This window comes from Thamnophis elegans, chromosome 16 (genome assembly GCF_009769535.1).
Source record: "Thamnophis elegans isolate rThaEle1 chromosome 16, rThaEle1.pri, whole genome shotgun sequence".
NCBI classification, from domain to species: Eukaryota; Metazoa; Chordata; class Lepidosauria; order Squamata; family Colubridae; genus Thamnophis; species Thamnophis elegans.
In genome coordinates, this window is record NC_045556.1 from 6,374,399 (window position 1) to 6,661,172 (window position 286,774).

The following is a 286,774-nucleotide window of genomic DNA, read 5'->3' on the forward strand; positions in this document are numbered from 1 at the left end:
GCCCAGCGGGGCGTCAAGGAAAGAGTTCTTCCTTGCAGCTGACAGCCCATTTGCAAAAGGAGGCTTGTGTATCCTGTTTAGGTGACAAGTGAAAATTAATCTGGCAACTCCAATAAAATAACCCTGGCACCGTTTTTTTCCTCTGGCTGCTCAGCCAAGGCCAGCCATGAAATTCCTGGAAGTCAGGCGCACCGATGCAGATACTCCTTGGCTCACGGCCAAAACTGGAGAGCCAGGACTTCTGTGGCTTCGCGAGGCGGTTGTTGAGTGAGTCACGCCTGATTCTGCCACCTGGTTTTGGCCGCGGTGAAATGAATCACTGCAGTTGTTAAACCGAACGGCATGGTCATTCAGCCGAAACATGTGAAGAAGAATGGTTGCCAGAATTGGGTATGCCTAATTTAATGAAGAGAAGGACCAGGGGTGACATGATTTGAGGGGCCTTCCCATATTTGAGGGGTCGCCACAAAGAAGATGGGCTTGGCTTATTTTCCAAAGCATCCAAAGGCAGGAAATTTTGAGTAGTTCGGAGAACCGGCAAATCCCATCTCTGGCTGGCCCCGCCCCCACCTATTCTCTGCCTCCCAAGTCCCAGCTGATCGGTAGGGAATGGGGATTTTGCAATATCCTTCCCCTGGAGTGGGGAGGGAATGGGGATTTTGCAGTATCCTTCCCCTGGAGTATATAGGGAATGGATATTTTGCAGTATCCTTCCTCCTGGAATGAGGAGGGCATGGGGATTTTGCAATATCCTTCCCCTGGAGTGGGGAGGGAATGGGGATTTTACAGTATCCTTCCCCTGGAGTGGGATGGGAATGGGGATTTTACAGTATCCTTCCCCAAGAGTGGGGAAGGAAGGGAGATTTTGCAGTATCCTTCCCCTGGAGTGGGGAGGGAATGGGAATTTTGCAGTATCCTTCCCCTGGAGTACGTAGGGAATGGATATTTTGCAGTATCCTTCCTCCTGGAATGGAGAGGGAATGGGGATTTTGCAATATCCTTCCCCTGGAGTGAGAGGGAATGGATTTTTTACAGTATCCTTCCCCTGCCATGTCCACCAAGCCACGCCTGCCAAGCCATGCCAAAGAACTGGTAGTAAACAATTTTGAATCCCACCACTGCCTCCGACCCTCACAAAAAGACCCCGAGGGGGGGAGATTCTCTGCAACAGCACAAACATTCATTGCACGTATCCATCCCAGGTGCTCCAGGACCCCTGATTTAGTACCATATAAAAAAATGCAAATAATCCTTCTACGGACCACCAAAAATTTTCTCGCGGGCCACCAGTTGGTGACCGCTGGACTAGAAGACCTCCAAGGTCCCTTTCTCCACTCTCTATTCTGATTGATTGATCGGTGCCGGCCTTCCTATTTGCAGGTAGACTTCGCTTGACTGCCGGTGTAAGAAAAAAAGCTTGCCTTTTTTTTAGCCATGGGTCTGATCGGAGCAATTTCCAGCCAGCCTTATTTTCGCAAGGGCCGTAAATTCCCCGTTCTGGCGGTGATGGATAGGTAAGCCTCTGCTGCCTGTCACTGATCCGTCACCTGTATCTAAGGGGACCAAACGGTTATGTGAGAAATGGGATGACTGAGTTGTGTTCTGCAGCCACCGGATAAAATGCCTGCTTTGCTTCTTCAGGGGGCTCGGTTCTCCATCTTCGCCACTTCAGTGAAATTTACCGTAGCTTATAGTAAAAAAGATTGTGAGCTTTATTAAGGGTTTCTCCAGGGCAATTTCCCTTCCCAGGTGTTATATATATCTTTGATTTTTCGGGAGGCTGCAAAGGCTGGAGAAGGCGGGAGGGGAGTTCTGGAAGAGAAACCAACAGCTAATGAAAAGCACGGAGGGGGATATTTCTTAACGTGCTTTTTCGCTTCATTTTTCTTTACGGCTTTAAAGAACAAACACAACAATTCAAGCCCCAAGTAGGTGGGGTGGGGGAATATCACAAAAGGAGAAAGGAGAAAGGCAGTACCGAAAAGCAAGGATTTGCAAATAAAAGGGAAGCTTTTTTTTTTTTTAGAACGGTTGATCTTTGCAAATGTAAAACCTCCAACTGGACCACAGACAGTTCTACTGACTGGGGAAGGGAAAAAAATCCCTTTTTATTGTAACGTGGATGTTTATAAGCCACCATTTGTTTCATGAATGCTTATCGTATACAGGTAGTTCTAAACTAGGACCGTAACGGAGTTGAGAATTTCTGTTGCTAAATGAGGTGATTGTTAAGTGAGTTGCACCCGGTTTGACGACATTTGTTAAGTGAATTCTGCAGTCATTAAGTGAGAGACCGCCTGCTGCCAATCAGCTCCAATAGACCAATCAGATCCCACAGATTAGGCCTCCTCCGAATTCCATCCGCTGCCCAGTGCCGACTAGCGACCACCCGGAGGAGAGCCTTCTCTGTGGCTGCTCCGACCCTCTGGAACGAACTCCCCGTGGAGATTCGAACCCTCACCACCCTCCAGGCCTTCCACAAAGCCCTTAAAACCTGGCTGTTCCGACAGGCTAATGAGCTTTTGTCCCCCCTCAAATGGTATGGTTGCTGTGTGCTTTTAAATTGTGTATTGTTCTGTTCGTCTTTTTTATTCCTTATTTGTACCCCTCCCCCCTTGACTTGGATTGTGAGCCGCCCTGAGTCCCCTTTGGGGAAAAGGGCGGCATAGAAATTCAATAAATTCAATTCAATTCAATTCAATTCAAATCAGGCTTTTCTCGTTGACTTTCTTGTTGGAAAGGTTGCAAGTGTAGCAACTGTGACAGGAGTCTTAGTGGACAACCAGCTAAAAATATGAGCCAGCAGTGTGCAGCGGCAGCCAAAAGAAGCCAATGCAATCCTCAGTTGCATTAACAGAGGGATACAATCAAGATCAAGTGTGGTACTAGTACCACTCTATAAAGCCCTAGTAAGGCCACACCTGGAGTACTGCATCCAGTTTTGATCACCACACTATAAAAAAGATGTTGAGACTCTAGGAAGAGTGCAGAGAAGAGCAACCAGGACGATGAGGGGACTGGAGGCTAAAACATATGATGAACGGTTGCAGGAACTGGGCCTGGCTAGTCTAGTGAAGAGAAGGACCAGGGGAAACAGGATAGCAGCCTTCCAATATTTGAGGGGCTGCTATAGAGAGGAGGAAGGGGGTCAAGCTATTTTCCAAAGCACCCGAAGGTCAGACAAGGAATAATGGATGGAAACTGGAGAGATTCACCCTGGAAATAAGGAGGAATTTTTCTGACACTGAGAACAATCAACCCATGGAACAGAAGTTGCCTTCGGAAGTTGTGGCAGCTTCATCACTTGAGACTTTGAAGAAGAGACTGGACTGCCATCAGTTAGAAATGGGGTAGGGTCTCCTGCTTGGGTGGGGGGGGGTTGGACTAGATGACCTACAAGGTCCCTTCTGACTCTGTTCAACTATAAAAGTGGCTATCACATGACTCCAGGATACTGCAACTGTTTTAAATACATGCGTTGCCAAACACCCAAATTCTGAAGGCATGGCTGTGGGAAGGCTGCTATGAGCATTTAGCGTAAGAATCGCTTGCAAATCCCCAAAGTTCTTTTTTTTAAAGGGCAATTGGGGCTTTCTGTTTTTTCTTTGAAGACATTTTGCTTCTCATCCAAGAAGCTTCTTCAGCTCTGAAGAGAAGAGCAACAAAGAGGATTCGGGGACTGGAGGCTAAAACATATGAAGAACGGTTGCAGGAATTGGATAGGTCTAGTTTAATGAAAAGAAGGACCAAGGGAGACATGATAGCAGTCTTCCAATATCTCAGGGGTTGCCCCAAAGAAGAGGGAGTCAAGCTATTCTCCAAGGCACCTGAGGGTAGAACAACAAGCAATGGGTGGAAACTAATCAAGGAGAGAAGCAACTTAGAACTAAGGAGAAACTTCCTGACAGTGAGAACAATTAATCAGTGGAACAGAAGTTGCCTCCAGAAGTTGTGAATGCCCCAACGCTGGAAGTCTTTAAGAAGATGTTGGATAGCCATTTGTCTGGACCGGTATAGGGTTTCCTGCCTAAGGAGGGGGTTGGACTAGAAGACCTCCAAGGTCCCTTCCAACTCTGTTCTTCTATTCTATTCCTAAATTTCGCTGATTCTGAACCGCTTTGCTGAATGGGAGCCAAGGTTAGCAAAGGCATGATGGATGCACGTTTTAAATCTCGCCTCTCTGGACGGAGAGAGCCATCAGACCAAATCTGTGTTACCGATGCAAGCTGGGAAGGAGGAGAAACATCATAAAAACCGCCCTACATCACGCCGTCTCGCCCTTTATATAGTCTCATGGTTTACCCCCCCCCCCGCCGCTTCCCAATGGTTTATTCCGAAAAAGGCTGGGCTTCCTTTTATCCCATCCGCTTATTGTACGATTCGTATTCTTTCCTAGTCGTTTTCAATTCCCCCCCCCACGTTTTTGCGGAAAGTTGGTATATTCCGCCCGAAGGCTTTTACGCTTCCGTTGCCGCATTCTGGAAAGGCCGCTGCGCCCTCGAGAGGCGCCCCTTCCGACGGCGCTACGCCGCTTCCGCAGGGAGCTCCGCTTATTCCCTACTGAAAGTTACGGCGGCGGGCGCGGGGCGGCGCGGCAGAGGGACGCAAACGGCGTAGCGGGCGCCCGCGGTGGAACGTGGTGGCGGCGGCAGGACGGAGCCCCCAGCCGAAGGCGGCCCAGGACGGTAACTCTCCCTGCGGCTCTCCTGCTGCCAGGCCTCCCCGGGTCTCTCGGCGGGAGGGAGGCAGAAATCCGGGGTTCCTGCTTGGCAGTGGAAGGGGGGGGGGGAGGCAGGATCCCCTGTAGGACCTCGAGTAGTACTCCAGAGCCCATCATCCCCACCCCCTTCCTCCTAGCCTTCCCCAGATGGGCTTGGGCATGGTTCCCAGCCGCCCATCATCCCCAGCCAACATGCTCCCTTCCTTTTCTCCCAGCATCTCAACCCCTTCCTTTCTTCCTATCGACTTCCGGACTTATGCAACTGCACCTCCCATCATCCCCAGCCCGCTTGCCCTTCTTTCCTGGACTACAGCCCCCATCGTCCCAAGCCCTTTCCCTTTCTGCAGCTCCCATTATCCCCAGCCATGACAGCCTCTTTCCCCTGGAGATGGGCTCTTCTGCCTCTCCCATCATCCCCAACCCGCGAGACCTCCAGACAGCGGCGCGATCCAGATGCTTAAGGACTAAAAAAACCCATCATCCACAGACCTCTCTCTCTCACACACACACACCGCCCTCAAAAGTGAATAATACTCATTCACAAAGCCAAACTGTTTCTTTGGTAAGGCAGGATCGCCAAAGCTAAGGAGTCCTCGACCTACAACTCATTTAGCGACTGTTCAAAGTTACGACGGCACTGGAGAAAAGGGGACTTCGGACCTTAATGACCTTGGAAGCATCCCCCAGGATCTTGTGATCCAAAATCAGGTACTTGGCAACTGGTTCGTGCTTACGACCTTTGCTGTGTCCCTCCCAAGGTCATCAGTCATCTATGGTGACCTTCTGACCAGCCAAGTCAATGGAGAAAACCGGATTCACTTAACAACTAGGTTGCTGCAGTGATCCACTTAACAACTGTGACAGGGGCCAAAACTCACTTAACAAACGTCTCACGTAACAACAGAAATTTGGGGCTCCGTTGGGGGGGATTGTAAGTCGCGGCCTACCTGTATAATAAAAATAATAAAACCCAGTTACTTTTAAATCCCGTACAGGCCATTGCAAAGCTGGTAGTCATCGCTGTTTGAATTTTTTCTTCTGCTTTTTGCAATTCCCACCCCTCCCTTCCACCTGCCATTCCTCTTTCTCTTGTTTTCAAGTTGCCAAAGTACCAAACGAAGCCACCACTGAGAACGGAAACATCTGGAATTCTCCCCCTAAGAAGGGGAAATGACCCACCGTAAAAATAAATCAGAGTCCAAGGCAAAGTATTGCTCAAAGTTCCAATTTATGACATGTTGGCACATCTGGGGAAACCTGAATCTGAAAGCTTCCAGGTTCCCCCCGCCCAGTTGAAAGTTCAAGATCTCGCCCCCACATCCACCAGTCCATCCCATGGTCCAATCTTCCACTGCCCTGCTGGCAGTTCCACCCATCCAGTTCCGGTCAGGTGCAGAGGTGCAGAGACAAAAGATGACCTTGGCTTTCTAGAAAGAATGTTGTTATGGCTACATAGCATCTAAACTCCGTACTATCCTCCCTCCCATTTTCCCACCATAGAAAAGGCATAGTAGAATAATAGAAAGCGTGGCTGGCCAAAGAGCCACAAGAAAACTGCAGGCCGGATACTCCGCTTATTGGCTTCCTCTTCTTTCTCTTCAGAGTGGGATCTGTTCCCAGATGGATGGTGACCCCTGAACCCGCTTCGACTGCCGCCAGCCTCTCGGTAGAGTCCAAGGCTTCGCCATGTGGCACAAGGCCCTGTGTGTGGCTGTGTTGGCCCTGGCCACCGGCTCTGTCTTCTGGCTGGATCCCGCTTGGCCGGATTTCCTGTGGGAGCATCTCTCGGGGCCCTTCCTGTACCAACTTCGGGGGGACCTGGGGTCCCCAGAAGGCAGCATGGCAGAGGCCTGGGATGCCGTCATCACCCGGCCGGCCAAGCAATGGAACAGAGTTGCTGTGGGGTAAGGAGTGATCGACCGATTCCTTGGGGTGATGTAGAGTTGAAGAACATCCCAAATTTAACGGCTCTTGAGGTTTTGTGTTATCAGCATAAGAGTTGGAATTATGGCACAAGGTCATCATGGGGAATTTTCATCATGGGGAATTTTCGGTGTGTGTGTGTGTGAGGCCTGGTCTTCGTTTTTCCAAAGTACAATTGTCATCCATTCTAAGGCAGAAGACGCCGTGCGAATGGGAGGGTTTTTCTTAATAAAAGGTTTTTTATTTTTCAACATATAAACACTCTGTCTTTCCTTAAACAGTGTGTTGTCTGGGTGCAAATACCTCTGCGCAACAGCCTTCAGCATTTATAACCATTCACATGGTTCTCTGTGGCAGCTCTGGCCCTCTGGAATGAACTCCCTGCAGGGATTCGGACCCTCACCTCTCTCCAGGCCTTCCGAAAAGCCGTCAAAACCTGGCTTTGCTGGCAGGCCTGGGGGTGATGAGTTCCCTCCCCTCTCGACATGTATGGTTGTGCGACTGTTGTCTACTTTTATTATTTGTATTTTGTCTTTTATGTTCCCCCTTTTTTTCCCCCTTGAATTGTTCGCCGCCCTGAGTCCTCCCGGAGAAGGGCAGCATACAAATAATAAAATACAAAATACAAATACAAATACACATCAATATTAATTTTTCTAATCTTAAAACTATAGTATATTAAGCAATTGAACATCATTAACCTCCTCATTTTCCTCTTAACGTATCTTCTAATAAAAATATAATAGCATTAAAGCTCCTCTTCATACTAACATCATCTTATTTATACCTCTATCTTAAAATGTTTTCTATTCTTCTTTAATCTCCTTTTTTTTCAAGTTTCCCTTTTTGTTCTCTAACCATTGATGAAATTTCATCAACGAATGGGAGGGTTTTGTCCGGAGCCTTGGCCCGAGATGACCCCTTCTCCCTTTTTCTTCAGGGTCAATGCCTGTGTGGATGTGGTGCTCTCCGGGGTGAAGCTGCTGCAGGCCCTCGGCTTCCGCGGTGAGGTTGGGAAAGACCATTCGGTCTTGCGTTCCGCTGCTGAACTGGAAGAAGCCTTCGTCCATTTTATGGGGAATGGGGCTGCTGCGGAACGGTTCTTCAACGACGCCGATGCCTTCCACCGCATCGCGCAAACGGCGTCCAGTTATCCTGGCGCACAGGTGAGCTCTTGCCTTGGCAAGGAAGTCCACCTGGTTCAGTGGGTATCTGTTGTGGCCTGCCAGTGGCCTGTGGAGCAGATGCCAGCAGATTCGGAGAGTGAGGAGGTTGGGGAGGAACCTGGGCCAGTCCTGGAGTCTGGGGAAGGCTCTGAGGAGGGCTCTGTGTCGGAGGCAGAGAGGGGGACAGAGCCATATGCCAGATATCAGCTGCCTTCGGAGTCAGACATCAGTGAGGCAGAAGAACAGCTGGAGCCTGTTCCCAGTATGAGCATGTGCAGAGCTGCCAGATGAAGGGAAGAGCTAAAGAACAGAGGTCGACTTGGGAGTAAGGCCAGAGGTGGACAATGAATGGCCCCTCCCAGAGCAAATAAGAGGAGTGAAAGGGGAGGGGAGTTTGCAGGAGACAATTAGTTCGCTTAATTAGTTTGTGACTCTCCGAGACTCCTTGCCAAGTTCTGCAGATCTCGGCCTGGCAGCTCTCCAAGCCAGATAAGGTCTGTGACTGTAAATCCTCCCTTGAAAGACTTCGCTGGATGTGAATGAACAGAATTCACAGTTAATTAATAAAAGGGGTTTTTGTCGGGACAAGGAGTTTGCTTCAGGCTCTTGGGAAGCCTCGGTCAGAACAGCCTATCCATCCATCAATCTATTCAAATGTGTGAGGATGAAATTGGTGTCAGCAAATCAACTTTTTAAATTAAACCTTTAACCATTGTTCTGCTGGTTTAAAGGATGAAAATGTGAAAGTGCCCAGCAGGGTGGATTTGATTTAAATCAACTCGCTTTAATTCATCATTTTTAAAGAGCGACTATCATCTCCGTCCCGCGGTGGCCCCTCCTCTGACCCACTGTCAAGTCACCGACAGTCCCAATATTGCAGAATATACAGCCTCCTTATGGTACATAACTAAGCTCTATTTCATGTTGAATAAACTAAATTATTGATGTATCTTAAATAGAAAACTATCTTTGGTTAGATTTTTTTACTCCAAAAGCGTTTTACTAAAATACATTTGATAAAAATTTAAAAAATTTGTTTTAAAAAAATATATATGATTTTTTGAATATATATGTATTTATAATCATCAATTTTTATCCATCCTGGTGCTACAGAGCATGCTAGTTTTCCAAGGCTACCTTAATCCAGTGTTTCTTCAATAATTTCAGGCCGATAGTGAATCTCCTAAAATTTACAGTTACTGGTATGTAAATTTCTGCAAAGTCATGCTATTTGGCGGCTGCCAAATGCACAGGCAGCTCTAAATCCACTGTGAGTTGACAGCTTATTTTATCATTGCTCAATCTCACTTTGAATTTGGGTCAGGCGTTTAAAATTCTTCATTTTATCACGCTTGCGTTTACGAGACCTTTGAGAGGTTGGAGGGCTTTTGCACGAGGTTAAAGGAACTCTTATTTGTACGTCCGTTTTCCCCGGTTCTATACAAACAAGCACACAGTTATCTCATTTGTACTTATTTGGGGGGGGGGGGGGTGTTTAATAGCAGACTGGAATTAGATGATATCTGATGCTGATCCAGAATGTGTTTCTGGAAGTAGGCAAAACTACTGGCCCTCTCTGGGCAGTGGGAGTGTTTGCTTGTCGAGATTAGTTGCCTTTTTCTTTAAAATTGAGTTTGCATTCTGTTCTTCATCGAATGAATATGCCCAGCGGATGAGACAGCTAAAATAAAACTGAAAGCAACGAAGAACTGAAAATAGCTGCAAGAGTCAGCAAATATGTCAAGAAACAGAAAGCTTGAATAAAGAGATATATCCAGGAACTGAGAATTCATAATCAGGAGAACTTAGCAAACAATCCTGCCTGTTCTCACTATCCTCCTCCCCCACTCTCATGTCCGACCCATTGCAAAGCCATGGACAATGTTCCTCCAGGCCTTCCTGTCCCCTACCATCCTCTGGAGTCCATTGGGGTGTAGGAGCCTGGAGGGGGGGCATGTTATGGGGTCCCAGGCTGGGCAGATTAGTGCTTATATGGGGTGCAAGACCTGGGAGGGGGATTTTATGGATTCCCTTGATTCCTGTGAGGGTCTCCCTCCTTTTTTCTTTTCCTTTCTCCTCTCTTTACAACACCTGCAAAGACACGCTTCATCTTTGCTTGGTCCCCCTGCCAAGCCCCTCTGTCTTTTAAAAAATTAGCCTTTCCATCTTGTATTTATTTTATTCCACTGGAACCCTCTCTTTAAGCCTACCCTCTGTTTTGGTGGCAGTACAGTACAAAGGAGAAGTATTGATGTGGGGGATTGGCCAACTGGAGAGCTAGTTTGGTGTCGTGGTGAAGGGCCTGTTCCAGAAACCAGGAAACTTGTGACTCATTACAGCCAGAAAAAGTCGTGCCTTCATAACAAAGGTGGGCTTTGGGGCAGATACCTGAAAAGAAGCGTGAACCTCTTGGCTGCACTGTTCTGATTTCTGGATTTTGGCAGCTAATATATAGTAGTCTTTATTTGGTGGAGGAGTGTTTGTTTATTATCATGCGCACATATATAAATTAGTGTCCTGTGGTATCCTAAAAACCAAGTCTTTGGTTTAGGGAAAGGCCAAGGTCTCCTCACTTTCCCTGGAAGGATCTCAACAATTGTTAGTTGCGAAGTCGTGTCCGACCCATCGCGACCCCATGGACAAAGTTTATCCAGGCCTTCCTGTCCTCTATCATCTTCCAGAGTCCATTCAAGCTCATGCCTGCTGCTTTGGTGACTCCATCCAGCCACCTCATTCTCCGCCGTCCCCTTCTTCTTTTGCCCTCCATCATTCCCAGCATGAGGCTCTTCTCCAGGGAGTTCTTCCTTCTCATTAGGTGGCCAAAGTATTTTGAGTTTCATCTTCAGGATCTGGCCTTCTAAAGAGCAGTCAGGGTTGATCTCCTCTAGGACTGACCGGTTGGATGGCCTTGCAGTCCAAGGGACTCACAGGAGTCTTCTCCAGCACCAGAGTTCAAAGGCCTCCATTCTTTGGCGCTCAGCCTTTCTTATGGTCCAACTTTCACAGCCATCCATTGCAACGGGAAAACCGTCGCCTTGACTAGATGCAATTTTGTTGGCAGGGGGATGTCTCTGCTTTTTAGTCTGCTGTCTAGATTTGCATCTTCAATTTTGTGCCCTTGTAAAATTTCCTGCGCAGATATCTGCAGAACTGGGAAATGACCGGTGAACCCTTATACTTGCATGTAATTGGTCAGTTTTTAAAATGCCACCTATCTCCCTGTCTGATGGTACTGGCCAAAGACTTAACCATGCCCCCTCACTGGAGAGGGAGGTTCAGTGACTTCTTACTCTCTTGCAGTTGTATGTTGGAGGAAATGCTGCTCTCATTGGCCAGAAAATCGCATCTCATCCAGACTTAAAGGTAAACTTTGTTCTTTTGCCTGTAACTGTACACTGTATTGTCCCACTGGTTTTTTCTACCCTGTTTCTGTTCTGACCCCCTCCTCCGTCCAGTAACGAAAGCCGAGACAAGCTTAATTAGAATGTCCTTTAATAGCAAGACCAGAATCTCAGTGGCTGAAAGCCAAGCAAACAAACAGATAAGGACCTTGGCAGCAAGTCCGACAAACCTTGGCAGCAATTCAGACAAACCTTGGCAGCAATCCAGGCCTGCCAAGTTAGTTACGTTCTCTTTAGTCAATGAGTTGACTTCTGCAAGAAGGGCGTGTCACAAGCAGTCTTTTTTATAGTCTGGAGAGGAGCCTAATGACCACCAGCTGAGCGCAATTACCTCCAGTACTTGTGTAATTGTTCTTGACGCCCGAGTAGCTCTTTGATGGCGTGCATCCAGGAACAACTCACTGCTGGTTTCTGGATCACTCTCCCTTGTCTCCTCCCCACTGGTCCAAGGCTCAGGCGCCACCTGGTGGCCAACCAGTCTCTCTGCGCCCTGCTCGGAGTCGGAACCCTGTCCCGGCTCCTCCACATCCTCCAGGGCCGACTCATAGGGCCCCTCGCTGTCGGAGTCTGGTGGCAGCTCCAACGGCTCCTGCTGGGCCACAACAGTTTCCCTGAAAATAAGTCCTCCCCAGATGATAAGCCCAATCGGACTTTTGAGCGCATGCGCTAAAATAAGCCCTGCCCGAAAATATTGCAACGCAGCAGCAGCCATGAGGTGACCACGCTCGCCGCCTCCTGCACCACAAAAATAATAAGGCCTCCACGAAGATAAGGCCAAGTGCTTATTTCTTTCGTTGGTCAAACGAAAATAAGAGCCTGTCTTATTTTCAGGGAAACACGATATAATTTACCTGTATTATTGTAGTGTCTGTACTATCGTAATACCTCTCTGTATTACGATAATACAGGCACAGTGACATCCGTCTGCTCACCAAATTTAGATCTTCAGCAACAGAACCCCGAAAAAAGAAATGTAGCTCTGCAGACATGCGTGATGGATTTTTAGGTCCTGTTTTTAATTCATCAATAGGGTAATGTTTTTGCCAGCATGCCCATCGCCTCTAAATGACCAGGATCAAAATGGGGAAATCCGAAAAGAATGCAGTTAAGTTTGCGGGAAGTTATTGCCGTTCTGTTTTTCTTGTAGGTTCTACTTTGTGGCCCAATTGGGCCCAAGCTTCACGAATTGCTTGACGAGAACGTAATGGTCCCTCCGGAATCACTGCAAGAATTAGATGAATATCATCTTATTTTGGAATACCAAGCAGGTATGTGCTTGTTGAAGATCCAAAAAAGGTCATTGGTGGAACAGCGTAAAGGAGTATCATTATTAATGTATTATAATTACTAACTACCTTGGCTACGTGAAGACTTAAGCACTCAGCTTCAAGTCCACATGTCTTCAAGTCATTTCATTTCATTTCATTTATTAAATTTATAGGCTGCCCAATCCTGGGGGACTCCGGGCGGCTTACAACGAAAGAAGAAAAAAGAAAAGCAAAATAAGTAAAAAATAGTTTAAAGTTCACAACACACATACGTTCTAAGCGGGGCTGGACCTTAACACTAAGGTCAACAGCCCCAGGCCTGCCGGAACAGCCAGGTTTTAACGGTCACCAAGGTTGAGGAACACAGCACGGATGTGTCCAATGAACAACCCTGGTTGTAACCAGGACACCATCACGAATCCACTGCTTAACCATTAGATCTTGGGTTCAGGTTTGGTCATCACATCACAGATTGATTATATCAATAGCAAAAGCGTTTAGAGTTATATACCACTTTACAGTGCTTTACAGCCCTCTCTAAGGGGTTTACAGAGTCGCGAATGCAAAGATTCTGTGTAATGTGGGCTTTTTGTCTTGGGGGGTGGGGAATGTGCTCATCAGGTGAAGAATGGGGAGAGCTGAGAGCCCCCAACGCCAACCGATTCATCTTCTCCCACGACCTGTCCAACGGGGCCATGAACATGCTAGAAGTCTTTGTATCCAGCCTGGAGGAATTTCAGCCAGATCTGGTGGTGCTTTCGGGCTTCCATATGATGGAAGGTCAGACCAGAGAGCTACGCCAGAGGAGGCTCCGAGAGGTGAGATCCGAAGTGCTTTGCCTTTCTCTTTCCAAAATTTCCCCGTAAATATTTGGTTACTTAAAAAGGACTTCAGATGTAGCTTTTATCGTCAGGGTGCTGGGAGTGATACATGCTGCAGTCCAGAGATTGGCAAATGATGGGCTTGCAGGCCAAATGTCGCCCATCCGGTTTTTATATGGTCCACGAGTTGGAATATTTGGGCCGATAGCAGATGGTACAAGGCTGAGCCTCAAGCAAGCTCCTAAGGTGAGGGGAGAGCCAGGATGGAGCATCCTGGGCCTCTCAGCTGCCTCCTCGCTGGTGCACCAATGCTGTCCAATGGCTGCCATGCTCCTTGGCCCAGGGATCTGTCAGCCATGCCCGTAAAGATGGAGGAAGGACAGGATCTGGTCCTTTATGGATAAAGCCTGCCGACTCCTGGTCCAATCCATTATCTTCCAGTTTGGCGCATCTCCTGACTGCCATGCTGAAGATGATGGGAGTGGGAATCCAGCATGATGGTCTAGGACAGAGGTCGGCAACCTTAAACACTCAAAGAGCCACAAAGGTCGTAACCGGAAGCCCCCCGTTCAGTTCTGGAGCGAACCGGAAGTCCGGTTCTCCCACCATGGGGTCTCTTCCTAGCATGGCATCCTTTTTCCTCTGCCGACCGGAAGTCTGTTTTCCCCACCATAGAGTCTCCTCCTAGCGTGGCGTCCTTTTTCCTCTGCTGACCAGAAGTCCGGTTCCCCCCACCATAGAGTCTCCTCCTAGCGCAGCGTCCTTTTTCCTCCACCTGTCCTAACCAAAAGCCCTATCAATTGTGGAGCCGACCAGCGACAGGGAGCCTCAGCAAAGGATGAAAGAGCCACATGCGGCTCCAGAGCCACAGGTTGGCAACCCCTGGTCTAGGAAGATGAATCCAACCTTTTCTTTTGCTCTGTAAGGAGATACGTTTGAATGTTTCCCAGCCACTCATTGACACAAGAGCCATTCAGTCAGAAAGAAGCTCACCCCATTTGATGGTTTCCCCCCTCTGCTGTCTTCCCACATGCCTTTGGTTTCTCCTGATCTGAATTGTTTGGTGTGTGTATGTGTGTGTTTCTGCAGGCCGTAACTTCCATTTCTGACATTCCCACCGACGTCCCGATCCATCTGGAATTAGCCGGTATGACCGATCCAGACCTCATGAGAGACATAATTCACCAGGTAATCACAATGGTGGGGTCTCTTCTCACCTTCAGACGATACGGAAGATGTGAGATGAATTTAAATAACTGGGATGCGGTAGACAGAGTTAAATTGTTTCACGGGGAGGGAAGACCTTGGTTGGAGATTACGACCTGCCTATTTTATATATGATGAGTCAGGAACCCGCATGGTCGTAGGTCGAGATGCAGGCGTACAGTACCAAAAGGCAGGTCGCCACAGACCCCATGGGCCCAAAGTCAATTATTTATTATGAGTCAATTATTATTTGAACATTGGGCGCTATCTAACAAAATGAAATTCAATGCGGAAAAAAGTAAGGTTCTACAGTTAGGCAAGAAAAATGAAATGCACAGCTACAGTATAGGTGGTAACTGTGAGAGGGGATCTTGGAGTCCTAGTGGGCAACCATTTAAATAGGAGCCAGCCATGTGCAGCAGCTGCCAAAAAAGCCAACACAGTTCTAGGCTGCATAAACAGAGGGAGAGAATCAAGATCACGTGAAGTGTTAATACTACTTTATAAGGCGTTGGTAAGGCCCCACTTGGAATACTGCATCCAGTTTTGGTCACCACGGTGTAAAAAAGATGTGGAGACTCTAGAAAGAGTGCAGAGAAGAGCAACAAAGAGGATTAGGGAACTGGAGGCTAAAACATAGGAAGAACAGTTGCAGGAACTGGGAAGGTATAGTTTAATAAAAGAAGGACCAGGGGAGACATGATAGCAGTCTTCCAATATCTCAGGGGTTGCCCCAAAGAAGAGGGTGTCAAGCTAGTCTCCAAAGCCCCTGAAGGCAGGAGAAGAAGCAATGGGTGGAAACTAATCAAGGAGAGAAGCAACTAAGGAGAAACTTCCTGACAGTCAGAACAATTAATCAGTGGAACAATTTGCCTCCAGAAGTTGCGAATGCTCCAACACTGGAAGTCTTTATGTTGGATATCCATTTGTCTGAATTGGTAGAAGGTTTCCTGCCTAGGCAGGGGGTTGGACTAGAAGACCTCCAAGTCTCCTTCCAACTCTGTTATTCTATTCTATTCTATTGGTAAGGATATCCAGCTGACTTTTGACATGCTTGATCCAAAGCTATGCTTTAATTTCCAGTATATTGTATGCCTTAATCCAGGGGTTTTCCCACCTTGGACACTTTTTAAGACTTGTGGACTTCCAGAATTCCTCGCCCAGCCATGCACGAATTCTGGAAGCTGAAGTCCAAGGTTGGACACCCCCCCCTCCCGCCTCAATCTTTAGAAGTTGGACCTCCTATCGTTGCCAACCTATCGCTTGGTCTCTCTGTTAGCAGATCTTCCCTCTCGTGAGCTCCATCGGTTTGAACGAGCAAGAGCTGCTCTTCCTCACCCAGGCAGCCTCGGGACCTCACTCCTCGTTGGCCTCCTGGAACGGCGTCCCCGACGTGGCCGTGGTCAGCGACATCCTTTTCTGGATCTTGAAAGAACACGGGAGGACTTCAGCCAAGGCTTCGGACTTAACCCGGATCCACTTCCATACTTTGGCCTACCACCTCCTGGTTACCGTGGATGGGTATTGGGCCAACCAGGTGGCGGCGGTGGCTGCCGGAGCCAGGGTGGCGGGGACCCAAGCTTGTGCCACCCAGATCATTGACGCCGACAAAGTCTTCCTGAAGGCACCACTGGAGTTTGCCACTTCCAAGACGGACGGGGCCTCCAGAGTCTCCTTAAACCCAAAGGAGCCCATATCAGTGTGGCGCCGGAATGGCATCTCCTTCCATTACACCCCGGTGCTGGTGTGTAAAAGCCCCCTGCGGACTGTGGGCCTCGGAGACGCCATCTCTGCCGAAGGACTCATGTATTCCGAAGTCTATCCTCACTAAGCACTGAATAAAGAGATCGCTCCAAAATTCGGACCAAGCAGGTTACAGACTGGACATCAGATGGGACCAGGAACCAGAGCTGGGAAGAGGGGAACAATAAATGCGATCCAGAACTTGGATTTATTGCCATAGGAATGTTTGCAACGCAACGGTCAGGGAGGAAGGTTCATCTGAAGGAGCTGCAGCGAGAAAGCAAAGCGCTCTATTTATTTTTGATTAAGTCCATTTAATTTGCTATGATTTCTAAAAAGACTCGCCATCTTCAGGCTGGTGTTTTCGGCTTAAAGCGTGGTCGGAGCTGCCATCTTTCTATAAATCTTGGTGGGTGGGTGTGGAGTGCTGGCTTTGTTTCAGTAAGTGGATTGATTGGCTGTGTGGTTGTATCATGATTGGTAGATTGGTGCTGATTGGTGCTGGCTGTGTGTCCGTTGTTGTTTTGTGTTGTAACGGCCTAGGTGGTGGGTGGGGCTCGTTTGTTGACTAGGGCTGGTTTCCAGATGTCTGGTAGGCGGGAGTTATCGTCACGTTTATTCATGTTGTGGGGGTGTTTCTCTGTTTCGATAGCTTCCATAATTATTCTCTTGTTGAAGTGTTCAGTTTTGGAGATTTAATTTGGTTCCTTCAAAATTAATTTCATGTCCTGTAGCTTCAAGGTGCTGGAAAAAGGGAGGACGTTTTTTCTCTTTTTCTTACTGCGTTCTTGTGTTCTGCATTGCGTGCATTTATTCTCCTGTTCGTTTGTCCCATGTATGTTGCAGGGCAGATTTTGCATGGTATTTCGTAGACTCCTTGGTTTTCTAGCTGGATCTTGTCTTTGGGGTTTCTTAAGATGTTGGCTATTTTTGGGTCAGTGTTGAAGGCTGTCTTAAGAAACAAAGCCAGCACTCCACACACCCCCACCAAGATTTATAGAAAGACGGCAGCTCTGACCACGCTTTAAGCTCCAAACCCAGACTGAAGATGGTGAGTGAGACCTCGCCGAAACGTTGCCAAGACAATCTCAATCTTACACGGGAAAAGACCCGAATACAACAAGACCAGCATACCTACACATCTCTTTTATTTCTTCACATTTCTGACATAGGAAGAAGACCCAACCTTCTGCTTCTTTGGAAGACCAACATATTTACTTTAATTTCTCCTAATTCCAACGGGGCACCTTCGCATTAATAGGCAAGGGAAACGTTTTCCTTTTAGGCTCATAAAAAGTGACGGAGGGATTGATCCGTGATGGCCAACCTATGGCACACATGCCAGAGGTGGTAGGCAGAGCCCTCTTTGTGGGCACATGCGCCGTCGCCAGGCTGCTCCTCCGGGTTCTGTCGTACGCATCGGCCAACTGCTCTCTTCTGGCTTCCAGTGCTCCAGTTTCAAGGTGTTCACTTCAAACGCTTCTTTGGATCCAGTTCTAAGAAATTGCCCCCATCTTTTCCTCCGGAAAGCCCCATGATATGGCTTGCATCGTGTGTGTGTGTGTGTGTGTGTGTGTGTGTGTGTGTTGTTTTGTACTTGTCATTTCCAAGGTGCCGTTTTCTTGGCCCAACTGAAGGTGCGAGAACTCCCATGGAAATGGGAGCGCTTTGGGTGGGCTTCTGCTCGAAGTCCAGTTGGAAGAGTGACCGCCGGAACAGTGGCGTTGGCAACAGTGGGATTCGCTTCCCTTCCCTTACCAGTTCACAAATGTGAGCACACCTGCGCGTGCCCAGCCCTTGTGCATTACGTTGGGGCAGGTGGGCGGAGCCTCCCACAGCCGCCGCTACTGCTCCATGCCCAGTGGTGGGATTCAGCCAGTTCACACCACTTCGGGAGAACCAGTTGTTAAGTTTCTGAGCAGTTTGGTGAACTGGTTGTTGGAAGAAATCATTAGGGCAGAGAACCGGTTGTTAAATTATTTGAATCCCACTACTGTCCGCGCCTGAATTTGTGAAAATCGGCTGAATACCAACAAGTGGTGAAATGCTACCGGTTCGGACCAGTTCGCCCAAACTGGTAGTAAAAAAAAATGCTTGGACCGGTATTTCTGACGGATCAGCTGTGACATGAGATTCAGATTAGCTAGGAAGCAGGATTTCTTGCTTTTGAACTAATCTAAATCGCGTGGCACAGCGGATTCCCCCCTCCCCGCTGTTCTTCTAACCTTTGCAGGCGCGCTCAGTAGCAGGCTCCGCCCACCCACCCAAACGTCATCACATCCGTTTTTGACGCTCTGCGCATGCGCGGAGGTGGTGCGTGCGCTCACATTTGCAAACCAGTAGTGAAGATAAGTAGATTTCACTCCTGAAACCACCTCTGGGCATTGAGGAATCAGAAGCTGCAGACTTAGAAAACTTGAATATGTGGTGGGGTGTTTTTTTTTTTTTTAAATGAGAGAAATGGCGGCAGTTAAATGTGCAGCTTCCTTGTACGGATTCTGCGCTGCTTATAACGATGCGCTGCTTTAATTCCACGGGGGCCACTATGTGGTGGCTACATGGGGGGGAAAAACACTCCGTGGTTGTCGCTTCCGCTCCTTGTCTCAGTTCCTTCTAGATTTCACGTCTGTTTCATCTTGTTCAAATCGAGGGAGCCTTTTTGTTTCAGCAATTTAATCCTAGTTAAGAGTCATCCTGGCTAGATCATGAATCCTAGTTACCCATCCATCCTGTCCATGCTCACAATATTTCCTCATCTGTGGCCTTTCTGCTTCACTGCATTCCTTCTACTTTGGAATAGCTAAGTTTACTGGAGATCTTTTGAAAGTGTATTTGTACCCCAAATTGTTAAAACTAAAAGTGCCCATTTTTGCTAGCTCCTTGATAGCTTTCCCTATCCATTCCACTGGAACTCTGTTTCTCAACGTTGGTCAAAGTGGGTAGACTTCGGTTCCTAGAATTCTGATGGAGGAACTTGGCAAGGCTGAGAAACACCACCACGGTAGAGCAAAGGCTTCCAAAAATTGTCAAATTTTAAGATGAATTCCACAGCCAGCCGTGCTGGCTGAGGAATTCTGGGAATTGAAGTCTAGGAGTCTTAAAAGTTACCAAGTTTGGTGAACGCTGCACTAAAGCAACACCAGCTGAAGATTTACACACCTCCTTTAAGTGTGGGGGGAGTTAAAACTCCCAACTGACACATGAGATAGAAATTCCGTAGTTGCCCAAATACATTTGAAGGGGAGAATTGAGCTACGATGGCTCAAGATGACTCCTAGAGAAATTATAATTACAGATTTGGGAGCTTTTCGGAATCCCCGGAGGCTGCTTCCTATGGTTCCCTTGTAGATAGTATTAGCCCGATCATTTTTCATTCAAATCAAAATTAATTCATTGCAATCATATTAGCCAAATTCTCAGGGAGTTGATGGCTGGAGGTCCAAATGAGTGATTTAAACGGTGCAGATTAAATACAGTAGTGGCCAAAGTTGTGGAAATCTTTTGGGAAAAGCATATAGTATTTTTAAGGATTGATGGCTAATAACACCACTATTTTTGGGAGTAGTACAGAGGTGCGTTGCTCCTGGTTCGACCGAACCGGTAGTAGCAGCAGTGGAAGGCTCCGCCCATCCGCCCAGATGCTTCTGCGCATAAGTGTCATGCGTTCCCGCGAGCATGCCCGAACCGGTAGTAGAAAAATTGGCAACCCACCACTGGAGTAGTACCATAAAATGATATATCAATGGAAAGATAATTTAATCAAGAATGTAATGCGGTAACGTTTATGAAGGATTTGCTATTAGAATAGCAGTTACAAAGAAGAAAAGTGAAACATGTAGAAAAACGAGGTATACAAAAATTATCACCACGTCAGTTAATACTTAGTTGGGTAACCTTTAGCATGAATTACGGCCTTACGACATCTTCCCCTGGAGTGAACCAAGTCTTTTAGTTCTGCAGCTGTTATAATATGAAACCAAGATTGAATGATTGCTTCTGATTTTATTGCTGGCTATATTTGGCTATAACTTTCCATAGAATACAGATAATTGAACAAACTTTGTTACATTACATTCTTGATTAAATTATCTTTCCATTGATGTATAATATTATGGTACTACTCCAAAAACAAAAGTGGTGTCATTAGCCATCAAACCTCAAAAATACACTTTTCCCAAAAGGTTGCCACAATTTTAGCCATTACTGTAGGTAAAGCAGAGGTGTCCAATCTTGGCAACTTTTAAGATCTGTGGACTTCAACTCCCAGAATTCCCCAGGCAGGTGGCTCAGGAATTCTGAGAGCTGAAGTCCACAGGTCTTAAAAATTGCCAAGGTTGGACCACCCCTGGAGTAAAACATTGGCATCCGTTTTCTTGGTGCCAGGCAGTTGTGAAACATAACAGTTGAAAAACTCAACTGTGATATGAAAACTGCATCTTGCTTTCTTTTTCTTTCTTTCTTTTTCTCTTTCTTTCTTTCTTTCTTTCTTTCTTTCTTTCTTTCTCTTTCTTTCTTTCTTTCTTTCTTTCTTTCTTTCCAATAAATGATAGCAGGGATTGAGTGGACCATATTAGAAGCCTTCTCTAAAGAGATGTCTTGAATTACTTTTCTTGCCAAAGTATTCTGCCTGCACAGTTCCTATGAAATAAGTATTTTTTTAATCATGTACGAGGTCTCTATAATATATATATGGGTGTGAAACAAATCTTATGATGCTGTGCAACTGTGTTTTCAATAAATGTTGTTTTGCATTTAATGTATAAAAGTGGCCTTTTTTTTTTTTATACTTCACGGATACCCCCAAAAGCTAAGGAAACGAGATGCAGCTTCTCACCAAAATAGAGAAGCACAATAGCATTTAGACTTAACATCCCGCTTCACAGTGCTTTACAGCCCGCTCTAAACGGTTTACAGAGTCAGCCCCTCAAATACTGGAATTCAGAAAGGTACGGGGGAAACCTTTTTATCTTTTAAGACAGTCTGGTCTCTGCTGTCCCCTTCAAAGAGGTAGCCCAGATTTTCCAGGAAAAGCTTTGATCAAGGTAACCTGTATGGGAACTCTCCTGGTTGCTTCAGGAGTTGTAACTAGTTTTAGGGGTGTCGTCAGCTGGATCAAATGTGTATATACTATTTCCCAAGGGTAATTTCTGTCGGCTGTTTTCCAGCCGTTTCGTATTTCTCCGAGAGAGGTGTGGATAGAGACATCCAAAGGAGCTGATGCTTCTGTTAAAATGCCATCACACTGTGTGTACAAAAAGGATGTGATACACACACGTGCCCCACAGCTACTTCTGGTTGTGCACTAGCCTAATGACCTTACTATATTCACAACTAGCTGATAACCTGGCGTTTTCTGGGTATTTATAGTGGGAAAAGTCCGGACCAAACGTAATTTCTAATGTTGGATTTTCCCCCATACCAGAGGAAGCCCCCTCGTGGAGTACTGTGAGGCCGTTACCATGGCAACTCCACTGCGCTGTACAATAAAAGCCATTTTATGACAGTACAGTAGAAGCCATTTGAAGGCACAACAGGCTGCATCTTAACAGAACACACACCCTGAGAGGTTTTAAGGGTCTTACCCCCACAGTATTTGTTACCAGAGAGTAAGTCATCTGTGTACCAAGTTTGCTTGAAATTGCTCGAAGCGTTCCACAGTTATGCTGGAACACACATACACACACACACCACACACAGAGCTGTTTGTGTGTGTATGTATGTATGTATGTATGTATGTGAGTTCAATAACATGGGAAAAATAATATATAGAAGGGATTTTAGTTAAATCACCACATTTTTTATTTATACAAAACAAAACTCATCCGATACACATACTTCTCAATTTTAGTATATGTTCTGCCGAAGTGAGCACATACGTACTTCTCTACTATGAATATCATTAGTAGTAAATTCCACCATCAAGGGATTGGTGAAGGAAGATGAAATCTGCTCCTCTCTTAGGAGAGAGCTTCCACGGGGTTCAAAAGCGGCAGGAAAAACAGAAGTCATACAAAAGCAGCTGGATTCTACTCAAAGTTATTTGTTTGCAGAATATACAAATAGATCCCTCTGGTTGCCATTCAACAGAACAGTTGAGTGACGAGTCCAGAACTCACACTAGCAATAGCACGCTTATATACCGCTTTGCAGGGCTTTGCAGCCCAGTCTAAGCGGTTTACAGAGCCAGCCTCTTGGCCCCCAACAATCTGGGTCCTCATTTTACCCACCTCGGAAGGATGGAAGGCTGAGTCAACCTTGAGCTGGTCAGCATCGAACTGTTGGCAGTGGGCAGAATTGTACTGCAATGCTGCATTCTAACTGCACATCATGGATCGATGGATGGATGGAAGGAAGGAAAGAAGGAAGGGCAATAGCAATAGCACATGGATTTATAAACCACTTCAGAGAGATTTACAGCCCTCTATAAGCAGTTAACAGAGTCAGCATATTGCCCCCCCCCAACAATCTGGGTCCTCATTTTACCGACCTCAGAAAGGATGGAAGGCTGAGTCAACCTTGAGCCGGTCAGGATCGAACTGATGGCAGTCTGCAGAATTAGCCTGCAACACCGCATTCTAACCACTGTGCCACCACGGCTCGTAATGCAACCAAAAAGTAACTCGGCCTCACTAGAAAAATATTAAACTACAAAGGGCTTACTACTCTCAAAAATCTATAGACATCTCGTAGTAGAAACTTAATAAACTCACTTCTCTTCCTGTTGGGAAGGTCCAGGGAAAGCTACTCAAACCTTGCCCCTATCTTTCATTAGCCGACGTGTGGAATGTTAAGGAAACCACCCAACTCCTGAGGATCTGCTCAGCTAATTGTGAGCGAGAGGACTGCTACACTCTTTGGTCTGGTGCAAAGTTTGTAGGACGCAAAATGCACTTTGTCCCTATGCATCCAATAGGTTGAATAGGCAGTTCCAAGTTGGCCATTTCTTCAAGATTCCTCGGCTTGTGCGATGGGTTGAGTCTGCTCCTGCGGTTTTAGAGTAGACGAGAGTTCCTCAGGAGGAGGAGGTTCGTCGGGTTTAGGGGCCAAAGGTACGGAAGGAACCTTTGCCAGGTGTGTTGTTGAGCTTCCAATAACTGGAGGAGGAGAGAGAGCACAAAGCAGTGATACCTATATCCTTTGCTTCCGATTAAAAAGCGGTGAAACGCATACTGATATTACCGCTTCTTTTATGATGCTGGAAGGTCAACATTCCTATCCTTCGTTCCTGATCTCCGCCACTTATGTTTATTTTATGGATCTGTTATGCTTTCTATTACCAAAGGACCGGAAATATGGCAAAGGACCTAAATTGCCACAGATGTTGGAGACATCTGGATGTCCCTTTAGGATTAGTTTATATTTTGCATTTCTTAACCGCCCATCACCCTCAGAGAAGGGGGTGTACGGAAGGACACAATTAGGGCTTAGTAGTCAGTGAAGAATTTTTCCACTTTCTCATTCTGCCCTGCCTCCCTTTTTCTTTTATTTGCTTCCTCCTTTAATTAAAAAGTTCCCTTCTGCGAAGCCGAGATTTCATCGGAGGTTTTTCCCTCTTATCCTTCCCCTTATTTGGGGGAAGAGTTCTACTGCTTAATGTTTTTTTGACCCCTGTTGTGCTTGTGGCCCCAGTTGTGCTTAAACTGTTGTGGTTTTTAACCCTTCTATGCTGCCGGCTAAGACGTTGAGTTTGTCGATCAGAAAGGTCGGCAGTTCGGTGGTTCGAATCCCTAGCGCTGTGTAACGGAGTGAGCTCCCGTTGCTTGTCCCAGTTTCTGCCAACCTAGCAGTTCGAAAGCACATACAAATGCAAGTAGAAAAATAGGAACCACCTTTGGTGGGAAGGTAACAGCATTTCGTGCACCTTTGGCATTGAGTCATGCCAGCCACATGACCACAGAGACGTCTTTGGACAGCGCTGGCTCTTTGGCTTTGAAATGGAGATGAGCATCGTCCCCTAGAGTCGGGAACGATTAGCACATATGTGCCAGGGGAAAACTTTACCTTTACCTTATGCTGCCTGGAGTCACTTTTGTGAGATGGGAGGTGATGTGATGTAAATAGTTATTTGTTTTAAACACTTATATAGCCACCCATCTTTCAATCCGGGCAGCTCCCAATCGAAATAGATAAATAAATAACTGATATGAAGAAGACACAGCTATGGAATCAAGATATAATGCTCTTCCTATCTCTAGTTATGGTCACCCTTCCTTTTAATCTAGGCAGGAGAAACACTAGATACAAAGGTGTGGCTAAACCAGGGTTCTCCAAACTTGGCAACTTTAAGTCCTGTAGACTTCAACTCCGAGAATTCCCCAGATGTGCCAAAGTCTTAAAGTTTAAACCAACCATTGCCAAGTTATGTCAGGAGCCAAGCTTGATTGAGTAGCTCCTACTTATTGGACTTCTTGAGAAGAACCGAGAAGGCAGGACGGATTCTGCTTGTCAACGAGGGCCCGAAGACGTACCTTGACTCATGGTCTTTGCGTAGCCAGCCGCAGAAGACATGGCCTGCCCCAGAGCTTGATTGGAACCCAATGGCTGCGCACTGGGTGCAGCCCCTCGTGGCTTCGGTTTTGAGTCTTTACCGGGTTTATTCCAGATCGCAACCTCTCCGAGCTGTAAGGAAGCGCCCAGCCTCTGGGCTATGTCCACCATCTGACCACGTAAGAGTAAAAGAAGAAGGAAAATTCAATGCCTGGTCAAATCTGGCCGCTGTTCTGACCGAGGCTTCCCAAGAGCCTGAAGCAAACTCCTTGTCCCGACAAAACCCCCTTTTATTAATTGTCTGTGAATTCTGCTCCTTTACATCCAGCAAAGTCTTTCAAGGGAGGATTTACAGTCACAGACCTTCTCTGGCTTGGAGAGCTGCCAGGCCGAGATCTACAAAACTTGGCAAGGAGTCTTGGAGAGTCACAAACCAATTAAGCAAACTAATTGTCTCCTGCAAACTCCACTCCCCTTCCGCTCCTCTTTTATTCCCTCTGGGAGGGGCCATTCATCGTCCACCTGTGGCCTTACTCCCAAGTCAACCCCTGTTCTTTAGCTGTTCCCTTCGTCTGGCAACTCTGCACATGCGCACACTGGGAACAGGCTCCAGCTGTTCATCTTCCTCACTGATGCCTGATTCTGAAGGCAGCTGATAACTGGCATACGGCTCTGGCCCCCTCTCTGCCCTCCGACACAGAGCCCTCCTCAGAGCCTTCCCCAGACTCCAGGACTGGCCCATCTTCCTCCCCAACCACTGTCCGAATGTACTGCCAGCTCCACTAGCTGCTGGCGGGCCACAACAGTGGCAGATTTCACCCGAGCCTTGCGCCAATTTTTGCCTTCGCTGAAGGAAATAAGAGAACCACGAGAGATGCTTATATATCCATTCAGAAAAAGGTCTCAATTTATCGGCGGTTGCCAGAAGCCATTTTAATATTTGAGAGGGACACAAATTGAGTCCTCTGACATTTAATAAGGTAGAGGTTTAAGACGCCCACTCTCAGTAACAGAGGTATCTTCTCTAACAGAAGACCTCTGATTTAAGTCAGCCACTCCGCTCCCCTGCTGTGGAAGTTCCCATTAGTAGTTTGCAATCAACATACCTCGGGGTCAAAATCCAGCGTGCTCCCTTTTAACGCATTAACCTTTCTTTGCATCTCGTAGTATTGGGCAACAGCTTCCTTCTTATCACCTTGATTGTATAGCAGGATTGCGTAATTCAGACTGATGAGTGGGTTGCTCCTGTAAGAAGAAACACAGTTTTAACCTTGAAATAACAAACCTCGGGTTTATTTGGCCAGTCACTAGCAAAAGTAGACAAATGCGACCAACTGCGTTGTAGTCCCCAAATTCTTTCACACAGCAAGTATTACAGAGGCTTGATTTAAGGCCGTGGATCAGAATACGGATAGGAAGAGAGAGAATAGTAAAATAACAAGAGTTGGAAGGGACCCTTGAGGTCTTCTAGTCTAACCCTGTTTGTTCTGACCCAGGCTTCCTTAAAAAGCAAGAAGCAGAGTCTTGGTCCCATTAAAACCCCTCTGATTTACACGACTGTGAATTCCTTTCATTCACCATCAGCAAGGCTTAGCAAACAGTCTTTCAGAGGAATGTTTATGAACACAAACCTTATCTCATTTGGAGAGCTGCCAGATAACTAGTTTCCAAACGCAGGCAAGGCAGCACTTGGCACAGAGTCTCTTATAGTCACAAAGAGAACTTTTCACTCTTGAAACGACCGAATGAATGAATGGTTTCCTGCGAAAGCCCCCTCCCCATTTGCTCCTCTTTTGTTTCCTATAGGAAGGGCCAATCACCTCCAAGGTGTGGCTTTACTCCCAAGTCAACCCTGCTCTCTTAGTTGTTCTTGTCTTCTGGCAGCTCTGAGCATGCACACACTGGGAACAGGCTCCAGCTGTTCCTCTGCCTCACTGCTGTCTAGCTCCCTCTCTGCCTCCGACGCAGAGCCCTCGTCTGAGCTTCCCTCAGCCCCCAGGACTGGTCCATGTTCCTCCCCAACTTCCTCACTGTCCGACTCTGCTGCCACCAGTGGGCCACAACACTGGTCAAGTAGGAGACATTATACCATTCTAGACAAGTGGCTGTCCAGTCTCTTCTTAAAAAACCTTCAGTGATGGAGCATCCACCACTCTTGAAGGCAACCAGCTCCACTGATTAATTGTTCTCACTGTCAGGAAATTTCCCCTTAATTCTAGGCTGCTTCTCCCCTTGGTATGTTTTCATCCACTGCTTCTTGCCCTGCCTTCAAGTGCTTTGGAGAATAGCTTGACTTCCTCTTCTCTGTGGCAGCCCCTCAAATAGTGGAATCCTGCTCTTCTGGGAGTTGAAGTCCACAGCTCTTAAAGTTGCCAAGGCTGGACACTCCCTGCTCTAACAGCATCACTTCCCATTGAGCTCAGAAGATGCCCTCCCTAACATTAAGTAAATAGAGAAGACGTACGTGTCCAGCGACAAAGCTTTCTGATAGGCTAGCCTCGCATTGTCAAGATCTTCAAGATTTCTCAAGGCAACTAAAATAAGGAAAGAAAGGGGGGGGGGGAAACCAGAAGGGTTTATTATTTTCCTAATACGGAAGAGTATTGAATTATATTTTACCGGTGAACCAATGACACTTTCAATTTAAAGAATGAACCTCGTCCTGACTCGTAACGGTGAAATGATCTTAGCATAATTGTTTTAAGAAGATCATTAATAAGAACTGTATGTCTAAAATATTATTATCGATGCATGATTGTAGCAAAGCAGATGTTTCTGGAGGCCAGGAATCAGAAATTTAAGTAAGGAGGCATGGAGGGCAGGTGCAGCATGGATACTGATACTGACCTAGGTTTCCACAAAAAGCAGGAGGCAGATTCCTGGTCCCGACAAAACCCCTTTCATTAAACAAAGGTGAATTCCTCTCATTCACATTCAGCCAAAGCCTGGTAAACAGTCTTTCAAAGGAATATTTATGACTACAGACTTTATCTAGCTTGGAAAGCTGCCATGTAAGTATTTTCCAAATGAGGTGCGGTGCAAGGAAAGATTGAGCACAGAGTATCTGAGATTCAGATCTGATTCAATGAATGAACAAATTGTTTCCTGCAAAAGCCCCCTCCCCTTTCGCTCCTCTTTTATGTCCTATGGGAGGGGCCAATCACCTTCCACCTGTGGCTTTACTCCCACGTCGACCCTGATTTCTGAGCTGTTCTTTTCTTCTGGCAGCTCTGCGCATGCACACACTGGGAACAGGCTCCAGCTGTTCCTCTGTCTCACTGCTGCCTACCTCCAAAGGCACCTGATCACTGCCAGACAGTCTTGGCCCCATCTCTGCCTCTGATCCAGAGCCCTCGTCCGAGCCTTCCCCAGCCTCCAGGACTGGCCCAGGCTCCTCCCCGACCTCCTCCCTGTCCGAATCTGCTGCCAGCTCCACAGGCCACTGGTGGGCCACAACAGATACCTGCTAACAACATATAAAGTTCTGCCAGTTTTGGCTGGAGATGGACAGCTGCGCTGATGAAGTAGAAGGCGGAGGCGTATTGGTGCATCGTCAGGTGGACCAGTCCGAGGTTGTACAGGGTCTTCCAATTAAAGGGTGCGAGGTAGTTGGCCCGTTTCAGGCAGCTGATGGCCTGTGGAAGAACATTGTTTGGTCAGGATTACCCATTAGTCTCCGAATCCGCTTCAAGGTGCTGGTCGCTACCTATAAAGCCCTACATGGCATCGGACCTGGGTACCTGAGAGACAGCCTCCTGCCAATCACCTCCCATAGACCGATCAGATCTCACAGGTTAGGTCTCCTCCGGATTCCATCCGCCAGCCAATGTCGGCTGGCGACCCCCCCCGGGGGAGAGCCTTCTCTGTTGCAGCTCCAGCCCTCTGGAATGATCTCCCTGTCGAGATCCGGACTCTTACGACCCTCCCGGCTTTCCGCAAAGCCACCAAGTCCTGGCTGCTCCAGCAGGCCGGGGAGGGGGGGGGGGCTGTGAAACATCCAGCCCCGCGGAAATTGTGAATGTTGCGGTTTTGTTTTTAAAGTGTTGTCTTGGTCTAGTCTTCCCCCTTCCCTTGTCTATTGTGAGCCACCCGGAATCCTTCGGGAGTGGGCGGCATACAAGACAAATAAATACAATTACAATAAATACAGGAGGGGAGAATCCCTGGATGTCCCCAAGGCCACCTACTGGGCCTTGGCTGCCTCTTCAACACAACACGGTCCTTCTCCAAAAGAAATCCTACTCTTCACTTACAAACCGTGGCTAAGGTGAAGAGAACGAGATGTAATTCAATCTACTCTGATTGATCCATCCACTGAGAGACAATTTGGTGTCTTGGTTAAGGTGCTAGCCTAGAAACCAGGAGACTGTGAGTTCTAGTCCCGCCTTAAGCATGAAAGCCAGTTTGGATGAATTTGGGGCAATCACCAGGAGACGGTGAGTTCTAGTCCCTCCTTAACCCTGAAAGGCAGCTGGGTGACCTGGGGCCAATCACCAGGAGACGGTGAGTTCTAGTCCCACCTTAAGCCTGAAAGGCAGCTGGGTGACTTGGGACCAATCACCAGGAGACGGTGAGTTCTAGTCCCACCTTAAGCCTGAAAGGCAGCTGGGTGACTTGGGGCCAATCACCAGGAGACGGTGAGTTCTAGTCCCACCTTAAGCCTGAAAGGCAGCTGGGTGACTTGGGGCCAACCACCAGGAGACGGTGAGTTCTACTCCCACCTTAAGCCTGAAAGGCAGCTGGGTGACTTGGGGCCAATCACCAGGAGACAATGAGTTCTAGTCCTGCCATATCCATGAAAACCTGCTTCCCCCTTAAGAATCCCATCAGTGCCGAGAGTAAATCCAGGGGCATACAGAGGTACATGAGTGCCATGGAAGAAACACATGCCTTTTTGTCTTGAGCTGAACTGGAGAAGGGAAAAGGACAATTTCCCTTGCTTTTCCTCTTCCCCAGTTCCAGGGTGCTCCCAACCCCAGCAACAGGGCAATCTGTGGATCGGGGTTTGGGTGGCACAGCAGAAGCTCCAAAGGTGTGACATACAGACCAGAGTTCATTCATGGTCATTTATTTTATTTTATTTTTTGCTAGAAAAGAGCCCCGTCGAGTGTTGAATGTGGCCATGTAGCTAAATAGTTCAGTTTTTTTTTTAAAGAAGGAAAGAGGTGTCACAGTTAATTGCTTAACGGGGAAATGAATCCTCTTGCAACGGGGATGCTCCTCGCCTGGAGCAGCTGCATAATCAAACAGCGCCTGTGCCCCTCCGAGGCGGATGGCCCCAAGCCCTCAAGAACGAGGTTGGGGGGGGGGGGTCGGTGACGGAGAGGCTCTGGCGCCTGATCGAGTCTTCGCAAATCCTTCAAATCAGGAGACTCTGGAGAGAAGACGCCAGAGGCAGAAGGCACGGGGAGAGGGAGAAACAGCAGGGGTCCCTTCCTTCTTGTTTCTTATTTTCTCCAAGTGTCGTCTGAGGGTGAGCAAGATATTCCCTCCTCCCCACTCTCTTCCTCTGTATGTGTGTGTGTGAAGCCCCCCCCCTTCCCCTCAGCCAGAGGCCTTGAAAGGAAAGCAATGCACCAGAAAATAAATTGGGTGAAGAAAGGGCACCTAATTTCCCCACGCCCAAGGAGTCCAGTCGCAAGAGAAAAACAGGCAGGTAGTCCTCGACTTACAACCATTCGTTGAGCCACCGTTAGAAGTCACAACGGTGTTGGGGAAAAAAGGGGCTTACGGCCGGTCCTCACACTTAACGACTGTCACAGCGTCGACATGGTCACGCGATCGACATTCACTTGGCTGCTTGGTTGTTGTTATTTAGGACGGTTGCAGCGTCCTGGGGGTCAACATTTGAGCCACCTTCCCAGAGAGCTTTTGGCAAGCAGGGTCAATGGAGGAAGCTGGATTCATTTAGCAACTGCAGGGATTCACTTAACAATCATGGCATGGTGGCGCAGTGGTTAGAATGCAGTGTTGCAGGCTAATTCTGCTCACTGGCAGCAATTCGATCCTGACTGGCTCAAGAGTGATTCAGCCTTCCATCCTTCCGAGGTGGGTAAAATGAGGACCCAGATTGTTGGGGGCAAATAGGCTGACTCTGTAAACCGCTTAGAGAGGGCTGTAAAGCACTGTGAAGCAGTATATAAGTGCATTTCCTTCCTTCCTTCCTTCCTTCCTTCCTCCCTCCTTCCCTCCCTCCCTCCTTCCTTCCTCCCTCCCTCAGTGGTTAGAATGCAGTATTGCAGGCTAACTCTGCCCACTGACATGAATTTGAATCTCCCCAGGCTCAAAATTGACTCAGCCTTCCATCCTTCCGAGGTGGGTAAAACGAGGACCCAGATTGTTGGGGGCAAGAGGCTGACTCTGTAAACCGCTTAGAGAGGGCTGTAAAGGACTGTGAAGCGGTATATAAGGCTAAGTGCTGTTGCTCTTCCTTCCTTCCCTCTCCCTCCCTTCCTTTCTTCTTTCCTTCTGGTTAGAATGCAGTATTGCAGGCTAACTCTGCCTACTGCCATGAGCTTGATTCTCACTGGCTCAAGGTTGACTCAGCCTTCCATCCTTCCGAGGTGGGTAAAACGAGGACCCAGATTGTTGGGGGCAAGAGGCTGACTCTATAAACCGCTTAGAGAGGGCTGTAAAGGACTGTGAAGCGGTATATAAGGCTAAGTGCTGTTGCTCTTCCTTCCTTCCCTCTCCCTCCCTTCCTTTCTTCTTTCCTTCTGGTTAGAATGCAGTATTGCAGGCTAACTCTGCCTACTGCCATGAGCTTGATTCTCACTGGCTCAAGGTTGACTCAGCCTTCCATCCTTCCGAGGTGGGTAAAATGAGGACCCAGATTGTTGGGGGCAAATAGGCTGACTCTGTAAACCGCTTAGAGAGGGCGGTAAAAGCACTGTAAAGCAGCATATAGGTCTAAGTGCTATTGCTATTTTCCTTCCGTCCTTCCTTCCTTCCTTCCTTCCTTCCTTCCTTCCTTCCTCCCTCCCTCCCTCCCTCCCTCCCTCCCTCCCTCCCTCCCTCCCTCCCCTTCCCATGGTTAGAATGCAGCATTGCAGGCTAACTCTGTCCACTGCCAGCAGTTTGATCCTGACCGGCTCAAGGTTGACTCAGCCTTCCATCTGTAAGGCACTGTGAGTGCGGTATATAAGTCTCAGTGCTTTGCTATTACTTCGCTATTAAAGGTGTAAAATTGAGCACGACTCCCTTAACTGCCTGGCTTAGCAATGGAAATTCTGTCCCCAATCGCGGTCGTAAGTCAAGGACTACTTATATACACCTCCCGGCCACAGAGGAGGAGAGAGAGTCAAGCGGGAAACGGGAGGGAGAGAATTTCTGTTCTTCCTCCTATCGAAACATGCAGGGAGGGGACAAGTAACAGGAAGGCAAGACGCTCACCGCCACGTATTTCTTTTTGCCAAAGAAGCACATCCCGATGTTGTTCCAGAGCAGGGGGCTCTCGGGAACGGTACAAGCCGCGATCCGGTACTTGCTGAGAGCCATATCGTAGTCCCCGTGGGTTTGCATCATACTGCCAGCTGCCAAAATGGCCTTTGAAAGACAAGAAGCCCCAATGAAGATGGCCAGCAAAAGAAACCTTGAACAGATTAAGAGAGTTGGAAGGGACCTTGTAGGTCATCTAGTCCTAGTAACAATCCAATCCCAATTTGTTAGTTATTGCCACAGTTCACTCCATTCCTCTGGTTGGGAGACCTCCAGAAGGATTCTTTTTTTCCTTTGGAGGATCTGTGGAATTTCGGCTGGGTGGGCGGTCTTCTCCGCGGTGGCCCCATTAGCTCTGCTATTGAATTGGGGTATTGGGAAGGACTGTAGGTCTGCAAATTAAGGTAAAGATAAAGGTTCCCCTTACACATATCTGCTATCGTCCCCGACTCTAGGGGGTGGTGCTCATCTCCATTTCAAAGCCAAAGTGCCAGAGTTGTCCGAAGACATGTGTGGTCATGTGGCCGGCATGATTCAACGCTGAAGGCGCACGGAACGGTATTCCCTTCCCACCCAAAGGTGGTCCCTATTTTTCTACTTGCATTTTTACCTGCTTTCGAACTGCTAGGTCGGCAGAAGCCGGGACAAGTTAACGGGAGCTCATTCCGTTATGCGGCGCTAGGGATTCGAACCGCCGATCTTTCTGATCGACGAGCTCAGCATCTTAGCCACTGAGCCACTGCGTCCCACAAAATTATGCATATACCCACATATATTATATGCGTTTACCACCCTCTCATTCTGGTTCTTTCATTTTTACTGCAAGCCTCAACTATCCCATTCTTGCTGTATCCAACCTACTTCCCCATTGCTGCTAAGATACTCAGCTCTGATTTTCCATGTAACAAAGGGGACAGAAACCCGTTTCACACCTTGCTGTTTTTCTGCTAATTTCAAAAAAATAAAAATAAAAATAAAACATTCATCACTCTGAACGTTTTTACCCTCATTTGCACACGTTAATATTTCTCTGGTTTCCAGTTTTTTTGTAAATAGCCTAGCAAGATAAATTAATGGACTTGTCATGTATGCATAACGGGCAGTTATTCATTCTCTAACCTCTAACAACCCATCGCATTTGTACATTTCATCGTAAATACATTAAACCAACAAGGGGATATATGATATCTTAATTCCGTCTTAGCATCAAGCCATTTGTTAAGCAATCCATGCATTTTCAGGCCTCCTTTCCTTCCGCCTTGGACTATTCCTCGGTGCACTCAACAATTAATTTTATGCAGGTACAAAAACACTCATAACTTGAGCTTCTGTATCTATTCTCCAACTTACCTTATAGTTGCAGGGATCGAGGGTAAGAGCGTTTCCAAGGTATTCAAAGGCCTTCTGATAAATCTCAAGCTAAGAAAAGAATAAAAATGTGTAAAGGACTTGACATATTTATCCCTGTGGATTATTCTACTGTCATTGCATCTGGAGAGAGGCATTCTGTTCTGACCCAGCCTTAACAGAACCACGAAACAGACTCGTCCCGAAAACCCCCCCCCTTTATTTATCTACCCTGAATTAATGGCATTCACACACTAAAAAGTGCAGGCAATAATCCTTCAAAGGGTTAACTGCAGTAAGAGACCGTATCAGTTCTTTGGGATACATGCTAGGCCGGGGGCATCCAGCCGCAAAGCTGTAAATTAAGTTCTGGCAAGCAGTCTCCGAGGCAGGAAACATGATAAGCAAATCTTGTGAAAGAAATCCCAACTGTTGTCTCCTACGACCACCACTCCCCTTTCCTTCTATTTATTCCCCAGCCAGGAAGGGGCCATTCAGCATCCATGTGTGCCTTGTTTCCCGAGTCGGCTCCTTATCCTCCGTTGTTCACCTCTCCTAACTGTGCATGCGCAAATCTGGAACAGGCCCCCGGCTGTTCTTCCTCCCCGCTTATCTCCAACTCTGATGGCAGCTGGGAAATGTCGGACGGCCCTGACTCTATCTCTGCTTCTGACGCAGAGCACTCATCAGAGCCTTCCCCAGACTCCAGGACTGGCCTAAGTTCCTCCCCAAACTGATCGTCCGAGTCTGTGCCAGCTCTAGTGGCAGCTGGAGGGCCACAACACATCCCTACATATTATATTTTGGGTTTAAGAGGAGAGTCTTCAGTTTACAAGTTAGATAAGAGGTGGAGGGGGCAACACAGTGGAGGTTTACTTTCAATGCAAAGAAGGGAAAAACATCTACTGCCAACTACAGGTAGTCCTCAACTTACAACAGTTCATTCAGTGACTGTTCAAAGTTGCAACAACACTGAAGAAAGGGACTTACAACTGTTTTTCACCCTTGGAGACCCTTGCAGCGTCTCCAAGGTCATGAGATCAAAATTCAGATGTTGGCAATGTACTCATATTTATGATGGCCGCGGAGTCGTTGGGTCATGCGACCCCCTTTTGCGACCTTCTGACGAAGCAAAGTTCACAGGGGAGCCAGATTCGCTTAACAACTATGTGACTAACTTAACAACTGCAGTAATTCACTAAACAACTATGGGAAAGTGGTAAAATGAGGCAAAATTCACCTTACAACTGTCTGGCTTAGCAGCAGAAATTCTGGGCTCATTTGTGGCCTTAAGCCGAAGGCTATAAGTACCTACAAGGTCCTTCCTACTCAGTTTTCTATACTATTCTACTATACTATTCCAATGAATGAATTACCAAATTTTCATACCTCGAGGTAAAGCAAGCCCAGAATTGTAAGCAGCTCTGTGTTTTCAGGAGAGAATCTGAAAAACGCAGAAATACAGATTGCAGGGTTTTAAAGTGTCTGTTGCCATCATTAAATCCAAACCCTCATTCATTCTTCTGCAGGGGAAGGAAGGAAGGTGACCCAAAATATCAGAGCACTTGAAGGATATCAATGTTTTCTATGCCGATGGTTTAAAGAACACCCTCTTTTTAATGGCAACCGATAATGAGCCAGTCAAAATAGGCCTGCCTCCAGGTGAAAGCCAATTTAATTGGTTTTGGATTAGAGGTTTACGGGCTTACCCACCCATGAGCGTGCCAGAGATTGTGCTGGGCTTTGCTCTAGGATGGCAGATGGAGGAGGCTGTTGTCCAAAATTGGGAGGGGGTAGGAGGACGTCTTTCATAATCTTCCCAAATTCAAGAAAGTCAAGCGCCTTCCCGTCTTCCAGGAAATCCCTTTTGCCTCACATTTAATTTCAAGATCCCTGGTTCTAGGCTGAGTGGATTCAGGATTTTTTAAAAAAAACCAACCCGTCTCCTCTCCTTTTCTCTCAACTGAGATATTGCGTTGGAAGGGGAAAAGAAAAAAGTTGGCTTTGATGTCATTCTTCGACACTTCCCATCTTTAGCGTGCAATATTTTGATGAAAATCCAATCCCAATTTGTTAGTTATTGCCACAGTTCACTCCATTCGTCTGGTTGGGAGACCTCCAGAGGATTCTTTTTTCTTCGGTGGGATCTGTGGGACTTGGGCTGGGTAGGCGGTCTTCTCCGCGATGGCCCCCATTAGCTCTGCTATTGAATTTGGGTATTGGGAAGGATTATAGGTCTGCAAATTAAGGTAAAGATAAAGGTTCCCCTTACACATATCTGCTACTCATTCCTGACTCCAGGGGGCAGTGATCATCTCCATTTCAAAGCTGAAGAGCCAGAGCTGTCCGAAGACGTCTCCGTGATCATGGGGCCAGCATGACTCAATGCTGAAGGCGCACGGAACGCTGTTCCCTTCCCACCAAAAGGTGGTTCCTATTTTTCTACTTGCATTTTTTACGTGCTTCGAACTGCTAGGTTGGCAGAAGCTGGGACAAGTCACGGGAGCTCACCCCATTATGCTAGGGATTCGAACTGCCAACGTTTCTGATTGACAAGCTCTTAGCCTCTTGGCCCCTGAGCCACCAGCGTCCCTTCTGCAAATTAAACGTGAGGCTCAAAGGATTTCCTGGAGGATGGGAAGGCTCCTTGCTTTCTTGAATTAATAAAAATAACAACACAGCCGAAAGGAAGCTCTTAACTGGAGCTGAACACTCATTGAAAAAGGACGTCTCTCCCTCTATCCCGTAGGAAGTAGAAACCGAGAAGATAGCTTACTCCACTGCTTTTTTATAGATTTCAATGGCTGCGTCTCGATCCCCCTCCATCAGGTGGATTCTCCCCAGTGTCATGTACGTCAGGTCATGTCGGTTGAGCTGCAAGGCGTTGTTCAGTTGATCTTTGGCCTGGATGCAAGCGAGAGGATGGGCTTGGTTTCGTCACTGTGACCCTGAGCCAGTCCGAACATGGGGTTCTTATTCTGGCTTGAGCTGAAGGTCCCTCCCTCCCCAATCATGTCAAGCAGCTGCTTGGAGGTGAGAAAGAAGGAACAAAATACATCAAATATATCTTCTGGTCCAGTGACGGTTTTTTGGCTCGCGTACCAAAAGCGTGGGGAGCGTAGATGTGTGTGTGGGGGTCATGCACGGGCATGCCACACCTATAATGCTATGTGCACGACCCCAGTGTGCATGCATGCACGACCAGCACTTCCCCCCATTTTTGACGTGCTTTCTTCTCCCTCCCCAGGCTCCAGAGGCTTTATAGGAGCCTGGGGAGGGCTAAAACAGTCTCTCTCCAACCCGGAGGCTTCAGGAACTTCCCTGAAGCCTCCGGAGCGCGAAAAACCAGCCCTATGGGCAAACCGGAAGTTTGGGAATGTACTTCCAGTTTGTCTGTAGGGCCGTTTTTCGTCCTCCGGAGCCTTCAGGGAAGCCTCCTGAAGGTCCCTGAAGGCTCCAGAGGGCTTAAACCAGCCCATGAGCAAACCGGAAGTACGTTCCTGAATTTTCGGTTCGCCCATAGGGCTGGTTTTTCACGCTCTGGAGGCTTCAAGAAAGCCTCAGGAGAGCGAAAAATGGGCTGAAAAGAAGGCTGAAATCAGCTGGCCAACGTGGGCATGTGCGCTGGCCAGCTGACAGGGCAACAGCTCGCGTGCCCTGACAAATGGCTCTAGGTGCCACCTATGGCACGCGTGCCATAGTTTCGCCATCACGGTTCTAGTCCAACCCTTTGCTCAAGGGAAGAGTCTTGGTGGCTTAAACCCCCCCCCCCCCAATCCTCCTGTAAAACTAATTAGGGGTGACATAATGGCAGGGTTCCAATATCTCAGGGGTTTCCAAAAAGAAGAGAGGGTCAACCAATTCTCCAAAGCAACTGAGGGCAGGACAAAAAGCAACGGATGGAAACTAATCAAGGAGAGAAGCAACCTAGAACAAAGGAGAAATTTCCTGAGAGTAAGAACAATTCAACAGTGGAACTACCATATTTTTCAAAGACACAGTTTTTCTCCCCCAAAAAAGAGGGTGAAAAACTGGGTGTGTCTTATACACTGAATACGGCATTTTGGCCTCCCGAAATCCCATCCCGCGCATCCCTTTTTTCGCAAAAATGGATGTGCAGAAGGTTTGGGAGGCCTGCAAAGTGCTCCTGGGGGCTGGGGAGGGCAAAAGTGAGTGAAAAGGGACCTGTTTTTCACAAACAGGGGGGTGTTTTTGCCCTCCCAAGCCCCCAAGAGCACTGCAGGCCTTCCAAACTCTCTGCACGCCCCGTTTTTGGCAAAAAAAACGGGCCCGTTTTAATAAACGGGCTGAGACTAAAGCTGCAGCAAATGTGAGGAAGAGACAAAAGATCCCAGCAGGGTTTTATAGGTCATCCTGCCCAAAAGTGCTGACGCCAGCATGAACTTCAGAATTGATGAAGGGCACAGAGACAACGCGGTTTCTTCCTGCTAAAAACCCTCCCCCATGGAAAGGCATCGATTGGAAAGCCTTCTTTGCCTCTCCCCCAGACCCAGCTGGTGGGAAGGATGGAAAAGGTTGCCGGTTTTGATATTCCTCCCCCAGGCCCATTTAAAAAACAGGGAGAGGGGGTTGGAGAGGGAGAGAGGGCGAGAGAGATGGAGACAGGGAAAGGGGGGGAGAGAGACAGAGAGAGACAGACAGACAGACAGACAGACAGACAGAGAGGTGCAGACACAGAGACAGAGAGGGGGGAGAGAGAGACAGAGACAGAGAGGGGGGGAGAAAGACAGAGAGAGCGAGAGATAGAGAGACACAGAGAGGGGGAGAGCGAGAGACAGAGAGAGCGAGAGACACAGAAAGAGAGGGAGACAGAGACAGAGAGAGGGGGAGAGACAAAGAGACAGACAGAGGGAGAGACAGAGAGGGAGACAGAGAGAGACAGAGAGGGGGGAGAGAGAGACAGACACACACAGAGAGTGGGGAGAGAAAGCGAGAGACAGAGAGCAAGAGGGAGGGAGGGAGACAGAGAGACAGACAGAGAGATACAGAGAGAGGGGACAGAGAGAGACAGAGAGGGGGGAGAGAAAGACAGAGACACACAGAGAGTGGGGAGAGAAAGCGAGAGACAGAGAGCAAGAGGGAGGGAGGGAGACAGAGAGACAGACAGAGAGATACAGAGAGAGGGAGAGGGGACAGAGAGAGACAGAGAGGGGAGAGAAAGACAGAGACACAAAGAGGGGGGGAGACAGAGAGAGAGTGAGAGACAGAGAGAGCAAGAGAGAGGGAGGGAAGGAGATAGAGAGACAGAGGGAGAGGGAGAGAAAGGCTTATTGTTTTCCTTTTCTTTTCTTAAAAAGGGATGCCTTTATGTAACACAGCATATTTGTTACTAAAAGGTATAAATAGCACATCCCTCTGTAGACTTCATTATATTTGATGGGCTTGGTGTGTTAGCATAAGAGGGACACAGGAAACTCCTCAGCCTGACAGCAAAATACACAAGAAAGCTTCCCTTTTAAAGGGTAAACATCACCCCAGAGGGAAGGGAGGGAGCGCGGTTTTTCCCCCATGGCTCGAGTGACGCAAGCCAAGAACTCTCCCTTGATAAAATCTTGGCTTGGTCTTGGCAGGTTCTGACCCGGGAACTGCAACGTTACTGGAAGAATCAAACCTCGGTACGAGGACCAGGGAGCATCATTAACACCCAAAGGCCTGAATTGGGAAGAGACGGGAGAATCGGGCTCTTAAGAGGGATAGCTGAAGCTTCAAGATGGCATAAGTCTCACTTGGAGGTTCTCTTTCGCAGGGCAGCTTAAAGGCAAGGGTGAAATCCTCCCGGTTCGGCCAAACCGATAGGGACAATTGTCCTCGGTTCTGTGAACTGGTAGTAAAAAACAAAAAAGGCTTCCGAAGATCGCGGGACTCACAGCTGATTCCCCATCCCCCCCCCCACTTTTTAAAGCATTTTTTTGTGCGAACTGGCAGGGAAAAAAATGCCTCAAAAATAGCTGAAAGTGGAAAAAAAGTTGGTCACGCCCACCCAGTCACATGACACACACACCCTCCAACCAAGCCACGCCCACAGAACCGGTGGTGGTGGTGGTGGTGAAATTAGATTCCGCCACTGCTCACTAATTCGTCCGAGGGGGTATTATTTTGTTTCCAGCATTGGGCAAATGCTATTCTAGCTGTAGTTAGCAGATGTCTTAATATGTACTTAATTTTCTTTGTATATTTCCCTTTGATTAGTCCCAGAAGAAAGATTTCGGGTTTGTATTTTATCTGTTCTCCTGTAATTTCTTGCACCCATTTCCAAATTTTTGTCCAATATTTTTTGTGTTTCCGGGCAGATCCACCGTATGTGATAATAGGTCCCTTATACTTTTTTACACTTCCAGCAGGTCGGCTTCATGTTTGGGTACATTTTAGCCAATCTTGTTGGTGATAAATGCCAATGATAAAACATTTTGTATATATTTTCTTTAAGTGCTGCTGATCGTGTTAGTTTATAATTTGTGTTCCAAATTCTTTCCCAATCCACTAGATCTATGTTGTAACCAAAGATTTTGGCCCACGCTATCATTCAACCTTTAACTTTTTCTTCTTCTAATGTTACTTCTAATAAATATTTGTAAATGTTCGTTATGAATCTATTTTCCGGATGAATTAGTGATAAAAAAAAACTTTGGATTGTGCAGAGATGGACAAATTAACACTGAAATTAAAAGATAAAGAAGAGTCGGAATATTATGAAATTTGGAACAATTAGTACAAAGTTTAGCATTAGTGCTGCAAAACAAGAATAAAATTAATTAAGCCAAAAAAACAATATATATATAAATATATATAGAACTGTGTATAAAGGTGTGTAAATATAGAAGCAAAATATTATATACATGTACAGGTATGATGACATAACAATGTTGATGTAATGACTGTAAGATGTTGTAGAAGGGAAAAAATAATAATAAAAAATCTGCTAATAGATTCCGCCACTGCTTAAAGGCATGAAGTGATGAAAGGCAGAGTCCGGCTTTTTAAGCCACTTGGGATTTTGGAGGATTTCTGCAAAGCTGGGACTTTGAGCCATCATGAATTGCTTGGCGTATGCTCTATTTCTCTGAAAATAAGACCTCCCTGGATAATAAGCCCGATCGGGCTCTTGAAAGGGGTCTTCAAACTTGGGAACTTTAAGACTTGTGGACTTCAAGAATTGAAGTCCACAAGTCTTAAAGTTCCCAAGTTTGTGGACCTCCCTTCAATTCTGGAAGCTGAAGTCCACAAGTCTTAAAGTTCCCAAGTTTGGAGACACCCCCCCCCCTTCAATTCTGGAAGTTGAAGTCGACAAGTCTTAAAGTTCCCAAGTTTGGGGACCCCTGTGCTAAAATAAGACCTCCCCTCAAAATGAGACCTCCCTGAAAACATTGCAACACAGCAGCAGCCATGAGGTGACCATGCTCACTGTCTCAACCTCAAAAATAATAAGACCTCCCCAAAAATAAGGCCCAAGGGCTTATTTCGAGGATCAAAAGAAAATAAGACCCTGTCTTATTTTCAGGGAAACACAGGTAATATAGCTGAACGGGTGATTTTTACCTTGTGGAAATATTTCAGCTGCATGTAGCACACTCCCAGGTTATGGTAGATCTCCTGGTTATAAAAAGAAGGGAGGTTTACAAAGTGAGCGGAAACCATTTCTCGTTGTGTATCGCAAACTGCTGATTGTGAAGCTGGCAATCGACCACAAAATTCAAGCAAGCACACGCCTTGCAAATCACTGAAAACCCAGGAACGATTCAGTTTCAGCCAAACATGACCAAGACATTAAGATAAGCTTTTCCCAACCTGCTGCTCCCTTGAAAGACATCCTAGGTGAGAATTCTGGGCGTTGACATCCAACCTATCTGAAGGGCAGGAAGTTGGCAAAGATTGCCAGGACACAAATATAATGGAAAGGGCAACATAGTGAAGATTTAATCAAATAGGGTCCATTAAACCTTCTTCTGAGGCCAGCAGCCTCTATGGTACAGTGGCAGGGGTGAAATTCAGCAGGTTCTGACCAGTTCTGGAGTACCGGTAGAAGGAATTTTGAGTAGTTTGGAGAACCGGTAAATACCACCTCTGACTGGCCCTGCCCCCATCTATTCTCTGCCTCCCGAGTCCAAGCTGATCGGGAGGGATTGGAGATTTTGCAATATCCTTCCCCCAGGAGTGGAGAGGGAATGGGGATTTTGCAATATCCTTCCCCTAGGAGTGGGGAGGGAATGGGGATTTTGCAATATCCTTCTCCCAGGAGTGGGGAGGGAATGGGGATTTTGCAGTATCTTTCCCCTGGAGTGGGGAGGGAATGGAGATTTTCCAGTATCCTTCCCTGGAGTGGGGAGGCAATAGAGAATTTACAGTATCCTTCCCCTGGAGTGGGGAGGGAATGGAGAATTTACAGTATCCTTCCCCTGGAGTGAGGAGGGAATGGAGCCTGTTTTTTCAGGCCCATCGTAACTTTGAACGGTCATTGGAAACTGAAACGTTGTAAGTCGAGGACTACCTGTACAGCAGAAACTTCTGGGGGGGTACTGAAACTGCATTTTCTCCTGCAAGCCACCCACCAGTTTCATCTGAGACATTTCTCCACCCGAGTCATGTTTTAAGAAGTGGCTGCCACTCATTTAAAGGAGGAGGAAAAAAATGTGTATAAAAAGCAATTTGTCCCTATCCAACCCCGACAATCCTCTTTTGCAATAATAAGGAGAGCTTCTTCACACATACCCAGTCCTTCTCGTTGTGTTGAGCTGCGTCGTTGTAGACTTCAATGGCTGCTTTGTGCTTGCCCAGAAGGAACCTGCAACACATTCATTCGTTCGTATTTTTTTCTTCTGCTTGTTTACTGGAGATTAAGGGTTTCTCAGAATGAGATCAAGGGAGCTTTGAAGAAGCCACACTTGTATTCTCAGACATAACAGAGCAGCCAAGAGCTGCCTGAAGACTTATATTCTTTTACCACCAGAAACGAGGGACATGGTGGCTCAGTGGCTAAGACACTGAACTGGTCAATCAGAAAGGTCGGCGGTTCGAATCCCTAGCGCCGCGTTAAGGGAGTGAGCTCCCGTGACTTGTCCCAGCTTCTGCCAACCCAGCAGTTCGAAAGCACGTAAAAAATGCAAGTAGAAAAATAGGAACCACCTTTGGTGGGAAGGGAACAGCGTTCCGTGCGCCTTTGGCATTGAGTCATGCTGGCCACATGACCACAGAGGCGTCTTCGGACAGCGCTGGCTCTTCGGCTTTGAAACAGAGGTGAGCACCGCCCCCTAGAGTCGGCACGTATGTGCGAGGGGGAAACCTTTACCTTTAAGAGTAAGGGATGGGCTAGGTAGGGTACAAGATGTGTGCATGCTTTTATTATCGCTATGTTTTATATTATGACAACGTTGGTTTTTCATCAAACCAGAGACATCTGGAACACTGAGTTTGTGAAATCAGAACAAAGAAAGAAGCAGACAGATCCAGCTGTGCCTGAGGGGGTGGGATGAATGGTAACAAGTGGGATGAATAGGGACCACCTTTGGTGGGAAGAGAACAGCATTCTGTCTGCCTTCGGTGTTTAGTCATGCCGGCCACATGACCACGGAGACGTCTTTGGACAGCGTTGGCTTTGCCACACCACGTCCACAGAACCGGTTGTAAAAAATTTTAAAATCTCACCACTGCTTTGGGCCTACATTCTAAGAAGATGATGGTGCCCGTAGGGATGCCAATGCCACCGACACCTTCATGAGGAGTCCCATCCCACTCCGTATGACCTCTTAGATAAGGAAGAACAAAATTACACTTACAGGGAGCGAGCCACCTGCTTGAGGTTGTCGGCAGATCGAGGCCTGAGAATAGCACACGTCTGGAAAAACTCCAGAGATTCGTGGATTTTTCCTTCCAAGCGAAAGATCAAAGCTGGAAGCAGCATTGCCACAGCACGTTAATCAGAAGGCTCCCGTATCATATTTTAATATTAATACTTTAATTTATGCTAAGGCTTTACGGAACCATCCTGTCCTAAAGGGCATCCTAAAAATGTTTCAGAGCAGTGGTGAAATGCTACCGGTTAGGACGAATAGGCAGGAAAAATATGCTTTAAAAAGCCGGGAGGGAAAGCATCCAATGATCGCACGGATCAGCTGTAAGCCGCACAATCGTCGGAAGCTTCCACCCCACTTTTTAAAGTATTTTTTTCCTGTTTATTCGCTCGAACCGGCAGGAAAAAAATTCTTTAAGAAGTGGGGGGGAAAAGTTCAGCTGTGCCGTGCAATTGTGGGAATCTTTTCTTTCCACTTTTTAAAGATTTTTTTTTACTGCCTATTCGCCCGAACTGGTGGTAAAAAAAAAATGTTTTAAAAATTAAACAAAGTTGGCCATGCCCACCCAGTCACATGACACCCCCCCCCCCACGCCAAGCCATGCCCACCAACCCATGCCCAGAGAATCGGTTGTAAAAATCTTTACATTTCACCACTGAAGAATGCATGAATGAACCAGAAGCTCAGGTATCCTTCTCTTGGTTATACCTCTATTCCAAAATTACCCCTTCCCCAGAACTATTTTTAATTTTGAAAACACACTGAAGTTGCAGCAAATAAGCTAATGAGTAACGTATCGATTGCCCCAAAGCTGCCTGGAGGTGTGATCCAAGATTCTCTTAAGTCACTGGAGGTAAATTCATTTTTGAATTTTGAATTTCGAGTCTAGCCTTCACCAAACAACCAGCGAGACTTGTGCAAATATTCCGCTCTCTGGTTTTGCTATCAAACAGGAGGGGCTGGATTATTAAAGCACTGTCAGCTCTGATGGTCCCCATGGAGGTGGCCGTGTCTTCTTACAAAGCACCTCAAGTCAGCTTGAAGCTTGTTTTAATCACGGAGTGGTTTTCCGCTTACCTTGAACGTAGACGGCGTATTCGCACATTCCTTGGGTTTCCTGCAGTTGCTCTTTTATGGCAATCTGAACCCCAAAAGGAAGAGAGATTCAAATCGTGAGCATTTTTTATTTTATTTTGCAGAAGAGGCAGAATGTCATCAACTGTCCGACTGACCTTTTACAATAGCCACTCAACCTTCAGTTACGGTAGGTGAGTCTTTTGGGGGAAGTTGGCACTGGAACTTAAAATGGGTCTCCTAAGAGTAAGAGAAGGGACGTGGTGGAACAGTGGCTAAGACGCTGAGCTTGTCGATCAGAAAGGCCGGCAGTTCGGCGGTTCGAATCCCTAGCGCCGTGTAACGGACTGAGCTCCTGTGACTTGTCCCAGCTTCTGCCACCCTAGCAGTTCGAAAGCAGGTAAAAAATGCAAGTAGAAAAATAGGAACCACCTTTGGTGGGAAGATAACAGTGTTCCGTGCGCCTTTGGCAATGAGTCATGCCAGCCACACATGACCCCGGAGACGTCTTCAGACAGCGCTGGCTCTTTGGCTTTGAAACAGAGGTGAGCACCGCCCCCTAGAGTCAAGGGAACCTTTACCTTTAAGAGTAAGGGATGGGCTAGGTAGGGTACAGGATGTGTGCATGCTTTTATTATCGCTATGTTTTATATTATGACAATGTTGCCTTACATTTTTCATCAAACCAAAGACCATCTGGAACACTGAGTTTGTGAAATCAGAACAAAGAAGGAAGCAGACAGATCCAGCTGTGCCTGAGGGGGTGGGATGAATGGTAACAAGTGATTTGATAGGATAGGGTGGGGTGGGGTGGGTGGGACGAGACAGGCAGAGCAGAGCAGAGCAGAACAAAACAGAACAGAACTGAATTCTTTACTGGGCTTTGTCTCCGGTATATAAGTGTACACATAAATAGCAAGTCATGGGTCATAGGTCATAAAATAATTACAATCATTAATCGTAAATTAGGAACAACTTGATAAATCACAAGTAACCAATAGGAGAGCAGGGAAGATGAGAAATAAGACAAGTGCTGTGGGAATTAAGTGTTCAGCAGAGTGATGGCCCGGGAGGGAAAAACTGATCTTTATGTCTAATGGTTTTGGCATGCAAGTGTTGTTAAGTAAAAACAGCCCTTTGTCAGGAAAAAGGCCATTCGAGTGAAACACAACTTACGCGTCACATATTTCTTCCCCTCTGCCGTGACAGGTTTCATACTGCCACACAACACTTTGCAACTTGATGCCAGATATCTCTGACAAAGTGCTGGCTAGGGAAGACTTATTCCCCCCTCTTCTCTCCCACACACTGTGTGGCATTGCCCGCAATTTTAAGAGTTATCCCAAAGAGTGCCCCAATTGACTTCAGAACATACTGGCTGGCAATCCTGGTTAGTGTTAGCCACACTAGTTAAGATTTTTTTGGGGGGGGGGGGGGATGGATTGTGCCAGAGGTGGGTTCCTCCCAGTTCGCACCTATTTGGTAGAACCGGTTCTTCAAATCTACCGAACCGGTTAGAAGAGGTTCCACCAGTGGACCCGGAAAGCAGGCCACACCTACAGAAGAGGTTCCAAATTTTTTTGAAACCCACCACTGATCCTTGGATGTGATTATTCTACACTTTCATGCTCCTATTTATAAAACTCAGTGCCTCTGTGAAAGGGAAGGATGACTACTGCGTTTGTGGTGCAATCAGAACATTGCGTGTGTTGAAGTTGTTTTAACGCAAACCAAAGGTGCCTTTTAAAAAACAAGTTTACATCATATTCTTATGCATGCCAGTGCTGTGGGTGAGGTCATTTAAGGTGGTTCTCGCCCCACCCGAATACTGAATGAATGTTGTGTTTTATCGGTTTATTTTTTTTTATTCACATTTTTTTTCTTTCTTGTGTTTTGTCTTACACTCCCTCCCCATTGATTGTAAGCCGCCCTGAGTCCCCTCAGGGAAAAGGGCGGCCTATAAATGTCAATAAAACTACAAAAACTACAAGTGTCGTTGGCATCTTCATATCCGGTCACATGGGTTGCAAGCCACTCCCATCCGGTCACATGGGCAGCAAGCCACTCCCACAAAGGAGGCCACACCCACTGAGTAGGTTCGAACAATTTTTGAACCCCACCACTGGATTGTGCATAAAGAAAGGAGGGGAAGCCAAATCCTGGTTTGGAGAGTCATGGAAAACGGAACCGAACGCCATCCTGGGAACAAAGACCTTTTTTCCTCTTCTCTGGTTGAGAACGGTTGTTTAAAGGTATGACATGTTCCTCTGTGGTTGGCGCTTCGCTCAGTTTTAACCGATGACTGCCTAGACCGGTGGTCACCATCTGGTGATCCACGGATCACTGGGGGTCCGTGAGAAAATTTTGGTGGTTTGCAGAAAAATTATTTGCAATTTTTATTTTGCACTAAATACTATTTATCTTTTTTTTTTACAATCGTATTAGTGTTCCGCGGGATTTAAAATTATGAATTTAGTGGTCTCTGAGGTCCCAAATGTTGGTGACCCCTGGCCTAGACAACTCCCTGCGATCATCCTGGCAACCCTTTTGCCAGTAATATTGCGGCCCTTTCCTTCTTTCTCGGGCTGAGAAAGAGTGACTGGCTCAAAGCCTCCCACCCATGCCTAAGGCAATGGGTAAGCCCTGGGGATTTAATCACGTCGCCAAACTCGTTCCTTACCTTACATGCGTCGTAATCTTTGCGCACGTAGTACAGGTGGATCAGCCAGTTTCTCTTCTCCAGAATGGGAAGGTCGGGCACTGCGGAAAAACACGGGAAGAACAAATCTTTAGTGCAGGGTTTCTCAAACCTTAACAACTTTTAAGATGTTGGGATTTCAACTCCCAGAATTTCCCAGCCAGCGATCTTAAAACCTGCCAAGGTTGAAATTTAAATAAGTCACTGACTCAGGCTTCCAACCAGGGTGACATGAAGCAAAATTTGCTTTTCTTGCTCCAACGTGGCAGAAGGCGCCAGCAGGAGTCAGAGGCCGGGCTATGTAAGGGGAGAAGATTTTTGAAAGATTGGAGAGCCAGTGATGCTGAAGATGTCCTGATAGTCATGATAACCACTGCACTATTCCTATCAGATACAGATCAGATACATCTGTACATCCCATCTTGTCAACCCCCGTGCCCTTCTAAAACCAGGCGAGGCATGCTGATTTTCCCAGGAGAGATGGGAAAACGACCTTCCATGCCCGGGTTGTCATTGCGTGATTTTTGCCGTTTACAAAATCGTCGTCAAATGATTTTCTCTTATTTTTAACGACATGCAGGTTAATGCCAAATTTAGTTCTTATTCCGGTCCTGTCGCTTCACACTTTTTTTTTTTTTTAAAGATGATAGCCGCTGGCTTGGAAATAGTGACTGGTTCCTGTTTAAAAAAAAAACCAACCAACCATATAAAGTCTTTTAGAGAGAATCACCGATACTTTAAAGCGGGGAACTGAACTGGAGTCAATTTCACTCCTCTTTTGAATTCTGTGGAGCATCAATCTGGTTATCGCTAGAAGGGAAGTGAGACTGAGATAGCATGACAAATCTTCTGCTCTTACCAGAGGTTGTTTTTTTGGGGGGGGGGGAGAAGGAGAGAGAGAGAGAGACAGAGAGAGATGGAGAGAAAGAGAGAGAGAAAGAGAGAGAGAAAGAAAGAGAGAGATGGAAGGAGAGGAAAGAGAGAGGGAAAAAGAGAAAGAGGGAGAGAGATGGAGAGAGAGAGAGAAAGAGAGAGAGAGGAGAGAAAGAGAGAGGAGAGAGAGATGTGGAGAGAGAGAGTGAGAAGGAGAGAGAGAGGAGAGAGAGAGAAAGAGAGAGAAGGAGAAAGAGAGATGGAGAGGTAGAGAGAAAGAGAGAGAGAAGGAGAGAGAGGAGAGAAAGAGAGGAGAGAGATGGAGAGAGAAAGAGAAGGAGAAAGAGAGATGGAGAGAGGTAGAGAGAAAGAGAGAGAGGAGAGAAAGAGAGATGGAGAGAGGTGGAGAGAAAGAGAGAGAGACACAGAGAGAGGAAAGAGAGAGAAAAAATGAGAGAGAGAGAGAGGAGAGAGAGGGAGGGAAAGGAGAGAGGGAGAGAAAGGAGAGAGAGAGAGAGAGAGAGAGAGAGAGAGAGAGAGAAAGAAAGAAAGAAAGAAAGAAAGAAAGAAAGAAAGAAAGAGAAGGAGAGGGGGTGGAACTCTGGCTCCCAATACTATCAATAGGCGAGAGAGCCCCCAGCAACTAACCCTGATCCGATATGGCTTTTTTTTTCAACCACCTCTATGTTGGCTTGGAAGTTTTTAAGAAGGCGCCGCCATTCACATCCAACCAACATGACTCGGGAGTGCGCCAAACTCATCCCTGCATCCGAGAGGTTGATGAGCCAAGGTAACCATAGCAACTCACAGGGAGGCCCCAAAAAAATGTGTGCAAGTGGATATGATGATAAAGGAGCTCAGCAGAAAACAAGGGGCGGGGGGGGGGGGAGAAGGGCTGCTGAGGCAGCAAATGCAGAGGTGGTGGGGAAGAACGTCGAGGCCAGGTGTTGGAAGCGGGCGGCTCGCGATGCAAAAACCTTTGCAGAGAAGAGGAGGAAGGTCGAGCTATTCCCCCAAACCCCCGAGGACAGGTCAAGAAGCAACGGGGGGGGGAAGCTTATCCAAGAGAGATCCAACCTAGGATTAAGGAGAAAGTCCCGTCAATGAGAACAAGGGGCTGCCCCAAAGAAGAGGGAGTCAAGCTATCCTCCAAAGCACCCAAAGGCAGGACAAGAAGCAATGGGTGGAAACTAATCAAGGAGCAAAGTCTGGAATTAAGGAGAAATTTCCCGACAGATAGGACAATTAATCAGTGGAACAGCTTCCCCCCCCCCAGGAATCGCGGATGCTCCAACATTGGAGGTTTTCAATAAAAGATTGGACAAACACTTCCAGTGAAACAAATATGTCAACATATCCTTCGCTGCGTCCTTCTTCCTCAAGCCCGTTTCTGTCCTGCAGGCGGGCCAAGAAACGCATCGATAAATCCCTCTAAAGCGCAAAAAAAATCTTGGCAGCCTCCAGCTTTAGCAGCTCCAAATATGGAACGTTTGCTTTCCTGGTTTCAGAGAACGACAACTGTTGCGGCTTCTCCTGCTTTTAGCTTTGCTTCGTTACGCTAAAAATACGAGGAAAATTAAAAAAATAAAATGAAAACACGAACGTTTCCATTTTGTGCCCGCTTTTGAATCTTCTAGGTCAGTGGGACTCGTGCTTCAACTTCCGAAGAAGCCAAGAGGACTGCAGGAACAAGGAGAGAGATGACAGCAGCAGAGGTGCCAAGGAAAGGGCCCTGGCACACGTCCAACCCAACCTGAGGCTTCTGTGAATTGGTCTTACGCTGACAGCCAGGTGCCTTTTCATTCCCCTCAGCAAGGAACAAGGGAGAAGGAGAACATGCAGAGGTGGGTTCCTGCCAGTTCGCACCAGTTCGGTAGAACCGGTTCGTCAAATCTACTGAACCGGTTAGAAGAGGTTCCACAAGAAAGCAGGCCACACCTACAGAAAAGGTTCCAAAATTTTTTGAAACCCACCACTGACACACACACACACAGACAGGCAGACTTACACAGAGAGAGAAAGAGAAAGAAAGAAAGAAAGAAAGAGTGAGAGATGAAAGAAAAAAAGGAAAAAGGGACAGAGAGACAAAAGGAAGGAGAGAGAGAGTGGGGGGGGGGAGAGAGAGAGAAAGAAAACATGGCTGGCAAGCCACCCCCACCAGGTCACATGGCCAGCAAGCCACTCCCACAAAGGAGGCCACACCCACAGAGTAGCTTCGAAATTTTTTTGAAACCCACCACTGAGAACATGTCAATAATTACGTGTATTGTGTTTGTATCCCCTTTCCCCCTTTTGAGTTGTTCGCCGCCCTGAGTCCCTCCCGGAGAAGGGCGGCATACAAATAAACTAAATCTTAATCTTAATCTCAATATGTCGGCTGCCATTTTCTTTGCAGACCATCATTTTAAAATCGCTGGAATTGTGCATCCACTTTTGGTTCCCACGACGTGTACACAAGTGAGCAGAACAGAGCAACAAAGCTGATTAAGGGACCGGAGGCTAAACCATACGAAGACTGATGGCAGGAATTGGATAGGTTCTCTTTTCAGGAAAAGAAGGACTATGACATGAGAGCAGTCTTCCAATATCTCTGGGCCTGCCCCAAAGAAGAGGGAGTCAAGCTATTCTCCAAAGCACCTGAGGGCAGCAGAAGAGACAAATGGATGGGAACTAATCAAGGAGAGGAGCAACCTAGAACGAAGGAGAAATATCCTGACAGTGAGAACAATGATTCACTGGAACGGCTTGCCTCCAGAAGTTGTGGATGCTCCAAAACTGGAGGTTTTTAAGAAGAGATTAGATAACCATTTGTCTGAAGTGGTGTAGGGTTTCCTACCTAAGCAGGAGGGTAGGACTAGAAGACCTCCGAGGTCCCTTCTAACTCTGTTATTCTGTTAAACCAATGCTTCTCTTAAAAGAAGGGAAAATGGAAAAAATCAACAAAGGTACCCAATATTATATCTGGCTGCTTTAAAAGTGGCAAAGATCGGTGACTGGCGTTGCCGTACAACATTTCTGCAAAGTTCCAGTTGGTAAGGGGTGATTTATATGCGGTTCCCTTTACCTAGGGTGGAGGTTAATCAGTGATGCCCAATCAATTCTCTAACCGGAGGGGTCTTAACTGCATCACGCTGTACATAATCCAGATACGGTATCCGAAGGTTAGAGGCCTATTTCTTCCCCTAAGCAACGCGGAGCAGGTAGTTTTGAGATCTCTGTATTCCCAAACCACTGTTATTGTCTCCGTGCTTAATGTTCTCTTTGCACACTTTTTTCCCCTCTTCCCAACAGCCACCAGAATCAACTCTAAATCAAACAATAAACCTGTGTGGCTTACAGTTATTTACAGTCAACTGGGTTTAATAAAACCCGTCATAAACAATTCTGAGGCTTGCACACAAAGCTGTAATTTATCGCGCTATCCTGTATTAACAGTCCCCGTACACCAGAAAGGCAAAAAGTGTGATTGAAATGGGAGCAGGAGGGAGGGGAGAGAGAGAGAAAGAGAGCATTTAAGCAAACAAAGAAAAAGAAGGTATTTTCTGACTCTGTATCTCCCCTTAGTGGAAAACAAGCAGTATGGCAAAATCTCTTTTTTCTTTCCAGATTTTATACAGCATGGAGACTTTCCGCTGTTATTAGAAATCATTTATCTCTTAATATATTGGTAGTTCACGACTTACACCCATTCGTTTAGCAACTGTTGGAATTTACAGCGGCACTGAAAAAGGTTATTTATGGCCGGTCCTCGCACTTACAGTGCGCAAGGCACCCCCCATAATCATTTGATCAAAATTTGGAGCGCCTGGCAACTGTCGTGAATTTACGATGGTTGGAGTGTCCCGGGGTCATGCGAGCATCCTGTGCGACCTTTCCAGCCAGTTTGGGGGAAGCTGGGTTCGCTTAACGACCGCATGATTCAATGAACGAGTAGGGTGAACCAGTCGTTAATTGAATCCACGGTGGCGCAGTGGTTAGAGTGCAGTACTGCAGGCTACTTCTGCTGACTGCCGGCTGCCTGCAATTTGGCAGATTGAATCTCACCAGGCTCAAGGTTGACTCAGTCTTGCATCCTTCTGAGGTGGGTAAAATGAGGACCCTGATTGTTGGAGGCAAGAGGCTCTGTAACCCACTTAGAGAGGGATGTAAAAGCACTGTGAAGCAGTATATAAGTCTAAGTGCTATTGCTATCTTCCTTCCTTCCTTCCTTCCTTCCTTCCTTCCTTCCCTCCCTCCCGCCCTCCCTCCTTCCTGTTAGAATGCAGCATTGCAGGCAAACTCTGCCCACAGTCTGGAGTTCGATCCTGACTGGCTCAAGGTTGATTCAGCCTTCCATCCTTCTGAGGTGGGTAAAATGAGAACCTGGATTATTGGTGGGCAACATGCTGACTCTGTAAACCGCTTAGAAAGGGCTGTAAAGCCCTGCGAAGCGGTATATAAGTCTTAAGTGCTATTGCTATTAACGACTAGGGTAACTTGCTTACAAGCTGTGGCAAAAAAAAAAGTTAGGTGCAATTCACTTAACAGCTGCCTTGCTTAGCAACTCCAATCCTGGTCCCAGTTGTGTCGTAAGCCAAGGACTGGACTGCCTGCAGTTATACCAACAGCAGCATTTGCAAGTATCGAAATTATTTAGAAACATCCACCGTGGCTGAAAGCGAACTGAGCAGGTGGTCTTACGGTTAGAGCTACCCTCTCCGCCAGACGAATTACTTCCGTCTGACAGGGGCTCCCGTTCACACATCCCATTAAGCCCATAAAAGCGATGGTGGCTTAGGGCGATATCTAAAGCCGTTTTACTCTGGCAGAAGATGGAGCATACAAATCATTTAAAGAGTTTCAAAACAGATCAGGGGGGAAAAAAGGAAAAAAAGAACAGGATTTTCATGTAGGATTATACATTTATTTCCTTCTTCTTTAGGTCTGAGTGTTCCGGTAATATTAAGACCAATTTATAACTTCACATCTTTGAATGGTGTTTTAAAAAAAAAGAAGGGTTAAAAATATATATATCATATAAACGGCGGTGCTTATCTACGCAACGGTTATTCTTACAAAGTCTCCACAAAGTTAATCAGCTTTCATAAGGCTTGTGTGGAAACATAAACCTCCAAAGTATACAATCCGGCCCATTAAGCATACAGTATTTGTTTTCCACGGAAATCTGCCACCGTCTTAATCTTTCCACTGGAACAGAGTTATAAAACAGGCAGGCTCTACCCTTCAATGCTTCAAAAGGCCCAGAGGGTCTTTATAACAGAAAACTTTTTTGTTGTGCTACAATCTCGCAAGACGAAAGTGGCAGCAGTTAAAATCCCCTACCACCGTTGGCCCTTTTTTTGAAGTCGTCGCTTGGCATGCTCCAAATCTCTCGGGGTGGGTGGGATTGCTAACGCGTTGGATGTGGGAAATGCTACGAAATGCAGCTCTGGAAACGTTATGACAAAAAAAACGAATAAAAATAAAACGCAGCAAAAGAAAAAGGCATCCTCATGAATAATTTTATCCACGGTGTCTGCGTTCACCCAGCGGGAAATTCGATGTACCTCAACCGTATTCCATCGGAAAAAGATTTACTCCGCTCGGCTGTTCCGCATTTCTTTCAGTGAGGAAAATTCAAACCAGCAATTTCCACTGAGTCTTCTGCTTCGGTGTACAGTTAAAAAGCCTGGGATGAATCTGCCTGAAAACCCCGGATCCTTCCGGCTGATCCTTTCGTTGGCCTCTGAAACCGTTCACAGACTTTTATGCATAATGTCACCATCTAATTGCCTTATCCTGGGTTCTCCGACCGATCTCTTACATTCATCTTTTCTTTCCGCTGCAAATATCCAGCAAAGAAAATATGGGATGTTTTTCTCCCCTGGATTTCTTTTGTTAATTTGTCCATTTCGGCACAGTCCATAACCTTATTTCAACTTCGCTTGGTATTAATTTATTTTTGGGCCAGTCCTGGGGTCTGGGGAAGGCTCTGATGGGGCCTCTGTGTCGGAGGGCAGAGAGAGGGCCAGAGCCGTATGCCAGTTATCAGCTGCCTTCGGACTCAGACATCAGTGAGGCAGAAGAACAGCTGGAGCCTGTTCCCAGTGTGCCCATGCGCAGAGCTGCCAGATGAAGGGAAGAGCTAAAGAACAGGGGTCGACTTGGGAGTAAGGCCACAGGTGGACAAAGAGTTGCAACTGATTCTATGATCTTTTTTGTCCCCACAGTTGTTAAGCGAATCACTGAGGTTAAGCGAATCCAGTGGCCGTTAAGTGAATCCAGCTTGCTCCATTGCCTGTTGGAAACTGGCTGACTACGGTGGTCGAAGTACTGGATGGCTTACAGCAAGGCTTTAATAATGCATCCAGGTTTTGGTCACTACAATGTAAAAAAGATGTTGAGAATCTAAAAAGAGTGCAGAGAAGAGCAACAAAGAGGATGAGGCGACTGGAGGCTGAATTATATGAAGAATGGTTGCAGGAACTGGGTAGGTCTACTTTGATGAAAAGAAGGACTAGGGGAGACATGATAGCAGTCTTCCAATCTCTCAAGGGCTGCCCCAAAGAAGAGGGAGCCAAGCTATTCTCCAAGGCACCTGAGGTCAGGACAAGAAGGAATGGATGGAAACTAATCAAGGAGAGAAGCAACTTAGAACTAAGGAGAAATTTCCTGACAGTTAGAACAATTAATCAGTAGAACAACTTGCCTCCAGAATTTGTGAATGCTCCAACGCTGGAAGTTTTTAAAATGTTGGATATCCATTTGTCTGAAGTGGTGTAGGGTTTCCTGCCTGAGCAGGGGGTTAGACTAGAAGACCTCTAGGGTCCCTTCCAACTCTAAGGCAAAATAGACTCCGAGTGATCTGAAGTTTTTACAGAACTTGGTACCAGTTAAATTCTAGGCCGCAAATGCCCAGAAGACAAGAGTGGATTAGTACATTTCCCAAGCTTACTTCCAACAACTTCAGTTTCCAATAAACTATTTCAGCCACAGTTATTTGCTCTTGCTGCTGCTAAGCTACAAAAAACGTTGTAACAGCAGAATCGCCCCCTCTTTTCCCCCCCTGCAACATTTGGTTTGAATTATTTCAAAGGGAGGAAGTTTATTCTGAATACTCAACTGCCTTTGCATTACTCATAAATTCCAGAAAGAAAGATTTTCTCTGTTCTTCTTTGCCTGTTTGGAAACAGTGCACAAAGCAGGCTATTGAGCTTCGAAATAAAACTGAGATGGCCACCTCTTCCGATTGTGGTACCGTACATTATGAAGGGATAAAACAGGCACTATTGCATCCTATTGCCCAATAAACCCATCTATCTCACTGTGTTACTTATTAAAACCTTCATATATATATATATATATATATATATATATATATATATATATATATATATTTATTAAAATCATCTTTAATATACTGGATGGGCAGTTAGGTAACATCACCGTTGTGAGTAATACAAGACCTTTAAAGGAGTTATGGACTTCAGTGGATAAATGGCTATAAAACTATACTGGCAATAATACCACTTATTAAGATTAATCGAAGCACCCACAAAACTAAGGGTTAAATAGCTCAGGATCATATGGCTGGGTGGGTATTCTGAGATTAAATGACCAACCCCCTACCTCCTTGGTCTTGAAATCTAGGTCAGGGGTCAGACCTCAGAGACCACTACATTCCAATTTTAAAACCCAGGGACCACTAATGTGATCTGACTAATGATCGGCTGGGTGGGCGTGGCTAGGTGGTCATGTGACTGGGTGGGCATGGCCAACTCAATGTCACTCACATCAAGGGGCATCTCACCAGCCTCTACTCACCACCACCCCCCTTCCCACTCTCTCCTCGCCTGCACACCCGGGCTCCTTAAGGCCCCAATAGGAAGCAGTTGCTGGAGCTAAGCAGCCACCATGAGAAAGAGTTGGCAAAACAGCTCAGTTCAAATTGGATCTGACCGAGGCAGTGGCTCAGAAGAAGCACCTCACTGAGGACTACGAGCATAGGCTTCCCAAGCAGAGGGAAGACCTGTGGGAGTGCAAGGCCAGGTACCGACGCCTGGAGGCTCAGCAGGCTGAGATGGTCAGCCAGTTCCAGGCCATGATGCAGTCCCACTGGAACGAGGCCCTCCGGCTCTTTGCCACCAGCAGCGCTTCCATCCAGCCTTCACCCAAAGCCCCACACCAGGAGGTCGAAGCGGACCCTCTCCAAGCCACACAAAAACACTCCGAATGGGGAGACTCTCTGCAGCAACACAAACATTCATTGCACGTGTCCATCCCATGTAGTTTGAGGACCTCTGATTTAGTGCAATATTAAAAAAATGCAAATACTTTTTTGCGAACCACCAACATTTTCTTACGGCCCACCAGGTGATGCCTGCTCTAGGTCACCTGAAGACCCCCAAACTAGGAAAACAATCAAAGAGGGTGCCACCATTGTCTTCAACTGCCTAGGCTTTCCCTAGGAAACGATATGAGCATTCTTGTTTAAGGAAAACACAGTTGGCCATTTAATGGGAGCTGAGGCAACTGTAGTTTAATATCAGTGAATAACTAGAATCAGTTTGTGCCCTAAATTACCAATTTGGGATTATTAATTGAAGTTTACTAAGCTGAAGTGTTTTCTGCAAAGAACGCCTTGGAGACAGTAGTTAAAAATGGCTAAAATAACTATAGAGATATAATTCCTAAGAGGTCCGTAAAGGGGGCGTGCATAAGCGCACCAGTGTGCCTATCACCCATGTCGTACTGTCCCTATTTATTTGCACTCATTTCCTTTGTTCATGTCAATGTTTATACTTATACCTGCTACCTTGTACAGGTTTGACAAACTAACTAACTAAATAAATGAATAAAATAAATCAGAACAAACCTCTTCCTGACCTGCCTCTGGGAAGTTCTGTTGCTGCTGGTAGGGATGCAGTCTGAAATAATATTAAAAAAAAAAAAGTAGCAAATGTCAGAATTATAAACTTTAAAAGAAATCACCCTATTCACCCTCCATGAGTTCCAAGCTTTAGATCAGAAAATAGAAACCACTATAGGAAATAACAAAGAGGAGAAAAGCCAACAGCCCATTCTCATGTCTATTTTTTTGTTAGGATTTTTTTTTTGTGAGAATTTAAATGCATTGTAGTACTTGCCTCTGGACACAAAGGTCCGATTTAGCTAATATATTTAAATTCTGATGCCTTTTAAAAGTTATTTAACTCTTTTGCTCCTGCGATTCCCAAACACAAATGGCATTCTATATGAGACTGTATTTTATCTTGCCTCTTCTAAATATCTCACATATTTGAATTTTGTTCCTGGGAAGCAGAAACTCTTTGAATTACAGTAACTGAATTAGGCTACAAATTGTATCCAACTTTGCCATCTTATCACTTTTTGATTCCTTTTCCAAAATAGCATCCCCTTCCAAACAGGACTATTTTCTTAGGGGGGAGATAAACAAACCCACAAGCTCAGTAATTGTGGGGGCTCTTTCCTACAGCTTGCCAGTTCTATAGAATGGATGTTTAGAAGCGCTGCAAGAGAACATACCGAAATGCTCTCTGTTAACAACAAAATTGCTGCTCATTGGCTGGGTATTAGCTGATTAGCTATCATTAGCAATATAATAATTTAATTCCCTTCTGCTTGCTATCTTCCCTCTGTTATTATTAAATCTGAAGATTACGAGGTGCAGAATTTTCAAATGTGGAATAGTGTTTTTTCTTGCCTGGGGGCTACCAACAGAAAGGACATGAAAAAAATCCAGAAAAGTTTTGGGTTTTGTTTTTTTTCATTGTGGAGAGCAGAAGTCATGTTTTCGTGTGTGTGTGTGTGTGTGTGTGTGTGTGTATGCATGTGTTTGTGTGTATGCACGTAGGATAGGATAGGGATAGGAATAGAATAGAATTCTTTACTGGCCAAATGTGATTGGACACACAAGAAATTTGTCTCCGACACATAAACTCACAGTGTACATATAAATAGCAAGTAAAAGATATCTATATCTTATATCTATATACATCCATCCATCCATCCATCCATCATCTCTCTCTCTCTCTCTCTCTCCATACATTCACAAATACACAACCAAGTTCCTAATAAAATTCATAAATGTATAGCAACTGCCAACTATGTAATTAAATATACGAAGTGTCATTCTAGGCACCTATAAGCACTCATCGAGGGGGATAACAATGAGATCAGATAAATGAAATGCCGAGAACACAGGGAGTGATAATTACCTAACTATTAATAAGGTAATTGTCACAGCCAATATTTCCTGCATTTCATTGCCTCTGACTTCATTACTTCGAATAACATCTTGTATATATATCATGGCACAATATAATTCTTAGACATTAAGGTGCCTTCGGACACGACCTTGTTTGTTACTGCGACAACCTAATTCTGCTACCCATTTGGAAATTGGGAACGCACGCACACACACACATCTTAAGAACAGCCCAAGGTGCTGAGCTGCATTTCTTTTTAGCAAGCGCATGCTGCTTTTTTTAAACCACCTCTGTTCTCCTCCGAAGGCTGAAGACACACCAGGGATATAAGAAGGGCCAGAACTGCTGATTAGGTTCAAAGCAAAGCGTTAAAAAAGGAGTCGCTAATCTCTTTGTGAGCGAGTCTTCCTTTGTAGGCTCAGCATTCAGTTGAGGCCTGCCTGGCCATTTCGAGAAGAAATGGTGATATTAATCACAGGCAGTGACATCACTAACTCAAAGCAAGCAGGAAACTCGTTTTCCTTTTCAGTTCAATTGATTTAGCCTTAGCCCCAAAGTTCCCATAAACAAGCTCTACCCCCTTCTCTAACAATACCCTGTTTCCCACAAAATAAGACCTCCCCGGATAATAAGCCCAATTGGGCTTTTGAGTGCATGTGCTAAAATAAGCCCTCCCCCCAAAAATAAGCCCTCCTCTAAAATATTTAAATGCAGCTGGTCCCTGCCATTTCCTGGGGGGGGGAACATGCCCCATGCACCCCATATGCCCCTGGGATCCATGCGGAACAGCCTCACGGAGGCTGCTCCCACATACCCTAGCTACCACGCTGCTTCTCTTAGTGGCGGCCGCAAAATGAGCAGCAGGCCCAGCCATACTAGGCTGGCAAGAATGTGCCAGAAACAGAGACAGAACTTCCGGACCTCTTTGGATCAGCTGATATGTGGGCTGCGGGCCATGATAAGATAAGAATAAGAAACACGATACAGGCACCATCAGCTAGGTTTATAGCAGAGGTGGTATTCAGCAGGTTCTGTCCAGTTCTGGAGAACCGGTAACGGAAATTTTGAGTAGTTCAGAGAACTGGTAAATACCACCTCTGGCTGGCCCCGCCCCCATCTATTCTCTGCCACTGGAGTCCCAGCTGATCACGAGGGAATGGAGATTTTACGGTATCCTTCCCCTGCCATACCCACTAAGGTATGCCACACCCAAGCCATGCCCACAGAACCAGTAGTAAAAAAAAAATTGAATCCCACCACTGGTTTATGGGTGATATAAGTGTTTACCTAATAAAAACCCATAGGGAATACACCTTGTCAACCACAAAACAACTTCAGCTACTCCAAAGGCATTTGCGGTTTGTAGCTTGGTTTGCAAAGACTGTTTTAGAGCAAAATCCTTTTTCGTGGCAGCCTTAAAAATAGGCAGCTGAGGGAATGGAAGAATTCTTTTCAAAGAAAAGTTGAACCTTGCAGTATGGCGTGTGAAAAGGAAATGGCCTTATTTACAACCTCTCGCACAAACTTTCTGGGTGCCTGAGAGTCTCTTTAGATGCTTTCATTTGGATTCCTTGCCGATGACCCCGTAAAAGGGCAATTTCAGTTAGGTTTCACTGCTTATGATGACATGATTTTCTTTTCCTGGGCTGATTTTAGCTGGCAGCAACTCCATCTTTCTTCTAAGACTTTTTAAAAGGGCTAGTTTGGTGTGGTGGGTAAGATGCCAGCATAAAACCAGGAGACTGTGAGTTCTAGTCCTGCCTTAGGCATAAAAGCCACCTGAAGTCCTGATGGGCCAGACACAATCTACCTCACAGGAGTGTTTTTGTTGCTGGAAAAAGAGGCCCGAATATTATGTATTAAAAGAATGGGATAAAAATTTATAACCAATAGTAAACATTTAAAGGATGTTTCCCAGATTATTCTAAAATGTGAGATTTTGTAAGACTTTATATGCTGCTATGGTTTGTTGCTGTTTTAAAAGATATATTCATTTGTGATTAAGATAGATAGATAGATAGATAGATAGATAGATAGATAGATAGATAGATAGATAGATAGATAGATAGAATTAATTTCAAAATAGCTTGGAATTCAGGCAAAAGGGTTTGTACCTAGGATAAAACACTGGAAACAAGAATAAGCTTTGTTTAAGTAAACTGTTGCTTTGATTTCTTTCTTTTTCCCCCAATTATTTATATTTATTTATATATATATATATATATATATATATATATATATATATATATATATATATATATATATATATATATATATATATATATGTTATATTTATGCTGATAAATAAATAAAGGGAGACTAGTATAGATCTATTTCAAGCTATTTAGCTCTCATCAGCTAGCCATACCCAAGATTGGGAATCGAACCTGTGCTCCATTCCCTCCCAGGCAGGGAGTTAACCATTTGAGCTCCCTGCCTGGGAGGGAATGGAGCACAGGTTCGATTCCCAAACTTGGGTATGGCTAGCTGATGAGAGCTAAATAGCTTGAAATAGATCTATACTAGTCTCCCTTTATTTATTTATCAGCATAAATATAACAAATGTAACAAAAAAGGCAACAGTAAAAAATATTGGGTTTCTGTCTGGATGGTCTCTTGTGACGAGCCTAATGACAGAGAGTGGAAGTGTGACCTTCCTCCCATACTTGGGCATACCAGGGGTTGTGACTTTAAGTGTGTGTGTGTGTATGTATGTGTGTATATATATATATATATATATATATATATATATATATATATATATATTCCAGTACGCTTCGATTTCTCATAGCCCATGTGTTTTAGTAGTCAGAGAGGAATTTTTACATTTAAATTTCAACAGAATCATAGCTGTTAAGCACTTCCGACTTAAACAGTACTCTAAGGTAATACAGAACAAATGAACAGAGAGATTTTTTTAAAAGCAATTTGAAGCTTTTTCCATAATACCTTGAGATGCCGAATTAACTATGCTGGATGAGAATGGTGTTCCAGTGAAAAATTCAGTCTAAAAATCTTACTCCAATTAAAATATCAAACTTTCCTATTGAGGCACAAAATATAGTCAAGCAGAAGAGATAATCAGTTGGCTCCTACATTGCAATTCTTTTGCCAAAGACAGCAAGCTGTGCTGGAGCTTTTATTAAAAGAACTATTAAAAATCCTGGAATGTGTTCATGAAGAACCAAGATTCTAAGTACACTCTCCAACTGTGACCATCAGAAGAAAAAAAGGCACATCCATGAGTCATGTCTTTTGAAAAGAAATACTGAAAGAAATATTTTAACAAATTCCGTATTAAACCAGGTTGCCATAAACAGAGAGCAGAGTTTAAAAATTGCAAAGGTACAGATGGATTTGTGTGTGTGTGTGATCTTGTCTTTACTAAGGCCTGGTTTTTTATTCACAGCAGAGTAAAATGTAAAAGTTCTGAAATTGTAGAATGGACTACAGTATTATCATTTTTGAAACACCACTGGGAAAGGGAGGGAAGATTTTTTAAAATTTTTACAGTACAGTACTGAGCCCAGAGAACAATAAAAAGATTATCATCACCCTTCTGGGTATTACAATGGGAAAGCAGTTGATTTTTTAAAACCATTTTTGGTGATTATCCAGCAATCATTACATCAGATAGTGGGGGGGAAATGAAATTTATGTAATACTGTGTTTCCCCAAAAATAAGACAGGGTTTTATTTTTTTTTGACCCCCGAAATAAGCACTTAGCTTATTTTTGGGGAGGTCTTATTATTTTTGAGGTGCGTGGTCACCTCATGGCTGCTGCTGTGTTGCAATATTTGGGGGGGAGGGTTTCTTCTAGCGCATGTGCTCAAAAGCCCAATCGGGTTTATTATCCGGGGAGGTCTTATTTTTGGGGAAACAGGGTAGCTAGAAATGGTATGCAAAGTCTCTACTTTAGCAATAGCAATAGCAGTTAGACTTATATACCGCTTCGTAGGACTTTCAGCCCTCTCTAAGCGGTTTACAGAGTCAGCATATTGCCCCCACAGTCTGGGTCCTCATTTTACCCACCTCGGAAGGATGGAAGGCTGAGTCAACCTTGAGCCGGTGAGATTAGAACCGCTGAACTGCAGATAACAGTCAGCTGAAGTGGCCTGCAATACTGCACCCTAACCACTGCGCCACCTCCGCTCTACTTTTCCTTCTCATGCCCTACTCTTGTGTCTTTTTCATTTTATATCATTTTCTTAATCTCTAGACTTCACTGCAAAAATGGTTTCTTTTTATTTATCATTAAGCATTGTTGAGATATTTTTAAGTATTGTTGAGATATACCCTGCCAACAAAAGTGCATCTAGTCAAGGTGATGGTTTTCCCAGTTGCAATGGATGGCTGTGAAAGTTGGACCATAAGGAAGGCTGAGCGCCAAAGAATTGAAGCCTTTGAACTCTGGTGCTGGAGAAGACTCCTGCGAGTCCCTTGGACTGCAAGGTAATTAAACTGGGTCAGTCCTAGAGGAGATCAACCCTGACTGCTCTTTAGAAGGCCAGATCCTGAAGATGAAACTCAAAATACTTTGGCCACCTAATGAGAAGGAAGAACTCCCTGGAGAAGAGCCTCATGCTGGGAATGATGGAGGGCAAAAGAAGAAGGGGACGGCGGAGAATGAGGTGGCTGGATGGAGTCACCAAAGCAGCAGGCATGAGCTTGAATGGACTCTGGAAGATGATAGAGGACAGGAAGGCCTGGATAAACTTTGTCCATGGGGTCGCGATGGGTCGGACACGACTTCGCAACTAACAATTGTTGAGATCCTTCCAGGGAAAGTGAGGAGACCTTGGCCTTTCCCTAAACCAAAGACTTGGTTTTTAGGATACCACAGGACACTAATTTATATATGTGCGCATGATAATAAACAAACACTCCTCCACCAAATAAAGACTACTATATATTAGCTGCCAAAATCCAGAAATCAGAACAGTGCAGCCAAGAGGTTCACGCTTCTTTTCAGGTATCTGCCCCAAAGCCCACCTTTGTTATGAAGGCACGACTTTTTCTGGCTGTAATGAGTCACAAGTTTCCTGGTTTCTGGAACAGGCCCTTCACCACGACACCAAACTAGCTCTCCAGTTGGCCAATCCCCCACATCAATACTTCTCCTTTGTACTGTACTGCCACCAAAACAGAGGGTAGGCTTAAAGAGAGGGTTCCAGTGGAATAAAATAAATACAAGATGGAAAGGCTAATTTTTTAAAAGACAGAGGGGCTTGGCAGGGGGACCAAGCAAAGATGAAGCGTGTCTTTGCAGGTGTTGTAAAGAGAGGAGAAAGGAAAAGAAAAAAGGAGGGAGACCCTCACAGGAATCAAGGGAATCCATAAAATCCCCCTCCCAGGTCTTGCACCCCATATAAGCACTAATCTGCCCAGCCTGGGACCCCATAACATGCCCCCCCTCCAGGCTCCTACACCCCACATAATCTGCCAACTGGGACCCCCGTAAACTGCCCCCCAGGTCTTGCACCCCATATAAGCCCTAATCTGCCCAGACTGAGACCCCATAAAATGCCCCCCGACTCCTACACCCCACATAATCTGCCAACTGGGACCCCCATAAACTTCCCCCCAGGTCTTGCACCCCATATAAGCACTAATCTGCCTAGCCTGGGACCCCATAATATGCCCCCCCCTTCCAGGCTCCTACACCCCACATAATCTGCCTAGCCACGGTCTGCTGGAAAAGCCACAATGGGCCGAATGGCATACAACCATGGCCTATAACTAAGAAACCATAGTTAGCCGGGATCCCGCCCACTCAGAACCACCCCGAACCCAGCAGGGCAGGACAGGGCAGGGCCTGGTGGGTGAGGCAGCCCAGGAAGGCGGTGGTAGAAAGGGTGAGAGGCACAGTTAGGCCACGGAATCCCCGGGCAAAAGGGTCCCGTCCCTCCAGGGCCCTCCCTCGGCCCTCAGCGAAGGGGAAAGAGGCGCAACAGTGGAGAACGGAGAATCCCGCTCACCGGCCGAGCTGTCACCTCCGCCATCGCGCCTCGGCTCCTACAAGCCTCCACCAAGAGGCCCCGTTGCCTAGGTGACCAGCCGGACCGGAAGTAATCGCTCCACTCCGAGGACGGAAGGCCCGGATGTCCTGTTGCCAAGGGTAACCAGAACTTCCGGTCTCTCTGAGCTGTAACCTCTCCTGGTAGGTAGGGTCCGAACGCTGAAGGGGGCCGCGGCGTCGAGAACAGAAGTGACGTCACGCGTCTCGGTCTGGGTTAGGGCGGGCTCGAGGAAGGGGAGGTTCCATGCGTTGGCTGGCTTCCTCAGGTTTCTCCTCCCCGCCCCCCGTTTTTGTGAATTGGACTCACCCACCGTGATTGGTGGCAATATGAGGGAGTGAACTATTTTGAACAGCCAGAGGGGGAGACGAAAAAAAAAAGATCCAAAATCCCCTTGCAAGATAGAAACGCTTTGCCTTTCCTTTTGAGCGTCCTGTTAACGTTTGAGGAATCGGATTTTTTTTATAGGCATTACTTTGCATTTTTATGGCTCCGTCTAAAATCCTTGCAAATGCCAAAAGGATTGCTTTAAAAAAAAAATTGCATTGGGATTTCCAGACTTTTGCAAGAGTTTCTATAGCCACAAACACTGAGATGCCTTTCAAAGCACTTTTCCAAACTTGGCAACTTTTGAGATGGGTGGGCTTCAACTCCCAGAATTCCCTGGGAGTTGAACCTGGTAACCTGGGAGTTGAAGTCCATGTACCTAAAATTTCTGAGGTTGAAGCCAGTTTCCATATTTTTTTTTCAGTCTGAAAAGTCTTAGAATTGCCCTTTTGGGGGGGATCGCTCCATCTGGAGAGCTTTATATATATATAAGGTTGGATTGTAAATATTCCAACCTTATGTATATATGAAGAGACCTTTGAGGTCTTCTAGTCCAGCCTTCTGTTCAAGCAGGAGACCCTCTCCCATATGTATGCGTGTGCGTGATCTCCTGCTTTAGTAAGGGGCTGGACTAGAAGACCTCCAAGGTCCCTTCCAGTTCTATTCTCATTCTGTATTGAAGTCAACCTGGTGTTTAGTCTGGATTTGGCATTTTTAACCATCTATTGCAGGGGCAGTCAACCTTTTATTTATTTATTTTATTTATTAGGCTTATATACCGCTTCATAGGGCTTTCAGCCCTCTCTAAGCGGTTTACAATATATATTTTTTTTAGCAAATTGAGTCAGCAACTTGCCCCCACAGTCCGGGTCCTCATTTCACCCACCTCGGAAGGATGGAAGGCTGAGTCGACCTTGAGCCGGTGAGATTTGAACAGCCGAACTGCAGATCACAGTCAGCTAAAGTGGCCTGCAGTACTGCACCCTAACCACTGCGCCACCTCGGCTCTTTTTATACCTACCGCCCACTTTTGTATCTCTGTTAGTAGTAACATTTTCTAACCGCCCACCGGTTCCACAGCAATGGTGATTTATAAAGTAGGGAAGTAACTTTACTTTATAAAATAGCAAGAGTCACAGCGAACCCCTACCGCCCACCATGAAAGCTGGAACGCCCACTAGTGGGTGGTAGGGACCAGGTTGACTACCACTGATCTATTGAATCCTTCCCAAAGACCTGGGATAGGCAGAGGTGGACGTTTGATGGTGCGAAAGATATCGCTGCAGGGTGGAAGTTGTTTCCAAGCAAGGCTGCCTTTGGCAATTGACCAATGGTGATCTCTTCAATGCTGTGATGGTGTTCCAGTGGTGCTCCAGATGTTTTAACATCACACCCAAGGTGCCTATGACTATTTTCATTTTCTTTTGCCACAGTCTTTCTGCTGTGCCCAGGTACTGTTGTGGCCAAGTTTGAAAGTCAGTCTTACATGCTCTTTGATTTGCATAGATTGTTATAAAGATTAAAACAGCAAATTTAGTGAAGCGGAAGCAGCTATTCAGGTTTTGTTTATTCCTTATGATGACCACAATTAAGAACTCTCGGATGTCTGAGGCAGGAGGACAAAAATTTATAGCCCTCACCTGTTGCGAGGAAAAAATATATGCGTTGACTTCATTCAAGCTTTAAATAGGGCACACAGTTCAAAGGAGAGCTTGCATAACTAGGAGGTAGAAGTGCTTGTCTTCTTCCTTCATACTTAACCTGTTCTTCTAGGTTGGATTGTAAACATCCATCATTAAGCAGCATTTAATGGAACTTGGTTACCCGGGATGCAGTAAAAAAACACTGTCCTACAATGCCTATTGGTAAGCCTGGTTGTGGTGCTCAGGAAGGTCTGTTATTCAGTGCACCCATTGCAAAATTTGCATTTGTTCATTATTTAATGAAGTGATTAAAAATGTTCCAGCGTGCAAGGACGACGGAAACAATATTCCGATCAGCCCAAGAAAATGTTGCTGTTTCTATGGGAACAGGCCTGGACAATATGAATCACGTTGGCAGGGTTAAATTTGCTAGCTATTGAAAATTAAAAATATCCAAGGGCAGCTCTCAAAACTCAACAGCGTTGCAAGCAGGGCAAGAGAGAAGTGAAGGGTCACTGGTTCACAGGTATCTTCAGATTCTTTCAATGCTGGTGTAAAAGGTTTTGAGAGCCTTGAGAATTCCTCTTAACTGGAGGCACTGAGAAAATACAGGCTTTTTGAATTGGATGGGGGAAAAGCAGTTCCAAAATCATGTTAAGATAGATGTAGATAAAATGGAAGAGGAAATCATGAAAGAACAAATGATAAAACGGGCACAGGACTTTGGCTATAATATTGAATTGGATAAATGGGAAAAAAATTTGGGGAACAAACTTAAAAATGACACTATCAGTTGCATACAAGGAAAACCAGTACAAAATGTTTTACAGATGGCACCTGGCACCAACAAGGTTAGCTAAAATCTCAACAAATACCTCCCCCAAATTCTGGAAATGTGAATCAATACATGGAACATGCTACCACTTACGGTGGACCTGTGAGGCTGCTAAAAATTTTTGGAAAAGGATCGAAGTGGCTAGAGGCAATAACAGGTGTTAAAATAGAATGGAAACCTGAAGTTTTTTTTTATTAGGAATAATGACTGTGAAATATAAAAAAGAAATTCATTATTTAATATTACATATAATTATGGCGGCAATCATTGCCTTTGCCCAGAAATGGAAAACAAATTAATCCCAAGCGAAGATGAAATAATAAGAAAGGTTATGGACTGTGCTGAAATGGACAAACTAACTAAAGAAATCCAGGGAAAAGAAGAATCAGAATACTACCAGATATGGGATAAATGGTATAGGTGGATGGAGGAAAGAAACAAGAATCAATGAAGGAAGACAACAAAGCCCAAAAATAGTAGTTAAGGAGAATTAACACATATATATGTATCCAAGTGGTTTAAACTTACTAGAGGTAAATAGCCAATATAGCAGACAGAGGAGTAAGATAAGAGGGTTAAGAATGGTGAAATACAAATGAAATATAATAAAAGAGGAAACAATATAAGGTGAGGATATATCGATTGGCAATTGCTATGAGAAAGAACAGGAAGCTCCTGTTCGTATTGTATTGTGTAAATGTGGCGTACACCTAAGTTGTGTGTGTGTGTATTTTACATGTTTGTAAATAAAATTTAAAACTATTTAAAAAAAATAGATAGGAAGGTGATGTGGCTATGGGTCTACAGCAAGGCAAAAGGCAGATTAGGCCGCATGTGAAAAGCAATACATCCCAATGAGGTCTAGCATCTGTTTGTTTTCCAGATGTTGACCTGCCCAAGATGTTTTTCCTTAAGGCGTAAGGAAGATGCAAAATCACTGCAAGCGAACACTCTTTAAAAAAAAAATACAAATGAAATAACAAAATAAAAGTTTATTAGAATTAGAACGCAGTTTCTCCCTCTGATTAGCCTTAACATGGAACAGTCCGCCAGTTACAATGACGTCTAAGAACAGTTAATTCCACAGCATGAGATGGGAGGTCTTTTAAGATGGAGGGAGGGTGGGGGGGGGGGGAAGAAATAAAAAAAACTTACAAGCCTTCAGTCATAGCCCAGTCCATTCATCTTATCAACTTTTCTTACAGGCTGGATTACAGGAGCTTTCTATACAATGGAAAAGTTTGCCAAAGACCACCACTCTGGTCTCACACAATAACTGATTTCTAATACAGCAATTGCACTACAACACTTGTTGAGTTTAAATGGTTCTGAAAACGTAAAAAAAAAAAGACGGTTTTGATACATTAGTGATAAAAACCCAAATGCAGTCACTTCAATGGGGTAGAAGAGAATGAGCTAATGAGATAAAAGGCCAGGATTTCCCCTGTCTGGGGTGGCTTAGAGGAGGGGGTCTCCAAGCTTGGCAACTTTAAGACTTTGTGGACTTCTGGGAGTTGAAGTCCAAAAGTCTTAAAAGTTGCCAAGGTTGGAGACCCCTGGCTTAAGAGGACTCTCCCTCCATCTGCCCTTAGGGAGGCAGCACACGACCGTATCTTCAACCGATTGCACCAACCGAGGTTAAAAGTAGCCGAGAATGTCCTTTAACAAAGAAAATTTTGCTTTGTTTTCTAAAGGATCGGGAAGCAAGGAAGGAGAAGAGTATTAGGTTTTAGGAATAACCCTACAGAACAGTGTTTCTCAGCAACTTGGGAGAGATGCGTGTGCTTCAACTCCCAGAATTCCCCAGCCAGCATGGGGGAATTCTGGGAGTTGAAGTCCACACATCTCCCCCAAGTTGCTAGGGTCCAAGAATCACTGGGTTGAAAACGATTTGCAAATCCCAATTTTAGGAAACTCCTCCCGTCCTGACCCCAGATGGACACACGGGGTTATATGAGCTCCTGAAGTATAAGATACAGTGCAACAAATGCTTTTATAAACATTTCGTTAAAAACAACCATACTGTTATAATAATATGGGGTGGGTGGGGGGCAATGGCAAGACGCCACGTGGGGAAGACCCAATGGGTTTATTCCATGATGGAGGCCACAAAGGAATGGACCACTTGTCCCGTCAAGCTAGTTCCAAGTAGGGATGATGATAAAAAGATCGATACACATACACACACACACACACACATTCTCATCTTAACTAGATTGAAAGCCCTTTGCCATGTCTTATCGGGAGCATGCAAAGCACTGTAGGGAAAAAATCATTCAAGCAACAAGGGCATTGTGCTTGAATGAAGACATTTTTTTGGAAGAAACCGTTGCACCTTTCCAAAACCGTGGACATTCCGAACTTTCATTCCAGGTAGGAAGTCACAAAGCAAAAAACAACCTTCTTTCTCTCTCTCTCCCTCCCTTACACCGAAAACGATTATTTGGGGTTGTTTTTGGGAATCCACAAGTTTAGCCAAAACCAGAACTTAAGTCTCATCCAATGCAAAGCTGAGCTGCCCGAAAACAGGGGAATCGAATCTCTCCTACACATTTGCAGGAAACCCCCTTAAAAATCCGATAGCGGGATTGTGCAAAACCCTACAATTCCTGCACTATTTGGGCGAGCCAGCCGTCCCTAATGCACAAACCACAAATGTCACTAGAACACATGGATGGAATTAGCTGAATTGGAAACTTAACAATAGTTTCTTTTAAAAAGAGGGTGGGAAAAAGTATCAGAAAAAGCAGCCCTTTGGGAAAGCAGCTAGAATTTTGGGGGGTACGTCCAGCTTGTTCTCCCTCTGAATTTGAAAGTTTAAGAAATACTGCCATATAAGCTGGCTGGGAAAACTCACAAGAAGCTCCCATACAGTAATAAACAGCTTGCAAACCGTGCTTGAAGGTAACTTTTATTACAAAAAGAAAAAAAAATAGAGACTATAAATGTCTTGTATAGTTTGAGATTCATGATTTCCTCCTCATTTGGGGAAAAATAAGATTCAATGGCTCCAGAAACTATAGATCAGTTTTTCAACCTCAGCAATGTTGAGGTGCGGACTTCCAACTCCTAGAATTCCCCAGCCAGCAAAGCTGGCTGGGGAATTCTGAGAATTGAAGTCCACCTCTCTTAACGTTACAAAGGTTGAAAAACACAGCTATAGGTTCCTGCAACTAGGTGGAGTGTTTGCTGCACCGAGCACTTTTTCCTCAACCAACAACTCTCACGGTTTTTCCCAGCGGTTGCCAAGATCCGACACATCCACAAGGAATGTTCCGCGCAGACATTTTTAAACCCACATGCCCAAACCATCCCATGAATGAATGAAGAGCCAGCCGTGGAAGAAGAGAATTGGATTTTCGCACGGGGAAAACGGCCGAGGTTAGAGAGGAAACGGGGCCCGTTCGAAGCCGAAAAGAAAAGGCAGCTTGGAATTACAACACTTTTGATTCCCAAAACGGGGGAAGCGCACACCAAGAAATCTGGAAGTGCCGAAGGGACGGTGTTCGTTGCCAGCAAGGAACACACCCGAAGCCGGGATCGGTTGCAAGGAGTGGAAGGAAGGAAGAGGAAACCCCCTCCCCACAAAATAAACCCCCTTCCCCTTATCTATTTTCTCTATTTTTATTTTGTTTGAGCTAGAGTTGTTTACAGAAGCACACACAGCCCCCTCCCTACCCACCCCTTCCCCGAATCAAAAGCAAATTGGACAAAAAGAAAAAGAAAAAAGAAAGAAGAAATGCACGGCAAATAGACATCTTGAAGGTTTTTAAAGAATAAATATTTTTTTTTGGTAATTAAACATTATGCAAACACGTGCCACGCTTGCTCCTTTTTTTTTTTTATCCATGCATATACGCTATTTACAATTTTGAAAAATACTGTGTTGTCCTCTTTTGTTTTTCATTTTCGTATTTTTTTTTTAAAAGTCATATACAAAGTGTCTTTTTTTTGTTTTGTTTTTCCTTGTTTGGTGCCCCTTCCTCCCCCCTCCCCTCCCCTCCCTCCCCTCCCACCCCCCCACCCCCCAAAAAATCATCTTTACAATAAGCCAAACAACATTCACCACCCATGAACTGGTGTGTATTTGTTACGGAAGGGTGGGGAGAGGGAAGGGGGAGAGGGAAGGGGGCGGGAAATCTCATATCAAAGTACATCAAAACGGCTGGTTGGACATGAACAGCAGCGTCAAAAAAAACCGTTTTAAATTTCATCGGTCGTATGCAGAGGAGGAGAGAGAGAGAGAGAGAGAGAAGAAAAAAAAAGTGAGCTCAGGGAAGGAAGCTACAGAGTTAAAAGTCGGAGGGGGGGCCTTGCTTTTGTTTTTAGTGCGTCTGTCACACGTTACTGGCCACCTAGAATACTGTTGCACAATGGTTTATCTACCTTTTTTTTTATTACAATATAATTTACTTAATTTTTTTTTTCCATTAACAAAAAAAAAAGAGAAAAAGAAGAAAAAAAAACGAAACAGAATTCCGGTTAACTACAGACCAGCGGGTGTGTAATAGGCGTGGCGCCCCTTTTCTTATGTTGTGTCTCTCTGTGTGTGTGTATGCGGGTTTCGTTTTAATGGTATGAGCATTCTAGATGGGGGGAAAAAAGGTTTTGTCAAGAGTTCGTTTTATGCAGGCCACTTTTCAGTCCTCGATATATTCCCACAGGTCCTTTTCATAGCCTTCGTGCACGTGTTGCAATAACACCCTTCGCCGACTCTCGCAGTATCTGCAAGGGAAAAAGAGAGAGAGAGAGAGAGAGAGAGTGAGTCGAGAGCCTTTAGATGCCAAGGCCAAAACATTTCCTGGAAACAATATATTTAAAAGCAACGAGGTGGGGTTGAGGAACTGGGCACATGCATTGCCAGTCATGTGCAAGTAATTCCTCTCCCCGTGCAGTGAAAACAGTATATCTCAACCTTTAATACTTATGGACTTCAACTCCCACAATCCTCCAGTCAGCCCTGTTTGGCTCCAGCTGTGGGGTCTCTAAATTTGGCAACTTTTAATACTTATGGACTTCAACTCCCACAACCCTCCAGTCAGCCCTGTTTGGCTCCAGCTGTGGGGTCTCTAAATTTGGCATCTTTTAATACTTATGGACTTCAACTTCCACAATCCTCCAGTCAGCCCTGTTTGGCTCCAGGGCTGGAGTCTCTAAATTTGGCAACTTTTAAGATTTATGAACTTCAACTCCCAGAATCCCCCAGTCAGCATGGCTGGCTGGGGAATTCTGGAAATTGCAGTTCCTAGATCTTAGAAGTAGCCAAGGTTGAGAAGTACGGATTTAAGAGGCGCTGACCCTGCTTTACAAATCTATTTTACTATTAATCTTCTCATTGTTCCTATGACCCAACTCCTTCCCTCTTATGATTGTATGACTGTAACTTTGTTGCTTGTATCCTTACAATTTATACTGATTATTTCTTAGTATCATTTGATTGTTTATTTGTGCCCCATGACTATCATTAAGGGTTGTACCATGATTTATGATGAATGTATCTTTTCTTTTATGTCCACTGAGAGCATCTGCACCAAAGACAAATTCCTTGTGTGTCCAATCACACTTAGCCAATAAAGAATTCTATTCTATTCATTCTGAATTCTATTCTATTCTATTCATTTTGAATTCTATTCTATTCCATTCTGTTCTATTAAGACATGCAGATGCCCCCACGATGTATTATATTCAGCCCAACAGAGAAGCCATTTTCATGATCAGCTTCCAGACTTACAGAATATAATCCTTCAGGAGCCAAACTGCCCCTTCAATCTCTCAATAGAGGAACAAAGCACTTCTTTCACCCAATTTTTAACTGTTAATTTAATTCCTATATTGCACGGTTTTTTTTTCTCATTTCAACGGTCTTGAAGATTTGCTTGAATCAGAAGTTGGACACAGAGGGAATATGTTTCCTGCCAATTCAAATGTTCTACAGGTGAATTCAAGATCAATGGTAAATATTTTGAGCCGTGCTGTCCGAAACAAAGGGGTACCTGTATTTATCTTGCACTTTCTGCTTTATATCCTGCAGTGAGTCTTGAGATATATCTCGTTCCAGATACCCAGAAAGGACTTCGGTAGCATTTTCCAAGTCTGCTTGATTATTCTAAAAATGCAAAAAACACTCTGATTAAAATTGAAGTAACTCTTTGGGTTTAAAATAACACACACGCACATCAGAATAGCAATTCAAAAAACCCCTCAGTTTAGTATTTCCTTTAGGTAAAGGTAAAGGTTCCCATTGCACACATATATGCTAGCCGTTCCCGGCTCAGGGGGCAGTGCTCATCTCCGTTTCAAAGCTGAACCGAAGAGCCAGCGCTGTCCAAAGACGTCTGCGTGGTCATGTGGCCGGCAACACTAAATGCTGAAGGCGCATGGAACGCTATTTCCATCCCACCAAAGGTGGTTCCTATTTTTCTACTTGCATTTTTTACGTGCTTTTGAACTGTTAGGTTGGCAGAAGCTGGGAGAAGTCACGGGAGCTCACTCCATTATGTGGTGCTAGGGATTTGAACCGCCGAACTTCTGATCGACAAGCTATATAAGTGCTATTGCTGTTTTTTTCCCCTTCCTTCCTTCCTTCCTTCCTTCTGTGGTGGCGCAGTGTTTAGAATGCAGTACTGCAGGCTTACTCTGCCCACTGCCAGGAGTTTGATTCTTACTGGCTCACAGTTGACTCAGCCTTCCATCCTTCCTACGTCAATGAGGACTCAGATTGTGTTTGGGGGGGGGGGGGCAAGAGAGACTGACTTATGGCTGTAAAGCACTGCGAAGCGGTATATAAGTCGAAGTGCTGTTGCCAATTTTTATTCTCCCAACCAAATCTCCCGGGTCTACTGCCTGGGAGATTTATTCTCCCAACCAAATCTCCCGGGTCTATTGCCTGGGAGATTTATTCTCCCAACCAAATCTCCCTGGTTTACTGCCTGGGAAATTTATTCTCCCAACCAAATACTGGGTCTACTGCCCGGGAGATTCATTCTCCCAACCAAATCTCCCGGGTCTACTGCCCGGGAGATTTGTTCTCCCAACCAAATCCCGGGTCTACTGCCTGGGAGATTTCAAGGGCGCCGAAGGGTCCTCTTACCTCAAAGATAATGGATTGGTTATTCTTTTTGAGGTAGAAGGCAAAGACGTAGGTGTACATGAGCGTGGCACGGCATTGGCAGAGGACGTCGACCGCTTTCTTCAGGAACTGGACTTCGATCCAGGACATGTTGTGCTGCTGCATCTCCTCCATCTTCTGCTTGACTTGGGCGTAGAGTTTGTGCTCAAAGCGCAGGCTCTGCATGTGGTTCATGTAACGGTTGCAGTAGAAGAGGTACCTCTGAAGGGCGGCTCTGGAGCGCTGCATTTGATTCCCCATTAGCGAAATGGAAAAGCGAGAATTAAAGCAGAGCAATCCCAAGGGGATCCTCCCGGGGGGGACGGGCAGGGATTCCCTTGAATGCCTGAACGAGGCAAGCCTTGACCTCGTTCAGCGAGTTCTCCAGGTGAAGCTCTGAACCTGATGCATTGCCTTTAGGAGGCTTATAGAGTGCTCCTGGGAGCAAAAAATGAGCAAAAAACAGCCCATTTTTCACTAATGTTTGCCCTCCCCGGCCCCCAGGACCACTCTGGAAGCCTCCTAAAGCCCGTGCACGGCCGTTTTTGCAAAGGGAGAGGGGTTTAGGGAGGCCAAAAATGCTGTATTCAGTGTATAAGACGCACCCAGATTTTCAGCCTCTTTTTTTGAGGGAAAAAGGTGCGTCTTATACTCCAAAAAATACAGTAAATCGGACCACTTTCGGGCTGGACTCCACATTCTTCATCTGGTCAACCAGAGAGATCGAGCCAGCGGTCAACAGCTTCTGGATGCAGAGGGTTGCCAAGAGTGATGAACTCACCTCTTGGGCATCTCTTGCTGCCTTGGCATCATCTTCGTTGTAGCGGTTGCAGTTGTACCTGAAAGAGGTTTGTGAATATGTAGATTTCTAAAAGGATCCTTCTCGTTTGTTATCGGTCAGGCCAAGTTCTGGGTTCGTTCAGTGGCATATTATTGTAAACAAGACAAATATCTCTTGGGTTGTCTTTGCTAGGCTTCAGGGCCTAACAGCTGACTAGACAAGTGTTTCTCAACCTAGACCAGGGGGGTCAGCAAAACAGAACAATTAGTTCAACTGCATATGCTAGTTCTGTGGCCGCTCAGGAAATAGTCAGGCACGGGAAAGATTTTGGGGCTCCCCGTGTTTTCTTTTCTGTGGGAAACGGGTCCAAATGGCTCTAGTGTTTAAGGTTGCCGACCCCTAATCTAGACACGTGGACTTCAATTCCCAGAATCCCCCAGCCAGCAAGAAGGACCACTTCAGGTCCAAAGCATCCTTCTCAGGATGCCAAAACAAGGCAGGAAACAGAGGTGAATTTCAAATCACACCATGCTGAGTTGATTGTTCAGCATTTCTTCAGCTTCTATGGAAGGCTTTCTCCGCGGAGGACTTTTGAATTATTCACTCCACAATTTCTTGCACATGCTGGCTGGGGAATTCTGGGAGCTGAAGCCCATGCAGCTTAAAATTGCTAAAAGGCTGAGACAAACCAGAGTGGGACTTTTCTGAAGATCCTATCGTCTCATCACAGAGTTTTAAAAAAATATTGCTTTCCATCAATTAGGCAGCAATTATCTGTTGAGGCTCACCCCTCAGACAGAAAAACGTTGCTAACCATCCAACACAATGGTGGGTTGAAAGCGGTACGCACTGGTATGGGCGTATCAAAGCCTGCCCGGAGCACTGGATAACCACCCACCCACCCGAGTTCCTTACCTGTCCTTTAAAGCAGTGGTTCCCAACCTTGGCAACCTTAAGCCTGAAGGACTTCAACTCCCAGAATTCCCCAGCCAGCGGAGGCTTGGGGAGGCGTTGCTGGCAAGTATAACGCATGCATGCACCCCGCGCTGCACGTGTCCCATGTGGGCAACGCCGGGCCCGTTCCAACCGTACCACCATTGACCCAACAGCTCTCAAACCCCCGTAAGCGTTTATTTAAATGTACCAGGCAGATCCATGCGGCTCCCACGGGCCGAGACACACCCAGCAAAACTCTGCTTTACAATTCTGGTTCCGACAGACCATGTGGTTGCAGCCGCCATCTTTTTCGATGGTCACGTGGCATTTGGGACACTCCTGCAGACAACAGGAAGAGCGGCGGAATCAAAAACCAGCAGGGCGTTATTTTTCTTATTTAAAAAACCCATTATTATTACTATTAATCACCCCTATTATTAGTGGTGGGGAGAGCGGGGGAATAAGACTTAAGGGAGATAAGTCAGTGGAGGGCGGATGAAATTAAGAGAGTCTTTGGATTGCACATTTAAGCTGTCAAATGGCTTCCCGCCGCTGCCTTAAACAGCCCAAAAAGTTGCTCTCGCGTAATGAGAACCCAACCAGTAAGAATTCCACTGCTTCCAGCTCAACTTTTATAGAAAAATCTTCATGTGGTAATCGCCGTGTCGCTTAGTAAAGGTTCCCCTCGCACAGATGTGCTAGTCGTTCCCGACTCTAGGGGGCGGTGCTCATCTCCATTTCAAAGCCCAAGAGCCAGCGCTGTCTGAAGACGTCTCCGTGGTCATGTGACCAAAGGCACACGGAACGCTGTTCCCTTCCCCCCAAAGGTGGTCCCTATTTTTTCTACTTGCATCTTTCAAACTGTTAGGTTGGCAGAAGCTGGGACAAGTCACGGGAGCTCTCTCCGTTATGCGGCACTAGGGATCCGAACCGCCGAACCTCTGATTGGCAAACTCAGCGTCTTAGCCAACGTGTTCCTACTTCTGTGTACCAGTAGATTAATCTACTACTAATTTTCTTTCATTTATAGCTAGGCCTTGCAAAAATGTTTCTTAGTCTGGGCCATTTTAAGATGTGGGCACTCCCATGCTGGCTGGGGCATTCTGGGAGCTGAAGCCAAACACAACTTAAAACGATGCAGATTGAGAAACACTGGCTTGTAATATTAAATAAATTCTGGACGCATTGACAAGCCCTGGGAGAAGGATGGTGAAGACACTTAGCACTTGCCCATCAAGGCAAGGACCACTGTTGTCCAACATTTTTGTTTCTGGCTAACAAAATTCTGCCAGGATGCTCCTCAGAAGGAAACAAACTCATCCCTCACCCTTGTTTCTCCTACTACTGTATGTGGATCATAAGCCTGAAGGATTCTCCAACCCTTCCTGAATTTATCCAAATCCCTCTCAAAACTAACCACATTAGTGGCCATCGCCCTGTCTTGAGGTCATAAAGTCCAGAGGTTACTGATGGGGTTAAGTAAACAATGGTTTGACTCAGGTATACCAGTTGGCACCGATCTCTAACCTGTCTACTTTCTTCATGTCATGTATTATTTTTTTCCCCCCACACACCTTAACCAGTTCCTCTTCTCCGCCACCGACAGCGAAAGACTGGACAGAGTTTGCTGAAGAGACTGTTACCTAGAAGGCATGAAACGGGCCACCCGTTTTGAGATGGGACCCATTTCCAGAAATCTGAGGTTAGAAAAGGCTGCGTATCTCTAGAGAGACCACAAGTGACGTTCTGCAACTGGCACAGGATTCCTCCGTAAGCCAGGGTTGCCTGAACCCTGGGAAAGGCACCGTAGATCAATACGGCAATGGATCAATAGCCAGACTAGAGCAGAAGACGCCTTCCTGCGTTTCTACAAGTGGCAAAAACAGGACACATTCCTGATCTGAGTTGCCTTTAATCATTGCAGGTTGGTTCATTCTCTTCCGTTAGACCCGGGATTGGCTGACTTCGGCCTTCTTTGGAGGCCATTTTTCGCCCTCCCCAGGCTCCGGAGGTTTTATAGGAGCTTGGGGAGGGCGAAAACAGCCTCCCCCGCCCTCTCTGGAGACCCTACGGAAGCTTCAGGAGCTTCCCAGGTGAGTTTGTTTCTGGTTTGTCCGTAGGACCGTTTTTAGTCCTCCGGAGTCATCAGAGAAGCCTATGGAAGGGTGAGGGAGGCTGTTTTCGCCCTCCCTAGGCTCTTATAAAGTCTCTGGAGCCTGGGGAGGGCAAAAAAAGAAGGCCAAAAATGGGAGGGGAGTGCTGGTCATGCATGCATGACCGTTCCTGAACTTCTGGTTTGCCCATAGGACCGGTTTTTCACGCTCTGGAGGCTTCAGGGAAGCTCTTGAAGCCTCTGGAGGAACTCCGGGGGGGGGGGGGAGAGCTGATTTCGCCCTCCCCAGGCTGCTATAAAGCCTCTGGTGCCTGGGGAGGGCGAAAAAAGCATGCCAAAATTGGAGGGGGAGCGCTGGTCATGCGCGCTGGGGTCCCCCCGCGCCCCCCCGCTTTTGGCATGCGAGCCAAAAAAGGTTTGCCATCACTGAGTTGAGACAATAATGCCTGATTTTTTTAAGCAATTAAAAACAAAAACAACAACAACCCCCAAACCAGGCGTAACAGACATTGTTCCTTTTTTTTCTTTCTTTCTTTCTTTTTGGCTCTTCAGTTCTTTGAGTTGGAAAGAGAGGAAAACCAAAGAGCTATTGTTTACAGGGAAAAAAATTATCACTCCCTATACGCAAAAGGAAGGGTCAGACTTCACAGAACGTTCTTGTAAGGGAGACAAGAGACTCTGTTTTTGTGAGGGTGTCAAGCCAGAGAAACAAACCACCAAACCTTTGTGTTTGCTGCAATCCAATTCGAAGTTTCACTGTCATCATCACACTTCTTAATCCATTTCTTTAACCACTATCCGGGAAAAAGAGAGAGAGAGAGAGAGAGAGAGAGAGAGAGAGAGAGAGAGAGAGAGAGAGAGAGAGAGAAAAATCACAATACTTCTAAGGGCACCATTCCTAAATTAAGAGTTTATCAGATGGAAGGGAACTGCCTACAGAAATATGGGACACATGCCCTTCAAGTTCTGTACATGACCATTTAAAAGCAAAAGGAAGCAGGCAAGAGAGGGCATGGCAGAGTTTAAAATAAAACATCAATGAATGTAAAGATTACAGCTGTCCCAAAATTCAAAATTCCCGGCCTCGTGGATGAAACCGCTAGCTGAATGTATACAAATAAGACTCGTATCATCTTGAGAAATAATTGAAAAAAAAATTAGTTACCCTGTTTCACCCAAAACAAGACCTTCCCAGATAAGTCCAATTGGGCTTTTGAGCGCATGTGCTAAAATAATCCCTCCCCTGAAAATATTGCAACATGGCAACAGCCATGAGGTGACCACGCTCGCCTCCCCCTGCACCTCAAAAATAGCAAGACCTCCCTGAAAATAAGGCCAAGCGCTTATGGGGCGGGGGGTTGTCAAAAGAAAATAAGACTCTGTCTTATTTTTGGGGAAACACGGTACTTATTCAAACCAATTCAGGTCCAAAACTTCGCCAAAAAATGAATGAAAGTATGAAATAGTTAGGAGTGAGTTTCAAATCAGAGTTGATCACACATTTTCTTCAGTTTATACAAAGGGTTCTCTAAGCAGAGAACTGTGTGTTTGTTTGCTCACCCTGTTTTTGAATGGTCCATTCCAACTTCCTTGGAAAAGAGCTAAGGGTGGGCCATACACACTATGACATGGGTGGGGCGATCTGAAGTGAAACCCTCTGGCTCTTGGCCTATCTTTCGAAAGCCATATTTCCCAGTTATCCTATATTATCCCCTTTCATGTACAGCTGCTGCTATGCTGACCCCCTGAAGCAGGGGTGAAATCCAGCAGGTTCTGGAGAACCAGTAGCGGAAATTTTGAGTAGTTTGGAGAACCGGTAGCAGAAATTTTGAGTAGTTTGGAGAACCGGTAGCGGAAATTTTGAGTAGTTTGGAGAACCGGTAGTGGAAATTTTGAGTAGTTCGAAGAACCGGCAAATGCCACCTCTGGCTGGTCCCTCGGAGTGGGGTGGGAATGGAGATTTTGCAGTACCCTTCCCCTGCCACGCCCACCAAGCCACACCACACCATACCCACAGAACCACTGCCCTGAAGCTATATTATTTTTCTATACTGCCACAGGCGAGATGAACCCCAAAAAGCTGAAAAAGCTCACCTTGCATTTAACAGGATCATGCCAGTTTTCGCCACAGTTAAAACTGCAACAAATGTTTAAAATGGGTTTTTTAGACAGTTTTCCAGTTAAGCAATACTTAAAAACAGCAGAACGTTTAAGATACAGAGCTTTGCCCTAACCCTCAAACTTGATTTATGACCGGCAGTCAGCAAACAGTCTGCCTATCCCCCCCCCGAAAATATTCAGCAGCCCGTGTTCACTTGGGTTGGCTATCAGAGGAAGCCAAGGCTGATTTCCCCCACCAACACACGCCAAGGTACCCAAATCTAACCTTGGTGCTCTTGTCATCATCCAACCTTGCTTACCAAAACTGCCGGCCACATTTACAGCGAACAGGCTTAGCATCAGGATATTGTACTTTGACAACATGGTGGCAATCTGGAGCAGGACACCATTTTAACAGTCGATTGCACTGCAAGAAACACACCCGTTAGCACGGCCTCACTGCTTTCAAATGGGGGGGGAGGGTATTGCAGAAAAGGCAGGGACAGATTGCACTGAAAGATGTCTTGTTAAGAGTACATTCTTCTTTTGCTAGAAATTCCTTTATGCAAAGCTCCATCGCAGTGGAAACTACCTTGCTGTTATTTTCTCTTCGTATTCAATGACAATTGCACAGATTTAGTTAGAAGCAAGCCATAACTTGTCCCAAAAGGTGCTTTTCCAAATGGCAACTGGACTTTCTTGGGGTTTTTCCCCCCCCCCCCCTTTGAAAACGTTTCAGTTTTCATCCAAGTAGCTTCTTCAGTTCTACTTGGATGAAGCTTCGTGGATAAAAAGCAAAGGAGGGAGAGGGGGAAAAAGAGAAAGAAAGTCCAGTTGCCTTCAAGTTAAAAAAAAGAAAAGAAAGTAAGTTCAGTTGCCTTTTGGAAAAGCATCGTTGGACCAACCATGTCCTTGGATGATTGTGATTTTCCATAGACAAGTCTTAAAATTCTGGAATGGTTACATTTGGATGGCACCCAGTTTAGAAAGGTTGAACCAATCATTTCATTTCTCCAGAAGCTTCCCAACTTCCACCTGATTAACTCACAAGTAAACAATTTATCAGTTTACTCTTTGTTGGAACAAACTGGAAGCCAGAACGAATGCATGCACAGTGGGGGGAAAAAATGACTTCCAGCCTTCTTCATGCTTCCTTCCTTACTTAGGATTTAAATAAACGAATTCAGAACTGCAAGCAAGGTGGGTTGGAGAAGAATTGCTATAATCAATCAATCAATCAATCAATCAATCAATCAAAATAGAGCTGGAAGGGACCTCGGAGGTCTTCTAGTCCTGCATGGTCTCTTGCACACCTCCGAAAGGAGGGGGTCAGCAACCTGCAGCTCTGGAGCCACAAGTGCAGCTCCCTGTCGCCAGTCAGCTCCACAATTGATAGGGCTTTCGGTTAGGACAGGTAGAGGAAAAAGGATGCTGCACTAGGAGGAGACTCTATAGCTGGGGGAGGGGGGGAGAACGGTACCGGACTTCCAGTCAGCAGAGGAGAAAGGATGCCACACTAGGAGACTCTATGGTTGGAGGGGGGGAGAGAACGGGACCGGACTTTCAGTTGGCAGAGGAAAAAGGATGCCATGCTAGGAGGAGACTCTATGGTTGGGGGGTGGGAGAACGGGACCGGACTTCCAGTTGGCAGAGGCAAAAGGATGCCATGGTAGGAGGAGACTCTATGGTTGGGGGTGGGGAGAACGGGACCAGACTTCCAGTTGGCATAGGAAAAAAGATGCCACGCTAGGAAGAGACTCTATGGTTGAGGGGGGGGGGAGAATGGGACCGGACTTCCAGTTGGCAGAGGAAAAAGGATGCCACACTATGGTTGGGGGGGGGGGGACTGGACTTCCAGTTGGCAGAGGAAAAAGGATGCCACCTTAGGAGGAGACTCTATGGTGGGGGAACCGACCTTCCGGTCGACAGAGGAAAAAGGACGCCACACTAGGAGAAGACTCTATAGTCGAGGAACCAGACCTCCAGTCAGCTCCAGAATTGAACAGGGGCTTCCGGTTAGGACTTTTGTGGGTCTTTGAGTGTTTAAGGTTGCCGATCCCTGTCCTAGAGTTTTGAAGCAGCCTACTTTTAGCAGATCTTATTAGCCTCCATCTAAATCTAATGATGAATTTAACAGTCCTTTTGCCTCATTAAAAGGATATGAGAAGCTAGTAAGTGGTTTTTTTCCTCCAACAGTCAACCAAACCAAGTGGCTAAAATACTTCTGTAAAACTGTGGCCTTCACATGGACAGGGATTTTAGATTGGGAGCCAAAGCAGTATTGTAGCTTTCAAAATGCTCTCTCATTAGAGCCAATTAACTAAAGACACTCGCATCCATGATGACTACTTGGCCATGAAACGCTAAGCGGGGAACCAAAAAGCGAACACCATTGATCAATCAACAACACATATTTAAACATATCTAGGCTTTTAACATACCAAGGATTCCTAAAACACATGGGGAAAAAAAATCCCCTATACTAAGTCACCATAGCATAGAGTTTTAAAACCGAACACTCACCTCTACAAAACTATTAGTTATTAAATGCTGGTACTTTAATTTAACTTTTGAATCTGTGATCAGGCGCCTACAAAGAGAAGAGAAAGATAATATTCCATTCAGAAAACCTTGTTCCCTTTAAAGCCCAACCTTTTAAAGCTTTCAAGGAAAACAAACAGTTTCACTTAGCAATCAAACCGCAATATTTTAAGGAGTGGCTCTCCCCAAACTATCTTGCCCGTGCATTGCCCCCCCTCCCTGAGAAGTGCCAGCAATGAACTCGGTCAAATGCCAGGCCAAAAAGGAATGGGTTCGACTGAGGCAGTTTAAACTCACAGGGTTTTAATCGGACTATTTCAAATTTACGAATCAGGAAACGAATGGCTCGACTGTTTATATAGGAGTTAGACATGGGAACACCAAACTCCCCTGCAGTAATGTAATCTCCTCTGCCCCCCCCCCCGCCCCCCGTTTAACATGCAAATGCTAGAATCATTGTTCATATCACCCATCTCCTCCCTCTTAGGACTGCAGACTGTAACTTTGTTGCTTATGTCCTTACAATTTATATTGTTTCCTAGTATGATTTGATTGCTTATTTGTATCCTATGACTATCATTAAGTGTTGTACCTTATGATTCATGATGAATTTATTTTTTCTTTTATGAGAGCATATACATCAAAGTCCTTGTGTGTCCAATCACATTTGACCAATAAAGAATTCCATTCTATTCCTTCCATATTATATTTTATTTTATTATTTCCATATTATATTATATTCTTTCTATTCTATTCTAATTCCATTCTATTCTTTCCATATTCTATTCTATCCTATTCTTTCCATATTCTATTCTCTCCATATTCTATTCTATTCTAATTCCATTCTATTCTTTCCATATTATTTTCTATTCTCTCCATATTCTATTCCATTCTCTCCATATTCTATTCTATTCTTTCCATATTCTATTCCATTCTAATTCCATTCTATTCTTTCCATAATCTCTTCTATCCTACTCTTTCCATATGCTATTCTATTCTTTCCATATTTTATTCTATTCTATTCTAATTCCATTCTATTCTTTCCATATTCTATTCTATCCTACTCTTTCCATATTCTATTCTATTCTTTCCATATTTTATTCTATTCTAATTCCATTCTATTCTTTCCATATTTTATTCTATTCTTTCCATACTCTATTCTAATTCCATTCTATTCTTTCCATATTCTATTCTATCCTACTCTTTCCATATTCTATTCTTTCCATATTCTATTCTATCCTACTCTTTCCATATTCTATTCTTTCCATATTCTATTCTATTCTTTCCATATTCTATTCTATCATATTCTTTCCATATTCTATTCTATTCTTTCCATATTCTATTCTTTCCATTCTATTATATCCATATTCTATTTTATTTCATTCTATTTTATTTTATTCTAATTCCATTCTATTATTTCCATACTCTTTTCCTATTCTATTCTATTCTATTCTCTAAGAGACTATTGAGAAAGGACCTCTGAAGTCACTTTGAAAGGGTTACGACAGCCACCTCAAAAGGGCCAAATGGATACATTCAAACCCGACATATTTTATTCCTGGAAAGGATTACACAAGAGCCCAACTGTGTCAAGCAAGGCTGTGAGGCCATGAATTGGATTTATGAGATGACCTAATTTGGGCTTCAGAGTCCCTCTGCTTTGCTTCAAAGCCCTGAGAAGTTCGGTCCCAATTTTGGGTGGCTTAAGAAGAGAAACAATGCTTAACAACCTCAATCAATACAGTTCAAAGCCCGAGTTTTACACCACCGTTCTTCATCCCTCTGTCCCTTTATCTGCTTCCACCCCGCTCCCTTCTCATTATGACCCTCTAACAAAAGTACAAGTAATCCTAGAACCGTTTAGTGACCATTCCAAGTTACAACGGCACTGAAAAATGTGACATGACCATTTTTTCACTGGATCATTGAAGCATCTCCTTGGTCAGGCGGTCAAAATTCAGATGCTTGGCAACAGACTCGTATTTATGACGGTTGCAGGATCCCAGGGGTCATGTGATTTCCCCTTGGGTGACCTTCTGACAAGCCAAGTCAATGGGGAAGCCGGATTCACTTAACAACCGACTAACAACTAACTCAACCACTGCGGCGATTCCCTTAACAACGAGGCCCAGGAAGGTCGCAAAATGGGACTCACTTAACATAAACTCACTTAGCAACTGTCTTGTCTCATAAACTCACTTAACAACTGTCTTGCTTAGCCATGGAAATTTTGGACTGAACTGTGGTCGTATGTCGAGGACTATTTGTACAGGAAAAGAGGGGCCTGATGCTGCACCTTCATTCTTGATCAAACAATGGAGTAAGTAGCACTTGGTACCTATCAGGAGCACTTAAGATTTATATACCGCTTCGCAGTGCTTTACAGCCCTCTCTAAGCGGTTTACAGAGTCAGCCTCTTGCCCCACAACAATCTGGGTCCTCATTTTACCCACCTGGGAAGGACGGGAGGCTGAGTCAATCTTGATCCTGTCAGGATCGAACTCCTGACAGTGGGCAGAGTCATCCTGAAATACTACATTCTAACCACTGCGACATCACAGCCCTCCCTCCCTCCATTCCTTCCTTTACTTCCTTCCTTCCTTCCCACTTAACACTAGCAGTTAGACTTATATACCACTTCACAATACTTTCCAGGCCTCTCTAAGTGGTTTACAGAGTCAACCTCTTGCTCCCCAACAATCTGGGTCCTCATTTTACCCACCTCGGAAGGACGGAAGGCTGAGTCAACCTTGAGCCTGTCAGGATTGAACTGCGGGCAGTGGGCAGAGTCAGCCTGCGATACTGCTTTCTAACCACTGCGTCACCACGGCCCATGGCAAGAGAGGAAGGAGTGAGCCGCAAAAGCCCACTTTGGTGGGAAAAGTTCCCTGTTCCTGAGAACCTCCCCCCACCCCCCGGGGGACAAGAGTCCTGTGATGTTAACAACGCCGTTGACCCATCCCCCTCCACAGACGGTGGAGCCAAGCAACCGGTGCAAAAGCTCAGGAAATGCAAGTGTTACTGAAATGGCGCCAAGCGCAATACTTACATAACTGTATTGTCATCAACCAAGATATCACAGCCGTGAGCCGGGCATGAGATTGTCTAGCAAGGACATCCGAGAAGGGAAGGGAAGAAAGAGAAGACAGGGAAGAACACATCTGATTAGTTTAGGTATTTATTGATGTCTCTAAAAACAAAACCTCTAGAGAAGCTTTCCCTCCCCCCGCCCCAATTCCAGATCAGTGCAGTCTTATTCGGGCGGGCAAGGATAGTTGATGCGCAAAATATACATTGCAACGCTTATTGCAAAGCCTCTCAACTATCAAACGACAACCCGGCCTTCACGTGGTGCCCCCCGTTCCCACCAATCGGGCTCTGTTGACCCTTGGGACTGGCGTCCCCTTGGGTATATCCAGCCGAAACAGCTTCCATGGATCGCCGTAGTGGCGTCAAATTTCCATGGAAGTCGCCTATACCCACGATGGGTGAAGAGGCGTCAAGTACAAGTACAAGTGTCTTATTCATTTTACTTATATCCCTCCAGTGTTTCCCCACAACAACCCTGGGAAGGGAGTTAGGTTGAGAGAGGCTGGTCCAAAATCATGCAACTGACTTCTCTACTTAAGCCAGGACTAGAACTCACAACCTCCTGGTGATTGGCCCAAAGTCACCCAGCTGGCTTTCACGCCTAGGGAAGAACTAGAGCTCACAATCTCCTGGTGATTGGCCCAAAGTCACCCAACTGGCTTTCATGCCTAGGGAAGAACTAGAACTCACAATCTCCTGGTGATTGGCCCAAAGTCACCAAGTTGGCTTTCACGCCTAGGGAAGAACTAGAACTCACAATCTCCTGGTGATTGGCCCAAAGTCACCAAGTTGACTTTCACACCTAAGACAGGACTAGAACTCACTTTCCCCTGGTTTCTAGCCTGGTGCCTTGACCACTAGCCTCACAGTGCTTCCTTTCAAAGTGTCTCTATAGAGATTTAACCACTAGTCTAAACTGTCTTTCCTTCACCCGGCTTCCAGAGGCTATCTGAGGTGGGCTTCGGTTCCATGCTTCCCTTCTCCCCATAGATCTTAAAAGGAAAGGCCCAAGACAGCAAGACCCCACCCGGTTTTTCTCAGCAACTTCTCGGTTTCTACTGCTGGTGGTTCTGAAAAGTGCCAACAATACAAATTCTCAGCTGCTTCCCAATATTTTTTTATTTGGGGGTGTGTGTTTCATCAAAGGAACAGTTGGGAGCATGATGCCGCCCTTCCTTTAAAAATCTTCATTTCCGTATAAAGACAAGATGGGAGACTTTTACCTGTCCCATGCCCTCCTCCATTATTTTGGTAGTTAAATATTCACTCCAGCACTGCATGCAAAACTTATGTCCACACTCCAAGCCAGTGAAATACTGCAAAGACAAATCGTGGTTAGCGTTATTCGTTTTCACAGCTCTGAAACTGTAACGGTAGCATCTTTCTCAGGTCCAGAATAACACAGCGCAACCATTGAACCTCGTGGGCTTCGGGGGAGGTCTAGAGCCAAGGTGGCGCAGTGGTTAAATGCAGCACTGCAGGCTACTGCTAGATCAGCAGGTCAGCGGTTCAAATCTCACCGGCTCAGGGTTGACTCAGCCTTCCATCCTTCCGAGGTGGGTAAAATGAGGACCCAGATTGTTGGGGGCAATATGCTGACTCTCTGTAAACCGCTTAGAGAGGCCTGGAAGGCCTATGAAGCGGTATATAAGTCTACTGCTATTGCTATTGCTATTGCTATTGCCAAGGGTCTGCCCCAAACATTCATCTCAGCAGCCACTGACCAGGAAATGCACGCAGAATCCCTGGCACCCCCCCCCCCCCCAGTATCCCAATCAAGGCTGCCACCCTTCCTGAGCTTTTCGCACTCAAACAATGTAATTTAAGATGGCTAATGAACAAGCTGGCGTATTTGCCAAAATCTCCCATTAAGGCAACATATTTAGAACATGTCCAGATGTTGGAATTTTTAAGCCCGGCTTTGTATACTTAGAATAGAATAACAAGAGTTGGAAGGGACCTTGGAGGTCTTCTAGTCCAACTCCCTACTTAGGCAAGAAACCCTACACCGCTTCAGACCAATGGTTGTCTAATCTCTTCTTTAAAACTTCCAGTGTTCGAGCATTCACAACTTCTGGAGGCTGATTAATTGTTCTGTCAGGAAATGTCTCCATAGTTCTAAGTTGCTTCTCTCCTTGATTAGTTTCCACCCATTGCTTCTTGTTCTACACTCAGTTGCCTTGGGGAATAGTTTGACTCCCTCTTCTTTGTGGCAACCACTAAAATATTGGAACGCTGCTATTATGTCTCCCCTAGTCCTTCTTTCTATTAAACTAGACATACCCAGTTCCTGCAACCGTTCTTCATATGTTTTAGTCTCCAGTCCCCTAATTATCTTTGTTGCTCTTCTCTGCACTCTTTCTAGAGTCTCAACATCTTTTTTACATTGTGGCGACCAAATCTGAATGCCGTATTCCAAGTGTAGCCTTACCAAGGCCTTATAAAGTGGTATTAACACTTCATGTGATCTTGATTCAATCCCTGTTTATGCAGCCTAGAACTGTGTTGGCTTTTTTGGCAGCTGCTCTGCACAGCTGGCTCCTATTTAAATGGTTGCCCACTAGGATTCCAGGATACTTTATCCCTATCTATAGCATCTGCCAAACCTATTGGGCAATCAAGCACCTCTAATATTCTGGGGGTACAAGGATAGGTTGTCCTTGACTTACGACTGCAATTGAGCCCAGCATTACAGCTGCAAGTTGTTGCAGTCGTAAGTTGAGGCACACATGTGACCAGAAGTAATTTTCTGCGTTTTTTCACAGTCATTAAGAAACAAGTAATCTCCCAGGATATAAAGCACTGATTCCGTGGCCATTGTAACTTTGAATACTTGTAAAACGACTAATCATTAGGTGAGGACTACCTGTACAGAGGAACCTAGATCTGATTCACAAAGATCCCTTTAAATATTTTTGTGATCAAAATATGTAACTCTGGGAGACACCGATTCCGAATGTTTACAATTCTCCCACTTTGATGGTAAAACCAGCATGATACTTTCCGACTCTGCTGCTCCAGAAGCTGTGCAATCATTTTGAGGATCGCAAATTTCAACCATCTTATACGTGCAGATCTACATGTGTCTCTAAAGCCCCGTAGGTGAAGCATATCCAAAGGTCTTTAAGAAGCAGAAATCGGATCACAAGACAGGCATGATAAGCAGAGACAGGAAAGGGAAATGATATTAGGGAGGTATTTAACGAGGGGTGGGGGGAGAAACCAGAATCATTGGTATGTAATCAGGTCTCTTCTACTGCAGAAGAAAAAGGCGTTTGAATATTTCTTCTTTCTCCCTCAAGATTTTAGAGATTATTTATCTGGCATTTATTGCTCTATTTGTGCAATCTTAGGTCTTACCTTTTATCTGTAAGCAGGCCTGCAAATTACACACAGATACCGTATTTTTCGGAGTATAAAACGCACTTTTTTCCCTCAAAAAAGAGGCTGAAAATCTGGGTGCTGCTTATACACTGAATGCAGCATTTTTGGCCTCCCAAAACCCCGCCCCCTTCACCAAAATGGCCGTGCATAGCCTTTAGGAGGCTTTCAGAATGCTCCTGGGGGCTGGGGAGGGCAAAAATGAGCGAAAAACAGGCCGTTTTTTGCTCAATCCCCCCCCCAGCCCCCAGGAGCACTCTGAAAGCCTCCTAAAGGCTATGCAGCCCCCCCTTTCTTTTTACAAAATAATGGGCCGTTTTGGGGAAGTCTGCAGAGTGCAAAAACTTTTTTAAAAAAATTTGCCTCTTCGAAATCTTGGTGCGTCTTATACTCTGAAAAATATGGTAGCTAAGGAGATATGTATGTATGTATGTATGTATGTATGTATGTATGTATGTATGTATGTATGTATGTATGTATGTATGTATTCAAGTTATAGGTTGCACAATTTGGAAGGCACTCACCGAATTCGGATAGTTGAGATAGCAGATCTGACACGGCATGTCCTGGGCAGATGATCTGGTGTTCATCTGACGTGTTCGAGACTTTTTACTAGGATTAATGACGTGACATTCCGCAAAGAGCTTCTCCAGGTTGCCGTCAAAGTACCTACCCAAAGAAGAATGAAGCTTAATGAATAATGATAATAAAAAAATCCCTCTGAAAAATCCACCTTAAAAAATAATAATGCTGAAAACAATTCCAGCCGGCAATGCTGGAGCTCTGGGGCCTGTATACAAACTCAAAGTTTTCTGTGTTTTAACTCATCTGTTAGCTAGAAGAGGCAGATGGGCTTGCTTATCTAAATCCACAAAACTATTGCTCGTGTTTCTGTTTTTAAAACGACAAAATGCACTGTGAAAATAGTGGTAGGCCACCCTGCTACAAAGGGTCACTTCAGGGCACAAATCCCTGTTGCTGTGTAAGCATCTAATGGGTTTATGGATATATTTTCTCTCTCTGTCTTTCTCTCTCTGTCTCTGTCTTTCTCTCTCTCTCTCTCTGTTTCTCTCTGTCTTTCTCTCTCTGTGTCTGTCTTTCTCTATATATATTTCTCTATGTCTTTCTCTGTCTTTCTCTCTCTCTCTTTCTCTGTCTTTCTCTCTGTGTCTTTCTCTCTCTCTGTCTCTCTCTCTCTGTCTTTCTCTCTCTGTCTTTCTCACTCTCTCTATGTCTCTCTGTCTTTCTGTGTGTGTCTGTGTTTGTGTCTCTCTTTTTGTCTCTCTCCGTCTGTGTGTCTGTCTCTCTTGCTTTGTCTATCTCTCCCTGACTCTCTCTCTCTCACCCACACACATATACAATCACATTAAATTTACAAATAAATACAAGCTGTAACTAAAGAGTTGCCTTCCATCTTGCCAAACACAACTCTTGATACAATCAATGCCAGTGGGGAAAACTGAAGGGTCAGGGTAGGAATAGACCGTCCTGGAGAAAGAGGATCGCAGAGAGTCAACTTCAATGTCATCTTTATCATCACAAAGACTCAACATCAATTTGATGACCCAACACCAATCAATAAACACATTAAAAAATATTCAGCCACAGGAATGCAGCCCCGTGTACAAAAGCTTTCAAAATAACATTGTCTTCAGCAATTAAACATTACATTAGAACTGTTAATAGACAACACAACATTTTCCTTCCTTCTGTTGTTTCAGGAGCTCAAGTTATGCTTCTAGAAAAAAAGTCTCAAACTGGATACATTCTCCCTGGTGATGAAGAAACATTTTCTAGCCTACCAGGTTGTCTTAAAAGTGATTTGGAATTAGATATCAAAAACTAAAAGTGAAAAATCATTCCTTCCACAGATTAATGCTTGTAGATAAAACTCTCCAACACGAAAAATATTCCAAATGCCTGCAAAGCCCTCATATTTCAAGAGATGCTGAACAGACCATCCTATCAACTCCAAAATTTCTAGGGAAGGTTGTGGAGAATGGTGGTATGATTAATTGCAACTAGATAAGGTAAAGGTTCCCCTCACACATATGTGCTACTCGTTCCTGACTCTAGGGGGCGGTGCTCATCTCCGTTTCAAAGCTGAAGAGCCAGCGCTGTCCGAAGACGTCTCCCCTGGTCATGTGGCCAGCATGACTCAACGCCAAAGGCGCATGGAACGCTGTGACCTTCCCACCAAAGGTGGTTCCTATTTTTCTACTTGCATTTTTTACATGCTTTCGAACTGCTAGGTTGGCAGAAGCTGGGACAAGTAACGGGAGTTCACTCCGTTACCCGGCGCCAGGGATTCAAACCTCCAAACTGCTGACCTTTCTCATCGACAAGCTCAGCTTCTTACCCACTGAGCCACTATGTCCCTTTTGCAACTAGATAAAGCCAGTCAGTTAATTATACTGATAAGGCTCCTGACTATAGTTGTGAGTTAAGCATTTTAACTCGTAAGGCCATTTTGGGCACCTTTCCAAGTTTGGATTTCTTTATCACACTCAGAAGTCTGTTAACTAAACAACCATATTTTGGCCCAACAGATAAGGCCAAAGCCACATTATATCTCGTGACATAAATTTTACTAAGCTAGTTCCGATACCAGGGCAGCTAGCACTGACGCAGCTTATGTCTCTATGCCAATTGTTTCTATTAATTTTTTTTTTAAAAATCCCTTTTATCTCATGTTACAAATACCTTAACTTTATTCCACAACAAATTCCAAACTGTTAGCATCTTTGGTTAAGGATGGGCGGCATAATGGCGCCACACATTTTTTAAAGTATGTGGTGAGAGATATGGAATTATACCACCCAGGCTGAATTTATGAATTGGGTAAGGAATTTTTCAAAAGAACCAAACCATTAATTTTCCAATAACTGGCCCAAGACACATTTTTCCTCCTCTCCTCCCAAGGGACCTCAATGGGCGTCTTTGATTTCTAAGTAGCCTCAAATGTCAAGGGCCTGGCTCACAAACATAACCCATTTTCTACTCCTTATTTGTTTAAAGAATGTAAGAATCACAAGAGTTGAGTTCTTGCTATTCTGTCTACCCAGGAGAAAAACCAAGTAATTATCAGAGAGTTGTTTTTTTTTCTGATTGAGTTTCTTTAACTATATCATTAGTCAGTTGAGCCATTGCCTCACTGTTGCAGGATGGAGAACCAATTTTAGGAATACGTTTCTAATCAATAATGCAAACGTTTCAATATTTATTGTGAAGCTTTCTTGATGGCTGCCTCCGAAGGAGGAAAATAAATAAACCCCTTACATATAATCACTTGAGAACAACGAACTTCTCCTAGCCAACCTCTTGCCATTTCCACCCATCCAGTCATCGACTACAGGACTGCAAAACTTGGCAACTTTAAGACCTATGGACTTCAATTCCCAGAATTCCTCTGCCAGCTATGCTGGTTGAGTAACGTATTTTTTGGAGATGCACCTCCCCCCCTAAAAAAATTAAAAAAAGAGGGTGCGTCTTATACACTGAATATAGCATTTTTGGCCCCCTGAAACCCTGCCTGCTCTGCAAAAATGGATGTGCAGAAGGTTTGGGAGGCTTGCAAAGTGCTCCTGGGGGCTGGGGAGGGCAAAATCGAGCAATAAAACGGGCCTCTTCTGCCCCCCAGCATGCAGGAGCACTCTACAAGCCTCCCAAAGCTCTGCATCACACACCCCCTTTTTATGCAAAAAACAAGGTGTGCAGAGGGTTTGGGAGGCCTGAAGAGTGCAAAAACCTTTTTAAAAAATGTATCTCTTCAAAATCATGGTGCGTCTTATATTCCGGTGCGTCTTATAGTCTGAAAAATACAATAATCCCGGGAGTTGAAGTCCACAGGTCTTCAAAGAGTTTGGAGATCCCTTGACCAAGACCAACTTCCGGTCCGTGTACACACAGAGAACCCCCCCCCCCCCCACACACACACACACTTACCTCTCCATCAGTTTTTCTTTATCCCAGTTGAAATGGCTGAGGAGTATCCTGGTGATGGTGGCCGGATTCTAGAAGAGGAAGAAGGAAAGTCATTTTAAGAAATGGGAGCAGCAGCTCTGCCCTTTCTCCCAAAACTTTATCCCCACCTCTCCCAATTATATCTGATATAACCGGCATAATTATTTCAAAGGCAAAAATCCAAGTTGAAACCAGTTGCCTGGTCAATAATGAGCGAAATCTAAAATTGTGGAACCTAAATTTTTCCTTATGGCACTTTTGGCTGTGGAATACGTCTCACAGAAGTCCCCAGTCCGCTAAAACACACCAGAGACTAAGGATACTGGTGGGCTTTCTGAACTTGGTTGTTTTCCTCCAGATGTTTCATGACCCAACTAGGTAACATCATCAGTGTCAAAAGGAAGTGGGATTTGCAGGGTGGAGGAAGAGGACTGCTGTGGGGTCCTTGGTGCTCTCTGAGCTTGTTTTCCTTGCAGATTACCAACTAGGTAATATCATCAGTGTTAGAAGGGGGATGGGGGGGAGGAGGATTGTGGGGTCCGTGGTGTTCCTGGGTGTTGCCTTGCAGATGTTTCATTTCCCAAACTAGGGCTAGAAGGGAGGGGGGGGGGGTCTGTGGAGAAGGAGGGTTGTGGGGTAGCTTGGTTTTTATTCTTGCAGATGTTTCATCATTCAGACCAGGTAACATTATCAGTGCTAATGAAACAGTCTGCAGGAAAACCACCCAGCTCAGAGAGCACCAAGGACCCCTCGTTTCAACCCTGAGCTACAAATAATTCTCCTTTATTGGTACGTTAGATGAGAACATGGAGCCTGTACAATAATGTACACTAGATCTAGAATGCTTGGCTTTAATTCATTTTCTTTCTTAATACATTCAGGCAATGTTAAGACCAGACTCCCAACAGGCTAACTCAAGAGTCCGACTACCGTGTTTCCCCGAAAATAAGACAGGGTTGTTAGGAATATAATCTAACAGTTGGGTTGGCAATATATAAATCACGAAACAATGCTACAGCTGTTTCTTTAAATCATACTGTAAAATGTAAATGGTTGCTGTTTTCCTCAATCGGCCATAAGAAGGAGCCAGAATGACTGTTAGCTCTCTGTTTGTTAGATGCTGGGCTGATCTGATCTGAGTGTTTTTGGAAGCTGCCTGTTAGAAAGTGCCGTGAGCTATTGTAGGTTTTGCAACTGGTAGCAAACTTTGTGTACCAGGCTGATTATATGATTACTGGACTATGTTATTTGGATTATCCCTTAACTGAAAGACGTTGATGACTGACTGTCTTATCCGTGTATGACTTGGACTGTTTGATGGACTCGGATACCTCTATTTCCACGAAAGTAAAAGCCTATTTAAAATGCAGTGTCTCTGTATGCTGGTTTGTGTGTTCTCCAACACAACTTTCACAACGCTTCTCTAAACATACTCGCTCTCCCAACAGGAGATTACATAATAAGGGTCTTATTTTCTTTTGACACCCCCCCCCCGGAAATAAGCACTTGGCCTTATTTTCGGGGAGTCTTATTATTTTTGAGGTGCAGGAGGTGGCGAGCGTGGTCACCTCATAGCTGCTGCTGCTTTGCAATATTTTTGGGGAGGGCTTATTTTAGAGCAAGTGCTCAAAAGCCCGATTGGGCTTCTTATCCGAGGAGGTCTGGGGAAACAGCCTTAAAAAAAAATCCAGATTTTAAGTTATTCTGAATGTTCCATGCTATTTACATACTCCACAGATCCCAATGAAACGAAAAAGGATTACTAGTACAGATTTCCACAAATAGAAAGGCAGGTAAGACATATAAGTATAATCCTCTTAGCTATTAAATGTCAGTTTAATGTTTCATTGTGCAACTTGACTTGCTGTTGCATAAGTGAAGGACCATTCTCCAGGCACAACAAATAGCTCAGCCCAGCTGACACATACCAGGAACATTCACATCTCATCATAAACAAAATATCTGGGAAATCAAGGCTTAATGCAAGCAAAGCAAGCTCCTGCATGCAGTAAGGTAGCTCCCACTTCGCTCCTCCTGGAGGAGGGAGCTGCAGAACTAACCAGAAATGCCTTCTCTAGTTTACCTATCCACCATGGTAATCTCTGGCAGAAGAAACCAAACGGATCAAAGGAGGACGCACCAGAAAACCAGAATTTTTGGGAGATTCCACCCTATCATGACTTGCAAAGAAGGCTCAATATTTAGAAGATTGAGGTTTGTGCAGAGAAGAGCAACAAAGATGATTAGGGGACTGGAGGCTAAAACATATGAGGAACAGTTGCAGGAACTGGGGATGTGTAGTTTAATGAAAAGAAGGACGAGGGGAGACATGATAGCAGCCTTCCAGTATCTCAGGGGTTGCCACAAAGAAGAGGGAGTCTAGCTATTATCCAAGGCACCTGAGGGCAGAACAAGAAGCAAGGGGTGGAAACTAATCAAGGAGAGAAGCAACTTAGAACTAAGGAGAAACTTCCTGACAGTGAGAGCAATTAATCAGTGGAACAGCTTGCCTCCAGAAGTTGTGAATGCCCCAACACTGGAAGTCTTTAAGAAGATGTTGGATAGCCATTTGTCTGAAATGGTATAGGGTTTCCTGCCTAGGCAGGGGGTTGGATTAGAAGACCTCCAAGGTCCCTCCCAACTCTGCTATTGCATTGAGATATAAACAGTGTGGCTTTGGTTTTTCTGATATTTGGCTTTATTTCACATTAAGTAGCATTTACAATATGAGTACAGGTAGTCCTGACTGCTCTTTAGAAGGTCAAATCCTGAAGAGGAAACTCAAAGGCTTTGGCCACCTAAGGAAAAGGAAGGACTCACCGGAGAAGAGCCAGATTCTGGGAAAGATTGAGGGCAAAAGAAGAAGGGGACGTCAGAGAAGGAGGTGGCTGGATGGAGTCACCGAAGCAGTTGGCATGAGCTTCAATGGACTCCAGAGGATGGTAGAGGACAGTAAGGCCTGGAGGAACATTGTCTATGGGGTCCCAATGACACAACTTCGCAACTAACAACAACAAAAGTTCTTGACTTACAACACTTCATTTAGTGACCATTCCAAGTTACGACACAGAAAAAAACTGACTTATGAATCTTTTTCACAGTTACGAACATTGCAGCAGCCCCCAAGGTGACATGATTAAAAATCAGGCGCTTGGCAACCGACTCATATTTATGACGGTTGCAGTGTCCCCGGGGGGGTCGTGTGATCAGCGGGGAAGGCAGATCCACTTAAAAGCCACATGACTAGGTTAACAACTGGAGTGATTCACTTAACAACAATGGCAAGAAAATGGGGCAAAAGTAAGTTAACCAATGTCTCGCTTAGCAACTGAAAATTTGGCCTCGTAAGTCGAGGACTGCCTGTATTTGACAAAGGAGATAAAATTTATTAATTTTTAAGGCACGACTGTGCAGCCTTTGCTGTCAGATGTAAAAGAAACTTTGAATGGAATATACTACTAAACTATTAAAGAACTACTAAAAGTTTTATTCCCCATCCAGGCTATACTGTCCCTGCTAAATGTAGAACACCATAACCTATTTATTCACTGGTGAGACTGCTGATAAATCAAATTTTATTTGGCTGTCAATCCCACGCACACATTATCTGGCAGTATTTCCATGAACGCCTCATATATTCTTTCCAATTCTGTCTCATATGCTGTATGCAAAGAAGGGTCAGGTTCCTGTCTGTATTATTTTAGTGCTAATGTTTACCTCTTTGTACCGTTCATTAAAGCCAGTATCATTATTACAGCTAGGAAGAAGGGGGGGGGGGGGAATGAGCAGAAATGGCTTAGAAAAAAACTCATGATGGATCAAATGATCTCCACCGAGGAAGTCTATTAGTGTTCTGACCTAAGCTCCCTTAACAAGCATGAAGCAAAGTCTTGGTCCTGGCAAAACCCCTTTTATTTACACGACTGTAAATTCACAGTCAGCCAGGCTTGGCAAACAGTCTTTCAGAGGAATGTTTGTCCACACAAACCTTATCTCGTTTGGAGAGCTGCCAGATAATTAGTTTCCAAACACAGGGCAAGGCAGCACTTGACACAGAGTCTCTTATAGTCACAAACAGAACTTTCCATTCTTGAAACGACTGAAGGAATGAATTGTTTCCTGCAAAAGCCCCCTCCCCATTCGCTCCTCTTTTGTTTCCTATGGGAGGGACCAATCACCTCCAAGGTGTGGCTTTACTCCCAAGTCGGCTCTGCTTTCTTAGTTGTTCTTGTCTCCTGGCAGCTCTGCGCATGTGCACACTGGGAACAGGCTCCAGCTGTTCCTCTGCCTCACTGCTGTCTAGCTCCCGCTCGGCTTCTGACGCAGAGCCCTCATCTGAGCTTTCTTCAACCCCCAAGACTGGCCCACATTCCTCCCCAACCTCTTCGCTGTCTGACTCTGCTGCCAGTTCCATTGGCTGCTGGCGGGCCACAATAATTAGCAGTTCTGAAGCAAAAGTGAATTTTCTCCTTCAAGAGTTCAGACTTTTTTTTTTTAAACTACATTCACAGATGTTCCTTGAAAATGGAATTGTGGCTCTGCTATGCGTGCTTCCCATGGAGAAAATCCCAGGTTCAACCCACATTTGCAAACAGAGCTGGCGAAGACTCCTGCCTAAAACCCTAGAAATGGAATCCAAGCAAATAAGGCTACAGATCCCACCAGGGGGAGGAAGGGTTTCGTTTGCATGTATTTGATGAATGGTTTAAGGTTTTAAGGTTTAAGGTTTATTGTATTTATATGCCGCCCTATTCCCCGAGGGACTCAGGGCGGCTAACAAACCCAAGGGGGGGGGGGGTAAACAAGAAGGGAGTACAACAAACAGGTACCAAGAGAATTTAAAAGACAGTCAACAGTCACACAATTCGAGGGGGGAAGGGAACTCGTCAACCCCAGGCCTGCCGGCACAGCCAGGTTTTAACAGCTTTGCGGAAAGCCTGGAGAGAGGTGAGGGTCCGAATCTCTGCGGGGAGTTCGTTCCAAAGGGCCGGAGCAGGGTTATTGCCCTTTATTCAGAAAAAAAAAAAGTATTTTTCAAGGATTTATTGTTCATACAATAACAAAAAGCCTTCCCAACTTGGAAGGGTTTAACCTCTGCAATTTTTGACTTTATTCAGAGATGTAAGTATGTAAAAGTAATTAAATGTAACATCCATGTGATGGGTAAGGATGCCACTGTATTTGATCATCAGAGAATGCAAAAGGAACAGGAATAGAATGCAGTCTGATTTAAATATAATTCGAGTCTATTTTTAGGATATGTAAGACAAATATGTCTGTAAAATCAGCTCTGGGGAACAAGTGGACATATCCACATTCAGTTTTCTTGGCAAATATACAGAAATGTTTTGCCAATGCCTTCTTTGGGAATTTTGTTTATTACTTCTCAAAACAATGAATTGACCAGACAATCTTCCATCAAGTTTACATGAAAAGATAAAATTGGATGTTGAAACAATTTCATTTGATGCTACCAACCGAAGCATTTTTTAATAAATATTCCCCCCCCTCCCTTTAAAAAATTATCTCCAGAATTCAGGACAAATGTCACAGGCCTTCACTAAATACAGCTAAAAGATCTGTTAACTCTAATCGTTAACCCAAAGTCCTACCTATTTAGAAAATATTTGCAGCCTAAAAAAAAAAAAACATCCAAGTTCAGTCATTTTATTCTAAGGCAACATGTTACATAACACTTCTTTTCTAGTTAGATCTGTGCTAGCATGATAATCTATGTACTCTGTTGCTCTAAGACTGTGAGTGATTAAAAGAGAGAGAGAGAGAGAGATCAGCTGTCCAGCCCCTGCAGACAGCCCTTCTGAAGTTAAAAATATATCCAGGATCTTTAAGGCCATTTCAACATTACAAGCGATAGCTTCAGTAATGGTATTAATTTCTGGGACGGCTGTCACAATTAGTTCCGGTTCTATTTTACAGCCACAGACACTAAGGAAAGCTCTGTGTGAGCTGAAGAAGCTTCTTGGATGAGAAGCAAAATATTTTCAAAGAAAAACCCAGAAACTCTAGTTGCCCCTTGAAAAATAGCACCTTTGGGGCAACTGAGAATCTCCATAGAGATAGTGGCTTTCCAACTTCGCTACAGAGTTCTCTCCACTGTTCTAACATTGCTTCCTCTCCCAAGGAACATCAGCTGTTCACTTTAATCTCAAAATATGTGAAAGGCTAGATGACTCAAAGCCCCCCCCCCTTTTTCACATCATAGCTTAACGAGAAGCCTTGCAGTTCAAGGCCAACAACCAAACCACCATTCCCCAGCATCAAACGTATTGCTTTTCCGATTCGCTACAAAATATAAATTTAATCATTCTCACAGCCAATGCTATCAGAGGAGAGAAGCGTTAGTCCACTTCCACTGTAAGGGGGGGAAAAAAATCCAGCTATATAAAAGGTAAATAAGTTGAATGCAGGCTGAAAGAGAGATGGCCACAGTGTTGCAATTTGTGCAAACTTCAGTGTTGCAATTTGCAGGACCAGGAAATCCTTCCAAATATTCAACCTAAATAATCAGGATTATCGATTTCTGAGGATATTGTAGCAATAATGGAAATCATAACCGTTTTTTTAAAATCATCAATATTTTCCCATTTGGGATAATATTTGGGCAGAGTAACAAACTTGGTTAAAATCAAAGTTCCTAAAACATGGGAGAGGTTTCCTCCAGATCTTTGAGCAGAAATAGATACAATCTACTAGATCAGTGTTTCTCAACCTTGGTGACTTTAAGTCCTGTGGACTTCAACTCCCAGAATCCCCCAGCCAGCTGTGCTGGCTGGAGGATTCTGGGACTTGAAGTCCACAGGACTTAAAGTCACCAAGGTTGAGAAACACTGTACTAGATACAGTAGATTGGCCCACACGCACATTGTGAATTAGTTCACAGCTGGATGGAATAGTCTTCCACGGAGGGTTTTGGACCACAACCAACCTCCCTGGTCCAGACAGATGTTTTTCAACTTCGCAATCTAGGGCTGAGAGTCAGCCGGCTTCCTTGCCTACGGCAGAATTCGAATCTGGGTCTCTCTCGAATTCCCAGCAACTCCAAGGAAAATGGCAGAGAAACGCTTATTGCTCGATAGGGGAAAAATTGCAAAATAAAATCTCCAGTAGATTAAAAACACCCAAGTGACAACAAATGGCTTCATATCAGCCTCCCAGTAATAGTTTTAAGTGTTACTGGGTACTATTTTTTAAAAAAATTGGAAGAATTCCAAATGTCAAAACCTACCTCAAGTCACTTACGGAGTCTATGCACAACAAATCGGGTCGCCCTCAACTTACGACGGTTCATCTAGTGACAGTTCAAAGTTACAACGGCATTGAGAAAAGTGACTTGTGAGCGTTTTTCACACTTAACAACTGTCATGAGATGAAAATTCAGATACTTCGCAACTGATTCACATTTATGATGGTTGCAATGCCCTGGGGCCATGTATGACAAGAGCCAGATTCACTTAACAACAGTGTTGCTAATTTAACTGTTGCAGTGATTCACTTAACAACCATGGCAAGAGAGTTCGTAAAACAGGGCAAAAATTCGCTGAAATGTTTTCACTTAGCAACAAAAATCTGGGGCTGAAATTGTAGTTGTAAGCCGAGGAGTACCTGTAATGCCATTGTGAATTAACCCTCTGTAGCCAGCATGTGGTTTGCTTTCATACATACAAAGCAAAGAAAAATACACAAGGTGGGTGCTTTTTACTGTCCAAAAAAGTACAATCCTTTGGTAAGCAACGGAATTTCTTACGTACAGTGGAGCAAGCTTGAAGTTTACCATACAAGCCAAGAACGTGGCAATGGTTTGAATCGGACACCAGCAGAGGTAGTATTCTGGAGAACCAGTAGCCCACCAAGCCACGCCCACAGAACCGGTAGTAAAATAATTTTTGAATCCCACTGCTGGACACCAGGTCGTAATGGTATGTACATCCCAAACCAACACACTTCATATTCAATTTTCTTCTCCTTCTCCGCAGCCTTTAAAAAATAATATTAAGGCAAATGAAATGTTCAGAGGCTTCGTGTTTCCAAAATATTAAAACGTTTTGGACTGCAAAGAGCAATCTGGCCCACATTTCATTTCAGAAGGGCCAAAAACAGAGGCTTAGCATCTTTGTATTAGGTACTCTGGAAGCCATTAAATGCCAGCTATTTAAAAGGAACGCACCTGTATTCACATATGAGGAGATAAAGCCACCTGACAATATTCTTTTTGCAGGGTTTCCTGGCAATATTTGAATCCTTCTCAAGCAATATATATAACATTTACAATTTAAGGACAAGTTTACCTAAATGCCACCCTGAAGTCCTTCTGACATGCCACCTCACTTGACTAGAGTGGCAACTTGCTCCTCTCTCAATCCCAAAATTAACAAAAGAAACAAAGAGACAAACCATGAAAGGGCCTTAATTCTAATCTTTATTTCGTGAAAAAAAAAATTGATTACCTAGCAATCTGAACCTAGGGTCAAGAGTTGAGAGACGGGTTAATTCTAATGTTTATTTCGTGAATAAAATTTGACTACCTAGCAATCCGCAGCAAGGGTCAAAAGTTGAGAGACCCGTTCATATAAAGAAACAGTGTGATTCCAAGATAAGTCTTAACAAATAACGCCTTCTTAAATCTGACCTTGAACCTGCCAGACACAAAAACATCCTTCACTGGCAATCTTTACATTGCGCCTCTGTATCGAAGATTAAGAGCAAGGTAAGCTCTGGATTTGGGCCTGGTTCAATTAGAATTGGGAAGCGGAAGGAATACGGCCCATCCACACCCACGATTACTCACCCAGCTTTAACTACCACTCGAAGTTCTTGGCATGAGGGTCAAGCTGTTCTTCCCTTTCCTTTAGCAAATCTTTAGAGGATTAACGTCGCCTTGTTTGTGAGTTCCCAATTGCAAAAGTAAATCACCGCTGTGTGTTTAGTTCAGTTGTTTTCCACCTTCCTAAAGTCAGAGCAAATCTCCAGCTCAAGGCTGTGAGTGCCATTAACCACAGAGGAAGACACAAGGAAGAACTCATGTCATAGGAGAGTTCTTTACAATACAGGCTAAAGTTCACCACCTCAGGCATTCTCGCCTAACACATCACGAATGACCCTTGGAAGTTTTAAAAAAAATACTATATTTGTAGAGTTTCAGGGACATGAGCGTCAATGTCTGGGGCCATCAAGCCAATCCTGAAGAAACTTGGGATAGAAAAAGGGGGGGTTTATTGCAAGCCACGTCAACAGCACTTCAACAAGGTCTTAGGTATGCAATGTTACAGGTACACCATGCAATGTTTACATAGACAAGGATAGGAGCCCCTTGTGGGCTGTTTGAATGCTCACTCAAGAGAAGACCAGGAACTCTAGCTGCTCAGGTATTCTTGAGAATAGTTACCTGAATAGCTCTTGGAAGCAGAAATATAGCTTCCTCATCCGCTGAGCATAGATCACTTACCTGAACTGGACATATTTGTGGAATGGAAGGATTACAGATTACCATCCTTCTTCTTCACAGGAAATGGTTATTTATTCCTGGAAGATTTGGACACCTATTTCCCCCCCCCCTTCCCCATCCTATTCTAACCTCAGTTTCTTGAACAGCTTCTGCTGCTAAAACAAGGAAAATGTGTCAGTGTTTCTATATGGACCTCTGTCTCAAAATAGCCATTATGCTAAACCAGGGGTTTTCAAACAAAACCAGGAAATCAATTCAACCAAGCCTATCCGTCATTAGCACTCAGCAATTGTCATTAGCCATGAAAATTAGAGGCAAAACTTTTGTGCAGCTTAAAACTTAGTAATTACAGTCCAGTTCCCCACCGCGTTCATCTAATTTGAATTGTCTTGAAGGCTAAGAGCACCTTTGATCCTTACAAGTCAACCTGACCATTCCAACCCATTGCAGGAGCAAGACTGATCTTTAGAGCAGACTCTTCTTCAGCCGAATTAACACCTTTGCTTACTTAGCAACAGGAAATGCAATTACACACCTGTGCTAATAACCATTTTATTGTTTATAACTTGTGCAACTCTGGATGCCAATTTCAGCTGGGAGGTATAAAATGCCCAGATTACGAATAACTCAAGCCTTAATCTGGGATTTTCCTAGATTTGTTTTCAGAGCCAGCAATGTGACGTTTGGATGTGTGAACTGTAACCGTGTAATTGTAACTATAACCCTAATGTGAAATAGTATTTACAAAGGTTAAAAAAAAGCTTTGGTCCCCGTTTATATCAATGACATCAGCAGGAAGCGATGCAAAATCAATAGGCAGCCAATCCTATGCAAAATACACTTGCCCACAATAAGGGTTTGTTAAAAGTTCCAGGAAATAAGAAACACTGTCTCTCTTATCACATTTCTAGAATATTTTTGGTACCAATGGAAACGCCACTCCGTATTGGACTTCACTTGTGCCCAACCTGAGTCAATCCCTTTTAACAACTGTGTACACACAGTCCTGCCTCTCAAAAATGCCAAGACATAGGTAGACATTCCTGGGCCCTACCCCTGTTGTCATGTTGCTATCCTGAGCAGCTGCCCGGGGGCCACCCAAAAAGGGCTCATGCCAGTATCACTCAGCTGCAGGACTGGGACTGCTGAGCCTTCCTACCACACAAACCCTCCCAAGAATATGAAGTCAGATCCTACGAAGCCTGGGGTTCCCCTCTGGGTGATGCCAATAGGAGGGCGATGACTCTTGCCTTTACCATGTTCCCATCCGGGTTGGCGGGGCAACCAGTCACTGCTCACCTGGCATGTACCATGTAGTGCCACCGACCCCCCCCCCAAGCTCTTCTCCTTCCTGCATTTCTTGTGCAATTCAGCTGTAGGATTATCCTTTCTTCTCTAAGGACCCCAATTCACCCCTCTGAAGGGGGGAATCACAGTGTCCACAAAGCAACTGGGGGGGGCATGGTTATCCTTTCCTCCCTAAGGACCCCGATTGACTCCTCTGAAGGTGGGCGGCACTTTAGTGCCCATAAAGCAACTGGGGGAGGGGCATGATTATCCTTTCTTCTCTGCTAAGGACCCTAATTAACCCCTCTGAAGGTGGGCGGCACAGTGCCCACAAAGCATGGTTCAGAGGGGTGAATTGAGGTCCTTCTTAGCTGAGAGAAAGGATAGCCATGCTCCTCCCCCCAATTGCTTTGTGGTCACTCAGATTTCCCCCCTCCCCTCTGAAGTATCCACAGAGCAAGGGGGGGGGGAGGTTATCCTTTCTCCTCTACTAATGAACCCAATTCACCCCTCTGAAGTGGGGGGGGGGGCTTCAGTGACCACAAAGGGGGAAAACAGGGCACCTTAACTCTTTCCTGGCCATCTCTATAGAGCGCCCCCCTCTCTTTCCAGGCAGGGACTGCAAGGCCGGAGATCTCTCCAGCCAGTGGAGGGGAGAGGGGCTGATCTCAGCCTGGCTCTGTTGCCTCCCCTCGCCCTTTCCTGCGGGGGGGGGGGGCGGGGGAGAAGAGAAGTGGGCTCCGGCTCCATCCAGCAGCATCGCCCCTTGAAGGCGTGGCTGGCCGGCTCAGCTCCCGCTGCTTCTCGCAGCGTCCCCTCCTCCTCCTCTCCTCTCCTTTCCCTCCCGCCGGGCCTGCTTCTTCTGCTCCAGCCCGCCCGGCCTTCTTTCTCTCTATCTCCTTTGCCTCCATCGGCGGCGGCGGCGGCGGCGCGCGGCGGGCACGCGCACCTGGATGACCTCGTTGACCTCTCGGATGCACTCCACCATGTGCTGCAGGATCTGCTCGGCCGTCAGCACCTCGTAGCGGTAATCCTCCTCCTGCTCGTGGCCCAGGCCGCCTCCACCTCCTCCGCCTCCACCAGGGCCCGGCCCGCCTAGCCCGCTGCCGCCGAGGCCTCCTCCTCCACCACCACCACCGCCGGGCCCGAGGCCGCCCGTCTCGCCGCCCAGCAGCCCGTCGCGCTCGCCGCCCACGCCCAGCCCGGGCTCCACCAGCTCCACTTCGCCCAGGTCGAGGTTGTCGTCGTCGGGCTCGTCGTCGTCGTCGGGCTCGTCGTCGTCCTCCTCCTCGGCGCCGCTGTCCTCGCTGCACTCCTCGTCCTCGTCGAACTCATAGTTGTAGCCTTCGTCCGAGTCCATGGCGGCGGGAGGGGCGGGCGGGCGCGCGCGCGGGGTGTGAGGGGGGGGCGGCGGCAGCCGGAGCACGCGAGGCGGGCGGAGAAGGGCCCGCGAGCGGGGCGGCGCCCTCCTCCTGCCCCCCCCACCGGGATCCGAAGGCTTCGGGCCTTGCACGCCTCCTTTCGTGTCGGCGGAGCGATCGCCACACCAAGCCCGCCCGCCCGTCCGCCGCCGCCGCCGCTCCTCACAGGCGCCGCTGAGCCAACAAAGGGACGCGTCCGGCCCGCTCCGTCACCTCGACGCACGCCACCACGCACGCACGCACGCACCGACGCACGCACGCACACGGCGGGACGCGCCGCGACGAGCGCCGCGGCGGCGGAGGGCGGGGCAACGCCGCGCCCCCGCCTTCTTTTTTTTCCATCCTTCCTCCTCCTCCTCCCTCTTTCTCTCTCGCTAGGCTTTGGGCGAGTGGGCGGGCTCCCGCGTCCATCTTGAGCGTGGCTTGGGGAGGGGGTTTCGTCACGCGGGAGCCATCTCGGGAGGGGGCGCGCGCGCACGTTCCCACGCCCGCCTGCCTTTGCTCGCCACAAGGAAGCGGGGGGGGGGGGGGAGGGAGGGATGACGGTCGCCATCTTGGGTGTGTCTAACGCTGCTTGTGTGAGGAGGCGGGGGTGTATGTTTGTGTGGAGGGCGGTTTGGTTTCCTCACGAGGCCCGCAGCTTAAAATGCTGAGCCAGCTTGGCATGGCAGATTCTTTTTTAAAAAAAATAATGTTTCCCCCAGTGTAAACATTCCTATTTTATGGACATGGACAGTACATTGACTGGGTCAGGTCTTTTTTTAGCTACTTAAACAATAGTGATATGTTTGTGTTTGTCCATTTGTATGTGTGTGTGTATGTATGTATGTATGTTTGTATGTATGTTTGAATGTATGTGTATATATACACACACACACACAAACATGCATACATAAACATACACACATACATATTACTATTGTTTAAGTGGCTAAAAAAAGATTTGACCCAGTCAATGTACTGTCCATGTCCATAAAATAGGAATGCTTACACTGGGGGAAAAATTATGTATGTATGTATGTATGCATCTATCTATCTATCTTATCTATTTATCTATCTTATCTATCTATCTATATCTATCTATGCATCTATCTATTTATCTATGCCTCCATCCATCCATCTATCTATCTATCTATCTATCTATCTATCTATCTATCTATCTATCTATCTATGCATCTATCTATATCTATCTATCTATTTATCTATCTATCCATCCATCCATCCTATCTATTTATCTATCTATGTATCTATCTATCTATCTATCTATCTATCTATCTATCTATGCATCTATCTATCTATTTATCTATCTATGCCTCCATCCATCCATCCATCTATCTATCTATGTATCTATCTCTATCTATTTATCTATCTATGCCTCCATCCATCCATCCATCCAACCATCCATCCATCCATCCATCCATCCATCTATCTATGTATGTATGTATCTATCTCTATCTATCTATCTATGCATCTATCTATCTATTTATCTATCTATGCCTCCATCCATCCATCCATCCATCCATCCATCCATCCATCCATCCATCCATCCATCCATCTATCTATCTATCTATCTATCTATCTATCTATCTATCTATCTATGCATCTATCTATATCCCAAATATGGGAGGGAACATACTGCTTCCCTTTTGCCTTATATGTTATGTTCTTATATGTTATGTTATATATAACATTTCTGTTATTGCAGATATTGCAGATTCAGCTCTGCCTTTCTGACCTTAATTCTGCCTTAAGGTCAAGAGATCCTCAGTCCCTCAAGCTCATGGTTGTCCCAAAGGTGCTTTTTTTCAGGAGGCAACTGGACTTTCTGGTTTTCTTTCTTTCGGAAGACGTTTCGCTTCTTGGGTGAGAAGATCTGGCAGAACTGAAAAAGCTTCTTGGATGAGAAGCGAAATTTCTTCAAAGAAAGAAAAAAACAAGCTCTGACAGGATAGCGGGGATCCTATCCTATGCGAAGCGAAAGGTTTTCAAAAGGAAAAGCAAGAAACTCCAGTTGCCTCCTGAAAAAGCACCTTTGGGACTTAATTCTGCCTTGCAAGCTGATCAAACTGGGTTACGGAGTAGTCTTGGGCAACAGATGAGCCGAGGTGGCGCAGTGGTTAAATGCAGCACTGCAGGCTACTTCAGCCGACTGCAGTTCGGCTGTTCAAATCTCACCGGCTCAGGGTTGACTCAGCCTTCCATCCTTCCGAGGTGGATAAAATGAGGACCCGGATTGTTATTGGGGGCAAGAGGCTGACTCTGTAAACCGCTTAGAGATGGTTGAAAGCCCTATGAAGCGGTATATAAGTCTAACTGCTATTGCTAACTGTATGGCTTTTACTTGTGAACCCAGAACATGGGGCTAAATAAACCATGGTTAAGCATCCTGGACAAATCTTAGTCTGGTTTGCTTCACACACACACACACTGCTGCTGCTGCATTTATGCCTGGAGTCGCTTTACAGTTTTCATACAGTATAGTCTTTATTGTCATTATACATCATGTATACATTGGTTTTAGCCTCACTGGTGCAATCCATGTCAACAAATACAAACAACATAAATAGTATAAGGAATAATCCCTACGCAAGTAATTAGAGGGAAAAGAACTAGAATGCATTTCTACGTCTCTGTGGAGTGATTGTGTTTAAGACTATGACAGCCCAAGGATAGAAACTATTAATCTTTTAAGGGGCACTCTGGATGTTTTTACAGATCTTTTTCCATGTGGATCCCCATTTTTATTTCCTAATGGTGAGGTGACTTGTACATTGCCAAGAACTAAGCTGAGAATGTCAGGGATGAAGCTTTAATTACAAACCATGATGGCCGGTTTCTGACCAAGCCTAGGTCAGTGGAAACTTTCACTCGGAATGTCCCTCATCCCACTTAAAAAGGACTCGCCCGCAGCTTTTGGTTCCATAGGTTTTCTATTTATCAATATATACTGTACAAAAAATTGAAATGGGCACTTTCATAGAACGTTTATTTACTGAATCTGGTATAAATAGAAATGTTAAACCTGTAAGATATCAACATCAATGCCTGTGTCTTAAGACTCATGTATGAATCAGGATTTCTTGTATTTGTAAATTCTGCATCTTAGCTATGAATGTCGGAGCATTTTTCTGAATTTTCTTTTACATTGGTGTTTTAATACATATTCCTTCATTTTCACTGCATCTTAATCTTATTCGTATAAGAGAAGATGTGGAATAGAAGAGACTAGTTAATGCCACCAAGCCCACTCCCAATTCAATGAAAGAATCCAAAAATGGCAAGCGAGTGATGGCCAAAGTCGGAATACACAGAGTATAGCAAAAAGAAGCTCACAGTATCACTTCCTCTAGACCAGTGTTTCTCAACCTTGGTGACTTTAAGTCCTGTGGACTTCAACTCCCAGAATCCCCCAGCCAGCATAGCTGGGGGATTCTGGGAGTTGAAGTCCACAGGACTTAAAGTCACCAAGGTTGAGAAACACTGCTCTAGACAGTGGCCCTACCCTCAAAAGAAAAGCTTGTAGATAATGGTAATAAACTAGAGTGGGGTAATAAAAAAGCAACTTGGAAAAAGGTCTAACCGTCCACTTCCATCGGCTGCTACTAATAAAACACAATGGGTGTATCTGGCAAGCCTAACCTGTTGCTCAAAGATCCTTCCTTTGATTTGCCCTGCCATGCTGGTTTTTTTGCTGTCAGGATGGAGCTAGATTTCTATCTGCAGGGCCAGTGTCCTTTTAAAGCTTTGCTTTATAGGGTGAGGTGGGGTGGCACATAAATTAAAGAAGTGAGAGAGGAAGAAAGAGAGGAGAGGGGAAAGGGAAAAGAAAGGAGAGGAAGACAAAAAAGGAAGAGAGAGGGAGGAGAGGGAAGGAAGGCAGGGAGTGAAGAAAAGAAAGGAACAAGAAAAACAAAGAAGGAAAGAGAAAGAAAGAGAAAGAAAGAAAAAGAAAGATAAAAATGAGAAAGAGAAAGAGAAAAAGAGTGCCAGAAAGAAAGAGAAAAAGAATGAGAAAGAAAAAGAGAAAAAGTGAGAAAGAAGAAAGAAAGAGAAAAAGGAAGAGAGGAAAAAGTGAGAAAAAAGAAAAAAGAGAGAAAAAGAAAGAAAACAAAAAAGAAAAGGAAAGAGAAAAGAAAGAAAAAAGAGAAAGAAGGAAGGAAAAAGGGAGAAAGAAAAGAGAAAGAGTGAGAAAGAAAGAGAAAAAGAAAGAACGAAAGAGATAGAGAAAAGTTAAGAGTGAGAAAGAAAAGAGAAAGAAAGAGAGAAAAAGAGTGAGAAAGAAAGAAGAGAAAAAGAAAGAAAAAAGAAAGAACGAAAGAGAGAGAGAAAAGGAGCGAGTGAGAAAGAAAGAAAAAGAAGGAAAAAGAGTGAGAAAGAAAGAAAGAGAAAGATAAAAAGAATGAGAAAGAAGAAAGAGAAAGAGAAAAAGAGTGCCAGAAAGAAAAAGGAAGAGAAAAAGAATGAGAAAGAAAAAGAGAAAAAGTGAGAAAGAAGAAAGAGAAAAAGGAAGAGAGGAAAAAGTGAGAAAAAAGAAAAAAGAGAGAAAAAGAAAGAAAACAAAAAAGAAAAGGAAAGAGAAAAGAAAGAAAGAAAAAAGAGAAAGAAGGAAGGAAAAAGGGAGAAAGAAAAGAGAAAGAGAGTGAGAAAGAAAGAAAAAGAAAGAAAAGAGTGTGAGAAAGATAGAAAAGAGAGAAAAAGAAAGAAAAGAGCGCAGGGAACCAGACCCTCTTTCCCAGCTCCGGCCACCCGCGAAACTTCTCCCGTGGGGGGGGGGAGGCGCCCCCCCCCCCGAGCGCGCGCAGGGTGGGGGCTGCCCGCCGCCTCTCACGTGACCCGGCTGCGTCACGTGACCCGCGAAGGCTCCTTCCTCCTGCCGTTCGTCGTCCACGCCGGGCAGCCTCCGTCCTGCTGCAGGGATGGCGAGCACGGCGGGCGCGCTGCTCCTGCTCCTGGCCGCCGGCTCGAGCGCTGCCGTGTGGCCTCAGCCGCAGTGGCTCCGCCAGGACCCCTCCAGCCTCTGCCGGCTCAGCTCCCGGCAGTTCCGATTCGCCTATGCCAACGACTCGGCGGTGAAGCCGGGCTGCGATGTGCTGGACGGGGCGTTCCGACGTTACTGGCAGCTGCTTTTCCCGCTCGGGCTCCAGGAGGGAGCAAGTACGGGAGGGGAGGGGGCAGGGAGGGAGGGAGAGAGGAGGGGGTCCTGCTTTTGCGCCCCTCTTTTTTGCACGCGATGTAATGCGGGGCAGCAAAGGTGCCGCGTTCGCACGATCTGCTTCCCTCTGCGGAGCTTCGCTAGGAATTTCGCTTGAAGGGGGGCGTGGGGGGGGGGCTTCGCTCGGGGCTTCTCCTGCAGCTGAACGAGTTGGGCGATCCTTTGCTTGGGTTGAAAACGTGTTTTTGGGCAGGCAAACAGGATAAGTGGACTTCGAACCATGGCTCCAGCAGAACTTTTCCCTTCTTTTCCCCCTGGACACATAACTGTCCAAGCCTCCTTTCCCAAAACCCATTTGATCTAAGTTAGTGGGCTTTAAAATAAGCCAGATACTGGATAAGAACAGGGCAGCGTCTCTGGAACAAACCAGAAGTCCTGTGACTGCTGACTTGGAAGCAATTCCCATTGCAATTATGGTGAAATTAGTTACCCAAGAAATGCAAGATTCTGTATCTCTCGCAATTACGTGAGCATTTTGCTCCAGGAAGAAGCTGTCAGTCCCGACAGATAAATCAAGAAAACAAATCCACAAGGAAGGCGAAAACCATTGTTTCCCCAGCTTTTCATAATAGAAACTTGCAACCCTGGTTGGTCTGCACCTCCCCCCCCCCCTTATACTTCTGTGAATTAAGGAAGTGATTGTCTTTGCTGCTTTCATATGTTATCACATTCGCCCTGGACATTAAATATTTCAGCCCCTTTTGGCTAGGTGAACAGGTTTGCATACTGTATTTTCCCAAAAGTAAGACAGGATTTTCTTTTGACCCCCCAAATAACCACTTGGCCTTATTTTCGGGGAGGTCTTATTATTTTTGAGGTGCAGGAGGCAGCGAGCGTGGTCACCTCATGGCTGCTGCTCTGTTGCAATATTTTCGGGGGAGGGCCAGGGGTGGGTTTCGGGCGGTTCGCGGCGGTCCCCGCGAACCGGTTGGTCGGCGAACCCGGAAGTAAGTAACTTCCGGGAACGCCGAAGGATCCACCCGCCCGCCCACGTTTCTTACCCAGTTTTGACTAGTTCTGCGCTTCCACACATGCGCAGAACGCATACAGCGCCTGCGCGAACCTCCAGGAGCAGCTGGAGCATCGCACAGGCGCTAGTACGCATGCGTGCACTGCGCGCGTGCACGAGGACATCGCCGGCCCCGTTCCAACCGAACCGGTTGGAACGGGGCGAAAAACCCACCCCTGGGGAGGGCTTATTTGTGCTCAAAAGCCCGTACTGTACTATTTGCTGTTTGCTGCAAGGAGGCAAATTTCTGGGAGGCAGGGAGATTTCCCCCCCCCCCTTGTTTTCCTCCCCAAAAGCTAGATGCGTCTTATACTTCGGAAAGTCTTATACTCTGAAAAATATGGAAGTCTGACCAGAAGATGGCAGCTTTTAGGATCTCTTTGCTACCCATAATAGTTACCCTGAATTTTTGCACTCACCCAAAACATTTCTATCTTTAGCTGGTTCCATAAGCAAAGAGTTTCCTAATAGTAAAAGGGAGGAAGTAATAAAAAAGAGCTGTCACAAGGGGATTACCGCTGATCATAGTTCCTCATTCCTTCGTTTCCTAATTTTCTACCACCTATGGCATTTTCTCCTAGAATGTGCAATCTCAAAAGTTGATCTGAGTTTTCTGTCAGACCTCACACCTAAACTTGACCTGCAGGCACTTGCTGTACTTTTTGAAACATAAGACACACTTTTCCCCTCCATAAAAGAGGGTGGAAATGTTGGTGCATCTTATACACCGAATATGGCCAATTTTGGCCTCCTGAAACCCCCCCCTACAGGTCCGTTTTTGGCAAAAACGGGGTGCGCAGAGGGTTTGGGAGGTCTACAGGGTGCTCCTGGGCAGTGGTGGGTTTCAAAAATTTTCCGAACCTACTCTGTGGGTGCGGCCTCCTTTGTGGGAGTGGCTTGCCGGCCATGTGTTCTCTCTCTCTCTCTCTCTCTCTCTCTCTCTCTCTCTCTCTCTCTCCTTCCTTCTTTTTGTCTCTCTGTCCCTTTTTCATTTTTCTTTTTTTATTTATTTCTTTCTCCCTTTCTTTCTCTTTCTCTCTCTGTGTGAGTCTGTGTGTGTGTGTGTGTGTGTGTGTCAGTGGTGGGTTTCAAAAATTTTATGGAACCTCTTCTGTAGGTGTGGCCTGCTTTCCGGGTCCACTGGTGGAACCTCTTCTAACCGGTTTGGTAGATTTGACGAACCAGTTCTATTGAACCAGTTCTATTGAACCAGTTCTATTGAACTGGTGCGAACTGGTAGGAACCCACCTCTGTCCTGGGGGCTCGGTAGAGCAAAAATGACACGTCTGGAGGGCTTGGGAGACCAAAACTGGGCCCATTTTTCACTCATTTTTTCCAAAATACAGGCCACACGGGGTTTGGGAGGCCTGCAGAGTGCTTTTGGGGGCCGGAGAAAGCAAAAACCGTATGCGCAGAGGCCAAAACTATTATTTTTTCTTGTTATTCTCTTTGAAATCTTGGTGTGTTTTATACTCCAGCACATCTTATAGTCTGAAAAATACAGTATAGCTTTTTCAATTTCTCTGCTTGACTTTCCAGTAAAGACTGTCCTTGATTTATGCTGGCAATGGAGCCTATTATTACAGTTGTAAGTCATTGCTCTCACAAATCAAGGTGTCATGTCACCCAATATAATTTTTGAACATTTTTTGCAATGGTCATTAAATGAAACCATTTTCCCCAATGGGCGTTTTTTGCCAGAAATCAGAAGCAAAAAAAAAAAGATCGCACATTGTAGTCACACAACTGTGGCCATAAAGGTCATTGCACAAAATGCAATCATTTTACCCACAAGGGGGATTGTCGTAAAATCAGAAACGGGTTGTAAGTAACTTTTGTGTGTCTGTTGTAACTTTGAATGGTTGTTAAGGGACCAGTTGTAAGTTGAGGGCCACAGATCCTACTGGGCTGAACTAGAGACTGATTTCATATGAGAATGGAACCCTTTCTCACAACCGCAATTGCCCACTGCAGTGCAAAAGCAGAGACACAGTTCTCTAGGTTTATATTCGTGGTTTTTCCTTTCACCCTCCTATTGTGGCCCGCCGGGGGCCTGCAGAGCTGACAACAGATTCGGACAGTGAGGAAGTTGGGGAGGAAGATGGGTCAGTCCTGGAGTCTGGGAAAGGCTCGGACGAGGGCTCTGTGTCGGAGGCAGAGAGGGGGCCAGAGCCGTATGCCGGTTATCAGCTACCTTCAGAATCAGACATCAGTGAGGCAGACGAACAGCTGGAGCCTGTTCCCAGGGTGTGCGCAAGGGTCGACTTGGGATTAAGGCCACAGGTGGACAATGAATGGCCCCTCCCAGAGCAAATAAGAGGAGCGAAAGGGGAGTGGAATTTGCAGGAGGCAATTAGTTCGCTTAATTGGTTCGTGACTCTCCGAGACTCCTTGCCAAGTTTTGTAGAGATCGGCCTAGCAGCTCTCCAAGCCAGATAAGATCTGTGACTGTAAATCCTCCCTTGAAAGACTTTGCTGGATTAAAAGGAGCAGAACTCACAGCAAATTAATGAAAGGGGTTTTTGTCGGGACCAGGAGTTTGCTTCGTGCTCTCGGGAAGCCTCGGTTGGAACACCTCCTTAACTCCCAGTTACCTGGCAGATACTTTAGTGCAGGGGTCTCCAGTCCCCCATCCATGGACCAGCACTGAGCCAACATATGCCAGAAATTGGGCCGTGCAAACAAGCGAAGCCCCATCCAAACATTGCGGTCTGTGGAAAAAATCTTTCTCCGTGGAACTGGTTCCTGGTACCGAAAAGATGTGTGTGTGTGTGTGTCTGTGTGTGAAGCTATTTTAGATGCCTTTAGGCCAGTGTTTCTCAACCTTGGCAACTTGAAGTCCCGTGGACTTCAACTGCCAGAATCTTCCAGCCAGCAAAGCTTTACAAAACAGCTTTCCCCTCTTGCCTTAACCAGCCTCCCCCTGCTTAAACCAGATGTCAGGCGTTCAAGATAGATAGGAATCACAGAAACTTGGATGTTTGTTTTCATGTTTCGTTTTTTAAAATTCTAAGCTTCAAGAGTGCTTTGTTAAAAGAAAAAAAAAACACCCCCAAATCAATCATTATTATTATTATTTTAAATAAAGGAAGCTTCGTGTAACTGCTACTTGGAGAGAGATTCCCTTGCTTTATTTCCAATTGTCTATTGCAGGGAGCAACGGCAAGGATCTGTGTCCTAACCTTCTCATCTCCGTGACCGAAGCAGGATGCAGCGGCTATCCTACCCTTGGATCTCCGGAGAACTGTAAGAAAATGGTGTCTCCTACAATAATAGGAAAGAAAGAGAGAAAGGAGGAGAACGTGAAAGGAAGATGGGGGAAAGAAGAAAGAGGCAAGGAGAGGAGGATGGGAGGGGAAGAGAAGGAGAGAGGGTAGGAAGGGGAAGAGGAAGAGGAGTGGGAGAAAGGGAAGGGAAGAAGGAAGGGGAAGGAGAGGAGGAAGGAAGGGAGAAGAAGAGAAGGAGAGAGGGTAGAAAGGCGAAGGGGAAGAGTAGGAGTAGAAGAAAGGGAAGGGAAGAAGGAAGGGAGAAGGAGAGAGGGTAGAAAGATGAAGGGGAAGAGTAGGAGTAGAAGAAAGGGAAGGGAAGAAGGAAGGGGAAGGAGAGAAGGGAGAAGAAGAGACGGTAGGAAGGGGAAGAGGAAGAGTAGGAGTAGAGGAAAGGGAAGGGAAGAAGGAAGGGGAAGGAGAGGAGGAAGGGAGGGTAGGAAGGGGAAGGGGAAGAATAGAAGAAAGGGAAGGGAAGAAGGAAAGGGAAGGAGAGGAGGAAGGAAGGGAGAGGAAGAGAAGGAGAGAGGGTAGGAAGGGGAAGAGGAGGAGTAGAAGGAAGGGAAGTGAAGAAGGAAGGGGAAGGAGAGGAAGAAGGAAGGAAGTAGAGAAGGGAGGGAGGGAGAAAAGAAAGGGAAAATGAGGTGGTGTTACAACAGGAAAATAGGGAATGCAAATAAAGCAACCCAAATTGTATATTATAACCCATTAAATGAAATAACAAATGTATAAGAATGAGAAATGTATAGAAGAATAACAACTGTGAATATATACTTAAAATGATATATAAGATAATAAAAAATAAAAAAAATTCTCCAAAAGAAAAGAAACTGGTGTCTAATTCAACGCTGATGGCAGGATTGCCGTCACTGAGCTGATGGTCAGCCGGGTGCCCTTAAGACTGTGATGGCGATCACCCTGGTGATCACAAGCTCAGTGATGGCAACTTTCTGGAGTCTTCACGTCCTTTTTGTAACGTGGTGACCAAAACTGGACCTCTCCTAAACAACCACAGATGGCCATCCAGATTTTAGGGGAGCTTCCCAATTTTGGTCTGTGATGGCTCTGCGTGCCCATCATTCCCAAAACAATCCCTGACATTATAGATTCTCACTCCTAATAAAAAGACGATGTCGGTCGTTTGCGTTGAGGAATGCCAACTTCTAAGCATGGTGGCTCAGTGGCCAAGACGCTAAGAGCTTGTCGATCAGAAAGTTCGGCAGTTCGAATCCCTAACGGAGTGAGCCCCCGTGACTTGTCCCAGCTTCTGCCAACCTAGCAGTTCGAAAGCACGTAAAAAATGCAAGTAGAAAAATAGGAACCACCTTTGGTGGGAAGGGAACAGCGTTCCGTGCACCTTCTGGGGTGTTGAGTCATGCCGGCCACATGACCACGGAGATGTCTTCGGACAGCGCTGGCTCTTTGGCTTTGAAACGGAGATGAGCACCGCCCCCTAGAGTCGGAAACGACTAGCATGTGCGAGGGAAACCTTTACCTTTAACTTCTAAGCTTTAAAGTTTTTAATTCAACTGCTTGCTTTGTTCCCCAAATGAACTTCCAGATAAACTCAGTGTCTCGGTGGATCTGATGCTACTTACAGCCACCAATATCTGGGGTGCCCTCAGAGGTAAGACGAGGGGCAGGGACAGTTTTCCCTCGCTGTCTTTTTGGCTGGGTCCTCTGACTTTTTCTCGTCCAACTGATGTGATTCTGCCTTGTTCCATAGGACTGGAGACCTTCAGCCAGCTTCCCTGGAGGGACGAAGATGGAACAGTGAGTACGGGATATTCGGGAGGGGTGTACAAGGTCTGTGGTTAATTGCTTTGTTTGGGTGTGACTGTACGTGTGGAGCAACAGCAGGAATCGTGGTTTGTCAACAGAACAGTGGTTACAAACCCCAGCAGTGAGGCCGACTCAACAAACAATGTTTAAACAAAGCAGTGGTGGGTTGCAGGCGGTACACCCCAGTAGGGGCGTACTGGAGCCTGCCCGGAGCACCGGGTTCCATTCCAGTACGGCGTGACCCGTCAAAACCGCGCTCGACTAAGCCGCGCCCAATTAAACCGCGTCGCTGACGTCATCAACAGGGCGACAACAGCCAGCGTGGAGAAAGAAGGGCGCTTTAAATAGCGCTTTGAAAGCAAGCCGATTCAACTTAAGGTAAGGGTTAGGTTTAGGGTTAGGTTAAGGGTTAGGATTAGGTTAAGGGTTAGGGTTAGGGTTAGGTTTAGGGTTAGGATTAGGTTTAGGGTTAGGTTTAGGGTTAGGTTAAGGGTTAGGGTTAGGTTTAGGGTTAGGTTAAGGGTTAGGATTAGGGTTAGGGTTAGGTTTAGGGTTAGGTTAAGGGTTAGGTTTAGCGTTAGGTTAAGGGTTAGGTTTAGGGTTAGGTTAAGGGTTAGGGTTAGGTTAAGGGTTAGGGTTAGGTTAAGGGTTAGGATTAGGTTTAGGGTTAGGTTAAGGGTTAGGTTTAGGTTAAGGGTTAGGTTTAGGGTTAGGATTAGGATTAGGTTTAGGGGGGTTAGGTTTAGGTTTAGGGGTTAATTTTAGGTTTAGCGTTTACAGTGTGCTTCTGTCTCCGCGCTGTTGTCGCCCTGTTGATGACGTCAGCTACGCGGTTTAGTCGAGCGCGGTTTAGTCAAACGCGGTTTTGTGGTGAAACCCCAGTACGGTGCTCCGGAGGGCCCACTCACCCAAGCTCCTTATCTGTCCTTTAAAGCCTTACGCGCATGGTGCGTACAGCGCCTGCATAATGCTCTGCCGAGCAGCTGGAGCATTGCGGAGGCTTGCAAAGGCGTCGCTGGTAGGTACAATGCATACGCGTGCTGCGTGCGTCCATGTGGGAGACGCCCGGCCGGATCCAAGCGTACCGATTGGAATGGGATCAGGAACCCACCACTGAACCAAAGTCATGGATTAGTGCTATTGTGTCAAGATGAAATAGGTAAAGGTAAAAGTTCCCCTCGCACATGTGGGCTAGTCATTCCTGACTCTAGGGGGCGGTTCTCATCTCCATTTCAAAGCTGAAGAGCCAGCGCTGTCCAAAGACGTCTCTGTGGTCATGTGGCCGGCATGATTAAACGCCGAAGGCGCACGGAAGGCTGTTCTCTTCCCACCAAAGGTGGTTCCTATTTTTCTACTTGCATTTTTCACGTGCTTTCAAACTGCTAGGTTGGGAGAAGCTGGGACAAGTCACGGGAGCTCACTCCGTTACGGGGTGCTATAGATTCAAACCGCCAAACTGCCAACCTTTCTGATCGACAAGCTCGGCGTCTTAGCCACTGTTCCACCAATTAAATAAGACCCAACTAATTAGATTCACCCAATTTGCTGAAGCAAACTCCAAACATCCTTGAATGCGATCTATGAGAATAGACAGATACTGTCGTGCAGTGGTTAACGCAGCAGGCCAGCCACTGGGAGACTGGAAGTTCTAACTCCCACCTTAGGGACAAAGCTAGCTGGGTGACTTGGGGCTGATTATACCAGGAGATGGTGAGTTCGAGTCTTGCCCTTAGGCATGAAAGCCAGCTGGGTGATCTTGTGCCAGACCCTTCCTGGGGAGAAAGGCAACAGCAAAGCATTTCTGAAAACGTTGTCAAGGAAACTGCACGGACTAGTCAAGGCTGTTGCCAACAATGAAGAATGACTCACAAGCACACCCAGATGAGTCCATGTATCTATTCCACTTGGAAATGGGGGGGGGGGGGGGGGGGGAAACAGTCGTAACCAGCCTGCTTTCCATGGAGGACCTGTGTACTGGCCAAACCAGAAAGAGGGCTGAGAAAATATCTACAGATCCCCCCCCCCCCCAACATAAAGTGTTTCAAGGTCTCCCTTCAGGACGCCTCTATAGGGTATTGTGTCCCAAAACAACTAGACACAAAGATGGTTCCACCACAAAACCGCGTTCGACTAAAGCGCGCTCGACGAAACCACGTAGCTGACGTCATCACAGGGCGACAACAGCGCGGAGACAGAAGCACGCTGTAAACGCTAAACCTAAAATTAACCCCTAAACCTAAACCTAACCCCCCTAAACCTAAACCTAACCCTAAACCTAACCCTAAACCTAACCCTTAGCCTAACCCTAAACCTAATCCTAACCCTTAACCTAACCCTAAACCTAACCCTAACCCTTAACCTAATCCTAACCCTAAACCTAACCCTAAACCTAACCCTTACCTTAACGTGAATCGGCTTGCTTTCAAAGCGCTATTTAAAGCGCCCTTCTTTCTCCACACTCGCTGTTGTCGCCCTGTTGATGACGTCAGCGACGCGGTTTAATCGGGCGCGCTTTAGTCGAGCGCGGTTTTGTCGTGCCACACACAAAGATATCCCCCCCCCCATACCATCCCTCTTCTGAACACCTAATGCCCACCACAGGGTCTTGGGTTTCTAAAGATATTTACCCATGTAGTAGGGCTGCATTGTTGTAATCCTTCTCATCTTCTCATCTTTCTTCCTGTTCTTCTGCTCTTGGTATCTTACGACTGATCGCTTGTTATTTGTAACTTAATGATGAAGGATGCTATGATTTACGATCTGTGGCTGATTACTTGCTTATGTGTACACTGTGAGCTTCTGCACTGGAGAGAAATTGCTTGTGTGTCCCCTTGGCCTATAAAGAATCCTCTCCTCCTTCCTCTCCTCTCTTATCCCTTCTCTCCTCTCCCCCCCCTCTCCTCCCTCCTCTTCTCTCCTCTCTTATCCTTTATCTCTTCTCCCTTTTCTCCTCTCCTTTCTCTCTTCTCTCCCTTCTTCTCCCTTCTCTCCTCTCCCTTCTCTCCTCCCTCTCTCCTCTCTTCTCCTTTCTCTCCTCCCTCCCCTCTCCTCTCCCTTTTCTCCTCTCCTTTCTCTCTTCTCCCTTTTCTCCTCTTCTTTATCTCTTCTCTCCCTTCTTCTCACCTCTCCTCTCCCTTCTCTCCTCTCCTCTCCTTTCTCTCCTCCCTTCTCTCCTCTCTTCTCCTTTCTCTCCTCCCTCCTCTCCTCTCCTCTCCTTTCTCTCCTCCCTTCTCTCCTCTCTTCTCCTTTCTCTCCTCCCTCCCCTCTCCTCTCCCTTTTCTCCTATCCTCTCTCTCCTCTCCTCTCCCTTCTCTCTTCTCCCTTTTAGTAGTAGTAGTAGTAGCAGTTAGACTTATATACCGCTTCATATGGCTTTCAGCCCTCTCTAAGCGGTTTACAGAGTCAGCATATCGCCCCCAACAACAATCCGGGTCCTCATTTTACCCATCTCGGAAGAATGGAAGGCTGAGTCAATCCTGAGCCGGTGAGATTTGAACAGCCGAACTGCAGAACTGCAGTCAGCTGAAGTAGCCTGCAGTGCTGCATTTAACCACTGCGCCACCTCGGCTCCCTTCTTTCCTCTCCCTTTTCTCCTCTCCCTTCTCTCCTCCCTTCCCGTTCTATCCCAGTCTGAAGCTTGAGCTAATTCAAGCTGCCATTTGCAATTCACTTTGCTAGCTGTTACTTGTTCTTCGGAGGGCTTTCCGGCTTAACACGGGGCCAGGGAAGATCCCGTGGCATCTCATAAACCCTAGGCCTGAATTCTTGAAGAGCTTGTTTAGTCCTCCAAGCACACGGCCTGGTTTTTTCTCTCTCATTGGAGAAGGCGAGATCCCTGGGAGAAATTTACGCTGGGCATTGGGTCTTCTCTTCTCCTTCATATAGTTCTACCTCAACAAGACAGATGTGGTTGATTTCCCTCGCTTCCCGCACCGAGGTCTGCTCCTTGACACCTCTCGCCATTTCCTGCCTTTGAGAATCATCCTGGAGACCCTGGTAGGTGAATCTGGAAGCCATCTCCTAGAAGACCCTGGGAGATCTTAGATAAGCACGCTATTCTATTGACGGACTTAATTCATGTCCTTCACCACAACCCTCACCTTGCCTTCACGAGCCTTGGGGCCTTCTGACGTTCCCCTCTTATGCTTAGGTGGCTCTGTGTTGTGGTTGCAGGTTTTTTTTCTAACCACCCCTCATTCCCTCAGGACGTCATGGCGTACAACAAATTTAACGTCTTCCACTGGCACATCGTGGACGACCAATCGTTTCCGTTCCAAAGCATGGTGTTCCCGGATCTCAGTTCGAAGGTGAGCAGTCGCGTCTCCCACTGAACCGCTGACGTTTAGTCAGGAGTGGGTTGCTATAGGTTTGCCCGGGTTTGGGAGAGCCCGTAGCTAACGTTACGGCCGGTGCGGAGAACCTCCAAATCCCACCTCTGGCTGGCCCCGCCCATCCCTCTTCTCCCAGGAGTCCCCACACAGCCCGGTTTGGATGCGAGGTACCGTATTTATTTTAACTCTGGGAGACACCGATTCCGAATGTTTACAATTCTCCCGCTTTAATGGTAAAACCAGCATAGGACTTTCCGACTCTGCTGCTCCAGAAGCTGCGCAATCACTTTGTGGATCGCGAATTTCAAACATCTTATGCGAGTAGATCTAGCATATCCAAAGGTCTTTAAGAAGCAGAAATCGGATCACAAGACAGGCATGATAAGCAGAGAGAGACAGGAAAGGGAAATGAAATTAGGGAGGTGTTTAACGAGGGGGGGGAGGGGAAACCAGAATCATTGGTATGTAATCATGTCTCTTCTACTGCAGAAGAAAAAGGCGTTTGAATATTTCTTCTTTCTCCCTCAAGATTTTAGAGATTATTTATCTGGCATTTATTGCTCTATTTGTGCAATCTTAGGCCTTGCCTTTTATCTGTAAGCAGGCCTGCAAATTACACACAGATACCGTATTTTTCAAAGTATAAGACGCACCTTTTCCCCTCAAAAAAGAGGCTGAAAGTCTGGGTGCGTCTTATAGTCTGAATATAGCATTTTTGGCCTCCCGAAACTCCGACCCCTTCACCAAAATGGCCGTGCGTAGCTTTCAGAGAGCTCCTGGGGGCTGGGGAAGGCAGAAATGAGCAAAAAAAGGCCCATTTTTGCCCCAGCCCCCAGCAGCACTCTATAAGCTCCCTAAAGGCTATCCATGCCCTTTTTTTGACAAAAAAGGGTCGTTTTTGTTAAAAACGGGGCATTTTTGTGAGGTTTGCAGAGTGCAAAAACTTTTTTTTTAATTTTCCTCTTCAAAACCTTGCTGCGTCATATACTCCAGTGCGTCTTATACTCCGAGAAACACGGTAAGTGCAGAAGACTCGGAGGGGGGGGGGGACAAGCCTCCCGGAAGTCCCAGAAGGCTAGAAACTCTTTGATCAGAGCGAGATCTCGGCCAGCAAGCCATAGTCCTCCCCTCGGTATAAGATTTGAAAGATGGAGCTCCTTCACTCCACCTTGACTCGCCATTCAATAGGAGCCATATATATATACGTATGTATATGGTGGCTCAGTGGCTAAGACGCTGAGCTTGTCCATCAGAAAGGTCGGCAGTTCGGCGGTTCGAATCCCTAGCGCCGCATAATGGAGTGAGCCCCCGTGACTTATCCCAGCTTCTGCTAACCTACTAGTTTGAAAGTACATAAAAAATGCAAGTAGAAAAATAGGCACCACCTTTGGTGGGAAGGGAACGACGTTCCGTGCGCCTTTGGCATTGAGTCATGCCGGCCACATGACCACGGAGACTTCTTCAGACAGCGCTGGCTCTTCGGCTTTGAAACGGAGATGGGCACCGCCCCCTAGAGTCAGGAACGACTTGCGCATATGTGCGAGGGGAAACTTTACCTATATTTATATTTTTAGGGCTCCTATAACTCGGCCACTCACGTATACGCTGCTGCTGATGTGAATATGGTGATTGAATACGCCCGGTTGCGTGGAATTCGAGTGATTCCAGAATTTGACACCCCTGGACACACTCGCTCTTGGGGGCCAGGTAAGAACTCTTTTGGGATGAGAAAACAATCTTGGGATTGAACCCGCATCGGTGCCGAGTTAGAATCCGAACAGACACGTGTTATCCCTTGAAAAGAGATGCTGAAATCCCCCCAGAACAACCTGCACACCAGGAGGGAATGTTCAACGGCAAAAAGCAAGATTATGGTTTGCTTTGCTGGTTGAAAAAAAGAGGGAGAAGACAGAAGTAATGATTTCAGTGTTTCCAGTCTGGATCAGCCGTCCCCAACCTTCAAAATGTGCTGGATTGAAAAGGCCCCGAGAATTTGTTGGGCTAAAGCGGTGTTCCCCAACCGTGGCCATTTTAAGATGCGTGGACTATAATTCCCAGAATTCCCCACTCAGCATGCCAGTAATGAGGGATCCTGGGAGTCGAAGTCCACACACCTGAAAGTTCACAAGATTGAGAATCACTGCAATAGACTAACTCATCTCTTTTCCTGCAATATTCATTTGCACTTAGTAGTTTTGTGGATGTTTTGTTTGTTTATTCCCTTATCCATCCATCTTTCCTTCCTTCCTTTCTCCTTCCTTCTTTCTCCTTCCTTCCTTCTTCCTCCTTCCTTCCTTCTTCCTCCTTCCTTCCACCTTCCTCCTTCCTTCCACCTTCCTTCTTTCCTTCCTTCTCCTTCCTTCCACCTTCCTTCTTTCCTTCCTTCTCCTTCCTTCCTCCTTCCTCCTTCCTTCCTCCTTTCTCTTTCCTTCCTCCTTTCTCCTTCCTTCCTCCCTTCCTTCTTCCTTCTTTCTTCTTCCTTCCTGCTTCCTTCCTCCTTTCCTTCCTTTCTTCCTCCTTTTTGCTTCCTTTCTTCTTTCTTTCTCTTTCATTCCTTCCTCCTTCCTTCCTTCCTTCTTTCTCCTTCCTTCCTTCTTCCCTCCCTCCTTCCTTCTCCCTTCTTCTTCCTTCTTTTTCTTTCCTTTTTTCTTTCTTTCTTTCTCTTTCCTCCCTTACTTCCCCCTTTCTCCTCCTTCCTTCCTTCTTCCTCTTTCCTTCCTCCTTTCTCCTTCCTTCCTTCCTTCCTCCTTTCTGCTTCTTTCTTTTTCCTTCCTTCCTTCCACCTTTCCCTTCCTTCCTTCCTTCCTCCTCCCAGGTGTCCCAGGCTTATTGACTCCATGTTACGTGTCCACAAAACCCAGCGGGACCTACGGGCCAGTCAACCCCATCCTCAACTCCACTTACCAATTCATGGCTTCGTTTTTTGCTGAAGTTAGCGCCATCTTCCCAGATTTCTACCTTCACCTGGGAGGAGATGAGGTGGACTTCACTTGCTGGTGGGTTTTGTTTTCCTTGGGGAATCTGGGAGGGGGAGGATGGAGAGAAGACGAATATATGGTGGGAGCAGAAGGGAAAAGATTGCCATGGTGATAATGACATCTTGGGATGGAACTAGCAAAGAGATCGATGGCCATAAACCATACATTGGGAAACCTATTGTTGCACTAAGATGGATCCTTAGGTAAAAAGAACCTGCCCCACAAGGATATACTGCATTTTTTCAGACTATAAGACACACACCGGTGTATAAGACGCACCTGTGAGACTTGCGGCCAGTCCCTTTGAGGATCTTTGGCCTGCCACACTAATATTCTATTTGACTCTGCTGCTTCATCAGTGGACTTGTGGGTGTGGGGATGCAAGATCATGAGCTTTCAACTGGGTGGGAAAACCTGGGAAGCTTTCAGATTCAGGTTAATGCCAGCATTCCAAATAACATCCAAAATTAAATCAAGAGAGTCCAAGGCAAAGTATTGCTCAAAGTTCCAATTTATGAAGAGAGACATGTTGGCACATCTGGGAAAACCCGAATCTGAAAGCTTCCCGGGTTTCCCCCACCCAGTTGAAAGTTCACGATCTTGCATCCCCACACCCACAAAATCCATCCCATGGCCCAATCTCCCACTGCCACGCTGGCAGCTTCCACCCATCCAGTTCCGGCCAGGTGCAGAGAACAAAAGATGACTTTTGGCTTCTAGAAAGGAATTTTATTTTGACAACAACACATGCTACTCCTTACTGTTCCCCCTCCCAATTCCCCACTAATGAAACTGCATAGTAAAATAGAATATTAGTGTGGCAGGCGAAAGATTCTAAAAGGAACCAGCTGCAGGCCTGGCAAGATTTCGAAGAGGTAAGTAAGAAAAGTTTTTTCCCTTCCCTCAGCCCCTAGCAGCCTTCTGCAGGCTTCAGCAGGGCTGAGGGGAGGCAAAAAGGCACCTGTTTCTGCCTCGCCCCCCAGCCCTGCTGAAGCCTGCAGAAGGCTGCTGGGGGCTGAGGGAAGGCAAAAAAAACCCTCCCTTTTTGCAAAAAATGGGCCGACTCAGGGGTCCCCAACCTTGGCTACTTTAAGACTTGTGGACTTCAATTCCCAGAATTCCCCTAGCCAGCCCTCCAAACCAGATGTCTTAAAAGCGGCCAAGACTGGCCTCTCTGGTGCAGCTGATGTATTTATAAAGCATGAGAAATGCTTCCATTTTTATTCTTTTTTGTTTATAAAGTTTTTTTTCCCCCAAAACAAACACAACACATAAAATCTTCCATTTTTACATACTGTAGAAAGTGTATCAGTTGGTTACAAAAGGCTTTCGTGCATCTCTTCCACAGTCATCAAGCATAATTCATATTAACTCAAGTATTTTAACTCAGATGTTTGTACATGTCACCGTCATCAGACCTCCATTTTCATTTGACTATAGTTGTTTAAATGCTCTTCATCATAAAATATACCAAGATTTAATACATAACCACATACTGGCATTTCATTTACTATTTCTAAAATCCTCCAATGACACTACTCGTTACTTCTTGTTACTTTTAAAGCCCTTCATGGTATTGGACCTGGGTGCTTGAGAGACCGCCTCCTGCCAATTACCTCCCATAGACCTATTAGATCCCACAGATTAGGCCTCCTCCGAATTCCATCTACCGGCCAATGCTGGCTGTCGACCACCCGGAGGAGGGCCTTCTCTGTGGCTGCTCCGGCCCTCTGGAAAGATCTCCCCATTGAGATCCGGACCCTCACCTCCCTTCCGGCTTTCCACAAAGCAGTTAAGACCTGGCTGTTCCGGCAGGCCTGGGGCTGCTAAATCTTTCAGCCCCATTCGAAGGGTATGACTCTTGCTGCTTTTAAAATGTGTTTGTCTTCTTATTTTTTAATTTTCATTTTGTACCCCCCTTTCCTTTTTGATTATTAGCCGCCCTGAGTCTCTCGGGAATAGGGTGGCATACAAACCGAATAAATCATCAAATCAAATCAACACTAAATCCTTATATCCTATTCTAGCTAAACATCCATAATGTTTAATAACAAAGTTTTATATCCTTCTTTCCAAATCACTGTTTACAATTTACATCTCATTTCCTTATATTGTACCCATATATATACTATATATATATATATGTTGTATTTGTGCTGATAAATAAATAAAGGGAGACTAGTATAGATCTATTTCAAGCTATTTAGCTCTCATCAGCTAGCCATACCCTTACTGGGATTTGAACCTGGGCTATATTACATACTAGGCAGAGATCTTAGCCATTAGGCCACAGGCTCTTATCCGTTATCAGCGAAGCCAGGGTGAAAGGTATCTATTAGATTTTTTTACAACCCCCGGTATGCCCAAATATGGGAGGAAGATCACTACTTCCATTCTCTGTCCTTCGGCTCGTCACAAGAGACCATCCATGCAGAAACCCAATATTTTTACTGTTGCCTTTTTGTTACATTTTGTTGTATTTGTGCTGATAAATAAGCATATATATACATTATTATCATTATCCCTCCTTTATTTGACTATATCCTGCATCATATCATTTCCCCTCCTAGTAATCAAGACTTAACTGAATCTAACTTAATTCTTTTCTTTTAATTATTATTATTAACTTTTATATATAATCCAAAAGGATTTCTAATCTTCCTTTCATGGGTACCATTCAATGTTCAATATTCATATCCAGTTATTACTTATCATAACACTACGCTACATAACACTATTATCACTATCAATTATTTATTTAACTATATCTATTGCCACTAAATTTCGTCAAGTTTAGCTAGTTTTAAATTATACTCTTCCATCTATCAACCTGTATCTTTCCAGTAACAAAACAGTCTCATATCTTCCATTTTTATTCTTGATGGCCTACCAATGATCCCTTTGAGGAACTAGACTTTGGAAGTCTTGAGCATCCAACTTTGACCCAACTCTTCTGTTCCCATGTAGGAAGTCTAACCCAGACATCCGAGCATTCATGGAGAAGATGCAGTTTGGCGAAGATTACTCCAAGTTAGAATCCTTCTACATTCAAAGGTAAAGTGATCCTCCCCCCTCCATTGCTAAGTGTTTGTTTAGGGTGAGAAAACAGGGGCCACCCTCCCTCAAACTGGTCCTCCCTCCCTAAAGATCGTGCCCCACTTCCCATTGCGCTCTAAGCCAAGCCAAGGTGCAGATCATGTCAGTTCATCAGGCGCGGCTTCTTGGTCGACAAAGGTAAGCATTGTGCCAGGAGGCTGTTTTGCTAAGCTTCCTGTTTTTCTGGTTTCTCTTTCTTTGGCCCTCAAATGGACTTCCCCTCCCATGTCAGGAGGCTTACTTGAGAGCTGCCAGATGAAGGCAGGGAGAAAAAGGAAGGTTTGATGCAGGGAAATTAAAACAGGGGCTTATGTGATGCTTTCTCCTTCCCTTGGCTCTTCTCTTTGCTCCAGGCTGTTGGATATCGTCGCATCTTACAAGAAAGGTTACATGGTGTGGCAGGAAGTATTCGATAATGGTGTGAAGGTAAGGATTGTGCTGGGAGAACTCAGGATGCTCTAGGGTGTGTATCAAACTCAACACCCCATGTGCCGGATCTGGTCCACAGGGTGCTTAGATCCAGGGTTCTAAATAGCATTCAAAAGTAAATCGAGAGTCCGAGGCAAAGTATTGCTTAAAATTCCAATTTATTAAGAGAGACATGTTGGCACATCTGGGAAAACCCGAATCTGAAAGCTTCCCCGGTTTTCCCCACCCAGTTGAAAGTTCAAGATCTTGCCCCCCACGCCCACAAGTCCATCACATGGTCCAATCTCCCACTGCCATGCTGGCAGTTCCACCCATCCAGTTCTGGTTAGGTGCAGAGGTGCAGAGACAAAGGATGACCTTGGCTTTCTAGAAAGAATGTTGTTATGGCTACCTAGCATCTAACTCTGTACAACACCCTCCCCCCTTCCCATTTTCCCGCAATAGAAAATGCATAGTAGAATAATAGAAAGTGTGGCAGGCCAAAGATCCAAAAGGAAAGATGGCGGCAGGCCTGACGTAAGGATTGTGCTGGGAGAACTCAGGATGCTCTAGGCCAGGGGCGTCAAACTCAAGGCCATTGGGGGGGGGGGCGTATCTGTCCCATGAGGTGCTAAGATCTAGTCCGTGGGGCCACCCTGGAAAGAGTGGCCTGCGGTGCCTCTGACAGCGAAAACGGAGCTCGAGAGACCTGACCTCTGATTTCCCTGGCAGAGGGCTGCAAGAAGCTGTCGCAGCTGAAAACGGAGCAGCTGAAAACGGAGTTTGCAAGGGCCACAAGAGGCACACCCAAACTCCGTTTTCACTGAGAATGTTGCAGGAGGCTGTCACAGACGAAAATAGAGTTTGGGCCCCCCGTTTTTTCTGGCAGGACACTTGGGCCTCCATAGGCGCCCCCGGCACAAGTGACGTCGAGCTGTTCCGTGCCCACTCTAGCCACCCCCCTCAAGGTCAAACACAACCCTGATGCGGCCCTCAATGAAATCGAGTTTGACACCCCCTGCTCTAAGGCCTTAGGCTGCTTCTCTCCCTTCCTGAATTGCTTCCCGCCGACTAAACTGGAAGGGTATGGTCCTCGAATTACGACCACAATCACCACTGGGCTTTGGGCCGTAAACTGTTGTGTTGCACAAGAATCTAGTCAACTAACTGTCAGCCCTTGAGAGCCGAGGGCCGAGGTGGCGCAGTGGTTAAATGCAGCACTGCAGGCTACTTCAGTTGACTGCAGTTCAGCTGTTCAAATCTCACCTGCTCAGGGTTGACTCAGCCTTCCATCCTTCCGAGGTGGGTAAAATGAGGACCCGGATTGTTGTTGGGGGCAATATGCTGACTCTGTAAACCGCTTAGAGAGGGCTGAAAGCCTTATGAAGCGGTATATAAGCCTAACTGCTATTGCTATTCCTATAAGGGTCAACAGAATTCACAGGCAGCAAAGCTGAGATCGTTTGTCGCGATGTAAGGATTTTAAGCTGATGACACTTTTAACTCCGCCTTCCAGCTTAGCTTCTTCTTCTACAGTACCGCTCTCAGTATTGTCAATATTGGAGCCCACTCACAACCACACATCCTTTGTTAAGGCACGTAGGCCTCCTGTAGATGTCTTCTTCTGGACTTCAGTCCCTGTTCCATTCTCTGTTTTGGCCAGGTGAATCCTAATACAGTAATACATGTGTGGAAAGGGTCACCCATCACCTTTCAAGAGGAGATGTCCCGTGTCACAGAGGCTGGTTTCCGGACCCTGCTGTCCTCCCCTTGGTACTTGAACATCATCTCCTATGGGCAGGATTGGTTGACAGCATATAAGGTGGAACCCCTGGACTTCAAAGGTGAGTTTTTCCCCTGTGTAGCCCCATCAACGGTACAATACGTTAATAATACTAATAATCTACATAGAGAACCACTTTGCTTTGGTGGTTAAGGCACTAGTTTAGAAAGTGGGAGACTTGAGTTCTAGTGCCATTTTAGGCATGTAATCCAGCTGGGTGACCATCACCAGGAGGCGGTGAGTTCTAGTCCCACTTTAGGCATGAAAGCCAGTTGGGTGACTTTAGGCCAATCACTAAGAGACAGTCTCTGTCTCTCTCTTCCTTCTGTGTGTCTGTCTGTCTGTCTCTTTCTGTCTGTCTGTGTCTGTCTCTCTCTCTATCTTTCTCTGTCTCTCTTCCTTCTCTCTCTCTCTGTCTGTCTCTGTCTGTCTCTATCTGTCTGTCTGTCTCTCTTTCTGTCTGTCTATCTCGCTGTCTCTGTCTCTCTCTTTGTCTCCCTTCTCTCTCTCTCTCTGTCTGTGTCTGTCTCTCTCTCTCTCTGTATCTCTCTGTCTCTCTTCCTTCTCTCTCTCTCTCTGTCTGTCTCTGTCTGTCTGTCTGTCTCTCTCTCTGTATCTCTCTGTGTCCCTTCTCTCTCTCTGTCTGTCTCTGTCTGTTTCTGTCTGTCTGTCTGTCTCTCTCTCTCTCTCTCTCTCTTTGTCTCTCTTTCTTCTATCTGTCTCTCTTTCTGTCTGTCTCTCTCTTTGTCTCTCTTTGTCTCTCTTCCTTCTCTCTGTCTGTCTGTCTGTCTCTCTTTCTTTCTGTCTGTCTGTCTCTCTCTCTCTCTGTATCTCTCTGTCTCTCTTCCTTCTCTCTCTCTGTCTGTCTCTGTCTGTCTCTTTTTGACTGTCTGTTTCTCTCTGTCTGTCTCTCTCTCTGTCTCTCTTCCTTCTCTCTGTCTCTCTTTCTGACTGTCTGTCTCTCTTTCTGTCTGTCTGTCTGTCTCTGTCTCTCTCTTTGTCTCTCTTCCTTCTCTCTCGCTGTCTGTCTGTCTCTCTTTCTGTCTGTCTGTGTCTGTCTCTCTTCCTTCTCTCTCTGTCTGTCTGTGTCTCTCTGTCTCTCTCTGTCTCTCTCTGTCTCTCTCTCTTTCTCAGCCCAATCCACTTCACAGGGTGGTTGTTTTGCGGGGAAAGAGGTGGAAGATGTGTCAGATACATTTACATCCTTGAGCTACTTGTAAAAACAATAAAGGCAGGATATAAACAAAACACCTTTGTGTCTCTTCCAACAGGCACCGCAGAACAGAAAAAACTGGTTATTGGGGGGGAAGCCTGCATGTGGGGTGAATACGTGGATGCAACCAATTTAACCCCCAGGCTGTGGTAAGAGTTATTCTCACGTTTCAACGACAGAATCTCGCAAAGCCCCATACGCTTCCCCTCTCTTTCCCTTTTTCTTCAAAGGAATCATGGAGGTTTCCTTGAGACGCTTTATCAAAATACATTTCTGCCCCGGGACTCAAATTTCTCTTATCTGACTGCTGCAATGTGTTGGCTTGCTTCCTTCTGTTCCTCAAGGCTTTTCTCGCAGTCCATCCACAGATAGCAAAAACCAGCCCGGTTGTGCGAAAAAAAAAGAAAAGTTTCTGTAGAAGTGTTAACCTGGCAACAGGGAGCCGGAAAAGCGGGATGAAAGAGCCACATGCAGCTCCGGAGCCGCTGATTGCTGACCCCTGGTATAAACTCTACAAACTGAGCCACGCTTTTTAATCTCCTCCAGGCCCAGAGCTGGGGCTGTTGCTGAGCGTTTGTGGAGCAACAAGACAGTTCGAAACCGGGAAGATGCTTACGCCCGCTTGTCAGATTTCCGCTGCAAGTTGCTCAGGTAACGCCCGTTCTTCTTCTTCTTCCTCTTATTTCTCCTCACTCTGTTAGGCCACGTAAATCATTCCAACATCTGTGTTTATTCCGGCATCTCATTGCCCGTAATTGGTAGTCCTTGACTTACAACCACGATTGAAACCCACCCGCCCCAAATTCCCATTGCTAAGCGAGGCGTTTGCCAACTGGATTTCGCTCCATTTCTCCGCCTTTCTTGCCACGCCTGTTAAGCTAATCGCTGCGGTTGTTAAGTGAGGGACACGGTTGCAAAGTGAATCTGGCTTCCCCGTCGACTTTGCTTGTGGGAAGGGTTTGTGAAAGGGGATCGCGTGACCTCGGGACATTGCAACCGTTGTAAGTATGAGTCGGTGGCCGAGCGTCCGAATTTGGATCCTGGGGGAGGCTGCAACAGTCGTATATGTGAAAAACGGTCAGAAGTCACTTGCTTCAGTGTCGTCGTAACTTTGAACGGTCAGTAAATGAATGGATGTAAGTCAGGACTACCAGTACGTCTGAAAAATCCATCGTCCCTGGTTGATTCATCAGTTGTCCTCTCTTCCGTTCTGCTGCCCTGCCAAGAAACTTGGTAAACTAGGTAAGAGGTGGAAATAATTTAGACAAGGTTAATTTTTGTTTGTTTGTTGTTTGTTTGTTTATTGGATTTTATATTTTTGATAAAACTTTCATTTCCTGTCTTTTCCTGTGAATATTTTTTCTTAGCTTGGTTGGCTTTGTGAAAAAGCAACAGGTGATGTCTTTGAAAAAAACTTCATAACATCTCTACTTTTTATTTATATTCTTTTCTCTTAAAAAAAAAAAAGCTGCTAGACTCTTCCCTAAATATCATCTTCTAACCATGTTTTTTCTTTTTTCTTTCCTTTTTTTTCAGGCGAGGTATTCAGGCCGAACCCCTTTATACAGGATTTTGTGAATTTGACACAGTTTGATTTTACAATCACCTCCTCCTCCCTCCCTCCCTCACCGCAAATATCTGTACTGTTTTAATATGTGCAGGGAGAATCTTGTTTTTTTTTTAAAAAAAAAACCCAAATATTTCAATAAATCAGTTCCCTATTATTTGAAGCCTTTTTTAAAAAGAAGAAGAAGAAGAAGAAGAAGAAGAAGAAGAAGAAGAAGAAGAAGAAGAAGAAGAAGAAGAAGGAAGAAGGAAGAAAGAAGAAAGAAGAAGAAGAGCAGCGTTTAAAATTGTCATTGTTTCTTTTTTTAAGGCACAAATTGGTTTTAAGGCAAATTTGATTTTAAGGCCCAAATCGCCCACAGGCATTTCTAGCAAAACAAACCCATCACCAAGGAGACTCTCTATCCCCATGATGGCAAATCTATGGCACACCTGCCAGAGGTGGCATGCACAGCCCTCTCTGTGGGCACACGAGCTGTTGCCAGCTGCTCTTCTGGTTTCCGGTGCGCCAGCCAGAGTCCGAAAAGCAGCTTGAAAAACAGCTAAAAAACAGAGTGGGTTTTGGGCCTTTTTGGACGTTTTTCTTTGCAGGTGCTGGAGCGCCAAAAATCGGACTGAAAGCAGCCTGAAAAATGGCTAAAAAACAGGTATGGGTACGCCATTCAGCCAATGCTCTGGCGCGCACCTGTGCACACATCACATCCATTCTAGTTAGGGCACTCCGGACCGAAAAGATTCACCATCACCGCTCTATTCCTCTCGCTTGCTCCGCTGTTACTTCTAGCAGTTCTGCCGTTCTGGCTGGCATTGGGCATACGATGCCAGCAGGTGGCAGTGCTAGTCTAGGGAATTAAGACCTCCCCCCCCACCTTCTCCTTCCCCTTCCTTTTCTCTCCCCCTTTGGAGGGAAAATTTCCGAGTCCCTAGGATGGCAGGAGGAGTGGAGTAATTACTATGCACCGCTATTCTTTTTAACAATCTCTGTCGCTTTGCTTGGCAGTGCAAATTGTTACCTTTTGCGTGAGCCTTTGTTCCGTGAAAAGAGCGGGGTGGGGGACTTTGACAAACACACACACACACACACACACACACACAGGGAGAGAGAAAAAGAGACTTGGCATTACACATTTTGCAGGTTGAGAGACGCAGAAAGGGAATTACAGCGCGGGGCTAAAACCCTCTTTGCAAGAGTCACTCTAAACATTTTAACCCCCCGGATGAAATTATTTAGCTGCCCCCCCCCCCCCCCCGAGCTTTGAAATTTGACCAGGAGAGAGACAGAAAGAACCAAAAGGGTTGACAGTTAGGCAAGGTTTTTTTATTTCTATTCCTTGCCAATCTGAGATTCGGGGGATTGGGGGGTGAGGGGTGGCAGGGGGAGTCGTCGTTATCGCCCCCCCCCCCTATTTTTGTGCCACAAACCTAACAGGCAGAATCATCCCCACTCTTGACAGTGGGTGTCAGCTTTACAAAAAAACACGACACAAAGAGAAGCCTGTTGCTTTTGTCCTTTTTTGGAACTCTGCTTTTTCAAAAAAGAAGAAGAGGAGGAGGAGGGGGAGGAGGAGAAGGAAGAGATGATGAAGAAGAGGAGGAGAAGGAGGAAGAGGAGAAGAAGAAGAAGCGAAAACATTTGCCGATCCAAGTCATCTCCTTCCCCGCTGAGAAAATAAACACTTTGGTTCCACTCCCCAGATTTTTGTTTTCGGTATCTCTCCTGGGTTGGGGAGTGGGTGGGTGGGTGGGGGTGGCAGCAGGGGGTCTTCAAACCTTGCGGGGGGCATGGGTGCCAGGTTCTCTCTCTGGTTGGCCATTATCTCATCCACGCAAGGTAGGGCTTGCTGATTCCCCCAAGTGCAGGCAACGGGAGCAGGAAAAACTGAAGTTGGTCTCCTAGCAACTGTTTGCCCATTGGAGTAGCAGGAGGGTCTCTTCTGGTTGCTATGACGGTTGCTGGGATACAGTTATTGCTCAGCTGGGGTGAGTTGCCAGGAAAGAGAAGACGGAGGAAGAGGAGGAGGGGGGGGCTGGACAGGTTAGGCCAAGAGTGCACCAGACCCGAGGCCATCGGGAAGGGTTCTGTCCCGATACGCCAAGTAACCCCTAAGTAACGTGGTTTTGGAAACACTGACACCATTCACACATGCAAGCCAACTAGGGAATTTGCTAGACCCACAATGGATTGAATTAACTGCCCGATCCGAGCCAACATGGAAGGTCAAAGCAGTGCAATGAGCCACCAATCATTTTGCAACCAAGGTTGTTAGCCAAGATGTGCCATCATGGTTTTTCCCTTAACTGTGATGGACCAACTTCAGTATTGCGACGTGTATGAACCGCATACGATGGTTTGGAGTACTGCAAGCACGGGATCATTATGGCAACTACTAATTATTAACTAATATTTCTACGACGTCTATTGTTCAGCCTAGCTCATGATTCATACGTAACTGTAATGTCCATCAAGGAGAACTCTTTAATTTTCTCTTGAGTCCTCCCCGCTCCAACATCACCTCTCTAAATCTTTCTGCTTTGACCATTTCAAGACGGTTCTGTTGACAAGAACCTGTCTACCACCGTGGACAAGAGACATCAAATGTATTGATGGGTCAGTCAATCCATCATGCTCTTTTCTAGCTGCATCAGCAGCTGTTCAAATGGGATGATACTTCATGTCTCTCTTAAAGAACCGCGAGCGATATTAGATTAGATTACTTTATTTGTATGCCGCCCTTTTCCCTGAGGGGACTCAGGGCGGCTCACAATTCAAGGGAGGGGGGAAAAACAAACAAAATACAGAACATAAAAATCATACACAGCTAAAAAACACAACAATCATACCATTCGGAGTGGGGCTGCAAGTCTTTAGCCCCAGGCTTGTCGGGACAGCCAGGTTTTAAGGGCTATGCGGAAGGCCTGGAGGGTGGTGAGGGTACGAATCTCCACGGGGAGTTCGTTCCAGAGGGTCGGAGCAGCCACAGAGAAGGCTCTCCTCCGGGTAGTCGCCAGTCGACACTGGGCAGCTGATGGAATTCGGAGGAGGCCTAGTCTGTGGGATCTAATCGGTCTATTGGAGGTAATTGGCAGCGGGTGGTCTCTCAAGTACCTAGGTACACCCACGTTACACCTATCCTCCGCGAGCTGCACTGGCTACCTATTGGTCTCCGGACGCAATTCAAGGTGTTGGTTATCACCTTTAAAGCCCTACGTGGCTTAGGGCCAGCATACCTGCGAGACCACCTACTGCCACATTCCTCCCAACGGCCGGTGAGATCCCACAGGGTGGGCCTCCTTCAGATGCCGTCAGCCAGACAATGTCGGCTGACGGCTCCCCGGAGGAGAGCCTTCTCTGTGGCTGCTCCCTCCCTTTGGAATGAACTACCCCCAGAAATCCGGACCTTACCCACTCTCATGGCCTTCAGGAAAGCTGTTAAAACCTGGCTATTCCGGCAGGCCCGGAGCTGTTGACCTCATTGTGAGGTCCAGCCCCGATCATAAGAGAGACCGCCTGCTGCCAATTACCTCCCACAGACCCATTAGATCTCACAGGGTTGGCCTCCTCCGGGTGCCATCTACCAGCCAATGCCATCTGGCTATTACCCGGGGGAGGGCCTTCTCTGTGGCAGCTCCGGCCCTCTGGAATGAACTCCCCGCAGGGATTCGGACCCTCACCTCTCTCCAGGCCTTCCGAAAAGCCGTCAAAACCTGGCTTTGCCGGCAGGCCTGGGGGTGATGAGTTCCCTCCCCTCTCGACATGTATGGTTGTGCGACTGTTGCCTATTTTTATTATTTGTATTTTGTCTTTTTATGTTCCCCTTTTTTCCCCCCTTGAATTGTTCGCCGCCCTGAGTCCTCCCGGAGAAGGGCGGCATACAAATAATAAAATACAATACAATACAATACAATAACGAATGTATGTGTGTTGATTTTAATCTGTTATTTTATTTTTTATTTTCATTTTTTATTATTTTCCTTCTTCCTCGTTGTAAGCTGCCCGGAGTCCTCCAGGATTGGGCGGCCTATAAATCATACCAATAAATAAACAAATAAACACAGCAGGCGAATCCTTGGGATTGGTCTTCGCGATTCCAAACTTAGAACATAGAACCCACCTCGGAGGGAAGCAAGCTATTCCATCGATGAATGGTTCTCGCTGCTTGGAAAATTCCTCCCGTAAATGAGAATATTGGTAGCTCGGGGTTGGAATGAGAGCCCTTGGTGTTCTCTGAGCTTGCTTGTTTTCTTGTAGACATTTCAGTATCCTGGATAGTAAGAGCATCGGCAGTGATGATGTCACCCAGTTTGGGTAATAAAACATCTGCAAGAAAACAACCCGAGCTGGGAGAAAATTTCTCCTTAGTTGTAGGTTGGCGCCAGTGGTGGGTTTCAAAAATGGTTCGAACCTACTCTGTGGGTGTGGCCTCCTTTGTGGGAGTGGCTTGCCACCCATGTGACCCGATGGGAGTGGCTTGCCGCCCATGTGACCGGATATGAAGATGCCGACGACACTTGTCAGAACCACCTTAAATTACCTCACACACAGCACTGGCACGCATAAGAATAGGATGTAAACTTCTTTTTTACAAGGCATCTTTGGTTTGCGTTAAAACAACTTCAACACACGCAATGTTCTGATTGCACCACAAACGCAGTCGTCATCCTTACCTTTCACAGAGGCACTGGGTTTTATAAATAGGAGCATGATAGTGTAGAATAATCATATCCGAGGACCAGGGGTGGGTTTCAAAAAATGTTGGAACCTCTTCTGTAGGTGTGGCCTGCTTTCCGGGTCCACTGGTGGAACCTCTTCTAACCGGTTCGGTAGATTTGACAAACCGGTTCTACCGAATAGGTGCGAACTGGTAGGAACCCACCTCTGGTTGGCGCTCTCTTGAACAAGCTTCCATCCATCACTTCTAATCTTGCTCTCAGGTTGCTTTATAGCAAGGGGTCTCCAACTTTAAGCCTGGAGGACTTCAACTCTCAGAAAGCAAAGCTGGCTGGGGAATTCTGGGAGTTGAAGGCCCTTTGGGTTGCAAGGCGATCCAACCGGTCAGTCCTAGAGGAGATCAACCCTGACTGCTCTTTAGAAGGCCAGTTCCTTAAGATGAAACTCAAAGACTTTGGCCACCTAATGAGAAGGAAGAAGGACTCCCTGGAGAAGAGCCTCATGCTGGAAACGATGGAGGGCAAAGGAAGAAGGTCATGACAGAGAATGAAGTGGCTGGATGGAGTCACTGAAGCAGTAGGCATGAGCTTAAATGGACTCCAGAGGATGGTAGAGGACAGGAAGGCCTGGAGGAACGTTGTCCATGGGATTGTGATGGGTCAGACATGACTTTGCAACTAACAACAACAACAATCAAAGAATGTGAAGAGAGAAAGAGAGAGAGAAGGAATAGTGGAGAAGAGGAGAAAAGAGAAAGGGAGGAGGAGGAGGAAGAAGAAGAAGAAAGAAGAGGAAGTGGAAGAGGAAGAAGAACAAGAAGACGGAGAAGGAGGTGGCTGGATGGAGTCACTGAAGCAGTCGGCATGAGCTTAAATGGACTCCAGAGGATGGTAGAAGACAGGAAGGCCTGGAGGAACGTTGTCCATGGGATTGTGATGGGTCAGACACGACTTCGCAACTAACAACAAGGCTTAAAGTTGCCAAGGTTGGAGACCCCTGCTTTAAAGAATGTCAATCCCCTCTTCTCTGTGACTGTCCCTCAAGTACTAGAAGACAATTATCATGTCCACACCCCAAATCCTTCTCTTCAATCAGATAGACATGGCTTGCTCCCTCAACCATTCATGCTACAATTTAGCCTCCAGACCCTTCATCATCTTTGCTGCTCTCCTCTGCACGCTTTCCAGGATCTCAAACATTTTTTTTTCTATCATGGTGACCAGAACCAGATGTGGCATTTCATGTAGGGCCTTGCCAGCATAGTATAAAGGGGTACGATCACTTGGGGGGTGATCTTGATGCTGTCTGTCTGTTGATGCAGCCCCAGAACATTAGCTAGTCTGCTTTTGCTGAAAAATTAAGGACTGGGATTGAGTTTGTCTACTATACCGAGTCACGATTTGGTGAATGCAGTCTTTATAGTAATCTTTAAACGTTTTGCAAGCTTCAAAAGACCTAACGGGTCAGATTGAAGACAGATCTTGGAAACAATCCATGTAGTCATTGAGAATTGACATCCATTTGATGGAATGTAATCAATTCAGCCTTGAAAAAATTCCCTTCCATGTACTTGCTTGCGGAGTGTTTCACTCCTTTCTCCCGTTAAAAGTTAAAGTAAAGGTTCCTTTCGCACATATGTGCTAATCATTTCCAACTCTAGGGGGCGTTTCAAAGCTGAAGAGCCAGCGCTGTCCGAAGACGTCTCTGTGGTCATGTGGCCGGTATGACTCAATGCCGAAAGCGCACGGAACGCTGTTCCCTTCCCACCAAAGGTGGTTCAAATTTTCCCACTTGCATTTTTTACGTGTTTTTGAACTTGCTACGTTGGCAGAAGCTGGGACAAGGAACGGGAGCTCACTCCGTTACGCAGCGCTAGGGATTCGAACCGCTGAACTGCCGGCCATTCTGATCGACAAGCTCAGCGTCTTAGCCACTGAGCCCTTCTTCCTTTGCAGGTTATTTATTTATTGAATTTACTTGTCACCCAAGGCACCACGAGGTGACCAATGGACTGAAAGCATGCAGGCACACTTAGATTTATTAATATTGTTATTACAAGACTCACATTTTTAATGCCTTTATCCTATTGTCCTTTGCATTGCATTTGACTTCAAAGACTGCCTACGGCCCCTGGTTATAAATCTAATAAATAAATAAGCCATCAGGGAAATTTTTTTTGAAAAAACCTAAAGTGCAGGAGAAAAGGCTCCTTAAAAAGAAAAGAAATCACCAGTACATTGCATTTCATTTTATTGAATTTATCCAACCGATACAGCCACCTGTTCTGACCCCCCCCCTTCTCCATTCAGAGAGCATCAAGGACCCCAGAGTCCTTCTCCCTTTCTTCCTCTTCCTTCTCCCATCTCCTCCACTCTGCAAACCCCACTCCCTTCTAATACTGATGACATTGCCTAGTTGGGTCAAACTGCCCTTCAATGGTTTGGGAGGACTTGCCAGCATACATTCCTGCAAGGAGAGACTTTAGGATGCCCAAGTTGGTTTAGGATTTAAATTCCCCGCTGCTGCCGGTTCTCTTCTTTATTAGGGGGGCGGAGGGGGGGGGAATCTCCCCGGCCTTCTACCTCAGGGGCAGCTCCCCATAAAGGTATTTCTCTGGCAAGACAGCCGGTGCAGGAATCCAATAGATAAATAATAAAGCCCCATCCCCTTTCCCCGCTGCAGAGATCAAAAGAACAGTGGGCTTTTAATGAAGCCAGCCTGGAGAAAGAGAGGCAATAAGAGGTGCAGAGCGGAAATCCAAGATCAATAACTGCAATCCAATTCATTAGCTGGCTTTTAAAAGACACAGTCAACCTGTCGATAGCCCTGTATTCATCCAAAGCCCATTAGCTCCTCACGGATAACCGTTTTCCTGGGGTTGACAGGCAGAGATTGGATTGGGAAGGGGGCCTTCTTTCTTTCTTCTATTTTTTTTAAAAAACTTTTTGGAAAGGGCATCGGGATACCACGATGGACGTTCGAGGCCGGTGGGAGAAATTGTCCTCCTCACAAAATCTTTGGGGCAAACTGGAGGAATCCCCCTCTTTGAAATGCCTGGTTGATCAAAATTTGAACTGTTCCTCTAAGAAGAGGAACTATTTGTAGCTCAGGATCAAACCGCGGGGTCCTTGTTTTCTCTTTGTTTTCTTGCAGATGTTCCATGACCCAGCTAGGCAATGTCATCAGTGCTAGAAGAGAGTGGGGTTTGCAGAAAGGAGGAGGAGGAGGAGGAGGAGGAGGAGGAGGAGGAGGAGGAGGAGGAGGAGGAGGAGGAGGAGGAGGAAGAGGAGGAGAAACGCGAGGTTCTTGGTGCTCTCTGGTCTTGCTTGTATTCTTGAAGATGTTTCATGACCCAACTAGGTAACTTCATCAGTGTTAGAAGTGAGGAGGAGGAGGAAGAAGAAGAGGAGGAGATACTGGTCCTTGGTGCTCTCTGAGCTTGGTGGTTTTCTTGCAGACATTTCATGACCCAACTTGGTAACATCATCAGTATCAGAAGGGAGTGGGCTTTGCAGAGTGGAGGAGGAGGAGTGCTGTGGGGTCCTTGGTGCTCTCTGAGCCAATCAGTCATCAGTGTTACAAGGGAGTGGGGTTTGCGAAGTGGAGGAGATGGGAGAAGGAAGAGGAAGAAAGGGAGAAGGACTCTGGGGTCCTTGATGCTCTCTGAGTTGGGAAGAGGAGGAGGAGGAGGAGGAGGAGGAGGACTCTGGGACCCTTCATGACCCAACTAAGCAATGTCATCAGTGATAGAAGGGAGTGGGGTTTGCGGACTGAAGGAGAAGGAGATGAGAGAAGAAAGAGGGGAAGAAAAGGAGGACTCTGGGGTCCTTGATGCTCTCTGGGTTAGGAGGAAGAGGAGGAGGAGAATTCCAGGATCCTTGATGCTTTCTAGTTGCTTTCTTGCATATGTTTCGTGACCCCAAATAGGTAACATGAGCAGTGCTAAAAGGGGGAGAGGTTTGTGGAGAGGAAGAGGAGGAGGAGGAGGAGGAGGAGGAGGAGGAGGAGGAGGAGGAGGAGGAGGAGGAGAATGTGGGATCCTTAATGCTCTCTGAGCTTGGTGGTTTTCTTGCAGACGTTTCATGACCCAACTAGGGAACAAAGTCAGCACTTGGATGTTCCCTAGTTGGCTAATGCAACATATGCAGGAAAACCACCAAGCTCAGAGAGCACCAAGAATCCCACAGTTCAACCCGAAGCTACCATCGGGCCAAAACACAGGCGCTCGTCTGCATTTCAGGGAGGGCCTGGTGAATGTAGCATAAGAAGAACAGCCTTCCCAGCTCGCGGCCCTCCAGATGTGTTGGCACAAAGATTGCCCAACAGCCCAGGGATCTGCAAAATGTATCCATGTGTCTTTCCCCTCTGCAGATGACGGGCAATTCTGAGGCCCCCTTAGTCCTGCCCAGCCCATCCCCTCTCTGCCAGCCTAGAAGAGCCAAGAGGATGATAAAAATGATCATCCTTCCCGTCCCTTCATCCAAATCCAAGCATCTTGTTCTGCTGATTGACACCCGATTGGCAGCCAACTGGCTCCCATCGGTGCACTTCGCAGCCCGTGCCGATTCCCTGGCTCGCAAGGCTGGCTATTAACAGCGCTATCGATTTGGCTGCGGTTCAGGCGTCATTGAAAACTCATCAGGAAAGGGGGCCAAATGTTGCCCCTTTGGCTATCTGAAAACCAGGGGTGGGCTTCAAAACTTTAGGAAGGCAGTTGTTAAACTCTGCCCAGATGCTGGCTGGGCGTGGCCATGGTGGGCGTGGCCTAGTTGGCCTCCTGCACCACGGTGGTGGTGGTGGTGGTGGTGTATTTTCGCCTTCCCCTGGCTCCAGAGGTGTTTTTACGGCCTCCGGGAGGGCAAAAACGCCCTCCCCAGGCTCCAGAGGCCCTAAGGAGGCCGGAAACTGGCCTGTTTCCAGCCTTTGCAAACTTCCAGTAGGCCCATTTTTGGACCTCCCGGAGCCTCCAAGCGCGCCCTGCACTTACCTGCATCCAAAACGGGCCGAGTGGGGACTCCTGGGAGCAGTGGGGAGGGGTGGGCGTGGCCAGCCATCAGTGGGATTTGGGAGTTCTACAAACAGCACAGAATCTTAGCTAGAGGTTCTCCTGAACTCCTGCGAACCCCCAGCAACTCCACCCCTGCAGTCAAAACCAAGTTTAAAACAAGGAAATGGGGGGAGCTTTTAATACCCAGGGATCGTATTGAACAGCTTAGAGCAGGGGTGTCAAACTCAATTTCATTGAGGGCTGCATCAGGGTTGTCTTTGGCCTCAGTCGGCTGGGGGTGGTGTGGGTGGGGTAGGTGTATCCAAATCAATGTCACTTGTCGAGGCTCTGTTTCCTGCCACGACGGCCTCCTACAGCCCTCTGCCAGTGAGAACGGACATTGAAGGAGCCACACTCAGGGCAGGGGGCTCCATTTTCTCTGGCAGAGGGCTGTAGGAGGCCATTGCAGCTGAAAACAGAGCCTTGTGGGCTGCTAATTTTCTTCTTGCATTTTTTAGGTGCTTTCAAACTGCTAGGTTGGCAGAAGCTGGGCCAAGTAATGGGAACTCACTCCTTTACAAGGCGCTAGGGATTCGAACCATCAAGCTGCCAGCATGACTAAAATGCCAAAGGCGCATGGAACGCTGTTCCCTCCCCACCAAAGGTGGTCCCTATTTTTCTACTTGCATTTTTTACGTCCTTTTGAACTACTAGGTTGGCAGAAGCTGGGACAAATAACGAGAACTCACTCCTTTACAAGGCGCTAGGGATTCGAACCGTTGAGCTGCCGGCATGACTAAAACACCAAAGGCGCACGGAACGCTGTTACCTTCCCACCAAAGGGGGTCCCTATTTTTCTACTTGCATTTTTCACGTGCTTTTGAACTGCTAGGTTGGCAGAAGCTGGGACAAGTCACGGGAGCTCACTTCGCTAGGCGGCGCTAGGGATTCGAACCACCGAACTGCCGACCTTTGTGATCGACAAACTCAGCGTCTTAGCCACTGAGCCACCTCGTCCGTCCGAGCTCTAAGTTAGATCTAGGTTTTGAATCACCTTCCACTCAATGACCTCTTGTCCTGCCCTCAGAATGACCTGAAGTCCACACCACAAGCTCGCACGTTTGAGAAGCTGAGCATTGGAGTCTTCGAACCGCTTCTCTGCCCTACAACAGGCTCTGGACTTCAATCCTTGCACGAAGGGGCCAACGGTTTGCCCTCTCGCGACACGGGAAGAACCACGGTCCTCCCAAACCTTTGATCCATGAACATTTGGCAACGGTTCCTGGGTTTCCGTCGCAGCCTAGGAACAAATCTGTAAGCCAGGAAAGGACCAGCCAACGTCGAAATGCAAATTGCTTCTCTCCCCCGGTTTGTATCTTGTTTTATTTTTTTTAAAAAAAAACCAACAACAACAACCATCACCACAAGCAAGCAGCCTTTTTTTAAAAAATAAAAAATCCCTCCAAAAATCTATGTTCTGCCAAGATCCGTCTCAAGAACAAGAAGCTGCGTTTAGAATTGGCAGATGTCTTACGAGAGATAAGTCCCCCCCCCCTAGTCGTGCACGACTCACAGAAGGAAAGAAAATTAATCCTAGTTTTTTAAAAAAAGAGAATATGTAGTGTTTCCCACCCACCCCCTTTCACATCTAAGGGTGTTTACGCAGTCCTCTTGAGTTGAATAATAACACGATGAAAAACAATGCTTTTAAAATAATAATAATAATAACGAAGCCCGAATGACTTAAATTTGAAAGAGGGCAACCTTTCCTGGCATCCGATCACAGGGCTGTCTCTCAAAAAGCGATTTCCTTTGTGTTTATCCTCCGTGGTTGAGCTAAGTAACCATGGCCAAGATGGTTTGTTTGTTTACTTATTTCCTTCTTCGCCGAGACAGCGTGCGAGACCCCCCTTGTTACTAAGGTCCACATCCGAAAGGGCTCTATTTTTTTATTTTATTTTATTTTATTTTTTTGTGCTTTGGCAACTGTTCTGTAGAGGGGCATCTTCCCCATTGCAAGAAAGAGGAAGGCTGGCCTGATTGGGCAAGTTATCGATGGGAACAACGATTGGCCGGGCACAAACCCTGATTGGCTAGGTTACCGACAGGAGCCGTGATTGGCCGGGTTGCCGATGGGGAACTTCAGTTGGCCAGGTTACAGATGGAAAGAGTGGATTGGCCCTTTCCCCACGAACACATCCGAACAAATCACACACCACGGTAACTCAGGTAGGTTGGCAGAATGAGCAATAGCACAGGGAGGGGAGGGGGTGTAGAAGTTTATCTCCCCCCCTCCACCCCCTTCCCCATGTTGCCATCAGTCTCCTATTCAGAAGTGGCTATTTGAAGAGGTCTCTAAAAGCAAACACGTCTGCCAATGTTTTTTCTCCATTCCACCGCATCGTCACTTTGACGATGAGCAAAAGGCATCGCCGTAACTTCACCCCATCCTACGAAAGTTGCGGGGCACCTACTTTTCCCAAATAAAGATATAAACCAGACCATCCATTCCCACCGACAGGCATCTAAGCAGGTTCTAAGAGAGCTGAACCCCACCACCCACCCACCCAGCCACCCCAAGGATTGACAGCTCTAGCAAAGCATATCTGACGCAGAATCCTCACCAGGTGAATGTCCTCTGCGTTGGAAAAGAAAAGAATGGAGAACCACCACGAAGCCCAGGAGAAGACGCCGAAGGTGTGACGTCTCCGTGCTCAAGGTCGTGGGGGGGGGGGCTTGGGGTGACCTCCCCCCTCCTATTTTCCCCAGGATGATTCTTTATTGGAAGGTCTCCGTGTTTCAGGTTAAAAATACAAGCACCGTGAGGTTTTGGGTTTGGGAACTGCGTCTACTCGTGGCCACCCAGAGAGCAGGCGTTATCGGTCTGCGTGACCCGACAAATGCGCGAACGACAAAAGCGCGGCGCTAAAACCGCGATGTCAAAAGCGCGCCGACAACAGCGCGCCGACAACAGCGCGCCGACAACAGTGCACCGACAGAAGCGCGATTTAAGTTAAGGTAAGGTTTAGGGTTAGGGTTAGGGTTAGGGTTAGGGTTAGGGTTAGGTTACAGCGCGCTTCTGTCGGCGCGCTGTTGTCGGCGCGCTTCAGCGCTCATTCGTTGGCGCGGTTTTGTTGGCGCGGTTTAGTCACTGCGGTTTAGTCAGGTGCACTTTTGTCGTTCGCGCATTTGTGGTGGAACCATCGGTCTGAGTTGAAGGTCACGCCGGCCACATTCTTCCCCGCTTGTGTGAGATGATTGAATTGTCTTTCCCAACATGACTCCTACATGGGGGGGTCTTAATCATGGGTACGGTTTCTTCGTTGAGCTAAAAGGGACTTTTTCCTTCAAAAGGGCAACTGGGCTGGTTTTTTTTCTCCCCTCGATGAAGAGGAAGGAGACGAAAACGTTTTGGTTCTCATCCAACGAACTTCATGATGGAGAGGACCATTGGTTTGAAAGAACGGTGTAATAATCCATGTATGTTAGAACTGTACACGCCACCCTCAACGGAGGGGGGGGATAAGAACCCATCTATCTCCAGTCTACAACACAGCCATTGCAGCTTCCAAGAAGGTTCCATAATCCACATCCAGTCTACAATGCAGCCCTTGCAGCTTCCAACCAAGTTCCATAATCCACATCCAGTCTACAACACAGTCCTTGCAGCTTCCAAGAAGGTTCCATAATCCACATCCACTCTACAACGCAGTCCTTGCAGCTTCCAAGAAGGTTCCATAATCCACATCCAGTCTACAACGCAGTCCTTGCAGCTTCCACGAAGGTTCCATAATCCACATCCAGTCTACAACGCAGCCCTTGCAGCTTCCACGAAGGTTCCATAATCCACATCCAGTCTACAACGCAGCCCTTGCAGCTTCCAAGAAGGTTCCATAACCCACATCCACTCTACAACACAGCCCTTGCAACTTCCAAGAAGGTTCCATAATCCACAACCAATTGCATACCAATTCAGGTAACCACGAGGGCCCCTGATAAATGCCCAAGCGGCCTCAAGAGCTCTCAGGAAGAATACTAATAACCAGATGACTGCAAAGAAATACGGTTCCACCACAAAACCGCAGAGGACAAAATTGCGCTTGACGAAAGCGCACATTTGACGTCATCACAGCGCGACAAAAACATCGCGCTGTGATCGAAAAATGTAAAAATAAAGCGAAAACCTTACCCTAACCCCCCCAAACCTAACCCTAAACCTAACCCTAAACCTAACCCTTAACCTAACCCTAAATCTAACCCTAAACCTAACCGTTAACGTAACGCTAAACCTAATGCTAACCCTTAACCTAACGCTAAACGTAACCCTAACGCTCTAAACCTAACCCTAACCCTTAACCTAACCCTAACCCTTAACCTAACCCTAACCCTAAACCTAAACCTAAACCTAACCCTTACCTTTATGTGAATCGGCTTGCTTTAATTTTAATTTTATTTCAATTTTTAATTTTTTTGGTCGCGCTGTGATGACATCACATGCGCGCTTTCGTCGAGCGCGATTTTGTCCTCCGCGGTTTTGACGGGTCACGAAGAAATACAATCCTTCCATCCACCCATGGATCCTGTCAGAACTTATCCTTCCATCCACCCCACTATGCAGCCTCAACTGTCAGTACCTATCTCCCTCCCCCCCCCCCCCCCACTCTGTAAGAACCGATGAAGCTTCTTGGATCAGAAGCGAAACGTTTTCATCTTCTTCCAGTGGCTTTTTTTGAGGGAAAAAGCACCTTTGAGACAATTACAACCGGGAGAACTGAGAATCTCCACAGAGACCTGAAGGCAACTGACCATCTCTTGGTCAGTTCCTCAGGAGATGCAACTGAAAGGGATGAGGGGAAACCACGGATCTAGTGAAAGCTACTATGGGTACAGCGGGAGTTAAAAACAACAACAACAACAACTCCTTTTTTGTAAACTTCATCGTTATGGAAATAACTATGCTTTTATCGGTAAACAACAAAAGGTTGACTTTAACTTTTTAAAAATTGGCAGCGGGGTGAAGCCATGGATCGGGCGACCTCGGGTTTCGGTTAATAAAAGAAAATTACATTTTCTCTGCCTCTATCTCTGTCTCTGTCTGTCTATCTCTCTCTCCCTGTCTCCCTATCTCTCTCTTTCTCTCTGTCTCTCTCTGTCTCTCTTTCTCTCTCTGTCTGTCTCTGTGTCTGTTTCTCTCTGTCTCTCTGTGTCTGTGTCTTTCTGTCTCTCTCTTTGTCTTTCTCTATCTCTCTCTTTCTCTTTCTTTCTCTCTGTCTTTCTCTCTCTCATCTGTCTCTGTCTCTGTCTGTTTCTCTCTGTCTCTCTGTGTCTGCGTCTTTCTGTCTCTCTCTTTGTCTTTCTCTATCTCTCTCTTTCTCTTTCTCTCTGTCTGTTTCTCTCTGTCTCTCTGTGTCTGTGTCTTTCTGTCTCTCTCTTTGTCTTTCTCTATCTTTCTCTTTCTCTCTCTCTGTCTTTCTCTCATCTGTCTCTGTCTGTCTGTTTCTCTCTGTCTCTCTGTGTCTGTGTCTTTCTGTCTCTCTCTTTGTCTTTCTCTATCTCTCTCTTTCTCTTTCTTTCTCTCTGTCTTTCTCTCTCTCATCTGTCTCTGTCTCTGTCTGTTTCTCTCTGTCTCTCTGTGTCTGCGTCTTTCTCTCTCTCTCTTTGTCTTTCTCTATCTCTCTCTTTCTCTTTCTCTCTGTCTGTTTCTCTCTGTCTCTCTGTGTCTGTGTCTTTCTGTCTCTCTCTTTGTCTTTCTCTATCTTTCTCTTTCTCTTTCTCTCTCTCTGTCTTTCTCTCATCTGTCTCTGTCTCTGTCTGTTTCTCTCTGTCTCTCTGTGTCTGTGTCTTTGTGTCTCTCTCTTTGTCTTTCTCTATCTCTCTCTTTCTCTCTCTCTGTTTCTCTGTCTCTCTGTGTCTGTGTCTTTCTGTCTCTCTCTTTGTCTTTCTCTATCTCTCTCTTTCTCTTTCTCTCTCTCATCTGTCTGTCTCTCTGTCTGTTTCTCTCTGTGTCTGTGTCCTGTCTCTCTCTTTGTCTTTCTCTATCTCTCTCTTTCTCTCTGTCTTTCTCTCTCTCGTTTGTGTCTGTCTCTCTGTCTCTCTGTGTGTCTGTGTCTTTCTGTCTCTCTCTTTGTCTTTCTCTCTCTCTCTTTCTCTCTCTCTCTCTCTCTCTCTCTCTCTGTCTCTCTCTCTGTCTCTCTCATCTCCTCTTCCTGCTGGAAATGAAATGGCCAGCCTCCTTCCTCTCAGCTGGACCACCTGCCTTCTCCCAGGATCCAAGGCAACATGATTGTCTCCCAAGTCAAGTGTGTTTAAAATCCAGGGGTTGCGACAAAAGAGCTCTTTAAGTGCCTGGGATGCAGAAATGCAGAAAAACCGACTTCTCGCTATTCTTCTCTTTGACCGGGGCCTCTGGCCTGCTTCTTTGAAGAACTCCACACGGCCATCAACCTAACAAGGGCACATTCTCCTGCTGCTGACCTTTTAAGGCTGCAGTAATTTATCTAAGTTTACCCATAGTGACATGTGATCCCTGCTGGGGATTTAATTATTAACCCAGATTGTGCCAATAAAGCTGCAGGATGGCAATTACTGGGTGGTATTTATGACCAGGTAGAAGTGAGTGCCTCTCATCTCTCTTTCTCTTTCTTTCTCTTTCTCTCTCTCTCTCCTCTCGCTCTTTCTCTCTCTGTCTCTCTGTCTCTCTCTCTCCCTCTCTCTTTCTCTCTCCCCCCTCTTTCTTTTTCTCTCTCTCTCTGTTTCTCTCTGTCTCTGTCTCTCTGTCTCTGTCTCTCTTTCTCTCTCCCCCCTCTCTCTTTCTCTCTCTTTCTCTCTCCCCTCTCTCTCTTTCTCTCTCTCTCTCCCCCCCTCTCTCTCTCTCTGTTTCTCTCTGTCTCTGTCTCTCTGTCTTTGTCTGTCTCTCTCCCTCCCTCTTTCTCTCTCTCTCTCCCCTCTCTCTTTCTCTCTCTCTTTCTCTCTCTCTGTTTCTCTCTGCCTGTCTCTCTGTCTCTGTCTCTCTTTCTCTCTCCCCCCCTCTCTCTCTTTCTCTCTCTCTCTCCCCTCTCTCTTTCTCTCTCTCTCTCTGTTTCTCTCTGTCTCTCTCTCCCTTCCCCCCTCTCTCTTTCTCTTTCTCTCTCTCTTTCTCTCTCTTTCTCTTTCTCTCTCTCTCTCCTTTTCCTTCCCCTTCTTTTATCCTTCCTGCTTTGTCCAGGTCCTGCTTCCTTCATCTTTATTTATTTATTTTGAACCCCCGTTTATTATTTTTACAAACAAGTTAAAGGGGTAAACATACCAGATCCTTCCTCCTCCTCCTATTCCCCCCCCCCCATGGCAACAAACGTGGGCAGTGGGAGTAGGTTGTTGGGCTGAAAGAGAGGGACCGGTCCAAAGTTACCTAGCTGGCTTTGCACTTATGGTGGAACTAGAATTCACCGTCTCCTGGTGGTTGGCTCAAAGGCACACCCAGCTGCTTTTGTGCCTAAGGTGGGACTAGAACTCGTGGTCTCCTGATGACAGGCCCCAAATCATCCAGCTGGTTTTCATGACTGAGGTGGAACTAGAATTCAATATCTCCTAGTGATTGGCCCAAAGTAACCTAACTGGCTTTCATGGCTAAGGTGAGTCTAGAACTCACTGTCTCCTAGTGACTGGCCCAAAGTCACCTAATTGGCTTTCATGACTGAGGTGGAACTAGAACTCATCATCACCTAGTGACTAGCGCAAAGTCACCTAACTAGCTAACCCCCAGAAAAGCCTGAACTCCTCCTGGATAAAAAGTTCATCGAAGTTTGGGGAACAAACTGAAAAATGACACTATCTGTTGCATACAAGGAAAACCAATACAAAATGTTTTACAGATGGCACCTGGCACCAACAAGGTTACCTAAAATCTTAACAAATACCTCCCCAAAATGTTGGAAATGCGAATCAATGCACGGAACATATTACCATTTATGGTGGACCTGTGAGGAGGCTAATTTTTTTTGGGAAAAGGATCAAAAATTGGCTGGAGGCAATAACAGGGGTTAAAATAGAATGGAAACCTGAAGTTTTTTTTATTAGGAATAATGACTGCGAAATACAAAAAAGAAACCCAGTATTTAATACTACATATAATTACGGCAGCAAGGATTGCCTTTGCCCAGAAATGGAAAAACAAATTAACTCCAAGCGAAGATGAAATAATAAGAAAGGTTATGGACTGTGCCGAAATGGACAAACTAACTAAAGAAATCCAGGGAAAAGAAGAATCAGAATTCTACCAGATATGGGATAAATGGTATAGGTGGATGGAGGAAAGAAACAAGAATCAATGAAGGAATATAACAAAACTCAAAAAATAATAGTTATGAGTAAAATAAGAGGGTTAAGAAGGGTGAAATCCAAACGAAATACAATAGAAGGGGAAATAGTATAAGGTGAGCGGTATTGATTGATAATTGCTATTAGAAAGAACAGGAAGCTCCTGTTCGTATTGCATTGTGTAAATGTGGTGTACGTCTAAGTTTTGTCTGTGTGTATTTTACATGTTTGTTAATTTTAAAAAAAGTTCATCAAAGCTGTAGCTATTTCTATTCATGCTGATAACAGAAGAACATGGACATGAAATGGACTTTGTTAATATAGTTTGCATTTCTGGTTGATTATTGGCTTGGTAACTTTGCTGTAGCATCTCATTTGTTCAGGAAGATAAAGTAGAGTTGGAAGCTTGATAGATACTAGAGGCTACATATCTGAGCTCCAAAGAGCAGTCAGATTGTAACCATGGATGCATTCAGACGGAGCCCTAAACCAAAATTAAATATATTTTGGGGCTTAGTGGGAGATGGGAACCCAGCCACTGTGACTTTTTAACCAACTAGGGTTAACAAACCATGGCTCCTTCTATAATATGCAGAGCCAAAGCCAAAAGCTTGTAATGTATTTCCCCCCCCTCCACATGTTTAATAGAACCGCACAATTTATTCCTTTATCGGGTTATTTATATCTTGCCCTTCCTGAAATTTGGCAGTCCTACCCTCTGATCCTCGCGGCTTCGGGAACTGGGATTTAATGAAGGCGGTTCTTCCCTCTTCTCCCCTCCCCCCCCTCCCCAAAAATAGAAGGGAGGGAGGGATGGTTAATAAAGCTGCTCCATCACAATGTATTAGTGCACAAAGAACGGATGGAAACATCTGTGCGGAAAAAAAACCCCAATATGTTGGCTTTAATGTATTCCGCCCTAAAGTATGGCTGATGTGTTTAGATTTTGGAGACATTTTGTTCAAGGGCAATTTCAAATAATTCAGCCCCATGTTTGCCATCCTTTCTTTCCCTCCAAAGCATTGTTAAATCCGCTGTGAATCATAACTAGGAAGTGCCTGCTTATTTGAGTTGCACTTAGTGCTGGAACCTCTGATTAACAAGGACATTTAAGTTACCACTTTCTTGTATCAGGAGCTTTCTCAGCTCCGTAGGGTGCAGAGAAGTTCCTTTTTATAGAAAAATAAAGTGGGGGGGGGGAGGGAGAGAAACAATTTCCCTTTCTTTAGTTCAGAATTGGCCTCTGTGAGAAGAACCTCCAAAGCTTTTCCACTTCAAAGCTTTTATACAGGGACAGAATCAAGACGACGTGAAGTGTTAATACCGCTTTATCATGCCTTGGTAAGGCCACACTTGGAATATGGCATCCAGCTTTGGTTGACGTGATGTAAACATGATGTTGAGACCAGTGGTGAAATTTAATTTTTTTTTTTTACTACCGGCGGCTTGGTGGGGGTGGCAGGAAGCGGGTATTGCAAAATCTTCATTCCCAACCCACTCTGGGGCCAGCCAGAGGTGGCATTTGCCGGTTCTCCAAACTACTCAAAATTTCCACTACCGGTTCTTTGAACTACTCAAAACTTCCGCTACCGGTTCTTTGAACTACTCAAAATTTCCGCTACCGGTTCTTTGAACTACTCAAAATTTCCGCTACTGGTTCTTTGAACTACTCAAAATTTCCACTACCGGTTCTTTGAACTACTCAAAATTTCTACTACCGGTTCTTTGAACTACTCAAAATTTCCACTACCGGTTCTTTGAACTACTCAAAATTTCCGCTACCGGTTCTTTGAACTACTCAAAATTTCCGCTACCGGTTCTTTGAACTACTCAAAATTTCCGCTACCGGTTCTTTGAACTACTCAAAATTTCCGCTACCGGTTCTTTGAACTACTCAAAATTTCCACTACCGGTTCTTTGAACTACTCAAAATTTCCGCTACCGGTTCTTTGAACTACTCAAAATTTCCGCTACCGGTTCTTTGAACTACTCAAAATTTCCGCTACCGGTTCTTTGAACTACTCAAAGTTTCCGCTACCGGTTCTTTGAACTACTCAAAATTTCCGCTACCGGTTCTCCAGAACCTGTAAGAACCTGCTGGATTTCACCCCTGGTTGAGACTCTAGAAAGGGTTCAGAGAAGAGCAACAAAGATGATTAGGGGGCCGGAGACTAAAACATATAAAGAATGGTTGCTGGAACTGGGTAGATATAGTCTAGTGAAAAGAAGGTTTCCTGCTTGAGAAGGGGTTGGACTAGAAGATCTCCAAGGTTCCTTCCAATTGGTTGTCACAATACAAAAAAGAAGTTGAGACTCTGGAAAGAAGAAGAGCAATGAAGATGATTAAAGGCCTGGAGACTAAAACATATAGAAGTATGCAGTGGAGTACCCCAAGGCTCTGTTTCAGGCCCACTACTCTTCAACATCTTCATCAATGATTTGGATAAGGGGATAAACGGGGAACTCATCAAATTTGCAGATGACACCAAGCTGGCAGGAATAGCCAACACTCCAGAAGACAGGCTTAAGATACAGAAGAATCCTGACAAATTTGAACATTGGGCACTATCTAATAAAATGAAATTCAATGGTGAAAAGAATAAGGTTCTACATTTCGGCAACAAAAACGAAATGCACAGGTACAGTATAGGTGGTACCTTGCTCAATAGTAGTAACTGAGAGGGATCTTGGAGTCCTAGTGGACAACCATTTAAATAGGAGCCAGCCGTGTGTAGCAGCTGCCAAAAAAACCAACACAGTTCTAGGCTGCATCAACAGAGGGATAGAATCAAGATCCCGTGAAGTGTTAATACCACTTGGTAAGGCCACATTTGGAATACAGCATTCAGTTTTGGTCATCACGATGTAGAAAAGATGTGGAGACTCTAGAAAGAATGCAGAGAAGAGCAACAAAGATGATTAGGGGACTGGAGACTAAAACGGTTGCAGGAACTGGGTATGTCTAGTTTAATGAAAAGAAGGACCAGGGGAGACATGATATCAGTCTTCCAATATCTCAGGGGTTGCCACAAAGAAGAGGGAGTCAAGCTATTCTCCAAAGCACCTGAGGGTAGAACAAGAAGCAATGGGTGGAAACTAATCAAGGAGAGAAGCAACTTAGAACTGAGGAGAAATTTCCCGACAGTGAGAACCATTAATCAGTGGAACAACTTGCCTCCAGAAGTTGTGAATGCCCCAACACTGGAAGTCTTTAAGAAGATGTTGGATAGCCATTTGTCTGAAACGGTATAGGGTTTCCTGCCTAGGCAGGGGTTGGACTACAAGACCTCCAAGGTCCCTTCCAAATCTGCTATTGTATATGAAGAACAGTTGCTGGAACTGGGGATGTCTGGTTTAATGAAAAGAAGGACTAGGGGTGACAGGATGGCAGTCTTCCATTATTTGAGGGGCTCCCAGAAAGAAGAGGGAGGGTCAACCTATTCTCCAAAGCACCAGGGGGCAGGACAAGAAGCAATGGATGGAAACTAATCAAGGAGAGAAGCGACCTGGAATTAAGAAGAATGGTCTTAACAGTGAAGACAATTAACCAGTGGAACGACTTGCCTCCAGAAGTTGTGGGTGCTTCATCACTGGTGGTTTTGGATAATGATTTGTCAATGGATTGGACAATGATTTGTCTGAAATCATATAGGGGTTCCTGCTTGAGCAGGGGGGGTCAGACTAGAAGACCTCCAAGGTACCTTCCAACTTTTCTATGATTCTGCTCTAACTCTGCCAGAGGGAACATCTGCACACACAATTCCAATGCCGTTTTCATAGCTTCCCACCAGTGATGGGTTTCAAATTTTTTAGAACCTCTTCTGTAGGCGTGGCTTGTGTTTGTGGGAGTGGCTTGCCGGCCATGTGACCAGGTGGGCATGGCCAACTTGTAAAATGTGGTGAAACTCACTTAACGACGCTCTTGCTTAGCAACCAAAATGTTGGCTGAGAAACTCCGGCATTGAAGCCTGCAAGTCTTAAAGCTGTCAAGTTACAAGACCCTTGCACCCCTAACCCTTTAGAAAAAAAAAACCCCAGGGGTGTTCAAACTTGACAGCTTTAAGACTAGTGGACTTCAACTCCCAGAATTCCTCCTCCAGTCATGTTGGCTCAGGAACTCTGGCATTGAAGCCTGCAAGTCTTAAAGCTGTCAAGTTACAAGACCCTTGCGCCCCTAATCCTTTAGAAAAAAAAAAACCCAGGGGTGTTCAAACTTGACAGCTTTAAGACTTGTGGACTTCAACTCCCAGAATTCCTCCTCCAGTCATGTTGGCTCAGGAACTCTGGCATTGAAGCCTGCAAGTCTTAAAGCTGTCAAGTTACAAGACCCTTGCACCCCTAACCCTTTAGAAAAAAAACCCCAGCGGTGTTCAAACTTGACAGCTTTAAGACTTGTGGACTTCAACCCCCAGAATCCCTCCTCTCGCTCTTCATCTTGATGATGTGCGGACAATCGGGGGGGGGGGTGTGTGGAGAGAGAACTGGGACCGGTTCTAAATGGCACTGAAGACTTGTGGAACCTCTTCTCTAGAAGAGGTTAGACCTGGCAGGAACTCACCCCTGCTTCCCAGCCAACCTGGCCTTCTCCCCCTTCTCAAGTGACCAACCAGAGAAAGGAAGACCTCCTTTCACCCCCACCTCCTCCTCCATCTTCTGTCTCCTCCCAAAAGTCCCTGTGGGTTTATTTTCCAACGGCAGAACTAAGAGCGGCTGGCTATGTTGCAAATGGCAAGGAAACCTGCGCTTTTTTTGGTGCCCAACCGAAGTCTTCCAAGAAATACGAGGGAACAGTGATTAGAGGAAGCCCCCACAGCCATGGGACCATGCGGAAGGCTTCTGAAATCAGTGTCAATGTTTACCTCTATTGAAAAACAGAGAAGGACGTCGGAGGTGGGGAGGGACGACAAAACCCACTCCTTCCCTGATTTGAAAAGCCTTTCCTTTCACTGGCTGTTGCATAGCAGCGTCCTCGTCAAACCCCCCCTCCCCTCCTCTTGCATCTCCCCGCTTCTTCCAAGTTGGCGTTCTTCTGCCAATGGCATGGAGCCCCACCATTGACTGGAGGGGTTGGGGAAGCAGGAAGAACTGCCAACCTCTCCGATTGCCCCATTGGGGGCTGTATTGGAAGTGAACTGAAGCAACACTTAATAAGACTCCGCCGTGATGCTTGTTTATAGCTCTTAAGAGGCCCCTGGGAAGGCGAGGAATCCATATCTTTGTAATCATGACATAAAATCCATAATGGTACGTCAGTTTTAAAGTGCCCCTTTTCTGCTCCGCTCATGCATTTATTAATTCTCGGCTGGGGTTCTCTCCCCCACACCAGCCCCGGCCGCAAATCAGGGAACTACGTGGGGGTCAAAGGGCCAAAGCTCTCTCTCCCCCCCTCCCCTCGTTTACTTCCCGCTTAAAAAGAGATGGCTTGCTTTGACCGAGAGGGCAAAGGACGAGGGGCGACTCCAGAGAGATGCTGTTGCAGTTGTACCTTTCTTTCATCTCTCTCTCTCTCTCTCTGGTGGATCGGCGGAAGTGTCTGGAGGATGGTGCTGTAGCCGAAGTCACCAGATGGCGCGCACAAGCCATTGCTCTTGGCTCTTGCTTGAGAACAGACCTGGGCTCTTGGAAGAAGCAGCGTCTCTGGGCTGCCGTGGTGGCTTTGTTCAAGCTCTGTTGGGGAACTCAAAGAAGGCAGGAGAACTTGGTTCCAAAGTTGCTTGGAAGGCCACAACCGAAGGGATTTTTTTTTTACCAACGGGCATAAAAAAATAATATTGGACATCGGTTGCTGAAGGAAGATCATGGAAATGGACCCCCCTGGAAAATAGAAAGGGCCTGGCTGGCATGGTTGGTTAATCCTAATGCAGTCGGTGGGCACCTTCTTGGGTAGGTTTCCAGTTTCAGAATGCTGTAGATGCAATGTGGAGGCATTGCATTTTTCTTTTTCCGTTGAACCGTGTTTTGATTGCCTTTGATAGAGGAAGCATGCAGATTGGGTATAAGGAGGAGACTCTTTCAGAAAAGTTGAGCGTGCATGTGGGTAATTCCCCTTCCCTCCCCCCCTCTCATGTGCTTTCAATGTACATGGTGATAGGTAGCATGTTCATCACCTAACCATGTATTTGAGATTCCATCTTTCAGTTCACCAAGGGTTTGCAATTTATTGATCAATAGACTATGAATGGTCTGAGTTCACCTTATGCTAAGTGGTAGATTAACAAGGAATAATAGCTAACCTAAATAGCTAACCTTTCCTGCTTCAGCAGTGGGTTGGACTAGAAGACCTTCAAGGTCCCTTCCAACTCTTATCCTATTCCTATTCCTATTCCTATTCCTATTCCTATTCCTATTCCTATTCCTATTCCTATTCCTATTCCTATTCCTATCCCTATCCCTATCCCTATCCCTATCCCTATCCCTATCCCTATCCTATCCTTCCCTATCCCTATCCCTATCCCTATCCCTATCCCTATCCCTATCCCTATCCCTATCCCTATCCCTATCCCTATCCCTATCCCTATCCCTATCCCTATCCCTATCCCTACTCTACTCTACTCTACTCTCTATACTCTATACTCTATACTCTATACTCTATACTCTATACTCTGTACTCTGTACTCTGTACTCTGTACTCTGTACTCTATACTCTATACTCTATACTCTATACTCTATACTCTATACTCTATACTCTATACTCTATACTCTATACTCTATACTCTATTCTATTCTATTCTATTCTATTCTATTCTATTCTATTCTACTCTTTCCATATTCTGTTCTGTTCTGTTCTGTTCTGTTCTGTTCTACTCTACTCTACTCTACTCTACTCTACTCTACTCTACTCTACTCTACTCTACTCTACTCTCTATACTCCATACTCTATACTCTATATTCTATTCTATTCTATTCTATTCTAAATCACACAATGGCTTGGCATAGGGAGTGAACTATATAAACTTGTAAATATCAATGTGATGATGATGATGATGATAGAATGATAGAATAACACAGTTGGAAGGGACCTTATAAGTCTTCTAGTCCAACCCTCTGCTTAGGCAGGAAATACCACTCCAGACCAATGGTTGTCCAATCTCTTCTTTAAAACTTCCATTGTTGGAGCATTCACAACTTCTGGAGGCAAGTCGTTCCACTGATTAATTGTTCTAACTGTCAGGAAATTATGATGATGATGATGATGAGTTATAGGACATTGACTTCTCTTGCCTGCCTCTTGCTGACACCCCTCTCCCCCCCAGCCATCTGAACCTCATTCTTGTGCACTGTGTCTTTTGTTGCTTCCTGGAGAAGAATGACTCTTGTGAAACTTATTTCTAAAATGACAATGTGGAAGCCGAGATTACACAAGTGACTTGTTGTAAATCAGAAAAGGGCTCAAGAAAACGTTAAACTTGGTTTTATTCCCTGCAAGTGAGTGTGTTTGTGTGTGTGTGCTTGTTTGATTTATGATTGTTCCCCTGCCTGGAAATGTTCAAAATACACAACAAGATTTCCCGAAGGAGAGTGATCTAGAATTTAAGACAACTCTTCCATAAAAGCAGATTAGCTGCAAAACAAACTCCGATCTACCTCCATTGCTCTAATCTTGGCAAGCCATGACTGTTCTCCCCTTTTAAAGTTGAATTATTAGCTGGCTAATATTGAAGCAATAGGCTTTCATGCCCAAGGCGGGACTAGAACTCACCATCTCCTGGTGATTGGCTCAAAGTCATCTAGCTGGCTTTCATGCCCAAGGCGGGACTAGAACTCCCAGTCTCCTGGTGATTGGCTCAAAGTCATCCATCTGGCATTCATGCCCAAGGCCGGACTAGAACTCACCATCTCCTGGTGATTGGCCCAAAGTCACCCAGCCGACTTTCCTGCCCAAGACTGGACTAGAACTCCCAGTCTCCTGGTTTCTAGGCCAGTGCATTAATCACTACACCAAACTGCTTCTCTCTTTTTTAAACAATGCAGATTAAAGTTGAGCAGGATGGATTAAAAACAATTACAAACAAGTCTACTCAAGTCAAGGGTGGCAGTGAAAGAGTTGGTGGGGGGGATGGTTGGCAGGGGGAAAAGCTCTCTGCTGGGTACCCTAAGCGCTATAATTCCCTTCATACGACATCTGCTTTGTGCACCGTGCAACCTTTTCAAAAAGGGCTCCTTGCTCTTCAAAGTTCGAAGAAGGACTAAGAGGGTGAGATTGAGAAGCTCCAGGAAGACTACCAGCTTTCTCCCTGTTGAGCCAGGAGCTCTCCCTGCAGTTCAGGGTGAGACTTTAAGTCAACATATCTCTCATAGGTAAAGGTTGCCCTCGCACACATGTGCTAGTCATTCCTGACTCTAGGGGGTGGTGCTCATCTCCGTTCCAAAGCCGAAGAGCCAGTGCTGTCCGAAGAAGTCTCCGTGATCATGTGGCCGGCATGACTAAACGCCGAAGGCGCAGGGAACGCTGTGACCTTCCCACCAAAGGTGGTCCCTATTTCCCTACTTGCATTTTTGACGTGCTTTCGAACGGCTGGGTTAGCAGAAGCTGGGACAAGTCACGGGAGCTCCCTCCGTTACGCGGCGGTAGGGATTCTAACCGCCGGACTGCCGACCTTTCGGATCGACGAGCTCAGCATCTTAGCCCTTGAGCCACTGCGCCCCTGTATCTCTTCCACCCAGAGGGAAAAACAGCTTCCCAGCCAGTTCTGGAAGTTCTGGAATGGAAACAGTGCGGGGGACTTCCTTGGAAGTAAATTCAAACCCGTCCAGAGTCTGGGGAAAGGGAGAAGCAGAGAGAAAGCCGAGAAGTCAAGAAAAGCTTTCAGCTCCCCCAGTTACAGGTGGTGGCCTGATCACTATCGGATGCTGCGGCGAGGCGGCGCCTGATTGGTAGTTGCCGTGGTGACAGGCGCTGTTCCTGTTGCTGTGAACAGGATCTCAGGTTTGAATCTGCTGTTTCCAGGGTGGTTTGAAGACAGGGAGGGTGACAATTGCTCCCTTTGAGAGGCCAGGAAAAACACACACACACACACACAAATCGCTGTGCAGGAACAGAAGGAGCAGGGAGGGTTGGCGGGGAGGGGGGGGAGGTAGGTGCGAGAGAAAAGGCAACTTTTCTCTCGCACAACCATTTGCAGGAACAACGCCTGTCTGCTGACTCACACCCAGTCCTAGCAAGTACACACAACTACCTAAAAAGTATCTGAGGCTGTAGCTCTTCTCTGGAGTATCGGACCACCCTTTGCTCTCCCCTCTTGGCCTGCTTGGGGAGGGGAGGGGGCTGCTAAGGTTGAAAGTTTATAAGTTTATAAGTTTAATAACATTTATATGCCGCCCAATCCCGGCTTACAGTACAGTACCATCTGCCAGTCAGTGTCGACTGGCAACCACACGGAGGAGAGCCTTTTCAGTAGTAGCTCTGACCCTTTGGAACGATCTCCCCGTGGAGATTCGTACCCTCACCACCCTCCAGACCTTCCGCACAGCCCTTAAGACCTGGCTAGCCCGTCAGGCCTGGGGATAAAGATAATCTGTCCCCACCCGAATGATGAATGAATGTTGTGTACTATTTTACTTTTATGTATTGTTCTGCGTTTATTGTCTTGTACCCTCCCTTCCTTATTTTATGTAAGCCGCCCTGAGTCCCCTCAGGGAAAAGGGCGGCCTATAAATATTAATAAAATCACTAAAATCACTAATCTAAAAATCAAAATAAATCAAGAAAAAAAAATAGAAGGAAAGAAAAGATAGATTTAAAAAAACACACCATGAACTCCGTTCTAAATGGGACTGGACCGTATTTTGGAGTCAACAGCCCCAGGCCTGCCGGAACAGCCAGCTTTTAATGGCCGAGAGAGTGGGAAGGGTCCGGATCTCTGCGGGTAGATCATTCCACAGGGCCGGGGCAGCTACAGAGAAAGACCTCCCCCGGGTAGTCGCCAACCGGCATTGCCCGGTCGACGGTACCCGAAGGAGGCCCAGCCTGTGAGATCTTATGGGTCGTTGGGAGGTATAAAAGCCCATTCATGCTTTTTTAGCATGGTTCCTGCCTTCCCTCCCTCCCCTCCACCCCCCCCCCCGCCATGGCAGCCAGACGATGGCTGTAGGGCAGTTTGCAATTCAAAAATGATAGCAAGCTCAAAATCCAAATGGCGAGGCTTCAAATCAAAGGAAGCACAAGGAAGTTGAGAAAGCAGAAGCAACAGGCAGAGATCCCACAGACTAGGCCTCCTCCGAATTCCATCAGCCGGCCAGTGTCGACTGGCGACTACCCGGAGGAGGGCCTTCTCTGTGGCTGCTCCGACCCTCTGGAACGATCTCCCCGTGGAGATTCGAACCCTCACCACCCTCCAGGCCTTCCGCATAGCCCTTAAAACCTGGCTGTTCCGACAGGCCTGGGGCTAAAGAACCGTTGCCCCCGTCTCGAATGGTATGATTGTTGTGCTTTTTAATTGTGTATGGTTTTTATGCTTTGTAACTTGTCTGTTTTTCCCCTCCCTTGAGTTGTGAGCCGCCCTGAGTCCCTTCAGGGAAAAGGGCGGCATACAAATAAAGCAAAATGAAATGAAATGGGAAAAAAAAAAGAGATACTGGGGAGGGCGGGGAGATAATAATAATAATAATGATTGAGTGAGGAGGCAGCAGACGGAGTTGAGCAAAGGGGAATGAAAAGGCGGCCTCATTACTGGGACTCTTATTCTGTCCTCCAAATTTTTTACTTTTTTTGTGCAATGGGGCAATATATTAAAAAAAAAAAATCTAAATTTCTATATCGAGGGAGAGATCCGGTGGAGTTTGCAAGGGTTGGGTTTTTGTTTTTTTTTGCATGTGGGATCATTTAGATTAACAGAGTTGGGAGAGACCTTGTAGGTCATCTAGTCCAACCCCATCCATCCCCCCTCGCCCTACCCAAGCAGGAGAACCTATGGCATTTCTGACAGATGGCAGTCCAGTCTCCTGGCAATTGGCCCCAAAGTTTGCAAGCCAGCTTTCATGCCTATGGCAAGGCTAGAACTTGCAGACTCCTAGTTTCTAAGCCAGCACCTTAACCACTGGGCTAAACCCACTGGGCTGTCTTCTTTAGAACTTCTGAACAATCCTGTTTAGTTCCAGGGCATTTTTTTGGCTATCAGGTGCTCTCCGTCCTTATTGGAGCAGAAGTCTCTCTCTGTGTCTGTCTCTCTCTGTGTGTCTCTCTGTCTCTCTCCCTTCTCTGTCTCTCTGTCTGTCTGTGTCTCGGTCTCCCTCTCCCTCTCTGTGTGTCTCTCTCTGTGTCTCTGTCTCTCTCTTTCTCTCTGTATGTGTCTCTCTCCCTCTCTGTGTGTGCCTCGGTCTCTCTCTCTTTCTCTCTGTGTGTGTCTCTCTCCCCTCTCTGTGTGTCTCTCTCCCCTCTCTGTCTCTCTCTTTCTCTCTGTGTGTGTCTCTCTCCCCCTCTCTGTGTGTCTCTCTCTGTGTCTCTGTCTCTCTCTGTGTCCTTGTCTCTCTCTGTGTCTCTGTTTCTCTCTCTTTCTCTCTATGTGTGTCTCCTCTCTGTGTTTCTCTCTGTGTGTCTCTGTCTCTCTCTCTGTGTATGTGTCTCTCTTTCTTTCTCTCTGTGTGTGTCTTTCTCCCACTCTCTCTGTGTCTCTCTCTGTGTCTCTCTCTCTCTCTGTGTCTCTCTCTTTCTCTCTATGTGTGTCTCTCTCTCCCCCTCTCTGTGTCTCTGTCTCTGTCTCTCTCTGTGTATGTGCCTCTCTCTCTTTCTCTCTCTGTGTGTCTCTCTCCCTCTCTGTGTCTCTCTCTCTGTGTGTCTCTGTCTCTCTCTGTCTCTCTTCCTGCTCTCTCTCTCTTTCTGTCTCTGTCTGTCTGTCTCTGTCTGTCTGTCTGTCTGTCTGTCTCCCTCTGTGTGTGTGTGTGTGTGTGTCTGTCTGTCTGTCTTTATCTCTCTATCTGTCTCTCTCTCTCTCTTTCTATATGTGTGTATGTGTTTTAGGGGTTTAGAACATTGTGCAAAACCAACCCATTCGGTTAACTGGCACATCCATATCTCATGCAGGTAGAATTTGCAGCCAAGGTTTCGGTGTGAAACCGCACCATCGGCCTGGGCTGCCAGTCTCTTTTTGCCAGTTCTATCCTCTTCCAAAGAGAAGGAAAGAATGCAGGGAGAGAGAAAAGAGCCAGAGGAGAAGATGAAGATCTCATTTGATGATTCTTTTTTTTTTTTTTAAATGGATTCATGTGAAGTTGCCTTGTGGGATGTTGATTGTGTAAGGCCGAGCAGGTACATCAGAGGGCCGTGTCCCCCACGCTTTGCATTCAGCCAGACAGTCAAGCTCAGGCATCTCGGTTTCAGCTTGCAAAGAAGATTGCCCGAGAATCTTATCTCGGCTTCTGTTCAGAAGTTACAATTGATTTTCCTCTTCTCCACAAGGCTCAAGTTGCGACGAGGCTGGGGTGGGGAAACGTGACATGATTTCATAGGGCTGGGGTGGCTATCTGGGTGACTGACAGATGTAACAAGTTGGGGATTACACATTTTTCCCCCTGCTTGTTACAATCCCTGTAGATCTAGTCTTTGGGAAGGAGCTGTTGACCTGCTGCCTGGGATGGGATGGGGTGGGATGGGACAGGACAGGAGTAGAATAGAGTAGAGTAGAGTAGAGTAGAGTAGAATAGAATAGAATAGAATAGAATAGAATAGAATGGAATGGAATGGAATGGAATGGAATGAATGGAATAGAATGGAATAGAATGGAATAGAATAGAACAGAACAGAACAGAACAAGAGAATAGAATAGGAATAGAGTAGAGTAAAGTAGAAGAGAAGTAGAGAGAAGTAAATAGAATAGAATAAAAGATAATAGAATAGAATGAGAAGAGAAGTAGAGAGAAGAAAAGAGGAGAGGAGAAAAGTAGAGAGAATAGAATGAAAAGAGAAGAGAAGAGGAGTAGAGAGAATAGAATAGAATGAGAAAAAGTAGAGAGAATAGAATAGAATAAGAAGAGAAGTAGAGAGAATTGAATAGAATGAGAAGAGGAGAAATAGAGGGAATAGAATGAGAAGAGAAGATAAGAGGAATAGAGAGAATAGAATAGAATAGAATGAGAAGAAGTAGAGAGAATAGAATAGAATAAGAAGAGAAGAGTAGAGAGAATTGAATAGAATGGGAAGAGGAGATATAGAGAGAATAGAATGAGAAGAGAAGATAAGAGGAATAGAGAGAATAAAATAGAATGAGAAGAAGTAGAGAGAATAGAATAGAATAAGAAGAGAAGAGAAGTAGAGAGAATTGAATAGAATGAGAAGAGGAGATATAGAGAGAATAGAATAAGAAGAGAAGAGAAGAGAAGAGGAGTAGAGAGAATTGAATAGAATGAGAAGAGAAGTAGAGAGAAGAGAAGAGAATGAGAAGAGAAGAGAAGAGTTGGGACTTTGGATAACATGTAATCCAGGATCCAGCACCCAGAATCTCTGGAGGCAAATTGTTCCACTGATTAATAGCAAATGCAATTGATGAATGAATTGCAAATCAATTAAAGTTATGGGGAGAGTGCCCCCAACTTCCTTGTCATTTCCTAACCCAAACCTTTCACCTGTCCTTGGCTTCCACCACCTGCGTGTGGGTCTGAAGTTGTGAAAAAAAAAAAACCAATGGCCTCTGGGATTCCAACACGCAGAATTGGCTCAGCTTCGTCCCTCTGGCGAGCTGCAGTTTCCAGTTAGGGGAAGCTAATTTGACGTGGGAAAACTGAAATTAATTTATACCGCATGAAGCTCCGTTTAATTCACACCAAAATCCAAAGGCAGCCTGGGATTATCTTTTATCATCTTAACCTGAGCAGGGAATTATTGATTCTTGCTGCTTCTTGTGCTAAGAAATACATTTGTCCTTCGTTCCACACTTCGGTAATTACTTTTTTAATCTTATTTTTGACATAGGAGGTTTTGTACAAACATTGTAATCAATTCCCTCTCCTCCACCCCACTTCTTTTGATGCCCATTTCCTGCCAGAGTTTGCACCTGGGCACACGGAAATGTGAAGGTGTCACTTGGCTAGATGGGGAACAACCAAACTCTTCGTTTTGCTAGAACAATTCATCAATACGTAGAAGGGTTTAAAACACACTTGGTCACAGTGCCAAATTCACTGCACTCAAAAGCCTAAAGAAGGTGACTTCCTTCAAAAATTGGTGTTTTGGCCCATCAGCGGTCAGCGGAGTTGGCAGCAGATTCAGACAGTGAGGAGGTTGAGGAAGAACATGGGCCAGTCCTGGAGTCTGGGGAAGGCTCTGATGAGGTCTCAGCATCGGAGGCAGAGAGGGGGCCAGGGCCGTCTGACAGTTATCAGCTGCCTTCGGGGTTAGATATTAATGAGGCAGACGAACAGCTGGAGTCTGTTCCCAGTGTGCACATGCGCAGAGTTGCAAGATGAAGGGAACAGCTAAAGAACAGGGGTCGACTTGGGAGGAAGGCCACAGGTGGACGGTGAATGGCCCCTCCCAGAGGGAATAAAAGAGGAGCGAAAGGGGAGTGGAGTTTGCAGGAGACAATTAGTTCGCTTCATTGGTTTGTGACTCTCCGAGACTCCTTGCCAAGTTTTGCAGAGATTGGCCTGGCAGCTCTCCAAGCCAGATAAGGTCTGTGACTGTAAATCCTCCCTCGAAAGACTTTGCTGGATGTGAATGAGCAGAATTCACAGTCAATTAAGAAAAGGGTTTTTTTCTCGGGACAAGGAGTTTGCCTCATGCTCTTTGGAAACCTTGGCTGGAACAATCTCCATAAAGAGCTTCAGTGGTTTTCTGTTGTTGGTTGGTTTTTAGGGCAGGGGTCCCCAATCCTTGGTCAGTGAACTGGCACCAGGTGGTGGCATGCTAGAAAACCGGGCCGCACAAACAAGCGAAGCCCCATCCGGGGGATGCAGGCAGCACGGTGAAACTACGTCCACTCCGATCCATGGAAAAATCTCTCTCCACACAACCGGTCCCTGATGCCCCAAAGGCTGCGTAAGAGCACTCTCTATGGCCAAGTGCAGGGTGAAACCTGGGAGAATTTGGAGAGGTCTTCCGGGCTAAGGAGGAGGCTTACAGGTTCTGAAAATATTGCAAAGGCTTATGCCCGTTTGTGTTCCAGCAATGTCCTACTGGAGATCTCTGGCGGTGCTGTTCGTCCGTCTCTCCTCCTGACGTTTTTGTCTTCTTACTCTCCCCTCCCCCTCCATTTATTTATTTATTTATTTATTTATTTTGTCATGTTTATGTAGTGTCTATTGGAGGTGGTGACTCTTTGAGAGCTGCATGCAATGCTTTCATTTTAATGTATGTTGATGAGTGTACATTCAATGGGACAATAAAGCTATTCTGTTCTGTTCTATTATTTCTTTATTCTATTCTATTCTACTCTTACTCCTACTTCCATTCCAATATAATATAATATAATATAATATAATATAATATAATATAATATAATATAATATAATATAATATAATATAATATAATATAATATAATTAATATAATATAATTAATATAATAATATAATATAGTAATGTAATGTAATGTAATGTAATGTAATGTAATGTAATGTAATGTAATAATATAACATAACATAACAACATAACATAACAAAACAATATAACATAACAATATAATATAATACAATACAATACAATATAATATAATATTAATGTAATGTAATGTAATGTAATGTAATAATATAACATAACATAACAACATAACATAACAAAACAATATAACATAACAATATAATATAATACAATACAATACAATATAATATAATATTATTCTATTCTATTCTATTCTATTCTATTCTGCCCTATTCCTATTCCTTTTTCTAATTCTATTCCTAATTCTATTCTATTCAATTCTATTCCATTCCATTCCATTTCTATTCTTTGCAAGATACATTGACTTGCTTCACGCAACCGTCTTGTCACAGCTGGTGAATGGACCAGTTGCGACTGGCTAGGTTTGTCTACCACATCAAACCAAATTGGGTGGTAGGCAAAACCTAGCCATTCTATTCTTTCCTTCTTTCCTTCCTTCTTTCCTTCTTTCTTTCTTTCTTTCTTTCTTTCTTTCTTTCTTTCTTTCTTTCTTTCTTTCCTTCTTTCCTTCTTTCCTTCTTTCCTTCTTTCCTTCTTTCTTTCTTTCCTTCTTTCTTTCTTTCTTTCCTCCTTCTCCTCCTCCTCCTCCTTTTCTTCTTTTGCATCTGGGGTAGCCAGACATCCTGCCTGCTGGATGCTCCTTTGGGGGCAGAGCAGCCCCACCGTGTCGGAAATATTGTCCAAGACAACATATTTATCCCACTTAATTACAGTCTATGGGATTGCCTCTGGACAGCTGTGCCAAGCGCAATCTGTGCCAAATATTCAAGTCAGGGGGGGGACTGTTTGTTTGACTGAACTCTTCAAAGGCAATGGGCTGACGGACCAGATGGAGTCCTCCTCTCCCAGGCCAACATCGCAGTCCTCCAGGAGCAGATCCCCTCCCCTTCAAAAGCCAAGTGCCTCTCTGTTTCTCCGGGGTGGCTCCCTTATATATCATACTTGCATTCCTTCCTGAGCACATGCAGAGTTTGGCAAAGACTGTGGAGCCATTGGGGTGGAGGTTGATCCCTGCCAAAGGGCTCTGGCTTGTCATCTGTTTCTGCCTCCAATTTCTTAGGAATACAGATAGTCCTCGATTTACATCCACAAATTAATTTCTCTTTCTCTCTCTCTCTCTCTCTCTCTCTCTCTCTCTCTCTCTCTCTCTCTCTCTCTCTCTCTCTGTCCCCTAGCTTAACTCTATCATCTGTCTGTCTGTCTGTCTGTCTGTCTATCTATCTATCTATCTATCTATCTATCTATCTATCTATCTATCTATCTATCTATCTATCTATCTATCTACTCTCTATCTATATCATATCAATCTATCTATCTACCGTGTTTCCCTGAAAATAAGACCTACCTGGATAATAAGCCCAATTTTGGCTTTTGAGCGCATGTGCTAAAATAAGCCATCCCCAAAAATATTGCAACACAGCAGCAGCCATGAGGTGACCACGCTCGCCACCTCCTGCACCTCAAAAATAATAAGACCTCCTTGAAAATAAGGCCAAGTGGTTATTTCGGGAGGGTCAAAAGAAAATAATAAGACACTGCCTTATTTTCAGGGAAACAAGGTATCTCTCTCTCTCTCCCTCTCTCCCTCTGTCTCTCTGTCTCTCTGTCTCTCTCTCTCTTTGTGTCCCCTAGCTTGAGACAAAGAAGCTATTTACTGTCATTACACATGGTACAACAAAATTAAATGCCATCTTCAGTGTACATTATAACTATATAAATAAAAACACAAACACACATTGTTCACATTCTATATCATTGGAATTGAAAACCCAATATTGCACTATACAGTAGAATTCAATATAGTTACTGCTCTGGGATAGTTTTTCAGCCTCTTTGGCCTTGTTTTTATTGCCCTGTACCGTCTGCTAGATGGTAATAGTTCAAAACAATAAGAGGTGCCCAGGATGAGATGGATCTTTAAGGATGTTTTGAACTTGCAATTGGCAAACCAGACACAGGTGCAGTAAGTTAAAATAATCTCCATGGTGCAGCGGTAGAAGGTCACTAGAAGTTTTTCATTCAGTTGTTTCCGGAGAAGTCTCAGCTCGTATAACATCAGCTGGGTCCTTTTGACCAGGGCTGCAATGTGAGTTGCCCCAGGTCAGGTCCTCTTTTATGACGACACCCAGAAACTTAAAACTGGCCACTATTATAACTTATTTCAGTAGCAATTTAGACTCCGTGGCTTGTTTTATTAGAATTTAATTTAAATAAACTATGGCTTAATGTAAGGTTTAAACCTGGGTGTTAAAATTTACTTTGAAGTCATTTACATGGGCTTTGTGGAATTGCTTTCCTTGAAGCTCTCATCCTTAATCTGCCAGAGAAAGAGGGGGAGGGGGGAGAGAGGGAGGGAGAGAGAAAGAAAGAGAGAGGAGAGAGAAAGAGAAAGAGGGAGAGAGAAAGAGAGAGGCAGAGAGATACAGAGAGAGAGACAGACAGAAAGAGAGAGAGACAGAAAGAGAGAGAGAGGGAGAGAAGAAGAGAGAGAGGCAGACAGACAGAAAGAGAGGCAGACAGACAGAAGAGAGAGAGGCAGACAGACAGAAAGAGAGAGAGAGAAGGAAGAGAGAGAGAGGGAGAAGGAGAGAGAGAGAGGGAGAAGGAGAGAGAGGGGGAGAAGGAGAGAGAGAGAGAGACTGTGTGACTGCTGTCCAAGGTCCTGAATTCATCCCTACTGTTTTCCTTCTCTGAAGCACCACTGATCATGTTAGCCAAAATCTTTCTTTAGCAGGACACTGGCTTGAAAGTGTGAGCTCTACTGAACGATCTTCTATAGATATTATCCATAGTTAGTTTTTAAAAGCCACCTGACACCAGGCAACATACATTCCTGCAACAGCCCTGCCTGTTCCTTGCAACGAGTTGAATCAGAAATTGACTTGAAGTATGCAGTGAGGTGTTCCATAAATTTGTCTTTAGGATGCATATGCATCAGAAGTCAGGAAGATGTTGCTGAATAACAACTCCCAGCATCCCCAACAGGCACCACTGATTGCAATTCCTAACACCTTGCACCACTGGCTATTCTTCTTTTTTGGGGGGGGGGATTCTGGTAGTTGTAACATCTGGAAGGACAGAAGTTTCCCACCCTTTATTTACAAGATCTAGAATCGAGAGATGACCTAAATTTGTGGCTGACACTTAATTATTAGGGCTGCACAGCCAGTCTCTGATCTAATTCAAAATGTCAACTCAATTCAAGCTGACAGTTCAGTCCTCTTTGATTATTTGAATCAATTAAGAAGATCAAGTTGATGCAATGCTTCAGTCTGAAGTGTCAAATCAGGCTGATTCGATCCAGTTTTTAATCAACCTCAAAAGGGGGAGGGGAGCTTTGCGTGCCCCTGATTGAATTTGACGATTCAGTCACAATCATCAACTCGGTCCAGAAAGTCAGTTTAAGCCAGTTATTCATCTGAACTGCCTTTGAACTGAATCCCCAACCCAAAGCTTTGCACAGCCCTACTTATTATTAATAGAGTAATAAATAATAGAAGTCAGTGAGAAAAGGCTTCCCTAGTTATTGCCAAGAAACCCTGCATGGCTGTGGCCCTGCAGTCAACATGAACCAAACTCAAGGGAAACTTTACCTTTTCTTACTAAGAGTGAAGATGGCGAACTAGATTGTGACAAGCCCAAGATCTCTCTTGATTGAGGAAATAGGCAGGAGGAACATACGAAACAGGCTCCGGTTGATATCAACACATCAAATTGTATTCTGTGATGATGGTGACATGATTATGATGAAGTGGAGAAAGAGGAGGAGGAGGAGGAGGAGGAGGAGGAGGAGATGTTTTTGCTGCTGCTGCTGGTGTCTAGACCATTATGAAAAGTTGTCTCAAAATGTTGATGGTGGTTTGTTCCCCAAGCTTGTTGCTTACTTTCATCATCAGGCTAGGGAACATCACCAGTGGAACTTCGGTTTGAAGTTCCACTGATCTTAACTGTCTTAGTTCAGTTCTCTTCTGATTTTATAGGTCTTCGATGCTCAGTCCATGACATGACCAACTGGCCACATTGTTGCTGTTAGTTGCAAAGTTGCGTCTGACCCATCACGACCCCATCAACAACATTCCTCCAGGCCTCCCTGTCCTCTACCATCCTCTGAAGTCCATTTAAGCTCATGCCTACTGCTTTGGTGACTCCATCCAGCCACCTCGTTCTCTGCCGTCCCCTTCTTCTTTTGCCCTCCATCATTCCTAGCATCAGGCACTTCTCTAGTGAGTCCTTCTTCCTTCTCATTAGGTGGCCAAAGTATTTCAGTTTCCTCTTCAGGATCTGGCCTTCTAAAGAGCAGTTGTGGCTGATCTCCTCTGGGTTGGACTGGTTTGATTGCCTTGCAGTTCAAGAGACTCGCAGGAGTCTTCTCCAGCACCAGAGTTCAAAGGCCTCCATTCTTTGGTGCTCAGCCTTCCTTATGGTCCAACTTTCACAGCCATCCATTGCCACTGGAAAAACCACATAAGACCTATAAAAGCAGAAGATAACTGAAACACTTCAACTGAAGTTCTGTTGATGATGTTACCTAGCCTGGTGACAAAACAGTCAGAAACTGAACAAGAAGCTCAGAGAACAAACCACCACCAGCCTCTACCACCCAAGCCACGAATATACTCCACCATTTTGGGTTGTCTCAAGAGCTGTGGGAGAAAACAAACTAAAAAGGCTAGGAATTACGGTATTACAGGAGGAATGTGTACAGAAGCACTTGTCATCACTGTGATGTGCAAATCTATGCTGGGTTTCTTTGAGGACATCGCACCATTTGGACATTGTCCAGGGCAACTGGCACTATAATTAGCATTTCCTGCTTGGGAAGAAGCAGATTCTGGCCTCAAACGCTCATGTCACAATCAAGTCCATCTCTTCTCCAACTGCCATTCCTCATCAAGCCACCCAGATCCCCACTGAAGGCAAAAACAGTCACAGTAAACCCACCATCTCACTTCTAAATATACCCTTTAAAGACAATTATCAGCCTAATCGACTCTTGGAAGATGAATTGGACTCCCTGGAGCTTGTCCTCCCTTAATTCCTCTGGGTACAACAGGACTGCTAAGAGCCTAATTTCTCACCCAGTGCTGTTGCACAGCTAAAGAGTGGCAGATGAGTCAGCTGGAACAATTCTAGAATGAGATAATTCTAGGTTGCTAAGTGAAGGTTGAAGAAGAGGACAGGTTGCCTTGGTCTAGCTAACAAGTAGAATAGAATAGAACAGAACAGAATAGAACAGAACAGAGTAGAGTAGAGTAGAGTAGAGTAGAGCAGTGTTTCTCAACCTTGGCGACTTTCAGTCCTTTGGACTTCAACTCCCAGAATCCCCCAGCCAGCACAGCTGGCTGGGGGAATTCTGGGAGTTGAAGTCCACAGGACTGAAAGTCGCCAAGGTTGAGAAACACTGGAGTAGAGTAGAGTAGAGTAGAGTAGAGTAGAGTAGAGTAGAGTAGAGTAGAATAACAGAGTTGGAAGGGATCTTGGAGGTCTTCTAGTCCAACTCCCTGCTTAGACAGGAAGCTCTACATAATTTCAGACAAATGGTTATCCAATCTTTTCTTGAAAACCTCCAGTGATGGCACACCCATAATTTCTGGAAGCAAGTCATTCCACTGATTAATTGTTCTGTCTGGAAATTCCTCCTTTTTATGAATTGTTTCTCTCCTTGATTAGTTTCCACCCATTGCTTCTTGTGTTGCCTTTGGGTGCCTTGGAGAATAGCTTGACTCCCTCTTCTTTGTGGCAGCCCCTGAGATATTGAAAGACTGCTATATATCTCCCCTAGTCCTTCTTTTCATCAAACTAGATAGTGCACCCTAAAGAAATATTGAAGGTACACCTGATGAATATGGGCTGCAATAAATCATTAAACAATCTCCATTTAGAACTAAGGTTTCCCCTGTCCAGTCATGTCCAACACAATGCACATCTGTTTCTTGGCCAAGAGAGCCAGCGTTGTCCGAAGGCAATTTCCATGGTCATGTGCCAGCATGGCTATATGACAAAGGCTCACCGAATGCTGTGACCTTCTCATCAAAGTGGTATCTATTTATCTACTTGCATTTGCATGCTTTCGAACTGCTGAGGTGGGCAGGAGCTGGAGCGAGTAATGGGAACTCACCCCATCATGCAGCATTGAAGTCTCGAACCTGGGCTGTCAGCTTTCCAGCTGACAAGATCAGTGTCTATAACCATTGAGCCATGGTGGCCCTAGAACTACATTAAGGTAAAGGTTCCCCTCGCACATCTGTGCTAGTCGTTCCTGACTCTAGGGGGCGGTGCTCATCTCCGTTTCAAAGCCGAAGAGCCAGCGCTGTCCGAAGACGTCTCCGAGGTCATGTGGCCGGCATGACTCAATGCCAAAGGTGCACGGAATGCTGTTCCCTTCCCACCAAAGGTGGCTCCTATTTTTCTACTTACATTTTTTACATGCTTTCGAACTGCTGGGTTGGCAGAAGCTGGGACAAGTCACGGGAGCTCACTCTGTTACGTGGTGCTAGGGATTCGAACCACCAAACTGCCGGCCTTTCTGATGGACAAGTTCAGCATCTTAGCCACTGAGCCAACACATCTCTAGAACTACGGTAGAAGACACTAAATGTTGAAGCTTCCTCCCCCCACACCCTCCTATCCTTCCGCAAGAACCTGAAGAAAGGCCCAGGTCTGCTGGTTGGGCCTGGGGACCATATGGGAGAGTCCCACTCTGGAGGTGGTTGCTAGATTGGTGGGATACTCCACCTTCGGCCCATCTTGCTCTCGGCTCCCCACCCCGCCCATCTTTTTGGTTATCTGATTGATGTTATTCCTTCCCATTTGTCATTGTCTATTTTATCGTTTTATGATTTTGCTTCTGTTCTGTTGCACTCCTTTCCTTTCCTTCTTCTCCCTTTCCTTTCTTTCCTTTCCTTCCTTCCTTTTCCTTTCCACTCCTTTCCTTCTTCTCCCTTTCCTTTCCTTCCTTCCCTTCCTTCCTTTCCTTCCTTTCCTTCTCTTCCTTCCTTCCCTTTCTTTCCTTTCCTTCCTTTCCTTCCTTTCCTTCTCTTCCTTCCTTCCCTTTCCTTCCTTTCCTTCCTTTCCTTCCTTTCCTTTCCTTCCTTTCCTTCCTTTTCTTTTCCATTCCTTTCTTTCTTCTTCCTTTCCTTTCTGTCCTTTCCTTTCCTTCCTTTCCTTCCTTTCCTTCCTTCCCTTCCCTTCCTTCCTTCCTTTCCTTTCCTTCCTTTCCTTCCTTTCCTTCCCCTCCTTTCCTTTCCTTCCTTTCCTTCCCCTCCTTTCCTTCCTTTCCTTTCCTTCCTTTCCTTTCCGTTATTTCCTTCCTTCCTTCCTTCCTTCCTTCCTTTCCTTTCCTTCCTTTCCTTTCCTTCCTTTCCTTTCCTTTCCTTCCTTCCTTCCTCCTTTCCTTCCCTCCCTTCCCTTTCTTTCCCTTCCTTCCTTCCCTTTCCTTCCTTCCTTCCTTCCTTCCTTCCTTCCTTCCTTCCTTCCTTCCTTCCTTTCCTTTCCTTTCCTTTCCTTTCCTTCCCTTCCCTTCCCTTCCCTTCCCTTCCTTTCTTACATAAGCCAGCTAGAGTATCCCCACAGTGAGACAGGCAGCAAATAAGTTTAACAAACAAATAAATAAACAATCCTGCTTATTCACTGGGACCGTGCCGATAAAACTCTCGTCGTCCGACGGCAAGGAAGCAAATTACCTTCTCACCATAGCGATAGTTGACGCTCCGTGGTACTGATTTGCTGAGCGTCTCCACCAGCTGGGACCGCCTCTCTCCTCCCATTTGCCTTTTGGTTCTGGGTACAAACCCCTTGCAGCTGGGGCTCCTCAAGCATACCGTTCTCTGGTTCTTCTGGAGCTGTTGATAATCTTCTCTGGCCCATTGCCATCGGCTGAAGACCATTTGCTGGCATGTTCAATGAGCTTTGTCTGCCTCCGTTCCCTCCAGGGACGAGAGCAGCTCCTCGAAAACCCTGCCACTGATCTGATGTTCCCCAGTAGCTCTGGGTAGAGGGGAAATTAAAACCTTTGCTTTCTCCGAAGTCCGAGCTTCTCAATCATTTCTGCATTCGTGCAAATGTTAAGGCTCCTCGCTTCCTTCTTCCCACCATAACGCAACCCAGCTTGCTTTTAATTGAAGGTTTCAGCTATGTACAGCTCAGCAGCAGGGAACTGAGTTCACTAATAAGCTTATTGTCACAGTAAACACCCTATCACGTTAAAAGCCAGGCTGCTCTTCTCACGAGGAGGTTCGGGCCCTGTTTTCCTCAAGCGAACTCGGATGAGTCGTTGAGCTGCTCTGCAACGCCTCTTTCTCTTAAATGGGCATCCAAGCCAAAACACACCCCAAAGGAAGGTTTAGGATAAAGGGGAAGGAAAAGGTTCCCCTCCTACATACGTGCTAGTCATTCCTGACTCTAGGGGGCGGTGCTCATCTCCGTTTCAAAGCAGAAGAGCCAGCGCTATCCGAAGACGTCTCCGTGGTCATTTGGCCGGCATGACTCAACACTGGCGGTGCATGGAAGGCTGTTACCTTCCCACCAAAGTGCTCCCTATTTTTCTACTTGCATTTTTTATCTGCTTTCAAACTACTAGGTTGGCAGAAGCTGGGACAAGTAACGGGAGCTCACTCCATTACGGGGCGCTAGGGATTCGAACCTCCGAACTGCCGACCTTTCTGATCGACAAGCTCAGCGTCTTATTGTCAGGCCTGCAATTATATTCCTTTTAGAATTTTGGCCTGCCACACTTTCTCTTATTTCATTATGCTGTTTCATTAGTATAGTTGATGGGAGGGGGGAATGGAAAGGAGTAGGATTGCGGAATGTGTTGTTGCCATTCTTTTCTAGAAGACCAAGGTCATCTTTTGTCTCCGCACTTTTGCACCTGACCGGAAGCAGCTGGGTGGAGATGACAGTGTGGAAGAAGAAGATTGGAGCATGTGATGGATTTGTGGGTGTGGGGACAAGATCATGAACTTTTAACTGGGTGGAATCCCAGGAAGCTCTTTAGAATTGGGATTACACAGATGTGCTAAGATGTCTGATTTATTAAATTATTGGAACTTTAAGGATCGTTTTGCCTTGGACTCTGATTTAATTCTACATTATACTTGGAACTCTGACATTTAGCTGCTGAGCCACCGCATAGCATCTCCCAAATGTCCATGTCTTTCCCCCACCCCACCTCTTGTTTGCTTGCTACATTCTGGGGTCTTTAATACCCCCACGAGAGGTGAAAAGCCATTGGTGATTTTACCAAGTCAGCTTTCTCTTGTCCCAGGAGGGTGGAAAAAATACTGCTCGACTTTCTGCAGTTCTAGAGTTGTAAAAGTCCTCTGCATGCCTAAGGCATCAAAGATAGACAAGGTTTTTTATTTTAATTAACCCGTCTTCTTATTATTTTTCTTCCTTCCCCACTTTTCTTTAAAACAAGGAAGAGTGCTGAGAGAAGGAACTGTATGTATGAATGGCTAGGTAAAGGTAAAGGTTCCCCTTGCACATATGTGCTAGTCGTTCCTGACTCTAGGGGGCAGTGCTCATCTCTGTTTCAAAGCCAAAGAGCCAGCGATGTCCGAAGACGTCTCCGTGGTTATGTGGCCAGCATGACTAAACACTGAAGGCATACAGAAAGCTCTTACCTTCCCACCAAAGGTGGTCCCTGTTTTTCTACTTGCATTTTTTACCTGCTTTCGAAAGTGCTAGGTTGGCAGAAGCTGGGACAAGTGATTTGATTTGATTTGATTTAATAAATTTATAGGCCGCCCAATCCCGAAGGACTCCGAGTGGCTTACAGAAAATAAATTTTAAAAAGTGAAGAGTTAAAAGAACGGAGGAAAACAGATTAAAAAACCACATCATGCACCCAGTCTAATCGGGGCTGGACCTCGGTCATGAGGTCAACAGCCCCAGGCCTGCCGGAATAGCTAGGTTTTGATAGCCTTTCGGAAGGCCATGAGAGTGGGTAGGGTCCGGATCTCTGGGGGTAGTTCATTCCATAGGGTCAGAGCGGCTACAGAGAAGGCTCTCCCCCGGGGAGCCGCCAGCCGACATTGTCTGGCTGACGGCACCTGGAGAAGGCCCACCCTGTGCGATCCTATCGCCGCGGGATAAGTCACGGGAGCTCACTCCGTTATGCGGCGCTAGGGATTCGAACCGTCGAACAGCTGACCTTTCTGATGGACAAGCTCAGCGTCTTAGCCCTTGAGCCACGGTGTCCCTTGCATGAATGGCTAGGATGAAATAAGATGCTAATTAAAAGAAAGGCCAGGCTTCAGAAGTGAGGTGGGGTCTCCTGTTTCGGTTGAACTTTGGAGGCCTAGCGACTGACCTTGGTCGGCGAGGCTACTTTGTGATGATTGTGGAACCCTGGAAAATGGGTTAATCCAGTAATCACATTAAAAGTGTTGTGAATGCAGCTTGGCTGTGCGTCAGAAGAAGACGATAATCGGGGATGAAGTCAATGTTGTCCTGAAAACGGCTTTGTAATTTCTCAAGAGATTCCTTCCCGGCGAAAGTGCCTTCTCTCTTTCCACCCTGATTCTCCAAGTATCTGAGAATGTAATTCAAATTTCCTTTGCTAGTGTTCTGGAGGTGACTTTATTATGCCCGATGATAAGCGGGGTGGGGGGGGCGTCCTGTTGTTTCCCATTAGGTCTCTTTCTCTGATTCAGAAACTGGCCTGCCTGCGTGCATTTTTTCTCACTGGGAAGAAAACGCCCTTTCTCTTGGTCTTTCCCTCAAATTTTGATGACACCCAAGGAAGCCAAATCAATTCATGGTCAGAGAAGAGAAGTTTGGACTCCAGAAAGAGAACATTATATACTACTTTATAATGCCTTGGTGAAGCCACACTTGGAATAATGCATCCAGTTTTGGTCGCCATGATGTAAAAAAGATGTGGAGACTCTAGAAAGAGTGCAGAGAAGAGCAATGAAGAGGATTAGGGGACTAGAGGAGGCTGAAACCTTCTATGAACGGTTGCAGGAACTGGGCCAGGCTAGTCTAGTGAAGAGAAGGACCAAGGGGGACATAATAGCAGTCTTCCAATATTTGAGGGGCTGCCACAGAGAGAAGGGGGGGTCAAGCTATTTTCCAAAGGACCTGAAGGCCGGACAAGGAATAATTGATGGAAACTGACCAGGGAGAGATTCAGCCTAGAAATAAGGAGGAACTTTCTGACAGTTGAGAACAGTCAACCAATACAATAGAAATTGCCTTTAGAAGTTGTGGGGGCTTCATCCCTTGAGACTTTCAAGAGCGGTTGCTGGAATTGGGTGTGTCTCAGTGGTGGGATTCAGCCGGTTCGTACCTATTCGGGAGAACCGGTTGTTAACTTTCTAGGCAGTTCGGAGAACCGGTTGTTGGAAGAAATCTCCCTTTGGTTTTTTTTTATTTTTACAGGGCTAATCCTGTAAGGAAGGCAGGAAGGAAACATTCTGGTGTTGTTTCTAGCCTCATCTTTATTGCCCTGCTTACAGAAACTGCCTCTCCGGTTAACCCTTATTACCATTGTAACAACTAAGGCGAAGTGCCCATCGACCTGAGTGACATTGACTTGGCCACGCCCACATGATCACATGACCACCGAGCCCCGCCTACCCAGCTGGTCATTAGGGCAGAGAACCGGTTGGTAAATTATTTGAATCCCACCACTGGTGTGTCTAGTGTCTAGATGAAAAGAAGGACTAGGGGAGACATGATAGCAGTGTTCTGATATCTCAGGGGCTGCCCCAAAGAAGAGGGAGTCAAGCTATTCTCCAAAGCACCTGAGGGCAGAACAAGAAACAACAGATGGAAATTAATCAAGGAGAGAAGCACCCTACAACAACTTTCTACTTAGAAGTTAGAACAATTGTTCAGTGGAACAATTTGCCTCCTGAAGTTGTAAATGCTCCAACACTGGAAGTTTTTAAAGAAGAGATTGGACAACCATTTGTCTGAAGTGGTGTAGGGTTTCCTGCCTAGGCAAGGGGTTGGACTAGAAGACCTCCAAGGTTCTTTCCAACTATGTCATTCTGTATCTTCACACACTTCTCGATCATCATCACTAAAGAAGTAAACTTCTTCCCTTGGCCTTTCCCCAAATTTTGATGACACCCAAGGAAGCCTAATCAAGTCGGGGTCAGAGAAGAGACGCTTGGTCCGTGAAAGAGAGCCTCTTCACACACTCCTCGCTCATTGTCACCAAAGAAGTGTGAGGCTGTCCGAGGCCATTTGTGCAAAGATCACCCTAAAACTGCCCCTTTGAAAAGGGGCTTCCGAAATAAACTTTGATTTCCTCTCTCGGAAAGCTAGGAAAGAAAAATAAAATGCAAGAGGTCGTTTTTGCCTGGCCCTAATTGGAAAAGAAACACAACCAAGGCAAATATTTTGAGAAGGGGTGGGTGGGAGGAAAAGGGCCACGTTGGAAGCCGTCATATTAAAAGCAGGGAAACTTGCCCGCAGAACTGCAACGAGGCTGAAAAGTTGAAGACGACAATAAAGGCCGAGTTCTTTTGTTGTTGTTAATTGCAGAAAACTTGAGAGGACACAATCATTAGTGAGCCCGACCAATATTGACATGATCCAGATACGCCCGCCGTATCCCCCAAGGATGCCTTTATGGAGCGAGCGATCCAAGCCATATTTGGTCTCTCAAGCCGGCCTCTGAAGCAGGCCAGCAGGAGGGCAGACCAAGCATTGCTTCTTCCTTAAGAACCTATATTCATTATTTTTTAATCCTCTTCCAATTAAGCTTTATTAAACTTTAACTAGTTAAATATTTCATTCTCTATTGCAGTAATAAACTGTTGCTGACTCTTGTTATATTTGCCAGTGTTTAATATCCTGCTTAACAGTCTTGGATTGTTAGCCAAAAAAATATTTAATAACCGAAAAGAATCTCCGGTTCCTTTCTTTGGCGCAAACCAGTCGATTCAGCACATATTTTGGGCAGGGGGTGTGGGATGGTGTTTTTAGGATTAGGTGGGATGGAAAGACCTAACCCTTTCCTGGCTAACCGTCTCCAAAGCCCATACGCCTAACGCAACCTCCGAATGTTTGGCCAAATCTGGTTGAATTGATCAAGAAGGGAAGTGAACTACCGAAAAGGACAGGATTAGTTTTGATCAGGTTATCATTTTGATCAAACTGTCTCCCTTCCAACCAAGAATCCAGAGCGCGGTGCAGTGATCCATTTCGCAACCATTTCCAAAATCACCTGAAGGCAGGACAAGAAAACCAATCGTTGGAAACTAATCAAGGAGAGAAACAACTTGGCATTACGGAGAAGATTCCCAACAGTGAGGACAATCAATCCATGGAACAGAAGTTGCCTTCGGAAGCCATAAGTGCTTCATCACTGGAGGCTTTCAAGAAGAGACTGGACAGCCATCTATCCAAAATGTTATAGGGTCTCCTGCTACAGCAGGGGGCTGGACTAGAAGACCTCGAAGGACCCTTCCAGCTCGACTCTGATTGATTTCCACTTCCTCCAAATCTTAGTGAATTACTTCCTATTAAGAGGAACATAATGGGACGCGGTGGCTCAGTGGCTAAGACGCAGAGCTTGTCGATCAGAAAGGTCGGCAGTTCGGCGGTTCGAATCCCTAGAGCCCCGTAACGGAGAGAGCTCCCATTACTTGTCCCAGCTTCTAGCAGTTCGAAAGCACTTAAAAAATGCAAGTAGACAAATAGGAAACCACCTTTGGTGGGAAAGTAACAGCGTACCGTACACCTTCGGCGTTTAGCCATGCCGGCCACATTACCACAGAGACATCTTCGAACAGCGCTGGCTCTTTGGCTTTGAAACGGAGATGAGCACCACCCCCTAGAGTCGAGAATGACTAGCACATAAGTACAGGGGGAACCTTTACCTTCTAAGAGGAACATTGGTGTAAACACCGAATTGCTTGGACAAGAGAGATGCCGTTGAATCCTGCCTCCACGTATTCCTCAACTTACAACCACAATTGGGATGGGAGCTTCCATTTCTAAGTGACGAGGCCGTTGATTGAATCACCCCTGACCTATTTTTAAAACGGTCATGAAGCAAATTGTTAAGTTTGTTAAGAGAAACACATGGCTGTTATGCACATCCAGCTTCCCTCCCCTCCCCGCGCAATTGGCTTCGCTTGTTAGGAAGGGGACACAGGATGCTCATGATGTGACCCCCCCGGGACAATACAACCCACCCACCCCCAAGCACCTGTGTTTTGGTCACCTGACCATGGGGATGCCAGAAGGGTCGTAAGCACGAGGACCAGCTGTAAGTCACTATTAAGTCACCTCGGCTCACTACAAGAGCCAAGGTGGCACAGTGGTTAAATGCAGCATTGCAGGCTACTTCAGCTGACTGCAGTTCTGCAGTTCGGCTGTTCAAATCTCACCGGCTTAGGGTTGACTCAGCCTTCCATCCTTCCGAGGTGGGTAAAATGAGGACCCGGATTGTTGTTGGGGGCAATAGGCTGACTCTGTAAACCGCTTAGAGAGGGCTGAAAGCCCTATGAAGCAGTATATAAGTCTAACTGCTACTATTCTCAGTGCCATCAAACAGGGGTTGAACGAAGGATCCTAAGTTAAGGGCAACCTACAGTCAGATTCTGCATTGAGGTTTTGCGTGCATGGATTGCACAATCGGCCCCTCTCGGCTTTTATCATTCTTGGAATGAATAAATAGATAATCCAAAATGTGATGATTCTCCCTGGTCAACTGTGCAGGCTGATTAGGAGCACTTTGGTGGACAGATTTCCCCCCCAAGTGCTCCTTTGACATCTATCCAAGGGTTTTCAGTTCCATCGTTGGCTGAAAAAGGACATCAGACTGCGCGTACAGAATCCCTTGGAAATTGTAGTGTGTGTGTGTGTGTGTGTGTGTGTTTCTTGATGAATATTCCGGCACGGACGTGGCCTCATCTGAATAAGAGTCATTAGAGGTTGGAATGCATGAGGCTGATCCTTTAGAGCAGTGGTCTCCAACCTTGGCAACTTTAAGACCTGTGGACTTCAACTCCCAGAGTTCCTCAGCCAGCTGAGGAACTCTGGGAGTTGAAGTCCACAAGTCTTAAAGTTGCCAAGGTTGGAGACCATTGCTTTAGAGCACCCCATATCATACAAACGAGGCCGGACCACAGGATCTGTGGTCAGAACTGGGCACTCCCAAACTTGGAGCTTTCTATCCAAGTCTCCTGGCGATTGGCCCAAAGTCTCCCACCTGGTCTCATTGTGCTGGAAGGGAATTCTGGGATTGTAATCCCCAGGCATCTGGAGATCACTAAATTGGAGAAGGCTGGCCTGGTAGAATGTTGTTGTCTCAGATTAACAGATTTACAGAGTTGGGAGGTACCTTATAGGTCATCTAGTCCAACCCCCCACCCTGCTCACGCAGGAGACCCTACACCATTTCTGGCAGATGGCAGTCCAATCTCTTCTTGAAAGCCTCCAGTGATGAAGCTCCCACAACTTCTGTTGCATTGGCTCCCTCTCTGCCTCTGACTCAGAGCCTTCCCCAGACTCCAGGACTGGCCCATGTTCCTCCCCAACCTCCTCGCTGTCTAACTCTACTGCCTGGGCCACAACAACAATCAGAAGACAAAACCTTTCTCTGTAGGGCCCTTTGGATGACTTTGAATGCTCTTATTGAATTATTGACTGCCTGGATTCACCTAATGAACTAACCAGCTTTGCTGAGGGTGAGAGAGAAGACTGTGGTCTTGTCATCGGGGAGGGAGAGTCCTGTGCTTATGTGTCTGCTTTGGTTTCCAGGCTGACGTATCGGGAATCTAAATTGGAAGGATCTCCTCTCGAGGCGTTGGCTCCAGAGCTTCCAAAACATCGGCCACAATGGCCACTGGAGACTCAGCGAATCGTCAATAGACCTTGTCTGAAAGAACCAGGAGCAATCCATCCATCCATCCATCCATCCATCAATCAATCAATCAATCAGAATAGAACTGGAAGGGACCTTGGAGGTCTTCTAGTCCTCAAGCAGGAGACCCTATCCCAGGGGTGGTGTACCTTTTCGGCACTGAGCACCCAAACCAGAATGTCCCTGGTTTTTGGGGCCATTTTGGCAGTTTTTTCGAGCTGCTTTTAGTCCGTTTGGGGGGCATTTTCAAGCCGTTTTATGGGCTTTTTTCAGGCTGTTTTTGGGCTGTTTTCAGGGCACGTTGAGGCCATTTTTCAGGCCATTCTCAGGCCGTTTTCGGGCCATTTCAGGCCATTTGGGGGGCTGCTGTGGGAAGTTATCATCCAGCCCTCTCCCAGTAAAATGAAATATCCTAGGAAACATTGAAAAGGCAGAATATTTCTCTGGATGTGAAAAGAAAGAAACATGTTTTAAAAGATAGAATAGCTGCCTGTAGCTTCCTGCCCATCCCCACTGTTAATGGGCCATTAAGACGGCCGAGCTAGTCCACTTTACATAATAAAGACCTCTCCACCAGCTACAGGAAAGCATGATAATATTGGCCCTTTACTCAACTGACCACATGGCATCTGAGAACTCATCCATACCTGGATTCAAAACGCCGCCTAGAGAGTTGCTCCTGCATGGCCCCATGGGAGTCTGACAACCAATCAGAATACATTTCTTACACAGGAACAGGAAACAGAGAGGTGGGATAGAACAGGTTGTAAAAAGGCTAGCAAGCCCCTCCCTCATCCCTTCTCTTCTTCTCCACCAACAATGAAGCATGTGAGCCCCTTTTCAGTTCAGGGCTCAAGCCACGTGGTCCTGTCCACCAATAAACCATCTTTCCAAGCAGCCTCCATGTCTCCAGTGTCTTTTTCCCCACTTGGAGCCGAACCCAGAAGGACATTTCTTTCATCACTGCTTTCAGGCCACTTTTGGGCTGCTTTCAGGCTATTTTCAGGCCATTTGGGGGCTGGTTTTGTCCCGAAAAACAGCCCCAAAACAGCTGAAAAAACGCCCAGAAAACAGCCCCCTAACAGCCTGGGTTTTGGCGACTTTTTAGGCTGTTTTCTGGCATTCCAGTGCCCACAAAGACCAGCTGGTGCATCAGAAACCAGAAGGGCAACTGGCTTTTTTTTTTTTTTTGGTTGTTTGTTGGATTTATATGCCGCTCTTCTCCCAAAGGACTCAGGGCGGCGTACAACATTAAAAAAAAACACATATTACAAAAGTTAAAAAGGAAATTAGATAGAGTATCCAAAAACAAACCCAATTAATATTAACAAAACATTTTAAAAATTCGATTAAAATTAACAATTTAATCAATCCTTTATTTTATTTTGATTCAGGCCAGGCCGGCTTGCTAGAAAAGCTAACTTTTTAGGGCGCGTCAGACGGACCGGAGGTCGGGGATTATACGAAGCTCCAGGGGCGGCTCATTCCAGAGGGAAGGGTGTCCCACAGAGAAGGCTCTCCTCCTGGGGGTCGCTAGCCGACACTGTCTGGCCGACAGCACCCTGAGGAGGCCAACTGTGTGGGATCGCACTGGACGAAGGTGGGAGGCTACCGGTGGCAGTAGGTGGTCTCGCAGGTACCCTGGGCCTATCCCATTTCATTTCAGCTGGTGATGATGCAGGTGCCAACAGAGAGGCCTATGTATGCCATGGCCCTATACCATTTCAGACAGGTGGCTATCCAGTCTTTTCTTAAAACCCCCAAGTGATGGAGCTGCTACAACTTCGTCTTTTTCTTATACACTTTTCTCCATTTTACACCATTCATTTCATCTTTACAACAACGTTATACCTGCTTATCTCCACCGTTTTTGTTTTGTTATATCTACCATTATAGGTACATTATATAGTTATCATTCTAGATATACTGTATGCTTACATTTTTTTTATTGAACATTTTTGGAAAAAAAAACTTTTACAAAAGTTTACCTCCCTCCCCCTCCCCTCCCCCCAACCCCCCCCAACCTCCCCCCCCCCCGACTTCCCAGAACCAATACAGGGTATAAATCTTTAACAAAGATATTCTAAAATAAACTTTTAAAAAGTTATTATCATCTTTCATTTGAGCTTTAACTCCTCTTTGCTAGGCTAACTCTAAACAGATTATACATCATTCCTTGTTTCTTCAGTCATAAACTATCTGGAATTTCTTAGTCCCATATTTATTTTGAGTATAGTCAATCCATCTTCTCTACTCCAGTTTATATCTCTCATTTGAGTGATCCTTGAGATATGCTTACATACAGACATGTATGTTTACATTTTTGTAACATCTTCTCGTTATATCCTATTACGTACAAATAAATATTCTTCACAGTTCATTATATTTAGACTTATTTCTGATTTCTAATTCATCAATCGCCTTTCATTATTAGTTTCCTAAATCTTTGCATCGGCTGCCAAGCCAATTATAACATACATCCCAAATGAAAGAGTAGTCTTTTTCTCCTTTGTCTTTGATTCCCATTGTCAACCTATCCATCTCGGCGCAGTCTAATATTTTCTTTATTACCATTTCCTCAGAGGGTATATTCCCAGTTCTCCTATTTTGAGCATATGCTATTCTGAGCCCTCACAACTTCTTCTTCTTTTTCCCAATATATTTTTTATTATTTTTACATTTAAAACAATGCAGTAGTCATCGGAGATGACTATACATTCACATTATATACAGCCATAATCTCAATCATTAACAATTCGCCTATTTAATACATTGTCTATCCTTCTGTCCAATCACTATATATACAGTTTGTTCCAGTCTTGTCACCTTGTCTTATACCAGTCATAAAATCTGTTCCAGACTTCAAAATATTCTGATTCCCCTTTATTTTTAAGTTCAAGAGTGAGCCTATCTGCTTCTGCACAGGCCAACACTTTTCTGATTATATCTAGCTCTGATGGTGTGTTTTCTTTTTTCCAATATTGTGCATAAGTTATGTGCGCTGCAGTTAATATGTGAATAATTAAATAAAGTGTATCTTTCTTATACCCCTCTGGTATTATACCTAGGAGAAAAATTTCCGGTTTAAACAAGATTTGGTCTCCCACCATTTGTTCTAACCATGATTGAATCATTTTCCAATAATGTTTTGCCTCATTGCACATCCACCACATATGATAAAAAGTGCCTGGTGTTTTTTTTTTTTACACTTCCAACAATTTGGATCCAGATTTTTAAACATTTTGGAGAGCCGTGCTGGAGGGAGATGCCATCTATAGAACATCTTATAAAGGTTTTCTTTATATGCCGTAGCCATTGTTAGTTTCTGATTAAGTATCCAAAGTTTTTCCCACTTAGCCAATTCCTGAGCCCCCACAACTTCTGATGGCAAGCTGGTTAATTGTCCTCACTGATAGGAAGTTTTCCCTTAGTTCTAGATTGTTTCTCCCATTGATTAGTTTCCAACGATTGTTTCTTGCCTTGCCTTCTGGTGCTTTGGAGAATAGATTGACCCCCTCTTCTTTGTGGCACCCCTCAAATACTGGATTACTGATATCATGTCACCGCGAGTCCTTCTTTTCTCCAGAATAGCCAACCCAGATCTGAAAGATTGGTCCGACTGTGAATTCAACCAAACTTTTCCAGCAAAAAGCCAGATCCTTTCGCTTGAATCTTAAAATTCAACCCCAATTTAGGTTCTTATTTGCAATTAAAGTGTTGTGGTTGTGTTTCTTTTCCCTCTGGATTACTGGATACTCCTTGTGTTGAGAAAGCTGATGCCCAGGCGTTAGTAATCAGAGAATCCCAGCATGGGGCTAACGAAGCAATGGGGGTTATTTGTTTTAGCCCCCTTAGGTAGCTTCTGTTGTTGTTGTTGTTGTTGTTGTTGTTGTTTAAAAAAATCTTCATTCCCCTGAGGATGGGATTGTAATGCCAGCAAGATTTATGCATTTGTATGTCTCATTTAGAAAGTCGTCTTTATTAATTTTTTTGTAAATAACTCAAGATGAGGAACATACTTAATATTCCTCCCTCCTATTTTTCTACAACAACCCTGGGAGGTGGGGTGGGCTAAGGGAGAGGGACTGGCCCATAGTCAACTTTCATGCCTGAAATGGGACTAGAACTCACTGTCTCCTGGTGATTGGCCCGAAGTCACCCAGCTAGCTTTCATGCCAAAGATGGGACTAGAACTCACTCTCTCCTGGTGATTGGCTCAAAGTCACCCAATTGGCTTTCATGCCTAAGATGGGACTAGAACTCACACTCTCCTGGTGATTGGCTCAAAGCCACCCAATTGGCTTTCATGCCCAAGATGGGACTAGAACTCACCCTCTCCTGGTGATTGGCTCAAAGTCACCCAATTGGCTTTCATGCCTAAGATGGGACTAGAACTCACCCTCTCCTGGTGATTGGCCCAAAGTCACCCAATTGGCTTTCATGCCTAAGATGGGACTAGAACTCACCCTCTCCTGCTGATTGGCTCAAAGTCACCCAATTGGCTTTCATGCCTAAGATGGGACTAGAAGTCACCCTCTCCTGGTGATTGGCTCAAAGTCACCCAATTGGCTTTCATGCCTAAGATGGGACTAGAACTCACCCTCTCCTGCTGATTGGCTCAAAGTCACCCAATTGGCTTCCATGCCTAAGATGGGACTAGAACTCACCCTCTCCTGGTGATTGGCTCAAAGTCACCCAATTGGCTTCCATGCCTAAGATGGGACTAGAACTCACCCTCTCCTGGTGATTGGCTCAAAGTCACCCAATTGGCTTTCATGCCTAAGATGGGACTAGAACTCACCCTCTCCTGGTGATTGGCTCAAAGTCACCCAATTGGCTTTCATGCCTAAGATGGGACTAGAACTCACCCTCTCCTGGTGATTGGCTCAAAGTCACCCAATTGGCTTCCATGCCTAAGATGGGACTAGAACTCACCCTCTCCGGGTGATTGGCTCAAAGTCACCCAATTGGCTTTCATGCCTAAGATGGGACTAGAACTCACTCTCTCCTGGTGATTGGCTCAAAGTCACCCAATTGGCTTTCATGCCTAAGATGGGACTAGAACTCACCCTCTCCTGGTGATTGGCCCGAAGTCACCCAATTGGCTTTCATGCCTAAGATGGGACTAGAACTCACCCTCTCCTGCTGATTGGCTCAAAGTCACCCAATTGGCTTTCATGCCTAAGATGGGACTAGAACTCACCCTCTCCTGGTGATTGGCCCGAAGTCACCCAATTGGCTTTCATGCCTAAGATGGGACTAGAACTCACCCTCTCCTGCTGATTGGCTCAAAGTCACCCAATTGGCTTTCATGCCTAAGATGGGACTAGAAGTCACTCTCTCCTGGTGATTGGCTCAAAGTCACCCAATTGGCTTTCATGCCTAAGATGGGACTAGAACTCACTCTCTCCTGGTGATTGGCTCAAAGTCACCCAATTGGCTTTCATGCCTAAGATGGGACTAGAACTCACCCTCTCCTGGTGATTGGCTCAAAGTCACCCAATTGGCTTTCATGCCTAAGATGGGACTAGAACTCACCCTCTCCTGGTGATTGGCTCAAAGTCACCCAATTGGCTTTCATGCCTAAGATGGGACTAGAACTCACTCTCTCCTGGTGATTGGCTCAAAGTCACCCAATTGGCTTTCATGCCTAAGATGGGACTAGAACTCACCCTCTCCTGGTGATTGGCCCGAAGTCACCCAATTGGCTTTCATGCCTAAGATGGGACTAGAACTCACCCTCTCCTGGTGATTGGCTCAAAGTCACCCAATTGGCTTTCATGCCTAAGATGGGACTAGAACTCACCCTCTCCTGGTGATTGGCCCGAAGTCACCCAATTGGCTTTCATGCCTAAGATGGGACTAGAACTCACCCTCTCCTGCTGATTGGCTCAAAGTCACCCAATTGGCTTTCATGCCTAAGATGGGACTAGAAGTCACTCTCTCCTGGTGATTGGCTCAAAGTCACCCAATTGGCTTTCATGCCTAAGATGGGACTAGAACTCACTCTCTCCTGGTGATTGGCTCAAAGTCACCCAATTGGCTTTCATGCCTAAGATGGGACTAGAACTCACCCTCTCCTGGTGATTGGCTCAAAGTCACCCAATTGGCTTTCATGCCTAAGATGGGACTAGAACTCACCCTCTCCTGGTGATTGGCTCAAAGTCACCCAATTGGCTTTCATGCCTAAGATGGGACTAGAACTCACTCTCTCCTGGTGATTGGCTCAAAGTCACCCAATTGGCTTTCATGCCTAAGATGGGACTAGAACTCACCCTCTCCTGGTGATTGGCCCGAAGTCACCCAATTGGCTTTCATGCCTAAGATGGGACTAGAACTCACCCTCTCCTGGTGATTGGCTCAAAGTCACCCAATTGGCTTTCATGCCTAAGATGGGACTAGAACTCACCCTCTCCTGGTGATTGGCCCGAAGTCACCCAATTGGCTTTCATGCCTAAGATGGGACTAGAACTCACCCTCTCCTGCTGATTGGCTCAAAGTCACCCAATTGGCTTTCATGCCTAAGATGGGACTAGAAGTCACTCTCTCCTGGTGATTGGCTCAAAGTCACCCAATTGGCTTTCATGCCTAAGATGGGACTAGAACTCACCCTCTCCTGGTGATTGGCTCAAAGTCACCCAATTGGCTTTCATGCCTAAGATGGGACTAGAACTCACCCTCTCCTGGTGATTGGCTCAAAGTCACCCAATTGGCTTTCATGCCTAAGATGGGACTAGAACTCACTCTCTCCTGGTGATTGGCTCAAAGTCACCCAATTGGCTTTCATGCCTAAGATGGGACTAGAACTCACCCTCTCCTGGTGATTGGCCCGAAGTCACCCAATTGGCTTTCATGCCTAAGATGGGACTAGAACTCACCCTCTCCTGGTGATTGGCTCAAAGTCACCCAATTGGCTTTCATGCCTAAGATGGGACTAGAACTCACCCTCTCCTGGTGATTGGCCCGAAGTCACCCAATTGGCTTTCATGCCTAAGATGGGACTAGAACTCACCCTCTCCTGCTGATTGGCTCAAAGTCACCCAATTGGCTTTCATGCCTAAGATGGGACTAGAAGTCACTCTCTCCTGGTGATTGGCTCAAAGTCACCCAATTGGCTTTCATGCCTAAGATGGGACTAGAACTCACCCTCTCCTGCTGATTGGCTCAAAGTCACCCAATTGGCTTCCATGCCTAAGATGGGACTAGAACTCACCCTCTCCTGGTGATTGGCTCAAAGTCACCCAATTGGCTTTCATGCCTAAGATGGGACTAGAACTCACCCTCTCCTGGTGATTGGCCCGAAGTCACCCAATTGGCTTTCATGCCTAAGATGGGACTAGAACTCACCCTCTCCTGCTGATTGGCTCAAAGTCACCCAATTGGCTTTCATGCCTAAGATGGGACTAGAAGTCACTCTCTCCTGGTGATTGGCTCAAAGTCACCCAATTGGCTTTCATGCCTAAGATGGGACTAGAACTCACTCTCTCCTGGTGATTGGCTCAAAGTCACCCAATTGGCTTTCATGCCTAAGATGGGACTAGAACTCACTCTCTCCTGGTGATTGGCTCAAAGTCACCCAATTGGCTTTCATGCCTAAGATGGGACTAGAACTCACTCTCTCCTGGTGATTGGCTCAAAGTCACCCAATTGGCTTTCATGCCTAAGATGGGACTAGAACTCACTCTCTCCTGGTGATTGGCCTGAGGTCACCCAGCCGGCATTCCTAAGGCAGAACTACAACTCACCATCTTCTGGATTCCAGCCTGATATCTTCACTATTGGACCAAACTGGTTCTCACACCATTTAGGGTCTCGCTTTATTTTTCTCCTCCATCCAACTTTCCCCAGTGGACTGATATTCCTTAATGGCTCATGGTGATCTTAAGCCAAAATCCTGCTTAGGATAAATACACCCCCTCTTCTTCTCAATCCAATTATCCCTGTAGCCTTTTCCTCACTCTTTCTTGGATCCTTCAGGATGTCCCAATTGTCGGTCCTTGTTACCCTGGCTGCATTTGTAGCAACAACTCACTAAAAATACTTTTTTTCATTAATCATTGGCAAAAGGGGAGAAAAGCTATCATCAACCTGACTGTGGCACTTAAGATTTTGTTGTATTGGACTTGCTAAAGAAGACAAAACTAACACAGCCCTGGAAACCACAGAGTTCTGACGTAGGCTTCCCCAAAAAGCATGAAGCAGATTCCTGGTCCCGACAAAAACCCCTTTTATTAAACGGATATGAATTCCTCTCATTCACACTCAGCAAAACACCCTGGCAAACAGTCTTTCAAAGGAATATTTATGACTACAGACCTTATCTATCTTGGAAAGCTGCCATGTAAATATTTTCCAAGTGAGGTACTGTGCAAGGAAAGGCTGGGCACAGAGTCTCTGAGATTCACGGACAGATCTTCACACTCCTGAAACAAACAAATGAATGAATGGACCAATTGTTTCCTGCAAAAGCCCACTCCCCTTTCGCTCCTCTTTTATGTTCTATGGGAGGGGCCAATCACCTTCCACCTGTGGCTTTACTCCCAAGTCAACCCTGATTTCTGAGTTTGTCTCTTCTTCTGTGCACACTGGGAACAGGCTCCAGCTGTTCCTCTGCCTCATTGCTGTCTACCTCTGAAGGCACCTGGTCACTGCCAGATGGCCTCGGCCCGCTCTCTGCCTCCGATGCAGAGCCTGTATCCGAGCCTTCCCCAGCCACTAGGGCTGGCCCAGGCTCCTCCCTGGTCCACTCCCTGTCCGACTCTGCTGCCAGCTCTGCTGGCCGCTGGCGGACCACAACACACAACACAGAAAACCCCCAGTGTATTTCTCCAGTTTTTACGAGTTGTCATCATTGCATTTCGCACATTCCATGTAAGGCAACTTCAGATCCAGCCAGAAATTGATAACACGGGAAGTCGTGGTTGATCTTTGCCAAGAGTTCGGAAGACAAAGCCGGATCGACATCAGAAGGAAGGTGGAGAACGAAGTTCCTCTCCAGGTCTGGTGGGACTTTCCGCTCCTGTTATTCTCAACCAACATGGCGGCAAGACTCTCAGTGCAACAGGGACATTGTCGTGCTGATCGCAGCGATGTCGTGGCATTTCAGAGCCCTGCTTTAAGAGAAAGGACAGTTACAAGGGAGGAATGCTTTGGGAGAACAAAGATGTTTTCCCTCCATTTATCCTTCAGATGGAGCCGCGAATGTGCAATTATTAGAAATCGCCAAATGTAACATGTTCTCCAAATGTTCCAGCCCAGCAAACCCGTTGCAGCATATTCTACAAATAGACCCTCGGTGTTATTTGGCTCCCCCACCTCCAAAAATCTAACACGTTACAGAGAATCAAATAGGGGTGAGTTGAGGTCACACCGGGGGGGGGGGGCTTGGTGTAAAGGTAGGGTGGGCAGCGGGGGTAAAGCAAGGGGAAAGTGAACATGGCTAAAAGCTGGAAGTGGGGAAAAACAGGGTATCCTCCCTCTGTTTTTAACTTTCATTTTTACTCTTGTACTTTGTAAGCTGCCCGGAGTCCTGCGGGATTGGGCGGCATATAAATTTATTTAATTACTAATTAATTACTGTTTTCAACTTCTTTGACTTTTCCCCTTCATCTTCCCCTATCACCATGATGGCGAACCCATGGCATGCGTGCCAGAGGTGGCATGAAGAGCCCGCTCTGTGGGCATTCTTGTCATAATCAGCTGCTCTTCTGGTTTTCAGTGCGCCAGCCGGTCTTTGCAGGTGCTGGAGCAGCAGAAAATGGCCCAAAACAGGCTGTTTTCTGGCTGGTTTGGGGGGGGGGGCAAAAACAGCCTCAAAATGGCCTGAAAACGGCCTGAAGACAGCCCCCAAAATGGCCTGAAACAGTCTAGAAACAGCCTGAAAATGGCCTTAAAACAGCCTGAAAACAGCCCAAAAATGACTTCAAAACAACTTGAAAAGAGCCCAAAAATGGCCTGAAAACAGCCTGAAAAATGGCGTGAAAACAACTTGAAAAGAGCCCAAAAATGGCCTGAAAATGGGCCAAAAACAGCCTAAAATGGCCTGAAAATGGCCTGAAGACAGCCTGTAAACAGCCCCAAAATGGCCTGAAAACAGCCAGAAAACGACCTGAAAACAGTCCGAAAAATGGCCTGAAAACAACTTGAAAACAGCCCCCCAAATGACCTGAAAATGGCCCCAAAACTGCCAAAAAACTGACATGCACACATTTTCCAGTTTGGGCACTCAGATGTGTCAACCTCGAACCCGCCAGGATCAAACTGCTGGCAGTGAGCAGAGTCAGCCTGCACTAGTGCATTCTAACCACTGTGCCACCATGCCCCTCCCTCCCTCTCCTTGTATACCCCTTCCTTCCTTCCTTCCTTCCTTCCTTCCTTCCCACTTAGCAATAGCACATAGACTTATATACCACTTCACAGGGCTTCACAGCCCTACACTAAGCGGTTTACAGAGTCCGCATCTTGCCCCCCCCCCCCAACCATCTGGGTCCTCAGCACTACACCGTCGTAAGAGTTGGCAAGGCGGCTGGCCAAAGCATAGATGGAAGGAGACATCAGCAATGATGAGACCGAAAAGGACTTTCCCTGAATCCCTGAACAGGATTTCTTCCGTCGGAATCCCCTGGCCGATGCAGTTGAGAGATGAGGATGCTTTGTGGCTACTGGTCTCACCTGGGAGTTGGTGCAAATTCATTTTCCTCTTATACCCAACCCCCCCACCATCACCACCACACACCCACACCCAGTTGACACCCAGTGCATTTGGGGCTTTGAGGATTCCCATGCAATCAGGTCACGATAGCATCCCTCATTGGCCGGTAAAGGTTTGACATTTCCTATTCGCAGAGGAAGGGGGTATTTATAGAGACGTGGGCAGGCACCCTGAACAGGTGTGAAGGATGTTGAGATGAAGGGACACGTCGTCGGCTGGAAGCGACAAGCCCAGCGAGGCAGAGCTGTTAGGAGACAGAGAAGCAAGAAAGAGACTCGGGCGCCAGTTGCACGTTCTTTGGGGGGGGGGGGAGGGCAAGGTGGGTGGTGGAACGGCCCCAAGAAATCCCTTCTAAACCAACCGATACACAAGATGGACTTCAAAAGAGATCAGCTGGCTCTCAAGTTTTGGCAGCAAACCAAGTTGTTGCATATCGACAAGAATCCTGTGCTGAGAAATTAGGGCAAGAAGGCTAAATTCCCTGGGAAGATCTCCAAGGCTTGGTGGAGGCTTCCAATCACCCATGGGGCCATCACCTTGGCTGTGTGTCTGGCTACTAGAGATACACCGAGGCAACCTGGATGGATCTCGTGAGAGCTGGCCACTGGCTCCTTGGAAGGTTTGAACAGGTGGCCTATTCCAGCTTGGATATTTTAAAACAAGACCGTGTTAGCCCTCAGGGGAAAATACTGAGGACCTTCTTGTAGACCTTCTTCCAGCTAACACATGTTCTTAAAATGCCTAAGCTACAGCTGACTAAAATTTCCGCCTTCTAAGAACATGTGTTGGTTGGAAAAGGTGCTACCAGATACCTAAACGTTTGAGCTTGGACACGGTCTGAAGAACAATCTCTCTTCCAGATGTTCTCCATCTCTGACTTATGGGTTGACCCTTGTCCTGGCCCCTGACAGGTCAATGATGAAATCGGTATGGATTCTTGTTCCTCGGAGGAATTCATGCAATGGTTGGACATCAATCATTTGGGTTAGTTTAATCTGGATACATGCACTGAGCAGAAGATGGCCAAAAATGTCCCCTTCTAGATGAAGGAGTCTACTATTCTGTGGTATCGTTCGTGTTTCTGCAGTTTTTTTCTAAGTAGCTTTCTACAGAGCAGCCCAGGCCATGTGCTAATTATGGTTGGTTGCACAGTAAACCAGATGTTTAGATTGGATTTGGCATTTTATCCACCTATCAAATCCTTCCTAAGTATCTGGGATAGGGAGATGTTGTTGTTTAATAGTAACAATAATGCCTTGTCCAATCACACATGGCTAATAAAGAATTCCATTCCACTCCACTCCACTCTATTTCTTATTCTATGTTGTTCTGTCTGTTCTATTCCTTATTCTGTTCTGTTCTATTCTACTCTACTCTACCCCTTATTCTATTCTATTCTATTCTAATTACTTTACTTTATTCTACTCTACTCTATTCTACCCTACTCTATTGTACCCTATATTCCCTATTCTATTCTATTCTATTCTATTCAACTCTACTCAACTCTACTTGACTCTACTCTACTCTGCTCCCTATTCTATTCTATTCTATTCTATCCTATTCTACCCTACCCTATCCTACTCTATTCCCTATTCTATTCAACTCTACTCAACTCTATTCTACTCTGCTCCCTATTCTATTCTATTCTACCCTACCCTCCTCTATTCCCTATTCTATTCTATTCTATTCTACTTGACTCGACTCTGCTCCCTATTCTATTTTATTCTATTCTACCCTACCCTATCCTACTCTATTCCCTATTCTATTCTATTCTATTCAACTTTACTCAACTCTATTCTACTCCGCTCCCTATTCTATTCTATTCTATTCTACCCTCCTCTATTCCCTATTCTATTCTATTCTATTCGACTTGACTCTGCTCCCTATTCTATTCTATTCTATTCTATTCTACCTTACCCTACCCTACCCTACTCTATCCCATTTTCTGTTCTGTTCTACTCTACTCTGTTTTACTCTACTCTACTCAACATATATTGTCATAGATTGTAAACTGTCCCAAGTCAAGTTGCCTTTTGCAATTGACTGATGGTGTTTTTTTCAATGCCAGTGGTGTTCAAGTGATCTCCAGAGGTGGCAGTTGTTGTTATTTCTGTATCACTGCATAACTCTCAGTAGTTCAGAACTTTCAACTTTCCCCGCATGGAAGAGTTTTTGTTCCTTCCCAACATCAAGATACCCCATCCAGGCAAGTTTTGGGATGTCGCTCTCTCTGCCCAACAAACATATTTGCTCAACCAGCAAACAATGTGGCTGTAATGGGTCCTCCTTGGCACTTCTGTGTACCAATCGAACTACCAACACAGCCCTGAATACGCACACTAGAACCTCAACCCGGGTCACATGTGCATGTAGAGAAGGATACAAATAGGAAAGGAGATCTTTTGTTATTCTTGGCCAGACACATCTAATCAATTCTAATAAATTCTATCCTGAGCCTAAAAGCATTACTCCATCTCTGGAAAGAGCAAGCGATGGCAAGGAACTCTGCACATGCTCATCGACCAGAAGGAGTTATTTATACATGCTGGTTGCCAAGCACCTGAATTTTGATCACATGACCCCCAGGGATACCGCCACAGTCACAAGTGTTGTAACTCTATTTTTAACACAGTTGTCATTTCAAACACTCACTAAATAGTTGTAAGTTGAGGACTACCTCAACTTATCCGACCGGTTGCTGGCACATTGCTCTGTTCTTGATCCTGCCTAGATACCTGATGCAACCGAAGTGGAGATAGAGTAGATTTTAGAAGCCCACCACTCTCAATTCCAAACGTCTTCTGCAATCAATGGTGTGAAGAGTTTGGGGGCCGGATGGACAAGGAAGGATGCCAGACCCCCTAAGCACTTCCCTAACTCTCCATCACTTGAGCCCCCGAGTAGTTCTCTCTTCTCTGGCACTCCCCACTCACTTAACCAGGGGAGGGGGTGAGTTTCCCCAGGACCTCCCTGCGTCCCTCTCCCCTTAACTCACTGCCTTCCCCGTTGGCTCTCCAGTTCCTCTTCGAAGACCCCCCCCCCGCGCCTCCTGCCTCTTGCCCGACGCTCGCTCGGCTTCCCTCCCTCCCTCTCCCACCCCTCTCCCCTTCCTCCCTGCCTGATTGGCCGAAGCCTGTCCTTATGCTAATCATATGCGAATAGTCCAGGGCTAGTCAGCTGACGTCACCGGGCCCAGTGGCCGCCGCCGCCGCCGCCGCCGCCGCCGAGGGAGGGGGAAGAGGGAAAGAGGGAAGGAGGGAAGAGGAGGAGGAGGAGGAGGAGGCGGAGGCGAAGCGGAGCGGAGTGGAGCGCCTTCCGTCGCCCAGGCAAAGCGGCGAAGATCCGGCTGAGCGCGGCGCGGGGAAGTCCGGGCTGGGCAGCCCCCTCCCCCCCCCCCCCCCGCTTCCCTCTCGCCCTGCTCCCGCGCGGCGCAAGCAGGCAGGCAGGGCTCGCCGGGGCGGGGCGGCCGGGGCGGGGCAGCGCCTGCTGGGAACATCATGGCTACTCTGGCCAACGGGCTAGCGCAGCAGCAGCAGCAGCAGCAGCAACAGCAGCAGCAGCCGCCTCCCGCCGGGCCCCCCCAGCCGCCGCCGCCGCCGCCCCCGCCGCCGCCGCCGCCGCCGCCGCAGGCGGAGAGCGCCGCTTTCAGCACCACGAACAGCGCCGCGAGGATGAACGGGCTGACGGCGCCGGCGCCCGGCCCGGGGGGCTCCATCGCCCTGAAGGATCACGATGCCATCAAGCTCTTCATCGGCCAGATCCCGCGGAACCTGGAGGAGACCGACCTCAAGCCCCTCTTCGAGGAATTCGGCAAGATCTACGAACTCACCGTGCTCAAGGATCGCTTCACCGGCATGCACAAAGGTAGGCTTAGGCAAGGCGAGGCAAGGCAAGGATGGCCCCGAGCCTGGGGATCGCTGGCTGGCTGGCTGGCTGGCTGGCTCGCCCGCGCGGACCCCTCCTCCGGCTCCGACGCCTCCCGAGACCCGCCACGCCTGCCCCGCCTGGCCGGGCGGAGGGGCCAACAAAGGAACCGCCGCCGCGCTCTCGCTCCCTCGCTTTCTCTCTCTGTCTCTGTCTCTCTCTGTGTGTTTGTGTGTCCGTGTGTGTGTGTGTGCGCGCCCGCCCGTGGGTGCGCAAGCGAGGGAGACGTGCAGCTCTACTCGGAAGCAAGCAAGCCAGCCAGCCAGCCACGCAAGCTCCACGGCTTTCGGACGGGCGGGCGGGCGGGAGAAAGCGCGCGTGGCCCGGCGGCCCACGGGAAAGAAAGCTGACCTCGGGCCCCAGGTGGGCATCTGCCTTGGGAAGATGGCACGGAAGGGTTCGTCACCCAGCGGGGTTTTTGTGTTCCTGGAAGGGTTGGTTCGGGCACAAAGGAAAGGACCGGCTGTGCGAGAGAGAGAGGGGGGGGAGGGAGGGGGAAAGCCGGCCCTCCCCCTCTGGAGCCCCCTCCCCGCCCCACTCTTCCCCTTCCCTGAAGCCTGTGTACAAACTTGGGTGACAGAGAGAATGGAGCCAACAAGAGAGGATGGAGTTGTGACACGTGGAAGGGGAGATCTCTCCCCCCCCACCCTTCAAAAAAAAAACTCCCTACATTTTGGCAGGAAGAAGTTAACACCACCAGCAAAGCCCCCTTCCCCCCCCTTTCCCCTTCCCCCGGTTGTGTTGTTCTTCGCAATTCGTCAGCTAGGCATGCGGGCGCCTTCAGTTGGGATCCCCTCTCGGAGTAAACACACACACACACATCTTTAGAGAGGGGTGCACAGCTCGTCACAACGCAGCCATGCTCGGGGTTACGGACCAACCTCCATTCATCATTTTCGCAGCTTGGCCTGGTCCTCCCGATTGTGGCAATTTATGGTCCGGGTGCATTGCACAACCCCCTTCCCCTCCCCAGAAGAAGTAGCTTCCCAAGGTTGGGCCCATGCAAAGTTCAGCTGGGTGCAACATTGGACGCCCACCTACACCTCCCCATCAAAAGGCTGAGCTGGATTTGGGAGATTTGGAAGTCAATGAATCAAAAGTATGTGAGCCTGCCTGCATGTGTGTGAAACATGTGTTGTGTAGTGTGTGTGCATGTGTGTGTAACAGTGTGTGTGTGTGTGTGTGTAACAGTGTGTGTGTGTTTGTGTGTGTGTGTGTGTGTAACACACAGAGAGAAAAAAACCGAGAGAGGGAGATTTGTAAACACAACAGGAAGCCCAGATATGCTGAGTGAGGACAGGGGATGCGGTACAGAGAGTGGCCCCTGGGCTTCACTGCAAAGTTTGTTGTGATGCATTTGTGCGTCATGGGGGAGGGGGAGTGAGGCTGGGGAGGGGTCCTGCATATGCTGATGAAGGAGCATGTGTATTTGCAGGGGAGGCTGGTGGTGGTCAGGAATCATGCATAAACACTCTGGATTTGCATAATCTGTTTCTTTACCAAATTAGCTGGGGTTGTTTTGCTAAAACCCCCCCCCCCCCCCGTTTTTCCGAGTTCTTTGCAGTTGGGTTAATCCCTAAAGGCAACAAACCAATAAACCGAAGGCACCAAATATTTATTTGTTGGCTTATTACCCCGGCAAAGCTTCGTAATCGAATATAGAGATGACATCTTTGGCAGTTCTGGTGAAGTGTGTGGTGTGAAGCTAGCATTCTCCCCCCCTTCAAACCCCCTCCCCACACACACAACGGTTTCCACAACAACTGGCTAAGGAGGTGCAAAGATCTACTATTGGAGGATTTCCTGCTTCTTGTTCCTCAGCTGGCTTAGATCTGGTGTGAGGACTGGTGAGCATGGGGTAGGACGTGCCTTTCTGTGTGCACACCGCGTATCTTCACACCAGGAGCCCATGTCTGGGTCGTGGCGTGACATTATTTGCGTGCGTTCAAGTCAGTGTGGACTTCTTGCCATTGGCTGGACGGTTCCTTGCAGGTTTCTTGGCAACCTCTTTCGTGAACTGGTTCATCGTCTTCTTCTTAGGACTGAGGAAAAGGGGCTGGGCCAAAGTCGCCTTAGGTCAGGAATTCGTGGTCTTCCTCTTTGTAAACAAGGGCCTTCAGCAACTACACCAAACAGGTTCTCTCTCTCAACAATGGACTGTCTACTTCTGAATGGAACCTCTTAGGAGACCCCATTGGGTTCCTACTCTGTGGAATTTCTTGGAGGCATCTAGTTGAGTAGGGGTAACAAGATACTTTACCCATCTGGCACCGTGCTTAAGGCTAGACTAGAACTCCCAGCTCCCGGTTTCTAGTAGCTTTAACCCCTATTTGAAGCAGGCTCAATATCATCATGCCCGCTTAATCTGATTAGTATTTTAGTCTTTTAACAGGCAGCAAAGGAGTGTGTGTGTGTGTGTAAGAGAGAGAGAAAGAGTGAGTGAGTGAGAGAGTGGGTGTATTTTGCAATCCACTTTCACTTTTCCCAAAGAGTGCCATTCTTCTGTGTCACCTCAAAGTTAGAAAGAGGTCGACCCGCTGATAAAATTCCTGGATGTTAATTTTACGGAAGGTCAGAAATCAATTATCGCGGAATGAGTGCGTTTCAGACGGGCAAAATGGGTCTGGTTAGGTCCCTGGGAAGCGATTTCTAGGAGCTAAAATGGAGGATAGAAGAAGGAAAGATTAAAAAAAAAAAACCCCGAACAGATACCGTAAGAGAAAAAAAGTAGGCTCACTCTTGTTTAAGAATGCTTGCATTTCACTTTTTCTTCCCCCAAATAGCAGGTTCTCCTACTCCACGTTATATTTTTAGCTCCACTTCTTGGAAGTTATCAGCAGAAGGCTCTCTCTCTGCTGTCCATTAAACGCAGAGATGCGTTTTAACTTCTTGCTACATGTATGACCAACTTTTGGGGTGTTTTTTTAGCTGCGAGAGAATGAAAGCATTTGGCTAAGGCTGAGATCTTACAGCATGCTTCCCTGGTCTTTGAATTTTTATTTTTTTATTTTATTTTTATAATTTTTTTATTTTATCAATTTCATATATACATTCACAATTATAAGATCTCATAACTGTTATTAATAATATGTATTTATAACAATTTTTCCCTACTGTTGACAATATACTTGAAGATTGCTTTTTTATCATCCCATAGATCCATCTTATCTTACAACGGTCCTACTTCTTCTTCCCTCCCTCCCTCTTTCCTTCCCTCGTTTCTTCTCTCCTACTCCCCTTCCTCCCCTCCCTCCTTCTCTCCTTCCCTCCTTCCTTCCCTCCTTTCTTTTCTCCTTCTCTCCTTCCTTTCCCCCTTCCTTTCCTCCTTCCTTCCCCCCTTCCTTCTCTCCTACATTCCCTCCTTCCTTCCCTCCTTCCTTCCCTCCTTTCTTCTCTCCTTCCTTCCCTCCTTTCTTCTCTCCTTCTCTCCTTCCTTCCCTCCTTTGGGGTCTTTGAATTTTCAGCAAGACTTTTTTTTCCCTAAGTAAACACGTATTGCTCTAATTCCTAAGGAAATGCAAACAACATTTTAATCAGAAGTTATAAGTCTGTGTTTAGTTATCTGGCGGGGGAAAAAAAACCTCACCTGAATTCAGGGAGACTTCTGGTGAGTGGCTGCATTTTTGAATTTTCAGCATCTTAATGTTTCCCGTTGGTTCTTTTCTTGGGGGTAAAATGCATGATCGATACTTTTCCAAGGATGGAGATAAAAGGGGCATTTTAAAACACATCTTATGCCAATGGTCCCCATTCTCTGGAAATTTTTTTTTTTAATCCTGCACCAACCTCTGTTTTTATAACTTTCTCAGGATGAGCGACCGTATTTTGAAAAGTGTACTTTCCGAATGAATGCAAAAATGAGATTTTTTAAAAATTATTATGCCCGCCATTGGGTTGGCGATGCAGAATACGTAAGAGTCAGGAAGAAGATTCACCTTCGTTTTCTATCATGGCCAAGGTAGATGGACGGGGACGTTCTTTAAAATAATATTTTTTTAAAGGTAGCTTTAAAAAAAAAAAAAAATTAGGCCTGTGGGTGTGATGGAAGGAGATCGGGAAATAGATAAAGCAGTGAAAATCAGGGGGGGGGGGATGAACCCAGATTTCACTGGGTGAGAAACAAACAAGCCGACAGGTGAATTTCTGCTTCTTGCTCAATAGGGATAAAAAAAGGCAGAAAGCCTGTCATTAAAATGAATATATATGAATATCATATTTCTTGCTGGCAGACGGAGGGATAAAGGAAGTTGGCTGGCCCTGCCCTTTCTTTAGAAAATAATATGCAATTTGGCAGAGGGAATCAGGCTGTTCTTTACACATTTGTAAACTGTAGCATTTTCAGAGCTTCGTGGTCAGCTCCTTCCCTCGGTTTATATCCCGAACTCCGATTTAATTTGCGCTTCTCTTATCAATAAATGGCCATCCTCCTCGCCATCCGCACCAGAAGAAGCAGAAGCAGTCCTCTTTCTAGTTGTTTATCAGTAGGGGAAGCTTTGCCAACCAAAAAGAAAACCCAACTTTGCTTCTCTCTTTAAAAGCCAAGCTTGAGCCATTCAATGAAATGCCACCCTTCATTTAAGGAAGAGTCTTGTTGATTCTGTTTATCTGTCAAATACGTGTCTTCTGTGGCTTCTATCTGCGTCAGGGTGAACCAGTAGGGTAAACTAACTTCCTTCCTTCCTTCTCCTTCCCTCCGTCCTTCCTACTTTCTCCTTCCTTCCTTCCTCTCCTTCCTTCTTTCTCCTTTCTTCTTTCTCCTTCCTTCCCTCCTTCTTTCTCCTACCTTCCTTCCCCTCCCTCTCCTTCCTTCCTTTCCTTCCTTCTTTCTTCTTCATTTCTTCCTTCTTTCTCCTTCCCTCCTTCCTTCCTTTCCTTCCTTTCCTTCCTTCCCCTCCCTCTCCTTCCTTCTTTCTCCTTTCTCATTCCTTCTTTCTTTCTCCTACCTACCTTTCTTCCTTCCCCTCCCTCTCCTTCCTTCCTTCCCCACCCTCTCATCCCTCCCTCATTCCTTCCCCTCCCTCTCCTCCCTCTCCTTCCTTCCTTCCTTCCTTCCTTCCTTCCTTCCTTCCTCCTTCCATAAGCACTTGTTTGTCCATCACCTGGTTTGTCCACAGGATTCTTCTTCTGGCTTGAAGTGTCTGTCACTCTTGATTTCTTTCCATTGGAAGACAAGAGGGTTGCACTTATTAAGAGTTATTAATACTTAATCATCTGGCAGATTTAATTGTGCCAATATTAAAAATGCATCAATGTCAAATTTCGCTCATTAAATATTTACATTTTCGAAGGGAAACTGTTTTGCTGCTGTTTTAATATCCTTTCAGGAAGCTTTATATAGGATTTAATTTTTTTTTAAAAAAAAGGGAGATGGGGGGAAAGCTCTGATGTGCCCGGTATCCTCTGAGCTGCGTCTTCCTCCTCTTTTTATCGAAGGGTTAAGCAAAATAATAATAATAATTCCCCTTCTTCTACCCCACGGAAGCAAACAGCATCCCTCTCTGGTCACTTCTCCCCGTCCAGCGGCCGTGCGAAGCTGATGTGAAAATCCCAAGGTGCTAATCTCATTTGTGACTATTTAGCCATAACAAAATATCAGCTGAGCCTTCCTGGAAGGAAGAAGTTAAGAGGTGACTCAGTGCTGGGCGGCCTCTATCTTAATTCACTACCCGCAGTGTGTGTAGGAGAAAAGGGAGGCACTTGCCCACTTCAGCAGGCCCAAGAAAGTACAATTAAACAACTCGCTCGATACAACACACTGATCTTTTTTTTATTATTTTTCACGCCTTTCTCCCGAGCAAATTGAGCTACAAGTGTACCCCAACCGTTGCCCGGTCCACAGCTATGATCTCTGCATCCTTCCATTTAACGTTGACGTTTTTCAGATTCTTCCTGGTGCCCGGTTTTCTTTGGCCTTCCTCTTTTTTCTCCGGCCGTCTGGTTGTATCCAATTGATCGCGCTCCTTGCTGGACATTGTTCACTCATGTGGAAAACCTGTCCGTCAAAGCCCGTCCTTCCCTCGGTCACTATCTCAGAGAGTCTTCGGGAATTGCACTTCTTGGTAGAATGTCCTCGTTTGGAACAGGGTCCTTAACTGTGTGACACGCTGATCGAGGACACATTAAATGTGTCCTTAGCCACCACACTTGGATCATAGGCTTCAGCTTGGTTAGTACGTATCTTGGTTTCGGTGGGCAAGGAGATTGATGTTGAATTTGGGAGCTGCATGAAAGTTTGTGTGTTTGTTTGCTTGGGAGATCAATGTAGTGGGCAAACTTAGAAAATCATTTAATCAGCGAGCAGGTTATGATTGGTGTGTGAATCCAGGCTGCAAGGCAATGTACTGACAGCCATTAAACCATCATGCGGCTTGGTGCGTAGAGTGGTTTGTTTGCTTGATGTCTATAGCCACCCATCTCACATACGTACATGACTCTAGATAGCTCACATCTAATAAACTCAGGGGACACTGTGGCTCAGTGGCTAAGACACCCAGCTTGTTGATCAAAAGGTCGGCAGTTCAGCTGTTTGAATCCCTAGCACCACATAATGGAGTGAGCTCCCGTGACTTGTCCCAGCTTCTACCAACCTAGTAAGTAAGTAAATCTTTAATACGGTCAAAGACCAGCAATACACATTAGTTTTTACAGTATGTTAAAAAGTACTGACATTAAGATATAATTAAAAAGTATTGACGTTAAAAGTGGAAAATAACATACATGATTCTCAGATTGTTCGGGTCACTCCCTGGTTTACCTGGGTGCAACCCCTAAGTATAGGAGTAAATACTTTGCTAGCTATACCAACTATCATCGAGAATGTTGAACTCAAATATTTGGGACCCAAGTGAATAAATAGACAACATCGACCAGACTGAGAGATAAAGGACGGCTAATATATATATAATGAATATGGTGGGACATGGTGGCTCAGTGGCTAAGACTCTGAGTTTGTTGATGAGAAAAGTCAGCAGTTCAGCTGTTTGAATCCCTAGCGCCACATAATGGAGTGAGCCTCTGTGACTTGCCCCAGCTTCTGCCAACCTAGCAGTTTGAAAGCACGTAACGAATGCAAGTAGAAAAATAGGGACCACCTTTGGTGGGAAGGGAACAGCGTTCCATGCGCCTTCGGCATTTAGTCATGCCGGCCACATGACCAACGAGACGTCTTCAGCTGGGTCTTCAGCTTTGAAACGGAGATGAGCACCGCCCCCTAGAGTCGGGAACGACTAGCACATATGTGTGAGTGGAACCTTTATCTTTTAATGAGTATGACCAATTATGGGTTATTTGAAGATTCAAAGCAATGGGAAAAAAAATCTTACTTTTCCTTAACCTCGTGATCCGATCTAAAATGTATTTGAGATGGTGCTCCAAAAATTCTGTTTCTTCCACCCAAGCAGAAGGTTTCAGATTTGCATTCAGGAAAGGTCTACTCTCTCTCTCTCTCTCTTTTTTTTTTAACTTCGTTCCAAACTTCTTTAAGAGAACACCTTAAAGTGCCATCGTTTCCTGAGACAAGATAGATGAGTGACAGGGAAAGAACCTTGTGCTGTCCTTTGATATCTCTTGGTCATTTTGTCTGACTTCTGTTTGGCTTCCCTATCTCAGCTCAACCAATATTGTCCCTTCAAAGTGTCAGCAAATCTTTCCCCGGGATCCTTTTCTATTCATTCATTCATTTATTTATTTATTTTCATTTCTTTATTTTGGTTCGTCAAGCCTGTATGAGAAAACAAGTGTAAGTATGAACATCATATAGAAACATGTAAGTATAAACATGGACATGAATACACGAATAAATGGGGACAGTGGGACAGGGACGGGAGGCACGCAGGTGCGCTTATGCCCGCCCCCTTTATGGACCTCTTAGGAATGGGGTGAGGTCCAGGGTGGACAGTTTAAGGTTGAAGCTGTGGGGGTTTGTGGCTGTAACAACGGAGTCGAGTAGAGCATTCCAGGCGTTGACTAATCTGTTGCTGAAGTCGTAATTTCTGCAATCGAGTTTGGAGCGGTTTACCTTGAGTTTGTATCGATTGTTTGCCCGTGTATTATTATTATTTTTTAAAGGGTTTTTTTTTTTTCATTTTAAATTTTCAAAACAAACACAACACAAAGAATCCTCCTTCTTTACACACTGTGGAAAGCGCATCAGTTGGTTACAAAAAGCGTTCGTGCTTCTCTTCCACTGTCGTCACAAAATTCCTACTAACTCAAGTATTTTAAATCAGGTATTTTTATACACGTGACCATCATCCTACCTCCATTTTCATTTGACTATAATTGTTTAAATGTCCTTCATCATAAAATCTAGGTTTGCCCGTGTATTATTGAGGTTGAAGTAGTTGTTGACGAGGTAGGATGTTGTAGCAGACAATTTTGTGTACTACGCTCAGATCAGGCCATAGAATCTTTTGCATCTAAAGTCCAGAAGCTCACAATACACTCTTTAGCCCCCAGTGACAATAGCCTGATGTGGACTTTACGAACGTCTGGTGTGCTAATCGGGATGATTTTTATTATTATTTTTTGCACTCATCCCAAGTGTGTTGGCGTCTTCCTGCTGATGCCAATTAGCCAAGCCCTGCTAATCCATACCAACTGTGTGAAATCAAATTCTCACTGGGTTACACGTTGACCTGCTACCAAATTGTGCTCAACTCCCCAGCAGGAGATATTTTCCCCCAAAGTATCTACGGGTAGCTGTTTCCCCCCCCCCCCCCCGACACTGCCCAAGACTGAATCTGGGCCTTTGTCATGCAAAGTCTTTAGACATTTCCCTAAAGAGAAAAGTAATAGTTCCCTCCCTTTAGATTACTGAATAATAGCTTCTGTCATTCTGAATAAAGTAATGATTTAGAATAGAATAGAATGGAATGGAATGGAATGGAGTAGAGTAGAGTAGAGTAGAGTAGAGTAGAGTAGAGTAGAGTAGAGTAGAGTAGAGTAGAGTAGAGTAGAGTAGAATTCTTCATTGGCCAAGTGTGATTGGTCACACAAGGAATATGTCTTTGGTGCAGATGCTCTCAGGGTACATAAAAAGACAAGATATATTCATCGAGGATCATTAGGTACAACACAATTATAGTCATAGGGTACAAATTAGCAATCAGGAAACAATCAATATCAATAGAATGTAGAATAGAATAGAAATCTAGAATAAAGTAGAGTAGAGTGGAGTAGAGTGGAGTGGAATGAAATGGAATGGAATGTAGTAGAGTAGAATAGAATAGAATAGAATAGAATAGAATAGAATAGAATAGAATTCTTTATTGGCCAAGTGTGATTGGTCACACAAGGAATTTGTCTTTGGTGCAGATGCTCTCAGGGTACATAAATAGACAAGATATATTCATCGAGGGTCATTAGGTACAACACAATTATAGTCATAGGGTACAAATTAGCAATCAGGAAACAATCAATATCAATAGAATGTAGAATAGAATAGAAATCTAGAATAAAGTAGAGTAGAATAGAGTAGAGTGGAGTGGAGTGGAGTGGAATGAAATGGAATGGAATGTAGTAGAGTAGAGTAGAGTAGAGTAGAGTAGAGTAGAGTAGAGTAGAGTAGAGTAGAGTAGAGTAGAATAGAATAGAATAGAATAGAATAGAATAGAATTCTTTATTGGCCAAGTGTGATTGGTCACACAAGGAATTTGTCTTTGGTGCAGATGCTCTCAGGGTACATAAATAGACAAGATATATTCATCGAGGGTCATTAGGTACAACACAATTATAGTCATAGGGTACAAATTAGCAATCAGGAAACAATCAATATCAATAGAATGTAGAATAGAATAGAAATCTAGAATAAAGTAGAGTAGAATAGAGTAGAGTGGAGTGGAGTGGAGTGGAATGGAATGGAGTAGAATAGAGTAGAGTAGAATAGAGTAGAATAGAATAGAATAGAATAGAATAGAATTCTTTATTGGCCAAGTGTGATTGGACACACAAGGAATTTGTCTTTGGTGCATATGATCTCGGTGTACATAAAAAGACAAGATACATTCGTCAAGAATCATCAGGTACAGCACTTAATGATCATCGTAGGGTACAAATAAGCTATCAGGAAACAATCGATATCAATATAAATTATAAGGATACAAGCAGCAAAGTTACAGTCCTGCAGTCATAAGTGAGAGGAGATGGGTGATAGGAACGATGAGAAGATTAATAGTAATGCAGCCTTAGTGAATAGTTTGACAGTGGTGAGGGAATTATTTGTTTAGCAGACTGATGGCATTCGGGGACCAAAACGTCTCCTTGTGTCTAGTTGTCTTGGAATAGAAATCTCCGTGGACCAAATTGGACCTTCCATTCACGAAGAGCAGCGTGGTTTGGAGATGCAACACTTGCTCAGGATTTAAGGCAGAGGTTTTCCATCCCTGTCTGGTGGTGCTGGGGATTAAATTTAGGAGGTCTCCATGCAAAGCTATTGTGGAGTTCTAACTGGGTTTGGTTGTCTTAGTTTTTCCACTTTAATTTGTGGTTGTCCAGACTGAGATGGGCTCCCAAAGCTGTTCCCTACGTCTATATTCCACACTTGGAATCCTGCATTCAGTTTTGGCCACCACGATGTAGAAAAGATGTGGAGATCCTAGGAAAGAGTGCAGAGAAGAGCAAGAAGGAGGATTAGAGGACTGAAGGCTAAAACATATGAAGAACGGTTGCAGGAACTGGGTAGGTCTAGTTTAATGAAAAGAAGGACTAGGGGAGACATGATAGGAGTCTTCCAATATCTCAGGGGTTGCCACAAAGAAGAGGGAGTCAAGCTATTCTCCAAAGCACCTGAAGGCAGGACAAGAAACAAATGGATGGGAACTAATCAAGGAGAGGAGCAACCTAGAACGAAGGAGAAATATCCTGACAGTGAGAACAATTAATCTATGGAACAACTTGCCTCCAGAAGTTGTGGATTCTCCAACAATGGACGTTTTAAAGAAGAGGTTGGATAACCATTTGTCTGAAGTGGTGTAGGGTTTTCCTGCCTAAGCAAGGAGTTGGACTAGAAGACCTCCAAGGTTCCTTCCAACTCTGTTATTCTATTCTATTCTATTCTATATGCCCCTTTTCATTCCTCTTTCCTTCTTTCCAGGTTGTGCCTTTCTTACATACTGTGCCCGGGACTCAGCGCTAAAAGCTCAGAGTGCCCTCCATGAACAGAAGACACTGCCTGGGGTAAGTGACAGTTCCTTCTCTGATTGGGGTCCATCTTCTGGGGAAGAGCTCTCTGTAGACATTTGCAAAGACATTTGGGTTCCAAACAGAAAGATCTGATCTAGATAGCCGTTCTAGACCCGTCTTATTCTGGTTGGCGTCCTCCAAGTTCCTTGGAATTCTCAACTGGTTGTCTTGCATCCTTGAAAATACTGTATTTTTCAGAGTATAAGATGCTCCAAAGTATAAGATGCACCTAGCTTTTGGGGAGGAAAACAAGAGAACAAAAATCTGCCTCTGCCTCCCAACAGTTTGCCTCCTTGCAGCAAACAGCAAACAGCCAGTTTCAGCTTCACAACAGCCTGATTAGCACAAGCAGCTGATTGTCAGTTGGATCATCCTCCCCACAATCAGCTGTTTCAGGCTGCAGGGACTGCCTATTGCCACTTCCGCAAACCCTATTTTTGGACTCTGCATCCCGTTTTCAGCCTCCGTGTACCCCATTTTCAGCCGGGCTGTGGGGATCAGAATGGGCAGAAAACAGAGTGCGCAGAGGCCATAAATGGGGCACGCGGAGGCCAAAAATAAGATACAAAGGCTGAAAATGGGGTGCACGAATGCGGCAATAGGTGATGGCAATCCCTGCAGCCTGAAACAGCTGATCTTTGGGAGGGTGATCCAAGCGCCAATCAGCTGCTCGTGCTAATCAGGTTGTGCTGAAGCTGACCAGGCTGTTTGCTGTTTGCTGCAAGGCGGCAAATTGCTGGGAGGCAGAGGCCAAAGTGTGGGGGCCGACGGGTGGGTGCGGCTTCGGCAACATTCATTGTATAAGACGCACATACTTTCCACCTACTTTCGGAGGTGGAAAATTGCATTTTATACTTAAATACGGCATTTACTTTACCCCCCCAATGTTTTCATCTTTGCTCGGTTATTGGAAATTCGTCTTCCGTGTACACAAACTCTTTCTGTAAACTTTGGACAAATCTTGCAACGAAGATTTTAAAAAAAAGGAGGGGGGTAAGAAAGACAACAAATATCTTGCAGCGATTTTGAGAAATAAATGTTGTGTCTTTCCGTTGAGCTGTGTTTGCACAAAGTTGGTTACTGAATGAATCCAATTAAAGGGTCTGAACAATTCCTGGGCACCAAAACTGGACAGGTGGACTGGTTTAATCCTTCCTAAAAAAACCCGAAACCCCTAACCAAGCTTAGCATGTGGTGGGAATAAAGCCACTGGATTTTTTACTAGACCTGGTTCATCGTGTCGTGCAAATCCTTGTTTGCCATTTATATCCTTATCCCCCCCCTGGGGTTTTTGGCACCTTGTGGCTAGCAGGTGGCATTGGCAAGAAAATTGGATGGTGTGTTATAATTCTGGAGCAGGGATAAGATGGTGGCTCTTTCGCCTTGTGGATTTGGAGACCCAGTTTTCTTTTGCAATATTCTACGTTTCAAAGGTTACATTCGCGCTTGTTGTTTGGCATGGAACGGAAACCCCTCCGGGAGCATATCCAAACTTTCCATAGGTCGCTCTGTCTTTTAATTGTTCCTGCTTTGTTTGCCTAAAGCCAAATAGCTCCCAGCAAGGAGCGGGGAAGTGCGGTGGTGTTGGTGGTGGAGGAGAATGAAAAGAAATTAGCTGGAGTTGACACCACAGCTCTCCTTCACAGCTCTCCTCCACTTACGACCGTTCTTATAACTAGGGGACGCAGTGGCTCAATGGCTAAGACGCTTGTCGATCAGAAAGGTCGGCAGTTCGGCGGTTCGAATCCCTGGTGCCGCGTAACGGTGAGCTCCCGTTACTTGTCCCAGCTTCCCTTCCAACTCTGTTATTCTGCTTCCCAAAAATGAGCATGTCTTTCCACTTGTGTAAAAGAAGAGTAGGGCTAAGAGTAGTGGCTAAGACGTTGAGATTGTTGATCAGAAAGGTCAGCAGTTCGGCGGTTCGAATCCCTAGCACCGCATAACGGAGTGAGCTCCCGTGACTTGTCCCAGCTTCTGCCAACCTCGCAGTTTGAAAGCACGTTAAAAATGCAAGTAGAAAAATAGGAGCCACCTTTGGAGGGGAGGGAACAGCGTTCCGTGCGCCTTTGGCGTTGAGTCATGCCAGCCACATGACCATGGAGACGTCTTTGGACAGTGCTGGCTCTTCGGCTTTGAAACGGAGATGAGCACCGCCCCCTAGAGCTGGGAACGCCTAGCACATGTGTGCAAGGGGAACTTTTTACCTTCACATAACTACTGTTCAAAGTTAGGACAGTGCTGGGAAAAACAATCTTATGACTGGTCCTTTCAGTTAGTGTCCTGACAGTCCCGTGATCAAAATTGGATGTTTGACCAACAAGCAAATATTTATCACAATTGCAGCATCCCCAAAAGTCATGTGATGGTTTCCCCCATGGACTCGCAAGCTGAGTCCATGGGGAAAACCGGATTTGCTTAACGGCTGTATGATTCGCTTAACGACTGCATCAAAGAGGTGGTAAAAACGGTGCCGTGATGTCTCATTCAATGACTGCTTTGCTGAGCTGCAGGGGATCTAGTTCCAAACGTAGTCGTAAATCGAGGACCACCTATGCTAGTAGTGGCTGGGGAAAAAAAAAACCAAGGTCCTATCTTGATTCTCAGACATGGTTCCATCGGCTTGTTAAGGAGACGCAGATTTGATAACATGGGAATGTGTGGATCCATTTTCCGAACGGATCGGGGGCTGGTTCGATTCCGCTTGACTCAGCTTCCTGAAATGCACCCAACCTGCTTCTTCTGAACTGCATCAGATTGATTTGAACACGTGTTCCGTAGTGCCGAGCGTTGAATCTTCGCATAAGCCCGGAAGGTAGCGTCTAATAGATTAAGAAAACTGGAGGCTGTACGGATGATCGGCCAGATTTTGGGGTCTGTTGGAAGCATTGAAAGAAGAGTTTGTGTCTAAGGGCAGTGTTTCTGGCATGCGTCGAAAATATTACGTTCTTTTGTTGTTTAAACCATTCAAGCATCTGTTGACCAGTTCAAGACAACTAAAATGACTCTGGGGGTGGTAACATTTTGGTTGCCATCTATCTATCTATCTATCTATCTATCTATCTATCTATCTATCTATCTATCTATCTATCTATCTATCTATCTATCTATCTATCTATCTATCTATCTACCTACCTACCTACCTACCTACCTACCTACCTACCTACCTACCTATCCATCCATCCACACACCCATGTCTGTCTGTCTGTCTGTCTGTCTGTCTGTCTGTCTGTCTGTCTGTCTATCTATCTATCTATCTATCTATCTATCTATCTATCTATCTATCTATCTATCTACTTATCTATCTATCCATTATTCTATCTATCTATCTATCTATCTATCTATCTATCTATCTATCTATCTATCTATCTATCTATCTCTATCATCTCTCTATCTCTCTATCTCTCTATCTCTCTATCTCTATCATATCTATCTATCTATCTATCTATCTATCTATCTATCTATCTATTATCTATCATCTATCTATCTATCTAGGCAGGCATTTGGAGGGGGAAATGGGGGAACCTTCAGGACACATGTTTTCTTAATCTTGGGGGGGGGGGATCTGTCCTTCAGAGCCTCACCTATCCCAAATCTGTGTCGGTATAAATGAACTCCCAGGGACCATCATACGTTTATGACGGGTCGATATATGCGTTGGTTTAATGAAATGACGACATGAATAAATACACACACATATGTTATTTATCCAATCTCTACACCAGCCATCTCCCTGAAATGGCTCTGAATGGTTTACAAACCAGATAATTTAATGAAGAATAATATCAAAACATGATTAAAAGCACGGTTAAAAACAATATTTTAAACAAGGTTAAAATGTACGAGTTAAAACTAAAACTAAAAATTAAAAATGTACATGTGCACAGAGGCATTATATACACACCTACAGGTGAAACTCAAAAAATTAGACTATCGTGCAAAAGTTCGTTTATTTCAGTAATGCAACTTAAAAGGTGACACTAATATATGAGATAAGACTCATTACATGCAAAGCAAGATAGTTCAAGCCGTGATTTGTCATAATTGTGATGATTATGGCGTACAGCTCATGAAAACCCCAAATCCACCATCTCAGAAAATTAGAATATTACATGCAATCAATAAAACAAGGATTGTACATAGAACAATATCGGACCTCTGAAAAGTATAAGCATGCATATGTACACAGTACCTGTATATATTATATGGAGCAGGTGTGGGTGTGTGTATGATACCTGTGTATGCGCACATTTTTAATTTTGATTTTTTACTGTTACTTTTATATATATATATACATATGTATATATATATGTGTGTGTGTGTGTCTTTGTGAATATATATATTCACATAGAGACATATACACATCGTAAGCTCTGCTCCCACAAACTCACACACATGTGCATCGTGCACGCACAAAATAAAATTATGATTTACAAGCTAAAAGTAAAAAAACAACTGCAGTTAAAAATACACGCATATACATCTGCATGATCGATACACACACCTATAGATTTGTTTCAAATTTTTTATCAGTTTATCAAAATATAAAATACAAAGGTCAATAAAAATAATGGGAAATTAGGGGAAGGAAAAAGGGAAAGGAAAAGGAAATATCAAAAGGTAAAAGAGGAAAAGTAGAAGACGGCAACGTTAGATTAGAGCCTCAACGTTTTATTTTTACACATGAATATATATTAGCAACAGGGACACGGAGCTTGTCGATCAGAAAGGTCGGCAGTTCGGCGGTTCGAATCCCTAGCGCCGTGTAATGGAGTGAATTCGGTGTTTAGTCATGCCAGCCACATGACCATAGAGATGTCTTCGGACAATGCTGGCTCTTTGGCTTTGAAACGGAGATGAGCACTGCCCTCTAGAGTCGGGAACAACTAGCACATATGTGCGAGGGGAACCTTTACCTTGTAACAACGGATCTATCTAATGATCCAAACCAAAGTTTGGGGGATGTTGTTTTTTTTCATCACAAGCACACCGTAGACAATTGTTTCGTGCCATTTGCTTCACAAGCACTCCCCTCCCCACCCCCCCCCTGCAGCCCAACTGCCTCTCTTAATTCAGTGGGACATGGTTTCCCTGGGGGAGGAATTTCCCCCTATTTCGAAAGCTTCGTCCCGGGGGTTTCTTAGCCAGCCGGTTGCCGCTGAAGCCCTCCGAGCTGACTCACACTGGCGGTTACAACACAAACCTCACAAAAGAGACTCGAATTCAATCACCCCGGGGGGGGGGGGAAAGATCGCGGGAGGGTTTGAAGGTCTAGATTATGTAACCAAATCGCTCCCAAAACCCAACGGATGAGTTTCCCTAGGCCCGGAATACGGAAGTCGTTCTACCTAGATTTATTTTTAATTGGACTCCCTTACTATAATTGGGATCGGAGTTGGTAAACAACCGCGTTCGCCCGGATTTTAACCAGCCTGCTGTCGTTTGGACGGTTACTTGGGAGGCTGCCAATTATGTGCCATCTGAAACGTGCCTCCCCCATGCGATCCCACTGTACCCTCGTCTTGATAAAGCATCCGGGGAGTTTTTGGGGTTCAAATGCATCGTTTTAGAAAGCATTGGTTGCCCCCAATAGATTGGTGGTAGTTTGTCAGTGACCCGACAAATGCGCGAACGACAAAAGCGTGCCGACAAAACCACGGCGCTAAAACCGCGATGTCAAAAGCGCGCCGACAACAGCGTGCCGACAAAAGCGCGCCGACAAAAGCGCGATTTAAGTTAAGGTAAGGTTTAGGGTTAGGTTTAGGGTTACGTTTAGGATTAGGGTTAGGGTTAGGGTTACACTGCACTTCTGTCGGCACGCTGTTGTCGGCGCGCTTCAGCGCTCATTCGTCGGCGCGGTTTTGTCACCGCGGTTTTGTCACCGCGTTTTAGTCAGGCGCGCTTTTGTCGTTCGCGCATTTGTGGTGGAACCACGGCAAACCTTTTGGGCACAAAGAGCGACCAACTGGAACTTGCGTGCATGTGCACACCAGTGGCGGGTACGGCCCAGTACGGACATACCGGTGGCCGCTGGGAGCAGCGGCCGTCGTACCGGAACGGTGGCTCGTGGGGCCCATCTGCCCACCCGCGTTCCTTACTGCTTTTTGAGGGAAACAGGCCAATGGCGCCCGCACACAAAGCGTACGACCCCTTTGCAATCTCCACCTAGCAGCTGGGGTGTCGCAGGGCGGTGGCATGCACATGCCAAGGGGGATGCCCGACCTCGTCACAGCGTACTGGTTGCGATGGGATCCGGAACCCATCACTGGTGAATGTGCACCCTGGCGAGCAGTTTTTTGCGTGCGCTGAAGTACCAGAAATCCAAGGACCAAGTGTCCGGTGCCCACATGCCTATTTTTGGCCAGTTTTTTCACCGTTTTCCAGGGTGTTTTTCAGGGCCGTTTTCAGGCTGTTTATCGGGCTGTTTTTGGCCCAGAAAAAGACCTCAAAAATGGGCTGTTTTTGGCTCTTTTGGGGGTCGTTTTTCAGCTGTTTTCCGATGCTCTGCCACCTGCCCAGACCAGCCAAGCAACAAGAAGAGGTGGAGCCGAGGTGGTGCAGTGGTTAGAGTGCAGCACTGCAGGCTACTTCAGCTGACTGCAGTTCTGCAGTTCGGCTGTTCAAATCTCACCGGCTCAGGGGTTGACTCAGCCTTCCATCCTTCCGAGGTGGGTAAAATGAGGACCCGGATTGTTGTTGGGGGCAATATGCTGACTCTGTAAACCGCTTAGAGAGGGCTGAAAGCTCTATGAAGCAGTATATAAGTCTAACTGCTATTGCTATTGCTAAGAAGAGGTGGTGACGGCGTGCATGCCCACGTATAACCATGGCAGCATCTCCGTGGTCTCACGGGATCAAAATCCAGACAATTGGCAACTGTCTCACATTTATGACTGTTACGGTGTCCCTGGGCCCTTTGGCGATCTTCTCACAAGCAAAGTCAATGGGGAGGCCAGGTTCACTTAACAACCGTCTCACTAACGTAAGAACTGCAGTGATTCACCTAACAGCTGCTGCAAGAAAGGGCATAAAATGGGGCAAGGCTCCCTTAACCAAGGTTTCACTTAGCAGCATAAATGTTGGGCGCCATTGTGGTCGTAACTCGAGGACTACTGGTGGGAGAAATAGGCCTGAATATCGTTCCTGGATCCCTGCAGGTAGAAAAGTAGGAAATCAAGAATGAGGAGGATAGTATCTGGAAAACCAATGTTAATATCCTTCTTATTTTTTTTGTTTCCTTTCATTTTTAAAAGGTAATTCCTTCATACCCATATCGCACCTGCTGCAGTATTTAATCTCTATTGGGTGAGAGTACATATTTGTCTACCTTAATTATTGCAATGGCCTTCGGCTTTTTAAAAACCAATGTGCAAAATTAGTGGGCGACTTCCCTAATCAAAGCAATTTTCATATAAATTTCTGTGTTTTGATTATTCGGAAGATCTGAGTGAATCAGTCAGGGACATCAAAACAATAAAATAAAATAAAATGCCTATAATTTACTTTTTTTGCTATTTCTAATTGACGTACCAGGGTATTCATCTCACACACACACACACACACACACATACACACACACATACACACACCTTTCTCTGTTACACGCACACCAGAGATACAAAGTGAGGATGAAAATTTCACAGGAAAAGCCTTTTTCAGCAGGAAAATTACTTTGCAAGGATGAGTGACCTAAAATTTCCAACATGCAGGGGGATGGGGGTGGGAAACATAGTTTAAAAACAGATTTCGGAGCCCATCCTGAAATTGCCAACATCTTTGAAATGTCTTATATGAGGGGGAGGGGAAGGGATTATGATGTACCTGGGAAATAAACATTTCAAACGTATTCCAAGCCGTTATTGATATTCATCAATGACTGGAAGTCCAGGATGGCCTTTCTGCTTTAGGAATAAAATAGAAATAAAAATGATTTTATAACTTGTGGTTTTGATGAGTAGAAAGAACAGTTTAAAGAAAGAAGGGAAATACAATAGAATCTTAGAGAGAAAGTTTTGATAGGATTGTTTTCATAACGGGCAAGAAGAAGATTGGAAGATAGAGAGATTGAAAGGAGAGAGAGAGAGAGAGAGAGAGAGAGAGAGAGAGAGAGAGAGAGAGAATGTTTCCCTGAAAATAAGGCAGGGTCTTATTTTCTTCCCCCCCCCCCCCGAAATAAGCACTTGGCCTTATTTTCAAGGAGGTCTTATTATTTTTGAGGTGCAGGAGGTGGCGAGCGTAGTCACCTCATGGCTGCTGCTATGTTGCAATATTTTTGGGGAGGGTTTATTTTAGCACATGTGGGCTTATTATCCAGGTAGGTGTTATTTTCAGGGAAACACGGTAAATAGATAGATTGATATGCTATAGACAGAGGATAGATAGATAGATAGATAGATAGATAGATAGATAGATAGATAGATAGATAGATAGACAGACAGACAGACAGACAGATAGATGATAGGTAGGTAGGTAGGTAGGTAGATAAATAGATAGATAGATAAATAGATAGATAGACAGACAGACAAACAAACAGACAGACAGATGATAGGTAGGTAGGTAGGTAGGTAGGTAGGTAGGTAGGTAGGTAGGTAGATAGATAGATAGATAGATAGATAGAGACAGACAGACAGACAGACAGACAGACAGACAGGCAGACAGATGATAGGTAGGTAGGTAGGTAGGTAGGTAGATAGATAGATAGATAGATAGATAGATAGATAGATAGATAGATAGAGACAGACAGACAGACAGACAGACAGACAGACAGACAGGCAGACAGATGATAGGTAGGTAGGTAGGTAGATAGATAAATAGATAGATAGATAAATAGATAGATAGATAGATAGATAGATAGATAGATAGATACATAGATAGATAGATAGATAGATAGATAGATAGATAGATAGATAGATAGATAGATAGATAGATAGATAGATAGGCAGGCAGGCAGGCAGGCAGGCAGGCAGGCAGGCAGGCAGACAGATGATAGGTAGGTAGGTAGGTAGACAGACAGACAGACAGATGATAGGTAGGTAGGTAGGTAGGTAGATAGGTGGGTGGGTGGGTGGATGGATGGATGGATGGATGGATAGATAGATAGATAGAGAGATAGAGAGATACTGTAGATAGATAGATAGAATTTTCTGTTGTTTCCTGTTCTTTTCTCCCTATTGCCTTTTCTATTTCTCTCTTTCTTTTTTCCTTTTTCACGGACTTTGATACTAGAGGGATCATTTAGGCCTCAGCAATTACTCGACGTAGCAGACGACCTTCTCCTCCTCCTCCTCCTTCCAAATTCCTCCCCAACGGGACAACAAAAGACATTCCATTCCCTTTCCTTTTTAGCCCCTTGCACCAACAACATTGAGAGCCGGTGGTGGTGTTTTGGCGGTTAGAGAAACCCGAAGCAGGAGGTGCCGAGTTCGAATCCTCGCTTAGGATTCCAAAGCACAGCTGGGTGGCTTGAAAGCAAGCCACTCTCTTCCTTCGGGCCTTAGGAAGGAGGCAACGCCAAAGCGCTTCTGGAAAAGGTTGTGAGGGGGGAAAAACACCGCACGAGCGCCAGTATTTCTTCCTCTGCTACTCCAATTACATCATCTGTTGAGTTTAGATTTATTATCTTTTTAACCTGGCGGTATGGTAACGGCGATTAGCAGTCAAGGGTGTTTCCAGGCAGATACGCATTCCCATAAAATAGCCCACCGTGTATTAGAAAGGTTTAATGAGAGGCAGACCACTTCCTCACAATTAAAGATGCATCCGTTTTATCCAATCAAGCGAAAGGTTGGGGGAATGGCCTTTGCTGGACTTTTTCCACTTCAGCCTCGCTGGCAGCATCCATCGAGGATTGAAGCCACCTAGAACTAAGGAGGAATTTCCCGGCGGTGAGGACATTTCACCGGTGGAACAGCTTGCCACTAGAAATGGTGGGTGCCTTCAACGGTGGAGATTTCAAAGAAGAGATTGGACAACCATTTGTGTGAAATGGTAGAGGGCTTCCTGCTCGAGCAGGGGGTTGGACTAGAAGACCTCCAAGGTCCCTTCCCAATCTGTCATTCCGTTGTTATCTGAATCCTCAGAGTGCTAAAAAAAAAAAATGAGGTAAATTTTATAAAATGAAACAGCTTCTCTGGAGATATCAGAACTTGGAGGCTAGGAACGGGAACTTTTAACTCCATGTATTTATTATTTATTATTTAGGGATGCAGTGGCTCAGTGGTTAAAGACGCTGAGCTGGTCAATCAGAAAGGTCAGCAGGTCGGCGGTTCGAATCCCTAACGCCACATAATGGAGTGAGCTCCCGTTACTTGTCCCAGCTTATATGAGCAGTTCATATATAGTGCATAAATTCCATATCTTGTATATTGCATAGTGTGTGTGTGTGTGTGTGTGTGTGTGTGTGTGTATGTGTATGGTTCAAAAATCGCATAAATTGTATATTGCATATATATTGCATATAAACTGCATATGTATTGTATATGTATTGCATATATATTGTGCATAAATTGCACATATATTCCATATACATATTGCATATATATATTGCATATATATATTGCATATATATTGTATATATATTGCATACATATTGCATACATGTTGCATACATGTTGCATACATGTTGCATATATATTGCATTTATATTTCATATATATATTTCATATATATTGTATATATATTGTATATATTGCATACATGTTGCATATATATTGCATTTATATTTCATATATATATTTCATATATATATTGTATATATATTGCATATATATTGTATATATATTGCATACATATTGCATACATGTTGCATACATGTTGCATATATATTGCATATATATATTGCATATATATTGTATATATATTGTATATATATTGCATATATATTGCATTTATATTTCATAGATATATTGCATATATATATTGCATATATATATTGATATATATTGTATATATATTGCATACATATTGCATACATGTTGCATACATGTTGCATACATATTGCATATATATTGCATATATATATTGCATATATATTGCATTTATATTTCATAGATATATTGCATATATATATTGCATATATATATTGATATATATTGTATATATATTGCATACATATTGCATACATGTTGCATACATGTTGCATACATATTGCATATATATTGCATATATATATTGCATATATATTGTATATATATTGTATATATATTGTATATATATTGCATATATATTGTATATATATTGTATATATATTGTATATATATTGTATATATATTGTATATATATTGCATATATATTGCATTTATATTTCATAGATATATTGCATATATATATTGCATATATACATTGCATATATATTGCATAAATTGCATAAATTGCACATATTGTATTGCATATATATTGTGCATAGAATGTATATATATTGCATACATTGTGCATACAGCATATATATTGTGTAGGCATAACAATTTCCTGAAATCTCTTTAGTGGCTGACTTTAAAAGCGTAGATTTCTTGCATTGCAAAGCATCCTTTTCTCTCTCTCTGAACTTCCTGAAGACAAAGGACCAGGTCACCCACCCAAACCATCAATCTGCTCTTCGGAGATCCGAGTTTTTCAAGGCCCGAAGTTCAATATTGAGAACAGACTCTCTAATAATTGGCAGGCGTCTTAGACCAGCCGTGCTCAAAGCCTTTTGGCCACCCGTGTTTTAATTACTGCATTTCTGCAGCTTTGGACTGCAGGGATTAAAACAGTGACACGATAATATTAGTGGCGGATGAGAATTGTTGACTCTTCTTTAACTACACCGAGGGCCTTTTTAAAACAGGGGGGGGGAAAAACCCCGCTCCTTAAGCCTACCAGAAGCTTAAGAGAACGATCTAACTTGTCCTTTTGCCCCTAAATTTTGAGAAATGATATTGCCACGCTTTGGTCCTTCGCGGCTGAATTTTAAGGAGCATGAACCCGAGAGTGGTAGGCAGCTAAAATAGAAAAGATCAGAGATAAGTGAAATGCCAGTTTTTCAAAGCTCAAAAATGAGGAGGAGAGGGAAAATGGGAAGCTGAATATTGTTTTTCTTCCCAGCAATTTTTCTGGGCTCTCTATCTTTTTCTTAACACTTCACCGCAACCAAAATAATTAATTCTTTCTTTCTTTCTTTCTTTCTTTCTTTCTTTCTTCCTTCCTTCCTTCCTTCCTTCCTTCCTTCCTTCCCTCTTTCCTTTCCTTTCCCTTCCTTCCTTCCCTCTCTCAGTCCCCTTCCTTCCTTTTCTTCCACCCTTCCTCCCTCTCCTCCCTCCCTCCCTCCCTTCCTTTTCCTTTCTCCCTCCCTTCCTTTTCCCTTCCTTCCTTTTTACCTTTCTTTTCCTTTCCTTCCTCCCTCCCTTCCTTCCTTCCTTCCTTCCTTCCTTAAAAAAGATGCAAATAATCAGGTCTTACTCTCCCTCTACTCTCCCTCTTCTTGTCTTTTCCCTTTCTCCCTTTCTCCCTTCTTTTATTCCTTCTTTTCTCCCTGCCTACTTGTCCCTTCCTTCCCCCTTCCTTCCTTCCTTCCTTCCTTCCTTCCTTCCTTCCTTCCTTCCTTTTAAAAAAGATGCGAATAACCAGGTCTTACTCTCCCTCTATAAGGGGGTGGATGGAGGGTGGGAGTCAGAAGGCTAGATGGAGATGAACAAATTATTCTCAAGGGCCACAATTCAACACTGCTAGCTTCATACGACCGTTCGTTTAACAACTGTTTGAAATTACGACACTAGGAAAAAGTGACTCACGACCACCTCTTTCCCTTACAACTGTTACAGTATTCCCTCAATGGTATGATCCTGAGGTCACGTGATCACCATTTGTGATCTTCCCTGCCAGCTTCCAATAAGCGAAGTCATTGGGGGAAGCCAGATTGACTTAACAGAATAACAGATTCGGAAGGGACCTCGGAGGTCTTCTAGTCCAACCCCCTGGCTCAGGCCCTACACCACTTCAGACAAATGGCTATCCAACATCTTCTTAAAGACTTCCAGTGTTGGGGCACTCACAACTTCTGAAGGCAAGCTGTTCCACTGATTGTTCTTACTCTCAGGAAATTCCTCCTTAGCTCTAAGTTGCTTCTCTCCTTGATTAGTTTCCACCCATTGCTTCTTGTCCTGCCCTCAGGTGCTTTGGAGAATAGCTTGACACTCTCTTCTTTGTGGCAACGCCTGAGATATTGGAAGGCTGCTATCCTGTCTCCCCTGGTCCTTCTTTTCATTAAACTAGACATACCCAGTTCCTGCAACCGTTCTTCATATGTTTTAAACACTTAATTACTGAGTGACTCATTTAGCAACTGTGGCAAGAAAGGTCATAAAATCAGGCCTGATTCTCTTAACAAATGCTTTGCTTAAGGATGGAAATTCTGTTCCCCACTGTGGTCATAAGTCAAGGACCCCTTATAAATGCTTTTCAGGCAGATGTTCTTCATTTCAATCCACAAGCATCTCTAGTTTCTTGGTACTCTCAAAGGCCGCTGTTAAGTCAGAGTCGATAAAACTGGGCAGAGGGAAAAACAGATTGATCTAATATAAGACAGATTTCTTTGATTCGTATGGCTTCAGGTTTTAAGTCCCACTTATACCGTAATTAGGGAACACAGTGGCTCAATGGCTAAGACGCTGAGCTTGTCGATCAGAAAGGTCGGCAGTTCAGCGGTTCGAATCCCTAGCGTCATGTAATGGAGTGAGCTCCTGTTACTCATCCCAGCTTCTGCCAACCTAGCAGTTCGAAAGCACGTAAAAAATGCAAGTAGAAAAATAGGGACCATCTTTGGTGGGAAGGGAACAGCGTTCCATGTGCCTTGGAGTTGAGTCATGTCGGTCACATGACCACGGAGACGTCTTCGGACAACGCTGGCTCTTCGGCTATGAAATGGAGATGAGCACCGCCCCCTAGAGTCAGGAACGATTAGCACATATGTGCAAGGGGAACCTTTACCTTTATACCATAATTCCCAGGATAGGACATAAAGACGGGTCCCTGCTTAAAGCAATTTTCGTTGGTTAATAGTGTCAGTTTTGGTCAATTAGTCAATTAAATATGTACATAAATAAAAATTATACATATGAAATGACAAGGAAATTTCCCCATACTTTTTTTTTTCTTAAAGCATGATTGTATTTGTGAAATCAACCAAATCTTGTTGGGTTTGCTTCTCTTGCTACCGTCTTCGGCTTAGCTTGTCTAATTGATGTTTCTGTTTGATGTTTTATTGTTTTAATGCTTTTAATACCGGGAGTCCCCAGATAGGAAAAAAAAAATAGGGTAAAAATAATAAATTCAGCCAAGTTGTGTTGTGTACCGTTTTTCAGACTTATTGACAGATGGTTTATTAGTGTTCTTAAAAGCAGCAAAGCAATGATTGGAAAATACACTTGCATTTGCCCAGAGTGCTCTGATGGTTCACTGGGGTGTAATAGAAAGCTGGATGAGCAATTATCAGAAATGTTTGATCTACAAGATAAGAAGATTGGGGAGAAGAAGAAGAAGGATCGAGGCTGGGAGGCTGTACAATTTAGAAGGCAGACCGTCAGTAGGCCAGGAGTGGCTGAACTACAACTCCCAGCATTCCTCACCATCATCTTAAGAGGCTTCATTTCCTTCCTTCCTTCCTTCCTTCCTTCCTTCCGTCCTTCCTTCCTTCCTTCCTTCCTTCCTTCCTTCCTTCCTTCCTTCCTTCCTGTCTTTCTCTTTTTCATTCTCTCTTTCCGTATTTCATTCAGTATCTTTCTCTTTCCTTCCCATTTCTGTTCTTTTCCTTTTCCTTCCTGTCTTCCTTTCTTGTCTTTCTTGTCTGTCTCTCTTTCCTTCCTTCCTTCCTTCCTTCCTTCCTTCCTTCCTTCCTTCCTTCTTTCTTTTCTTTCTGTCTTTCATAATGCTTCCCATCGCTGATCAAATTGCCATCCTTACAATGGTCCTGTCAAATCGATTCTGTCCTTTAAGTCGATTCAGTCAGTATTATTATTATTCATTCTTCCTTCCTTCCTTCCTTCCTTCCTTCCTTCCTTCCTTTCTTTCTTTCTTTCTTTCTTTCTTTCTTTCTTTCTTTCTTTCTTTCTTTCTTTCTTTCTTTCTTTCTTTCTTTCTCTGCCTAATGATAGCCATGGTAGAAAGCCTTCAAGAATTCATAATGTTTCCCATCTCTTATCAAACTGCTTTTCTTACAATGGTTCTAATTGATTTAGTCAGTGTTATTATAGCGTCTTTCTTTCTTTCTTTCTTTCTTTCTTTCTTTCTTTTTCTTTCTCTCTGCCTCCCTTTCTTTTTTTCTTTCTTTTTTCTTTCTTTCTTTCTTCTTTCTTTCTTTCTTTCTGTCTGTCTGTCTGTCTCCCTCCCTCCCTCCCTCCCTCCCTTTCTTTCTTTCTTTCTTTCTTTCTTTCTTTCTTTCTTTCTTTCTTTCTCTGCCTAATGATAGCCATGGTAGAAAGCCTTCAAGAATTCATAATGTTTCCCATCTCTTATCAAATTGCTTTTCTTACAATGGTTCTAATTGATTTAGTCAGTATTATTATAGCGTCTTTCTTTCTTTCTTTCTTTCTTTCTTTTTCTTTCTTTCTCTCTGCCTCCCTTTCTTTCTTTCTTTCTTTCTTTCTTTCTGTCTCCCTTCCTTCCTTCCTTCTTTCCTTCCTTCCTTCCTTTTTCTATTTATAATATAAAATAAACTACAAAAATACGGAAACAAACAGAAAGAGGAACAGGAAGGAGAGGGGAAGGAAGAGAGCAGAGAAGAAGGGGAAAAGGAAGAAAGGGCACTGACTTCTGACTCCCTTCAGTGCAGCAGAAGAAGACAGTAACACCCAACCTCAACTTTCTACTTTTAAATTGTGGCATGAACTCTCCCTTTCTAGTTCTGATCTGAAGAAGCTTCTTGGATGAGAAGCAAAACGTCTTCCAAGACAAACCAGGCAGTCCAGTGGCCTCTTGAAAAAAACACCTTTGGGTTCTCCTGGCACCGTTGTAACTTTGGACAGTCACTGAGTGAACTGTTGAAGGTCAAGGTCTCTCTGTTGACTCTCTCATACGCCAACGCATGGACAATATTCATCCAATACCCTGTGGCCTTGGGGGACAAATTTGGCATCTCCGCTCCAACCAGTGATGAGTTCAGCCTTGGGATGGTGTATCCACTTTCCCTTCCTCTGCTAGGTTGCCTAGGGTGCCTCTGCCCTTGGACTGGCGTTCCTGCAGGAGGGCTCCCATCTTGCCTTCAAAGAGGTGACATGGAAAGCTATTGACCTGCTGTTCTAATTGCCTGACATTCTGTTTAGTAAACCCTAATTACTGGAGCCAGGAGTTAAATGCAAGGCTGTTAAACGAGGATTGACAGCTGTGGCCGTAGATCTAATTACAAGCATCTCTAATGCTTTGCTGCTTCGGTTACTGTGGAAACACGGAGGCTCGTGGCATGCAACATGCGGGGGCAGCCCTCGGCATCAGGCATGCCTACTCCACACCCCGGAGATGAGGGGGAGACTGGCTTCTCAAGAAAGCACACCCAAGCCAGAAACTTGGAGGTCTACTACCAAGGTCTAGAAGTGACCTGGTGCTCCAAGTGGAAGATGGAGGCGTTTTGCTTGGGCATGAAATGTATAAAAGAACATTGCCTACCTCATGGGTGGATGGAGACCAAGTGTGGGGTAGTGGTTAAGGGGTTGAGTTAAGGAGTTGGGTTAAGGGGCTGGGTTAAGGGGCTGGGTTAAGGGCTTGGGTTAAGGGCTTGGGTTAAGGGCTTGGATTAAGGGGTTGAGTTAAGGGGTTGAGTTAAGGGGTTGGGTTAAGAGGTTGGGTTAAGGGGTTGGGTTAAGGGGTTGGGTTAAGGGGTTGGGTTAAGGGGTTGGGTTAAGGGGTTGAGTTAAGGGGTTGAGTTCAGGGGTTGAGTTCAGGGGTTGAGTTAAGGGGTTGGGTTAAGAGGTTGGGTTAAGAGATTGAGTTAAGGGGTTGCGTTAAGGGTTGGGTTAAGGAGTTGGGTTAAGGGGTTGAGTTAAGGGGTTGCGTTAAGGGTTGGGTTAAGGAGTTGGGCTAAGAGGTTGGGTTAAGGGGTTGGGTTAAGAGCTGAGCGCAATTACCTCCTGTAATTGTGTAATTGTTCCTGACGCCTAGTAGCTCTTCGATGGCATGCATCCAGGAACAACTCACTGCTGGCTTCTGGATCACTCTCCGTTGTCTCCTCCCCACTGGTCCAAGGTTCAGGCACCACCTGGTGGCCAACCAGTCTCTGCGCCCTGCTGAGAGTCGGAACGCTGTCCAGGGTCCTCCACATCCTCCAGAGCCGACTCAGAGGGCCCCTCGCTGTCGGAGTCAGGTGGCAGCTCCAACGGCTCCTGCTGGGCCACAACAGACAACCATGGTTAAACTTGGTTATCTTCACCTGGCTGAGATATTTCTCATCTCTGATTTTCTCTAGTTTTTTACCCCCTGGGTAAAAAACCTTGGATTGCTGGGTGCAACTGCTGCTATGAGAGAGAGGCCGGCGTGGGGTGGTGGAGGGTAAGAACAGGCAGCTTTTACAAATACTTCTTTGCAATAGGCTGACAGATGGCTTCTTTATGGAATGAGGGAACGATCCATAAATTACAGATGAAACATTTCTCTGTCCCCATAAGCCCAGCTCCAAGCAGAGAGCATCAGCAGCTGCACTCGGACCCATGCTGGGAATTGTTCTCTCTGCTGCCTTTCGGATTCTTCTTCACTTAGATTCTCAAAGGAATAAGATAGATTGGGTTTGAAAGGGGAATGGATGGAATGGATGTTGGGTTGGACAATGGTGTAGTAGACATAATGCTCGACCTATCATCAGAGGCTGCTGCACTCGGTGTCCATCCACAATGATCTTGGACAAGGTCTGAGTATTCAGAAGGTGGTCTTGGTTTAAGAGCCTGTTCTATTATTGTTCTTGTTGTTGTTATTATTATTATTATTATACAATTGTATCACAGTGGCCAGTTGTTTCGCTGGATTTGGCATTGGTTACTAGTCGGGCCCCACCCAGGGGCCTAGGACGTCGTAACGTATTTTTGTAATATCTGTGCGGATCCAAGCAGTGCGGCTTTTTGCATTTGACTGATGGTGATTTTGTCCATTTTTAACTGTTTCAAATGTAATTCCAGTGCTTTTGGAATAGCACCCAGTGTGCCAATTACCACTGGAATTATCACTGCTGGTTTGTGCCATAGTCATTGAATTTCGATTTTTAAGTCCTGGTATTTTGCGATTTTTTTCATGTTCCTTCTCGGCGACCCTGCTATCACCTGGTATTTCGATGTCTATGATTGTGACCTTATTTTTCTCAACCAGTGTGATGTCTGGTGTATTATGCACCAGTATTTTGTCCGTTTGTATACGGAAATCCCACAAGATCTTGACCATCTGATTTTTGGTGACTTTTTCAGGCTTATGTTCATCATCATCATTATTATTATTATTATTATTATTATTATTATTATTATTATTATTTGGTTAATCTTTGGTGAGATTCACAGCCTTTGGGGCTGGTTGGTAGCTCAAAAGCTCGAGTCCTAACCAAGGACCTAGGAACAGCTTCAGTTCCAAAGCAAACAGGCTGGAGTAAGAAACATTGGTTGGTTTAAATCAGTATTTTTGCAAACTTGACGACATGTGCACTTCAACTCCTAGAAATCCCCAGCAATTATGCTGGCTGGGGAATTGTGGGAGTTGAAGTCCATGGACCTTCAGGCTGCCAAGGTTTGGAAACCTGGGTTAAACCATACCAGGTAAAAGCAGCGTCATAGCTGGGTAGGTGAATCCAAGTGAATCAGGACCTTGGACAGTTCTCTGATGGAAGCTTTAGAGCAGTGTTTCTCAGCCTTGACAATTTTAAGATGTGAGTGGCCTTCAACTCTCAGAGTTCCTCAGCCAACTGTGCTGGCTGTGGAAATCTGGGAGTTGAAGTCCTGACATCTTAATGTTTTTAAGGTTGACAAACAACGCCTTGGAGAGTTGCTATTTGTCCCGAGGGCTTCCGAATGTTGAGTTTTTGGCCTTACAACATAATGCAGGGGTCTCCAAACTTGGCAACTTTAAGACAGGTGGACTTCAACTTCCAGAACTGTCTGGGGAATTCTGGGAGTTGAAGTCCACCCGTCTTAAAATTGCCAAGTTTGGAGACCCCTGACATAGTGGGCTGCTTTCATGGAGGCTCTCTGAACCCATAAAGAAGACCCCCTAATCCTTGTAAGGTAGCCACTGGCTTCTTCAGTGGAGAGAAGAGTTGGGCCAACTTGATGGTGTGGGGGCTTTTCCCCCATCTCATTTATCATTGGAGGGGCTGAACTTGAAAGTACAAAATACCAGCTAGAGGGGAGATCAGTTCCTATGTTACCAATGTGGATTTTATTATATATGAAGCAAAACACAGAAATCCTTGAGTTGCAACTGGATGCATTGCAGCTACGCTGAATAATGCTCCTGGTTAGCCTACTTCTGTTTTTAAATAAATCTGTAGCTAACACTTCCCAGATGGCCTTAAATGATGCATTATGCTCCAGCTGAGTTCCAGATGAAGAACCGGTTGGCCTCTGTTTTCAATCTAATTTCTAGCCTCCGATCTTTGAGATCACAGTGAGAGTCAGAAGTAACCTCACTTTGTTAAACTGATTTTTTTTAGGGCGGGGGGAGGGCAGCAGTTGGCCGATAAGTTGAATAAGACTGTTTTTCTCTCCGCCTAAAAACAGCCATGGTAGAGTTCATAAGGCTTCCCATCTCTTATCAAATTGCCATTCTTACAATAGCCCTGTAAATTGATTCAGTCAGTATTATTATAGGGTCTTTCTTTCTTTCTTTCTTTCTTTCTTTCTTTCTTTCTTTCTTTCTTTCTTTCTTTCTTTCCTTTTCTTTCTTCTATCTGTCTGTGTCTGAATATGTTTCTATCTCTTTCTTTTTTTCCCTGGTCTTCCTGTCTTTCTGTTTTTTTATTCTTTTTCTGTATTTCATTCAGTCTTTATGTCTTTCTCTTTCCTTTCTCTTTTCTTTTCTTTCTTTTTCATTCCTATTCCTTACTTTTTCTTTCTTTCTTTCTTTCTTTCTTTCTTTCTTTCTTTCTTTCTTGTCTCCTTCCTTTCTTGTCTTTCAATCTTGCCTTTTATAATGCATTTGATCTCTTATCAAATTGCCATCCTTACAAATTGCCATCCTTACAATGGTCCTGTAAATCAATTCAGCCAGGATTATTATAGGCTTCCTTCCTTCTTTTCTTCCTTCTTTCTTCCTTCCTTCCTTCCTTCCTTCCTTCCTTCCTTCCTTCCTCTTTCTTCTTTCTTTCTTCCTTCCTTCCTTCCTTCCTTCCTTCCTTCCTTTCTTTCTTTCTTTCTTTCTTTCTTTCTTATAAAGGACAGAAGGGCAATCAAAATGACTTTTGAGACAAGATCCTACTCAGAGTTTTCCCTCACTCGTAGCTCTTTCTCATAACCACGGTGCGTTCCCAGTTCATAGAGCTGCCAAGATTTATTTCTCCTGATAGTAGAAAACATACCTTATAATAGGTTTTCAAAACTAGCTTCAGGAATTCTAGGCAGCTGCCAATATCACTTACGTCCATAGTGAAGCTGGATCGTTATCTCCTCTGTCTAACAGGAGAACAGACTTAAATGTGAGAGAGGTAGGAAACCAGCTTTTATTGTCCATCCAGCACATTATTCTCCACCCTGATTGACAGAGGTGATCCAGGACGTTCAAAATAAACTTTCCCTCTTCCCAAAGCTCTATCGGGAGATTTGCAAGGACTGGGTTGACAAAATTGGGGTCTTAAGCCAAAAACCCTGTGTGTGTGTGTATGTGTGTGTGTTTCTATGCCTTTTCCTCGAATCTCATTGCAATTTAAAGCTGCATTTTTTTTTATATTAATTTTTTATTTTTTATTAACAAACATGTAAAATACAGATGCACAAAACTTAGACGTACACCACATTTACACAATACAATACGAACAGGAGCTTCGTGTTCTTTCTAATAGCAATTATCAGTCGATACCGCTCACCTTATATTATTTCCCCTTCTATTGTATTTCGTTTGGATTTCACCCTTCTTAACCCTCTTATTTTACTCATAACTATTATTTTTTGAGTTTTGTTATATTCCTTCATTGATTCTTGTTTCTTTCCTCCATCCACCTATACCTCCATTTATCCCATAGCTGGTAGAATTCTGATTCTTCTTTTCCCTGGATTTCTTTGGTTAGTTTGTCCATTTCAGCACAATCCAGAACCTTTCTTATTATTTCATCTTCGCTGCCTTTGATTCAGACGATGCTTCTGTCTTGTCTTCCTCGCTGTGGTCTGTCCTGAATGACAGACATTGGCGAACGTTTTCAGACAGAAATATTTCCCCCGCTGATGCGAGGTACAATGGGGTTAAAGCTGGGCTCGCCAACACTGGAACGGGGGTACAAAAAGTTTGCACAGATGAAGACCAGGAAAGACACAGAAAAGGGAGCCACACAACTGCGTGCACCAGAGGTGGGTGGCTCCCAGTTTGACCCTGAGACGCTTCAACCGTCATAAGTAGGAGTCCGTTGTCCAGGGTCTGAATTTTGATCACGTGACCCTGGGGATGCTGCAACAGGCATAAGTGTGGGGGGGAAATGCTTATAAGTCACTTTTTTCCAGTGATGTAACTTTGAACGGTCACTGAATGAACTGCTGTAAGTGGAGGACTAGCTGTATAGTAACTGTAATTGGTGGAGGTCAGGGATGGTGAACCTATGGCACGAGTGCCAGAAGTGGCACACAGAGCCCTCTCTGTGGACACCCGTGCCATCATCAACTGCTCTTCTGGTTTCTGGGGAGCGCCCACTAGCTGGTCTTCATGGGTCCCAGAGCACCAGGAAACTGCCTGAAAACAGCCCCCCAAATGGCCCAAAACCTGGCTGCTTTGGGGCCATTTTCAGGCTATTTTTCAGACTGTTTTGGAGCTGTTTTGGGGGGCTTTTTCAGGCAACCTTTGGCCTGAAAAAGGCTCCCAAACAGCCTGAAAAATGCCCAAAAGATGCCCCCCAAATGCCCCCAAAACAGACACATGTGTGCCAGCTAGCTGGTGTTTGGGTTTCCAGCACTCCAGCTCAGGCACACACATGCACGCTCGTTCCGAGCCCTCGGTACCAAAAAGGTTCGCCATCTCTGGTATAGTTTATGCTTGAGCAGGGGGTTGGACTAGAAGCCCTCCATGGTCCCTTCCAGCTTTGTTATTCTGTTATTGTGCCTCCTCGGTTCAACTTTGCCCAAGCTTGTGCCTTTAATTCCTGGTGTCCACAAAATGTGTTGGGACGAACGAGACACAATTCCGAGATGACCGCACGCAGGAGGTCCTGGGAAGGCCCAATCTTTCCCAGCCCTGGTGTCACCCATCCCCTCTTCCTTCCGTGTTGCTTGGCATTCTGTGGTCTTCCACTTCCCAAGCTTAACAAAGTGAAAATAAATATTTAATTATTCTCCTAAATAAAAAATCGATAGTACTGCTGGTTGGCTAAGTAAATCATGGGACCCATAAATTTTCCCTTCATGCAGCATGCAGTTTCCTCCATTAATAGCTATTTTAAAGGATGCTGCATAGAAGCAATAATTAAAAATAGGAAAAGGAGAGGCCCACGAGGCATCGGAGAAACTGAGCCGCCTTTGCCCATGAAGGCCGAACGCCTCATTGCTGGAGTCCCTAACTAAAACAACTGGCCTCCAGAAGTTGTGAATGCTCCAACACTGGAGGTTTTTAAGAATAGATTGGATATCCATTTGTCTGAAGTGGTGTAGATTTTCCTGCCTAAGCAGGGGTTAGACTAGAAGACCTCCAAGGTCCCTTCCAGCTCTGTTACTCTACTCTGCTCTACTATACTATACTATACTATACTATACTATACTATACTATACTATACTATACTATACCATACCATACCATACCATACCATACCATACCATACTATACTATACTATACTATACTATACTATAACCATTTGTCTGAAGTGATGTAGGGCTTCCTGCCTAAGCAGGGGGTTGGACTAGAAGACCTCCAAGGTCTCTTCCAGCTCTGTTACTCATTCTATTCTATTCTATTCTATTCTATTCTACTCTACTCTACTCTACTCTACTCTACTCTACTCTACTCTACTACACTACACTACACTACACTACACTACACTACACTATACTATATTATACTATAACCATTTGTCTGAAGTGGTGTAGGGGGTTGGATTAGAAGATCTCCAAAGTCTCTTCCAACTTTGTTATTCTATTCTATTCTATTCTATTCTGTTCTGTTCTGTTCTATTCTATTCTATTCTATTCTATTCTATTCTATTCTATTCTAAAAGGTTGAAGGAAGAGACAATCATTTTCTTTCCCTGCGAACTTCACGATCGGCTGCCCAACCGAGGAGATACAATCATATTAGATCAGGAGGTCAACATCTCAAAGGTTGAGCCTGGCCTCTTATCCTCTTCATCTTCTGGAGACCATCCCATCACCAGGAGGACATGGTCGTATTCCAGAGATGGTGAACCTTTTTGGCACTGAGTGCCCAAACGGAACGACCGTGTATGTGTGTGCCTGAGCTGGAGTGCTGGAAACCCCAAACACCAGCTAGCTGGCACACATGCCTGTTTTTTCAACATTTGGGGGGCATTTTTGGCATCTTTGGGGCATTTTCAAGCTGTTTTGGGGCCATTTTCAGGCCAATTTTCAGCCTTTTTCAGGCCAAAAACTGCCTGAAAAAGGCCCCCCAAACAGCCCCAAAATAGCCTGAAAATGGCCCCAAAACAGCATGTTTTTGGGGCATTTGGAGGGCTGTTTTCAGGCAGTTTCCTGGTGCTCTGGGACCCATGAAGACCAGCTGGTGGGCGCTCCCCAGAAACCAGAAGAGCAGTTGATGATGGCACGGGTGCCCACAGAGAAGGCTCTGCATGCCACTTCTGGCACTCGTGCCATAGGTTCACCATCCCTGACCTCCACCATTTATAGTTACTATACAGCTAGTCCTCCACTTACAACAGTTCATTCAGTGACCATTCAAAGTTATATCACTGGAAAAAAGTGACTTATAAGCATTTTCCCCCATACTTATGACTGTTGCAGCATCCCCAGGGATACGTGATCAAAATTCAGACCCTGGACAACGGACTCCTGCTTACGATGGTTGAAGCGTCTCAGGGTCAAACTGGGAGCCACCCACCTCTGGTGCACGCAGTTGTGCGACCCATTTTTCTGTGTCTTTCCTGGTCTTCATCTGTACAAACTTTTTCTACCCCCGTTCCAGTGTTGACGAACCCAGCTTTAACCCCATCATGCCTCGCACCAGCCGGGGAAATATTTCTGTCTGAAAACGTTCGCCAACGTCTGTCATTCAGGGCAGACCATAGCAAGGAAGACAAGACAGAAGCATCGTCTGAATCAAAGGCAGCAAAGATGAAATAATAAGAAAGGTTCTGGATTGTGCTGAAATGGACAAGCTAACTAAAGAAATCCAGGGAAAAGAAGAATCAGAATTCTACCAGATATGGGATAAATGGAAGTATAGGTGAATGGAGGAAAGAAACAAGACTCAATGAAGGAATATAACAAAACTCAAAAAATAATAGTTACGAGTAAAATAAGAGGGTTAAGAAGGGTGAAATGCAAACGAAATACCATAGAAGGGGAAATAATATAAGGTGAGCGGTATCGATTGATAATTGCTATTAGAAAGAACACGAAGCTCCTGTTCGTATTGTATTTTGTAAATGTGGTATACGTCTAAGTTTTGTGTGTGTGTGTGTGTGTGTATTTTGCATGTTTGTTAATTAAAAAGAAAAATAATAATATTAAAAAACAAAAACAAAGGCAGCTTTAAATTGCAATGAGATTCGAGGAAAAGGCATGGAAACACACGCACACACACAAAGAGAAAGAGAAAGAGAGGAGAGAGAACAAGTGAGAGAAACAGAGAGAAACAGATAGAGAAACAGAGAGAGACAGACAGACAAACAGACAGAAAGAGAGAGACAGAGAGAGAGAATAGAATAATCGGCATCCAATTTAATTGTGCATCTCCTTTTCTTTTGCTTTTCTCATTCCTTCGGCTTCTTATATCTTCCCCCCTTTCTGCAGAATGCTCCTTATCCCAGCAGGAATCCTCTGATGTGGCCTGGGCTCCGAAGCACTCGTCCTAGAGAGGGGTGGGGGTGTTTTTGGCTTAAGACCCCAATTTTGTCAAACCAGTCCTTGCAAATCTCCCGATAGAGCTTTGGGAAGAGGGAAAGTTTATTTTGAACGTCCTGGATCACCTCTGTCAATCAGGGTGGAGAATATTGTGTTGGATGGACAATAAAAGCTGGTTTCCTACCTCTCTCACATGTAAGTCTGTTCTCCTGTTAGGCAGAGGAGATAATCCAGCTTCACTATGGACATATTCATGATGGTTGAAGTGTCTCAAACAGGGAGCCACCCACCTCTGATGTGCGCAGTTGTGTGGCCCCTTTTTCCGCCTTGTATTTGATTTGATCTGATTTTTTTAAACTGGAGTTGGGAATCATGGTCAACCCTCTTCACTGAAGACAAGCAGACCTAAAAGGCTGCCCATTAGCTCCAAAGATCTTCTCATTTGTCCTAGAAATCTTCTGCCCATTAAGGGATGTTTGACCTTAAGGGATGTGGCACATTTTCCAGAGTGAAATCACTTCTTTTTTCATGAATGAAAGGCATCTCCCCTGTTCAGAAGGTATCATCTTCCCACCTTAGAACATCAAGTAGGGGATTTCACCTGAAAATAGGTTTGTGAAGGCTTTTCTCCTGTGGAATCGAGGCGTCCGTTGGTGACTATGTGTGTAGGTCAGAAACTCACAACAGAAGTGCAGCCATGCAAGCAATATTGGGTGTACTGAGATACACCCATGTTACACCTGTCCTCCGCGAGCTGCACTGGCTACCAATTGGTCTCCAGACGCAATTCAAGGTGTTGGTTATTACCTTTAAAGCCCTACATGGCTTAGGGCCAGCGTACCTGCGAGACCGCCTACTGCCACATACCTCCCAGCGGGCAGTAAGATCCCACAGATTGGGCCTCCTTCAGATGCCGTCAGCCAGACAGTGTCGGCTGGCGGCTCCCCGGAGGAGAGCCTTCTCTGTGGCTGCTCCGACTCTTTGGAATCAGCTACCCCCAGAGATCCGGACCTTACCCACTCTCATGGCCTTCAGAAAAGCTGTTAAAACCTGGCTGTTCCGGCAGGCCTGGGGCTGTTGACCTCACTGTTGAGGTCCAGCCCCGATCAAAACGAATACATGTGTTGTGATTTTCAATCTGTGTTTTTTAAATTATTTCTTCTTCCTCTTTTTGTAAGCCGCCCAGAGTCCTTCGGGACTGGGCGGCCTATAAATTTTATTAATAAATTAATTAATAATAAATAAATAAGTGAAAAGCTAGTCAGGATGTATCCTGGTTTTCCCTTGTAGCAGTCATATCTCACATGGTTTATTTTCTGCTCAAGTTAAACTAGAAGAAATAATATCCCGCTCCAGCATAAATAATATGAAACATTATATACAGGTAGCCCTTGAACTAGGGATGTGGTGGCTCAGTGGCTAAGAAGCTTAGCTTGTCGATCGGAAAGCTCGGCAGTTCGAATCCCTAGCGCCACGTAACGGAGTGAGCTCCTGTGACCGCATATTGGAGTGATCTCCTGTTACTTGTCCCAGCTTCTGCTAACTTAGCAGTTCGAAAGCATGTAAAAAATGCAAGTAGAAAAATAGGAGCCACCATTAGTGGGAAGGGAACAAGGTTCCGTGCGCCTTCAACCTTTAGTCATGCTGGCCACATGACCACAGAGACGTCTTCAGACAATGCTGGCTTTGAAATGGAGATGAGCACCGCCCCCTAGAGTTGGGAACAACTAGCACATATGTGCGAGGGGAACTTTTACCTTTACCGAGCCCTTGAACTGAAAACCACACAATTGACCCAAAATTTCTGTCGCTAAGCGAGCAATTTGCTCAGTGAACTCCACCCCATTCTACGACATTTCTTGATGCCGTTGTGGAGTGAATCATTGCAGTTGTTAAGCTAACAACACGGTCGTTAAGTGAACTGTTTCCCCCATGGATTTTGCTCGTCAAAAGGTCACAAAAGGTGACCACGTAACCTCGGGAGACAACAACTGTGATAAAGAGGAGTCAGTTGCTAAGGGTCTGAATTTGTGACCACGAGGCCAAGGGGTTGCAGCCACGGTCGTAACTCACTTTTTGCAATGCCGTTGTAACTCTGAAACAGTCACTGAATGAACTGTTGTAAGTCAAGAAATACCTGTACCTTGTTTTGGTGCAGATGGCTGGTCGGTGGTAGTTTCTAAGTCAAACTCTGCTACAGCACGGACCGAAGCATCAATTCGTTGCTTTTGTGTCGCTGATTTCTCTACCTCAATTTCAGCCCGTTCTTCATTAAGCGCTTTTGTAAACACCTTTACGGTGGTGAAGCCTCAATACTCTAGATCTCAACATCTGAGCTGGAATACCGCCAGAGAAAGCAGCTAGCATGGAAAACAATGAATGCAAACATACAACGAAATAAGGACCATCCAGTATTTCATCACTGGGAATCATCCATGCAGGTTCCTGGGGGGGGGGGTAAGAAAGAGAAAAAAAGAAAGAAGGAAAGAAAGAAAAAAAGAAAGAAATAGAGAGAGGATAGGCTAGGAAAGGAAGGAAAGAAAGAAGGAAGGAAGGAACAAATGAAGGAATGAAGGGAAGAAGATAGAAAAGGAGGCAGACAAGAAGGGAGGAAAGAAGGAAGGAAGGCAAGAAAGAAGATAGGAAAAAAGAGAGGGAGAGGAAGGAAGAAAGAAAGAAAGAAAGAAAGAAAGAAAGAAAGAAAGAAGAAAGAGACAGAGACAGAGAGAGGATAGGCTAGGAAAGGAAGGAAGGAAGGAAGGAAGGAAGGAAGGAACAAATGAAGGAATGAAGGGAAGAAGATAGAAAAGGAGGCAGACAAGAAGGGGGGAAAGAAGGAAGGAAGGCAAGAAAGAAGATAGGAAAAAAGAGAGGAAGGAAGAAAGAGAAAGAAAGAAAGAAAGAAAGAAGAGACAGAGACAGAAAGAGGATAGGTTAGGAAAGGAAGGAAGGAAAGAAAGAAGGAAGGAACAAATGAAGGAATGAAGGAACAAAGGGAAGAAGATAGAAAAGGAGACAGACAAGAAGGGAGGAAAGAAAGAAGGAAGGCAAGAAAGAAGAAAGGAAAAAAGAGAGGGAGAGGAAGGAAGGAAGAGAAGAAAGAAGAAAGACAGAGAAAGGATAGGCTAGGAAAGGAAGGAAGGAAAGGAAGAAGGAAGGAACAAATGAAGGAATGAAGGAACGAAGGGAAGAAGATAGAAAAGGAGACAGACAAGAAGGGAGGAAAGAAAGTAGGCAAGAAAGAAAATAGGAAAGAAGAGTGCAAGAGGAAGGAGGAAAGAGAGAAAGAAAGAAAGAAAGAGGAAGGAAGGAAGGAAACTAGAAAAAAATTAAGTGTCTGCTGATTGTCTCCATACTGAGGGGGTCTCTGTGCCTCTCCTGATTTCTGAAATTGCCACTCCTTATTCACTCATGGAGATATTGGGTGATGTCATTTCCAACCAATCATACGCGAGTCTTTCCCATGTTGTCATCCTCTTTTGTTGGATTTGATTTTGGGGAAAGAAAGGAAGAGAGAGAGAAAGAGGGGGAAAGGGAAGGGAACTTTCGAATGCAGTTGGAAGACGTTGAGGCTCCTCGCGATCAGATCACCGTTCTTCCCTTACCGAAGGGGGTTTCTGCTCTTGTAATTAATTGCTTCCTGTTCACTCCTGCAACTATGGCAACTTGAATTGCCTCATCGTTAGCCTGTTCCTTTCCGTTTGCAGCCGGACAATTTATCTGGAGGATGTCACGTCCCTGGAAATATTCAAAACAATAAAAGATAAAAATTCGCCAGGTCCTTACAAGCTACAAGCAGAGAACAGATCGAAAGAGCTAACTCCGGAAGGTTGTAGTTACGTAACTCAAGATAACCTGTTTCTCCAAAAATAAGACCTCCCCGGATAATAAGCCCAATCAGGCTTTTGAGTGCATGCGTTAAAATAAGCCCTCCCCTGAAAATAAGCCCTCCCTGAAAATATTGCAGCAGCCATGAGGTGACCACGCTCACCACCTCCTGCAGCTCAAAAATAATAAGACCTCCCCGAAAATAAGGCCAAGTGCTTATTTTGGGGGTCAAACAAAAACAAGACCCTGTCTTATTTTCGGGGAAACGCGGTAGTAACTAAACCGTAGTGGCAGGGCACTGTTTTGCAGTTCAGCTGTTCAAATCTCACCGGCTCAGGGTTGACTCAGCCTTCCATCCTTCCGAGGTGGGTAAAATGAGAACCCGGATTGTTGTTGGGGGCGATATGCTGACTCTGTAAACCGCTTAGAGAGGGCTGAAAAGCCGTATGAAGTGGTATATAAGTCTAACTGCTATTGCTAACCGCTATTGCTATTGTTTTCACAGCAATGGGCAAGGAATTTGCTCTATGGAGTCAACCGCACAAGGCAAGGAAAGAGAAGGTGAATCTTGACAAAATAGATTCCTTTCCGTACAGATACATCTCTAGTCCGAGGAATTAGAGCCAAACTGATTCCGAATAAGACTCCTTTGGACAATGTACGTCTGCCTCTTGGGAGTTTCTCTCTATCTAATTTTCCAGGTCTCTTACCTGTAGCTTTTCTCGGAGAGGAAAGGGGGGGGGAGTTCATCACTTGTATCTTTTTAGGAGAAAGACTGCCCCAATCTATATTCCGATACTGTCTAAGGTTAGATTACTCGAATGTGCGTGGCATAGAAGTTGCCCTTGAAGGTTGTCTGGGAAATTCATCTAAAGATGAATCAATGCCTCTCATTCTGTGTGCTTCAATAGACGAAGTTCCAGACCATTGCAGAATTAATTACTTTCATTCACTTCCGCCAACCTAGTTTTGGGTGCCGATAGTTAATTTTTACACACTGTGGGGCTCCCGGATTCGATGTCGGGTAGTCACACTTTAACATTCTTTCAAATTTTGGCGGTCATTGATCAAATAAATGTGATTGATTGGTTGATACACTCATCTGCCTCCTTTTCCTTTATCCCTTCCCTTTTTTCCTTTCATTTTCTCACATTCTCTCCCCCCCCCATGCTCATTTGACCATCAAAACTTCAAGGAAGTTTTACCTCTGATGTGTTGAATTTATATCTACCAACAAATAAATAAAGGGAGACTAGTATAGATCTATTTCAAGCTATTTAGCTCTCATTAGCTAGCCATACCCTTTCTGGGATTGAACCCAAGTTACTTGAATCCCAGGAAGGGTATGGCTAGCTGACAAGAGCTATATAGCTTGAAATAAATCTATACAAGTCTCCCTTTATTTATTTGTTGGTAGATATAAATTCAACACACAAAAAATAGTTTGTCACTAAAACAACTACCTGCAAAGGCTCCTGGGTTGGGGCTGAAAGCGGAAGCTGTATGCTCCGTCCCATATTTGGGTAGACCAAGTTGCCCTGATAGACTGGTCCCACCAGAAAAAAACACTTAATCTCTCCCCTGGTATGGCTGACAAAGTGAGGATAGCCTTTGGCTTAGAGGTTAATACATCTACCTAATATGTAAGTAGCCCAGGTTCGAATCCCAGAAAGTTATGGCTAGCTGATGAGAGCAAAATAGCTTGAAATAGATCTATACCAGTCTCCCTTTGTTTCTTTGTTGGTAAATATAAATTCAACACAAAAAAATAGTTTGTCACGAAAGAGACTACCTGCGAAGGTCCCTGGATTGGGGCGGAAAGACAAATAAGGAAGCCACTTAATCTCTCCCCTGGTATAGCCAACGAAGAGAGGAGAGCCTGTGGCTTAGAGGTTAATACATCTACCTAATATATGCAAGTAGCCCATGTTTGAATCCCAGAAAGGGTATGGCTAGCTGATGAGAGCTAAATAGCTTGAAATAGATCTATACTAGGCTCCCTTTATTTATTTGTTGGTAGATATAAATTCAACACAAAAAAAAAATAGTTTGTCGTGAAAGCGACTGCTCCTGGGTTGGGGCTGAAAGCGGAAAATATATGCTCCGTCCCATATTTGGGTAGACCAAGTTGCCCTGATAGACTGGTCCCACCAAAAAAAAAAAAAAACAACCCTCTTAATCTGTCCCTGGTATAGCTGACAAAGTGAGGATAGCCTTTGGCTTAGAGGTTAATACATCTACCTAATATGTAAGTAGCCCAGGTTCGAATCCCAGAAAGTTATGGCTAGCTGATGAGAGCAAAATAGCTTGAAATAGATCTATACCAGTCTCCCTTTGTTTCTTTGTTGGTAAATATAAATTCAACACACACAAAAATAGTTTGTCGCGAAAGCAGCTGCCTGTGAAGGCTCCTGGATTGGGGCGGAAAGACAAACAAGGAAGTTGTATGCTCTCACTTAATCTCTCCCCTGGTATAGCCAACAAAGCGAGGAGAGTCTGTGGCTTAGAGGTTAATACATCGCGAAAGCGACTGCCTGAGAAGGCTCCTGGATTGGGGCTGAAAGTGGAAGCTGTGTGCTCCCTCCCATATTTGGGACCAAGTTAGACCAGGTTTTCCTCATAGACCGATTTCACCGGGGGAAAAAAGCATTTTTCCTCTGATGGAAAACCCGATCCTTCTTCTTACCATCAGACTGACAGAGCAAAGGTACATTTGCTTAAGGCGCCGCAGGCTTTGCCAATCTTTCAAATCACAGTTGATCACAGGCTGTTGATGGAGCAACGGCCCTCCTGTTGAAAATTATCTCAACCTGAACAGTTTGCGGGGAGCTCTCCAAGGTCCTTCTATTCTCGTTCATCATTCTTTTTCGGCGAGTTTCCGATCTCTGGTGCCTTCCTTTCCATGGCAGGCTAGTACAGACTATATTGATGATTGTCATCTGTCTATTTATTGAATTTACCCTGCTTTTCTTCCTTCGTGGAATAGAAATAGGGATAGGGATAGGGATAGGGATAGGGATAGGAATAGGGATAGGGATAGGGATAGGGATAGGGATAGGGATAGGGATAGGGATAGGGATAGGGATAGGAATAGGAATAGGAATAGGAATAGGAAGAGCCGAGGTGGCACAGAGGTTAGAGTGCAGCACTGCAGGCTACTTCAGCTGACTGCAGTTCTGCAGTTCGGCTGTTCAAATCTCACCGGCTCAAGGTTGACTCAGCCTTCCATCCTTCCGAGGTGGGTAAAATGAGGACCCGGATAGTTGTTGGGGGCAATATGCTGACTCTGTAAACCGCTTAGAGAGGGCTGAAAGCCCTATGAAGCAGTATATAAGTCTAACCGCTATTGCTATTGCTATTGCTAATAGGAATAGGAATAGGAATAGAATAGAATAGAATAGAATAGAATAGAATAGAATAGAATAGAATAACAGAGTTGGAAGGGACCTTGGAGGTCTTCTAGTCCAACCCCCTGCCTAGGCAGGAAATCCTACACCACTTCAGACAAATGAATATCCAACATCTTCTTAAAAACATCCAGTGTTGAAGCATCCACAACTTCTGGAGGCAAGTTGTTCCACTGATTAATTGTTCTAATTGCCAGGAAACTGCTCCTCAGTTCTAAGTTGCTTCTCTCCTTGATTAGTTTCCACCCATTGCTTCTTGTCCTGTCCTCAGGTGCTTTGGAGAATAGCTTGACTCCCTCTTCTTTGGGGCAGCCCCTGAGATATCGGAAGACTGCTATCATGTTAACCCCTAGTCCTTGTTTTCATCAGGCTAGACATACCCAGGTCCTGCAACCGTTCTTCGTGTGCTTTAATAGCACGTTCAGTTGTGTCTCAGAAGCTGCATGGGCAACTCAATGGATAGCTTCCTGTTTTCCTGCTAATGAGAAGGGGATGGATGGCAGAGCCAGGCATGGAGTAATGCTTTAGTCCAACATCATTTTGTGTGCTTCATTGAGGAGAAATAAACTCAAATGGAGAAGGAGGGGAAAAGGGGCCTATAAGCAGATGTTGAGACAACCTGTCCAAGTTAAAGGAGTTGCCATGATCAGGAATTCATCTTTGCTTCCTCAGTTGTCCAAAGACGTCTCCGTGGTCATGTGGCCGGCATGACTAAACACCAAAGGCACATGGAATGCTGTTCCCTTCCCACCAAAGGTGGTTCCTATTTTTCTACTTGCATTTTTACATGCTTTCGAACTGCTAGGTTGGCAGAAGCTGGGACAAGTCACGGGAGCTCACTCCGTTACGCGGCGCTGGGGATTCGAACCGCTTGACCTTTCTGATCAACAAGCTCAGCATCTTAGCCACTGAGCCACTGTGGCCCTTTATTGATATGATACAAAGGGCCTTGAAGTACACAGATTAGTATGGGGCCCTCTATGCTCGTGGGGCCCACAGGGAAGTTCCCATCAAGCCCATGCGTTAAGACAGCCCTGGTACCACCACCACCCTTGCAAATGAGTCGGTCTATGGAAAGGGCGGGGAATGGCCCGCAGGGAAGGCGCCACGAAATCTAGCTATCCTGAATGCGACAGGGTGCATCCCTACTCAGAATGGTTGGCCTCCACAGACAGTGCATATGTGCCAGGGATGGCTTCCTGCCACTATTACTAACGGTTCAGCACCTGAAAAATTTTGCCCATGCGCGCACAAAACATGTGCTTCATGCGTGTGTGCATTTGCACTAAAAATGGTCTGCTCATGCACACATTGAAAAAGGGAGGGAAATAACCTTTTTTCAATGAAGATTGTTCTGAGCATGTGCAGAACAGAAAATCAAGATGGCGCCGCCGAGGATGGAACCGGTACGGTTATGTGTCCGGCCGAGTTACTACCTATTCAGCTGAACCGTACCGTACCGGTAGGAACCCACCTCTGATATGTACTCATAGCTTAACTGTTGTGATGGCTCTATTTTTTTTTACCAGCCCAATATCTATCTATCTATCTATCTATCTATCTATCTATCTATCTATCTATCTATCTATCTATCTATCTATCTACCCATCTACCCATCTACCCATCTCTATCTCTCTTATTTATATCTATTTTTCTATCTATCTATCTATCTATCTATCTATCTATCTATCTATCTATCTATCTATCTATCTACCTACCTACCTACCTACCTACCTACCTACCTACCTACCTACCTACCTACCTACCTACGTACCTATCTATCTATCTATCTATCTATCTATCTATCTATCTATCTATCTATCTATCTATCTATCTATCTATCTATTTTTCTATCTATCTATCTATCTATCTATCTATCTATCTATCTATCTATCTATCTATCTATCTATCTATCTATCTATCCTCTATCTCTCTTTATATATCTCTCTCTCTCTCCCCCTTGTGAGTCCCCACATTCTTTCTTTCTTTCTTTCTTTCTTTCTTTCTTTCTTTCTTTCTTTCTTTTCTTTTTTAATCATTCCAGCCTACATCCCGAGCTGCCATGTAAACCCTGGGGTTCCAATAATCTGGTGCATTTTAACATTTCCCCGTGAAGTCAGTTTATGTAAATGTGACATTTGTATCAAGGAGCCCTCCGTAAGCTTCTCAGTTCCACCGAGCCAAAGAGAAGTGGATTCACATCTCAAGCTCCCCCCCGCCCACCCACCCCTGAGTACCTAGGGGGTCCAGAGTTATTCTGCAACCTATTTCCCCCCCCTCCCAAAACTGCCTTTCTTCTCTTCTTGGCTCCCCTCTAGCTTCGTGGCGCTGGGGTTTACAGAAGCAAAGCAATCTAGATTTTAAGGTCATAACCCAGGAGGGACTTGCCATTTTAATTAATAGTGACAGAATCGTAGTTACTGTTTCTTTGAAGGGACAGAACAGGAGCTAGAAAGGCTCACAAACGTTCAAGTCCGGCTGATCAAAAGCTAAATTTTATCAGTCGTATATTCAGTCTAAGGAAATGATACCATGTTTTCCCCAAAATAAGACAGGGTCTTATTCTTGACCTACTCCCGAAATAAGCGCTTGGCCTTTTTTTGGGGGAGAGCTTATTATTTTGAGGTTCAGGAGGTGGCGAGCGTGGTCACCTCATGGCTGCTGCCGTGTTGCAACATTTTTGGGGAGGGCTGATTTTAGCGCATGCGCTCAAAAGCCCAATTGGGCTTATTATCCTGGGAAACACAGTAGATAGATAGATTGATATGATATAGATAGATGATAGATAGATAGATAGATAGATAGATAGATAGATAGATAGATAGATATAGATGATAGATAGATAGATAGATAGATAGATGATAGATAGATAGATAGATAGATAGATAGATAGATAGATAGATAGATAGATAGACAGACAGACAGACAGACAGACAGACAGACAGAGACAGACAGACAGATGATAGGTAGGTAGGTAGGTAGGTAGGTAGGTAGGTAGGTAGGTAGGTAGGTAGGTAGGTAGGTAGGTAGGTAGGCAGGCAGGCAGGCAGGCTGGCTGGCTGGCTGGCTGGCTGGCTGGGGTTTGGGGACAGAAGGAAGAGGAGGAGGAGGAGGAGAAGAAGAAGGAGAATTGTGGAATTGTTTATGCTCTCTGAATTGATTGTTTTCTTGAAGATGTTTCATGACCCTACTAGATAATATCATCAGTGTTAGAAGGAAATGGGGTTTGGGGACAGAAGGAAGAGAAGAAGGAGGAGCAGGAGGAGCAGGAGGAGGAGCAGAAGGAGGAGGAGGAGGAGAATTGTGGAATTGTTTATGCTCTCAATTCAGAGATGTTTCCTGACCCTACTAGGTAACATCATCAGTGTTAGAAGGAAATGGGGTTTGGGGACAGAAGGAAGAGGGGGAGGAGGAGGAGGAGGAGGAGGAGGAGGAGGAGGAGAAGAAGAAGAAGAAGAAGAAGAAGAAGAAGAAGAAGAAGAAGAAGAAGAAGAAGAAGAAGAAGAAGAATTGTTTATGCTGTCTGAATTGATGTTTCATGACCCTACTAGGTAACATCAACAGTGTTAGAAGGAAATGGTGTTTGGGGACAGAAGGAAGAGGAGGAGGAGGAGGAGGCAGCAGCTATATTCCTGTGCTCTGCGTCAGGTACAGAGTTTGCCTGTCCTGGAATATGGACTTTGCTTTTCATTATTTGTACAATGTCCTGACACAGGATATTGCAGGAGAAAGGAGAAGGTGCTGGCTCCCTCCCTCCTTCCTCCACCCCGAGAGCTGGAGCAGATGAAGATGCTCCATCATGTAGCTTCGGTGGGTATTCGCAGATCTAATAACTAAGCCTCCACCGGAGTGTCTCCCTGTCACTCATGTCAACATCCTGGGCAAATGTTATTAAAGGGAAGGTCAGAGCAATCTGGCACTGTGTACTTTGTCAGGAGGAAGGAAGAGGTGATGAAAGCCGCGCCAGTCGTATTAATTTCTTAAGGCTACAGCAAGACGTGACAGAGCTGCACCGAGAGGGTGGAGAGAGAAGGAGAGGGAGAGACAAAGTGAAAGAAAGAGAAAGAGAGAGAGAGAGAGAAAAGAGAAAGAAGAGAAAAGAGAAAAAGGAGAAAAAAGAAAAAGAGAAAGAGAAGGAAAAGAGGAAGAAAAGGGAAAGAGGGAAAAGAGGAGAAAAAGAGAAGAAAAAGAGGGAAAAGAAAAGAGAAAAAGGAAAAAGAGAAAAAAAAAAAGAGGAAGAGGAGAAAGAGAGAAAGAAAGAGGAAGAAAAAGAGGAGAAGAAGGAAAGAAAAGAAAGAAAAGAAGAGAGAAAAGAGAGCAGAAAGAAAGAAGAGAGAAAAAAAGGGAAAGAAAGAGGGAAAGAAAGAAAGCGGGAGGAAGAAAGGAAAGAAAAAAGAGAGAGAGAGAAAGAGAAAGAGAAAAGGAGAAAAAGAAAAGAGAGAAAGAAGAAAAAAAGAAAGAGAAGAGGAGGAAAGAAAAAAGAAGAGGGAAAGAAGCAGAAAGAAAAGAAAAAGAGAAAGAAAGAAAGAAAAAGAGAGAAAAAAAAGGAAAGAAGAGAAAAGAAAAAGAGAAAGAAAAAGAAAGAAAAAAAAGAAAAGAGAAAAGAAGACGAAGAAAGAGAAAAAAGAGAAAAAAAAAAGAGAAAAAAAGAGAAGAAAGAGAAAGAAGGAAAGAGAAATAAGAGGAGAAAGAGAGAAAGAGAAAAGAGAGAGAAAGAGAAAGAGAAAAAGAAAGAGAGAGAAGTGGAAAAGAGAGAGAGAGAGAGAGAGAGAGAAGCAGAAAAAGAGAAAGAAAGAGAGAGATTTGCTAATGGTAAGAAAAAAACATTTTTTTAATGAAAAATGTCCCAGGTACAGATAGTCCTTGACTTATGACCACAGCTGAGCCCCAAATTTCTGTTGCTAAGCAAGACATTCATTAAGTGAGTTTTGCCCTATTTTACGACCTTTTCTTGTCACCGTTGTTAAGCGAATCGCTGCAGTTGTAAAGTTAGCCACGAGGTTGTTAAGTGAGCCTGGCTTCTCCATTGACTTGGCTTGAATCCATGACCCTGGGACACTGCAACTGTCATAAATGTGAGTCACTCACCAAGCCTCCGAATGCAAACCACGAAGCCATGGGGAGGCTGCTCCACTTACGGTCGTAAGTGTGAAAAATGGTCCCGAGTCCCCTGTTTCAGTGCCGTTGTAACGGCCACTAAACAAAGGGTTATACGTCAAGGACTGGCTGTACAAGGCTTGGGATGTCTGCTTAAGGGATGAGGTGCGATGATGGTGTGGAAGAGTTTAGCTGGACACCAGGAATCAGAAGCAAAGGTTTGAAACAAGGCTTTTACATCTCACTTCAGTTTGAATCGTGCTAAGCCCGGTGTAGGGACGTGGTGGCTCAGTGACTAAGGCACTGAGCTTGTCGGTCAGAAAGGTCGGCAGTTCGAATCCTTAGCGCCACATAACGGAGTGAGCTCCCGTTCCTTGTCCCAGCTTCTATCAGCCTAGCAGTTCAAAAGCACATTGAAAATGCAAGTAGAAAAATAGGCACCACCTTTGGGGGAGAAGGGAACAGCATTCCGTGTGCCTTCAATGTTTAGTCATGCCGGCCACATGACTATGGAGACGTCTTTGGACAGCGCTGACTCTTCGGCTTTGAAACGGAGATGAGCACTGCCCCCTAGAGTCAGGAACGACTAGCACATATGTACGAGGGGAAACTTTACCTTTAATCACAGCCTGGTTCGTTGGGAAAGGAATGCAGCCACATTGACTCATAAACCGTGCTTTGTTTTAGCATGTTGCAGCTACCCAACGACAGCAAAACATCGTTAGGTCTTAATGCGATGATGTGCAAAGTCAGCCAACAATGACTTATTCGCAAACGGTGGGCTGTTAAAATAGGCTCAGCGTGGTGTGAATTCAGCCACAGAGTTTTCACATGCACAGTTTAGCATTACGCCCAAGAAACTGTAGTTAAAAAGAAACCAGGGCTTTGCGCAATGTTAATCAAGGAGCAAGGGATGCGGTGGCTCAGTGGCTAAGATGCTGAGCTTGTCGATCAGAAATGTCGACAGGTTTGGCAGTTTGAGTCCCTAGCGCTGCATAACGGAGTGAGCTCCCGTGACTTGTCCCAGCTTCTGCCAACCTAGCAGTTCGAAAGCACGTAAAAAAATGCAAGTAGAAAAATAGGGACCACCTTTGGTGGGAAGGGAACAGCATTCCATGCGCCTTCGGTGTTGAGTCATGCTGGCCACATGACCACGGAGACGACTTCGGACAGCGCTGGCTCTTCGGCTTTGAAACAGAGATGAGCACCGCCCCCTAGAGTCGGGAACAACTAGATCTGGATATTTAGGGTTTATAGCTATGAAGACTGGGAGATGCTTCCTACCACTTTAAGTTGGCAAAAGGTGTACAGTGCTAGGTTTATCCATAACTCAAAACCTGGGCCTCCAAGGTCTCTTGGGATCTCAAAAAAGGCTTCCTCGCAATTCTCCATGAGCTTCAAAAGTCATGTCCAAGTGTCAATTTTAAAGCACGTGATTGAAGTGTCTCCCTATTAGCTGTATTTGATTTTTTATTAACTTTCAAGGTCAATTAAAGCAGAGTTAATTTAATTCTGGTGCCACCCACCATATTTTGAAATATAGAACAGAACTGTTCTTGATCTGAGTGTGTCCCCTGACTTAGCAGATGTTGTGCGCTCTTCTTCTACTTCCAGTCTTCCTTGGTTTGGCATCTTACAATACAATACAATAGCAGAGTTGGAAGGGACCTTGGAGGTCTTCTAGCCCAACCCCCTGCCTAGGCAGGAAACCCTATACCGTTTCAGACAAATGGCTATCCGATAGCTTCTTAAAGACTTCCAGTGTTGGAGCATTCACAACTTCTGGAGGGAAGTTGTTCCACTGATTAATTGTTCTGACTGTCAGGAAATTCCTCCTCAGTTCTATGTTGCTTCTCTTCTTGATTAGTTTCCACCCATTGCTTCTTGTTCTGCCCTCAGGTGCCTTGGAGAATAGTTTGACTCCCTCTTCTTTGGGGCAACTCCTGAGATATTGGAAGACTGCTATCATGTCTCCCCTGGTCCTTCTTTCTATTAAACTAGACATTCCCAGTTCCTGCAACCGTTCTTTCTATGTTTTAGCCTCCAGTCCCTAATCATCTTTATTGCTCTTCTCTGCACTCTTTCTAGAGTCTCCACATCTTTTCTACATCATGGTGATCAAAACTGGATGCCGTATTCCAAATGTGGCCTTACCAAGGCCTTATAAAGTGGTATTAAACCTTCACGTGATCTTGATTCAATCCCTCTGTTTATGCAGCCTAGAACTGTATTAGCTTTTTTGGCAGCTGCTGCCCACGGCTGGCTCCTATTTAAATGGTTGTCCACTAGGACTCCAAGATCCCTCTCACAGTTACTACTATTGAGCGAAGTACCACCTATACTGTACCTGTGCATTTGGTTTTTCTTGCCTAAATTTAGAACCTTACTTCTTGCTGGATTTCTTCATGTTGGAATTTGAAGAACTTCCAATTAGCACTATCACTTTTGAATTAATCTATGCTGTTAGGAGATAACACCCATCTCTTCTAACATCTGAATTCAAATGCCGGGGGGCAATTGGACCCATCGCCTTTTCTGTCCCCTGCTCTAACGTGAAGTGGTGGGGTTTTTTTTTAGTTTGCTTTGATGTATCTTGAGATCTTCATGGTGGCACAGTGGTCAGAATGCAGCATTGCAGGTGAACTCTGCTGACTGCCAGCAGTTCGAGTCTCACCGGCTCAAGCTTGACTCAGCCTTCCATCCTTCCAAGGTGGGTAAAATGAGGACCCAGATTGTTGGGAGCAAGAGGCTGACTCTGTAAACTGCTTGGAGAGGGCTGTAAATCCCTTTGAAGCGGTATATAAGTCTAAGGGCTATTGCTATCTTCCGTCCTTCCTTCCTTCCCTCCTTCCCTCCCTCCCTCCCTCTCTTCCTTTTCAGTGGTTAGAATGCAGTATTTCAAGTGAATTCTGCTGACTGTCAGCAGTTCAAGTCTTACCGGCTCAAGCTTGACTCAACTTTCCATCCTTCCGAGGTTGGTAAAATGAGGACCCAGATTGTTGGGGGCAAGAGGCCGACTCTTTAAACCACTTAGAGAGGCCTGTAAAGCACTGGGAAGTGGCATATAAACCTATGGGCTATTGCTAGTCAGTCCTTCAATCTCCTTCCTTCCTTCCTTCCTTCCTTCCTTCCTTCCTTCCTTCCTTCCTTCCTTCCTTCCTTCCTTCCTTCCTTCCTTCCTTCCTAGTGGTTAGAATGCAGTATTGCAGGCGAATTCTGCTGACTGCCAGCAGAAGTTCGAGCCTCACCAGGCTCAAGGTTGACTCAGCCTTCCATCCTTCCGAGGTGGGTCAAATGAGGACCCAGATTGTTGGGGGCAAGAGGCTGACTCTCTAAACCGCTTAGAGAGGGCTGTAAAAGCCCCGTGAAGCACTATATAAGTGCTATTGCTATTCTCTTCCATGGAACCTTGGCTTCCTGCCCGATAGCAACATTGCCTCTCCCTTCCCCTACCGACTCCTATTTCGGTTCTTGATCTACACCGAATAAAAGTCCTTGAAAAGCTATTCCCCACTCTGAAATATTTCCTTAGTCTTTTTTTTTTTTTTAACAAAATATTTTTTTTCCCAGGCCTGATTTATGCTTGACACAACCACCTCCAACATTTGCTCACCTCTAAGAGCCAAGCAGCAGCATCCACAAAAGCTTCCCCGAAACTTGGGGATGCGTGGGAAATTTATTTGCAAACTCCGCCACCTTCTTTATTCTCACTGTCATTCCTACACAGCTGCTCCCACTGTGCGGGGAGTGGAAGATGCTGATGACCTTAAGGCCACCCTGTTGGCAATGCCTTCTCCTGCTTGTTAGCCAGGAGTTTGGCTAACGAAGGGAGCTGGAATGGGGTAAAAACAGCTTCCTGACACATGCCTGACATCCAAGTGTGAAGGAAGATCAACTGTTCTAGGAAGCTTCACCCCCATCTCCCCGCCCCCAACCGAGTGTGTGATTACAGATGTTTAGTGAACAGCTGGGTTGCTGCATCGTTTGGAAAACCCGTGGGCCACTTGTCAGGTTTCACAAGCCAAATATCCAGGCAAATCCCCTTTCCTTTGGGTGAAAAGAAAATGATTGGTTGGCCTTGAGACAACAGAAGTTATCATTCTAAATATGACATGTTCTGTATATATTCTATATGTACGAGGGGAGACCCCAAAACTCAGCATTAGGGTCCTTGTCTGAGAAGAGGGTGCCGTAGAACCGTGGTGGGCCAGTATTGAAGGCTAATTCTACTGACTGTCAATAGTTCAATCCTGATCAAAGTTGGCTGGCATGACACAATGCTGAAGGCGCACGGAACGCTGTTCCCTTCCCACCAAAGGTGGTTCCTATTTTTCTACTTGTATTTTTACATGCTTTCGAACTGCTAGGTTGGCAGAAGCTGGGACAGGTAACGGGAGCTCACTCCATTTCACGGTGCTAGGGATTTGAACCACCGAACTGCCGGCCTTTCTGATCATCAAGCTCAGCGTCTTATCCACTGACCCTACTTTCCATTTATTTATTTATTTTAAAGCAAAGATTGTATCTTAAACCTAGCATTCAGACCCATTTTAAGACTTCTGTTTATCTAAATATGGGCATATGTGCAAAGCTCGACTTAACTCTGAAGTTAACAGAAGCTGTACACCAATCTCCATATCAAAAAAACATATCAAAAAAACTGGTTTACATTAATGTTGAAACATATCCAAAAAAACCTGGTTTTCATTCATGTTGTGCGAAAAGCAGGGGTGAAATCCAGCAGGTTCTGACAGGTTCTGGAGAACCGGTAGTGGAAATTTTGAGTAGTTTGGAGAACTGGCAAATATCACTTCTGGCTGTCTGGAGTTGGGACGGAGTTTTTGCAGTATCCTTCCCATGCCATGCCCACCAAGCCATGCCAACAGAACCGGTGGTAAAAAAAAATGAATTTCACCACTGGCGGAAAGTGGGACCAATAAAACACACACACACATTCTCTCTCTCTCTCTCTCTCTGTCTCTCTCTCTCTCTCTGTCTCTCTCTCTCTCTCTCTCTCTCTCTCACACACACACACACACACACACAGAGAGAGACATGGATAGAGAACCTATTTCTTCCATCCTTTCAGAATAGAATTTGGCATGACTCAATGAAACAGAGACTGCAGAGACACACAAAAGTGGAGCTTCTCACTCCATGCATTTATGGCATTTAATGGAAGGATGCTGCTATTCTTTTCAATTATCTGGAAACCATATTCAGCGTAATTGTGTTTTCAAGCATCACAAAACCAGGGAGGTTTAAAAGAATTGCGTTGAACCAGCCCATAATGGACCAGCTCTCACAGTCTGCGCATTCAAAACGGGTCCACACATTATATTAAGCCAAAAAAAAAAAAATAGCCCAGCACATCACGCATAGTATATGTAGGTTCCTCACACAGTGTGTTACTGTGAATTGTATTTCCTTCCTTTTCTTGTGTCATTGGGACAACTGATGTGAGGACGATCAAGAAGATGGAGTTTTGATTTGATTCAGTAATACCAGCCTGACATTTTTACGTGGTTCAGATTTTTGCTTTGAAACATATGGTCTTTCAAACGGTAGCCAGGGTTAAAAGACAAAGAGATAATTGGGGAAAAAAAATGCCGGGCAGTACAGCGTAATCCATCTTCATCCACGGATTTGGTTCGCTATATATTTGTGTTAGTAGCATCATCCTAATGCTAAAAGGCTGGCCATGAGCTCAGGCTGAATCCAGTTTTCAGCACCGCGGACAGCAGCCTCGTTTCCAAGCCCTTTTTCGGAAACCAACTTTGGCCAATTTCAAGGGACACCATGGACAAATCGGTTGGCTTGATGGCTGTAGCTAGATTCTGGTGCACAACAGTGGCTGTGGTATTCTAGTGGATGCGTAGCTCTTGGCAACTGCTTTTAGGACAGAGTCATGCATTGGCCACCCGTTTCCCCGTGGAAGCGAAGACTTAATTGAATGCGAGACTTCCGAAGGAGAATCGGTGCCTTGTTTTCATCAGAAGCAACAAAGACTCTTCTTTTGTAGTTTGTCTCTAAGATGCCACGGGATTGTTCCTGGATTAAGGAAAATGTCAGGCCGCTGAATGTTGTGTGGATCTGGTCACCCTTGCACTAATTACAGCGGCGAACAATTCCTACCCTGGCCATGCTAATGAATTGGAAATGGGACTTGCTGTACCATGAAGTGACTCAAGCAATCATTTCTGGAAACAAAATTCAGCCCAGGGATACCTCATTTTGAGCGATGCGTAAGCATTGAGGGTTAGGATTTTTTTTATTTTTAAAAAAAATACACATACAGTAATAGATAGATAGATAGATAGATAGATAGATAGATAGATAGATGATAGATAGATAGATAGATAGATTGATTATATATATGGTATATATATGAATATAGGTATATATACCTTTCACCCTGGCCTGGCTGATAAGGAGTCGAGCCCTGTAGCTCAATGGTTAACACATCTGCCTAAGAGGCAATAGAGCACAGGTTTGATTCCCAACAAGGGTATGGCTAGCTGATGAGAGCTAAATAGCTTGAAATAGATCTATACTAGTCTCCCTTTATTTATCAGCACAAATATAACAAATGTAACAAAAAGGCAACAGTAAAAAATATTGGGTTTCTGTCTGGATGGTCTCTTGTGACGAGCCGAAGGACTGAGAATGGAAGTGTGATCTTCCTCCCATATTTGGGCATACCAGGGGTTGTGACTTTAAATTATATATATATATATATATATATATATATATATATATATATATATAGATATAGATATAGATATAGATATAGATATAGATATAGATATAGATATAGATATAGATATAGATATAGATATAGATATAGATATAGATATAGATATAGATATAGATATAGATATAGATATAGATATAGATATAGATATAGATATAGATATAGATATAGATAGATAGATAGATAGATAGATAGATAGATAGAGATAGAGATAGAGATAGATAGATAGATAGATAGATAGATAGATAGATAGATAGATATATAGATAGATGAGAGAGAGAGAGAGAGATGATATAAATATAGATATAGATATAGAGATAGAGATAGAGATAGAGATAGAGATAGAGATAGGGATGGATGGATGGATGGATGGATGGATGGATGGATGGATAGATAGATAGATAGATAGATAGATAGATACATAGATAGATAGATAGATAGATAGATAGATAGATAGATAGATAGATAGATAGATAGATACATAGATAGATAGATAGATAGATAGATAGATAGATAGATAGATAGATAGATACTGCTCAAAAAAATAAAGGGAACACAAAAATAAGACATCCTAGATCTGAATGAATGAAATATTCTTATTAAATACCTTGTTCATTACATAGTTGAAGATATATATATATATATACATACATACACACACACACACACACACACACACACACATATATTCTCCTCTTTTTTTCTTTTTTAAAAAAGGACAGAATGAGGAAAGGTCAATTGATTTTTCTTGAAATAAAAAAAAAAAGAAATTCAGATGCAACGTGGACAAAGGCCATCCCCAGTTGGAAGCAGTAATAGTATGGCCTTCTTGCTCGTGATTAAAACATGTCTTGTTAGTAGGGGATTATGAAAAGACAGCGACTGTAAACCTTGTCTGCTGATGATTAACTACAATGGAGATTTCGCGGCGCTGCCAAAGGGGACAACTGTCTGTCTCATTAGGACTTGCAAAAGTGCTTGTTTTTACTGTAGCATATCCAAGGCTTCCACTAATTAGAATTATTGTTCATTTGTTTATATAACAGCCTTAAATGCAAGCACTTCATCACACCGTATAGATGGCAGGATCCTGGCTATCCGTATCTACATCTTCCAGTAATTTTTTTTTCTTTTTTGTTTAAATGTACCCAAATCCCAGCCAGGAATTAAGGCCTTCCTGGCAACTGGATCCGATGAGAACTGCGCTTTGCCAAAAAAGGAAGAGAAGGAAGGATTGATGAATGTTACGTCTAGAGGCCAATTTCCACGGATGGGGCTATCGTTATTCCCTAATCCCGTCCACTGTAAAAAAAAATTAGATAAAGAGCCTAAAATCAATAATCAATCATGAGGTTTTGAAAGAGCCGTGGCAATACAGGTTTAGGCTTAAAATCTATTCACCTGCTTTAGAGTTGTTCTATTTTGGAAGAGGCACGCGTAGAATTCTACTGTTATTTTTTTATTTACATAATTTTCCCCCACCTGTATTATTTTTATAAACCGCTCAAAACTGTGAACATACCTAATACTCCTTCCGCTTCTTATTCTCCCCACAACAATAACCCTTTGAGGTGGGCTGGGCTGAGAGAGATTGATTGGCCTCATGTCACCCAACTGGCTATGATGCCTAAGGTGGGACTAGAACTCACAGTCACCTGGGGATTGGCCCAAAGTCACCCATCTGACTTTCACCCTGAGGCAGGACTAGAACCCCTTGTCTCCCGGTGATTGGCCCAAAGTCACCCAGCTGACTTTCGTCCTAAGGCAGGACTAGAACTCCTTTTCTCCCGGTGATTGGCCCAAATTCACCCAGCTGACTTTCGTCCTAAGGCAGGACTAGAACTCCTTGTCTCCCGGTGATTGGTCCAAAGTCACCCAGCTGACTTTCGTCCTAAGGCAGGACTAGAACTCCTTGTCTCCTGGTGATTGGCCCAAAGTCACCCAGCTGACTTTCATCCTAAGGCAGGACTAGAACTCCTTGTCTCCCGGTGATTGGCCCAAAGTCACCCAGCTGACTTTCATCCTGAGGCAGGACTAGAACTCCTAGTCTCCCGGTGATTGGTCCAAAGTCACCCAGCTGACTTTCATCCTAAGGCAGGACTAGAACTCCTTGTCTCCTGGTGATTGGCCCAAAGTCACCCAGCTGACTTTCATCCTGAGGCAGGACTAGAACTCCTTGTCTCCCGGTGATTGGTCCAAAGTCACCCAGCTGACTTTCGTCCTAAGGCAGGACTAGAACTCCTTGTCTCCTGGTGATTGGCCCAAAGTCACCCAGCTGACTTTCGTCCTAAGGCAGGACTAGAACTCCTTGTCTCCCGGTGATTGGCCCAAAGTCTCCCAGCTGACTTTCATCCTGAGGCAGGACTAGAACTCCTTGTCTTCTGGTGATTGGTCCAAAGCCACCCAGCTGACTTTCATCCTAGCCCCGTTTCAGTGGGACTAGAACTCACAGTTTCCTGGTTACTAGCCCAGTCCCTTCACCATTGGACCAAACTGGTGAACGCAATTTTAAGAATCATTAGTAAAGATACAAAGCTTCCATTTACTGGGAATGTCTGTTCCAACTCTTCTCTAACAGTCAATCCAGTGGTGAGATTCAAATAATTTAACAACCGGTTCTCTCCCCTAATGACCAGGTGGGTAGGCGTGGCTCGGTGGTCATGTGACTGGGTGGGCGTGGCCAACTCAACAGGACTCACATCGATGCCCGCTTCGCTTTAGCTGTTACAATGTCATAAGGGTTAACCGGAGAGGCAGTTTCTGTAATCAGGGCAATAAAGATTAGGCTAGAAACAACACCAGAATGTTTCCTTCCTGCCTTCCTTACAGGATTATCCCTATAAAGTGCGGGGAAAAACAAAAGGAGATTTCTTCCAACAACCGGTTCTCCGAACTGCTTAGAAAGTTAACAACCGGTTCTTCCAAATAGGTGCGAACCGGCTGAATCCCACCACTGAATCAATCTATATTTGCAGTATTGGGTGCCGTTCTAAGTGCCCTATAGCAAAGAATAGGGGTGAGGCTAAAAGCTATCTCCAACTGGCATGTTCTTTTGACCCACTTAGTACCCACCTAGGCAGGTGAGATGGAAACCAGCAGATCTCTGACTTTCTGCAACCAGCCCAAGGCCACCAAGTTACCCATCAGTTAACTTGGGAGGTTAACTCAGGGAGCCGAGGTGGTGCAGTGGTTAAATGCAGCACTGCAGGCTACTTCAGCTGACTGCAGTTCTGCAGTTCGGCTGTTCAAATCTCACCGGCTCAAGGTTGACTCAGCCTTCCATCCTTCCGAGGTGGGTAAAATGAGGACCCGGATTGTTGTTGTGGGCGATATGCTGACTCTGTAAACCGCTTAGAGAGGGCTGAAAGTCCTATGAAGCGGTATATAAGTCTAACTGCTATTGCTATTGCTAACTTTAAAAGATGGGAAGAAGATACCTAGAGTTTAAGTCCCAGAGAACAGGCTCTGATTTCAACACACTGCTGTGGGAGATCACACTGTTGTGTGTTAGGTTTTATTCTTGTCTGCAGTAAAGACTCTAATTCAGTCAAATCATGACTAGTCGTCTTCTCCCAGGTCTGTCCAAGAACTGAACTGTGGCTTAAACATCTGGCAATCTGTCATTTGCTGGGTGTGAAGTCTGACTTCTGTGGGCCGCTAAAAGTAACTGTAAGAGGATTTCACTGGGTTAATAGCTCCCTGGTTTAAATCTATTGTGTGAAGGGGACCAATCAGACTTAGGATCGAAAGGGGGAATTTAAACCCATATCTCTTCTGTTCTCTAACCACTACACTCTGACCACATCTGAGTAACTCAAGCTACTTGGCCGTTCTCACTGGCACAATAAAGTCAACACAGAGATCCTTGTCTCAGCAGAAAAGAAAATAGCTCTAACAGATGGACAGCATATACGTTTAATAAAAATAAATAAATACACAGGTTGCCAGATGCATTGGAGATCCATTGCCTGCCCTTTCAGAATGACAAAATGGCAATGCTGGAAGGGACTTTGGAGATCTTCTAGTCCAACCCCCTGATCAAGCAGGAAGCCCTCTACCCTTTCAGACAAATGATTGTCCAATCTCTTCTTAAAAACCTCCAGTGATGGAGCATTCACAACTCCTGGAGACAAGTCGTTCTGCTGATTAATTATTCTATGTGTCAGGAGTTTTCTCCTTAATTCCAGGCTGTTTCTCTCCTTGATGAGTTTCTGCTAGGGGTATCTCCGTTGGGAGACAGAAAGTAGTGCAGCGGAATGTACAGCTAGAGAGAAAGAATGTTTCTAGTAGAAACACACGAATAGCGTTTCAGACACTGCTAGTAAAAACAAGTAGCTTTACTACTGATAATTGCTTCACAAGCAGTGATAGTAGATATTAGTCCAAACACAATTCAAAGAACAAACAATAGCTTACAGTCGCAGTTCACGTTCCAGTCACGAAGTCATCAAGCATAGGACAAGCAGAGAGAGAGAGAGAGAGAGAGAGAGTTCTCTTGACTCCTTCTTATTGTAAAGTTAATTACAGTTGTTAAGTACATCCACTCATTGAAAGCAACAACCACCATTTGTTGTTGTGTGTATCTATCTATCTATCTATCTATCTATCTATCTATCTATCTATCTATCTATCTATCTATCTATCTATCTATGTCTCTATGTCTCTATCTATCTATCTATCTATCTATCTATCTATCTATCTATCTATCTATCTATCTATCTATCTATCTATCTATCTATCTATCCTACCCAACAATAGGAGTATACTCCCAACAGTTTCCATCCATTGCTTCATCCCTGGAGATTTTTAAGAAGAGACTGGACACCACTGGTCTCAAATCGCGTAGGGTCTCTTGCTTGAGCAGGGGGTTGGACTAGAAGACCTCCAAGGTCCCTTCCGGCTCTATCCTGATTGAATTCATCTAGCCGGCTCCCTTCCGATTCCAGACGGCTCAGAAATCTCAATTTGGAAGCAACTTTGAGCAGCCTTCTTGGGAGGAGCAATCCCAAAGATTGCCCCCCCCCCATAAAACAGTTTTTAAGCAATGCAAATCCAGCCCTGTTCGGAAATCACTCGAGATAGATCAAACCCCGCAATTGCTCCCTCTCTTCGCGAGGCAAGGAAGGCCTTTAATTGACTAGACAGTTCAAAGAGGCAATTAGAGCAGCGGTTACATTTCTGCCTCTCTCGCAATCATTTGCTGATTACATATGCAAAATATTTAACACGATTTATAAGACCAGGCCAGGTTGGCTATTACGGGGGTTGTCCTCGACCTGCGACCGTAAATCGAGCCCCAACATTTCCTCTCGCTAAAAGCGAGATGTTTCGTTAAGGGAAAACTTCGCCTCCTGGGACGACCCTGTCTCGCAACGGCCGTTAAGTGAATCGCTGCCATTGTTAAGTTAGCAATGCGGTCATGAAGTGAATGTGCTCATCGGAAGGTCACAGAAAGGGGTCATTGGGATACAGCCAGTGGTGGGATTCAGCCAGTTCGCACCTATTCGGGAGAACCGGTTGTTAACTTTCTAAGCAGTTCGGAGAACTGATAGTTTGAAGAAATCTCCTTTTGTTTTTTCCCACTTTACAAGGCTAATCTTGTAAGGAAGGCAGGAAGGAAACATTCTGGTGTTGTTTCTAGCCTAATCTTTATTGGCCTGCTTACAGAAATTGCCTCTCTGGTTAACCCTTATGACATTGTAACAGCTAAAGCGAAGAGCTCATCGATGTGAGTCCTGTTGAGTTGGCCACGCCCACCCAGTCACATGACCACCGAGCCACGCCTACCTTACTGTTACATTGTAACAGCTCAGGTGAAGCGCCCATCGACCTGAGTGATGTTGAGTTGGCCACACCCACCCAGTCACATGACCACTGAGTCCCACCTACCCAGCTGGTGATTAGGGCAGAGAAACGGTTGTTAAATTATTTGAATCTCACCACTGGACACAGCCAACGGTCATAAATATGAGCCAGTGGCCAAGGGCCTGAATTTCTATCACTTGACCCTGGGGATGCTGCTACAGTCATAAGTGTGGGAAATGATCCTGTTCCTTTTTTCAGTACTGTTGTAACTTTGAATGGTCCCTAATTGAACTGTTGCAACTCAAGGACCAGCTCTGTTTGTCTTGCTTTAGGTTGGGGAAAACGAGGCCTTCTGTTTTAACTTTGGACTTCGTCTCCTTTTTATCTTCTTTTCCTGTGTCTGGGCTTTCCAAACCTTCATTTCCTCTTTAGTTTGCAGGAGAATTAAATTGGTTTTGTTCTGTTTCGTTTTAAAATTTTGGACAAGTCATTATTCTGGCTGCTCCAGATCTCCATACTTACCAGTACTGTATGAAAGCAGTGGTGTTGTTGCGTTCCCCCCGCCCCCATGAAATAAGTTTTTATTCAAAGTTGTTTTTTTATATATATAAAAGAGAAATAAAAGACAATAGGAAAAAAGGGTGATAAAGTGAGGAAAGAGGTGAAAAAGACGTGTAAAAAGAAACAAAAAAAACAAGACTTTCCATTTTTCTAATGGAACTAATCAAGGAGAGAAGCAATTTAGAACTGAGGAGAAACTTCCTGACAGTGAGAACATTTAATCAGTGGAACAACTTGCCACCAGAAGTTGTGAGTGCTTCAACACTGGAAGTTTTCAAGAAGATGTTGGATAGCCATTTGTCTGAAATGGTATAGGGTTTCCTGCCTAGGCAGGGGGTTGGACTAGAAGACCTCCAAGGTCCCTTCCAACGTTGCTATTGTATTGTATTGTAAATACTATAAAATTTTAAACACCCAAGGAAGACTAAAAATCACCTCTGTAGTGAGGTTAGACCAGCCAGCCATCGATTCTCTGGTGGGAGGAGCTGAAGCTATTGATGGGCAGGGCCAAACCCAAAGTGGGCAGGGCAGGCTAGCCCTTTCTCTCCCCCTCTCCTTCTCCCCCTCTCCTTCTCCCCCTCCCTCTCTCTCCCCCTCTCCCTCTCTTCTATTCCTCATGCCTTTTTCTCTTCGTCTTCAAACTGACCGCCTGGACGTAGAGGCCTCCCCCCCCCATGAAGCCGAGGGCTGCAGCTGACCCATCCGGAGGCTATTCCTCCCAGCGCCAAGCCCTGGATACTCTTCCCTTCACGGCAACCCCTAGTCAGAGTTGCCACGCTTCTTCCATCCCTCTGAAAAATTGGTGGAAAGAGGTTATGTAAGAGGCTGTCCGGATGTGTGCGATTGTCTGCACACAAGTCCACATGCGGGGCCCAGAGTTGCCTTGAGCAGAAGCTGTCTTCCGCGGTCCTGCTGGATGCCTCCGTTGCTGGGTGACGCCGGAAAAAAACCTGGCATTTGCCCTGCCCCGACCTCTCTGTTTATGTAATGGCCTTACTTCCCCCAACCACTTCCTCTCCCATCCATCTTCCTCTTTCAGACCAAGCCGGCAGACCCTGCCTGAACACCCCCCCCCCCACCTCCACCCGATGGGCGAAGAGGAGGCAGGAGAGGGCAGCTCAAGCAAAAAATAATAATAAATAAGAATAAAACCAGTCCTTCAGTTGATCGTGACTATAAATTGCAGAGCGATTCCCTGGAATTCAGCAAGGGAAGTCAGATGCACGTGTGAGGTTTTCATCTCCTCCAAATCCTACCGGGTGGGCAGTAGAAGACTTTATTTTTTATTTATTTATTTTATTTTATCAATTTCATATATACATTCACAATTATATGATCTCATAACTGTTATTAATAATATGTATTTATAACAATTTTTCCCTACTGTTGACAATATACTTGAAAATTGCTTTCTTACCATCCCATAGATCCATCTTATCTTACAACGGTCCTACTTCTTCTTCCCTCCCTCCCTCTTTCCTTCCCTCGTTTCTTCTCTCCTACTCCCCTTCCTTCCCTCCCTCCTTCCCCTTCCCTCCTTCTCTCCTTCCCTCCTTCCTTCCCTCCTTCCTTCCTTCCCTCCTTTCTTTTCTCCTTCTCTCCTTCCTTTCCCCCTTCCTTCCCCCTTCCTTCTCTCCTACATTCCCTCCTTCCTTCCCTCCTTCCTTCCCTCCTTTCTTCTCTCCTTCCTTCCCTCCTTTCTTCTCTCCTTCCTTCCCTCCTTCCTTCCCTCCTTCCCTCCCTCCTTCCTACCCCCCTTTCTTCTCTTTCTTCTCTCCTTCCTTCCTTCCTCCTCTCCTTTCCCTTCTCTCCTTCCCCTTCCTCCCCTTTACCCTTCCCCTCTTCTTCCCATTCCTCCCCTCTTTCCTACTCTTACATTCCCTCCCATTCTTCCTCTGCCTTTCCCTTTCTCCTATTCCCAGTAGAAGACTTTAAATGGACTTAGAAATGCTAAGTCTTCCTTCCACCCCCCCCCCCCCCATCTCTCCCTTTCCCTGGTGCTTCGCCATGGGTTCATGCTGTATTTATTTTATTTAGTTTGTCAACCATGGACGTGATAACAGGTAGCAGTGTTCCAATCTCTCAGGGGTTGCCCCAAAGAAGAGGGAGTCAAACTATTCTCCAAGGCACCTGAGTGTAGGACAAGAAGCAATGGGTGGAAACTAATCAAGGAGAGAAGAAACTTAGAACGGAGGAGAAATTTCCTGACAGCTGGAACAATTAATCAGTGGAACAGAAGTTGCCTCCAGAAGTTGTGAATTCTCCAATGCTGAAGGTGTTGGATAACCATTTGTCTGAAACGGTATGAGGTTTCCTGCCTAGGCTGGGGGTTGGACTGGAAGCTTTCAAGGTTTCAAGGTTTATTAGTATTTGTATGCCCCCCACTCCCTAGAGACTCTGGGCGGCTTACAGATAAAAATGGGGGGACATATATAAAAATTAAAAAGAAAACAAACATTAAAATTACACAACATGCATACAGCTTAGAGTGGGGCTGGATAAAATCAACAGCCCCAGGCCTGCCGGAACAGCCAGGTCTTAATCGCTTTACGGAAGGCCGGGAGAGTAGTAAGGGTTCGGATCTCTACGGGGAGATCGTTCCATAGGGCTGGAGCAACTACAGAGAAGGCCCTCCCCCGGGGAGTCGCCAACCGACATTGACCGGCAGATGGAACCCGGAGGAGGCCTAATCTGTGTGATCTTATTGGTCTCTGGGAGGTAAATGGCAGGAGGCGGTCTCTCAGGTAGCCAGGTAGCCTAAACCATGTAGGGCTTTAAAAGTAACGACTAGCACCTTGAAGCGTGTCCGGAGACCAATGGGTCCCTTCCAACTCTGCTATTGTATTGTATAAAAGTATAAACATGGACACGAACACAGGAAATGGGTACGAATAAATGGGGAGAGTAGGACAGGGACGGAAAGCACGCTGGTGCACTTATGCACGCACCCTTGATGGACCTCTTAGGAATGGGGTGAGGTCCACACTAGACAGTTTAAGGTTAAAGTTTTTTGGGGGGGTTGAAGACGTAACAACGGAGTCAGGTAGAGCATTCCAGGCATTGACCACTCTGTTGCTGAAGTCGTATTTTCTGCAATCGAGTTTGGAGCAAGTTTACCTTGAGTTTGTATCGATTGTTTGCCCGAGTATTATTGAGGTTGAAGCTGAGAGACCGCCTCCTGCTGATTACCTCCCTCAGACCGATAAGATCTCACAGGTTAGGTCTCCTCCGGATTCCATCTGCCAGCCAATGTCGGCTGGCGATTCCCCGGGGGAAGAGCCTTCTCTGTTGTAGCTCCAGCCCTCTGGAATGACCTCCCCGTGGAGACCCTTACTACCCCCCTGGCCTTCCGCAAAGCCACCAAGTCCTGGCTGCTCCAGCAGGCCGGGGGGCTTGTGAAACACCCAGCCCCACGGAAATTGTGAATGTTGCGTCTTTTCTAAAGTGTTGTCTTTGTCTATTTATCCCCTTTCCCTTGTCTATTGTGAGCCGCCCGGAGTCCTCCGGGAGTGGGCGGCATACAAGACAAATAAAATGAATGAAATGAAGAAGTCATCGACAGGTAGGACGTTGTAGCAGGAAAACCAGTGGGGGGTTAAGGGTTAAGCCAGATTCACCGAACAAATGGATTTCCAACTTATCGGTTGCAGCGATTCACTTAACAACGGTGGCAAAGCTCCGCCAATCTTTCACTCTGCTTGCTTTGCAATGTGGTTTGTTGAGTTTCGGCTTCGAAAGGATCCTCAGCCTTCTCTGAGCTAGGCTGCTTCCTTGCAGGTGTTTCATTTACCCAATTAGGTAACATCGTCAGAGCTAGTGATGTTTCCCTAGTAACCACTGCGCCGTGGTGGTGGTGGTGCGGGGGGGGCGCAGTGGTCAGAATGCAGTATTGCAGGCTGACTCTGTCAACTGCCAGTGGTTTGATTCTGACCAGCTCGAGGTTCATTTCAGCCTTCCATCCTTCCGAGGTGAGGACTCCGATTGTTGGGAGCAATATGGTGACATCGTAAACAACTTAGAGAGGGCTGGGAAGAACTAGGAAGCTGTATGTAACGCTGTATATAACACTGGATAACAGGGGTTGCCACAAAGAAGAGGCAGTCAAACTATTCTCCAAGTGTAGAACAAGAAGCAACGGGTGGAAACTAATCAAGGAGAGAAGCAACTTAGAACTGAGGAGAAATTTTCTGACAGTGAAAACAATTAACCAGTGGAACAACTTGCCTCCAAGAAGTTGTGAATGCTCCAACACTGGAAGTCTTTAAGAGAAAGTTGGATAGCCATTTGTCTGGAACAGTATAGGGTTTCCTGCCTAGGCAAGGGGTTGGACTAGAAGACCTCCAAGGTCCCTTCCAACTCTGCCATTGCATTGTATATAAGTCTAAGTGCTATTGCTATTGTTTGTTGGGTCATGAAATATCTGGGGGGGAAAAACCCAGCTCGGAGTCTCAAAGACCCCACGGTTCAACCCTGAGCTAAAAAAAAAATATTTCCTTGGTATTTTTCCATCCTTCAGAAGCCTCCTTAGGCATCTGGAAGTAGTGGTGGTGGTGGTGGGGGGGGGAAGAACCTTCCTAAAAGAGAAGATTGGACAATGAAGGATGGGTTATTCACATATAACCCCCCCCCTGCCCACCCCCTCTCCTTTCAACCCTTATTAAGCACAAAAGCGCCCCCCCTCCTTCCCGGCAGGCTGGTTTTCCTGATGCCGAAGCACCAAATTCTCTTGCCTCCGACTGAACGAGAAAAGATAGTGAGGGGTGGAGGTTGTGGGGTGGGGGGGTGGGAATCATTGTTTGGCTTAGCCCTGTTTTTTTTCGTAACACGGAGCTCCTCGCTCTTCTCCTGCTGGTTCAAAATTCCAGGCCTTTTCCTTCGGATGACAATGCAGCTTAAAGTCTCTCTCTCTCTCTCTCTCTCTCACACACACACACACACACACACACACACACACACACTCGTGTCCTGCCCAAGAGAGACACCGTGTTTTTTGAGACCTTATGGAGGATAGAGGAGCGGGGTGGGGGGGAAATAAAAATAAACGGAGCTGGCATTCACTAGCCCAGTTTTCTCCCTCTTTCCCCCCCCCTTTTTTTTGGCAGAGAACCAAGCCCCGAAAATGCTTAACATCATGATTAATTTGGGAAGGGAGGCAGGCAGTGATTATGCATGTTCTCAGTTTCCTAGGATACTGGGGAGGAATTTCATTTTAATCTTTATTTTAGAAACCCGCCTGGCGGCATGAAGCTTCCCCCCTGGTTGTTGTTGGGTTTGGGGGGGGGGTGTTATTTGTTTGTTGGCCACGTTTCTAAAACAGACTGTCTCCATCCGAAGCCTCTCAGGTGGGGCTCGGGAGGGCGGGGTGGAGCTGCTTCAGCAACTGTCTGGGGCTGGTGCCCCCTCCCGCACCTCTGCTGTTTGCAGAATTCAGGCAGTCCTCGACTTACGACAGTCCGTTTAGTGACCATTTGAAGAGATGGCGGGATTATCAAACCGTAGCCCCTTCGGGCCCTTGCGCTAAGCCCTCGTTGCTAGCAACAGTTCTGGGAGTTATTGTTTTTGAGACAATGAATAGAATCATCCTTGAGAATGGGGGGGGGGTTGTCAGCAACCTACAGCTCCGGAGCCGCATGTGGCTCTTTCGTCCCCCTGCTTTGGCTCCCTGGCGGCTGAACCCACCACTGGCTGGCCCCGCCCCTCACCCTCCCCTTCCAGTCACTCCTCGTCTGGCCTGAGAGAGATGAGAGAGAGAGCAGAGGTGGGTTCCAGCTTCTTCTACTGCTGGTTCGCTCAGGGACGCACTTCGGGGGCATGCGCATGTGCAGAAGTAAAAAAAAATTCTTCTGCGCATGCGCAGAACCCCAAAACCAAGATGGCAGTGCCTATGGGACCGCCGATAGAACTGGTTTGGGCGTGTGTCTGGCTGAGTTACTACCTACTTGGCCAAATCATTCCAAACCGGTAGAAACCCACCTCTGAGAGAGAGAGAGAGAGAGAGAGAGAGAGAGCGACAGGGAGACAGAGAGACAGAGACAGAGAGAGAGAAGGAGAAAAAGAAAGACAGACAGACAGACAGACAGAGACAGAGAGACAGAGAGAGAGAGACAGAGACAGGGACAGAGAGACAGAGAGACAGAGACAGAGAGAGAGAGAAGGAGAAAAAGAAAGACACAGAGAGAGAGAGAGAGCCAGAGAGAGAGAGACCTATTTCCCACAGAAAACACTGGGACCCACAAAACCTGGGTAGGCATGGCTTGAGGGGGGTCATGTGACTAGGTGGGAGTGCATGCTGTTGAGCTGGCCACACCCACCCAGGTTCTGTGGCTCCCGGTGTTTTTTTTTCTGTGGGAAACGGGTCCAAATGGCTCTTTGGGCGTTTAAGGCAGCAGAGCCCTGCTTGAGAGCAAAGTTCGAGAATGTCAGCACAGATTAAATCCGGACATGTTCCGTGACGACTCCCACGCATGTATAAACCAGGAAATGGAGTTCCTTGAGGCATCTTCGGCCACGAGTAATTTCCAATCGAAATTCTTGCAATGCCCAGAACTGGGATTCTACCACTTGGCCTGATGACAAGGGTTTGATAATCACCGTGTCTCTTATGTCCAGCTGTCCTTATCAAGACCTCCCTCCCAACCCATTACAGGGCAGATGAAGAGATAGCGATGGGAAACACGGTTTCTACCTCCTCCCCCCTGAACATACTCCAGATTCGAGCCAGAGATGCTCCCTGCCAGGAAGCCACGTTAAGACAACTGCCTTCTGTCTCAGAACTTCCTGCTAAGGCTGGGTGTATCAGAGATAATTTTCCATACTGGGATCCTTCACTTCCTTTCAGGATTTTCTCTGTAGTTCCTGCGGTTTCAGCTTTTCGGCTTGTCTAACAAAAGGACCTGGATTTTTCAGCCTGGGTTTTGGGAGTGGTGGGTTTCAAAAAAAGTTCGAACCTACTCTGTGGGTGTGGCCTCTTTTGTGGGAGTGGCTTGACGGCCATGTGACCTGGTGGGAGTGGTTTGCCAGCCATGTGTTCTCTCTCTCGCTCTCTCTCTTTCCTTCCTTTTGTCTCTCTGTCCCTTTTTCCTTTTTTCCTTTCATCTCTCTCTCACTTTTCTTTTCTTTCTTTCTTTCTTTCTTTCTTTCTTTCTTTCTCTTTCTCTCTCTGTGTCAGTCTGTCTGCCTGTGTGTGTGTGTGTGGCAGTGGTGGGTTTTAAAAATTTTTGGAACCTCTTCTGTAGGTGTGGCCTGCTTTCCGGGTCCACTGGTGGAACCTCTTCTAACCGGTTGGGTAGATTTGACGAACCAGTTCTACCGAACTGGTGAGAACTGGTAGGAACCCACCTCTGGGTTTTGGGTTAAACCTCCACAAATTTAGGGGTGGCGGAGGAAAACAAAGCAACTCTGAATATTATGAAGGATTTCCCCAAGATGTCAGAGGAAACCTGGTGGCACATTAATTGATTCAAATAACATCTATTTCATGATTCGTGTGCATCTCCTAACTTCACTCCTAACTTGTGCGACGTGGTGGCTCAGTGGCTAAGACGCCAAGGTTGTCGATCAGAAAGGTCGGCAGTTTGGCGGTTCGAATCCCTAGTGCTGCGTAATGGAGTGAGCTCCCGTTACCTGTCCCAGCTTCTGCCAACCTAGCAGTTTGAAAGCACGTTAAAAATGCAAGTAGAAAAATAGGAGCCACCTTTGGTGGGGAGGGAACAGCGTTCCGTGCACCTTTGGCGTTGAGTCATGCCGGCCACATGACCACAGAGACGTCTTCGGACAGCGCTGGCTCGGCGGTTTGAATCCCTAGTGCTGCATAATGGAGTGAGCGCCCGTTACTTGTCCCAGCTTCTGCCAACCGAGCAGGTTAAAAAATGCAAGTAGAAAAATAGGAATAGGTCTCGGAAGGCTGCTATCATGTCTCCCCTGGTCCTTCTCTTCATTAGGCTGGCCATGCCCAGTTCCTGCAACCGTTCTCCATATGTTTGAGCCTCCAGTTCCCTAATCATCCTGGTTGCTCTTCTCTGCACTTTTTCTAGAGTCTCAATAACTTTTTTATCATGTGGTGACCAAAACTGGATGCAGTACTCTAGGTGTGGCCTTATTAGGGCTTTATAGAGTGGTATTAGTGCCTCCCTTGATCTTGAGGGTATCCCTCTGTTAATGCAAGTTGAGTTGTTTCCCGAAGGCTTAGGTCATAGATCAGCAGAAGCTTCCAAAGTTTGTTCGAGGAATAGGTCTTGGTGCTGAACTCAAGTTGATTGGCATGACTTTGAGAAGGTAGGCAAGATCTTGATTTGGTTGCTTTGTTGATTTTTTTTTAAATTTTCTTTTTGGTTAAGAACCTGATTATGGTTCTTAATCAGACAACCTCCCTTGTCTGAAGATTCCCATTTCAATAACTGTGGGTGGAGGTCAAGTAGATGTGATGTTGGCCTAAGAATGGCCTAATTCCTTCTGGTAGATGAAGTTGGTTCTATTCTGGTTATCTATGGGGATTCTCAGTCATCCTGGTCATGGTTATCCCAAAGGTGATTTTTTTCAAGAGGCAACTGGACCTTCTGGTTTTTCTTTGAAGACCTTTCCCTTCTCATCCTAGAAGCTTCTTCAACTGAAGAGCCTTTCCATTACCGATAGTCCTTGACCTACAAGTGTCCATTTAGTGACCGTTCAAAATCAGAAGGGCACTAAAATAACAATTTTTCACACTTACCGCCGCTGTTGCGTCCCCATTGCTCACATGATTTATATTCAGGCACCTGACAACTGACTCACACTTATGACAGTGGCCGTTTCTCAGAATCACGGGGGCCCCATTTGCGACCTTCTGAAAAGCAAAGTGAACGGGGAAACCCGATTCGCTTAACGACCATGTTGCTAATGTAAGAAACGCAGTGATCCACTCAACACGCGTGGCGAGAAAACATGTAAAAAAGGGGTCAAACCCACGGAACAGATTTCTCACCCAACAACATACATTCTGGGCTCAATAAGTTGAGGACTACCTGTATTTTCACCAGGAATACTTTTGGAGTGGAAAGGGATTCCCCATCTCGGCTGCAAATTGAAATAAGGACTGGGGATTAATGTTGAGATGAACACGCATCTGTAAGGAAGGCTGCGATTTCTGCATGAAGCAATGCCAGGGACTTACAGGCAAGGTTAAAAGCATTAGAGTTGCACCAGTTCAAGGCTGGGGATACGGAGCAATGTGATGATGCCTGCATTTAAATCAAATAGCAAATAGATTTTTTTCCCACCCCTCTTTAGATAAAGTGGCCTCTAGAGGAAAGAAAATGGTTCTGGGGCGTAGAAAAATAAAAACAGCGAAATTCTAAATTTGCCACCAAGGTTTCAGGTATGAATGCATGTCTGTCAAGAGTAACTCTGTGTGCGTGTGTGTGTGCGTGTGTGTGCGTGTGTGTGTGTGTGTGTGTCTTGATTCATCTCTAATGGATTTTTAAGAAGGAAGAAAAAAAATATGCAAAAGAAGTGACGGAAAGGTGAGGATATAAAGAGGGGATGAGAAACTTCTGGCCCTCTTGGAAAATAGAAGGATTACGTAGCTTTGCCGAAGACACACAGCAGCCTTGGTTGAAGTCTTCAGAGCTGCCTTCCTAAGACGTGTTTTGCTGAGTTCGTTTTTTGTGCATGTGGGTGGCTTAGGGTGTGAGGTTGAATGAGGTCTCTTTGGCCAGTAAAAAATAAGAATAGAATAGAATAGAATAGAATAGAATAGAATAGAATAGAGGAATGAAGGAATAGAATAGAAATAGAATTGAATTGAATAGAAATAGTATAGTATAGAATAGAAATAGAAATAGAAATAGAAATAGAAATAGAAATAGAAATAGAAATAGAAATAGAAATAGAAATAGAAATAGAAATAGAAATAGAATAGAATAGAATAGAATAGAATAGAAATAGAATAGAATAGAAATAGAATAGAGGAATGAAGGAATAGAATAGAATAGAATAGAATAGAGGAATGAAGGAATAGAATAGAAATAGAATTGAATTGAATAGAAATAGTATAGTATAGAATAGAAATAGAAATAGAAATAGAAATAGAAATAGAAATAGAATAGAAATAGAATAGAATAGAATAGAAATAGAATAGAATAGAATAGAGGAATGAAGGAATAGAATAGAAATAGAATTGAATTGAATAGAAATAGTATAGTATAGAATAGAAATAGAAATAGAAATAGAAATAGAAATAGAAATAGAATAGAATAGAAATAGAATAGAATAGAATAATGAAGGAATAGAATAGAAATTGAATTGAATAGAAATAGTATAGTATAGAATAGAAATAGAAATAGACTAGAATAGAAATAGAATAGAATAGAGGAATGAAGGAATAGAATAGAAATAAAATAGAATTGAATAGAAATAGTATAGTATAGAGTAGAATAGAAATAGAAATAGACTAGAATAGAAATAGAATATAGATAGAATAGAATAGAATAGAATAGGAGTAGGAGTAGGAATAGGAATAGGACACAGATTAGGACTAGGAGCATAGCAGAGCATAGCAGAACAGAATAAGGAATAGAATTAGGACTAGGACTAGAACTAGGACTAGGACTAGGAGAAGAGTAGAGTAGAGTAGAGTAGAGTAGAATAGAATAGGAATAGAATAGAATTGAATTTTTTTATTGGCCAAGTGTGATTGGACACACAAGGAATTTGTCTTTGGTGCATATACTCTCAGTGTACATAAAGAAAAATAAAATATAATACATTCATCATGAATCATAAGATACAACACTTAGTGATACTCATAGGTTACTAATAAGCAATCAAATTATACTAGGAAACAAATAAAACAATATAAATGTTAAAGATACAAGCAAAATGGTTATAGTCATAAGTGGGAAGAGATAGGTACAAGGAAGGAAGAGAAAAATAATAGTTGTTGAGAATGTTGAGGAAATTAGATTAGCAGAGAGATGGCATTCGGGGGGTGGGGGGAAACTGTCCATGTGTCTTGGTGTGCAGTGCCCTATAGCGTCGTTTTGAGGGTAGAAGTTGAACAATTTATGCCCAGGATATGAGGGGTTTGTAGTTATTTTCACAGCCCTCTTTTTGTGTGCAGGTCTTCAAAGGAAGGCAGGTTGGTAGCCATTGTTCTTTTCTGCAGTTCTAATTATCCCTTGAAGTCCGTGTCTGTCTTGTTTGGTTACAGAGCCAAAGAAGGCAGTTATGGAGGTGCAGATGACAGACTCAATAATGCAAAGGAAGACAGAAACCAGGAAAAGGCTTGTGGGCCACAGAAATCTTGTGTTCTGCTTCTGCCCCTTTGGCTGCCCCATCTGTTCCCATCTCCCAGGTCTGGTCTCGATCCCTACACCATCCTCCTCCCCTTCTGCTAACTCCAGAATTCCTAAAAAACGACCAAATGGTCACCTCCGTGTGGTAGTCTCAAAGCATAGGCAGGCATAACATCTGCCGAGCACATCTCTCACTTCCCAAATGGGCATTTCCTGGAACCAGAACTGGGAGAGGGGAATAGATTTTAAGATTAGGGATAGGAGTCAAACTGAGGTTCTCAGCCCTTCTAATCTAGACTTGAGCCATCTCTGGTAGGTTTAGGTCTAGCTAGAAAGTTGATTGTGGCTCAGGGAAATCATGTAGAAACCAGGGATAGAGAGAGAAAGAGTGTGAGGGAGGAAGACAGAAAGAAGGAGAGAGGGAGAAAGAGAGAATGAGAGAGAAAGAGGAAATAAGAGAGAAAAAAGATGGAGAAACAGAGAATGAGAAGGTGAGAAAGAAAAAGAAGGAGAGAAAGAGAGGGGGAAGGAGTGAGAGGGAGAAAGAGGAAGGAAGGGAGAATGAGAGAAAAAGAGAGAGTGAGTCTGAGAGAAGAGAGAACAAGAGGGAAAGAGAGAGAGAGAGGAAACGAGAGAGAGAGAGAGAGAGAGAGAGGGAAAGTGAGAGGAAGGTAGAAAGAGAGATTAAGAGGAAAGAGAATGAGTATGAGAGACAGAACAAGAAAGAGAGAGAGGGGGGGAAATGAGAAAGGGAAAGAGAAGAAAGAGAGGGAGAAAAAGAGAGTGAGAGAGAATAAGAGAGAGAGAGAATGAAAGAGAAAGAGGAAATGAGAAAGGGAAAGTGAGAAGAAAGAGAATGAGAGGGAGAAAAAGAGAGAGAAAAAGAGAGAGAGAGAATGAAAGAGAGGAAATGAGAAAGGGAAAGTAAGATGAAAGAGAATGAGAGGGAAAGAGAATAAGAGAGAGAATGAAAGAGAAAGAGGAAATGAGAAAGGGAAAGTGAGAAGAGACAGAATGAGGGGGAGAAAAAGAGAGTGAGAGAGAATAAGAGAGAGAGAATAAGAGAAAGAGGAAACGAGAAAGGGAAAGTGAGAAGAAAGAGAATGAGAGGGAGAAAAAGAGAGTGAGAGAGAATGAGAGAGAGAATGAAAGAGAAGAAATGAGAAAGAGAAAGTGAGAAGAAAGGGAATGAGAGGGAGAAAAAGAGAGCGCGGGGGAGAATAAGAGAGAAGGAAAGAGAGAATACGAGATGTGTATGAAAGAGGGAACGGGAGAGAGGAGGAGGAGGAGGGGGGGTCTTTCTCCCCTCCATCGGAGCCAGCTGCCGCTCGGGGCTGGGCCACGGCGGGTGCGCTCTTCCCCACGCCCACCTCTCCCCCCTCCCCCACCCCTGCCAGGAGCTGACACTGTGATGTATTCAGCAGCACAGCCAGCTTACTGTCTCGCTCTGTGTGCGCGTCTGTGTGCGAGCGTGTGCGAGCGTGTGCGAGCGTGCGTGCGTGCGTGTGTGTCTGTGTGCCTGCCCTGCGCGCGTGTGTGTGAGAGAGAGAGCGAGAGCGAGGGAGAGAGAAAGTGAGCGAGCGAGCGAGTGTGTGTGGGCGCCTATGTGCCTCTGTCTCCTCTCGCTGACTCCGAAAAGCAGCGGTGGCAGCCGAAGGAGCTCGGGACCATGCAGCTGCCCCAGCTCGTGGTCCCCCCTCCGAGCCGGGTCCCCCTTGTTTGGATGCCCGCCGGCTCCAACTTCCTCTGTGTCGAGGTAGGCTGAGGCTTTTTTGTGGCTTCCTCCGTCTTTGTCTGTCTCTGTTGTGGCCTTTGTCTGGAATCGGAAGGCGAGCCCAGCCAACCCTACTCAACCCAATCTCATCTTCCTTTCCCTTCTTTCCCTCCCTTCCTCCCTCCCTCTCTCCCTTCCTTCCTTCCTTTCTCCCTCCCTCCCTCCCTCGCTCCCTTCCTTCTTTCCTTCCTTCCCCATCTCTCTCCTCTCTGTTACTGGAGCCGCCTGCCCTCCGCCTGGCACCGGGAGGAGATCTGCCAGGTGGCACAGCCCCTCTGGAGAGAACCTTGTCCAATTGGGGCGAGAACCACCCCTCTCATGGGTGGGTGGGTGAGTGGGGGGGGGAGAGGAGGATCCCACGGAACGAAGGGGGAGGAAGGTTGGGAACCGGGACCCCCCTCCTGGCAAATTGGCTGGTCGTTGTGTTTTTTTTAAGGATAGGAGGAGATTTTCTTTGGATGCAGGGGGGGAGGAGGAGGAGGAGGAGGATGCTAACTGGTATTGCCCCCTCCCTTCACCCTCCATGAGCGAGGGAGAGAGGGGAGGAGGGTTTGTCTGGCTGCATGGTGGGCCACATGGCTCCCTGGCTCTGTCTCCAGCATGAAAAGGGACAGATGTTTTGAATGCATGCTGGATTTGCCACTGAGTATTTTTATTTTTTTTGCACAGAGGTGGAGATCCGGGCAGGTGTGGACGGTGTTGAGCAGCTTGGGGAACGGGGAGAGGGGGGAGGGCACGTGGTGAAGCGAGCAAGAAGGGTCTTTGGGCTCGGCTGGGCGAGGGGGGCAAGCCCCCTGCTGGGTGGGTGTGGCTGAGGCCAGGTCTATCCCTCCTGAGTTAAAATGGAGGCCCTGGGAGTTGAGATGGTTGAACCAGAGCTGCCACTCAGCTTCCCCTGGACCACTCTGAACACCTCCTCCTCCTCCTCATCAGCTGGCATCTGCTGCCAGCCCCACCCCCTGCCAGCCAGTTCCACGGGGAGAAAGAGATGGGGAGCTGGGAGAGAGATGTGCCTTGAAGATGGAAGGGAAACGCCGGGCAGGAAGTGGGTGCTCCAGAACAGGAAATCCCTCCTGCGTATCTGATCCATGGCGGTAGGGTGGGATCAGAAGAAGAAGCTTTGGGGAAAGGGGACAACTTTGGGGCAGAGTGATAGCAAGGAAGAGGAGAGGGGAGGGATTCATTTCCCACGATGGAATTCTCCCTTCCTTCCATGTCTCCTGATTCAACCCACAAGTCCATCCTTTTCTCTCGCCGTCTTAACGTCCATCTGTGTTGGATCCCAAGCTGGTGGCCACCATCATCCCCACAAAATGAATACGAATGAAAAAACCGGGAAGGTTGAAATCTGCATGATTTCCCATGGAGTTTAGAACCTCTCTTCATTTTCGCCGTCGCCTCTGAGGGTCCACGCCTTCATACGTCTCCTGTTGGGGTTGCCCAAAAGGCTAAACTTGGCTAGCAGAAGGTTTGGGTCGACGCTACTTCAGAGTCTTTGGTACCAATCTTGGTGGGTGGCATGAAAAAGGGGTCTCTGGACTGAGCTATAATAGGATTTATTCATCTGGGTACCTCATGTCCTGTGAAGAGAGGGGCCACGTTTAGGAATTTCGATCTTGTGTGAACCCAATTGCGAATATGAATGCAGGTAGTCCTCGACTTACGACCACAGTGGAGGCCAAGATTCCTGCTGCTAAGCAAGACATTTATGAATTTTGCCCCGTTGTAGGAATTTTGATTAAGGGAATCCCTTCAGTTGTTAAGCTAGCCACACGGTCGTTAAGTGAATCAGGATTCCCCATTGGTTTTCCTCGCCAGTAGGCCACAAATGGGGACCGCTTGACCCCAGGATGCTGCAACCGTCATAAATGTGAGTCCATTGCCAAGCCTCTGAAATTTGATCACGTGGCCGTGGAGGATAGTGCAACGGTCGTAAGTGTGGGAAAGGGTTATAGGTCACTTTTTCCAGTGGCGTGGTAATTTTGGTCACTAAATGAAGAGTTGTACGTCAAGGACCGCCTGTAAGGTTTCGTTCAGGCGTATTGGTTTGATGAATGTGCTGGAGTCCCTCTGGTTTGTGATTTATGTGCTTATAAAAAACAACAACACGAGATATTCCAGCCGTTATTTGTATTGGCGGTCCCTATAACTACTCTATCGATCTGAAAAACTACTCGTGTTTCATTCGTCCAAATATTGGCCAGGAAAGCAATGCCCTGTATAAGCTATTCCTCATAAACAATGACATTACCTTCTCCGTAACCTTGCGAAGATTTGGTATAAAATTGGCACCACGTTTCACAAACAATGGCTTCTCTCTTTCCCCCTCCCCCTTTCTTCCTGATCCTCGCGTCAAATTTTAGGTCGATCTGTCCTAGACATCCCTTCCCGCGCACGCGAGCATGCTATGATGAGCCAATTTTGAGTCCAGCAGCTCCTACGTGACACTTGCTCTCTTCTAATCACTGCCCAAGATTGTTGGGAGATTAGAAGCCCAATTCCAAGCTAGAGATCGCTCTGATGAGGTAGGTCAGCGAAGGAAGATTTCGGGTGGTCTTTAGAGAGGTGCGAGATTCAGGAATGAGATTGGGTCGGTCAGAAGCAACTTGTACCGGTAAAGGTAAAGGTTGCCCTTGCATGTATGTGCTAGTCGGTCTCGACTCTAGGGGGCGGTGCTCCTCTCCGTTTCAAAGCCGAAGAGCCAGTGCTGTCCGAAGACGTCTCCGTGGTCATGTGGCCGGCATGACTCAACGCTGAAGGAGTGCGGAACGCTGTTCCCTTCCCACCAAAGGTGGTCCCTGTTATTCTACTTGCACTTTTACATGCTTTCAAAGCATGCGAGGTTGGCAGAAGCTGGGACAAGTCACGGGAGCTCACTCGGTTACGCGGCGCTAGGGATTCGAACCGCCAAACTGCCGACCTTTCTGACTGACAAGCTCAGCAGTCTTAGCCACCATGTCCCTAACTTTATGTATAACTTAGCTTAATAAGTGTACAGGGAATAACTCAGAGGTGTCAAACTCAAGGCCCCAGGGCCGGATCCGGCCCGCGGGGTACTTAGATCTGGCCCACGGGGCCGCCCTGGAAACAGCAAAGGATTGGCACACAGTACTTCTGCCACTGAAAATGGGCTCCCGAGCTCCATTTTCATTGGCAGAGGATTGCAGGAGGCTGTGGCAGCTGAAAACGGAGCTCAGGAGCCCGCTTTCACTGGTAGGCTACTCAGGCCACTACAGGCACCCCCAATAAGAGTGATGTTGTGGCTGGCCAAGCCCACCTTGGCCATTCCCCGCCCCCCCCCCCCCCCCGAGGTCAAACACAGTCCTGATGCGGCCCTCAATGTAAATCAAGTTTGACACCCCTGGAATAACTCTTTCTGAGAGGTCCTTGGTGGCATCTAAACTTGGTTCAACCAACCAAGCTCAGAGAGCATCAAAAACCCCTCCTTTCCACTGTGAGCTACAGATGTTCTCCTTGATAGATAGTTTTCTTTCTTTGATTCATGTGGATGTTCTTTTCTCTTTTACGTGCAAAGTAAATCCATGTAGCCATCACAAACGTTGAGGTATGGAAATCACAGCCTTTGTACAACAGCAAAGCATGTGACTTAAATTCCCAGAGACAATGGGGCTGGGTAGTCTTCTGACAAATGGAAGGCTGGAGTGAATAAAATAGGAATGTTAGCCTATCCACTTCCTCTTGTGTCCTTTAAGCTTTCCCTTGGCTCTGGAGACCTCAAAGAAAAATGGCTTCGGAAAGGGAAAGGATGGTTCTTGGCCAACGTCTCCTCATCTGTTCAAGTCTCTCCCATCCACAACTCATGATGTCTCCAAGATGAGGCTGCCTAAATGAGCCAGGTTGTCTGCAGAGGAACATCTGGAGATAAGGGTGTGGGCTGAGGCCAGGTCTATCCCTCCCGAGTTAAAATGGAGGCCCTGGTGGTTGAGATGGTTGAACCAGAGCTGCCACTAAGTGGTTCCCTGGACCACTCTGAACACCTCATCATCCTCATCAGCTGGCATCCGCCAGCCCCAGCCCCTGTCAGTTCCACAGGGAGAAAGAGATGGGGAGCTGGGAGGAAGATGTGACTTGAGGATGGAAGGGAAACACCCGGCAGGAAGTGGATACTCCGGAACAGGAAATCCCTCCTGTGCATCTGATCCATAGCAGTAGAGTGGGATCAGAAGGTTTGGGGACAACTTTGGGGCTGAGTGACAGCAAGGAAGAGTAGAGGAAGGGATTTATTTCCCACGATGGAATTCTCCCTTCCTTCCATGTCTTCTGTTTCAACTGTTCCATCACATTTGGACCTTCTAGATAAGCGACAGAGGGGTAGGATTTGAGAGACCCATGATGAAAATACTGAGTCCGTTATGTCTTCATCATGGATGTAGTTTCCAGAAAGAAACATAGCGGTAGAATAAATGGAACAACTTGCCGCCAGAAGTTGTGAATGCCCCAACACTGGAAGTCTTTAAGAAGATGTTGGATAGCCATTTGTCTGAAACGGTATAGGGTTTCCTGCCTAGGCAGGGAGTTGGGCTAGAAGATCTTCAAGGTCCCTTCCAACTCTGCTATTGTATTAAGTCATGGGGAAAGCGGGGAGGTTACTAATGATGTCTGGACTTCCTGTAAAACAGGATGAAGAAATATCTGGCCTGCAAGCAGCCATTGCACTTCTAGTCTAATTCCATCAGTACGAAGAGCAGATGGGCTTTGCATTTTGGTAGGCCATCTCAGATGCAGAAATTCAAGATGGGTGATTCCCGATGGCTGGCATGGCATCTGAGAAGGACCTTGGGGCTTTGGTTGACTGCAAGCGAAGTATGAGTCAGCAGTCTGAGGTCGAGATGAGACAAGGGAGCAGAAACGAGAATGGTAGTGCTTCTTCTAGTTTGACAAAGTCCAGCTAAGATCGTTGTATCCAGATTTGGGCACTGGACTCAAGAGGAAGGTTGACAGATGACGTGTGTCAAGAAGAGGTGATTTTACTATTAGTCGTAGTGCCTGGCATATGAGCAGAAAGAAGGGTGTATGGAGGCGAGCTCAGTTGGGGTGCAGGAAAACTGGGTGTAGTCAGCCTCTTGCGATGGGACAGAAGAGGCGGTGAATACCAATGGTAGAGATGCATAAATGCGGACGTTCTCTCAAAGCAGTGCTTCTAGTCTCTGTTAAACTTCATAGATATAAGTAGTCATCTACTAAGTGATCTAGATTCCATCCAAACTATGAAATTTCCTGCAGCAAATATCTCCTAAATGCCCAGGTCGAAGCTGTGCTATGTGAAACGCACCCTTGAAGACAACTTGACTAGTGTTGACCTTCTGATCTCAGAATGTGCATGGCACATATATGTATCAGGCAGAATACAAACATTGGTCAAGCCCAAATCTTTGCTTGGTTCCTACCACATATTAAGCCATCACGTGGAACAATCGTGGCTTGAAATTCACCAGGGTTGGTTGAACCAAATCAGTTGTGGTTGAATCAGTCCATGGCTTAGTGCCCTAGATAACACCATCCATCACTTTCAGATGATAGATGTGGACAAAGGACTACAGAACAAGTCAATAGAGTCTTCTTCTCCAACCTGAATCTTAGAAGGACTACAATTCCCAGAAATCTCAGGCATCTGATCCAATTTCTAGAAGATGGGAGTTGGTTGGGCACAGCTTTCAAATATAGGATGAACCTTGTCCATATTTCACTTATGTGAATAATAATAATAATAATAATAATAAGAATAAGAATAAGAATAGCAGCAGATAAATTGCAGATAAATAAATAAATTGCAGCTTCCTGCAATAACACCAGCGGAACTGCAAAAAACTGTGCTACTCAGAACATCGTACATTTTAAGAAGGTATTTGGTTGATACCTAGGACGCTGGCATCAACCCGTATCAACCATTAGCACTACTCAATGGTATTTGTGATGCATTTTTGAATGTTCAGTTGATTGAGTTTCATGTTTAATGAAATAATAATAATAATAATAATAATAATAATAATAATAAACCGACAAAATACTCGCGCATAATACACCAGACATCACACTGGTTGAGAAAAATAAGGTCACAATCATAGACATCGCAATACCAGGTGATAGCAGGGTCGCCGAGAAGGAACATGAAAAAATCGCAAGATACCAGGACTTAAAAATCGAAATTCAACGACTATGGCACAAACCAGCAGTGATAATTCCAGTGGTAATTGGCACACTGGGTGCTATTCCAAAAGCACTGGAATTACATTTAAAACAGTTAAAAATGGACAAAATCAACATCAGTCAAATGCAAAAAGCCGCACTGCTTGGATCTGCACGCATATTACGAAAATACGTTACGACGTCCTAGGCCCCTGGGTGGGGCCCGACTAGTAACCAATGCCAAATCCAGCGAAACAACTGGCCGCTGTGATACAATTGTATAATAATAATAATAATAATAATAATAATAATAATAATAATAATAGGAGCCCTTGGAGCTACCTCACTATTTGGAAATTCTAAATTTATGGGACTTGAACATTCTGATTCTACAAAAAACCGCCCTACTTGGAACAGCTTATATCCTCCAACGTTACCTTAACAGTCTCTCGGTCCTTGGTTAGGACTCGAGCTGTTGAGCTACCAACCAGCCCCAAAGGCTGTGAATCTCACCAAAGATTAATGGTTGATGGGATGATCATCATCATCCCATCAACCATCAGTGCCAGTCAATAATATTTGTGATACATTTTTAAATATTAAGTTGGCTGAGTTTCATGTTTAATGAATAAAAGTTCATAACGACAATAATAATAGCAGTAAATTTCTTGCTCACGCTTTCAAGAGGTGAGAACTAACAGTCAGAATTCATCTCTCTCTTTTTTTGTTGCTATTCCTCCACATTGTTGTTAAGGATATTTACTGTTTGAGGAAAGAAATTGTTGAGTTCTCATTTTCACTTGTTGTACATGCACCAGATGCTTAACTGAGTTACCAAATTAGCTCATTATATGGGGTCGAGAAAGTACATTGAATAATAGATGAAGAAAACAGGCTTAGTTTCCACCAAATGGAAGACACCCCCCAATCCCCCTACCCTAATCAAGCTTAAACCTAACCAGGTTTTGCATACAAGGTAAACATAGCTTATTTTAGCCACTGGATCTTTAACTAAACTTTATGTGTACACAGTACAACATAACACATGTGTTTCAATTGACAAGATGGTGGAATTCAAATACTGGTTGGGAAGAACTGTTGATTAGAAAAGGACCTTCAGCTCCCCAGAAGAAGTTGCATGGATACAGAGATAGAAAGGTATCCTGATGCTTTGAAGGAGTGGCAGAATCTGGGGGCAGAGTTAAAAGAGGGATCAGCCTAGACTCTTGTCATAGTCACAAGTGATTAAATCCAACTTCCCTTGAATTCTGTTGACCCTTATCTAACATTTAGCAGTTCTTAAGCACACATTCTGTAAAGTCTGGGATGTGATGGCTCAGCGGCTAAGATGTTGAGCTTGTCGATCAGAAGGTCGGCAGTTTGGCGGTTCGAATCCCTAGCGCGCATAACGGAGTGAGCTCCCATTACTTGTCCCAGCTTCTGCCTACCTAGCAATTCGAAAGCAAGTAAAAAATGCAAGTAGAAAAATAGGGACCACCTTTGGTGGGAAGGTAACAGCGCTCCATGCACCTCTGGTGTTTAGTCACCTGGCCACAGAGACATCTTTGGACAGTGCTGGCTGTCCGGCTTTGAAACGGAGATGAGCACCGCCCCCTAGAGTTGGGAACGACTAGCACGTATGTGCGAGGAGAATCTTTACCTTTTGCCTTTTACCATTGAGATTCCTATCCACAGAAATAAATCAGTTTAATTGGACCTACATGTGTGGATCTGATCCAGTGGTGGGTTTCAAAAATTTTTCGAACCTACTCTGTGGGTGTGGCCTCCTTTGTGGCAGTGGCTTGCTGGCCATGTGACCTGGTGGGAGCGGCTTGCTGGCCATGTGTTTTCTTTCTTTCTTTCTTTCTTTCTTTCTTTCTTTCTTTCTTTCTTTCTTTCTTTCTTTCTCTCTCTCTCTCTCTCTCTCTCTCTCTCTCTCTCTCTCCTTCCTTTTGTCTCTCTGTCCCTTTTTCCTTTTTTTCTTTCATCTCTCTCACTTTTTCTTTCTTTTTTCTTTTTTTCTTCCTTTCTTTCTCTTTCTCTGTGTGAGTGTGTGTGTGTGTGTGTGTGTGTGTGTGTGTGTGTGTGTATCAGTGGTGGGTTTCAAAAAATGTTGGAACCTCTTCTGTAGGTGTGGCCTGCTTTCCGGGTCCCACTGGTGGAACCTCTTCTAACCAGTTCGGTAGATTTGACGAACCAGTTCTACCGAACTGGTGCGAACTGGTAGGAACCCACCTCTGATCTGATCTTTGGTGCGCTGGACAATACTGCCCAGGTCAAATGAAAACCTGGGTTGGAAAAAAAAATACTCTGAACTTCAGTAGATCTTGCAGATTGTGTCTCTGGCAATGAAAATTATTTAATATAGATTAGTTATCCATTACAGTAATGCCCTTGTTAAGCACATATCATAATAGCCCTGGAAAAGAACAGCAAAGAAATCCCTGCTCTGCATGTTTGCAAGTGATGAGGACTTTGTTTTATACTTAGTATTAATTCCCATCTTAAAAATCCACAGAGCTGGGAGGGGGGTGGAATAAGGAAAGGAAAAAGCAGCACACGACTTTTTATAAGCGAAGATGTCAGAGGCCCCTTCGAGAGAGTCTCCTTACCAACCATTGTATATTTTACATCTGCCCGTTTGAAAGGAAGTGCGAAGAGGTCATGGTCTTCTATGCCTTAACTCTAAAAGCAATCTAACCAATTTTGGCTGATTGGAGAGGGGGGGGGGGAAGCTGTCTCTAATGAGATGGGAAATCACCAGGAACTGCCACAATTAGATTGGAAAAATACCCGGAACGCACGACAATTTCTGCAGCATTGCTAAGAAAAACATGGACGCGTAGAGGCAGTCACTCAAAGTTGAGCTTGGCTGAAAAAAGCTTGACGTTATATTTCAAAAGCTACAGCACTTAAGACTTATATATCGCTTTGCAGGGCTTTACAGCCCTCTCTAAGGGGTTTGCAGAGTCAGCCTGTTGTTCCCCAAATAATTTGGGTCCTCATTTTACCGACCTCGGAAAGATGGAAGGCTGAATCAACCTTGAGCTGGTCAGGATTGAATTCCAGACTGTTGTAGAATGCTGCATTCTAACCACAAAGAAGGAAGGAAGGAAAGAAGGAAGGAAGGAAGGAAGGAAGGAAGGAAAGAGGGAAGGAGGGAGGAAGGGAGGAAAGAAGGATCGAACTCCAGGCTGTGGGCAGAGTTTACCTGCAATACTGCATTCTAACTACTGTGCCATCACTGCGCCTATAAAGTTTATTAGACAACCCCTGACTTGTTGGGTCATCCTTTCAGAGATATTTCCTGGCCAAAAAACAACCAGAGTGGGAATCACTTTTGACTTCTTGTCAGCTTTCCTATTGGCTTTCATTAAAAGAAGCTCGGAGGGAGCATCGGAAATGACAATCAAATAACCATAGCTGTGCATGGCAGCGTGGTGGTGCTGAAGCGGCCACAACTTTGCCAAATTTCAATCCCACAACTGGTCCCAGATTTTGGACCGATTCTTTAAATTAGCCCATTTTAAATCAGTTGATTCAAAACTGATTGTTCTATGATGTACCATTTTGTTAGCAAATAGGAACAGGAGAGTTTTAGTAGTAGATATAGATGGTTGATTGGATGGATGGATGGATGGATGGATGGATGGATGGATAGATAGATGATAGATAGATAGATAGATAGATAGATAGATAGATAGATAGATAGATAGATAGATAGATAGAGATAGCTGGAGAGAGAGAGAGAGATGATAGATAGAAACAGATAGATAGACAGGCGGACAGGCAGATAGCTAGATAGCAAGATAGAGATAGATGGATAGTTGGAAAGAGAAAGAGATGATACACAGAAGCATAAATAGATAGATAGATAGATAGATAGATAGATAGATAGATAGATAGATAGACAGACAGACAGACAGACAGACAGACAGACAGACAGACAGACAGACAGACATCATACATACATACATACATAGCTGGATATATGGAGAGAGAGATGATAGACAGACAGACAGACAGACAGACAGATGATATAGCTGGCTAGCTGGAGAGAGAGATGATAGACAGAAAGAAAGAGAGAGAGAAAGACAGACAGACAGAGATAGCTGAATATATGGAGAGAGAGATGATAGACAGAAAGAGATAGATAGATAGATAGATAGATAGATAGATAGATAGATTAGATAGATAGATAGATGATAGATAGATAGATGATAGATAGATAGATAGATAGATAGATAGATAGATAGATAGATAGATAGATAGATAGATAGATAGATGATAGATAGATAGATGATATAGCTGGCTAGCTGGAGAGAGAGATGATAAACAGAAAGAAAAAGAAAGAAAGAAAGAAAGAAAGAAGGATGGATGGATGGATGGATGGATGGACGGATGGACAGACAGACAGATGAGAGACAGGGAGGAGGGAGGGAGATGGACTCTGAAGGGGATGAGCTGCTATGTCCTATTTTTCCTTTAGCATATGGTTGGAGGTGGCTGTGCTTGTTTCCCAAACTCAACCATCTCGAGCTCTGAAATTGTGCTGAAAGGAAAGGCAGGAGATATTTTGGATTGTGTTGAATGTCACGTAATTCTCTCTGCTTTGAGAAATGGCTGCTCAGAATAGGAGCCGTTAAGATTGGGTTCATCTCTGTGTTTCCTCCCTCTTCTTCGGGATAGGCAACTTTCAGTGATTAAGCTATCATTTCTCCTGATTCAAGTAACCTTTTGGGGGCTTTTAAGGAAAACATTCACTTCTGGTTTTGCTAAACAGAACAACCAGAGTTGGAAGGGACCTTGGAGGTCTTCTAGTCCAACCCCCTGCCTAGGCAGGAAACCCTATACCGCTTCAGACAAATGGCTATCCAACATCTTCTTAAAGACTTCCAGCGTTGGGGCATTCACAACTTCTGGAGGAAACTTCTGTTCCACTGATTAATTGTTCTCACAGTCAGGAAATTCCTCCTTATTTCTATGTTGCTTCTCTCCTTGATGAGTTTCCACCCATTGCTTCTTGTCCTTCCCTCAGGTGCCTTGGAGAATAGCTTGACTCCCTCTTCTTTGGGGCGACCCCTGAGAGATTGGAAGACTGCTATCATGTCTCCCCTAGTCCTTCTTTCTATTAAACTAGACATCCCCAATTCCAGCAGCCAACTTTCAGCCAACCCTCAGCCTTCCTGACAGATTATTGAATTCCTGTGGTTTTGATGCAAATGGCCCAGATGTTTTACTGATGGCTTGTTGAACAGGTCATCTCTTCAACCTGATATAGATTCTTTGGAATATTTACAGGGTCAGCAACCACCAGCTGATCTGTTAAATATGACCACAGTTAAAATGCTGAAAGGGGACGTAGTGGCTCAGACATTGGACTTCTTGATCAGAAAGGCCAGCAATTTGGTGGTTCGAATCCCTATTTCCGCATAACGGAGTGAGCTCCCATGACTTGTCCCAGCTTCTGCCAACCTAGCAGTTGGAAAGCACGTGAAAAATGCAAGTAGAAAAATAGGAACCACCTTTGGTGGGAAGGGGACACCGTTCTGTGCGCCTTCGGCGTTGAGTCATGCCGGCCACATGACCACGGATACGTCTTCGGACAGCGCTGGCTCTTCGGCTTTGAAATGGAGATGAGCACTGCCCCCTAGAGTCAAGAACGACTAGCAGATATGTTTGAAGGGAACATTTTACCTTTAAAATGCTGAAAACAAGTTTAGTCATCTTTTTAAAAAAAATATGGATTTGAATAATACGCCCAGTAGCAACTCTTCAGTGCTGATCCTAGAGAATTAATTTGGCTAGTATATTTTGAATGGCACGCAGGGTTATTCAACAAGGCTTGGCCATTTTCTGATCCTCTCGTGGCTAGTCTCCTTCTCCGACATTCGATACTCAAGCTAGAAGAATTATGAATAGGCGATGTCTTCTCCTCCCTCCCTCCCTCCCTCCCGAGAAGGGATTGTAAAAATATCCCGGAGATACAGATCACAATGAAAACATAGGATCTCTCTAGTAAACGGCTGTGGAACAGCTAGTTCCTTGCCCCAATTAAATTCATGCCATAAAGACATCCGTCGCTTAGGAACTTAAGTTCCTTCTCGCTGCTGTGCTAATCAGAAACGAGAGATTTGCTCTCTGCTCTCATGTTGTTTGCAGCTATCTGTGGCTGAAATGCTGGTTGCCAAAGCCATGTAGATATGGCTATTGGTATAGATACTACTAAAAGGGGCACGGTGGTTCAGTGGCTAAGGTGCTGAGCTTGTCGATCAGAAAGGTCGGCAGTTCGGCGGTTCGAATCCCTACCGTCCCATAACAGAGTGAGCTCCTGTTACTTGTCCCAGCTTCTGCCAACGTAGCAGTTCAAAAGCACGTGAAAACGCAAGTAGAAAAATAGGAACCACCTTTGGTGGGAAGGGAACAGCGTTCCGTGAGCCTTTGGCGTTGAGTCATGCCGGCCACATGACCACGGGGACGTCTTCGGAGAGCGCTGGCTCTTCGGCTTTGAAACAGAGATGAGCACTGCTATCTAGAGTCGGGAATGACTAGCACATATGTATGAGGGGAATCTTTACCTCTAGATATCACTAAAATAAAAAAGGGGAAATTGATGTCTTCTGTTGAGAAAATGGGTGGAATGGATGGATGGACTAAAATAAAACAGGCCTTCTGCCACTAACATTTTCACCCTGGGGAAGGATTTAGGCTTCAAAAGAAAAGAGATCCCTGTTAGATTTTCTTCTGATGTTGCTCTTCAGGTCTTCTTCTTGTAGTGTCCGTTCTGCATTCCTCATCATCTGTGAATGCTTTTCAAAGGTAGCCAAGAATGGTTCTTTCTGGAGTGGTCCTCCTTATCTGTGACCAACTGATGAGTGACAGGCTTGGTTTGTCTAGAAGTCAAACCAAGTCAGAATAAGAAACACCATCCATGTAGGTTAGATATCCATCTACTTCATATTGGTGGTGGCAGATACCTCCCAACCTGTCTGAAGATCCTGTCCTTGGTATTTTGAATGTTGGCACAGAAAGTAGTAGGACCTTGGCACCATTGACGTCACTCCATTGAGGGCTAATTTATTGGCCACTAGCTGATAACCTGGCCTTGCACCCGGGTGTTTATTTATAGGGGGAAAATGTCCAGACCAAACGTAATTTCTAATGTTGGATTTCCCCCCTTACCAGAGGGAGCCTCCCTGTGGAGTACTGTGAAACCATTACCATGGCAACTCCACTGCACTGTACAGTAGAAGCCATTTTACAGCAGTACAGTAGAAGCCATTTTACAGCAGTACAGCAAAAGCCATTTAAAGGCACTACAGGCTGCATCTTAACCGAACGCACACCCCAAGGGGGTCTTACAGTATTTTTCTCCAGAGAGTAAGTCATCTGTGCACTAAGTTTGGTTAGAATTGCTCAAGGCATTCCAGAGTTATGCTGGAACACACACACACACACACAGACACACACAAACAGAGCCATTTTTTGAATATATAGAAGACTGATCTCCAAGTCTTCAGAAAAGTTAACCTTGTTTGATGTCTCTTTGATGTCTCTTTTGATGCCCAATTTGTGAGCCAACTTAGAACGCACTATTGTACATTTGTTTTTAGAAATGCCCTCCTAAAATGATACAATTCTGATATGTATGATGTAGTGGGGAGGGAGACCATATAGAAGGACAAATCTGTAGTTGTTCTTCACCCAACAGGATTAACTATTGGCACAATTGCACCATGCATGAAACAGACAGGCTCAATTTTAACTTATACCTCAAGATGCAAATGGGCCATTGTTTTACTAACCTTCTAGGTTTCATAGGGGGAGTGCAAATGTCATTGCTGGGTTTGTAACTGGCCAGGTTAAGGCAAGCCTCTGCTTTTTACTGCTTCAGAATATGGAGATGATCGTCATCCAGAATGGCTTTTAAAAAGGGAATTAGACAAATTGATGGAGGAGATGCAATTAATCCCTTGCTGCTCAGATTTAATGGCAACGTGCTATCCGCAGAACGCCTCTGAATGCCATCTGCTGGGGAGCAGGAGTAAGAAGTTACTCTGGTTCTGTTGTAGGCTTCACAGCAAAGCCAGATGTGGCTCCCCCACAAACTGGGAGTCCAACCACTGTGTGAGAACCTCTGGCCCGACTGCATCTGCTGAGCTAAAGCTTCCAGCATCCCTAACCTTTGTCCATGTTGCTTGCAGATCTGGAAATTCTACCGTGTTTCTCTCCGAAAATAAGACAGGGTCTTGTTTGCTTTTGACCTCCAAAATAAGCGCTTGGCCCTATTTTCAGGGAGAGCTTATTAGTTTTGAGGTGCAGGAGGCGGTGAGCTTGGCCACCTCATGGCTGCTGCTGTGTTGCAATATTTTCAGGGAGGGCTTATTTTTGGAGAGAGCTTATTATTTTTGAGGTGCAGGAGGCGGTGAGCGTGGCCACCTCATGGCAGCTGCTGTGTTGCAATATTTCAGGGAGGGCTTATTTTAGCACATACACTCAAAAGCCCAATTGGGCTTATTATCCGGGGAGGTCTTATTTTCAGGAAAACAGGGTAGTTCGCGAACCTTTGGAAAGATTTTTAGAGCCTTGTAGACTGAAAACATTTGAAAGGTCACTTAGTGAATACTTGCAGTCCTCAACAGTTCATTTAGCAATCATTCAAAGTTACAACTACCGGAAAAAGTGACTTAGGACTGGTTTTTTTCAGACTTATGACTGTTGCAGCATCCCCATGGTCCTGTGATCAAAATTCAGACGCTTGGGAATTGACTCCTATTATTTACGATGGTCGCAGTATCCAAGGGTGGCCTGGTGCCCTTTTAATAGCAATAGCAATAGCAGTTAGACTTATATACCGCTTCATAGGGCTCTCAGCCCTCTCTAAGCGGTTTACAGAGTCAGCATATCGCCCCCACAGTCTGGGTCCTCATTTCACCCACCTCGGAAGGATGGAAGGCTGAGTCAACCCTGAGCCGGTGAGATTTGAACCTCCGAACTGCAGAACTGCAGTCAGCTGAAGTAGCCTGCAGTGCTGCACTCTAACCACTGCGCCACCTCGGCTCTTTTAAGACCTCGTGACAAGCAAAGTCAACGGGAAAACCAGATTTCCTTAACAACCGACTTCCTAACGGAACAACGGCAGTGATTCACTTAGCAACGCTGGCAGGAAAGGTGGTAAAATGGGGCAAAACTCACTTCACGAATGTCTCCCTTATCAACAGAAATGTTGGGGGTCCATTGTGGTCGTAACCCGAGGACGACCTGTCGTGATCAAACCTATTTTCAACAGACCCAAAACAGTATCAAGTAGACGCTTGCTGGATTTCATTGATATTTTTTTTTGAATGCCCTCTGGTTTGCTTCCAGATTTTTCTATTTTTTAAAAAAAAATTGACATTTTCCAAACATTAAAATCGCAATTACACTTTTACAGCTTTTCTGTTATCGGTATTTCTTTTTCTGTTTTTCTGATTTCGGGTTTTCCATTTTCCATTCTGTTATTTTATGCATATTCTTCTTTGTTTACTTCCTCATTTTTGCAATATATGCATCTGTGTGCAATATTCCCATCTCTCTTTGCTTTCTAAATATATGCCGTCTCTTTTCATTGTGTTTGCTATGTGTTCCTTATGCATTGATTTTACATCTCTTTTCGAGCCAGTTATACCACCTGTTCCATATCCTGTAGTTTCTCTGCTTCCTCTCCATCTCTTCGTTCCATCGTTAGTTTATCCATTTCTGAGCATTCTAACACGTTTTTTTAATGGTTTCTGCCTTTGATGGAATGGGTTTTTTTAATTATTATTATTATTATTATTATTATTATTATTATTATTATTATTATTATTATTATTTTAATTTTATCAATTTCATATATACATTCACAATTATATGATCTCATAACTGTTATTAATAATATGTATTTATAACAATTTTTCCCTACTGTTGACAATATACT

General features: G+C 45.3%; 5 protein-coding genes across 43 annotated transcripts in view; 3 read left to right on the plus strand and 2 right to left on the minus strand.

The window, feature by feature from the left end:
- The first annotated feature begins 4,564 nt into the window (after positions 1-4,564).
- On the plus strand, positions 4,565-16,658 carry LOC116519633 (ADP-dependent glucokinase-like). 5 transcript variants are annotated; one of them, XM_032233615.1, is made up of 9 exons: positions 4,565-4,685; positions 5,288-5,428; positions 6,323-6,624; positions 7,584-7,809; positions 11,110-11,172; positions 12,358-12,478; positions 13,100-13,296; positions 14,389-14,487; positions 15,785-16,658. In XM_032233615.1, the coding sequence occupies exons 3-9, from the start codon at positions 6,407-6,409 to the stop codon at positions 16,334-16,336; spliced, it is 1,476 nt and encodes a 491-aa protein (XP_032089506.1). In that variant the 5' UTR covers positions 4,565-4,685; positions 5,288-5,428; positions 6,323-6,406; the 3' UTR covers positions 16,337-16,658. The 5 variants fall into 5 exon arrangements, with proteins under 5 accessions (XP_032089506.1, XP_032089504.1, XP_032089508.1 ...); XM_032233613.1 differs by having other exon boundaries at positions 5,292-5,428; XM_032233617.1 differs by having other exon boundaries at positions 5,292-5,428; positions 15,788-16,658.
- A 6,112-nt stretch (positions 16,659-22,770) lies between these two features.
- LOC116519624 (Bardet-Biedl syndrome 4 protein-like) lies at positions 22,771-64,259 on the minus strand. 4 transcript variants are annotated; one of them, XM_032233590.1, is made up of 16 exons: positions 64,158-64,259; positions 56,825-56,876; positions 47,080-47,159; positions 44,403-44,466; positions 43,311-43,422; positions 42,247-42,319; positions 41,077-41,130; positions 36,296-36,423; positions 34,909-34,963; positions 33,523-33,591; positions 32,128-32,280; positions 28,199-28,370; positions 27,200-27,269; positions 25,842-25,980; positions 24,717-24,906; positions 22,771-23,342 (listed from the first exon to the last, which is right to left on the minus strand). In XM_032233590.1, the coding sequence occupies exons 1-16, from the start codon at positions 64,179-64,181 to the stop codon at positions 23,194-23,196; spliced, it is 1,584 nt and encodes a 527-aa protein (XP_032089481.1). In that variant the 5' UTR covers positions 64,182-64,259; the 3' UTR covers positions 22,771-23,193. The 4 variants fall into 4 exon arrangements, with proteins under 4 accessions (XP_032089481.1, XP_032089483.1, XP_032089482.1 ...); XM_032233592.1 differs by having other exon boundaries at positions 56,836-56,876; positions 64,158-64,172; XM_032233591.1 differs by lacking the exon at positions 56,825-56,876 and having other exon boundaries at positions 64,158-64,237.
- Positions 64,260-71,062: 6,803 nt separating this feature from the next.
- Positions 71,063-105,449, minus strand: LOC116519015 (E3 ubiquitin-protein ligase ARIH1). Of its 2 annotated transcripts, XM_032232629.1 has the most exons (15): positions 104,714-105,449; positions 92,997-93,064; positions 89,576-89,720; positions 86,894-86,986; positions 85,630-85,685; positions 82,563-82,629; positions 80,360-80,466; positions 80,034-80,076; positions 78,662-78,733; positions 77,401-77,469; positions 76,035-76,165; positions 74,891-74,948; positions 74,092-74,352; positions 72,995-73,107; positions 71,063-71,726 (listed from the first exon to the last, which is right to left on the minus strand). In XM_032232629.1, exons 1-15 carry the CDS (start codon positions 105,122-105,124, stop codon positions 71,642-71,644), a joined length of 1,779 nt encoding a protein of 592 aa, XP_032088520.1. In that variant the 5' UTR covers positions 105,125-105,449; the 3' UTR covers positions 71,063-71,641. The 2 variants fall into 2 exon arrangements, with proteins under 2 accessions (XP_032088520.1, XP_032088521.1); XM_032232630.1 differs by lacking the exon at positions 77,401-77,469 and having other exon boundaries at positions 104,714-105,446.
- A 4,585-nt stretch (positions 105,450-110,034) lies between these two features.
- Positions 110,035-131,987, plus strand: HEXA (hexosaminidase subunit alpha). The gene is made up of 14 exons (XM_032233064.1): positions 110,035-110,339; positions 114,560-114,652; positions 116,234-116,299; positions 116,399-116,445; positions 120,340-120,450; positions 120,660-120,761; positions 122,360-122,492; positions 123,601-123,781; positions 126,731-126,817; positions 127,213-127,285; positions 128,931-129,111; positions 130,322-130,412; positions 130,810-130,914; positions 131,800-131,987. Exons 1-14 carry the CDS (start codon positions 110,102-110,104, stop codon positions 131,855-131,857), a joined length of 1,566 nt encoding a protein of 521 aa, XP_032088955.1. The 5' UTR covers positions 110,035-110,101; the 3' UTR covers positions 131,858-131,987.
- Positions 131,988-195,578: 63,591 nt separating this feature from the next.
- The window catches only part of LOC116519211 (CUGBP Elav-like family member 4), a 187,097-nt gene continuing 95,901 nt past the window's right edge, over positions 195,579-286,774 (plus strand). For all 31 annotated transcript variants that reach the window (XM_032232978.1, XM_032232983.1, XM_032233000.1 and 28 more), the window contains exons 1-2: positions 195,579-195,771; positions 206,924-207,006. In XM_032232978.1, coding sequence (XP_032088869.1) covers positions 195,579-195,771; positions 206,924-207,006 — 276 coding nt within the window. The remainder of the gene's footprint in view (positions 195,772-206,923; positions 207,007-286,774) is intronic.

What these genes read in the sequence shown, in the direction of transcription:
- LOC116519633 (XM_032233615.1), top strand. Translation starts at nt 6,407, where the DNA reads ATGTGGCACAAGGCCCTGTGTGTGGCTGTGTTGGCCCTGGCCACCGGC. An exon ending in CATCTCATCCAGACTTAAAG is followed by an intron (nt 11,173 to 12,357) that starts GTAAACTTTGTT and finishes TTTTTCTTGTAG; the next exon opens with GTTCTACTTTGTGGCCCAAT. An exon ending in TGAGAGACATAATTCACCAG is followed by an intron (nt 14,488 to 15,784) that starts GTAATCACAATG and finishes TCTCTCTGTTAG; the next exon opens with CAGATCTTCCCTCTCGTGAG.
- LOC116519624 (XM_032233590.1), bottom strand. Translation starts at nt 64,181, where the DNA reads ATGGCGGAGGTGACAGCTCGGCCG. An exon ending in AGCTGAAATATTTCCACAAG is followed by an intron (nt 36,424 to 41,076) that starts GTAAAAATCACC and finishes GCTTGCATCCAG; the next exon opens with GCCAAAGATCAACTGAACAA. An exon ending in ACTTTATATGTTGTTAGCAG is followed by an intron (nt 27,270 to 28,198) that starts GTATCTGTTGTG and finishes TCCTTATTTTAG; the next exon opens with TTGCCTTGAGAAATCTTGAA.
- LOC116519015 (XM_032232629.1), bottom strand. Translation starts at nt 105,124, where the DNA reads ATGGACTCGGACGAAGGCTACAACTATGAGTTCGACGAGGACGAGGAG. An exon ending in AAAGAAAAACTGATGGAGAG is followed by an intron (nt 89,721 to 92,996) that starts GTAAGTGTGTGT and finishes TTCTTTGGGTAG; the next exon opens with GTACTTTGACGGCAACCTGG. An exon ending in TGGAGGAGGGCATGGGACAG is followed by an intron (nt 85,686 to 86,893) that starts GTAAAAGTCTCC and finishes TGTCCTTGCTAG; the next exon opens with ACAATCTCATGCCCGGCTCA.
- HEXA (XM_032233064.1), top strand. Translation starts at nt 110,102, where the DNA reads ATGGCGAGCACGGCGGGCGCGCTGCTCCTGCTCCTGGCCGCCGGCTCG. An exon ending in GGAGGGACGAAGATGGAACA is followed by an intron (nt 116,446 to 120,339) that starts GTGAGTACGGGA and finishes TCCTTCATATAG; the next exon opens with TTCTACCTCAACAAGACAGA. An exon ending in GAATCATCCTGGAGACCCTG is followed by an intron (nt 120,451 to 120,659) that starts GTAGGTGAATCT and finishes TCATTCCCTCAG; the next exon opens with GACGTCATGGCGTACAACAA.